This window comes from Capra hircus, chromosome 19 (assembly GCF_001704415.2).
Source record: "Capra hircus breed San Clemente chromosome 19, ASM170441v1, whole genome shotgun sequence".
Classification (NCBI taxonomy): Eukaryota; Metazoa; Chordata; class Mammalia; order Artiodactyla; family Bovidae; genus Capra; species Capra hircus.
The window spans coordinates 10,792,601-11,080,958 of NC_030826.1; the positions used below are offsets into that span (position 1 = coordinate 10,792,601).

The following is a 288,358-nucleotide window of genomic DNA, read 5'->3' on the forward strand; positions in this document are numbered from 1 at the left end:
ACCAAAAACTGCAATGCCTGCAGCCAGCATTGGTCAACAGAAAGGTCCCAATTCTTCTCCACAACAACCCTTGACCACATGTAGCGCAAGCAATGCTTCAAAAGTGGAAAGAATTGGGCCACAAAGTTTTGCTTCATCCGCCACACTGACCTGACCTCTTGTCATCAGACTACCACTTCTTCAAGGATTTTGACAACTTTTTTTGCAAGGAAAACCCTTCCACAATCAGGAGGCAGAAAATGCTTTCCAAGAGTTCCTCGAATCCTAAGGCACAGGTTTTTATTCTACAGGAATAAACAAATTTATTTCTCTTTGGCAATAATGTTTATTGTAATGATTCCTATCTTGATTAATAAAAATGTTTCTGAGCCTAGTTATAATGACTTAATACTCATGGTCAGATACCTTTACTTTTGCACCAACCTAATATAAAGTACTGTATCTCTGTAAAATATTTTTGTTTCAGTACCTCGCATAATATCTGGTGAATAGAAGGTTTTAAATACATATGGATTGAACCAGAAACCAGAAATAATATGCAAATATATAAAGGTTAGAAGTTCTTGGTCTTCTAGGTGGTCCAAAGTCCTTTGAGAAGTTGTTGAAAATTTTGGACCCTCTTTCCAGAAGAAGCTCAAGCATTCACAATTCGGCAGGGATTCTAGAGAACTCCTGAAATGCCATCCATCTCCCACGAAGGATCTATGCTTCCTGAGAACCCCAAATAACCATGTTTAACTCATGACTGTGTTTTGAGATCAAGAGCAGAATAATGCTTCAGGGTTAGATTACTTTTTAAATTCTCCTGCAAATCCCAGGATTCTAGAACTGCGGTGCTGGCAAGGCAGAAGCAGAGATGGAAAGGTGTAACTGTCTGGTTTCCCTTTAGCGTTCTGGCCAGTGGGGCAATTTGAACATTCTACATAACGCTGTCACTTGAATGCCACAGTAATCCGGTGATGATGACGCGGCAGCGCGGAGTGGCTTAATGATTTAGCTGAAAGGATTCAGCCCGTATGCTCTGGAAATGAGACTGGAAACAGACTTCCAGGGTGCAGGAGCGCGAACGGAGGCGGAGGAAAGGGCGGGGCCGCGCACGCGCGCCTCTGCGTCACCGCCGACGCCTCCGGGTGTCCTCTCGCCGCGAGCCTTCCTCTCAGTCCAGTACGGTGGCCGACCGGAGCCAGGCGCTGGGGATGAATGAAGGTGCTGCCTGCGGGTGGAAGCAGTCTCCTCAGCTTTCCCGTCCCTGCAGTCCAGGCTCTGCCTGTGCGCGGTGTCCCCATCCAGCCCCCGTCGCACCGCCGGCCTGACTGATCTCGACGTCTGGGGTTTTTGGTGCCCAAGTCGACTCAGGGCAGAGCTGTAGGGCTGGGGAAGCCGGGTTCTCGCCTAGGCCCAACCTCGGACCGCGCTCTCGATTTCTACCGCGCCCCGCCCGTAGGGCGCGGAATCCGGGTGGGGTCCCGGGAGGCCGGAGGGTAGACCTGAAGGTATGAGGCTCCCGCTTCTAAGGCCTCAGAGCGTTTCGGGGTCCGTGTCCGCCACCGGCCCGACTTTTCTCCAGCGGAGGGACTGGTTGGTTCACGTTACGCCCGGGGGCGAGACCTATGAGCGCTCAGGTCTCCTCGCCTCTGCTCTCTCAGCCCGCCCCTCTGTTAAAAGGCCAGCTCCTCTTGCTGAAGAGCAGAACGTTTCTGCCCACGGCTCTTGTTACGCATGATTCTGCTAGTCTATGGGTCTCTGAGGGGATGGCTTTGGCTACCAGTTTTTTTGTTTCTGATTGCTCTTGAGAAGTGTTCAAGTGGGATTCAGCTTTCTCCTCTCTGCTAGGAGCTAATTGCACCTCCGCAGCTGTTTTCTTTTCTTTTTTTTTTTTAACCTAGTAACAGGGGATATAGGATAGAGTTCTGGTCTCCAGAGCTTTGAAGCTGGCATAGCTTCTGGCTGGTGAGGCAGTTTACCAGTGCATCTGCCAACCCCTGGAGGGTGGGAAAGAGAACCTAACAGTCCTTTCCATGTTCTGGGTAGGCATGCGAAACTAAAGAGGTATTGAAGATGGGCATTCTTAGTGATGCTGTTCTTCTACTTTGGATTGTGGCCCTCAGATGACTGCTATAGTGGAGAAGGTGTTGCACTGGAATTTAGTAGAGGAGGGTTCAGCTTTAGATTTTGCCGCCGACTAGTAATACTCCTCTGGGCCTGTTACTTAATCTCTCTGGCTTTCCTGTTCTTTCTCTGCAAAATGAGAGTATTAGAACAAGATCCCTGAGGCTGAAAGACGTTAGTATACTGTTTTCTTTCTCATTTTCCAGATGGCAGTAGAAACACAGGGAGTCAGTAATTGTGCCAGGAATATTGCCAACATATAAGATAAACCACATTTTTCAGAGTTTTTAAAAAGAGGGGCATTCGTATATGTGTCAGTTATACCCCTACTTTCTTTGCTTTTTTAAAAAAAATTATTTTTAATTGAAGGATTTATAAGTATTGCATTTACTGTAAGACTTTACAATATTGCATTGGCTTCTACCAAACATCATCGTTTTTTCTTTTTCTTTTTTTAACCACTAGGATCAACAGTGATAATGACCGAGTGTACAAGCCTTCAGTTTGTCAGTCCTTTTGCTTTTGAGGCAATGCAGAAGGTGGATGTTGTTCGTTTGGCATCTTTAAGTGATCCGGAGTTGAGACTTCTCCTGCCCTGCTTGGTGCGGATGGCGCTTTGTGCACCTGCTGACCAGAGCCAAAGCTGGGCTCAGGATAAAAAACTCATCCTTCGTCTTCTCTCTGGAGTGGAAGCTGTCAATTCTATTGTTGCATTGCTGTCTGTGGACTTTCATGCTTTAGAACAGGATGCCAGCAAAGAGCAACAGCTTAGGTAATGAATATTGTATAATATGTGGATTGGTATTTACTTGGATATGCTAAAAAAAAAGGAAATCAAAATTTTTTGGAGCTTTTTAGGACTTCTTATTGCAGTGCATTCTTCCAAAAAAGAGAAGATTGGGACTCTAAACTTTGGGGAGCATTTTTTTAAAGTTATTTTTTATTTATAATTAAAATTCTAGGATCATTTGAATTGTGTATTGTGAAATGTGCTGAGAACCTTGGCTGTATATACATTTGTATTCAGGCCTTCCCTGATGACTCAGACGGTAGAGTCTGCCTGCCAGTGGAGGAGATGCCAGTTCAACCCCTGGGTCGAGAAAGTCCCCTGGAGACAGGTGGCAACCCACTCCAGTATTCTTGCCTGGGAAATCCCATGGACAGAGAAGCTTGGTGGGCTACAGTCCATGATGTTGCAAAAATAGCCTGAGCTGACTTATGTATATATGCAGGCTAAAATGATTAGGCCAGTTGCTCTCAGTGGGAAGTGGATAGAGTAAGTTTCCCTAGAGCAAAAGGATTTACTGGAGTCTCCTAGGAGGCTTGTTAAGCTTACATTGAGTTCCCCAAATTCGAGGCATGCTTTGTCCTTCCTTGCCCATTGTGAATCCAGTTGTGAGCCACTGTTATTAATGGAAGTGGGTGTTAACCTGTCAGTTGTGATTGGAGTCTTTTACACAGTTGTGATTGTCTCTGAAATAGACAATATAGTATTCAGAAGTAATATTCATGAAATATATCAAAAGAACTCATACATTCTTTTGTAGATTATTTCTATAAAAGATAGTTTTTATGCTTTTATTTCTGTGCCAGTGTTCTCGTAATTGTTTTACACGTGTGTACTTTATTAGGCATAAACTTGGAGGAGGCAGTGGAGAGAGCATCCTGGTATCACAGCTTCAGCATGGACTGACTTTAGAGTTTGAACACAGTGATTCACCTCGTCGATTGCGTCTTGTGCTTAGTGAACTGTTGGCGATTATGAACAAGGTGCATTTATTTAAATCACAGCTCAAAATGTGCATGATTTGATGTCTACACATAAAAGATAGAAACAGGCTGTACTTCCCTGGTGGTCCAGTGGTTAAGAATCTGCCTTCCAGGGCAGGGGAAGTTTGATTCCAGGTCAGGGAACTAAGATCCCAAATGGCAGGGGCAGCTAAGCCCCTGTACTGCAACTGTGACCTGATGCAGTCAAAAAAGAAAAGAAAAGGTAGAAACAGGCGGAAAGGCAGGCAACTTGCATCCTCTTGGACACAAATCCTATTTGTTAATCAAGTGGCTTCCTTTCAAAGGCTTGAACGGATATTAAGTGCCTCTTTTTCAAGGCTGTTTTATAATTGCTGTTTTCTCTCATTATGTCTACTCTGCATTCTGTATCATAAGGTTTTTTTTTTTTTTTTCCTATATGGAGTCCATATGATGACTTCTTAATAGAATACATAGCTCAAGACTTGTAAATCACCAAAGTTGATAATATCTCTATAAGGTAGGATTTCCCACAGTAAATATGTGCAGTATGTACGTGATTCTTCAAAATATGTGTGACTCCTTTAGATACTGAATTACATACATCCTACATAACAGTGAGTGGGGAATATTGAGGCTGAATTGGATGTGGGATATTTGGCTAGCCTCACTCACTAGATGACTGAATTGTTTCTGTGTACTAGTGAAGGTTATTCAGCCTCTTGTCTCAGCAAAAAGATAAGTTGCTTTATTTATTTTTATTGAAGATTTTCAGTGTTTTATTTCAGGTGTACATAGATTAGGTCATGGACTTTGGGTGATGATGGTTAACTGAAAATCTGAATTTTAAATTTGTGAATGTCAGGTGTTATCATGCAAACTGGATCTTGATATTAAGACGTCTTATATGAGTTGAGGCTCAGAATTTGAGAAACAGATGTTTTTTACTTTGAGAATCTCAAGGTCAGTTACTTTATAATAAAGTTTAATTTTATAAACTGTGGACCAATAAAAACCTAAAGTCTGTTTCCAAAGAAAATACTGATACGGGAGAGATTTGTTTAGTTCTAGATAGTTTTTAAGATGTGTTATAAATCTTAATTTTTTTCCCTATTACAAAGTTATTTACCTCAACTCTTTTCCTCTGTACTCATACTCTTTAATTTTTTCTTTTTCATTTTCTTTTTCTTATTCTTTTTATTGTGCCATGTGGCTTGTGTGATCTTAGTTCCCCGAATAGGGGTTGAACCTGGGCCCTTGATAATGAAAGAATGAAATCCTTACCACTGGACTTCCAGGGAATTCCTGATAATCTTTAATTTTAACTAATATTTTCCTATATCTTTTTATTAATGGCTGTAATGAAATAAGTGACCTAGGTAGCATTCCTAGATCACATCTTTGGCTTGTCTTTAACTCCAGATGTCTCCAAATATTTATATAGAAATAAATTAATAAGACTCATATATTACATGTCTGGAATAGTAATGTGACTGACTAATTGTGGTTAAATTGGTACAAATTCATCCACTCCTGCATATTCTTCTACAGTATATTAATGGCTATTAAGAGACATAGTCTATAAGCTCAACAAAGAATTGCAAGCATAGTAAGGGATCCAATTCATTACCTAAAATTAAGAGAGCTCATCATTTTTCTTTCTTTCTTTTTAAGGTATCTGAGTCCAGTGGAGAATTTTTTTTTAAATCATCTGAGCTATTTGAGAGTCCAGTCTACTTGGAGGAAGCTGCAGATGTACTTTGTATTTTACAAGCAGGTACTGTAATGAATGCTAAGACATATTTCAGATGCACTTAAATGTTCCTGTTAAGCGATAACTGTGTAACTTCTTAACCTGGAATATTGTGTTATTTGAAAGTTCACCTAATTAAGAATATACCTTAAAAGTTTAGGTCAAAAGGACTAATAGTAGCACAATGATTAAATAAATTATATTATTTCCATAGTAGAGTGTACTCTGCTGCTATTAAAATGGTGTATATTTGAAGAACTTTAATCGTTTTGGAAAATGTTCACAATATATCTTAAATGAAAAAAGCAGGTGGCAAAAGGGTAAGTAGAATAAAATCCTAGTTTTGTTAAAAGTACAGTGATACTCATGGGGGAATTAAAATCAGATCTTGCAAATTACTAACTTGAGTGATGGGATTAGAGCTGATTTTATTTTATTCTTTGTGCTTTTTCTATTTTCTCGGTTCTTTATAACAAGTGTGCATGATCAGAATGAAAAGATAGAAGACACAGAAATGCAGAGAAACTTTTCATGAAAGTAACTTTTTTAACTAACACCGCCCACCACAACAGTGATGACAGTGTTCTGTGTAGTGTGTTCAGTACAGTGGCCACTAGCCACATGTAGTTTTGGAGTACTTGAAATGTGGCAAGTGTGACTGAGGAGCGGAACTATCTTTAGCTTAATTTAAATAATCACATGTGGCTAGTGGCTGCCCTACTGGACAAGTCAGCTTGAGAGTGTGAAAAGAAAGTACCTTAATTTAATTGCTTTTAAATATCATTGGTGAAAAAAAAAAATCATTGGTGAAATGTCAAAGATGTTTGGTGTATAATACAATGAAATGTCACTTCTTAGTAATAACACTGATTTTTGTTTTCTTACAGAGCTCCCTTCCCTGCTTCCTATAGTTGATGTAGCTGAAGCCTTGCTCCATGTTAGAAACGGTGCCTGGTTCTTGTGTCTGCTGGTGGCCAATGTTCCTGATAGTTTTAATGAAGGTAAATGCAATTTTAAAGTGGAATATTGGGGACTTCCCTGGTGGTCCAGTGGTTAAGACTCCGTGCTTCCAGTAGAGAGGGTGTGGGTTCTATCCCTGGTCAGGGAACCACAATCTCACTTGCTGGGCAGCATGGCCAAAAACAAAAGAAATAAAAATAAAACAACAGCAATAACAAAAAGGGATATTGAAGAGATTTGCCTGGGCCTGTGTGGGACCTATTTTTTGAGCTAAGAAGAAACATTTATAAGGTTTTATCTGAAATTTTATTTTTTGAAAATTTATTAGTGAATGCTGTAGAAATGGGCTTTCCAGGTGGCTTAGTGGTGAAGAATCCGCCTGCCAGTGCAGGAGATGCAGGTTCGATGCCCGGGTCGGGAAGATCCCCCTGGAGAAGGAAATGGCCACCCACTCCAGTATGCTTGCCTGGAGAATCCCACGGACAGAGGAGCCTGGCAGTGCATGGGGCTGCAAAGAGTTGGACACAACTTAGTCACTAAACAGTAAACAATTGTAGAAATACTGAGTTTAGAGAATTCAAAATTGTTTGGAAATTACAAATGTAAATACAGTGAGGATGCAGCATTTTTTGTTTGCATTTGTCACCAGTGCTATAATAGGGAAGTAAAAAATATTACAGACATAGAAGCTATAATTTCTGTACTCATTGAACAAAGGGGAGAGGACATTTATCTGTGAAATAGCCAGAGGGCAACATGAGATATATAGATCAGAAATACCAGCAATCAGACTTCCATATTTTAGCCTTATTGCTGTCAGCTTGCAGAAAAGTATAGGGTAGAAATTGCGAAAAATCAACTAAAATTTTCACCTGTGTTTCAAACTGCTAGTGGCTGAAGATTGTGGTTTGGGTCTGAGTGATATAAAAATTACATTTATTGAGCAAGATGTTTTGTGAATTGAGAGTCAAGGAGAAAAAAGCGCTAGATCTGGGGTTCATAATTTCTGGCTTTGTGACTCATTCTTTGTGTGATCTCCATCAAGGTACTTAACTTCTTACTTGTAAAATGGAAGTATTAATATTATTTTCTTTTTGTTTCTAAGAGATTTACTGACTATTCCATGAAGGTTTAGGTTGACATTTTCTTTTAGCTCTTTGAAGATGTTATCCTCTTGGCTGTGGTCATTTTTATCTCTGTTCCTCTGTATATTTCTTTTTTCTCTCTGGCTACTTTTATTTATTCATTTTTTTATCCTTTCTGGCTACTTTTAAGATTTTTTCTTCATCACTGGTTTTCAGAGATTGGATTATTGTATATCTTGTTACGATTTTGTGTTTCTCCTGCTTGGGTTTCACCGATTTTCTAGGTTTATAGTTTTCATCAAATTTGGAAAAATGTCTTCAAATGTGTTTGTCTTTCATTCCCTTTCACTTTCTGAGACTCTAATTACAAGTATGTTGAACTACTTGATGTTCCATGGATCACTTCATTTTTTGAGACTCTTCACTGTGCTGGATTTTAACCAGTTTCTATTGCTATGCTTTCAAGTTTCCTGATCCTTTTCTGCTGTAATATCTAATTTGTGTAAATGAGTGATTCTCAAGGCTGAAAACATTGATTCTGACATCTTACTTAAAAAGCTTAAAGTAACAGAGGCTACTAAATGTTCAGTTTGTAGGGGCCTGATCAAAAATGGAGAACGACAAGATGAAGAGAGTCTTGGAGGAAGGCGGAGGACGGATGCTTTACGCTTCTTATGTAAAATGAATCCTTCTCAGGCCCTGAAGGTCCGAGGCATGGTGGTAAGAGATCTTACTATTTTTATGAGACCAAAGCCTTTATATTAGGACCAGGAACTTTTTTTTTGAATCTTGCAGAGATTTGGAATTATATACCGGATATATTACCTTTTTCTCTAGATTTTTGTGCTTTGTGCTGTGTCTTTCCCTAAACTTTAGATGCTTCAGATTCTGGATAATCCTGGCCGTTCTCCTTATGATACTGAGTTCAGTTTGTTTTCTTTGCTTTGTTAGGTGGAAGAATGTCACTTGCCAGGTCTCGGAGTGGCTTTGACATTGGATCATACTAAAAACGAAGCTAGTGAAGATGGAGTGAGTGACTTGGTTTGTTTTGTTAGTGGTTTGCTTCTTGGAACAAATGCGAAAGTCCGGACCTGGTTTGGAACTTTTATCCGAAATGGACAGCAGGTGAGGGAGAAATATGTGTTTAGGTCAAGGATCAAGCTATGTTAGTAGTTAGTAAAGGAGGAAGAAACATTTTTAGAATGATGCCATTAGGCCAGTGGCTCTCAGACTTCTTAGTCTCAAGACTTCCTGAGATTTTACAATAAATCATTGAGGACACAAAGCGCTTTTGTGTTGGCCGTTATCTGTTGATATTTACCATACTAGAATTGAAAACTGAAATTTTTGAAATATTATTTAATTCACTTAAAAATAAGCCTAATCTTATTAAATGTGACATTTTTTAATAGAAAATTAATTTTTTTGCAAAAGAAAAGTTTACCGAGAAGAGTGATATCGTTGTACTTTTTTGTAAATCTCTTTAACGTCTGGCTTAATAGAAGCCTTCAGAAAAGCTGCACTATATACTTGTGGGAAAATGAGTAAAAAAGGTCTATAATGTTGAGATATTCTGACTTTCTGGACCCCCTGGAAGTATTGGTCATCTCCAGGTTTCCAGGTCAGACACACGAGAACTGCTATATTAGATCATCACCATAAGTTGTTATTGTAGTCTATGGTTCATATATATATATATACACACATGTGTAAATTATTGTGGTAAAATATATATAACATAAAACTTACCATTTGAATCCTTGTCTGAGTGCACAGTTCAGTGGCATTAATTACATTTACTGTATTCTGCAGCCATCACTACTGTTCATTTTCAGAACTCTTTCATCATCTGAAGAAACTCTCTACCAATTAAGCAATAATTTCCCATTCCCCCTTCCTTCCAGTGTTGGGTAATCTCTCTCCTACTTTCTGTGTCTATGAATTTGCCCATTCTAGATGCCTTGTGAACGTGGAATCATACAATGTTTCTCATTTTGCGTTTGGCGTCTTTTTACTTGGCACAGTGTTTTCAGGGTTCATGCATGTTATGGCAAGTGTCAGAATTTCCCTCCTTTCTAAGCCTAATATTGTATTGTGTGTATCTGCTACATGTATCCCTTTGTTGATGAATATATATTATATTTTACAAGAGTTTTTAACTTGCAAAATATTGTACTTTTTCGAAAACATCTCATGATAACTGTGAATAGAGTTCTGTCCCTACACAGGAACTAATGCAGAATGGTTTTTAACTTGTTGAGGTCCGTGAACTTCGCAGTAGCAGGTGTACTGCTTAGATCCTTCTGCAGTCTGTTTTTTTATGCCATTAATTCACCATACTTTTCTTTATCCAAGTTCTTCTTTACTTATAATCCATTTGAAAACTGATTTTAAATTTTGCAAGAGGTTGACATTTTTTTGTGTACCTTGTATATTTCAGGCACTGTGCTAAGCTCTTGGTATAAGCCTCTCGTTTGTAATTGTTCTTTGTGTCTAATATTGTTACTAAAACAAATTTTACCATATTTTACTCTGAAACTCTCTAAAAATAACAACTTTTCCTGAGCTCTTTGTGGTTTAGAAATGCTTTCATATTTATCATCTTTGTTAGTTCATTCATCTAACAGATATTGAGTGCTTGCTGTATGTCAGGCATAATAAGTCAGGCCCTCCTGAGTATGAGAGGACTAGATGTTGTCCCTGCCTGAAGAGCTGTGGGGGTGACAGGCTTGTAAACTCCTAACTCCAGCAGTCCTGGGAATTAAATATTATTAATAAAACATTAGTTTCCTTCTCATTTAAGGAAATTGGGGCTCAGAGAGGTTAACTTATGTATCTAAACACACATAGTTGGATAATAGCAGGGCTGTTGTTTAAATCCAAGCCCTTCTGTCTGGATTTAAATCCAAGCCCCAGATCTGAGCACTTTGTACTTAAGACTCCACTAGTCTTTATGTGTTTGAAAGCATCATTTACATGATATTTTACATTTCAAATCATCATTTATTTAGTGTGTTCTGTACAACCTGTCCAAATTAGGGTGAATAGTGTTAGTGTTAGTTGATGAGTTGTGTCTGACTTTTTGCAACTCCATGGACTGTAGCCTGCCAGGCCTCTGTTCAAGGATTTCCCAGGCAAGAATACTGGAGTGGGAAGCCATTCTCTTCTCCACAGAGTCTTCCCGATCCAGGGATTGAATCTGGGTCTCTTGGATTGCAGGCAGATTCTTTATTGTCTGAGCCACCAGGGAAGCCAAGGGTGAGTAGAGTATTCGTCAAATGAACCAGTGAGTTTGCGCGATGGATTAAAATTATATTCTGCAGTTATGACAGCCTCCTTAAATGGATCAGGGCTTCCCTGATAGCTCAGTTGGTAAAGAATCCATCTGCAATGCAAGAGACACTGGTTCATTTCATGGGTTGGGAATATCCACTGGAGAAGGGATAGGCTACCCACTCCAGGATTCTTGGGCTTCCCTTGTGGCTCAGCTGGTAAAGAATCTGCGTGCAGTATGGGAGACCTGGGTTTGGTCCCTGGGTTGGGAAGATCCCCTGGAGAAGGGAAAAGCTATCTACTCCAATATTCTGGGCTGGAGAATTCCACAGACTGTATAGTCTATGGGGTCGCAAAGAATCTGACACGACTGAGCGACTTTCACTTTCAAATGGATCATTACAGGTGTCTAACTGGAGAGTTTTGTTTGAACTTCCTTTTGACTTAGTAAGTTCTCCTTGCTTTCTTCCTTTTGTGGCCCATATTTCCTACAGAGAAAAAGAGAGACCAGTAGTTCTGTCCTTTGGCAAATGAGAAGGCAGCTTCTTCTGGAGTTGATGGGCATTCTTCCCACAGTAAGAAGTACCCGCATTGCGGAAGAAGCTGATGTGGAGATGGAGCCCAATGTGTCTGTGTATTCGGGGCTGAAAGAAGAGCATGTTGTGAAAGCCAGTGCACTCTTACGTCTGTACTGTGCTTTGATGGGGATCGCTGGACTCAAGTATTCAATAATTTGATCTTTTACCTTTTTGTCATTTTACTTTCTTGTTTCTAATCCCAAGAAAGTGAGCCATAGGCCCTTTATTCAGAGGATTTGGGTTTTCTGTTGGGCTCAGGTAGTAAGTTGACCTATGTCAAGAAGAAAGTCCCAAGGCAGAACTTTCCTAGTTGGGATGTATGCATCTATTTTTGTCTGATTGTAAATAGAATTATATAAATATGGGAGGAGGCAGAGCAGTTTAAGAAACTTATGACTTGCCCACAGCTTGACATGACTGTATGAATGATCTGAGAGGGATCCTTTATGTAAGCCATACAGCTAGCTGAAGTAAATCTGTCCTGTTTCCTTTTACAACTGAGATTATAGATTGTTCAAAGTTGATCTGTGATTACTTAGCACAAGATTTCTTAGACACAGTACTATTTCTTGATTAATGTCCTCAACTGTTATACATATAGTCCTCACTTTTCATGACCCCGACACATATGAGTTTCAGTTAACATACTTTAGTCAAATAGCACTGCTCCCTCAACAAGTAATGTATCAGTTGCCATGAGTCATTTACCAAGTTCTTATTTATTATCATTAACCAAAGTACAAAGTTTACTGAAAACTTTTAAGCCACATGTCACTATATGGAGGCGCATTGTGATTAGTGACCAGCCATAGGATTTCTTTTAAAATCTGTTGGCAACTGGTCCATAGACAACAAACAGACAGCAAACAGACAGCAAAGGTGGGTAGTAGTGCTGCCCCCTCATCTCTCTGAATAAACCCATGTGGTATTTTGCAAAATCGAATAATTGAAAGAGGGAATTGGCCAATAACAATGAACGTGTAGCAAAGAAAAAGTGGTTAACAGCAGAAGTGACATTTGAACCAAACGTAAATAGAAGAAATAGTTGGCTGAAAATGTTGACATTTGAGAGACCCTAGGTATGATAGCCAGATGAATTTCGTGAAGGGGAGCTTGAGGGAAGTCATTGGGACCAAAAGGATGAAGACCTCCAGAAGACTGATGGTGGCAAAAATGTTTGCACTATAGGAACGCAGATATTTCATGATTGAGAGTACACAGGATGAAATGTTGGAAGCTGATCCAAACTTAGAAGGGAAGGGTATGATAATTCATCAAGGCCTAGAGAAGATGCTCACTCTATAAGTTATACAATGAGAAAATGGCAAGGGCTGTTTAAAACTACTCTTGATAAATCTTATAAAGACAACACTTGAATTCCTGATGTTTCTAATATATTCAATTATAGAATGCTATATAAATATTAGTTTAACTTTTAAAAAGTTTCCTTAGGCATTATAACCAACAGAGTTTGTAATGTCTTGACAGAAATTTTAAAGGTAATGGAACGATTGTAAGTTTCCCCACTGATTATTAAGACCGTGATGCAGTTTCAGCTTGCATGGTTATTTTTGTGGTCGCACACTACCATGCAAAGTGAGGACTACCTGTATTTGTGTCTGAGGAAGAGCACTGGTTGCAAACTCAGCAGTTTTGCTTTTGACATCTTAAGATATTAAAGATTTTGTAAATAGTGAGGTATCATTCCAAAGCTTAGGATTTGTATCTGAAAGGTTGAACTGTTGAGAAGTCCCCTCTTCTTCCTTCTCTCCACTGAAAAACACTAAAACCTAATAGTGGATTCCTTTTTTAGACCAACTGAGGAAGAAGCTGAGCAGTTACTGCAGTTGATGACCAGCCGTCCTCCTGCGACACCGGCTGGGGTTCGCTTCGTTTCACTCTCCTTTTGTATGCTGCTGGCCTTTTCTACGCTTGTCAGGTACCCAACTGTATGCTTGTTCTATCTTCCCAAGGTCTGCTTTTGTTTATTCATTAAAACAATATATAGAATTAACTAACTTACTGCGAAAGTGATCTAGGTATGGACATTGCTTTATCATTTAATAGAAAGGTATTAATAGCATCTCCTATATGCCAGTTCTTTTGTTTGTCTTTATCAAAGTTTCATATACATATATTTAAGGGATTCAAAGTAGCTCTTCAAGATATGAGACAAATGGTAGTCCTGATTCCCTTTTGCCCTGTTTTTCGCTTCCCTAGAGGTGGCAGCTTTCAGTTCTTTAAGGTGATTCTTTTGGTTTTGACTCCCACATCTTTATTACTGTTTATATTTGCTACATCCTGATTTTTTTGTTTTAGGGGTATTTGTTGATGTCCCACTATGAGAATGAGAAATTAGTTCTCCTTCTCTCTGTCCTCAACCTTCTCTGTGTCCTTCGTATCTCTCCATTCTCCCTATACATAAGTTATTATTATTTTGCTTTGATCAGTACATTATTGTTTAAGTTACACTCTTGGGAGCTCAGCCAAGTAGATGATTACTTTTCTTTTGCAAAACTGGTTTTTCCATTAAGAATTGTCCTGTTTGCTTTTGTTCTTTGTTTTTCATTTGCTTGGTGTTTTATGTACTTAGGTTAATGTAGTTTCAAACTCTGCCAATCTAACCCACCTCTCAAGATGTTCAGGCTCATTAGTTATTCCATTGGTTTCATTTTCTTGAGGCAGTCTGTCCTGAAGCGTTTTGACCCCCTTGCGTCTGAACTGGTTGCCTCTGCCCTGGATACACAGCTCTCATCCTGGAATTGCGTTTCACTATTATTCTGGGGACTCGCTCTAACTCTTCTTTTTTGGGTCTCCTATTTCCTGCATCTTATGTCTCCATCTTTTTTCATTTGCTCCCTCATTTTGCTTCTTTAGAGTGGGTGTGTAGGAGGTAAATTATTTAGATTAATTAAATTATTTAGATTATTAAATTATTTAGGCTATTTCTGAAAATGTCTTTATTCTACTTTAACACTTGGTTGATAGTTTGATGGGGTATAGCGTTCTAAGTTGGAAATCATTTCCTTTGAGAATTTTGAAAGTCTTGCTGTATTATCTTCTAACTTCCAGTGTTACCATTGAGGAATCTGGTAACATTCTGATACCTGGTCCTTTTTTGTGGCTTGTTTTTTTAAAATATGGGAACATGAAGGATTAACTTTTTGTTCCTAGGGTTTTGAAATTTTTTGGTGATGTGCTTTTGTATGGGTCTGTTTTTGTCCTTTCTCCTAGGTATTTCTACCTTTTCAACCTGGGAACTCACATTGTTCAGTTCTAGGAAATTTCTGTGAACGGATTTGCCTTTCACATTGGTTTCTCTGAAACCTCCTCTTGTTTTGATATTGGGCTTCCTGTAGTGATTATCTTATTATCTTATTCTTTCTTACTTTCCTTATCTTTGTTTTGTTCTGCTTTTTAAAAAAACAGCATTATTGAGACACAGTTTCAGTTCAGTTCAGTTGCTCAGTCGTGCCCAACTCTTTGCAACCCCTTGAGCGCCAGGCCTTCCTGTCCAATACCAACTCCTGGAGCCCACCCATACTCATGTGCATTGAGTCGGTGATGCCATCCAACCATCTCATCCTCTGTCATCCCCTTCTCCTGCCCTCAGTCTTTCCCAGCATCAGGGTCTTTTCAAATGAGGCAGCTCTTTGCATCAGGTGGCCAAAGTATTGGAGTTTCAGCTTTAACAACAGACCTTCCAATGAACACCCAGTACTGATCTCCTTTAGGAGACAGTTTACATACCATAAAATCCACCCAGTTTAAAGTGTACAATTTAATAGTTTTTAGTATATTTACAAGGTAGTACAGCCATTACCACAGTATAATTTTAGAACATTTCAATCACTTCACAGAGATACTGCTCATATTACCTTTTAGGATTTTTTTCTCAACCTTGTCTTCTATTTAGTTTTTAACTTCTAAGAGCTCATTTTTATTCTTATTTCTTCTTTTTAGTGTCCGATGCTTCATGATGGCATGGTTTCTCTGATATTACCCATAATAATCGAAGGGGTCTTATTTGTACTGTTTCTTTTCTCTAAGTTTCTTTTTTTCTGCCTTTTTCTTTTTTTGGTGTCTGTTTTTCTAAGAGGTTTAATAATGCTTGATAATTCATATTTAAGATTAGACTAAAAGGCAAATTAGAACTTCTGAACGCATAGATGAGAAGCACTTGGGCTTTTCAGAATCTTGGAGAAGACCATTTTCTTGCCTGAGAGCGAAGGCCTAAGAAGAAATCCATAAGTGAAGTTAAAAAGTGAGGGTTAAGGACTGGGAGATCTCAGCCTGCACTGTGGTTGTTCACTTAATTCTTCTACTTTCCAAAAGGCGCTGCAGAAAGCCCTGGTTGTCCTTCAGTTCAGAGACACCCTCTTTTCCCTTATCCAGAGAATCAATCTTGTTTCCTCTCTGCTGGGGGATGGCAGAGTGGAGGGTTGGTCTGGAAGTCCACTGCTTATCCAGACTGTGCTTTCGCACTCCCCAGACTGCCTGGAGGTGCCGGTTCCTGAGCCCTTTGGGGATTCTGTGGTGTAAGTGGTAGACTGGCTCTCCTTCCTGCCAGGATGCTGCTTCCTTGGTCTGCTGAGTCAGTTACTCCTCCTGCGCCTCACTGGCGCCAGCTTTCCAGTGTCTTGTGGTATTGTCCTTCATTATCATCCTGTGCATTTATGTGTTTTAAGAAAATCCCTTTAATGTAATTTGAATGGTGTGTTTTAGGAATGTGTGAAACTAAGTACATGAAATGAAGTGTTTTCTCTTTACCTGGAGTAATTTCTTGTTTTAAAAAGTTTATTTTGGGGACTTCCCTGGTGGTCCAGTGGCTAAGACTCTGTGCTCCTAATGCAGGGGGCCCAGGTTCGATCCCTGGTCGGGGAACTAGATCCCACATGCCACAACTAAGATCCTCTGTGGCCAAAGAAATAAATAAAATTTTAAAAAAGTTTATTTTAATGAAGTATAGTCAGTTTACCGTGTTGTGTTAGTTGCTGGTATACAGCAGAGTTATACGCATATATTACCTAAAGTTATATACTTATATATATAAAGTTATATTCACTTATATATTACCTAAGTTATACACTTTATATATAAAGTTATACACTTATTTATTACCTAAAATATAAATATTTACTTTATATTTTATAGGTAGGACAGCTAAAGTACAAGAAGATTATTTAAATTTCTTATTCAAGGTCACACTAACAGTAATTGGCAGAGATGAGATTCCCACTCAGGTCTGGCAGACTCTAAAGGCTGTAATCTTTCTATTACATAACATTGTCTTGTATAAGTGGAGTACTTTATGTATGGTTGAGCATGACCTTTTAAATTTTCTTAGTTTTGGGTATCAGGCTTTGTGGTTGGTTTTTATTTTTGCTCTTTATACTGCAGTGAAGTAGAAGAGTGAAGTCACTCAGTCGTGTCCGACTCTTTGCGACCCCGTAGACTGTAGCCTACCAGGCTCCTCTGCCCATGGGATTTTTGAGGCAATAGTACTGGAGTGGATTGCCATTTCCTTCTGCAGGGGATCTTCCCAACCCAGGGCTCGAACTCGGGGCTCCCGCATTGTAGACAGACGCTTTACTGTCTGAGCCACCAGGGAAAAGGATCAATGGAAATTACTATTACAGATCAAAATCAACTTGTACATTTCAACCTAAACCTAGGAATTTGCTTTAAACAAGTCAGTGTTCATGTACTTCTAAAACCATTTGTCATATATGGTTAGCCCCTGGCTGTCTCTTTTTACTTTTTCGAATAGTGATCACTTATTTCCCTCTAATATTGAGTTCTGCTCAAAATGCCTCTACAAACTAAATTTCATTTGGTCTGATTTCTGTCCTCACACTCAGTTTGTGAGTTTTTAATGATTAAGTTTCAACACTATAGATTTTTTTCTATAGGAAATAAGTATTGGCTGTTAGTATATATGTTCTTCTAACATTTTGATCCCAAGGAACCTTTGTTTTTCTAAGGAATGTGAGGAAGTTTATTCTCTCCAACCTGCAGTAGTAGTAACTGAGACTTTGAGAGGGTTTGGCTATTCATATAAATGGAGAAAATTTATGTTTCTCTGTTCTTCTCTAGAACTACTACATATCTCAATGATAATTAATGGCCAATTCAACAAGCAATTAATTTGAGGAAAAAATAATTTGCACCAAAGATAATTCCAGAATGCTTTTTTATTCTTATGCTAGTATATCTGATTTAGACCAGTGACTTCTGATATTTTTTCTATATTACCAGTACTCCTGAACAGGAGCAGCTGATGGTAGTGTGGCTAAGCTGGATGATCAAAGAAGAAGCTTACTTTGAAAGGTAAGATGACTTCATTGGTATCAGATAACTGAGTAAGTTTGCTTATCCTTCCTTTGGAAATTCACATTTTCTTTTCTGTTTCAACAGTACTTCAGGCGTCTCTGCTTCTTTCGGAGAGATGTTATTATTGGTTGCTATGTACTTTCATAGCAACCAGCTCAGTGCTATCATTGACTTGGTCTGTTCCACTTTGGGAATGAAGGTAATTTCCTCTTATTTTCTTTCTAAAGAAGATGTTTCTAAGCTGCACATTTTCTTATAATGTTAAGTAAATAGGTTCTTTTCATTTTGAAGTAATTTTAGTTGTTTAATAGTTTGAAACTTTATCAGGAGCTCTCTAAAGAAAGTACATTATATAAACATTATTTACGAGAATAATAGATGTTCTGTGTAGAAAACTTAGAAAACACAGGAAAGAAGGGAAAGCTATAATTCCCTGTTCAGAGATATCAAGTACTGTTAATAGTCTGGTATCTGTTTTTTCTTTAAACTGATATATATAGATAGATAGATAGTGGTTTTAATGAACTTAACAATATACAATGAGAACTTCCTCATATCAATAAATATTCTAATACAACATAATTTTCAGTGGCTGCATTGTAGTTATTGTGTGGGCTGATCATGACATTTTTAATGGTTCCTTTATTTGCCATGTAGATTTTTCTAATTTCTGAATAACGCTTAGATGGATATCCTATATATGTAAATATACATACAGACATCCATACATGTATATTTTCAAACACTTTTTGGATTTCTTCCTTAGGATAAAGTTATAGAAAGCAGTACTAAGTAAAAGTATGGTGATGTTAAGATATTTAATGAATATTGTCAGATTATTTTCCAGAAAGATTATACCAGTTTAACTGTTCTCATTAGTGAATGAGAGTGGATAGTTTCCTAACTTCTCACCATCACTGGGCATTACCATTCTTTTTAATCTGCAAATTTGATGAAAAATGGTCTTACTTATTTTGCATTTCTTTGATTGCTAGTTATTATTATTTTTTATTGTTATAGCTTATATAGGGTTTTTTTGGTTACTTTTAAACAGTCTATGTGTTTTAGTTGGTTTATTTCATTTATAAAAGGCTTATTGATGTCCCAGTTTTTCTATAGGGATTTTTATTGATTTCTTTTTCCTTTTACTGATTCAGAAGTACTCTTTATATATAAATGATATGCTGTTATACCTTGTATATCATATTTCATTGATTCAAGACACACACTTTACCATATATTGAAACTTGGATTCATTTTATAGTTGATGCATAATGTTAGTGTGATAGTGTTTGCCCTTCTTTATTTACTTGAAAAGCTACTATTAAATCAGTGGTGCATATTATAATCCTTATTGTCTTAAAGATGGAGAAGTATAATATGTTGCAGATGGTTTTTCCCAGTCTTTTCTGCCATGTGAAAGTTATCATTTTCTATGTGTGTAATATATTAAGTATTTCTTTTGTGCTTCTTATTTTGTTATTATGCTTAGAAGTGCTTTTCTTTCCTCAGTTTAATAGAAATGGTCACCTATATTTTCTTCTAGTGTTTTTGTGGCCTTGTGTTTTACATTTAAATCTTTAATACCTTTGGAGTTAATATGGGGTATGATGTCATATGCAAATCTTTATTTGTATTATCCAGAAAGAGAGCTATCCCACCTCCATTTATTAAATAATCCACTTCTTCCCACTGACTTAAAATGCAATAATAATATGTTTACTGAGTACTTAAAAATTTTTTTTATTTATTTGGCTGTACCATATCTTGTGGTATGCGAGATCTAGTTTCCTGATCGAACCTAGGCCCCTTGCATTGGGAGCTCAGAGTCTAGCCACTGGATCATAAGGGAAGTCCCAGTAAGCACTTTCATATTTGGTTCCTGAGGAAAAACACATTTTAGTGTTAGGTGTGAGAAGCTACTTCTGAAACAGAGTCTTTGAACATTAATTTTATATATTAAGTCAAATTGTGCTTCATATATTTTATTTTCACCTGCTGTTGAAATCTTTTGGTTGCTTTATTTTTTTTATTTTTTATTTTTTTTTGAAAAGAGCCTTTCTTTTCTTTGTTTTTTATTGGAATATAATCGCTTTACAGTGTTGTGTTTTGGTTGTTTTAGATTGTAATTAAGCCAAGCTCCTTGAGCAGGATGAAGACCGTCTTCACACAGGAAATTTTTACTGAGCAGGTACTTCTTTTAACTATTATCTTAGGTATTTCTTTAACTTTATTTATAACATTCCTTGTGAGAAAACTTGTATATGTTTCAGTTTAAGAGAATAATATAGTCTTTATGTTCCTTTTTAGTTTCCAGTGATGATTTATGTAATCTTTGAAACTTCTATAAAGAAAAATCCTATTTCAAATTTGTTTTCAAAGCTATTTACTACATAGAAAAGCATGTGCTAAGTAAATTTGCTTATTTTGGAGACTTTGAGTAGATACCTAAGAATGTAGTCTTGGATACTGTTGACAGGGGTCTCACATGGGGTGAAAGTGTTAGGGGCTCAGTTGTGTCTGACTCTTTGCCAACCCATGCGCTGTAGCCTATCAGGCTTCTCTGTCCATGGAATTCTCCAGGCAAAAATATGAGAATGAGTAGCCATTCTCTTCTCCAGAGGAATCTTCCTGATCCAGGGATCAAACCTGATCTCCTGCACTGCAGGCAGATTCTTTACCATAAGCTACCAGGGAAGTTTACTGACAATTGGGATTGTTAGGAGAAAAATAACAGAGATCTGTTTAAACCTTTCAGCTGTAAGGTGCCGTGTCTAACTAGGTTATAAGCTAGAGTCTAAACTCCTTATTCTTGTATTAATTTGTTCTTATTTGGTCTCAGCACTTTTGTCCATGGGTAATCCTAATGATATTTTATTTTTTCAGTGATGGAAACTATTTTTTTTTCCTTTTCTTAAAAAAATTAAACTATAGATAATCTACAATATTATGTTAGTTTCAGATATACAACAAAGTGATTCGGTTATGCATATATATGTATATATTTGTATTCTTATTTATTTATTTTTTAATTGAAGGATAATTACAGAATTGTGTTGGTTTCTGCCAAACGTCAACATGAATCAGCCATGTGTATACATATGTCCCCTCTCTCTTTTAAGATTCTTTTCTATTACAGTTTATTATAATATAGTAAATGTAGTTCTCTGTGCTATATGGTAAATCCTTGTTGTTTGTCTGTTTTATATATTATAGTCATTGAGCCCAGATTTTATGATTCCAAATTTTACATATTTTTTAACTTTAACCCTTGGCAATGTATCTGTGTTTAGAAGTAAATTTTTTAAAATTAGAGAACTTTACAAATTCCCAGATGTGTGATGCCACCTCATCACTCAAAATAATGAAATCATGTCATGATTGGTTTTTGTCGCTCCTGCCAAAGGACCACATTAGTGCTGACAGTGCACCTGGCTACGTCTCCCTCTTTCAGAGTAATTTTGTATCTGGCTCTGTCACATGGATTGCTGTTATGTTTCCCTTTTAGGTTGTCACAGCTCATGCAGTTCGAGTCCCTGTCACCAGCAACCTGAGTGCCAACATTACTGGGTTTTTGCCTATTCATTGCATTTACCAGCTGCTGAGGAGTCGTTCCTTCACCAAACACAAAGTATCAATAAAAGTATGATCTTACATTTATTCTTCAAGCTAAAATCTGAGTTAATGCTTTTTTCCCAGTTCTATTTGAGTTTGTAGACCTTTCTTGTGGATTTTGTGTGTGAAATGTTTTTAGTTACTTGTCACTTATATAGTTATAGTAATTAGATTCTTAATTTCAGATTTTTAAAACAGTATAACTGTTCAGTTATTTACAAAATGTACGATAGTACTAATTCCTTTTAAATTCTCAATGATATTTAGCAATTTCATTAAACTTTGGTAAGAAACTGCCATTCTTTATACTCGGTTTTGTTTACCAAACTGAGAAGGTTGCTGGTTAGCCATGACCAGTATTTGTAATCCATTTGTCACACGGACTTCTAACATTAAGCTTGCACATATTTTGATGTGTTTTCAATTTGTTATATGGTTGGCTATAGCAAACAGGTCCTCTAAAGAAAAGGCTTAACCCACAGGAGGTTAAAACAGAAAAAAATTTGTTTGAACCCTTTCCAAGAGGCTATTTTATTTGTAAAGAACTCTGAACAATATATGCATTGCTATATCACATTTGATTGTCTTTGTTTTTATGATGTAGTGAAGTTATTTTCCATCTTGATTATATTTTCTGCTTTTTATATTTTTTGCAAGTGAAGTAGAGAAGAATTAAGAGTCCAAATGCACCCCCAGTGTTTTCTTGGCCTGTATTTGTGCAGATAGTTAATCTCCCATATGTGGTTGTCAAAGCCACCTTCTTAATCTGTCTGAGGCTTGTTGTGAGAAACTATTCCTCTCCCTAAATGCCTTTCTGCTGTGGGGTCTTTTACAGCAGCATATATGGTGCTCCAAACATAGATACAAAAAGAGACTTGACAGTGTTTTTCCCACTACTTAAAAACCATTAGATTAAAAACCCGAAGTCCAAACTCTAAACTCAAGCTGTCATTTTTAGGTTTATCTTCCATGGAACAATATTCTCAATTTTAGGAAAGAAAAACTGTTTCCATTTTAAAATCAAAGGCAATTATGAAATTAGATGATATTATTTAGCAACTGCTAAAAGTTAATAGTGAGTTTTACTTTTTCATAAATCATGTAAAATTGTATGTGCTTGTAAAATTTTGCTTGGTTTTTCTTATTGCCATAATTTAGTGCCTGTCACCTTCTTTTCTAGGACTGGATTTATAGACAGCTCTGTGAAACCTCCATTCCACTCCATCCTCAATTACTTCCTCTGATTGATGTGTACATAAATTCTATACTTACTCCTGCATCTAAATCTAATCCAGAAGCCACAAATCAGCCAGTTACAGAACAGGAGATACTCAATATTTTCCAAGGAGTCATTGGGGTAAAATAGTGTTGTTTTTTTTTTTTTTAAACATTTATTAATTCATTTTTCTTTTATTCTTTACACTTACTCCACATTTTTTTCTCCAGATTATTAGAGGAGAACCACTTCTAGGTGGTTCTGAATTTAAAATGGTATTCAGTTTTTTAGATCACTTATGAATATTAAAAGAATGGTATTCCATGTAGTTTGTTGATTAGACACTTTTTGAAGAATTCTTTCAAAAGCTCCATTTTAAAGTTTAAGGAGTCTCCTGGAGGTTGTGTGTTTAACAAAGGATTATGTGACATTTCAACACATTAAACCAGCTTCCTGAGAATTTAAGATATACCTAGATTATTTATGGAAAATTTGGAGTAAATCTTTTTTTCTCCAAATATACTTAAGTGTACAGTATCTTTTTTTTTTAGGAATTATTTTCTTCATGGTAATTTCAGATAATACTTGAGATTCCTGTAAATGTTAACTTTTTTCAGAAGCAGCCCTATCTTAAAAACTATGAGGTCACTCAGTCGTGTCTGACTCTTTGTGACCCCATGGGCTGTAGCCTACAAGGCTCCTCCATTCATGGGATTTTTCAGGGAAGAGTGATGAGTGGGTTGCCATTTCCTTTTCCAGGGGATCTTCCCGACCCAGGAATCGAAACCAGGTCTCCCGCATTGTAGGCAGACACTTTACAGTCTGAGCCACCAGGGAAGTTTAAAGACTATTAAGCATGTTGCTTTTATCTCTCAAGCCATCTCAAATTTAACTTAAACTTCACATTGTCACTTTGAGTTTAATGTGAAGACAGCAACATTTCTCCCAATTTCTTTAAGCTTGGGAGTAGCAACACCGAATAATCTATTTTTACTATCTTTTTTACTATCCAAAAGTACTCATTGGAACTTCCGTGGTGGTCCAGTGGTTTAGACTCTGTGCTGCCAATGCAGGGGACAGGGTTCTCCTGGTTGGAGAACTAAGATCCCATATACTGCCTGTTGTGGCCAAAGGGGGGAAAAAAAGCACTCATGAAATTTAACAGTATTTTAAAGTGTTTATAATATTACCTCCAGGGTGACAACATCCGCCTTAATCAGCGTTTCAGTATCACAGCACAGCTCTTGGTGCTTTATTATATTCTGTCTTATGAAGAAGCTCTCCTAGCAAATGCCAAGACTTTAGGTAAGTTGTGCAGAGGCTAGTGTTTCTAGTGATAGTTCATCTTATTTGCTTATATTTTGTTACTTTCCAGGCTGCTATTGGAGAAAATAAGGTCAGATATTCCAACAAGCTCCAGAATCTTTCTGCAGTCTTTGCAATGTTAGCTTTTCATACTCTGGTGCATAAGTACATGTACGTGTGGACATATAATCACTCCTGAAGGCTCAGCGCTCCTTTTAGCAGGCTGAATTAATGATTAACTGAATTGTGTGTATTTTAACAATTTTAGTGACCTTATTGACTAAAGGTAAGTTAAGACATAAACCTGTTGGTACTGAAATAGATTTTTTTGCTTGATTTCAACCTTTTTCCTATTTTTCCTTCCATTAATATGAAGAGTAACAGTCTAATCAAAGCAGTAGGAAAAAAAACCAACAGGAGGGTTTCCTTTGCCATTAATGTTATCATTGAACTTAGGAACTTTGTATAATATCAGAAGGTCAGATTTAGTATAGATAATATTAGTATAAAGTAGTATGTTTTCCTCTGTGTGAAAAAGAAAATTCACCTGTATTTTGGCTTGCTAAATGTAAGACTGAAGGCAGACAGAGAAGGGGGCGGTAGAGGATGAGATGATTAGATAGCATCACCGTCTCAATGGACGTGAAATTGAGCAAACTCCGGGAGGTAGTAGAGAACAGAGGAGCCTGGTGTTCTGCAGTCCATGGAGTTGTGAAGAGTCAGACATGATCAGTGACTGAACAGCAACAACAGCAAATGTATGTAGTTCCATATTCAAAGCAAAAAGTGTCCTTAAAACGTAATAGGCGTGGTAAAGATGATCTTATTTGCGAAACAGAAACAGAGACACAGACGTCAAGAACAAACATATGGACACCAAGGGGGTAAAGAAGGGAGCTGGGAAGAACTGGGAGATTGGGATTGACATGTTCACACTGCTGATACTGTGTATAAGACAGATGACTGTGAGAACCTGCTGTACAGCACAGGGAACTCGACTCAGTGCTCTGTGGTGACCTAAACGGGAGAGAAATCCAGAAAAGAGGAGATACACGTGTACCAACAGTTGATTCACTTTGAACAGTAGAAACTAACACGACATTGTAAGGCAACTATACTCCAAGAAAAATGAAATTAAAAAAATGTTGCAGGCATTGAGTTTAATACTGCCGGGAGAATTCTTTTAAGGGATTGTATTTTGTCATGGCTGAGTGATTTTACTTTTCAAAAGCTATAAATTAAAGTTAGTTTTCAGTGTGTGGCTGATGAGTTTCTTTCATTTATATGGAGTATTGTGTTTTAAATATACTGTGAATTTCTCAGCAGCTTTTTTTTTCCTGACTACATTTGTTAGGGATATACAGATGATATCCCACAACTATAATTATAGTCTTTGTCATTTGAGGGACAAGATGGGCTAATAATAAGCATTAAGTAATAGTCTCCCACTTGTATCCACATGTAATGAATTCTGTTAAGGGATATGACACTTGTGATTTAATAGATACTAGAGGAATGAGTTACAAGGAGGTATTCTGGGGAGAACTCAGACCATGGATACTGAAGTAGGGGACAAAGATACACTCTTAGTTTTTATTTAAATTAATGTGTAGCAAAAAAATAATACAAGAAAGTACAGAGACTAGTATAGTCCACTTTCATGTATACACCATGCAGAATTAGCAAATCACTCAGAATTTTTAAGACTGGAAGAATCTTTAAAGATAATGACATGCTCAGTTCAACCCTGTGTTCAGATGAAGCTGCTGTTCTTTACGCAATAGTCTGATGGATCTGAATTGGAAAGTTAAGAAGTTCAGGTTTGGTGTACAGTTTAGTCTTCGAAAGGAACTGGGAGATTGTAGAAAAGTTACTAGGTTTTTCTTGGTCTTCCCTGGTGGCTCTGCAGTAAAGAATCTGCCTGCAATGTAGGAGAGGTAGGTTTGATCCCTGGGTCAGAAAGATTCCCTGGAGAAGGAAATGGCAACCCACTCCAGTATTCTTGCTTGAGAAATCCCATGGACAGAGGAGCCTTGTGGGCTGTTAGTCCATGGCATTGCAAGAGTCGGACACGACTTAGCCACTGAACAACAAAATGATTAGGTTTTTCTAAGATTATAGAACAGATGGTGGCTTGGACTGGTAGCAGTGTATATATATATATTGAAGGTAGAGCTGAGAGGTTTTGCTGATGAATTCATTAGATTTGAGAGATAGGAGCCAAGGTTGATGTGGAGGCTTTGGTCTGAGCTAGACAATGGCTATCTACTGAAATTAATGGCAGGTTTGTGGGCAGTCAGGAGCTGGTTTGGGACATACTAAGTTTGAGATGTCTGATGAAGTGGGGATGTTCTGAAAATAATTGTAAACGCTGGCCTGAAATTTAGATGAGATAAACCTGGACTGAAGCATTGAGATTCTTCAGCATATGTATGATATTTATAATCATGATATTAAGTAGGATTACCAAGGGAGAAGGTGTGGAAGGAGACTCAGGGGGCTGTGATGTTCTGCATGCCAAGAGAAGAATGTTTCAAAGAGGAGAGCGAGATCACTTGTGTCAAAGGATGGTGATTGATCAAGTAAGGTTAGGACTTAGGCTCAGCTAATGATCAGGTTTAGCTTGCTAGAGGTCCTTTGACCTTTAACCTTTACAGGACCTTACAGGTCCTTTATTTTTTTTATTTCCTCAGAATTAAAGCCTGATTTTAGTAAATTCAAAAGCAAATTAGAGGAGATAATACTAAACACAGTGAATACAGACAGTTCTTTTGAAAAGTTGTAAAGAGAAGGAGGGAAATGAATATGGTAATTGGAGAGGAAAATGAGGTCAAGAGAGGACTTTTTATTTTTTTTAAGGTGAAAGAGTTAAGAGAATATTGTATGCTGTTGGAAGTATCTAGTAGAGGGAAGCTTTACTAGAGAATCCCTAGAGAGATGTCTTTGATAGGTGAGAGGAAACCGGGTGTGGAAGACAGACAGAGGGAGTGAGCTTTCCTTGGAGAATTTTTTCCCATAGTTTAAGAAAATTTTTTTTTCTAGCCCAATTTCTTAGTCCAAAGGAATAAGTTAACTGCAGAATATGTCATAACATGAGAGAAGTTTTCTCTTCCACAGCCAAAAATGATGAGTATTCCGCCTCAAATTTATTCCTACCTATGAAGTTGTGTTGTTTCAGTACCTTGCTAACTGGTGTGTGTTTTTGGGCTTTATAATAAACATCATTAGCAGGCACCAAGTAGCTGTTGAAGCTCAAATACAGAATTCCAACATCTGAGATAGAGCCAAGTATTAGAATATCATAGTCATTAAAAAAATGTGTTTTATACATACATATTTTTTCACGTATGCATATTTTTGATTTGTTTAAAAATATTTGTAATACAAGTGCATATATTGTGTGTTTAGTCACTCAGTCATGTCCGACTCGTTGCAACCCCGTAGACTGTAGCCCGCCAGGCTCCTCTATCCATGGGATTCTCCAGGCAAGGATACTGGAGTGGGTAGTTGTTCCCTTCTCCCAGGGATCTTCCCAACCCAGGGATCAAACCTGGGTCTTCTGCATTGCAGTTAAATACTGTATTGATCTAAAAGAGCATGTGTAAGAAATAGCATAATAAATCCCTTGTACCATCTCTTTATTACTACCCCATTAAAATATGAGCATTGCCGTTGTATTTTCAGTTTTTATATTTAAAAAATGTTTCCTGTTTATTATATCTGAAAATTTTATTACTAGGTAAAAGTTTATTTTTGTGTACTTTAAAAAAATTTTGATTTTATATTGGAGTATAGTTGATTAAACTAAAGGGCTTCCCTGATGGTTCAGATGGTAAAGAATCTGCCTGCAATGCAGGAGACACGGGTTTAATCCCTGGGTTGAGAGGCTCCCCTGGAGAAGGGAATGGCTGCCCACTCCAATATTCTTGCCTGGAGAATGCCATGGACTGATTAGCCCAATGGGCTACAGTCCATGGGGTCACAAAGACTTGACTGTGACTGAGAGGCTAACATTTTCACTTTCTGTTCATAGTTGATTAAAAATGAGGTACTAGTTTCAGGTGTACAGCCGAGGGATTCAGTTATACGCTTACAGGTATTACAGAACATTGAGCTGAGTTCCCTGTGCTATACTTAGGTCCTTGTTGGTTATTTATTTTAAATATTTATTGAGCATTTTAAATACAGAAGTTATATTTACATATTTTTGCATTAAAAACAGTACTAATGAATGCTGAACATGTTTTATCAGCTTTACCTGTTTATCTGCTCCTACAGCAGCCAATGGGATGCTAAACACAGTCTCACACTTAAGTAGCTTACTTGCTTAACTCTGTCCCTTAACATCATTTATTTTGTTTTTTAAAAATATTTATTTATTTTATTTTTGGCTGTGCTGGGTCTTCATTGCTGCACGCCAGCTTTCTCTAGCTCTGGCAAGCAGGGACTGCTCTTTGTTACAGTCCATGGAATTCTCCAGGCAAGAATACTGGAGTGGGTAGTCTTTCCCTTCTCCAGGGGATCTTCCCAACCCAGGAATCAAACTGGGCTCTCCTACATTGCAGGCAGAGTCTTTACCAACTGAGCTATCAGGGAAGCCTATTTAAGGTATAAGAAAATGAAAGTGAAAGTGAAGTCGCTCAGTCGTGTCTGACTCTTTGCGACCCCGTGAACTGTAGCCCACCAGGCTTCTCTGTCCTTGGGATTCTCCAGACAAGACTACTGGAGTGGGTTGCCATTTCCTTCTCCAGGGGAACTTCCCGACCCAGCGATTGAACCCAGGTCTCCCGCGTTGCAGGCAGACGCTTTAACCTCTGAGCCACCAGGGAAGCCCTATTTAAAGTATATTTGCTTTATTTTTGGCTGTGCTGGGTCTTCATTGCTGCACACCCACTGTCTCTAGCTTGGAAAGCAGGGACTGCTCCTTGTTGGGGTGCATGGGCTTCCCATTGTGGCGGCTTCTCATGCGGCGGGGCGCAGTCTCTCAGGCCTGTGGGCTCAGTTGTTGTGGCTCCCGGGCTCTAGAGCACAGGCTCGATAGGTTGCGGTGCACGGGCTTAGTTGCTCCGGGGCATGTGGAATCTTGCTGGATCAGGGATTGAACCCATGCCTCCTGCGTTGTCAGGTGGATTCTTTACCACTCAGCCACCAGGGAAGCCCCTTATCTTCATTTAAAAACAAGCTCTGGCTGCTTTTTCTGCACAAGACCTATCCTGTGATACTTGGGAAACTGTAATGTTCAGTGGCTCTAAATTCCTGCACTTGAAGTTTTTCTTTGCACTTGATAGTTAATTATTGTCTTCCCAGAAGAAAGTTAACTCCACCTGCCTCTTTCAAAATGTAGAAACCTTTAAGCAGACACTGACAGATGTTATTTCTTGGCAGCTTGAAGTTTCAGTAAAATTGAGTTTGACCAATAAAGGTTCTAACAGTCATATGATCGTCCTGTGGAGTAAAAGTATAAGAATTGTAAACTTATTTCATTATTTACCTAATTGTTTACCTATCTTACTTAATGCAAAAGAACTGCTTTTTAAAATAAAAATATTTATTAAAAGAGTGTTTTACTGAAGAAAATTGAGGAAGTGAGAAAAGTACAAAGACCAGAGTATAAGCCACCCATAATTCTACTGCCCAGAGATAATCACCACAGAATTTTGCTAGGAAAAAAAACCCTTCAGCTTTGCACGTGTGATAACCTTCATAAAGTTTGGAATCATAAGTTTTTAATCTACCCTTTTTACTTAAGACTACACTGTAAGCATTTGGCCTATTATAGTATGTTTTTTGAAACATGATTTTTAATAGCTGTATAATATTTCTTCATAAATGTGTACCATTACTGAAAAAATACCTTATTATTGGAGATTGTTTCTACATTTTGCCATTATAGAGACTGGCAGAATGAATATTCTTAGCGCTAACTCTGTATGCAGATATAATTATTTATTTCTTTAGGACAGAACTACTAAACCAAAGATTTTTAAATTCCAGTATTTAAAAAATGAGTTGTCATACTGTTTTCCAGATAGTTTTCACCATTATAGACATTTTGTAGAAGACATGTGTATGCATTTGTGTACGATGTGGGTACCAATTTTTTTGCATTCACAGTGATAGCAGTTGGGTGTTATCATTTGGTTATGGTGTATTTTGATTATAGAATTCTGTGGAGAGGAGACTCTCTGAAAGTAAGGTACTAACATTATATGACTAATCACTTACATTTTCTTTTAGGACATTATTTCATTTTTAAAATATATATATGCCTTTAATTAATTTATGTATGCCCACCTCCCAGCAGTAAAAGCCCTGAGTCCTAACTACTGGACCACCAGGGAATTCCCTGAAATATTTTTTCTTTTAAAGTTATTAAAATGTAAGATTCATGAAGTTATCAAGTATGGGATACATACTGGCTTCCCAGGTGGCCCAGTGGTAAAGAATCTGCCTGCCCATACAGGAGACACAAGAGACGTGGCTTCAGTCTTTGGGTGGCAAAGATCCCCTGGGGAGAGGGCATGGCAACCCTCTCCAGTACTCTTGCCTGGAGAATCCCATGGACAGACAAGCCTGGCAGGCTACAGTCCGTGGGGTCGCAAAGAGTCGGGCACGACTGAGCACACATACATGGATACAGCTTCAATTAACATTTTTTTTTTATTTTATGCATTTATTTATTTATATTTGGTTGTGCTGAGTCTTCCTTGCTGCATGGGCTTTTCTCTTGTTGTGACGAGCTGGGGCTACTCTGTAGTTGCAGTGTGAGGGTTTCTCCCTGTTACGGCTCCTCTTATTGTGGAGCATGGGGCTCCAGGGGACTTGGGTTCAGTAGTGTGCACAGGCCTAGTTGCTCCGTGGCGTGTGTGATCTTCCTGGATCGGGGATCAAACCCTTGTCTCCTGCATTGATAGGTAGATTTTTTACCATTGAGCCACCAGGGAAGCCCCTAGTTGTTGTTATTGTTGTTTTTAAATAATTGGTTATTTGTCAACGTCACTAAGCGAATAACCTATCATTTTCCTATTAATTTGGAAAGTTCCTCTGATGTATATTGAAGTTTTATTACAAACCTATGTCTGATTTTTTTTTTTTCCTGTTAGGCATTTCCAGTCCCTTTCACAATTATTGTTCTTATTCAATATTTCTGTCCATTTTCACATATATAATCTTGCACATGAACTCTTAAGATTTTGTCAAATTCCATAGAAGAAAATTATATTTTGATTTTGCTTAGAATTATGTTATGCTAGAAATTAATTTAGAGAGAATTTACAGCTTTACAATAAAAGTCTTTCCAGCTAGGAATATGAAATAATTTTTTAAAGACTTGTTTTGGGTCAGCTGTGCAGCTTGCAAGATCATAGTTCCCTAACCCGGAATCAAACCCATCTTCCCAGCAGTAAAAGCCCTGAGTCCTAACCACTGGACTGCCAGGGAATTCCCTGAAATAACTTTTCCTTTAAATTATTAAAATGTAGGATTCATGAAGGCCAATTTTTATCTTTTTTTGCTACTGTGTCATTGAGTCAGACAGGACTGAGCGACTTTCACTTACTTACTCATTTAGAATATTACTTGATACAGAGTAGTCACTTAATACATGTTTTAAATGTGTGAATTTATTCAAATTATTTTTTTCATGTCAATTAAACTTTGTATAGACTTTGTATAATTTTTTCTTAAGTTATTGCTAGTTACAAGGAAGGTATAGACGTTTACTTTGGGTTAGTCAGGCTCTGAATTTCTTAGAGTACCATTTAAAAAAAACTTATCAAGGGAATACTTTTTCAGCAGTCATTGAGATAATTTGGTCTATTTATATAATTTGTTGTGTAATTGATATCTGTATTTCTGGAGTGGGCCCTACTTGCTCTGGGTATATTATTCTTTTAGCATGGTGCTAGATTTGATTTTTCTTTTTTTTTTTAATATGATTTTTTTCCATCTGTGTTTAAGCAAGTGAAATAGGCCTTTTTTCTCTTCACTTCTTTTTATCCTGGCTTTAGTTTACACTAATTTCATAAGTGAATTCATTTTCCATAGGAATGTTTTAAGGATTAAAATGTTACAAAAGCTAAGGGCAATGTAACTTTTGTTTCTGATTGTTACTGGTCTAGAAATGCAAGAGATTTTTGTGTATTTAATTTTATATCTTGCAACCCTACTGAATTTATTAGTTTTCACAGTATTTTTTCCTTTTTTCTTTTCTTTTCTTAATTCTTGTACCTTGACGGAACTTTGATGTCCAGAAAAGCTTCCTCAGCCACTCTTTCACCAGCCAACTCTACTTCATTCTTTAGGAAATTATTTGGAGAAGGAAATGGCAACCCACTCTGGTACTCTTGCTTGGAAAATCCCATGGACAGAGGAGCCTGGTAGGCTACAGTCCATGGGGTCACACAGAGTTGGACACGACTGAGCGCCTTCGCTTTCTTTCATTTTGGTTGAGGCACAAAGACATACACCATAAGGTGTTCCTTGAATGTTGGCCCCTTGTCTTACTATGGAAGCCCCAAGTATTCTTTCACCTCAGCATTTGCGTGAGAGTCATTTACACATTTATGGGCTGAAATATTTGTCATTTTTTACCACTTTTTTTTTTTTTTTTTTTTTAGTTCTAACAGTTTTTTGATAGACTCTTTTAAGATTTTCTATATAATGCCGTATCTACAAATAGTGGCAGTTTTACTTCTTCCTTTCCAGTTTGGATAGTGTTGGAACCAGAATTTGATTGTACTGGAAGCTATGTTTTCTTAAACTGTGTTTTGAGATACATTCTTACCCAGTTCATAAAAGATTGGTGTGGAAAACTGGGATGCTAATTCACTGACTTGCAAGGGGTATCATGTCTAATCAAGAGGTGTATTGTGTATTTAGACAATGATTCTCAACCTTTATTGCACTCATATACTTCTTAACGTCAATCAATAAAAATTTGTTGAGCTTTACATTATGTGGTTTGTATTTGGAAAAGAATAAGTGTATTAGATATAGTGTTTTAAACTATGGACAGCCTGGTTGAGATGCTCATAAGTTCTGTTGTACATGCAAAGCAGCTTGGAATAAGATAAGGGTGTCAGGCATATAGCGTATGGTGGAGATGAGACAGAAAGTGTTGATTGGCAAGGACTTTTACCCTGGGGATCTGGAAATCCATGAATCCAGATATTTGAGCATGGATCCAGAGACACATGATCTGACCAAATCTGAATTTAAATAAGAAGACTGTGGCACCAGTGTGAAGGATGGTTCAAAAAGAAAAGGAATTGGAGTCTGAAAAATTGAAAATTGAACCATAATAGTTATTTAAATAAATGATGAGTAGGTATTGAATTAGGATAGCAGAAAAAGAATAGAAATTAAGGTGGATTTGCTTTAAGAAAAAAAAGATGGACTTGTTAGTTGAAGGTAGAAGTTATAAGAGAAGAAAGTCATTCCTATAGAGTCAGTCACCACTAATAGCTAATATGATTAAGGCTGTTGGCCTCATGAAGCTTGAAGCCATGTGGTCATGACTGCATTTGTCTTCCTAATTAGGTTTGGGGGAGTTTCTCTTCTATTTTTTTAAGAGTAGGGCGCTTCTGCAGGTGGCTTCTCTCACTCATGATTTTCCTTCCCGCTGGTTTCAGTTTCAGGGCATTTTCCAGATCTTGCCCTGAATTATGTATGTTCTTGCTCGTCATATGTATTCACTGCTTTGGTAGTGACTCTCACAGATTAAGTGAACTAAGAGTAATTTAACTTTGTGTTTGTTCCCATTTGTGTTGAAGGTTAAGATTTATGTTGTTTCTGACATTATATCTTAAATTTCTTATTTTTGACTGGCAGCTGCCATGCAAAGAAAACCCAAATCATATTCATCTTCTTTAATGGATCAGATTCCTATCAAATTCCTTATTCGACAGGCTCAAGGACTTCAGCAGGAGTTGGGAGGTATTTGTTTTGTTTGCTTTTTACTGGTAATGTTTATTGGTAAAAAATACCTACTTTTTTTAAAATTTAATTTTTATTTTTTTTTAGCACCAAAACATTTTGTATTGGGGTATAGCCAGTTAACAATGTGATATTTTCATTTGAATAGTGAAGGGACTCAGCCATACATACACATGTGTCCATTCTCCCCTGAATGCCCCTCCCATCCAGGCTGGCATATAACATTGAGCAGAGTTCCATGTGTTATGCAATAGGTAAAAAATACCTACTGTATGTAAGATTATAAAGTGTAATAGGTGCTCAAAGCTAAACATTCAATTTAAGAGTGAATTTCTCTTACTTTCCTCGGTATCTTACTCCCTGAAAACTATTTCCCACCCCCGAGACCCTCACTGTTTCCTTTTGGTATGCAGTTTCACATATGCTTTTCTACAGGTTGAACCATATGAGATTACAAGTATTCAACTATTTTTGACTGCTGAAAATGCAGTTTCATGTGGTTGAAGCTAATAGAAACACACACAAGTAAAAAAATCTTTTTTAAGCTCTAAATGGTATCCTACTGTGTTTCGTCTGAGACCTGCTTTCTTCTGTTGGAGTCTTGGAGAGCTTATCATGTCGCTACATGTAGATCCACATTATTGGTTTAATTGCTGCATAACATGCCATGGCATGACATTACTATCATGCTTTTACTGTAAAGCTGTCAAGTAGAAATATAGTAATATTTTTTGAAATTCAGTTTTTTTCCTAATATAACAGCTTTTTATAATGTTTGAATGTATGGATTTTTTTTTTCTCTTTGATTTGTTTCTTTGAAGCTCAGATTTTCTTTTTCTGTCTTTACTATGGTTGATTTCAAGGGTGAACATGAACTTTCTTTGGTCTTCTTTAGCCAGATGTCTGCATTTATTTATATCTTTGCATAATCTCTTTTCAGAGAAGTGATGTTATATTTTGCAGCATTTGGTAACTAATGTTGTAACTAATAAAGGGATTATGTAATATAGACTAATTTGTACTATTATAAGCAGTCATTTTTGTGATCGTCCTGACTATACATATATTTGTGCATTTAAACTTGTGATTGTTACAGTGTCTTTTTCACAGAAACATTTATTTTAAGCAGTTTCTGTGGGAAAGGCAGTAGATATTTATCCCTTTTGGGACTAAGCAATGGTGTGATTTGATCTAAGTTGCATACTAAGTGGGTGATCAAATCTCAAGTACTTTTATTACTGCTGATACTCTTATTGCTGGCTCTCGCAACTGGGAGATGATGATGATAATTGTATAGTAACAACATTTATTAGGTAAATAACATAGTACTTCATCTGTCTAAATAGACATTATCATCATTTGTTTTTCATTGCTGATGTTATACAATAATAATAATGAGTAGTCAAGCTATGCTATATAAGCAAGTTTAGAAAGGTCCCAGTGCTTCTGAGCTTCCTAACCTTTCTTAAAAGAAAACAATTGCACCCTCTTGTGGGTGTCATCAGTACTGCTTGGGTTGGCTTACACAGCTGCATGACTTTAGGAACATTAATATAAATATCTTTCCGCCTATTTCCTTACAGTAGAGCAGAGACAATGCTGCTTACCTTGTAGGAATGTTAGGGTGAAATGAGAAAATGTACTTAAAGTGTACATTTAGGCACTCAAGTTGGGCAACTCTAATTTTACCCATGTATAGCAATGATTCTCTACTGTGTTGGAAGAGAGGATGTGTTCTCTTGTAGAAGTCTATAAGAATTTCTGAGTGAGGCCTTTTTCAAACCATATGTGATCTTTCCCAAAAAACCTTTTTTTCCCTTCTCTTTTTTTCCTCCCTACTCAACTCTTGAGCTACTGCTACTTTTTGGCTGGGATAGGATGGAAGAGAGCTTGAGAACTTTTGATGAAAGTAGTGGTTTCCAGCTTCCTGTGTATCAGTTCAAATGGGGATCTTGATTTAAGCAAAGTCCCTGACTGAAGTACTGAAAGAAGTTCTCAAACTGTAGTGTGCGTGCGTAAGAAGTGCGGATTCCTTTAGCTGGTAGAAAAGGAAAGGGAAAGGGGAAAGAGGAAAGACGTTTCGGTGTTTGAGAATGAAGAATCCAGCTGACGTCTTGTACATTTTCAAGGGTTGCATTCTGCTTTACTTCGTCTCCTTGCAACCAATTACCCACATTTATGCATCGTGGATGATTGGATCTGTGAAGAGGAAATCACAGGGACGGACGCCCTGTTACGGAGAATGCTTCTGACTAATAATGCCAAAAACCACTCTCCTAAACAACTTCAAGAAGGTATAGTAAACTGATCACTTCTTTTACCCCTTTAGTAGTACAAAGAGGTGTTAGCCCCATTGAAATCTTAGAATCATGCAGAATTTTCCTGGAGATAGAGCAGTGTTTTGGTGACTATATAAAGTAATTCTCTTTGAGTGTAAGGATTTTTAACCCTTTTTTTTTTTTCTGACATGCTTCCATCTGTTTCCTCATAGGGTCTACATTACATCAATAAACAGGTCATACGGTTTAGGAAGGTCTTAAAGCCAGTCAGAAATAAGTGCCATGATGTGGATGTATGACAGAAATCAAACCAGTATTTCAAAACAATCATCAATCAATTAAAAATGAATAAATATATATAAAAAAAGAAGTGCCACAGAATAGAAAACAATGTTATTTGCTGTTATTGGATAATGTCCTAGGTTAACACTGTCAAATAGAAATAGGATGTGAGCTGCACATATAATTTTAAACTTTCTATATAATTTGCCACATTCAAAGAGTTTAAAAAAAGGCGAAATTAATTTAAATAATTATTTTATATAACCCAGTATATCTAATGTATTATCATTTCATCATGTAATCAATATAAAAACTGTTAGATATTTTACTGGTTTTCCGTACTAAGTCTGTGTGTTTAAACTTACAGCACATCTCAGTTTATACTAGCCACATTTTAAATGCTCAGTAGCCAAAAGTGCTTAGTAACTATTCTATTGAAGGATTACAGTTCTAGCTAATTTTTATTAACAGCTGCTTACAGCCCATAAAGGGCTACTTGAAGGAAGGTGTCAAGAAATTTGAATTTTTCAAATGAATGTTAATACCAAAAGCAATACTTGGGTATATTTTCGTGGTCAGCCAATTTTTAAAATCAGTGCAAATCATTGTCTTTCTGTCACTGTCACTACTGTGATTTTAAGGATGAGATTTTTTGTTGTTGTTGTTCTTTATGAAATAACTACACTTTAACATGAATTTTTCTTAAGGGCCTAATTTTAAGTGTGCCCACAACTATGTCTAGGATTGAAAGTTTTACTTTCTTTAAAGCAATATTGTTTTCTTGATTTGTTTGGCCTATAGTGTGATAGAACAATATTTGCTTTCCATTTGGTAAGCTGTGTAGTACTTAGATTGTAACGGCAGTTTTCCTTTTAGCATTTTCAGCTGTCCCAGTAAGTCACACACAAGTGATGCAGATTCTAGAACACTTGACTCTACTCTCTGCCAGTGAGCTTATACCATATGCAGAAGTATTAACATCCAATATGAATCAGCTGTTGAATTCAGGGGTTCCACGGCGAATTCTTCAAACAGTCAATAAACTCTGGATGGTTCTGAATACTGTGATGCCTCGGAGGTAATTTCAATTCCCTGTTACGTGTAATAGATAAGTGTATAGCAGTGATTGTATACAATAACCTAAGCTGAAATGTTGAAAAAATTGTTAAAAAAAACTTTTTGACAATATAAATCCTTTCTGAAGACTACTGATTAAAGGGCTGTTATATCTTTTAAGGAAAATAATACATTTTATCTTAACACAGAAACTTTCAAGTATTTCCAACCTGAGAAAGATCTTTGAAAGGGAGTTGTAGTCATTTGTGCCTAATTGTGATGTAGATTCCCATTGTGTCTTGCATCATTGCAGGGGTTCCAGAGTTTGCTGTACATTGAAATCTCCCAGAGAGCTTTCTACACTCCTGATCCCCAAGTTGTATGCCATGCTAATTAAATCAGAGTGGGATGCTGGATTCATTATTTTGTCTTTAGTCACATAGGTCTCTGGTGGTCCATAGACTGCATCAGAAACACTTGGTCAGGTCTAAAAAAACATATTGGGCTGGATTTACCTGAGATTTTGATTCAGTAGGTCTGAGAATATCTATACATTTTAATTTTGATTTTTACTTATACCAAATTAATAACTGCACATAAGTTAAATAGTATATGAGATCTGTCCCTACCTTCTCACTTTAGACTATTGCTCCTCAGAGACACCTGTTCTCAGCTCTTTTATCTTTTAATTCTGACATTTATATCCCACCATATATCTTAGTCATGTGCTTATAATTACCATAATTATCTGACGTTCCAATTTAGAAATTATCTTTTGGCTTCCTACTGTATAAGGTAAAGATTGCATACTCTTACCTGCTTCCCTATGAGTCCTTCTTCCCCCAACACATATCCTCCTTTCCTCCATTTCTCCCAACACAGTTATGTCAGAATTTTTGGTTAAAGAAATATTCAGTGTATATATTATCATGAGTTGTTCAGTTGCTAAGTCATGTCCAACACTTTGAGATCCCATGGACTGCAGCACACCAGTCTTCCATGTCCGTCACTATCTCCTAAAGTTTGCTCAGATTAATGTTCATTGAGTTGGTAATGCTATCTAACCATCTCATGCTCTGCTGCCCTTTTCTCCTTTTGCATTAAGTCTTTCCCAGCATCAGTTCAGTTTGGTTGCTCAGTCGTGTCCAACTCTTTGAGACCCCATGGACTGCAGCACACCAGGCCTCCCTGTCCATCACCAAACCCGGAGTTTACTCAAACTCATGTCCGATCGAGTTGGTGATGCCATCCAACCATCTCATCCTCCATCATCCCCTTCTCCTCTTGCCTTCAATCTTTTCCAGCAACAGGGTCTTTTCCAATGAGTCAGTTCTTTGCATCAGGTGGCCAAAATATTGGAGTTTCAGCTTCAGCATCAGTCCTTCCAGTGAATTTTCAGGACTGATTTTCTTTAGCATTAACTGGTTTGATCTCCTTGCTATCCAAGGGATTCTCAAGAGTCTTCTCCAACACCACAGTTCAGAAGCATCAATTCTTCAGCACTCAGCTTTTTTTATGTTCCAACTCTCACATCCATACCTGACTACTGGAAAAACCATAGCTTTGACTATACGTACCTTTGTCAGCAAAGCGGTGTCTCTGCTTTTTAATTTGCTGTCTAGGTTGGTCATAGCTTTTCTTCCAAGGAGCAAGCGTCTTTTATTTTTTTTTTTAATGTCTTTTAATTTCATGGCTGCAGTTACCATCTGCAGTGATTTTGGAGCCCAAGAAATAAAGTCTCTCACTGTTTTAATTGTTTGCTCATCTATTTGCCATGAAGTGATGGGACCAGATGCCATGATCTTAGTTTTTTGAATGTTGAGTTTTCAGCCAGTTTTTTCGCTCTTCTCTTTCACTTACATCAAGAGGCTCTTTAATTCCTCTTTGCTTTCTGCCATAAGGGTGATGTCATCTGCATATCTGAGGGTATTGATATTTCTCCCACCAATCTTGATTCCCGCTTGTGCTTCATCCATCCTGGCATTTCACATGATGTACTCTGCATAGAAGTTAAATAAGCAGGGTGACAATATACAGCCTTGACGTACTCCCTTCCCAATTTGGACCCAGTCTGTTGTTCCAAGTCTGGTTCTAACTGTTGCTTCTTGACCTGCATACAAATTTTTCAGAGGCAGGTAAGGTGGTCTGGTATTTGCATCTCTTGAAGAATTTTTCACTTTGTTGTGATCCACAGTCAAAGACTTTAGCATAGTCAATGAAGCAGAAGTAGATGTTTTTCTGGAATTTTCTTGCCTTTTCTATGATCCAGTGGATATTGGCAATTTGATCTCTGGTTCCTCTGCCTTTTCTGAATCCAGCTTGAACATTTGGAAGTTCACAGTTCATGTATTGGTGAAGCTTGGGTTGGAGAATTTTGAGCATTACTTCACTAGCGTGTGAGATGAGTGCAATTGTGCGGCAGTTTGAACATTCTTTGCCATTGCCTTTCTTTGAGATTGGAATGAAACCTGACCTTTTCCAGTCTTATGGCCACAGCTGAGTTTTCCAAATTTGCTGGCATATTGAGTGCAGCACTTTCACAGCATCATCTTTTAGGATTTGAAATAGTTCAGCTGGAATTTCATCACCTCCGCTAGCTTTGTTCGTAGTGATGCTTCTTAAGGCCCACTTGACTTTGCACTCCAGGATGTTTGGCTCTAGGTGGGTGATCCCACCATCATGGTTATCTGGGTCATGAAGATCTCTTTTGTGTATTTCTTCCGTGTATTCTTGCCACCTCTTCTTAATATCTTCTGCTTCTGTTAGGTCCCTACCATTTCTGTCCTTTAGGTGCCCATATGTGCATGAAATGTTCCCTTGGTATCTCTAATTTTCTTGAAGAGATCTCTTCTTTCCCATTCTATTGTTTTTCTCTGTTTGTACTGATCACTTAAGAAGACTTTCTTATCTGTCCTTCCTGTTCTTTGGAACTCTGCATTCAGATGGATATATGTTTCTTTTTCTCCTTTGCCTTTTGTTTCTCTTCTTTTCTCAGCTCTTTGTAAGGCCTCCTCAGACAACCATTGTGCCTTTTTGCATTTCTTTGTCTTGGGGATAGTTTTGCTCACTGCCTCCTGTACAATGTTAAGAACCTCCATCCATGGTTCTTCTGGCCCTCTATCTATCAGATCTAATCCCTTGAATCTATTTGTCACTTCCTCTGAATAATTATAAGGGATTGGATTTATACCTGAATGGTCTAGTGGTTTTCCCTGCTTTCTTTAGTTTAAGTCTGAATTTTGCAATAAGGAGTTCATGATCTGAGCCACAGTCAGTTTGCGATCTTGTTTTTGCTGACTATATAGAGCTTCTTCATTTTCAGCTGCAAAGAATATAATCAGTCTGATTTTGGTATTGACCATCTGGTGATATCATCTCTTGTGTTGTTGAAAGAGGGTATTTGCTATGAGCAGTGTGTTCTCTTGGCAAAACGCTATTAGCCTTTGCCTGTTTCATTTTGTACTCCAAGGCCAAACTTGCCTGTTATTCCAGGTATCTCTTGACTTCCTACTTTTGCATTCCAGTCCCCTATGATGAAAAGGACAGGGTCTTCCCAGCATCATGTCTTCCAATGAGTTGGCTCTTTGCCAAGTATTGGAGCTTCAGCTTCAGCCTCAGTCCTTCCAATGAATTTTTGGGACTTATTTCCTTTAGGATTGTCTGGTTGGATCTCCTTGCTGTCCAAGGGACTCCCAAGCATCTTTTCCAGCACCACAGTTCAAAAGCATCAATTCTTTGGCACTCAGTTTTTTATAGTCTAACTCTCACATCCGTACATGAGTACTGGAAAAATCATAACTTTGACCATACAGACCTTTGTCAGCAAAGTGATATCTTTGCTTTTTAATTTGCTGTCTAGATTTGTCATAGGTTTTCTTCCAAGGAACAAGAGTCTTTTAATTTCATGGCTGCAGTCATCATCTGCAGTGATTTTGGAGCCCAAAAATAGAAAATCTGTCACTGCTTCCACTTTTTCCCTTTCTGTTTGCCATGAGGTGATGGGATCGGATGCCATGATCTTCATTTTTTGAATACTGAGTTTTTAAGCCAGTTTTTTCACTCTTCTTTCACCCTCATCAAGAGGCTCTTTAATTCCTCTTTGCTTTCTGCCATAAGGGTGATGTTATCTATATATCTGATGATGATATTTCTCCCAGCATCTTGATTCCAGCCTGTGAGTCATCCAACTTAGCATTTTGCATTATGTACTCTGCATATAAGTTAAATAAGCAGGGTACATACAGCCTCGATGGACTCCTTTCCCAATTTTGAACCAGTCAGTTGTTGCATGTAAGGTTACTTTTGACCCACATACAAGTTTCTCAGAAGACAGATAAAGTGATCCGGTATTCCCATCTCTTGAAGAATTTCCCACAGTTTCTTGTGATCCACACAGTCAAAGGCTATGCTAAAGCTTTGTCAGTGAAGCAGAAGTAGATGTTTTTCTGGAATTCTCTTGGTTTTTCTATGATCCAGTGGATGTTGGCAATTTGATCTTTGGTTCATTTGCCTTTTCTATATCCAGCTTGTACATTTGGATGTTCTTGGTTCATGTACTGCTGAAGCCTAGCTCGGGTGATTGAGCATTAGCTTTCTAGCATGCAGAATGAGTGCAGTTGTGTGGTAGTATGAACATTCTTTGGCATTGCCCTTTTCTGAATTTGGAATGAAAACTGAACTTTTCTAGTCCTGTGGCCACTGCTGAGTTTTCCAAATTTCCTGGCATACTGAGTGTAGCGCTTTAAGAGCATCGTCTTTTAGGATCTGAAATAGCTCAGCTGGAGTTCCATCACTTCCACTAGCTTTTTTCATAGGTAGTGCTTCCTAAGGCCCGCTTTATTTCACTCTCCAGGATGTCTGGCTGTAGGTGAATGACCAAACCATTATGGTTATCTGGTCATTAAGACCTTTTTTGTATAGTTCTTCTGTGTTTTCTTGTCTTAATCTCTTCTGCTTCTGTTAGGTCCTTACCGAATCTGTCCTTTTTTGCACTCATCCTGGCATGAATTGTTTCCTTGGTATCTCCAATTTTCTTGACGAGACCTCTAGTCTTTCCCATTCTATTGTTTTCCTCTACTTCTTTGCATTGTTAATTTAGGAATGCCTTATGAGCACATAAGTGTTACCATAGTTGAAGTATATGGTAGCCTGTGATTATAATCTCTGTCTTATACAACTGTCCTCCTCTGCACCCCGCATACAAACCTTGAGTTGTTTGCCTCTTGTCTGTTTAGGTTTTTTTTTTTTTTTTTGTATTAATAACTCATTCACTTTCAAACTATATTGTTGAGTAGAAATTTACATAACAAGTTAGTTGTAACGTATCAGATAACATATCTGTAACATTTTCCCTTGGAAACTTCCCTTTCAGAGCTTTCAATCCATATGTTTCAATCTGAGACATCCACAGTAGCCATCTGGAATGCTTTGTCTTTGGTTCAATTCCATCTTTTTCTCTTTCTTGGTTTAGTTCCTTATGAGTGGAACTCATACTCAAGTGACTTCCTGAGAAAGGTTGTTTGGGAAACTTTTTTTTCCTTTGAGGTTTTCATGTGTGAGAAGGTATTTATTCTTCCTCTCACATATGATTGACATTTAGCCTTGGTGTAGAATTTTAGCTTATTTTTCCTCTTAGCAACTTGAAAGCTTTATTCTATTGAAGTAACTAGAGCTTTCCTGATTGCTATTGAGTAACCTCATTTACCACCTCCCAGTCCTTTGTATGTGACCATTGTTTTTTTCTCTTAAAGGTTTTAGGTTCTTTTTCACTGTTTCTGCAGTTTCATGATGATACCTTTTGATGTGGGTCTTTTTTAATTTGTGGGCTTCCCCTGGTGGCTCAGTGGTGAAGAATTCACCTGCCAATGCAGGAGACATGGGTTAAATCCTGGGTCAGGAAGATCCGTTGAAGAAGGAAATGACAACCCACTGCAGTATTCTTGCCTGGTAAATCCCATGGACAGAGGAATCTGGTTGGCTTCAGGTCACAAGGTTGCAAAAGAATCAGACATGACTTAGCAACCAAACAGCAACAGCAGCTTTTAAAATTCATGGTCCTGGGCACTTGGTTGGCCTTTTTTTTACATCTGGAGACTAATGCTAATACTTTCACTTCTAGGACATTTTCATATATATACATATATATATTTTTTTCTTTTTTCCCAATAATTCCTCTCTCTCTGTTTTTTGGAATTTTTTACAGTTTGGGTTTTAAACCTCTTTGACCTACTCTGATTTTTTTCTCCTCTTTTTTGCTCAATTTTAAAACTTATCTTTTGAATACATTTTCTAGATGTTTTCTGTATGTTATCTTCTGCTCTTTCCTTTGAATTTAAAATATTCCTGTTATAGTTTTAATTTCTAAGAACACTTATTTGAGAATCTCTAATTGTTTTCTGTTCTTGTTTCATATATGAAATATTCCATCCTTTAAAGAAATGATACATTTAAGAATTTTTTTCGTCTTATCCCTACGTTCTCTGTTTCTTTGCCATTCCCTCTTTTTGCTTGTATATTTTACTCTTTTTCAAATTAGAAGCTTTCTTTGATGTCTGATGATCATTGGCTACCCACTCATGTTTAAGAGTGGGAAAGCTCTGTGTGTGAGGGCTGGTGGACTCCTGGCCTTCACTGTAAGAGATCAGATACGCTCCATATTGCATATCTCTCAGTAATTCTGATGGTATAGTTAGGTTAGTAACCACTTTTATGGTTTATTGATGTCTAACCTCATAGTGGCATCTCACATTGAGATTCTATGGTGATAAATATAGAACAGTGACAATTTATGGGGCCAATTACAGCTTCAAAGTGCTTTGGTGGATATAGTTTCATTTATAGGTATTTTCATATCTTACAGAGGAGAAATAAGTTCAGGAATCTCCATGACTGATACAGTCATATAGCAAGTACAGTATAACTGAGGTTTTAACTCAAATTTTCATTTTATATGCAATGATTATTCCATTAGAACTGTGAAGATTTTGTAATAGTTTTTAATTTTCCCAAGTTCATTTATACCTGTTCTGTATTTTTTCCCTGAATGTAGCTTTCTAACATGGCTACAGGTTTGAATTATGATATAGCTGTTTTTGAACATGTGATTATTTTCTCATCAGGCTGTGGGTAATGACAGTTAATGCACTTCAACCATCAATAAAGTTCGTACGACAGCAAAAGTATACTCAGAATGACCTGATGATAGATCCTCTCATTGTGCTAAGATGTGATCAGAGGGTATACAGGTATGTGTTGAGTTTCATTTTTACTATAGAGTTTATGCTTTGGAGAGTCAAAGGAAATTGAAGAAATTCAGCTTAAACTTACATCTTAGTGTGCTTACAGATAACCTGGAAGTATGACCTGTTTGCTTTTGGTTCTTTTTGTTGTTGTTGTCTATTTTCATGAACTTCACTTTAATATTTAATATGTGATTAATAACACTAGCTTTAAGAAAATATCATCGTTGGTTTTCACAGCCCTCAATAGTGGCTATTCTTTCAGAGTCAAGAGAGTGAAAAATAATATTGTTTCTGCTAGCATTGTTGAAAAAAACCTTTTAAAAAATTGGTTTATTGTGAACTGTTGCATGCATTAAAGCTGTGATCTTTTTGGAATCCTCAGTTGTGAGGTTAGCTTCATTTGTTCCACGTTTGTGTATAATTCCTTGCCAGTAGCTGAACTTAACCAGTTTCTTTGAAGTAACTTCACCTCAAGAGGTAGAATTAATTAGTCCTCATCATTAATATTTGAATTTGTAATTGCTCAGCTAAATAATAGCAAAGATATACAAGTTGAGGGGTCTTCCTTTAAAGTGATTATCACCTGTATGGGGAAATAAAACCCACACCTGAAAAGGTAAATAATATGGTCACATGCAGATGAATGGTATAGTGAATGAATGCTGTTAAAAGTTTTAGGAGGAGATCAGACTTGTGTTTTGAAGAACAGAAATAAGAGTTTAGATGAACAGAAACTGTAATGATGGGGTGTAGATGGTCAAAAAAGGTATCTTGAGAAAAAGAATAGTGCAAGCAAAAGTATAAAAGCCAGCGGGAAAAAGGCTTGAGTGGATGGCTGAATTTTTGAAAACACACTTTAGAGATGAATGTTAGGTTAAGGTCAGACTATTGAGGGCCTTGAGTGTTAGACTAAAGAGATCATTCAGGTGATAACTTGAGAGGAGGAAGTTCATGCTAGATGATTTAGAAGGGAAAGAAGCTGGAGTAAAGAAGACTAACTAGGGTACAGTCTAACATACTCATCTGTCTTTAATCCTGGGGATGACATTCTTGAAGTGACAACATCTGCAGAATAAATCAGATGCAGTTTGGTAAGATCAAGGTATCAGAGGGATGAGGAGTCAGAAGAATAAACAATATAAATGATATTAAGTATCTATGGATGCTTCAAAAGGAAACAAGAGTAAAGAACACTTCTAGAGAAGAGCCACTTCTAAGACAATTTACCATTGTTAAAAATCCACCTAACTAGGTAACTTTTCACCTAAATCACCTCCAGTTGTTCAGGAAGTTGTTAATTTGTGCTGCTATAACATATTAAATGTTTTTGTAGTCTGGATCTTTCACTTAGTAACTTGTTTAACTTTTTCTCATGTTACTAGATGTTCTTGTATTAGTTGGCTAGGTAGTATTCCACATAGGTACACTAAAGCTTAACTCAGTTCCCTATTGTTGGATATTTTATTTCCATTTTTTTGTGAATTATTTTTAGTGCTGTGGTAATTGGTGTGTACTATTTCCTAAGAATTGATTCTTAAAAATGGAACTGTTGAGGCAAAGGGAACATGCTCATTTTCAAGTCTTTTGATTCGTGTTTTCATTCTATCATCCAGAAAGGCTGAACCAGTTTACATTCCCATAGTGGGTGTTTGCTATTGTATAATTTCCTATACCATTTCATGTAATATTTTCCAATTTGATAAGTGAAAATCAATTCCTATTTTAATTTATATTTTTGTTAGATTGGATATTTTAATATATCTATTATTTTATACTTTAGCCTAGTTTTCTATTGGAATGCTTACCTTTTTTGATTTAAAAAGCTCTTTATGTATAAAGGATATTAGCTCTTGGTATATAGAATGCAGTTTTTTCTTTTATTGTTCTATTGTTTTGCCTTTTAATTTTGTTCATTTTTTTAAAATTTAATTTTTTCCCAAGTGATCATTCAGATGGTTTTTAAACATAAACAATATAAAGAGAGATGACATTTTGGATTTTCTTTGAACTAACCAGTGGTTATGGTAGGTAAAATGGATGTGGGGGTCTGAGTAAGCCATGTGATGTGTAGATTAACTGTTGCTGGCTGGCTGATGGGTTCTTAGGTTCATTAAAATATTCCCTTTTTTAATGTATACATAAAAGTTTTCACAATATATATTAAAAAGTACACAAACAAGTAGATTAATAAGAAGGAAAAGGTGTACGGTGGAAAGTCGTGTTCTCTCCTGTCTATCATGCTGACATTTTTATTTTATTTTATTTTTTTTCATGCTGACATTTTTAGAAGAGAACTCCTCTTTGTCCTTTTGACCAATCCTAATTCCATCTCCAGAAGGAACTTTATTGTCATAATGGTGTGTTAGGAGCTTCACTTTCCAAGCATTTGCAAATTTATAAATAGAAATATTTACTTTTTCATTTTGGGTGGTTTTAAAAAATTAAATGTTTTTGGTAGGCTTTATTATTATTATTTCTTAAAAACCTACCATTTTCAACATGTTTTCCATACGGGTTTACATAGCTCCTTCTTCTTGTTAAGTGCTGCATAGTATTCCATATATAGATTAGTATTCCATATACATATGCCTGTCTTCCAGAAACTCTGATCAGAATGACTGGTGGAGTTTAGGACTTTTTAAAAAATAAATATTTCAGTTTGGGGAACATTGCCATGGCTTATTTAACTGTTCAAATTTTTTTCAGTGTTAATACATGCATTTTTTATTATAGATAATTTGAATATTTCAGAAAAACTGTTCACATGTTGATGGACATTTAAGCTGTTTCTGATGTTTCACAGTTAAAAGCAAAGCTGTACTGCCTCTGTGCACACATGCTCAGTTTGTGACAGGCTGGGAAGTGGCATTGTCAAGTTTTTCTAAGGGTTTGACTTTTTAATAGTCTAGTGGTTACTGATGTATCTTTTGGTTTCCTTTTTTACATGTAATTCTTACATCTATTCTTGTCTCATTTAACCTTAATTTATAACAGTTTTTGAGGAATGGATATTTATTTTTTAGTTGAGGAAATTAAGGCTCAGTAAATAACATACCATCAAGTGGTTGAAGTGTTCTTAAAATACAGAGTTGTCTTGCTCCAAAGAATAAACAGTAGTAGAAAGAATAAATATTCTATATATCTGATCTCCTTCATCTTATCAATAATTGAGTATTTCTCTCTTTGTAAAAATTTTTTATTTTATGTTGGAGCATAGTTGATTAACAGTGTTGTGTTAGTTTCAGATGTACAGCAAAGTGATTCAGTTATATATGTATCTATTCTTTTTCAAATTCTTTTCTCAATTAGGTTATTACAGAATATTGAGCAGCATTCTCTGTGCTATACAGTAGGTCCTTGTTGGTTATCTATTTTAAATATAAAATTATGTACATTAGACTGTTTCCCTTTGAGGACTGTGGCCTTGCAGACTCATAGGTAAGAGATTTATTGGTAGTGCCATTATTTTATAAAAAAAATGCCTTTTTTTCTATCTTGGCTGGAGAATCCCAGGGATGGGAGAGCCTGGTGGGCTGCCGTCTATGAGGTCGCACAGAGTCGGACACGACTGAAGCGACTTAGCAGCAGCAGCAGCACATTATATTTGGTTTTAGCTGATGAAATGAAATAGATAATACTATTCATACAAAAGTATAGAGAATTACATGTGTTAAGCTTTCATTTTGAGAATGAATATTTCAGTGGGAAAAGTGTAACTTTTCTGCTCTTTAGGTTTTCAGGTACTGTTCAGGTTTTTCTGATTATATAAGCTGATTCATCATGTTCTGGCTAATTTAAAAATTTTTATTTGTTCTCATGTATTTTTTTCTTTTCTTCTTCCTTTGTATAGATGCCCCCCACTGATGGATATTACTCTGCACATGTTGAATGGATATCTTCTGGCATCTAAAGCCTACCTTAGTGCTCATCTGAAGGAAACAGCAGAGCAAGATAGGCCTTCTCAGAATAATACGATAGGTTTAATTGGACAAACTGATGGCCCAGAAGTTACCAGAGAAGAACTGAAAAATGCATTACTGGCTGCTCAGGTAATAAAGTAAAATCTAATCAAAAAGGGCAATGGCTTCCCTGTTAAATAGATGGCCTTCTAAATACAGTGGTAACATATTATGCATCAGTTTTATTACAGAACTTATAATGGGGTTACCTTTGCTTCTAAATATCAGATGGACTTTATTATTAAAATCAGGAATAATCTTCATGATATTTAATAGTCATTTTATTGAGATTTACATTTTAATAAAATATAAGACTTTTATTTCTTAAAATCAAATGATGGGGAAAAAAAACCAAATGGTAGAGACAGATAAGAAGTATATATATATGTAATAAAATGTTAGGCAGTGATAAATACTATGACAACATAAGTTAATGTTTCTATTTAGAAAAGGTTTTTAACAAAGTAGAATTTATTAAAGCATTAGGTAGTAATTTTTGCAGGGCATATGAGATGGTTGAATGTTAAGCAGTTAGAGGCCTTCATAAGAGAAATATTTTCTTAGTTTGAAATATTTTCCAAAAATTTTTCATTGGCAATAAGGGGAATTAGAGTAATAACATAGATCCACAATCCCTTATCTGTGATATGGAAATCCACAAAAGCTATGAAAACTGAAGCATTTTTTCTGGTAATTCAGTTGGCAGAAAAACCTGACCTGATATGACCTCGTTTGTGACAAAACTTGACCTGAATTAATGTGACAAAACTTGATCTGAAGCTATTTATGTCCTTTATCGCACTTAATATGAAAATTGGTATGTTTTGCTGTAGAAATATATTTGATTACAGTATACTATCTTAGTCTCTGCTGTGGGTATAACATTACAGAAAAAAAAAATCTGAGTTCTAAAATCTGACACTCAAGAGTTTCAGAGAAGGGATTGAGGATGGTAATAGCTACCATTTATATAATGCTTATTATATGGTGGGTGCTATTTTGAGTTTTTTGTGTGTATTAACTCATTTAATCTTTACAACCAACCTATAAGTTATGGAGTATTATCTCCACTTTTGCAGAGTAGGAAAATGAGATTCAAAGAGGTTAAATAACATGCTCAAGGTTATATATTTAGTAAGTAGGGAAGCTATTAATAGGATTCGAGCTTAGGCAGGCTGGTTACAGAGTGTGTAAACAAAAATAATGTAGAATAGTAATAACCCAAACCCCCTCAAGAATAATTATAAAGTTGACTTTATAAATGATTATAATGTAAGGCTAACCTTAGTTTATAATCAGGTTCTGACACAGTTAGATGGAGTAATTGTCTTCTTCTATCCCAGGCAGTGGCTGTGTTTCAGAGATGCATGTTACGTATTCATTTTCTTTTTCTTCCTTCCTGCTAGGTGAGAGTGATTAGAGCTCTCACTTACAGGAAGGGCCGTTAAATAGATTGCCCCTCGAGAAACTACTTTTCTATGCAATGACACACAAACTTGTAGACTGAGCAACAGTGAGTTGTACAGATGGAATGGATGGTGAGGCAGAATCTTTCCTTAAAAAGTCCATCTTCAAATTAAAAAGGAGAAGAGCTTAGGAGAATGGCTTTTAGACACTGATTATTAACCACCATCTTCAGAGGTGAGGAACAGAAGAGGAACACAAGACATCCTGGGCGAAGTAAGAATTTAGGAGGAAGGAAAAGAGACTCTGGTAGAAGTCACTTTTTGTCTAGGGTCCATTTTGGATGATACTGACTTAGAATACTCTTGTAGTAGTAAACTGGAGTCCATGGATCTTCATTGGAGACGTGTGAGAGCACTTTGAAATTATGCCATATGTTAATATTTATGCTAAGAGGGTGGCATGTAGCTTCCTTCAGATTTTTTAAAATTTTATTTTATTTATTTACTCATTTTTAGCTGCACTGGATCTTCATTGCTTTGTGTGAGATTTCTCTAGTTGCGGTGATGGGGGGCTACCATTCATTGTGGTGGCGTCTCTTGTTGCAGAGCACAGGCTCTGGGCATGGCGCGCCCAGTAGCTGGGGTGCAGGGGCTTAGTTTCTCTGCTGCATGTGGCATCTTCCCAGACCAGGGTTCGAACCTGTGTCCCCTGCACTGACCGGCAGATTCTTATCCACTGTGCCACCAGGGAAGAACTCCTTCAGATTCTTAAAAGGGTTCATGGCCCTAAAAATGCTGAGAACCACTGGAGTATAGATTGTTCAGTTTTGCTCTTTGTATTTTAAAGAAAGAGCTATTTGTTTTTACCGCATCAGTTTATGTGAAAACAAATCAAACTTCTCAGAAACTTCTTCAGTTTTCTGTGTTTTACTTGTTTGTAGGATAGTGCAGCTGTCCAGATTCTCTTGGAGATCTGCTTACCTACTGAAGAGGAGAAGGCAAAGGGGGTCAATCCAGACAGCTTGCTAAGGAATGTTCAAAGTGTTATTACTGCCAGCACTCCAAATAAGGGAACAGAGGAAGGAGAAGACAATTTGCTCTGTAACCTTCGAGAAGTTCAGTGCCTTATCTGTTGCCTCTTGCACCAAATGTACATCGCAGATCCCAACATTGCCAAGCTTGTTCACTTTCAGGTCTGGTTTCAAAGAATGATGCTCTTTGGTTGAACTTTGTTTTGGGAGGTAGTTGTGAATTGCTAAATTAATAGGATCATTTAGAAACTGGAGGTCATGCAAATGATCATGGTTCTTTCCAATATGGGGAAAAATCAAGATTTTTAAAAATTTGATTTTAGCCTGATAAAGTGTTTGTATAATTTATCTCTATTTTAGTGCATCAGAGAGGTGAAATAGCAGGAAACATGGAGGGTATTGTAGCCTCCTGAGCAACTGTTACATCAAGGAAGTGAAACCTTTTGTATTTTTATCTGTATTTGACTTATTTTGTTTCTAACTTTTCCCCCCTTTCTTGTTGAGATAGGGTTATCCCTGTGAACTTTTGCCTCTGACGGTCGCAGGTATTCCATCTATGCATATCTGTCTGGATTTCATACCTGAGTTAATTGCACAGCCAGAACTTGAAAAACAGGTAATGAGCATTTTGAAACTTTAGGACAATTTTAACCTTCCTTTAATTTTCCTGGTTATATAAGCCATTTTAGTTTTTAATACTTAAAGACTTTCTTTAGGCTTCCCAGGTGGTGCTAGTGGTAAAGAAACCGCCTGCTAATGCAGGAGGCATAAAGATACGGGTTCGATCCCTGTGTTGGGAAGATCCGCTAGAAAAGGGCATGGCAACCCACTCCAGTATTCTTGCCTGGAAAATCCCATGGAGAGAGGCCCTGGCAGGGTGCAGTCCAAAGTGTTGCGAAGAGTCAGACATGACTGAAGCAACTTAGCATGCACACACACACATGCAAAGACCTTCTTCAGAAACATGTAACGTTTGGATTTTGTGTTACAGATATTTGCTATCCAATTGCTTTCTCACTTGTGTATCCAGTATGCATTACCAAAGTCACTGAGTGTGGCTCGCTTAGCTGTCAATGTCATGGGAACTTTGCTAACAGGTGTGTATCTAATGGGCATCAATAACAAAAATTTCTAACATAAAGTAGTACATATTTTTTCTGAATTTACTCACACCATGTTTTCTGCATCACTGGTAGTTTAATTTATGCAATAATTTTGAGTTATTCTTTTTGAAAATTTCTCTGTGACAAATGTGATGTATAGTATAGAGGGGATGAATAGGTAGGCAAGTTGTATCTTTCATTTTTGAGAATGACTATATATAGATTTACAGTAAATATACTAAGCAGTACAAATTTTATAAATGGAAATCAGTCTGCTTTCTGAATGTAATTATGTCATTAGAAAACAAGTTATAATTTATTGCAAATGTTTAGAGTTCCAGAAAAATATAATCATCTGTGTAAATAAGAGATTAATATATTAGTTGTTTCCTTAAGTTCTAAAACATACCCCAGCATTTTAACCATCTTCCAGGTTGTTAAGTAAAATGGAATGAAAATACACTGTTTTAAAAGATATGAACTATAATTCAATCTTTAAAAGTTATGTTTCAGCCAATTTCATATTCTTTCTCAGTGCTTGTAATAATTTATTCATTTTTCTTTCTATCATATCCACTTCATGTTATACTGTTTATAGTGGTTAAGAACTTAAACTGCCTGAGTTGTCTTTCTACCCCACTGCTAACTGGAGTTGAACAGCTTCTTAATGTAAGGTTTATTTAAGAGTTTTCTTATAGATTAAATAGGTATCATCAAGATACTTTTTCATGCATCGTATTGTGAGATTTAATGAAACAGTGTGCGTCATGCACCTGTAACAGCACTTGGACATAAGCGTTTATGTGTTAGATGATGGTTGACTGCTGGATTGTGAGCTCCCTGAAGTCAGGGGCTGCCTGTGTCTTAGAAAACTTAGTATTCTCAGCACAGAGCATGGTGCTTAGTATACTATATAGGCCATGTAGGTTGAATTTATATCTGTGAAAATTCTGTTTCATTTCTTTCCAACAGTTTTAACACAGGCTAAGCGATATGCTTTTTTCATGCCAACTCTGCCAAGTTTGGTCTCTTTTTGTCGAGCATTTCCTCCACTGTATGAGGATATTATGTCTTTGCTGATCCAAATAGGGCAAGTTTGTGCCTCTGATGTTGCTACTCAGACAAGAGACATTGATCCAATTATTACACGTAAGTAGTAACTTCTTTTCAAGAGTTGCTTAAATACAACTTCAGGCAGAAAGGCCCAAATCCTTTCCAGATTTGCCTTAATTATTCTTCCTTATGTTTTTAGGTCTTCAACAAATAAAGGAGAAACCAGGTGGATGGTCTGGAATCAGTAAAGATCCATCTTATAAAAATGGACCTAGGGACACTGGAAGCATGGATCCTGATGTACAGCTCTGTCATTGTATTGAAAGCACAGTAATTGAAATAATAAACATGAGTGTTAGTGGAATTTAACAAAGAACAAACTTAAAACTAAAAAATGAAGCTGTTTGCTGCATATACCCAACACGAACATGCATCTTATAACAACTAAACTGAATGGGAACAGAAACATCTTGGAATCACTAAAATGATTAAATTCAACATGAATACAGTTTAGAACTCTCTTGAGAATTATGCTTGCTTGTATTTGATTGGCACTTCTTTGGATCTACTTTGCTGGTATGTTTTTTTGTAGCAACTGAGCTTTTCTTTTTCTGTTGGCAGTGCATTTAAGAATCATTACTGAAAAAGTGAATATGGTCTTGTATTAAGCTTCTGAAGTGAAGAAAAACTGCCATGCCTTTAATTTAATATCTTATTAACAAGTCTGTGGGTAGCCCCAGTGTTTAATCATCAGCTAGTAACAGTACAGGGATGCAGTGATGAGAAAGAGGAAAAGGGAAGGGGGAATTGAGGGAAACTTAGGAGTTTTAAACAATAGAAATCTCTAAAACTTGCAACGCAAGTAATAATAGTAATGAATGGAATAGTAATCGCAAGATGGAATTCCAGTTCTCAAGAAACAGTATTGGGAAGGGCTTTAAAAGAGGCAAACGGCTTTTTGTAAATGACTTCCATGGATGTACAGATGAGGATTTAAAGATTTTACATATTTGCTTCAATTTTTACTAATATATGAAGCCATATGTTTAAAGAGATACTTGAATAATTTGGAATTTTAAGATACTGGCTTAAAAGAGTTTACAGAAACATCTTTGTGCAGAGACTAACCTGAAAAGAGGTCTCATTTAACTTTTTTTTAAAGTTTATTTTTATAATGGTCAGAGGGGGGAAATCCATTGGAATCTCACTGAAGTTTAGAGCAATAAAACCCACTGGATTAAAGAACTCTTGGTTTGTCATCAGGACTATAATTCACATCATAATTTGAGAAGATTTTGAACTAATCTGTAGTGTTTGGACCTCAGGAAAAATTAAAACGGGGAAAATTCTGTGTTGTGGAAGGATTTTGCAGTCCTCTGTTAGTAATGTCCATTGATTAGGTAGATGCATTCAGTTAATCCATAACCCTCATTTTTTTCCCTTAATGAAGTATCCAGTGTAGAAGGTACTTCTCTTTGCTTTCTGAGAAATACCTGAATGAACCCCTCTTTCCCACCCTACTTGAAACAGACCTCTTCACTTATAAAAGAAATAAGGAAGGCTAATAAGAAAGTGTGGTTTTTACGAAAAGAAATTTAATTTTAATCTTTTCACTAGGAAATAGTCACATTTCATTTTCCTTCTTTGTAAAATGGGATTACTACTGGCCCTACCTCACAAGGGTATTACATAAGAACTAATTTGTATCTCTTTCAAATCCTGAAGTGCACAGTATCATAGATGAGAGTATTTATAACTTTTATTAGATGCTTAAAGTTCAATTAAATAATTTTGATGTAAAAAACAAAGGCATACACTTAAAAACAGACTAAGAACTTCCATATTTTTAAACAAGGCAGTTTTATAGTCTTTTAAGATTCAATACAACTGCTCCTGTTTGTTTCCTTTTGTTTAAACTGAGGTTTTGGAATATTTTGTGTGAGTAGGTAACCTCTAGGAGTCAGAAAAAGTTGAAATATGTTTTCTAACTAAATGCACTGCACATTCCTGGATCAATTTTCAAAGACTGGTCAAAACCTGCTGTGTTAAAAATAATAACATATGCTGTTTTTCATCAGGTTTGTTGATGATGTAAATAAAATATGTAAATATTAGTAAATGTTAATATTCATGTATTTTAAGTTAAGGTTATAAAATTTGTCACAATGTAATTTTTTTTTATTCAAGTGAAGAAAAGATGTGTGCAGCTATTTTGAATATTGGTTTATAAACATTCATATTCTTTATTAAATGAACTTATAGTTGTTTGTGTTTCATTTCACCGCTATTAACCTGAAAGGAACTGTTCAAGGGACTGGAATCCAGGACTCTGTGGTTCCAGAGCCTGTGTACCCCGTTGTGTTATGCTGCGTACATCAAAGGGCAATACAAGGTGAGAATTGAGAGCCTTAGGGACTTAGGAGAGGAAAATCATACTAGTTACTCTGGAGTAATTATCAGTACTTAAAAGATTTTAATATTTTAAAAATTTTGCAAAAGCAGACTAATAATTTGAAGGTATTTTTAAGAATTTACTTTTATAAATGATCCTCCTTACTGCTGACTTAATAAATGACATTTTTGTGGTACTTTCCCTTCATCCTTGCTTATGCAAATGTATTTTCACATAGTGGAACCCATAATACCCAGTTTAGCATTTGTCTTTTTTCATTTAACTTTATATGGAAACTTTTTGCAAGTTGTTTGGTTTTTATACTTATTTTATTGACTCCATAACGATTGAATTGATATAACCATCTCCCTATTAGCACTGGGACTTCCCAGGTGGCGCTAGTGGTAAAGAACTTGCGTGCCAGTGCAGGAGATGTAAGAGATGTGGGTTCTGTCTCTGGGCTGGGAAGAAGATTGCCCTGGAGAAGGAAATGGCAACCCACTCCAGTATTCGTGCCTGGAAAATCCCACGGACAGAGGAGCCTGGGGACTACAGTCCATGGGGTTACAGAGAGTCGGACACGACTGAAGTCACTTACTACCTTAGTACTAGACTGGGACGTATATGGTTATTTTTCAGTATTAGAATAGGCACTATTATCATTTGAGGTATTATTACTTTTCTTTTAGATTACTTAAAAAAAATATTTATTTTTGGCTACCTCAGGTCTTAGTTGAAGCCAGGGCTCAGTTATTGTAGCTTGCTGGCGTAGTTCCTCTCATGTTATGTGGGATCCGAGTTCCCCCGACCAAGGACCCAACCCATGTCTCCTGCATTCGCAGTGCCTTGTCAAAAGTTTTTTTTAATTTCTCTAACAAGCAGGCAGATTCTTTTTTTTTTTTTTAAGCACGCAGATTCTTAACTACTGGACCACCACGGAAGTCCTAGATAACTTTTTCAGGATAAATTTCTGAGCCTGAATTTGCAAAGGGTAGAATTTAGTCTTATGACTTAAGTTTTGTCATTTTGGGAAGATTCAGTAAAACAAAGGGAGGCAAACGAATCAACTCGCCTTTCACTGCTCCCGCCTGCAAAATACTCTTGCCTGGGGAGTCCCATGGACGGAGGAGCCTGGCGGGTTACAGTCCTTGGCGTCGCAAAGAGTCGGCACAACTGAAGCGTCTTAGCATGCCTGCATATATGCTTGCCTGCAGCAAACCTCTCTCCCAAACTGGTTTCATGGGCTGTGAGAAACTGTCTCTGGTTTTGCTTTTTGAAACACTAATATTTTAAGCCAAGTTTACGGTAGAGTTAAAAAATTTGGCGAGATGGTGTTTAACTCTCTACCTTTGAGGAAAGTGTGCTTTCTTAGCAACGAGTAATTGGCCTAATGAGGGACAGGAGGCTGATTAAGCCTTAAAAGAGGTACTGGAGACCTCGAGAGCGTATCTCTGCTTGAATGTGGACCCGGGAAAGCCTTGATTATCAGGAGGTTTTGTAGCCAGCTGTCATCCAACCTTCTCGCCTAGTTTGGCTCAGCAGTCTGGCAATTCCCGCCTGGGTCTTTACTCTGGCTTCCGGAAAGTTCGGAAATTTGAACTGGGGGGACCCGGATGAATGCTGAAAGAGCAAGGGCTTAACAGTGTTTCCTCTCCTTTGGTCTACGGACTTTAAATACGAGACGTGGAGTTTCCAAGGAAACTGAGGCACAGGTTAAGTCGCCCGTTTCAAAAAGGTACAACGGAGCAGAGGGACTTTCCCTTAAGTCCCTGGGATTCTCCGCAGTGCGTCACGCCTCTGGCGTTTCCCTTCCGGTGCCGCCGAGGACCTTGGGTCCGTTCTCACTGCGGAGGCTTTCATTGGGTGCCAGAGTGCGCGCCTGCTGACCTCGACCCACGATTGGTTCCTTGGTTTCGGTCTTGGCGAGTGTTTGGTTGTCTGAGCTCGCCCGGCGATTGGGTGCTGGGGAGTTGAGGGGCGGGAGGCGGGAATTCGTCCGGGTGTTGTGGAGAGGGCTGCTGAGAGCCGGAGCGGAGAAAAGGTGGAGCGGTCGCGAGCGCTCTACTGGCCCGGGAGTCGCAGCTCGGGGAGGAAGAGAGACTAGAACCTTTCTTCTCTGCCAGGGCTCCGTTGTTTTTGCTGGTCGGTTTCGGCTTCCTTTTCTCCGGTGAAATCTGAGCCCATTCTGATTGGGTTTTCCTCAGGGCGGGCAAGTCTCTCGGGGGAAGGGCGCGACGTCGGCCAGGAGGAGGGTCCCCTCTGCTTTCGTCCACCTGCTTTGCGGGCCCTTCGGTGTTGACTGGATCAGCAGGGTCCCGGGGGTCCCAGGTTGCTGAGGGAGGAAGGAATATGAGGAAGAAAATCTGGGGGGTGGGGGAACCTGCACTTAGAGCAGAGGCCTGATTTTAGCCCGGGCGGAAGGGAAGGACGGCTCGAGCCAGATCGGTTGGTTTCCTCTTTATTCAGTGTGGGCGAAGCATCCTTATTTTGAGATACCTGTTGCCACAACTGGGGCAGGCGGGGAGGTTGGTTTTTAGGTTCTATGTGAGAAACTGGGCCAGTCTTGAGTTGTTGGTTTAGTTTAAGGGATGCGTGCCTGCTTAGTCGCTTCAGTCGTGTCCGACTGTTTGCGACTCCACGGACAGCAGCCCACCAGGCTCCTCTGTCCACAGGGATTCTGCAGGTCATATATTGGAATGGGTTGCCATGCGCTTCTCCAGGGGATCTTCCCAAACCCAGGGATGGAATGGAACTGAGTCTCTTATGTCTCCTGCATTGGCAGGCGGTTCTTTACCCTTAGCGCCACCTGGGAAGCCCTAGATTAAGGGATGAGATTCCACCAAATTTCATTGCCAGAGCTTCACAGAAACACCAAATGTTAGAACTGAAAAGTACCTTAGAATAGTGGTTCTGAACTTTTTGGGGACACATAAGCTACCGTAAAGGTTGTTATTGGCTTCCTAATCTGTTGAATTGATATTTAATCATTTCTCTGTCCTCAGATCGAATTGACCTTTTTTTCACTACTGCAAATAATTTCTCAGTTGATAACAGTGTATATCATTTTCTCCTCAATTATCCAATATTTCCTTAGGATATATTTCTGGGAATGAGAAATTTATGGACTTTCTCTTTTAAAAAATCTAATCATGCACAGAAACTGTTGCATGCAATATCAAGAGATCACAGTCTTTGAATTACACAGCTGTGGATCCTACGTTAAGAGAATATGGTTTATAAGAAGTGGGGATTAAACAAGATCACTTCCTGTGTATCAGATACTGGAGTTTAGGCACATTCTGTACATTACCTTATTTAATTCTTAACTCAGTTGCCTGGTGGATATTCATAAAAACCCTATCAGGCAGATATCTCCATTTCACAGATGAAGAAATAGGCTCTGTGAGGTTAAGTGATTCACAGTGGAATTCCAACTTAGGCTTTCCCATCTTCCAAACCCATCTTTCCATTATACCCTACTGACCTTTAAAGTAAGAACCACTGAGCGCCCATTATGTGCCCAAGGTACTTTCTTCCTTACAACAATTTTTAAATTAGGGATTATTACATGTAAAAGGGGCTTTCCAGGTAGCTCAGTGGTAAAGAACCTGCCTACCAATGCAGGAGACACCAGAGACCCAGGTTCAATCCCTGGTTGGGGAAGATTCCTTGGAGGAGAAAATGGCAACTCACTCCAGTATTCTTGCTTGGGAAATCCCGTGGACCGAGGAGCCTGGCAGGCTGCAGTCCATAGAGCTGCAAAGATGTGGACACAACTGAGCACACAGCACAAACACATAAGAATCTTAGTCTGGAAAAGCGAAGAGACATGATCAGGTTAAAATATCTGAGTTGTCAGAACTTGATCTAGAACCTGTACTTCCTAACTCTTGGTCCACAGCTTTGGCAGAATAGGGATGCAAATCCAGATTTGTTAGATTCCAAGACGTGCTGTTAACCACTGTGATTTGTCAGGGTAGGAAATTCTTTTACTTTCATTGTTTTGTTTATACATTTATTAATTCCAATTTTTATTTCTAGGCTTCTGTCCTAGTATTAGGTATCTGTTTTTCTTTGAATAGCCTTATTTCAATATTGACTTTCATTTTTGTTGCAGTTAGGAATCTGAAGTAAACAAAGCATGATGTCTTCAGCTGAATATACAATTGGTGGGGTGAAGATTAACTTTCCTTGTAAAGCTTATCCATCACAGCTTGCTATGATGAATTCTGTAAGTATTTTTCAGCAATTAAGTGTTAAGATACAGGTGCTTATAATTCATAACATACATTGAGTCTATTACTTCATATTTTTTGCAGATAGTAGATGGATTTGCTGGGCTCATTGAAGAACCTCTGACTTTTGGAAAAATACTGACTGCTGCTAGATTATATATATATAATTAGGAGGCAAAGGAGAGCATTCTAAAAAATGTTGTCAGCTCATCTGAAACTTCTATTTACTGAATTACTGCTTTACTGAATTACTTTGAAATTCAAAGTATTTACTATCATTTATATAGAATACTATATTTTTCACCATAATTTTTTGAGATATTTCAATCATATAGAAAATTAATATACAAACGAGTAAAACCAACATACCAGCTTTGTTGAATCTTAATGTTTTGCCATATTTTACCTTGTTTACCTAGTGGCTCAGACGGTAAAGCGTCTGTCTGCAATGCAGGAGACCCGGGTTCGATCCCTGTGTTGGGAAGATCCCCTGGAGAAGGAAATGGCAGCCCACTCCAGTATTCTTGCCTGGAAAATCCCACGGACCACAGAGCCTGGTAGGCTACCGTCCATGGGGTCGCAAAGAGTTGGACACAACTGAGTGACTTCATTTTCACTTTTCACAAGTAAGAAGATAACTAATATCCCGAATTTATTTGTTTTCTCTTCTAGCCGTGTTGTTATACTTATATTGTATATACATGTGTGCATAAATGATATTGAGTATGCTTTACATATTTTTAAACTTTGCACAATGATATGATATTGTTCACAGCTTTCTGGAGAACTTGATTTTGTGTTTTTTTTCTTAACATTAATATTGTTATTGCTTTTTAAGGATTTCTGCTATAAGTTTATTTATAGACATGTCTAGTATGTTGAGTTCAAGAACTGGTATTTTTTTTAAATGCTCCTTTTCATATTTGTTTCATGGATTATTTTTTAAGCAGTTGGTGTCTTACTATAAAGAAAGGAGAAACAAACTGAGATCCAAAGTACAAAGTCATCATAACTAGTAATTGCCACTTGTTTTCCACTGAAAATGGTAGATTCCTCCCCGGACCCTTGTTACAGTGGCTCCTGTGAACCACAGAGGTTGTGAACCTTCAGATGCTCTGTCCCATCATAGCACTGTTGGAAGTTCTGTGGCCGACGCAGAGTCTGAAGGCAGAAGAAACAGCGGCAGCACACCAGGCCCTCCTTTTCTCATGACCTTGTTCCCTTGTCTAACATTATTTTTAAGATGTAGCCCTGTTAATTGATAACTCATTTTCATTCCTTATACTATACCGTTGTATTAATATCCTAGAATTTTATTTGCCCATTTTCCTCTTGATAGACGTTTAGATTGTTTACGTTATTTTGCAGTTACAAACAGTACTGCCATGAACTTACACGTGTTGCCTTATATTCATTTGGGAAAGGTTTTAGGTATTTACTTAGGACTGGATTGCTGGAATTGGGTATCTTCAACTTTACTAGAAATTTTTAATTTCTGTACTAAGTGGTTGTAACATTCTCAGCAATGTCCTTTATTAAGTTTTATCAAAGATGTTAGTGTATTCTAGTTTTATAGAAATGATGGTGTTTGCATAAGTAAGGCACCAATTACTTTTGTTTCTTTTGTGCTTGATATTCTTTAAGTCTAACATAATTTTAGGGAGAGATATGAAGGAATCAGGGGCTTCCCTGGTAGCTCCGTGGTAAAGAACCCCCCTGCCAGTGCAGAAAACATGGGTTTGAAGCATGGTTTAGGAAGATACCCTGGAGAAGGAAATGGCAACTCACTCCATTATTCTTGCCTGGGAAATCCCATGGATAGAGGAGTCTGGTGGGCTGCAGTCCATAGCGTTGCAAAAGAGTCAGACATGACTTAGTGACTAAACAACAACAAATAAAGGAATAAAGTCCAGATTTAACTAAATTCTAGTTCTCCTTGCTGCTGTTGCCATGTTCCCTGAATTGCATGCAACTTCTCTTCTGGTGGTTGTAAAGGAGAGAGACTTTAATGAAGTATGTTGTTTATTGATTAAAAAAATTGTTTTTGTGTTCATAGATTGTCAGAGGATTAAATAGTAAGCAGCACTGTTTATTGGAGAGCCCCACAGGGAGTGGGAAAAGCTTAGCCTTACTTTGTTCCGCTTTAGCATGGCAACAGTCTCTTAGTGGTAAGTAGTTGGTTGATATTTTCAGGTTGCTTATTGGGTCCTGAAAAAAATCCGATGAAGTACTTTTTACCCAGAATGATTCAACCATGTCCTAGCTAATTTAAATATTCTCTTTTAAGATATTTCTTTATAATCAGTTCTGTGTCTTCTAAAAGAGTTTGAGTTTAGCACAATGTGTTCACTTAATCCTAAAATAATTTTAAATGTAAGATAGTCCTTTATTTGATGATTCAGAGTATACTATACATAAGAACCTTGGAATACTTAAAGAATGATTATGAAAATAATTAGAGGATACTTTGTATGTAAAAGATTCAAGAGATGGGGCTGATGTAATTATATAGCATATACAAATAGTTGCTTTTTTTGAATAAATCCTTTAATATTGTTGCTTATCTCATAACATTAGAAAATGGGATACATAAAAAGAAAAATTCTAGTTGATCTAAAAAGAAAAATTCTAGTTGATCTTTCTCCTTGTTTGGATGCCAGAGCAGAATTCTGTCCTAAGCAGAAGTTTATTGTAATATTGTTTTTATGGATTTGTATTATTTCCCATTGCTTTATTTGCTTACATATGTCGAATTTACTAACAAAAAATAGCACCTAAATTTGTGAAAGACTATTTTATATGATAAATCTGAAAGACAATATTGGATGCATTTTAATTACATGATTAGATGGCTTTGACCTAAAGTATTAGAATTTTAAATTATGGATATGTATATGTATATATGTATGTGTGTATATACACACGCATTCATGTTTTTTAAAAAATATTTTTGCTACTGATAAGACTATTAAAGATTAAAATTAATATTTATAAGCTTTTGGTTATCCACTTTGTTTCTTACTGATGTTTATCTTTGGTAAAAATGAGATTATCTGTTAATGAAATTTTAATGGGAGACTCTGGAAAATGTATTTATGTAGTGAAGATGGGAAACTAATATCAGTACTGTATATAGAAAATAAAATACATTAGTCAGATTTTTTAATATCTGTATTGTATTCTCATACACTAGAACTATTGCAATTTTGTATTTAATTATTAAAAATTACCTGTTTAATTTGAATGTTGACTTTAAACTGTGTTTTGATACAGATATCAAAAATGATATTATGAAACATGTTTTTTGAAATAGAAGTATAATGTGGGAATGATGTAACCCTTTTTTGTTTACATTATTATTTACCGTATTGAACTTTCAAGTTCTTCAGTTAGGAAAATAGCAGTAATTAAGAATGTAATAATTGAGAATATACTTTAGGTATACTTAGTATTTTGATATATCTCAGTAGTGGTTGTGCCTTTTTTACATTATTAATCTTTGACTATTATTGGATTTTTCTAAATCATGTAAATTTGTTGTTAGCTTCTCTGTATATGTTTCTGGCATAAGTGTTTTTCTCCTGTCCTCATTCGATGCTGCAGATTGAGTGATCAGCTTGTCCAGATTTGCCAGGTAGTTTTCTGATTTTAGCCCTGAAATTCTGAATCCTGAGAAATCTCCTAATCTTGGGCAAAAAAAGGGTGGTTGTGTACGCTAGCTGTGAAGAAAGATTAATGTTTTTTTAATTAGAGATTCTTTGATTTCTAGGGAAGCCAGTGGATGAAAGCTTAAGTAAGAAAACTGAAGTACCATTGTCTTGTTGTTGTACATGCCATTCAAGGAATTTTGCAAACAGTGACGTGCACCAGCGAACTTCGTATCATTTCAGCAGTCCAAGAACACCACCTTCTGAAAGAAATGGTGCTTTGTCAGGTTCTCAAGGTAGTTTATATTTTGCCTGGGTCTGTTGGTATCTGTGATAGGAGTATTAATTATTGCTGTTATGATACCTAATGTAGATAAATTTGGTTAGCATAATTGGTTATGTATTTCCACCTGATTTCTCTGGAATTATTTTAGATAATGCATAGAATGGTCAGAAATCCTTGGACTGTTTTCTTGGCCTCGCTTTTAATTGATTCAAACATGTTGCTAAAGTAAACCATTTTTAAAGAAGGCAAGGCAAAATTAGTGATACTCAGAAACTGATGTTATTTGTAGGCAGTATTATTAGTTATATGATAGAATTTTATAAAACATATTGATCTGTAAGCATAAGACAAAATCTAATTAGCCTCACTTATTCTTGGTAAGTTTGCCTGAACTTCTGAGACCAGTATCCTATTTGAGAATCAGCTATGTTTCAAGTATGATCCTTAAATGTGTGTGTGTTAGTCACTCAGTCGTGTCCTACTCTTTATGACCCCGTGGACTGTAACCTACCAGGCTCCTCTGTCCATGGAATTCTCCAGGGAAGAATACCAGAGTGGGTTGCCATGCCCTTCTCTAGGAGATCTTTCTGACCCAGGGATCAAACGCAGGTCTCCTGCATTGCAGGCAGATTCTTTACTATTTGAGCTACCTAGGGAGTTCTTACTAGATTTATTTAAGAGAAATATATTACTAATAACATAAGATTATTAATTTAAAGATATTTCTTGTGCTTTGACTGTATAGAAAAGATGGATTATTATTTGCCTAAGTCAGAAACCTAGGACACATCCTATACACTTTGCTGTTCCTTATTCCCCCATATAGATTTCTATCTCCATTGATATCTCCTAGTCCAAACTATCATCTCTTGTTTAGAGCATGTAGTAACTCCTTTTCTGCTTTCACTCATGCCATTCCTTAACTAATGGCAATCAATAGCTGGGAGAAAAGAGGTTGCCATGATTGACTTATGTCTACACAGTATCCACTTTCTAAAATCAAGGATGAATTCATCTTCCGCTAAAGCACTTGACTGTAGAGGATGTTAGCTGCTTGAACTGAAGTGTGTTTCTGTTGGGAATGAGGACAAGGAAGTGGACTAGATACTGGAGAGGTGACCACTTCTGTTGTCTACAGGGTTTTGACTGTTAACTCTCTTGGCTTTCTTTCCATTCCTTCAAAGGGGCATGCTTTCTCCTTTGCGTATGTTGATGTCTCTTCTGAATCAGGTTCCATCTTTAACTTGTTTACTTGCTCTTCCTTTAGCTCTCAGCTTAAATATCACTCTTTAAGGCAGCCATACTGCTGTTTCCATTGGATTAGATTTGGTTTCCCTGTTACATTCTGTCGTTTCACTGTGTGCCTCTCCTTCATAGCACTTGTTACAGCTTATATTATCCATGTGTTTGTGCGCATCTTTTATTAATCTCTGCTTGAGTGGCAATCCACTCCAGCACTCTTGCCTGATAGGCTACAGTCCATGGGACCCGCAAAGAGTCGGACACAACTGAGTGACTTTACTTACTTTCCCCTAGCAGACTGTATAGTCTATGAGATCAGGAACTATGTCATTTTTCTCATCATTGCATAACTAGCAGAGTGCCTGGCATATAGGTAGTAGTTAGATAAATACCTATTGTATGAATGAATGGAATTGATTTTGAGCTAATTATAAGAACTCTGGCTTGTTTTATGTACAGCCTGAATTTTTTTTTTTAAAAGATAGCTTTATTGAAATATCCTTGACATAACAAACTCTATATTTAAATGGTACATTTGGATGAGGTTTAACGTAAGAGTATTTCCCTGAAACTTTTGCTAACATTAAAATAGTGAATATATCTATCACCTTCAAAAGTTTACTCATGCTCTTTTGTTATTCCTCCTTCCCACCTCTGATTCTTCCTCCCCAAACAACCTCTGATTCATCCTCCCCAGACTCAGGTCTCCCACATTGCAGGTGGATTCTTTTACCATCTGAGCCACGAGGGAAGCCCTGCAAACTGTTTATACAGTCACCTGTTGTTGTATATTTGAGTTCTTAGTAGTTTTGGGGCTGTTATTACAAATAAAGCTGTTAGGAACGTTTGTTTATAAGTCATTGTTACAGACATATGTTTTTACTTTCCTGGGTAGTTATCGAGGAATGTAATGACTGGATCACTATGGTTAACTTTTTAAGAAACTTCAAAACTATTTCCCAGAGTGGTTATGCCATTTTACATTCCTACCAGCAGTGTATGAGGATATTCTCGTTTCTCTACGTCTTGGCCGACAGTGGTTTGGTAATCTTTTTAGCCATTCTAATAAGCTTATTGTTGCTGTTCAGTCACTGTCACGTCCACCTCTTTGTGACACCATGGACTGCAGCATACCAGGCTCCTGTGTCCTCTGCTATCTCCTGGAGTTTGCTCAGATTTGTGTCTGTTGAGTTGGTGATGCCATCTAGCCGTCTCATCCTCTGCTGCCCCTTCTCCCTTTGCCTTCAGTCTTTCCCAGCATCACTCATATTATAAGTTTATAGTGGTATCTTATTGTGGTTTTATTTCACATTTCCCTAATGACTTGTGATATTGAGCATCTTTTCATGTGCTTATTAGCCATTTGTATATCTTTGATGAACTGTTGAAATCTTTTGCTTGTTTATTGTTTTTTCCTTATTGTTAAGTTTTAAGAGTTCTTTATACATTTTTGAGTACAAGTTTCTTTTTTTAATCAGATTTAGTTTTAGGTTTTGCTTTTAGGTCTAAGGGTTAATTTTTGTATATGGTGTGAGTGTGGATTCAAGTTCATTTATTTGGCATATGAATATCTAATTGTTCAGCACCATTTATCAAAAAGGCTGTTCTTTATCTGCTGTATTGTTTTTTAACTTTGTAAACAATCAATTTTCAATATGTATGCAACTTGAATTTTAATATAGTTGTGAGTTAGAGTTATTTAGAATAATCTTTTCAAGGATCAGATAGGGTAAATCTGGGTTATATTCTGATACTCTCTTTATATTTTTAAGTAAATTCTTTAGAAATATGTAACTTGAATATAGAAAAGCACACAGAATTCTAAGTGTATAGCTTGATGAATTCTCCCAGAGTAATTACACTCATGTAACTACCACCTAGATGAAAAATAGGACAAAGCCAACACCCCAGTGGCACTTCTCATGTTCTTTTCCACTTGGTATTCTTTCTCATTATAGGTAGTTGCTATTTTCCCTATGTCATTATTGATGAGTTTTGCTTCTTCATAGAAATGGAATTATATTTGTACTCTTGTGTCTGTCAACTTTTGCCTAAAATATTTCTGAGATTCATTTGGGTTGTTGCATAAAGTAGTGGTTCTTATAACTTTACTTTATGGTATATAATAGATTATATGCCATAATTTATTAATCCATTCTACAATTGTTAGACATTTGGGTGGGTTCTTATTTTGGTTATTGATCTTTTATGAGTATTCTTATTCTTTCTGGTACAGATAGGTAAATATTTTCTATTAGATATATAGCTTGGAATAGAATTGCTACTTTTGGTATATATGATTATGTTGAGCTATAGTAGATAATGCCAACATTTTCCAAATGATTGAACCAATTTTGCACCCCTTTGCCTTACATTTAGTAGTATGTGGAAGTTATGTTGTCCAGCATTCTTTTAGCACTGGATATTTGAGTCTTTTTAAATTTTAGCCATTCTGGTTCCTTTGTGGTGTTCTTGTGAGTTTTAATTGATATTTCTCTGGTAACTAATGAGATTGAATATCTTTTAATGTATTTATTGGTCATTTGAATATCCCCTTTGGTGAACTACCCCTTCGAGTGTTTGCCCATTTTTGTGTTAGGTTGTTTCTTACTGATTTCTAGGATTTGTTTTTGTTTTAAATATATTCTGAATAATTTATTTATAACCTTTTATTTTAAAGATTTAACAACTTTGGTAAGCTTCTTGCAAACTCCCCTACTATAAAGACTAGGAAGATAAGCCTTTTTGTATATGCACATGATATAATTTTTTTTCATGAATTGGAGTCATATTTGACACATGGCAGTTTAGTTTTTCTAAAACTGGATTATTGTTTTTGGTAGATGTTCCATACCCTTTAATGAGTCCTACGAATTTGCCCCTTGGTTTATTTGGGGAAGGGAGTGGCAACCTACTCTAGTCTTCTTGCCTGGAAAATTCCATGGACAGAGGCGCCTGGAGGGCTACAGTCCATGGGGTTGCAAAGAATTGGACACGACTGAGCGGCTAACACTTTTTCAGCATTGGCACTATTACCATTTTGAATCGGATAATTCTGTGTTGTAGATAATTCTGTCCTGCACATTGTAGAATGTTTAGAAGCATCTCTCAGGCCTCAATCCACTAGATGCCAGTAGTACACACCCTCCTCCCATCTTGTGACAATCAAAAATGTCTCCAGATGTTGCCTAATGTCCCTGGGGTCTAGGGTGGGATTGTTAAAACTAGCCCAGTTTAGAGTCACTGATCTAGATTTGTTTGTGGTTATTTTACTAGTTTGCCAGGAAATTGTAAAGCTCAAAATTACATGTGTTTTCTAAAATTTGTATGGGAATACAAAGGACTAAGAACAGCCAAGACAGTTTTCAGGAAGCAGGTTGAGGTGAGAGGACGTGATCTGTGAGATATGCTGATTCGTTGTATGTATATGGCTATAATAATTAAAACAGCATGGTATTAGCATAGTGGAAAATAGTGGAGAACCCAAATTCCATTCTACATGTATGCTGAAACTTGATTTTTTTAATAGAAGTGCTTCTGTAGAGCAGAAGGCACAGAGGGGTTTTCCTATAAGTAGTGAAGCCTCAATCATGTCTGACTCTGCAACCCTGTCCATGGGATTTTCCAGGCAAGAATACTGGAGTGGGTTGCCATTTGACTATTAAATATCCGTAGGAAAAAAATTAAAATAGGAGTCCTACTTGACTCTATACACAAAAACTCATGCCAGGTAGATTAAAGACTAGGTATAAAAGGCAGAACTCTTAAGATTTTAGAATATAGTGGGTTTCAAACTATGTTCCTAAGAGCCTAAGGAAGAAACATAACTTATAGGGAGAAGGGGACAATGGATCAACAAAATTCTAGGCCTTTCATTGTATTTTAGAAATCCTAAGCAATATTTCTTTTTTTTTTTTCTAAGCAATATTTCTTTAAAAAATATAGTCCTCCTCAGAAAAAGCTTGAAAACCAGTGCTGCGTGACATATTCACATCTTTGTTTGTGCAAACTCGAACTTCTTTTTTTGAAAATGGATCGGATCTGCTGCTCATAGGGCTTTCTCCCCTTAATAGTCTGTAAATCTTTTAAGGCCAGGAACTTTTTTCTTCATTGTTTTCCATGGTGTCTGGAATTGTATGGACTCAATATAATAAATGCTTGAATAAATGAATTGAAACTCTGGGAGTGAAGGGAATGTGTAGAGAAGAGCACAGAGTGAGGAAGGTACTTTTAAGAATGCTCACGTTTTAGGGAAAGGGAGAAACCGCTGTATAGGAACAGTGAAGAACGGTGTTACAGAAATTAAGGAGAAAGGAAATGTGTTTGTTATGTTCCAAGAAGACAGAGTGTTATGTTTGGCTGTATGCCTAGAGGTTATGTGTATGGATTTTGGAGTCAGACAGCAGGAGTCAAGTCACATGCAGGCCTTGCCTTTTACTTGCCATATGATATGAGCATGTTACTTGACTTCTTTTAAAACCTAGTGCTCACATTTATAAAATGGGGATAATATTTGGTGATTAAGAGGTCACTGATAAACGAGATTGAGCTTTCAGGATTGTGGAATTAAAAAACAGATTTTAGGAGCTTGATTCTACTGTGTTTTTAGACTGAAGATCATAGAGAATTTTAGTAGAAAAGAAACATTAAATAAGACACTGTAAAGAAAGGTTTTTATACAGATGAAAAGTTTTTGAGATACTCTTACAGTTATATTTTTTAAGCCACATTATTGGAAGTGGTCACAAAAGTATAAACCTATTAAAAATCAAGGCTGGACTTTTCCTCTTGAAAACATTTCTTACAATGTTTGCTCTTTGTTAAGTAAATTGAGTGATAAATAAGTGATTTTAAAGATGTTTAGCATTTCATATTTTAAAGTATGTTTTGAAGTTATTAGAAATGTCAACATCTTTTTAAAAATTGAAGTGTACTTTATTTACAATATTATATTATTTTCAGATGTACAGCATAGTGATTCAGTATTTTTACAGATTAAAATCTGACATCCTAACTCCAGTTTTTTTTCCTGGAAAAATTGACTAAATGTAATCTACTTACACTAATTTTTTACTTCTTATATAAGACTCTCCTGAAAAAACTACACTGGCTGCAAAGCTATCTGCTAAGAAGCAGGCATCTATCTGTAGAGATGAAAATGATGATTTTCAAGTAGAGAAGAAAAGAATTCGACCCTTGGAAACTGCACAGCAGGTAAACAGTCTCGGCAGTGAAATAATCCCATTAGTTATGGCTGAACAAGGTAGTCAAGTATCAGTCATTTTCAGTGGCATGTGTAGAGATTAGTTGGATAGTGTCAGATATAAATTTAACGGTCAGTTACTGTAATTTCATTTTATGTATTTATTCATTACAAAGGAGCTTGTTATAGTAGATTATTCATAGTAGCATGTCATTAAAGTGAAACTGAATGATGCTTATTTATATTTAAGAAATTTGATAGTAAAACATTTACTTATGGCATATTATAATAATAGAGTTACTTTGTACTTTTAACTGCTCTGTTTTTTTAATCTAATAATGGTGTTTTCTTTTGGCCAGAATACCTCTGATACAAGTATTTAGGTCAGATATTTTTGATATTGATAGTTTTAATCTACTGATAAGGATTACTCTTATTTATTGAGTTTTTATTATGAATAATTATAAAATATGTTTATTTCTAAAGACCAAAATTACTACAAGTTTTAAATGAAATATACTTTTAATAGGTGAATAGAGTTCATGGCATTGAACTCTTATATTTTCTCATAGAGTTCATAGCATTGAGGTAGGGAGACTGGACTTTAATAGATTTAGTTACAAATAAAGATTATTAATTAGCATGTCATTGTAGATAATTGTATATTTTTAATTGAATATTCTCAAAAAATGTTTGCATTTTTATATAGTTTGTTCCATGTACAATCCTAACTTCCGTAATTAAACCTTGTTTTTAGAAATAGAATAAATCCATTTTCTAGGTTTATATTTGAAAAAGTACTAATTACAAATGAAGTGTGAATCTTTAAAAATTTTTACCAGCAAAATGTGTACTTACAGTTGGATGTTATAAAGTAGGGTTCAAAGTACAACATTTATTCCCTGATTTCATTGGCTTTCATTTCTTTTTATTTATTTATTTAAATTTTTATTTTTACTTTATTTTACTTTACAATACTGTATTGGTTTTGCCATACGTTGACATGAATCCACCACGGGTGTACATGAGTTCCCAAACATGTACACCCTCCCACCTCCCACCCCATATCATCTCTCTGAATCATCCCCGTGCACCAGCCCCAAGCATGCTGTATCCTGCATCAAACATAGACTGGCGATTCGTTTCTTACATGACAGTATACATGTTTCAGTGCCATTCTCCGAAATCATCCCACCCTCTCCCTCTCCCTCAGAGTCCAAAAGTCCGCTCTACACATCTGTGTCTCTTTCATTTCTTTTTTGATAGTAATGAATTATCAGTAGAAATGCTTTTTTTTCCCTTCATAGTTTGAATACATAGGTTTTTGGCAAGTAAGAAAAAGCACATGTAGTTTGGAAAGAAAACAGTGGTATTTATAAAAGAAATTTAGTCAAATACAGTTTGGATTATTAGTTATCTAACAAGTAATATAATAATAGTAATCAAATAATTTATTCTATCTTATAGGAATAATGAATATTTACATTCAAATTTTTGATTGTGTTTTTTTTAAATTTAGAATAAGCTTTTCATGTTTATTTAATTTCCCAAGTGGATATGTAATTGGACTTGGTCTAATGCTATTCTTGGTGTCCATATGGTGGGACTATTTTATGGGAAGATCATTTTACAATGCAGAGTTTTGACACATCACTAATTAATGCTCTTTTGGTTGGAATTTGAGAGATATTACTGTATTCTGTTTTATTTAAGTCTTGTAATAAAGTGCCTATTTGTTAGAAATTTGATTGTTACTAGTTAGAAATAGTCATTTCTTTTTAATGCTAAAAGCACACACTATAGCTGTTTTGATCTTTGAGAACAACTAGTCTCATCAGACTTTTAGTTTACAATAAACTTCAATTTGGTTCTGTATTTACAGATCAGAAAACGTCATTGTTTTGAGAAGGAGGTACACCATTTGGATGCAAAAGTTGCTTCAGGAAAGACCACAAAACTCAACTCTCCATTAGGAAAGATAAACTCCATTTCTCCACAGAATGTATGTATTTATGACATTGTTCAGTTTAAAGAAGGCAAATGTGGTATTTGTTAATGCATTTTTGAAAAAGAGAAAGACTAGTATAATCATGAGTAGAGAAAAACTCAGAAGTCTTAAGTGCTATTACATGTCTGCTGCTATGAGAAATGGGAAACCTGTGCTCTTTGTGCCCATTTCTTCACTTATAAAATAAGAGAATTGAACTGAGATGAGATCTGAAAAGTTTTTTTTTTCCCTCTTGTACATTCTAATGTTTGTGAATTCCACTTCCTAAAGTTCTTTCAGTGTTCTTAGGGCATCAGTTCTCAAATTAGGCCAGGGAACTCCAGAGATTCCTGAGACTGTTTTTAGGCAGTCTTTGGGGTCAGATGTGAAGTCAAGTGGGCCTTAGAAAGCATCACTATGAACAAAGCTAGTGGAAGTGATGGAATTCCAGTTGAGCTATTTCAAATCCTCAAAGATGATGCTGTGAAAGTGCTGCACTCAATATGCCAGCAAATTTGGAAAACTCAGCAGTGGACACAGGACTGGAAAAGGTCCGTTTTCATTTCAATCCCAAAGAAAGGCAGTGCCGAAGAATGCTCAAACTACCACACAGTTGCATTCATCTCACACGCTAGTAAAGTAATGCTCAAAATTCTCCAAGCCAGGCTTTAGTAATACGTGAACCATGAATTTCCAGATGTTCAAGCTGGATTTAGAAAAGGAGAGGAACCAGAGATCAAATTGCTGACATCTGCTGGATCATCGAAAAAGCAAGAGAGTTCCAGAAAAACATCTATTTCTGCTTTATTGCCTATGCCAAAGCCTTTGACTGTGTGAATCACAATACACTGTGGAAAATTCTGAAGGAGATGAGAATACCAGACCACCTGACCTGCCTCTTGAGAAACCTATATGCAGGTCAGGAAGCAACAGTTAGAACTGGACATGGAACAACAGGCTGGTTGCAAATAGGAAAAGGAGTACATCAAGGCTGTATACTGTCACCCTACTTATTTAACTTCTATGCAGAGTACATCATGAGAAACGCTGGGCTGAAAGAAGCACAAGCTGGAATCAAAATTGCCAGGAGAAATATCAATAACCTCAGATATGCAGATGATACCACTCTCACAGCAGAAAGTGAAGAGGAACTAAAAAGTCTCTTGATGAAAGTGGAAGAAGAGAGTGAAAAAGTTGGCTTAAAGCTCAACATTCAGAAAACAAAGATCATGGCATCTGGTCCCATCACTTCATGGGAAATAGATGGGGAAACAGTGGACACAGTGTCAGACTTTATTTTTCTGGGCTCCAAAATTACTGCAGATGGTGACTGAAGCCATGAAATTAAAAGATGCTTACTCCTTGGAAGGAAAGTTATGACCAACCTAGACAGCATATTGAAAAGCAGAGACATTACTTTGCCAACAAAGGTCCGTCTAGTCAAGGCTATGGTTTTTCCAGTGGTCATGTATGGATGTGAGAGTTGGACTGTGAAGAAAGCTGAGCACTGAAGAACTGATACTCTTGAACTGTGGTGTTGGAGAAGACTCTCGAGAGTCCCTTGAACTGCAAGGAGATCCAGCCATTCCATTCTGAAGGAGATCAGTCCTGGGATTTCTTTGGAAGGAATGATGCTAAAGGTGAAACTCCAGTACTTTGGCCTCCTGATGTGAAGAGTTGACTCATTGGAAAAGACTCTGCTGCTGGGAGAGATTGGGGGCAGGAGGAGAAGGGGACAACAGAGAATGAGATGGCTGGATGGCATCACTGACTTGATGGATGTGAGTCTGGGTGAACTCTGGGAGTTGGTGATGGACAGGGAGGCCTGGCGTACTGCGATTCCTGGGGTCGCAAAGAGTCAGACATGACTGAGTGACTGAACTGACCTGAACTGGGGTCAGAAGTACTTTCATAGTGAAGTTAAGATGTTACTTACCCTTTTTTTTTTAAACTGTCTTCAATGTTTGCATTGATCGTGCAAAAACAAAGGCTGGTAAAACTCTTGATGCTTTAGCACAATCAAGATAGTGGCACCAACCTGTATTAATTGTAATTTTCTTCTCTGTCATTAATGCATAATTAAGAAAAGCCAGTTTCTCTTAAGAATGTCCTTGATGAAGCAGTAAAAGTTACTAATTGTATTAGTAACTTTAAGATTTTAATTCTGCAGAAGGACCTCTCAAGTATCTAGTACAGTCCTGATCAGCACACACCAATGAGGAGACAATCTAAGATAGTGGCCAAGAACCACCTGAAATGAGACACTCACGTAGAGCGTGGAACAGTGCCAGTTCCCACTAGGCTAGAAAACGTCCTAATTCACCTTTAAGATTTTAATTCTGGGTGAAGAATAGTTTTTGTAAAACACTTTCACATTCAGGAGTAGAATGGTTATCTTAAAGAAAAACACTTGTAGGATAGTTTGAATTGTGAGCTGAACTAGTCATGTTTTTCACAGAACATTGTTTTTACTTCAAAAAATAACTGACAGACTACGATGATTCTTGAAAATAAAGTGAGCCTGATAAAATTTGACCTTTCAAGTGAAAAATCAGAATTTGAAAAATTGTATATACCACTGTGAGGGTAGCAGTTTTCTGAAACTTAAAAGACTTTTCTGATGATATTTATTGGTGGTGATGTTATATATGTGACTTTTTGATGTTATATAATGAAATGTGTTAACGTTTATTTGTAAGATCTGTAAAATCAGTACACCAAATGTTTTCAAAATGACATGTTTATGATATTACAAAATGATGCCTGGAAAAGATTCATCCGAATGCAAGGCAGACCAATGGACATTTTTCTTCTCACCATCCTTAGGCAATGACAGATTTTTTTTTCAGTCACTATTGGCTAGTTTTCATTGCCATAGTTTTATATGAGTTGAATCATGCTTGGTAATTTTTTTATTGAATTCCAAATATTGTGAATTTTCTCTTGCCAAATACTGGGTATTGTATTTCTACAAACCCTCTTGACTTTTTTTCTGGGATGCAGTTATTACTTGGAATCAGCTTGATCCTTTGGGTCTTGCTTTTAGGATGTGTTAGGGAGGACTTGATCAGGGTTTAGTTTTGGGCCACCTCAGTAGAGGCTAGCTCCTTTTGAGTCCTCTACCGAATCATGCTTCATGAATTAAGACGTTTTCTAGCCTAGTGGGAACTGGCACTGTTCCATGCTCTACGTGAGTGTCTCATTTCAGGTGGTTCTTGGCCACTATCTTAGATTGTCTCCTCATTGGTGTGTGCTGATCAGGACTCTACTAGATACTTGAGAGGTCCTTCTGCAGACCTCTGGAATTCATTCTCTGTGCAGCTCTTTCCTTTCTGGTATTGTTGCCTCAGAACTTTAGTCTTGATCTCCCTGAACTCTCAGCGATGTGTCTTCAGCTTGAGTTTTCTGGGCTGTATCTGGGTTTTCCTTCCTGGTGCCACAGCCTGGAGACTCTCAGCACAACAAGCTGAAACAATCATAAGGCTTAATCTCCTTTGTTTCCCATCCCTCAGGGATAACTCTTCCTTACCCGATGTCCTGTATCTTAAAACTATTGTTTCATATAGCCTGTATTTTTTTTGTTGTTCAGGTAAGGGATGAAACAAGTCATTAACAAATTCCAGAAGTGTTTAGATGGCTTATAAAGCTCTTGTTTACTTGTACAGACTTTAAGCCTTTATAAACTGTTTGCATTCTTTTGCTCTTTCTCCTCCTTCCCACTGTTTTGACTGACTTCTCCGAATTCTTCAGGAAGCCTTCCTTGGTGTTTCCAGTTTTGAGTTAGATTCTCATCTGGAATGTTCCTTGTATTTCTCAGTTTTTGACACTTACCTTATTACTCTTCGTATCTTCTCCACCTGCTCTGAGTTCAGTTACAGGCAACACCAGGTTCCTGAGTAGACTGAGACCTCCTTGAAGACTGTGAGTGCTTTACTCACTTCTGTTTCAAGCACCTAAGCTTGTGCTAGGAACCTAGCTGTAGACTGAGTGAATCCATACCATAATCCCTGCCCTCAAAGAGCCTTCTTTTAAATTCTTGGAAATACTAAGTTGGGGCGGGGGGAAACTGTCAGTTATCTTCAGAGAAGCCTTGTTGGGAGAAGTTGTCTCAGTTTTTAATATTGTCAATAATAATATATGTTTTATGTTTGTCTCTGCCAGTGTTTCCTTGCTCATTCTCTTTCGCAGTACCTTACTGTCTTCATAGCCCTTACTGTTTGAATTTATTAGTCTACTTGTTTATTATCTGTTTGTCCTGTTAGAATGTAATGTCAATCTTTTTCACAAGTATCTCTGGTACTGAGGATTAGCATATGACATATATTTAGCACACAGCTAAATATTTAGCATATGGCATATATATTTGTTGGTAGAATCTTATTGAATTCTTATGATGACTGTGAGGCAGGTACTATTGTTATTCTCATCTTATAGATAAGGAAACTCTGAGAAGTAATTTGCCTAAGATCACAAAGCAGAAAATTGTGGAGTTATATCCTACCTAAACAATCTGTTCCTCTGGCGGATGCTGTAATTACTTTATTATACATTCTCTAAAATGCCTCTCAGAAGTTCTGGAGCTATCTAAACAGTATTCTAATATCAAGATAAGGAAAAAATTATGTTGAAACCTAAAGTTGAAAGAAATCAAGTCTAGAGTAAGCTATGATTGGATAATACCTTAAGTAGAATAGAGAGTGATTTTACTTTTAGTTTCATTTTGGTGTTTTAAAGACAGTGGACTCAAATCAGACAGCCTGGGTTTTAATCATAGTTCTGCTCTTTACTACTTTTGTAACCTTTATTAAGTTTTTAAACTATTGCTACTTCCGTTTCTCATTTGTTAAATGGGTATAGTATTTGTCTTACAGAGCTGCTAGAGGATTAAACAGTTTAATACTTATAGAGTGCTTAGACTGTACCTGGCATATCTTGACGCTTATTAAGTGGCAGGTGGTAGTAAAAGTGGCTGCAGCAGCATCGTTGTGTATTTTTATGCTGCTGATAAAAGCTATTATATTATACTGGTTAATAATATAAATTTTTAAAGTTAGGTTTATAATTAATTATTTTAATTTGTGTTAATGATGTTTACGACTCTACCTGTTTAGAACTTAAGTTGCTTGACCAAGAAGAGCTACTATTCTCCTGGCTGAGTAATTTCAAACTTAATTTTAAACTAAGTTCTTTGATTTCTTGTTTGGGTTGTGTACTATGTTGATCATTTATTATGATCTCATTGGCAAAGTATAATTGTATCAATTCATGTGTATTTGTATTTTTATATCAGTTTTTTTTTAAAAACCAGAAATTATAGATTTTCTTTCTTAGCTTTAGCTGATATAACTCTGCATTACCTTAGAAATGGAGTATTTTTCATAGGTGGGTGATTTATTATCTGTGCTGTTAAAGATATGGGTTTCTGGCAATCTTCTTAGAAGTTTGAAGATTTATTGAACAAGCTAAATCTCAACTAACTCTAGTAACTCAAATGATAACATTTCACTAGTGACTTTTTACTTGAAAGAAGACATATGGGATACTTGCCATACTAATAAAGCATGCATACAGTAAATTTATCAGACACCAGACTACTTTTGCAATGACAGAAAAGACCATATGGCTAAGCTCTTAATATTTGTTCTCTTTTTTGCTAGTCTATACTGAAAAGCATGAATATATAAATTAACTTTATGGAAAACCCCACAAATACTTATGTAAAATGATATATTATTTTCAATGTTTTTTTTCCTAACAAAGATAGAGTAAGCAGTTGCAATAGAAGCATAATTAGTACAAAATGTAAAGTTTTAGCTAATGTGAATGTTTCTTTCTTTTATACTTTAGTAAATTATTAGTAAATTTAATAAATTTTAGTAAATTGTTAAGAAAATCTCTAGTATTTTGTGTTTTGGCTGTCATCTTAATTTTAAAAGCTTATGGTGGCATTTGTAGTAATCTTAACGTGGATATTTAGCACTAAATAATACATCTCATTTTTCAGAGAACCAGGGCTAAACCTTTCCATGGATATTATATAATAAAGAATAATAAGGATGTACGTAAAGGTCATTTATTTAAAGAAAGGAGTCTTTGAGTATAGTAATATTTTTTTTTACCTGCTAGAAATTTACTTTGGTTTCTAGTTCAACTTTTTTTTCTCTTTCTCTTTTTTAATGGAGGTATAATTGACATTTAATATGTTAGTTTCAGGTGTATAGTATAATGGTTCATTATTTGTATACATTGGGAAGTGATCACCATAAGTCTAGTTAATATCTGTCACCTTACATAGTTGCAAGATTTTTCTTCTTATGATGAGAGCTTTTAATATTTACTCTCTTAGCTTCTGTCAGGTATGTAATATAGTATTATTAACTATAGTTGCCATATTCTACATTACATCCCCATGACTTATTTTATAACTGAAAGTTTATACCTTTTGACCTCTCTCATCGATTTCTTTTGCTCTTCACCCCCTTCTCTGGCTGCCACTAATCTGTTCTCTGCATCTGTGAGCTTTTTTTTGTTTGTTTGTTTGTGTCTGCTTTTAGATTTTACATGTAAATTTGTCTTTCTCAGTCTTAGTCCATTAAGTGTAATATCCTCTATGTTCATCCATCTTGTCCCAGACGACAGTATTTCTTTTCTTTTTTTTAATGGCTGAATAACGTTCCATTTTGTGGGTATGCTTGTCTGTGTGTGTGGGGCACACGACTGAGAATGCATGCAACTCAAAGGGAGCATTTATTTTTTAGAAGAATAGTTATTTGGATTTGTAAATTAATGGTTTAGTTCTCTTACCTCTTGTTGTTCAGTCGCTAAATCGTGTCTAACTCTTTGTGACCCCACAGACTGTAGCCTGCCAGGCTGCTCTGTCCATGGGATTTCCTAGGCAAGAATACTGGAGTGGGTGGCTGGTTCCTTCTCCAGAGGATCTTCCCCACCCAGGGATTGAACTCACGTCTCCTGCATTGGTAGATAGATACCTTTCTACTGAGCCACATGGGAACCCCTTCTCTTATCCCTACAAAGATAAAATGTTATAGTTTCATACATATAAAGTCTGCAGTTGTATTATTTTCTGGATAACTTTCCCCTATAAATTAAGTGATAAATTAGTTTAATGATTTCTGTTTATTTCTAAATTTGACATTATAATTTTTATGTTTTTCTTTTAAGTTTTCTTAGTTCTTATGAAAATAATTTAGCTTCTAACCTGTGAATTAAATTGGGTAGTTGTCTTTTTCCCCTTCCTATTATCTCTAGTCAGCTTCCTTACTCTTCAAATCAGAAAATGTCAATACTTCCTCTCTTGAATGAATTAACCTTCCAGTGTCCCTTGCTTTTTCCCATTCCTTACATTTTTAGATTCATATTTTTTATACAGTTAATTCATATGTTAAAGATCTAGTGAGGCATCAGGCTCCATGTGGTCAAAACATGGTTAAGAAAAAATATTATTTTTTAGAATAGACTATTACCATTCTGATGGAAAAAGCAAGAGAGTTCCAGAAAAACATCTACTTCTGCTTTATTGACTATGCCAAAGCCTTTGCCTGTGTGGATCACAATAAACTGGAAAATTCTTAAGGAGATGGAAATACCAGAGCACCTGACCTGCCTCTTGAGAAATCTGTATGCAGGTCAGGAAGCAACAGTTAGAACTGGACATGGAACAACAGACTGGTTCCAGATCGGGAAAGGAGTACATCGAGGCTGTATATTGTCATCCTGCTTATTTAACTTCTATGCAGAGTACATCGTGAGAAAAGCTGGACTGGATGAAACACAAGCTGGAATCAAAAGATTGCCGGGAGAAATATCAATAACCTCAGATATCCAGATGACATCACCCTTATGGCAGAAAGCAAAGAACAACTAAAGAGCCTCTTGATGAATGTAAAAGAGGAGAGTCAAAAAGTTTTTTTAAAACTCACCGTTCAGAAAACGAAGATCACGGCATCTGGTCCCATCACTTCATGGGAAATAGATGGGGAAACAGTGGAAACAGTGACAGACTATTTTTGGGGGCTCCAAAATCACTGCAGATGATGACTGAAGCCATGAAATTAAAAGACACTTGCTCCTTGGAAGAAAAGTTATGACCAACCTAGACAGCATATTAAAAAACAGAGACATTACTTTGCCAACAAAGGTCCGTCTAGTCAAAGCTGTGGTTTTTCCAGTAGTCATGTATGGTTGTGAGAGTTGGAGTATAAAGAAAGCTGAGTGCTGAAGAACTGATACTTTTGATCTGTGGTGTTGGAAAAGCCCTGGACTGCAAGGAGATCCTACCAGTCCATCCTCAAGGAAATCTGTCCTGAATATTCATTGGAAGGACCGATGCTGAAGCTGAAACTCCAGTACTTTGGCCACTTGATGAGAAGAACTGACTCATTTGAAAAGACCCTGATACTAGAAATGATTGAAGGCAGAGGGAGAAGGGGACAACAGGATGAGATGGCATCACCGACTCAATGGACATGAGTTTGAATAAACTCTGGGAGTTGGTGATGGACAGGGAGGCCTGGCATGCTGTAGTCCATGGGGTTGCAAAGAGTTGGACACTACTGAGCGACTGAACTGATAATTACCTGTTCCACCACTCATACTCATTCTTCTAGAATTTATTTATGTATATGCTCTTAATAACTCTCTTGCTTTTTTGATGATTCAGTGGATGTTGGCAATTTGATCTCTGATTCCTCTGCCTTTTCTAAAACCAGCTTGAACATCTGGAAGTTCATGATTCACGTATTGCTGAAGCCTGCCTTGGAGAATTTTGAGCATTACTTTACTAGCATGTGAGATGAGTGCAATTGTGTGATAGTTTGAGCATTCTTTGGCACTGCCTTTCTTTGGGATTGAAATGAAAACTGACCTTTTCCAGTCCTGTGTCCACTGCTGAGTTTTCCAAATTTGCTGGCATACTGAGTGCAGCACTTTCACAGCATCATCTTTGAGGATTTGAAATAGCTCAACTGGAATTCCATCACTTCCACTAGCTTTGTTCGTAGTGATGCTTCCTAAGGCCCACTTGACTTCACATTCCAGGATGTCTGGCTCTATGTGACTGATCACACCATCATGATTATCTGGGTTGTGAAGATCTTTTTTGTACAGTTCTGTCTATTCTTGCTACCTCTTCTTAATATCTTCTGCTTCTGTTAGGTCCATACCATTTCTGTCCTTTATCAAGCCCATCTTTGCATGAAATGTTCCCTTGGTATCTCTAATTTTCTTGAAGAGATCTCTAGTCTTTCCCATTCTGTTCTTTTCCTCTATTTCTTTGCATTGATCGCTGAGGAAGGCTTTCTTATCTCTTCTTGCTCTTCTTTGGAACTCTTCATTCAGATGCGTATACCTTTCCTTTTCTCCTTTGATTTTCACTTCTCTTCTTTTCATAGCTATTTGTAAGGCCTCCCCAGACAGCCATTTTGCTTTTTTGCATTTCTTTTCCATGGGGATGGTCTTGATCCCTGTCTCCTGTACAATGTCACGAGCCTCATTCCATAGTTCATCAGGCACTCTATCTATCAGATCTAGTCCCTTAAGTCTATTTCTCACTTCCACTGTATAATCATAAGGGATTTGATTTAGGTCATACCTGAATGGTCTAGTGGTTTTCCCTACTTTCTTCAATTTAAGTCTGAATTTGGCAATAAGGAGTTCATGATCTGAGTCACAGTCAGCTCCTGGTCTTGTTTTTGTTGACTGTATAGAGCTTCTCCATCTTTGGCTGCAAAGAATATAATCAATCTGATTTTGGTGTTGACCATCTGGTGATGTTCATGTGTAGAGTCTTCTCTGGTGTTGTTGGAAGAAGGTGTTTGCTATGACCAGTGCATTTTCTTGGCAAAACTCTATTAGTCTTTGCCCTGCTTCATTCTATATTCCAAGGCCAAATTTGCCTGTTACTCCAGGTGTTTCTTGACGTCCTACTTTTGCATTCCAGTCCCCTATAATGAAAAGGACATCTTTTGTGGCTGTTAGTTCTAAAAGGTCTTATAGGTCTTCATAGAACCATTCAACATCAGCTTCTTCAGCATTACTGGTTGGGGCATAGACTTGGATTACCGTGATATTGAATGGTTTGCCTTGGAAACGAACAGAGATCATTCTGTCGATTTTGAGATTGCATCCAAGTACTGCATTTCGGACTGTTTTGTTGACCATGATGGCTACTCCATTTTTTCTAAGGGATTCCTGCCCGCAGTAGTAGGTATAATGGTCATCTGAGTTAAATTCACCCATTCTAGTCCATTTTAGTTTGCTGATTCCTAGAATGTCGACGTTCACTCTTGCCATCTCTTGTTTGACCACTTCCAATTTGCCTTGATTCATGGACTTGACATTCTAGGTTCCTATGCAGTATTGCTCTTTATAGCATTGGAGCTTGCTTCTGTCACCAGTCACATCCACAACTAGGTGTTGTTTTTGCTTTGGCTCCATCACTTCATTCTTTCTGGAGTTATTTCTCCACTGATCTCCATTAGCATATTGGGCACCTAATGACCTGGGGAGTTCCTCTTTTGGTATCCTATCATTTTGCCTTTTCATACTGTTCATGGGGTCTCAAGGCAAGAATACTGAAGTGGTTTGCTATTCCCTTCTCCAGTGGACCACATTCTGTCAGACCTCTCCATCATGACCCACCCGTCTTGGGTGGCCCCACAGGGAAGGCTTAGTTTCATTGCCACCATGCGCTGGATCATGGAAAAAGCAAGAGAGTTCCAGTAAAACATCTATTTCTGCTTTATTGACTATGCCAAAGCCTTTGACTGTGTACATCACAATAAACTGGAAAATTCTGAAAGACATGGAATACCAGACCACCTGACCTGCCTCTTGAGAAATCTGTATGCAGGTCAGGAAGCAACAGTTAGAACTGGACATGGAATAACAGACTGGTTCCAAATAGGAAAAGGAGTACGTCAAGGCTATATATTGTCACCCTGCTTATTTAACTTATACGCAGAGTACATCATGAGAAACGCTGGACTGGAAGAAACACAAGCCGGAATCAAGATTGCTGGGAGAAATATCAATAACCTCAGATATGCAGATGATACCACCCTTATGGCAGAAAGTGAAGAGGAACTAAAAAGCTTCTTGATGAAAGTGAAAAAGGAGAATGAAAATGTTGGCTTAAAGCTCAACATTCAGAAAACGAAGATCATGGCATCCGGTCCCCTCACTTCATGGGAAATAGATGGGGAAACAGTGGACACAGTGTCAGACTTTATTTTTCTGGGCTCCAAAATCACTGCAGATGGTGACTGCAGCCATGAAATTAAAAGATGCTTACTCCTTGGAAGGAAAGTTATGACCAACCTAGATAGCATATTGAAAAGCAGAGACACTACTTTGCCAACAAAGGTCCGTCTAGTCAAGGCTGGTTTTTCCAGTGGTCATGTATGGATGTGAGAGTTGGACTGTGAAGAAAGCTGAGCACCGAAGAATTGATGCTTTTGAAGTGTGGTGTTGGAGAAGACTCTTGAGAGTCCCTTGGACTGCAAGGAGATCCAGCCAGTCCATTCTGCAGGAGATCAACCCTGGGATTTCTTTGGAAGGAATGATGCTAAAGGTGAAGCTCCAGTACTTTGGCCACCTCATGCAAAGAGTTGACTCATTGGCAAAGACTCTGATGCTGGGAGGGATTGGGGGCAGGAGAAGGGGAAGACAGAGGATGAGATGGCTGGATGGCATCATGGACTCAATGGACGTGAGTCTGAGTGAACTCTGGGAGTTGGTGATGGACAGGGAGGCCTGGCGTGCTGGGATTCATGGGGTTGCAAAGAGTCGGAGATGACTGAGCGACTGAACTGAAGTGAACTTATGCTCTTAATTCTTTTAGTAAATCCTCAAAATCAGTGAAGTATTTTCATAGACACATTTTATGCTTATTTCTGCTGTTTATTTCATAAATGCTAACATTGTATATATACTTTGACAGAAGTAATTATATTCCTTGATTTATAATAGTATACTTTTGCCTAGTGTGTAGAGAAGAGTTGGGTCCAGCAGAGTGCGCTGTTGGCCTTCAGATAAAGTGTTGATGTGCAAAGCCTTGGTCTGTTTTTCTTTTCCTTCTTATACCACTCTCTTGCTTTCTTTTCTGTCTCGTTTTCTCTCCCTCTCTTCACCCCCCACTGCCCTTCTCTATCTCTCTTTAATGTTTAATATATTCTTTAGGATCTCAGGAGAAGATGACCAATTTATTTTGAAAAGTCATTGTTTTACAAGTCATTTTCTCATAGTTTTCATTTTATTTAAACTAACTACTTATATAGTGGAACAATGCTTACCATGTTTTAGGAACTCTTCTGAGCGTCCTGAAAATACTAATTGACTTGGTAAATACAGGTTCATGTGAGCTAATGGTTATTTCCAATTCGTTTAAGTTTTGTGTGAATTTGCCAATTTTCAAGATAAAACAAAAGAATTTTGTTGCCAGGCTGTTGCTAAGAACAATTGTAACGTCTCTCTTGTTCACTTTTTTATAACCAGCATCTGGTGCAGGACCTGTGCCTAGTAGGTATTCGCATATTTGTTGAATAAATGAATGGAAAAATGACTAACTTTAAGAAAGTGTATTATTTACCACTGTTTCTTACAGTACCTTTTAAAAGTTATAGTTTTTTTGTGTCCTAGCACACAAAAATAAAAGATCAAATAATGATTTCGGGGACCAAGAGGTAAAATTGGTATTTAATGTAAACAAAAGATTAGAAACAACTTTTATTTTCCATAGCTTCTCTGGGAACAAGTTGTTATATAAAATTATCACCTAGATGAAGTATAGTTTATTCAAGGCAGCAAAATTTTAGAAAACTATTATATGCCATAAAATTAAGACAATAACTTATATTTTTGGAAGAGTTAATAATAACATAGTGATGGCTTTTCAGAATATATACTTGTGCCAGGCAATTTCTATGTTCTCTCATATATCCTTACATCAGCTCTGTGAATAAAATAGAGCAGATATTAGTCTCATTTTATAGGTAAGAAAATTGAAGCCCAAAGATATATTATGTGATGATGGTAATAGTTATAGGTATATGATAGAATTGTGATTTGAGCCTACTTCTAAAATAGAGTTGAATATAGATTCATGGATTATAAATGCTAGAAAAGGAGAGAAAAGGAATGGCTGGGAAAATGTTTTGTTTTCTTGTTGACTGTTGAGGAAAACAGCAAAGTTACTTGGCAAGAAAAAGAGATTTTTATTCAATGTGTCTGTCAGTAAAATATCTCCTTTTGGTCATCCTGCAGTTAGAGAAGGTTAAAGTGTCTTAAACATTTTGTGTATTCTATCTACTAAAGAGTCAAAGGGAGCTTTAAATTTAAAAAGAAATAGGACTATACATTGTTTGAAAAAAACCTGTATTAGTATAAACCATTACAGAGTAAAAGTTATAATATTCTCCCTTAAACTGTTACTCCCATCCCCCTTTCTGCGTCCCAGAAGTAAACAAGAGGAACACCTTCATGAGAATCTTTCTGGATTGTTTTGTATAAGTTTACTACAGATATTTTTCATAGTTCTGTTATAGTTAAAATTTTGTTTTTACATTTAAATCTCTTATTTATAGAGTTTATTTTAATATATGCGTGAGGCCAGCCTTTAACTGGGTACTTTTCCAAACAGATGATCAATTGTCCCAGTGTCAAAATTTTTCCTGATTTGAAGGTTTGCTATTATCATATACTAAATTATTACATATACTTGGATTGGTTTCCAGACTTTTTTTTCTATTTACCTTTTAATTTTTTTCAAAGCATGTAGGTGTATAATCAGAGTCAAAGAATTCTAGTGGCTTCAAACAAAAAGCAGCAGACCCCTGCTCTTGTTCTGGCTGCTACCACTTCCTGCTATATGGTCACTAATTTTTAATTATTTTGCCTGTTTATTCTGATATTTATTTATTTATCTTTAAAATGACAAGCACTTACAGTCTTTTTCTTGAATTTTCAGTTTTGGATAACTTCTGTTTTCTTCCTGCTGTCTAATTTTTTCGTTACTTCTCCCCTTCAAGCCTCACAATGTTTGCTGATTACATTATTGTAATCATGTAAGTATCATTAAAAACTGAGCCAAGTGTTATACTATGATGACACTTCTTTGCCCAAACCAGGTTTTATTTTTTCTAGTGCTAAATGCTAGTCTTGTTATTTGCTTAGTTTTCAATATATCTGTAACTATTTATCTCCAAACTCTGATTAAACTTAAATTCGGTTAACTCATTCAAATGCATCAGATCAAGAATAGCCATATTTTTCAAACTCTCAATATTTAGTGAAAATAATGAAGAAATACTTTTATGATGTTGAATTTTAGTATCTATAGTTTAATGATTTTTTTAAAATACGAAAGCATCGTCTATTCCTTAGCAAAAATTTGGAAATGATCAAAATGTATATTCTGGTTACTGATATTAATCTTTAATTCAACTGTCCCCTCAGTATCAAACCCTGTTATTCTGCTTGCTGTCCGCTTTTACACACACATAACAATTAGTTACCAGTTTCTGTGTAACAAACCAACCATTTATTTAGCTTACTATTCTGAGGGTCAGCTGGGCTCAGCTGTGCGTTTCTCTTGATCTCAGCTGGGCTACTCATGCCATCCGTGGTCAGCTGCAGGTCAGCAGGACAGCTTTGCTTCATAGGGTTGGTTGGCATTTGGCTAGGACATGGGACCATGGGGTGAGAATCTCTCATCATCCAGTATACTAAACTCACCTTATATATATAGGTGGCCCCAGGGAACATCAAGAGAGCAAACCCCAAATACCCTTTGAGCCCCTATTTCCTAATATCCCAGTCATCAAAGCAAGTCACATGGCCAAACCCAGATTCAAGGGATGGAGTTCACCCCTTGGTGAGAAGAGGTACAAAATGGCCTTGCAAAAAGGGTTTACATACAGAAATGAGAAAAACTTGTGGCCATTAATATATATGTGTGTGTGTATATATATATGTATATATAAAATACATTATGCATATACTTTTTAAGAACAAAATTTAGATAGGATTTATTATTAAAAAAACTTCTTGAAATTATTTGGCCAAACTGCAAGGCATGCAGGATCTTGGTTCCCTGACCACAGATCAAACCTGCGCCCTGGTGGTGAAAGTGTAGAGTCCTAATCACTGGACTGCCAAGAAATTTCCATTAAAATTTGGACTGTAGTGTATATAGCTTTTACTTTTCACCTAATGTGTCATGGTTTTAGAAAAGGTTTTTAGAAATATAAATATTAAGTAGTCTATGTTGATGCAGTTTTAATCTAACTTTTTTTTTTTTTCCTGTGCCAGGAGTTTGCAAACTACAATCCATGGCCCAGTGTCTGTTTTTATAAATTTTGGGGATCACAGCTTACATTCATTATATATTGTTTGTGGCTACTTTTGTGCTACAATGGTAGCATTGAATAGTTATGACAGATACCACATGGCTCACAAAACTTAAAATGTTTACTCTTTGGCCCTTTAAAAACAGTTTACCAATCCTTGTCCTGTGCTGTTTTAATTGTGGTAAGTGAGGCCAGAAATTGGCGGCCTTAGTGTGAACCTCTTGCTTTATCTGCAGATTTACCTAAGGGCAGAGTGATAGAATGGATGAGTAATTGCCTGAGTGAGTTTCCTTCAGCTCCAATAGTTGTGATTTTTTTAAGAGCTTGTAGAAGACATAATAGTGACCTCTACAGTGGAAATAGGAAGGATTATTCTCAAAAATTTCAAATCTCCATCATGCTGAATGAACTTCACGGTGAATGTTTCAGAAAGATTTGGCAGTTATTTTTCTTGATCTGTAGAAACATTTAATACATACAGCAATCTAGCTGATGTGTATACACATTTAGTGATAGTAGAATCTACAGTTGCCATTTAGAAGCTTTTCACTCAATGATTGTGGGTATGGAAAAATAACTTCACCTTAGAAAACTACATGTTAATTGACCAATTTTCTGACCAGTAGATAGGCAGATAGATTTCTTTATTAAAATTTTTAAAGATTTTGACATAGTCATAGCATTATACAGAAATTAGAAATAAAGTGTAAATATATATATTTTTCCCATGAGCCATTTGATAGTAAGTTATTCATGTGATGTTCCATCACCCTGGAATACTTTTAGTGTCCATTTCCTAAAGCAAAGACATTCTTTAATGAAACCATAAAAATCAGGAAATTATAATTGATTCATTGTTATCTAATACTCAGAACCAGATCAGATTTTACCCATTGTCACTATCAAGCTTTTATAGCAGAAAGGTCCCGATCAGAATCATACATTGCCTGTTGAGTTGTCATTTGTTATTTTCTTCAGTCTGGAGTAGTTCCTCAGTCTTTCCTTGTCTTTCATGACCTTGACACTTCAGAAGACTACAGCCTTTCTATAATGTCTCTCAACTTTGGGTTTTGTTATCATTAAATTACAGTTATATATCTTTGGCAAGAATGTTACAGAAGTGATGCTGCATACTATCTGTTGCATCTTATGAGGCAGCAAATAATTTCATTACATTACTAATGATTACTTTGATGACGTGATAAATATGCTTGGCATCACTGTAAAGTTATCTTCCTTCTTAACTTCCTTCCACTGTAGGGTGGAACTCTGAAACGATATAAATAGCATGTCCTCATCAAATGTTCAGTTTATTCATTTTATATTTATTTTTATGGACTTACGATTTTCCATTTTATTAAGTGATAATCCATTATATGATTTGTTTAAATGCTCAAGTTGGAGTTCAGTTAAGTTGCTTGCATATTTCTGACATGTATCTGTTATTCTTAGAGCACTTACTTGCTTTCTGGCATACTGAGATGTCCTAGGGTCATCTCTGTCTTGTTCTTCCTCCCCTAGTCCTAGATTCATCTATTTTTCCAAAGAAACTTGGTTTCTTTTAAATATTATTTAGAAACCAGGTTTTTGATACTGATTTTACCCATTGCTATTGGGGTTACTGTTCCAGGCCCTTTAAGCAGACAGAACTAGGCAATATGTGTCTGTGTAATATATGTGCGTGTATATACACACACAAATATATATATTTACAGATACTTGTTTCTCTGTTTATATGTTAAAATTATGTGTTCATAACAATATATCCAATTCCAGTTCAACACCAGAGAGTTCATTCTGTTTCTTCCTTTTCATAATTTTAAGTTAAAAACCTATTCCTAGTTTTTCAAAAAGTTAAAAATAGAATTATTGTATGGTAATTCCATTTCTAGGTATATATATCACAAATAATTGAAAGCACATATTGAAACACGTGGGCTTCCCAGGTGGCACAGTAGTAAGGAATCCGCTTGCCATTGCAGGAGACACAAGAGATGTGAGTTCAGTCCCTGGGTCAGGAATATCCTCTGGAGGAGGAAATGGCAACCCACTCCCATATTCTTGCCTGTACACCAGTGTTCATAGCAGCATTATTCACAAAAGCCAGAGGGTGAAAACATTTATGTATCTATTGAGAGATGGATGGATAAACAAATAGAGTGTATACATGGAATATTTAGCCCTAAAAGGAAGGAGGTTCTGACACATGCTACAACTAAGGTTGAAGATATTATGCTAAGAGAAATAAGCCAGTTAGAAATGGGCAAATATGGTATAATTCACTTACAGTTTACTTTGTATTTGTGTATTGATGTGAGAGTTGGACCATAAAGAAGGCTGAGTGCTGAAGAATTGATGCTTTCAAATAGTGGTGCTGGAGAAGACTTGAGAGTCCCTTGGACAACAAAGAGATCAAACAAATCAGTCCTAAAAGAAATCAACCGTGAATATTCACTGGAAGGACTGATGCTGAAGCTGAAACTCCAATACTTTGGCCACCTAATATGAAGAGCCGACTTATTGGAAAAGACCCTGATGCTGGGAGAGACTGAGGCAAAAGGAGAAGTGGGTGGCAAAGTATAAGAGGTTAGATAGCATCACCGACTCAACGGACACGAACCTGAGCAAACTCTGGGAGATAGTGAAGGACAGAGGAACCTGGCATGCTGCAGTCCACGGGGTCTGCAAAGAGTCGGACACAACTTAGTGACTGAACAAGAAATATGTTGCTGCTATAGAAGGTGAAGGTGAAGTCGCTTAGTCCTGTCCGACTCTTTGCAACCCCATGGACTGTAGCCTACCAGGCTTCTCCGTCCATGGTATTCTCCAGGCAAGAATACTAGAGTGGGTTACCATTTCCTTCTCCAGGGGATCTTCCCAACCCAGGGATCGAACCCAGGTCTCCTGCATTGGAGGCAGACGCTTTAACCTCTGAGCCACCAGGGAAGCCCATATAGAAATATAGAAGCCTTGTTATAGAACTATAACTCATTTTTGTATATTGACCATATAACCTGCAAACTTGCTAAATCACTTTTTGGTTCTAGTTGAAGACTGGCTCTTTTGAAGATTTTATAGGGCTTTCTAAGTACAGAGCTATCTTTTTGCATTCTCTAATAAACATTATTTTACTTTTAGTATTTGGCTTTAATATGTTTTCTTGTTTTATCTTAGTGACTAGGATATGCAGTACAAGGTTGAATTGAAGTGGTGAGAGTAGACATCTTTGTTCAAGTTTCATTGGGGGAAAAACCCATTAAGAATGGTGATTGATGTAGGTGTTTTGTATATGCTCTCTATCCATCTGAGGAAGTTTCCTTCTATGCCTAGTTTTGTTTTGTTTTTCTTTTTGGCCGCACCTCAGGGCTTGTAGGATCTTATAGTTCCTTCACCATAGACGGAACCCATGTCCCCTGCATTGGAGGTGTGGAGTCTTAACCTCTAGACTGCCAGGAAGTCCCTCCTTCTATTCCTAGCTTTGCTGAAAGTTTTATAATGAATGAATGTTGAATTTTATATTTTAAATTTTATTGCATCCATTAGTAGGATCACATGGTTTTACTCCTATATCCTGTGGATGTATTGACTTACTCTGTTTGCTTTTTGGATGCTGACCCAACCTCACACTCAAATGAAAGCTGGAATAAAATCCACTTGTTCATGATGTTGTACCCTTTTTATATCTTGCTAGATTTGATTTGTTAAGTTTTGTTGAGAATTTCTTGCATCTGTGCTTCTTAAAGATACTAGTCTTTAGTGGTTTGTGTGTGTGTGTATACATTTTATTTTGTTTTGATATCAGGGTAATGTTGACCTTATGAATTGGAAGTATTACTTAAATTTTTGATAGAATTCACCAGTTAAGCTATCTGGGCCTTGCAACTTGTTTTTGGAAAGAGTTTCACTTATATATTTAATTGCTTTAATAAATATAGGACTATTCAGATTTTCTGTTGCTTCTTGAGTCAGTTTCAGTAATTAGTATCTTTCAAGAAATTTGTCTATTTTATTCAAGTTTTTAAGTTTGTTGTCATAATATTCAAAATATTCTCTCTTTAAAAAAAGCTGTAGGATCTATAGTGTTATTCCCTGTTCATTTCTAATACTCGGAATTTGTATTTTTTCTCTGTATTTTTTGATCCATCTGGATAGAGATTTATACATTTTTATTATAGTTTAAAAACTTGTCTTTGTTGATTTTTTCTTTAATGTTTTTCCATTTTCTGTTTTACTGACTTTTGCTTTTGTCTTTATTTCCTTCATTTTGATTTTTTTTAGATTTATTTATTCTCTTTCTAACTTCTTAAGATTGAAGCTTAGATAATTAATTTTGAACCTTTTCCCCTTAAGACAACCATTGAAAAGTATACATTTCCCTCTGCTTTCTGTGCATCACACAGATTTTGATATTATGTTACTTTTCCCCTCATTTTCCTATTGATTTCTTTTTTGACCCAAGATTTATTTACAGTAAATAAACGCTAAACAGTTTTTTTCCCCAGATATTTTTCTCTTACTGATTTGTAATCTGTGTGATTAGAGAGCATATTTTGTAAGATTCTAGTTCTTTTAAACTTAATAATCTATTTGTGAAAGCTCTGAATTTTTAGAAAGAATATGTATTCATTTATAGACTACTCCTCTGCTATTTGGTGAGTTAGTCTATAAATGTCAGTTAGCTCAAGTTGTCTTGATTGTGTTGTTCATGTCTCCTGTATCATATTTTTTTTGATCTGTTTATAAAGCAGAGAAGAGGAATAAAGGTTCTATAATGGTAGATTTGTTTCTGTCACATTTATCTATTTTGCTTCCTGGAATTTAAACTCTGATATTAGAAGTTGTATACACATTTAAGATTTTATCTTCTGGGTATGTTAACATGTCTGTCATTAAGAAATGTCTTTGTTCTGAAATCTACTTTGCAATTAATATAGTTGCTCTGACTTTCTTAGGATTAGTGTTTGAGTAGTGTATCTTTTTTCATCCTTTTAACTTATCTGTTTTTACATTTAAAATGGGTTTCTTATACATCATTGAATCTTCTGTTTTTATCCACTCTGATAAAGCCTGGCTTTTAATTGGAGTGTTTACACCTTGTACATTTAATATAATAATCAATATGGTTGTTGTATATTTTCTACTTGTCTACGTTGTTCTTTATTTCCTTTTATAATTTTTTGGCCTTCTTTTGGATTAATTGGCCGTGATTTAGGATTCCATCTTTTTGCCACCATTTTCTTCTTACTATAACTCTGAGTTCATTTGTTTTGGAGTTTCTCTGAGATTTATAATTTGCATCTTAAATTTATCACTGTACTTTCAAGTATTTTACTTCGCATGCATTTTGTGAATGCATGTGTGCTCAGCTGTGTCCAGCTCTTCTGACCTCATGAATTATAGCCTGCAGGCTCCTCTGTTCATGAGACTTTCTTGGCAAGAATATTACGGTTGGTTGCCATTTCCTCTTCCAGGGAATCTCCCTGACCCAGGGATCGAGTGCACATCTCCTGCATCTCTGGATTGGCATATACTTAACAAACAGTGTATGAAAACCTATTCCCAGCCACAGTCACCCTCTGTGATGGCCCACACTCAGTGGAGTGTGTGTCTCTCTGAATCTGAATAAATCTACTTCTTACCTAAAAAAAAAAAAGACAAACCTTCTCTTACTATACTTTAATTTCCACTTTCTCCCACTATGCTTTTATGTCTACCTTCTCATATGTCATTTTTGTTATATAATTTAATTTATTTCTGTATGTATTATGAACCATAGAGTATTTTATTATTATTTTTCCTTTAAATCATCAGTTATGTTTTTGATTATGAATTTTTTATTGAGACTTTATATTTATACAACAGTTTAAGGATCACTACAGAATGGAAGGGAAGGTACAGATATGCCCTACCCAACTCATCCCATTATCAACATCCCCCACCAGAATGGCGTGTTTCTTTTTAAAAAAATTTATCTATTTATTTAGCTGCATTGGCTCTTAGTTGTGGAATGCCGGATCTTCACTGCAGCATGCGGGCTTCTCTCTAGTTGGGGCATTCAGGCTCCAGACCATGCAGGCTCAGTAGTTGGGGTGTGCAAACTTTAGTTGCCCTGTAGCATGTAGGATCTTAGTTCCCTGACCAGGGATTGAACCCTGCATTGGAAGGTGGATGATTAACCACTGAACCACCAGGTAAGTCCTTAGGATGGTACGTTTCTTACAGTTGATGAACCTACATTGACAGGTCATAATCGCACAGAGACTAGTTTACATTTCTGCATGCTGGCTATGGGTGCTGTACATTTAATGGGTTTGGAAAAATGTGTCATAACATGTGTCTGTGATATACAGAGTATTTTCACTGCCCTAATAACCCCCTATGTTGTGCCTATTCATACCTTCCCTCTCTTCCTGCAAACCCCTTTCAATCACTGGTCTTTTTACTGTCTCCATAGTTTTGCCTTTTCCAGAATAGTAAATATATTTGGAATCATACAGTATGTAGCCCTTCAGATGAACTTCTTTCACTTAGTAATATTAAAGATTCCTCCTTGTCTTTTCATGACTTGATAGCTTATTTCTTTTAGTTCTAAGTACTGTGGCATTGTTGGAATGTACCATTGTGTATTTATCTATTCATCTCCTGGAGGACATCTTGATTGTTTCCAAGTTCTGGCAGTTATAAATAAATCTCTCAACATTTGTATTAGTGGATATTTGTTTTTACCTCCTTTAGATAAATACTAAGGAGCGTAACTGCTTGATCATAGCATATGAGTAGGTTTAGTTTTGTAAGAGGCTCACAAGCTTTCTTTCAGAGTGGCTGTACCACTTTGCATTTCACCAACAATGAATGAATTACTTGTGTTCCACCTCTTCATATCCTGGTCAGCATTTGATGCTGATCATTGTTCCTGATTATAGCCTTTCTCATAAGTGTGTGGTATTATCTCGTTGTTTTAATATGCACTAGGCTAATGACATATGTTGTTGAACATCTTTTCATATGCTTATTTGAAACCTTTTTGGCTTGTTCTTTGATTTTGTTCGTCAGAATTTTGTAGTCTTGTACGTATTTTATCAGATTTATACCCAAGAATTTCATTTTTGGGGTACTAATATAATTGGTATTGTATTTTTAATTCCAAATAATCCAGTTGTTCATTGTTGGTACATTAGAAAGCAATAGACATTTTTTATTATTATTTACGCCTGCACTGGGTCTTTGTTGCTATGCCTGGGTTTTCTCTAGTTGCAGCGTGCAGGGGCTACTCTCTAGTTTTGGTGCATAGACTTCTTATTGTGGTGGCTTCTCTTGTTGTGGAGCACAGGCTCTAGAGAGTTGGTTTCAGTAGTGTAGCAAAGAGGCTCGGTAGTTGTGGCTCATGAGCTCGTGAGTGCTGGCTCAGTTGTAGTGGCGCAGGGGATTAATTGTCCCGTGGTAGGTAGAATCTTCCCAGATAAGGGGTTGAACCCATGTGGCCTACACTGACAGATGGATTCTTAACCACTGGACCACCAGGGAAGTCCAGAAAGTAATTGACTTTTATAAATTAACTTTGTATCTTGGAATCTTGCTATAATCACTTACTAATTCCAAGAGGTTTTTTGTTGATTCTTCCAAATTTTCTACATAGATACTCAGCAAACAGACAGTTTTATATCTTCCCTCTCAATTTGTATACCATATATTTATTTTTCTTGTCTTATAACATTAGCAAGGACATACAGTTGAAAAGGAATGGTGAGAGGGAATAGCATTGGCTTGTACCTGATCTTAGAAATCTTCAACTTTCTCATCATTAAATATAATGTTAGCTGTAAGTTTTTTGTAGATAGTCTTTATCAAGTTGAGGAGGTGCCCCACTATTTGTAGTTTACTGAGAGTTTTTATCATGTATGTTTGGATTTTGTCAAATGCTTTTCTGCATCTAAGATTTCCCTATAGCTCAGATGGTGCCTGCAATGCAGGAGACCTGGGTTCAATGCCCAGATCAGGAAGATCCCCTGGAGAAGGAAATGGCAACCCACTCCAGTATTCTTTCCTGGAGAATTCCATAGATAGAGGAGCCTGGTGGGCTACAGTCTATGGGATTACAGGAGTTGGACATGACTAAGTGAATATGTGGTATTTTTTTTTTAGCCTACCAGTGTGTGATGGGTTACACTGATTGATTTTCAAATGTTGAACCAATCTACATAGCTGGGGTAAATCATACTTGGTCATGGTTTATAATTCTTTTTACATATTGTTGGATTCAGTTTGATAATATTATCTTGATATTGTTTAATGAGGATTTTTGCATTCATGTTCATGAGAGATATTGGTGTGTAGCTTTCTTTTAATGTCTTTGCCTGACTTTGGTATTTGGGCAAATACTGGCCTAATAGAATGAGTTGGCAGCATTCTTTCTGCATCTATACTATGAAGGAGATTGTAGAGAATTGGTAGAATTTCTTCCTTAAATATTTGGTAGAATTCACAAGTGAATCTGTCTAGGTGGTGCTTTCTTTTTGGAAGATTATTAATTATTGATTTAATTCTTTAGTATATCGAGGCCTATTCATATTGTTCATTTCTTCTTGTGTCAGATTTGTGACAAATTGTGTCTTTCAAGGAATTGATCTATTTCATTAGGTTATCAAGCTTGTGCACATAAAGCTCTTCATCATAGTTTTTTTTATTATCCTTAGTGTCCATGGGCTCTGTAGTGATGTCCCTCTTTCGTTTCTGATACTAATAGTTTTTAAAAATATTTATTTGGTCATGCTAGGTCTTAGTTGTGGCATGCAGGATCTTCAATCTTCTTTGTAGCCTGTGAGTGCTGTAGTTGTGGCTTGAGGGCTTTTTTAGTTGTAGCATGCAGATTCTTAGTTGTGACATGTGGGATCTAGTTCCCTTACCAAGGATCAAACCCAGGACTCCTGCAATGGGAGCTTGGAGTCTTAGCCAGTGGACCACCAGGGAAGTCCTAATATAGTAATTTTTGTCTTCTCGCTTTTTTCCTTAGTATTCTGGCTAAAGACATTGAGTTCATTGATTTTTTTTTTTTTTTCAGAGAAGCAGGTTTTGGTTTCAGTGATTTTCCTCCTTTGGTTTTCTTGTTTCAGTTACATTGATTTCTGCTCTATTATTATTTTCTTCTGCTTAATTTGGATTTAGTTTGTCCTTCAAGTTTCCTAAGGTAGAAACTTAGGTTACTGACTTTAGATCTTCTTTTCTATATATGCTTTCAATTTCCCTCACAGCACTACTTTGACTGCCTACCATGTATTTTCATAGGGTTTGTTTTTATTTTCATTTAGCTGAAACTATTTTTAAATTTCTCTTGACTTTTTTTCTTTGATCCATGTGTTACATAGTTGTATGTTGTTTCAGTTCAGTTCAGTTCAGTCACTCAGTCGTGTCCGACTCTTTGCGACCCCATGAATCGCAGCATGCCAGGCCTCCCTGTCCGTCACCAACTCCCAGAGTTCACTCAGACTCACGTCCATCGAGTCAGTGATGCCATCCAGCCATCTCATCCTCTGTCGTCCCCTTCTCCTCCTGCCCCCAATCCCTCCCAGCATCAGAGTCTTTTCCAATGAGTTGACTCTTTGCATGAGGTGCCCAAAGTACTGGAGTTTCAGCTTTAGCATCATTCCTTCCAAAGAACACCCAGGGTTGGTCTCCTTTAGAATGGACTGGTTGGATCTCCTTGCAGTCCAAGGGACTCTCAAGAGTCTTCTCCAACACCACAGTTCAAAAGCATCAATTCTTCGGCACTCAGCTTTCTTCACGGTCCAACTCTCACATCCATACGTGACCACTGGAAAAACCATAGCCTTGACTAGACGGACCTTAGTCGGCAAAGCAATGTCTCTGCTTTTCAATATGCTGTCTAGGTTGGTCATAACTTTCCTTCCAAGGAGTAAGCGTCTTTTAATTTTATGGCTGCAGTCACCATCTGCAGTGATTTTGGAGCCCCCCAAAATAAAGTCTGACACTGTTTCCCTGTCTATTTCCCATGAAGTGATGGGACCGGATGCCATGATCTTCGTTTTCTGAATGTTGAGCTTTAAGCCAACTTTTTCACTCTCCTCTTTCACTTTCATCAAGAGGCTTTTTAGTTCCTCTTCAATTTGTGCCATAAGGGTGGTGTCATCTGCATATCTGAGGTCATTGATATTTCTCCCGGCAATCTTGATTCCAGCTTGCACTTCTTCCAGCCCAGCATTTCTCATGATGTACTCTGCATAGAAGTTAAATAAGCAGGATGACAATATACAGCCTTGACATACTCCTTTTCCTATTTGGGACCTATCTGTTGTTCCATGTCCAGCTCTAATTGTTGCTTCCTGACCTGCATATAGGTTTCTCAACAGGCAGGTCAGGTGGTCTGGTATTCCCATCTCTTTCAGAATTTTCCACAGTTTATTGTGATCCACACAGTCAAAGGCTTTGGCAAATGATAAGATACTGGCTTTAGTAATACCCCAATTGATTAGGCTCTGGTTAACTAGTTTCCCCTGAGGGCAGGCTTTGTTAAGAAAACCAGAGTGCTCTGCTATATTTCAAAATGATTCCCTTCCCCCTCCCATTACTAGGAGCACAAGGGTGTTTTTCTCCCCTGTGTGTTGAGGGAACCTGATCTGGCTCCTAGACATAACTCTCACAATATTGGGGAGCCCTCCATGACTAAGTGCCCCTAAATTTTTAACTAAGAGAGTCATGCATATTGAGTCTGTAGCAGTTCATCATTTACAGTTCAGGCTTCGTTAGCCCAGCACTTGTTCCTGCACTGGTTTTCACTGGTATTGCTGCTCTGTCAAGCTGTTACTTCCTGTATTCACCTGTCTCCTAATCTTAAAGGCAATGGTTTATCCTCCCCTCTCTTACAAATCCAGGAAAAGTTATTGATTTTTCAGTTTTGTTGCTTTTTACATGTCAGGATGGAGTGGTGACTTCCAAGCTATTTGTATCAAAAATGGAAACCAGAAGTCTACCTCCATTTTTTAAATAAATTTACAAATCAGGAAAATTATTTTTTTCTTCCTCCTCTTATTTCCTTTTTCTAGTTCCCTTCATCCCTTTATGTAGATTCAGGTTTCTGTATTGTATAATTTTTCTTTTAGCTTAAAAGGCTTCGTTTAACATTTGTAGTGCATTCCTGCTGGTAACAGATTTTTCTGTTCATTAAAAAAAAATGTGATACAGTGTACATAATAAAATTTGCCATTTTAACCATTTTTTGTGTTCAGTTCAGTGGCATTAAGTCTATTCACATTGTTGTGAATTCTTGTCTTGCCAACTGAAACTCTGTACTTAACTAAACAATAACTCCTGTTCTCCCTTGCTTCAGCCCCTTGATAACTACCATTCTCCTTTCTGTCTGTGAATTTAACTACTCTGGAACCTCATGTAAGTGGAATTGTACAATGTATGTCCTTTTGTATCTGAGTTATTTCATGTCTTCAGAGTTCATCCATGTTATAGCATGTGTCAGAATTCCCTTTTATGATTAAGTAATAGTTTGTTCAATGCGTGTATACCACGTTTTGTTTATCCATTCATACTTCAGTGGCCATTTGAGTTGTTTTCCTCTTTTGGCTATTGTGAATATGCCAATATTGTGAATATATGAATGCTGGTATACAAATATCTTTGTGTTCAGTTCTGCTTTCACTTCTTATGGATATATACCCAGAGGTAGGATTACTGGATCAAATGGTAATTCTGTTTACTTTTTTGAGGAATTTCCATCCTATTTTCCACAGCGACTATACTATTTTATATTCCTACCAGCAATGTAGGAAGGTTCCTTTTATTTTTTCCCCCTGGCTGTTTCTTGAGGTGTGTGGGATCTTATATCCCTGACCAGGGATTGAACCGGTGCTGCCTGCAGTGGAACACGGAGCCCTGATCATTGGACCACCAGGGAATTCTCAGGAAGGTTCCAGTTTCTTCACATCCTTGCCAAGCACTTGTAATTTTCTATTCTGTATTCTGTTTTCTTTTTAAATTATAATCATCCTAATGGGTGTGAAATGGTATGTCTTTGTGGTTTTGGTGTGCATTTCCTAATGATTAGTGATGTCAAGCATCTTTTCATGTGCTTATTGTCCATTTACAAATCTTCTTTCCTCATTCAGTAAGTATTTATTTGTTTGGTTGCACTGGGTCTTCCTTGCTGTGAGCAGGCTTTCTCTAGTTGCAGCGAGTGGAGCCAGTCTCTGTTGCAGTGCCCTGGCTTCTCATTGGGCTGGCTTCTCTCGTTGCAGAGCACAGGATCTAGGGAATGTGGGTTTGCAGCACAGAGGCTCAGTGGCTGCAGCCCATGGGCTCATCAGTTGTGGTGCACAGGCTTATTAGTTGCTCTGTGGCAACTAGTGCTGCTTTAGAGGCTTATGTACTGATAAATTTGTCTACTAATTTTTAACAGTGGTGAAAGGAGCAAAAATCTCTTTCATTTATAGCATTTTGGTCAGTATGTAGAAGATGACATCACAGGATGGCTTTGTTTTCTCATTTTAAAAGATTAATTGAAAAAAGTTTGAAAAATGCCAAAATATGGTACGATAAAGGAGAAAATAAAAATGTCAGACAATCCCAAAGGATTTTTGAAGTAAAATATACAACTGCAAATATCATAAGGGTTCAGTTGGATTTTCACCAACTAAATAATATATCATTTTACCGCCGTTTCTGTATTCCTAGGTTCTTTTTGATTCATGGCTTGATTGTTCAGATTTCATAATCATGTAGTTTTATTCAAGGAAAGTACATAAGTATAGTTCCTGCTATAGCATAGTTTGTCTCCCTATTGCTAATGTTAAGAATCGACTACTTGGTTAAAGTGGTGACTACCAGGTCTCCAATATAAAGGTATATCTTTCTTTTGTAATTAAGAAGTAATCGTTGGAGTGATGCTTGGAGTCTATGTGAATATCTTGTTTTCCAACATTTACCCAGTGATTTTAGCATCCATTTATGTACCTTGTAGGAATCAACTATTACATGGCAGTTGTAAAATAGTGATTTTTTTAGGATTTTATCATTCTGTTTACAATTTTTAGCTAGCATTTTTCTCTAAGGAAGAACTTTCCTTTTTCTCCCCCATTTCCTTTCTTTGATTCTTTTTTCCTTTTTTTTTTTGTTGTTGTTGTACCAACAACAACAAATACCCCAGGTATTTCTCATGAAGTTGGTCAGTGTGACTACTCTCTATACTTTGAGACTCATTGCTGTAGTCACATGTGTATAAAGTGCCTACTGTTACAGGAGGACTGTTGCTCTGTACAGGTTGGTCATCTTTATATTTGTTCTTAAACTGAGAAGTCTTAGAAATACGATTGTTCTAGAATAAATTTAGATTAAAAATTATACCACTTCGGGGTGTTCTTGGTTATAAACTCAGAAACTGAGGCAGCTGTATTAAGGAATTCCCATTTACAGTAGGCAAGAAAGTAAACAGTAAGTGGAGAGTAGGGTAACAGACACTTATGGTATCAAAAAACAACCGTGAAAAGGATCTGTCTTAATGTGCTAGCCCACTGCAGTTTAACATATTGCTTACAACCTTCACAATAGAATTTGAGTGACTTCAGTTACACATTCCAGGAGACTGGCAGTCTGTTACAATCAGAATCTGAACTTTAGAGCAGGCTAATTTACAGCGATGGGATGAAGAAAGTTGTGGATTTGTATTACACACTCTCACCTGACACTGTATCTGATCCCTTACCTGCTGATTGACATCTTGAATGAGCTCTTTGAAGCAAGTTCCAGCTTAATTAAAACGTTTGCTTGGTTAGCAGTGATCTGTGAAAGCCTGTGATAAATATTGAATCAGGTTCACCTGCTGGTTGCTGAGAGTAGATAAACAGCTGCCTTGTGCAGTTTAATCATGAAACTGTGGCAGTAGAGTACTACTGTTTGAATTTTTAAAAAAGAATAGTTGAAACGGTATAGTTATGTCACTTTTGCTATCTTAACTAGAGTGTGTGCCTACGTGAGATTTTGCACAACAGGCATTCAGTACCTCTTTGGAGGGGGACAACAGCAAATGGTTGATAAAGATTAACAGTAAACCTTCTTTCATAGGCATCAAAGTATAATTCAGTATTCATTGACTTGTTTTTACCACTAGTTCTTCATGTGCATGATGTTTGGAAATAAAAAAGGGCAGTATTTTGTGCTTTTTTTTTGTCAAGTTAAATGGTAGATTAAAAATGATCTTGTTAATTAAAACTTTAAGATTTAAAGTTATGAATTCTAACTTCTCACAAATTTATCATGAATTTTGTAGCCACTTGAAGAACTTCAGATTTTATTTTTTCATCTGTAAAATGGAGTTAGAAATAAACATTAGTGAACTAAATGTTATAGAATTTTGTTAATATTGCATAACTAACAAACCTTAAAAGAAATTAATTTACAAGCAGTAGAGGAATCTTTATAAAATTATCTTCTTTAGACTATCAACTTGTTTATTCCTTTGCAGAATTAATGTGACTAAGTAAGTTCATTGTAAATAAAATGCTATTTCTATTTTATTTTCTTTGTAAAATCAGACATAAATTCTGGAATAAAGTCTTCACCCAAATAAGTCACAGTCTTCTGTGAGCACTTAATGATAAGTTATGGACTCACTTTCTAAAAATGCATACAAAATTGTGCTTGTAGTTTCCGGGTGATCCCAAACTCTCTCCTCTGTAACAATAGTGAAGTTGCTCAGTTGTATCTGACTCTTTGTGACCCCGTGGACTGTAGCCTACCAGGCTCCTCCGTCCATGGGATTCTCCAGGCAAGAATACTGGAGTGGGTTGCCATTCCTTCTCCAGGGGGTCTTCCCAACCCAGGGATCAAACCCGGGTCTCCTGCATTGGAGGCAGACGCTTTTAGGAGTCTATTTCCTAATCAATTAAGTTGAAAATTTTGGTCACGGGAGATTAAGATGATAGTTGTTCTGTTAGGTATTAAGCTGCTGAGGAGCAACTGGTGTATTTGCTGTTTTAGGTTTCATTTGAAGCAGTTTTTAGCATTTTCCAATGTTATGTACTACGTTCCTTAGCTCCAAGGATTATCTACTGTAGTGGGGATTCCTAATTTTTTACCTAACGTTTTTATAGTTGTATTCCTATCATCAGTTTGTTTGGAAGTTTATGAGGAAAATAAAATTTTATTTAAGTCACACTTAACCTGCTCAACACTTTTTTTGATCTTTATCTATGTTGATACACAGAACTCTGGTTCTTTTTTTTTTTTAAATTATTTACAGTATTCCATTGATAGACTCCACAATTTATTTACTCATTCTTTTGCTGACACATTTAGCTTCTTTTTCTCACTATTACAACAGTGCTACACAGACTATCCCTATTGTATCTCTCTGAATCTGCAAGTCTGTCAGTAGCAGGTATGACTAGCAGGCTCATGCTGGGCCCAAGCATCTGTATATATTTGATATCACTATATCACAACTTGTTTTTCAAAGTGATTGTGTCACTTTATACTTGGATCAGCAGTGTTTAAGAGTTGCTGTATATCTTTTCTGACACCCAGTCTGGTGGATGTAAATGAAATACAATTAGGGTTTTAATTGCATTTTCCTAATTAGTTTCCCTGATGTCTCAGACAGTAAAGCGTCTGCCTACAATGCAGGAGATAGCAGGTTCAATCCCTGGGTGGGAAAGATCTCCTAGAGAAGGAAATGGCAACCCACTCCAGTATTCTTGCCTGGAAAACCCCATGGATGGAGGCACCTGGTAGACTATAGTCCACGGGGTTGCAAAGAGTTGGACACGACTGAGCGACTTCACTTTCTTTCTTTCTATAATGAAGCTGAACATCAGGTTGCACGTCTTTTCAGATGTTTGTTGGGTTTTCTGCTTTTCTCTCCTGTGATTTTTTTTGTTCTTGGATTCTTATTTTTATATTGGGTTTTTTAAAAATTGGTTTGTTGAAATTCTTTATGTGTTATGAAGACTGATCCTCAGTTGGTTATGTACAGCATATGTATCTTCTCAAGATTGTTTTCAGTCTATTGTGCTTTTGGTGTATTGTTTAAGAAATGCTTACCTATATTGAGGTCCTAAAGATCTTTTTCTGTATATAGGGACAGAGATTTTATGACCCATACAACCTAGAATATTTCCTCTCTGGTCCTTTGTAGAAAAAGTGTGACGCTTGCTCTAAACAGTCTCTCAACTGAAGAATTTTTCGCCCTTGTGGAACGTAATCTCCATCTTGTTAGAAAATATTTGATTTAAATGTCAACTGATAATAAGTTAAAATGACTTTTATGAAGTAAATTTTATAGCTTATACTTAAGAATATTTTGTAGTTGCATTCAGAAAATAATGCACTTAGAGTACTAAGTGAAACTGGTATTGATAATCTCCTATAACACACCCTGTAGAACAATTAAAAAGTGAAGATCTCTGTCGGTGGAATGAAATAATCTTTGTCATTGTATTCTATCTGGCCTAATAATGTCAGGAATTCTAATGTTTCTTGAATGAATGAATGGATGGATGGATAGATGAATGAATGAGATAGTCCATGTAGAGTGCTTAGCACAGGGACAACCTTAATAAATGATAGTTATTAAATGAATGTATCAGGATATGTGTTTGCCACTCACAACTAAAGTGGCCCAAATATTAACATGACAAGATGATTTTTCTTTTTGTTCTTGAAAAATAAAAAAAGTTGTCCTGTACTTTTTTTTAAAAGCTAACCTTTTTATTTTGAAATAACTTTTTGATATGTGAAGAAGTAAAATTTGGGCATCGATTAAACATCTACAGATAAATAAAATGTGGTACATGGGTACAGTATTTGGTTTAGGGACGTTAGTTACAATCCATCAATTAAATTAAGTTACAGTTATATGCAAAATACCATGCTCAATGAATGAGTATGTGAAGTAACATAAGACATCGTTTCTGTCCTCAGGAATTTGCAGTGTGGTTGAAAGACAGTGCATGCACATATGGAAAAGTATGTTACTGTTTCATGGACCTAGTTTTATATTTATTTCATACAGATAAGCTTCTTTCTGATCTTTTCCCCCTCTCTACTTCTTTATGTGCTAATTTTTCATATTAAACATCGTTTTATGCTTACTTTTAGAATTCATTTCATAGACTCTGTTCAGATACTCCCCTGATTTATGAATTCACAAAATAACTTTTCTGACATTTCTAACTACTCCTTTATTATTATCCTTTTTCAGGCATATTTAGTCACCATGCTAATTTTTATTTTTCCAAGTAAATATAGTAATTTTAACATAGTAATTTTCATTGTTGTTCAGGGGAAAGGTTGGCGAGAGCTATGAAACTTTAGATGTTGACATAGTTATCTTAATCTACTTATACTTTTGATTATAACCTTGTGAAAGGAATAGTGGCAAGGACCCAGAAGTTGCCCTTTCAAGATCAAATATTATATTCATTCTTTATCCTTTCAAAGCCTATTAATGCATATCTATATAGTCTGACAAGAGAGGGAATAAATAGAAATTGTTGGACACAAAGATAATTTTCTAAAATCCCTGGTTGCTCCTAAGAACAGTTTTTGGCTATTGTAGATTTGAAATGTATTTTTAAGCAGTTGACTCCTACATGTGGAACTAATACAACTGTCACATCCACGTCTCTTATGATAGTAGATTTTTGGGGGGCTGTTATTTGGGTTAAGTTTTCTTGCCTTTTGTTGAAGAAAAGGAACTCTAGACAGTTTCCAGCTATGGGAAAAGAAGTCATCTCTTAAAGAGATTAGTTCTACCATATGATATTGCTACTTACAGTTCTTAGAGATTTCAGGTTTGGGGAACCTATGTGTTTTATCTTTCTTGATGTTTAGATATATTAGATGAGAAAGAATACTTTTTAATTTATTCTCCAGTTTCCTGAAACAATCTCTATAAATTTAAAGAGCAAAAGCAAAAGAAACATATCCTTGTGGGAGGAAAACTTGATCATTTGTCAGCAGGAGAATTACTTGGTGAAAAATACTTAATTTTGTTCACCAGTTGTTTTAAGATCCCTAGGTCAAAGAGTTTCAGACAGAGGCCAGAAAATATTAGCCTAATTTTGAACTAGAGGATTTTATGAGTTCTTATCATTGCTGTTTTCAGGATTCTTTCTCTGTTTTCATACAAAATTGAAAGTTGCTGATTTTGATACAAATAATTCTCTTTTGTTCCTAAATTGTTTTTTTTTTTAAGCCTCTGTTCTATTACTGCATTCAGTGTTTTCCATCTTCAACTATGATTATACCAAATCCTTTAAATAGGAACTTCAATAGGAGATCACTTCTGAAGAAGTAATTCCTCTTTAATACTGCAAATAAATAATCAACTTTCTTAGTTTCTTTCTTCTACTCAACTTGCCCAGCCACTCACTGAAAACCATCATCTTGAGGAGTTACCCTTGATTTCATAAATGGTATAATTCAGAACACTTGAAGATTTAACAAACATAAAACACTTTTAATATAAAAATTAGTTCTGTTTTATAATTTTTTTCAATTATGGAGTGAAAAACACATTTAAGGTACATAAATAAAGCTACTCTAGTGAGAACTTTCTAAAACAAGTCCTGTATCTTTTGCGTTTGTTAGTTATATTGTTAGTATAGCATTTTAAGATAAGCAGATCCCTTTAAAAAATATTAGTGCAAATACTGCTTTTAAAATTAAAAACATTTGAATGCAAAGCAGAAAGTTATAAGACTGTATAACAGCATCCTTTTTTATTGGAAAAATATGAAAGATATAATTATATGTAGGAGGATCTGCTAGTTATATGTTGTGGTTGACTTATTTTGTATTTTTCTATAACGTTGGATTTTTTGTTTAGAAAAGTAGCAGAATGAAAATAAAAGGAGTAGATCCTAAAGCTTTAAGTGGAATTCATGTTGAAAAATATCATATCAAAAAGTATGTTTTCCAAGCCATGAGAAAAAGACTACTTTATTGAGTTACTTTTAGGCTTGTATATATCCATAGAGAATATTGTAGTGCATTGGGGGCCTAGCATTCTAATATTCACAATGAATTTAACTGTATCATAGGGAAGAGATATAATTGAGTGAAAAGATTGAAAATATGAAAATAAACTAATTCTGCTACCAAGAGTTACCTTAATTCTTTTACTAAGTTAATTAATTTGATCATTGAAAAGGACAAAAAGGAATTCAGTCAGAAATACCATGATATAATTTGCATTCCATTTTCTGTGTGACCAGAAATTGTTAGATATTGCAACATATGTAACATAAACCACATGTCAGCTGTTTCCTGCCTCACTGTTGACAAGAGCCCCATTCATAACTCTTCTTTTATCCTTTCAGTGAATAAGTAATTATTCAATATAGAAGGCAGGATATTTGGAACTGGCTATTTAATGTGGCAGCACTCTGTAATGAAATCTGCTGTTACTGGCAACCTGAGAGGGGAATGTAACAATTCCAGCATGGCTGTAACTTTATCTGCTTTGACTGACTGTTTATTTGGCACATCAGTGAACCTTTTATCCCAGTGAGTGACAGCTCCAGAAGGGTCACATTTACATCCATTCTATCATGTATTGTAATATTTAATGGCGGACAAGGTTGAGCGAGACTGAGAGTAATTCGAACTTGCTTTTCCACTGAGTTGAGGCTAAAAGACAGCTTGATCCCCAGTATTGTGGTGTAACATGCTATGACTTAGCATTTGTTTATGAAGGCTAATCTTACTGATTATAATTAAAAAAAAAACCAGTTAAATGGAGTGTTTGTTCTACTAAACTTTAACTCTCTAGTACAAGTTCCCTTAAGCTACTGTGCTTTTTAGTATTTTTCCCTATCAGTGACCATTCCTATAAACTAACCATTTCTTAATCTTTCTCTTAAAGAAGGCTGCATTCTGTCTCATTTGTATAGTAACTGAGGTTGAGAAGAGAGTAGTTATTAAGAACCAGTGTGTTCTAATATATAGCATTAAGCTTTTTTTTTTTTAATTTTTGAGTTTGGAAGTAAGAGAAAAGCCAGGTAAATATTATAATGTACTCCTGATATTCCATATGGTATATTTAAGGAGCCATTTATGTAACTTTTAATTATGAAACTGAATTCAGTAAAATTGTCTAGGAAAAGCTATCTTGAATGATAATTGTACTGATGGATTTATAATTGATGACCGGTAATTGAATTTCAGATATACTTGTTCCACACAAGCAGTCTGTCTTCATTATTAAATATTAATAATTTGCATTCATTTTCATACCTTTGCTAGAGAATAGTTTTCTCTGATTGTTTTTGAGTGATGATTTAAATTCAGCTTGATGTTTCTATTCTTTATAAGTTATGTTTAAAATGCTTTTTAAAATACTGGTTTATTAAAGGATATTTGAATGGATTGTGCTGTAAAGAAAAACAGCACTCTTAAATCTAAATTTAAACTGTAATATCACAATTCACTTGAAGCCTAAGCAAAAATGATAATTGTCTTTCATTTTGTCTTAGTTTTATAATTTATGAAAGAGGAAAATTAAAATGTACTTAAAACATTTGAAATTTGAGAGTTGGAGTAGTATGTTAGAAAACAATGCAAATATGGAAACATTTATAACTCAAGAGTGAAAGAGATCCAATTTGAAATTGAATTTGCAGTTTTTTCTTTAAAGGCAAATTTTATATGATGTGACATTATGGAATTTCCCTTTATTTGGCAACTGTGATTCACTACTTATAGTTTTGATTCCATGAAAAGTTTGATAAAAATTTTATGGTAGTCCAGACATTAGTTATCTTTTCTTTCCTTTGTTACAGCCCCCTGGTCACTGTTCTAGGTGCTGTTGTTCTACTAAACAAGGAAACAGTGAAGATTCTTCAAATACCACTAAGAAGGATCATGGGGGGAAGTCCAAGATACCCAAAATATATTTTGGGACACGCACACACAAGCAGATTGCTCAGATTACTAGAGAGCTCCAGAGAACAGCATACTCAGGGGTCCCGATGACTATTCTTTCCAGCAGGGATCATTCTTGTGTCCATCCGGAAGTAATAGGTAACTTCAACAGAAATGAAAGGTGCATGGAACTGCTGGATGGAAAAAATGTGAGTAAAGTTCATTTATTTTAGGCAAAAAATTAGGCTGAAAGGTAAAAATTACTCCATTTTTAATGTGTTCATTTTATATGTACATTTACAGTGATAACTTAAGTCAGATTGATTGCTAGTGTTGATATTTAAAAACAAATGATTTTACCATAAGGAAATCTTTTATTCAAGTTTAAAATTATGAGTTTTTGTGCTAAAATGTGGGGATATTTATTTAATTCCTTGAAAATTAATGTCCATGTCTTAATTTCTTCTTTTAAAAATAGTCAAACATAGAGGTCAAATGAGTAGAAAAAAACATTTAAATGATTTAGCCTAACTAGATCTAATTGATATATTTTACATATTTAAAAATTTCAGAATAAGGTAATGTGCATATGACCTCTCTGGGCAAATTTTAAAATGTTTTTTAATTGAGAAATGTAATGACTGTATTGTCTTATAATTCTGATTAGTATAAACTTCTTTTAAAAATTACAGTAAGTTATTAATTAAATATATGTTATTTATGGCTTTGAAATTTTCTGGGGAAATTTAGAATAATATGAATTTTGGCTAGGTGGAAATAAATAAATCTCACTAAAGTCATGATTTTTTGATAATATTTCACCAGTATTAGTTTATTTGTCTGTGTACAAGTTAGATAACTAGTTTACTCTAACATTGAAGTTGCAAGTCTGGAATTATACCCAGAAATTATAGTTGAACCATAAATTGATAGTATGTGAAATGACCAATGATATTTTAACGTAATTTGAAAGTTCTGTCTTTCTGTATTTTGTCAAACAAACACAGTTGGTTCTACACAAAAGTCTAAGAGCTATAGCCTCTTAGACTCTAGTTTCATTTAACTGTATATCATCCCCTAATGTATAATGTGAATAGATTATTTTGTATTATGTTTTTCTTTTTCAGTGCTTCCTATTATTATATGAGTTTTATTCAACCTTTATTGGAATTATTCAAAAGAAGCCTCAATAGATATGCAAATCCAATAGATAATATGAAATATAAGTACTATGAGGCTTCAGTGGAAAAACTTTAGTAACTTTTTTAGAATCAAGAAGAGAATACAGAATAACTGAATGAAAACCATTGTTAAAATTGTATGATCATATTTGTTTCCATATATATTCTTTCTAACTGAGGAATTTGCAATCTTTTCACTGTATATTTTAAAAGTTCTCTTCAAAGAGAGATAAAAATATTAAAAAGCTGAATGTTAAAAATATAATAAAGTAGAGAAAAGGCTCTTCATGATAAAAACCCATAAATTTTATACTTAAGTAGATTTCTTTCCATATGTGGCTAACCGATCTACTAAATTCTTCAAATGCTTGAAATTTGTTTTTAGTCTGTGCAGGAAGATTTGCTAGCATTGTCTTTTTTTTTTTTTTTTTTGCTACTTGCTATTGAGAAACATCATGTGATTATGCATTGAAAGCAAATATTTTATGTAGTCTTTTAGAATCTTGCAGTATTGGTTATGTCTTTTGATTGATCTTTAGTTTCCTAAGTTTGAATCTTGTAAAAATAAATATCAAATAGACTTGAATATTCAGAACATTTCATTAGCCTTCAGGTTCTGTTTTAAAGTAGACAAATATTTTATTTTTGAATATTAACAATATAAATAATTGAAGATATCTGCATTTGTCTTGACTTAATTCTGCCTCAGAATGGCTAGCTCATAAGGCATACATGAACATTCTCTTTCTTGTTCCCAAGCCATAAGGGTAATTTGGTATTGTAATGAGGGCCAATTACAAAGTCACTAAAGGTGTCTCTGTTTACTATGGCTGAATTACCAAAGAGAAATGATAAATAGATAACTGACAGTTTAAGTGAAAAAGAGTTTAGAGTGTGATAACACTTCAATTGACAGACTCCCCTCTGGGTTATATTACACTGCTAAAATGGATGAGCTTTTCTGGTTTTGCTATCAGCCTGCACAGCAGTGTCATTCTAAGTGCCCTTAAAGTGTAAACTTTCTGATTTTTTGGCTTGATCCAAAGGCACATGTGTTTTTGTTCACTGTTTCTTTTATATTCCTATACTGGAAAAGCAATGCACCTATCTGCTAAAAGTAAAATTTTGTTTCAATTAAGAAAAAATCATCTTAACTAGCCCTAGAAATCATTCTAAAAAATTATTTTAGGTATAGAAGAATATCTGGTTTTGGTTAAGATGAGATTTAACAGTCCATAACCATAGACTTGAAGGCAACTTAGTGATCACTTTGTTATCAGTACAAATAAAAACTTTCAGAATAGTATGAAAGGTACTTGGAATGAAGAAATGGTAAATGTCATTATTAAGCTCAATCTGATATCAAAGTCAGTATGAACGATACTAGACATTTCCATATTTGGGTCTCTAGAGCCAAAATCATAGAATTTTAGAGCTAGAAAGAACTTTAGAAATAGCAGTCAGTGGTCGGAGAACTCTTAAAAGGCTTCTAGTTCAGCTACTCTTGATGCCTAGTCACATGAGAAAGATGGGCCCTGAAGTTTGCCCAGTGACAGACAACTAATCAGCAAGTTTTCACTTAACCATTACAGTTTTCACTGCATTAGAAACAAAAACAGATGGTGGCATATGGTATAGGGAAGTTGACATGGCATGAAGGATTAAAAAGAATAATAGACATTAGATAAAGTAAGTGAAAATAATACAAAATTGAAGCAAGTGAACACGGTTAGGTGAGCCCTTTCTAATTCTAACACCTTGGAGGAACAATAAGTAGTATGACTGAATTAGCAGTCCTCAGCTGATCATGTCTTGTCCTTGAATTTGAAGACATCTTTTGTAGGTTATGACCTTTTTTATGAGTTACTCCATTTCTAGCAGTGTCTAGATATTTTTGTATATGTAATAATGTATGAATATTTTAAAAACAGATTTTTGTTTTTGATGGTTTGTAGATAAAGATACACACACACGCACATACATCTCCCCAGTGGTTAAGAATAACAAACTGGGAAAGATAAATATTAGATTTCAAAATCACATTAATTTTTTTTATTGATATATAAAATTAATGAAAATTAAAATGGCCCATTATTTCACCACCTAGTTCAGTTCAGTCACTCAGTCGTATCCGACTCTTTGCGACTCCATGAATTGCAGCATGCCAGGCCTCCCTGGTCATCACCAGCTCCCAGAGTTCACTCAGACTCACGTCCATTGAGTCAGTGATGCCATCCGGCCATCTCATCCTCTGTCATCCCCTTCTCCTCCTGCCCCCAATCCCTCCCAGCATCAGAGTCTTTTCCAATGAGTCAACTCTTTGCATGAGGTGGCCAAAGTACTGGAGTTTCAGCTTTAGCATCATTCCTTCCAAAGAAATCCCAGGGCTGATCTCCTTCAGAATGGACTGATTGGATCTCCTTGCAGTCCAAGGGACTCTCAAGAGTCTTCTCCAACACCACAGTTCAAAAGCATCAATTCTTCGGCGCTCAGCCTTCTTCATAGTCCAACTCTCACATCCATACATGACCACTGGAAAAACCATAGCCTTGACTACACTACCTAGTACCAGATGACAATTGAAAAAGAAAACTAACATACATGGTTAGAGACTCAAAATTATGGAAAAGTATTAAATGAAAGGAGAAGATCTCTCTTTCTAGTTCTTTCCATCCCTTTAAGAGACCTACTGTAAAGTTTTATGTATATTCTTCTAAAACATTTATAATATGTATTTTGTATAATGTATGTGTATAGATTATTTTTAAAGCTTAAAAATCAGCACAAAGACAAATCAGCCTCATTTTTTAAGGACCATACTTTGGTTCAATTCCTGGGTTGGGAAGATCCTCTGAAGGGAGAGCATGGCAACGCACTCCAGCATTCTTGCTTGGAGAATCCCCATGGACAGAGGAGCCTGGTGGCTACAGTCTATGGAGTTGCAAAGTTGGACACAACTGAGTGACTAAGCATAGCACATACCATTTATTTGAATTTGCCAGAATTTATTTAACATATCCTCTGTTGGTAGATATTTAGTTTATTTCCAATTTGGTGGGAGCTATTAAACAGTGCACTATATATATAATCACATTAATGGTGAAATTTTATTTGGTAGTTAAATATCCTGTGTATTTCTAATAGAAATAGAAGTTTATACTTCTGATTTTATACACCTTTTAATAGGATGTGATGCCTTTGCCAGGACTGTGTTTTATCAAACATCTTATTTTTTGATTAGTGTATATATGTTAATAAAATTTTTTTACTTCCAATAATAGAATGGCAAAGGACATTAGTAGATAGTACCTGAAAGAAGATTCTATTTTTGCCTTTAAAATAGGCAAAAATAAGATAATGTTGATAAAGGTGTGGGAAAAGGGTAATATAAAATGTTCATAAACATTTTCTGGAGGATAATTTGATGATACAGTTTTCAAGAAACTGAAAAATATACTCTCTGATCTCATAATGCCATTTTAAATAATGTATGATAAGAAAATATTTAGAAATGGGCATAAGATTGCTTATTGCAGCATTATTTATAAAGCAAAAATTGAAACCAGCCTAAATGTCCAATGGTAAACTCGGTCATCAGATGTGGCACACTAATCCAATATATGTTAGCAACAATGAAAAAAGCTTAGTGGTATGAAAAGATATATTTGATAAGATTTTCAATAAAATAGGCTATGAGAAAAAAGGCAGGACCAGTTTTGTAAAAAATACTTAGTGACTGGATTGTTAGTAATCCTCAGTGCATGCACCTGGGGAAAATTTGATTTGTTCTCATTTTAATATTGGGTCACATTACAGAGATATATTGATATATAGAGAAGACATCTGAAATGAGATACATCAAAATATTAATAGTACATTTTTGATAAAGTGGGATTTTAGATAATTTATAGATTTTTGGTACACTTGTATTTTCCAATTTTATATGATGAATACTTTTGTCCCCTGGGACATTTCTTCTTCCCTCTTTCCCACTTTCCATTCTTTTTTCCTTCTTTTGTTTTTATTAATATTTGTATTTGATTAAGTAGTACTGTCTCATGGCTCAAACTGAAAAGATACAGAAATGTCTATAGAGAAAAATCTCTCTCAGTCCTATCCCAAGTCACTTGACTCTCATCTTTGAAAGCAACTAGTGATCCTATTGCTCTTATATATCCAGAAATATTTTTGCCTAATATAACTTTAATCATAACAAAGTCACAACAAATATACTTAAAAAATATATTTCTCCATATACAGTACCGTATGTAAAATAGAGAGCCAATGGAAATTTGCTGTGTGACTCAGGGAACTCAAACTGGGGCTCTGTAACAACCTAGAGGGGTGGGAAAGTGTGGGAGGTAGGAGGGAGGTTCAGGAGGGAGGGGGCATATGTATACCTATGGCTGATAACATGTTGATGTATGGCAGAAACCAACACAATATTATAAAGCAGTTATCCTTCAATTAAAGATAAATTAATTTAATAAAAATGTTTCTCAAGTTAATCTGTTGTATCTAGAGCTGTACTGATCTGGAGCTCTGAGTTAACTAATGTAGTTCTTTAAAAAGGTTATATTATAGACCTGGTGTACTCTGTCTCCTCTGTTAAATCTTTATATTGTGGCTTTAATGATGTTTTAAAGATTCTGAGATAAACTTGTTTTAGTTCAACTGTACATATTTGTTTTCAGGGAAAATCCTGCTATTTTTATCATGGTGTTCATAAAATTAGTGACCAACACACATTACAGACTTTCCAAGGGATGCACAAGGCCTGGGATATAGAAGAACTTGTCAGCTTGGGGAGAAAACTAAAGGCATGTCCATATTACACAGCACGAGAACTAATGCAAAATGCTGACATAATATTTTGTCCCTACAACTACCTTCTAGATGCACAGATAAGGGAAACTGTGAGTAGATATGTAAAAATTAAAAGAATTTTTTTCCTATTTATTGGGATATAAGTGATGGATGTAAAAACTTTTAGATGTTTTAATACCTTTTGCTTTATACTTAATTTATGAAAAATGTATAAACAGATTAGAATGTTCAAAGTGTATTCTAGGAGATATTAAAAAATGAATTTTAGACATTGTCGATTTAATTATCAAAGTAATAAGTACTTTTAAGGACCCAGTACTGAAGTGGAATTATAAAAGAATTTTTCATCCTTGACAGTAATGACGTTTTGGGCTACATACTTCGTTGTAGTGGGCTGTCCTGTGCATTGTAGGATGCTTATTAGTGTCTGGTTTTGTACATTAGATGCCAGTAGTACACTCACAGTTGTCACAGTCAAAAATGTTGTCACAGTCAAAAATGTCTCCATACGTTGCCAAATATCCCCTTGGCTGCAAAATTATTCCTATTTGAGACTCATTTATAGCTATCACTTTATGCATAGTCGGAATTATTATAAAATATTTATCTAAAAAATCCATGTTTTGAAGAACTTACAGCATTTGTGTTTATTTGCCTGGTTCTTAGAGACATCCAGTTGTTACAGCATAAGACAAAGAATGAATGATGGTATATTATTACTCCTCTTTTTAGAACTGACTGTACAACTCTCATTAGCTTTCTATTTCTGGAAGTTCAAAATGAATGGGCATTATATTTAATACCCCTATGCTTGAGCATGCACACAGCCTATCACAAGGACTTCTCAGCCCCTTCTGCCTCCTTGCCGTCAGCTCCTCCAACTATACATCCTTTTGTTTCATTGTCTTTCAACTAGGTCTGTTTCCTTTGACCAACCGTATATATCAATGCCAAGTCAGTCTTTCTTATATTACTTTTATAACATCTTTCCTCTGCTTAAAAATCTCATATGGATAAAGTCCATATTTCTCAAGCTTTCTCTCAATATGATCAATGGTCTGACCTGAATTTGCCTTTTCAGCCTTTTCTGCTCCAGATTTCCAACCTGAGCACTTGAAAAATTACCTCAAGATTCCCTGAGGATACCTTTTTCTTTCCTGTATCTCTGCTTTTGATTACACCTCTATGTATTGAATTGCCCTGCTCTCTCTCTCTCCAAATCCAAATTCCACTCATCTTTTAAACCCCAGTATATTTCCTACTCTTTCATTTTTTTCCCCTCAGCCATCTCCAGCCCTCTGTATAGTATTGTTCCTCAGAATAACTCAGTGGCAATTGCTTTGTGACATTTTGTATTAGAACTCTTTCAGTTGCCATTGACACAAACCCAGCTTTGGTAAAACTTATGAAAAACATACTTGACTATTGTGGTGGCTTTATAATCAGGCAAATTCTTCCCAGTGGAAACAGTGATTAACTATAGTCAGCTAGCTTTTTTCCAGCTAGGTAACCTGGAAAAAGAAGATAGTCACCTATAGTTACTCTGGATGGCCTAGATTGGATCTCATACCCATTCTTCAGGAATGGAATACCTTATTTAATTGACAGGCCTGGGTTCTGAGTCTACCCACATTATGAGAGTGGTACATTGTTTAACAGATTAACAGTCCTACTGACATCACATGGGTATTGGGGAAGAGTAGTTCTCTAAAGGATTGCAGAAAAGACTGAAATGAAATAGATACATAATATATTAGTATTTTGAGAGTCTTTTGAATCTTGTGCTGTTATTTAAAAAAAATGTTTTTTAATTAAAAAAATTTTTTAAAGGAGGTTTTTAAAACTTCTGCTTTTTAAGTTATGTTGAAGATCCTTAACAATCCTTTGTGTAACCAGCTACACTTTGATCCTGGGTCACTTAACACGTATTATTTTGGTTGATAGGTTTACAAGTATATTGAGGGTGAAAAATGGAAAACTCTATAGATATTTGCTTGGTCTAAGTGCTTTAAAAGTTTGAAGATTGAGAATCAGTTACTTCTGTAGTTGGACTTGTGATAGATATTGGCCTATGGTGTGAATTTTTGAATGAAGTGACCTGCCTATTGCTGTTAAATCCATTTTGCTGAATGTTTTACAAGAAAACTCTTTTATCTTATAGATGGACATCAATCTGAAAGAACAGGTTGTCATTTTAGATGAAGCTCATAACATTGAGGACTGTGCTCGGGAATCAGCAAGTTACAGTGTAACGGAAGTTCAGCTCCGGTTTGCTCGGGATGAACTGGATAGTATGATTAACTATAATATAAGGAAGAAAGATCATGAACCCCTACGAGCTGTGTGCTGTAGCCTCATTAAGTAAGAGCATTTGTCTGTCATTGCTATTTGTGCTGCTTTTGTATTAGAAACATGTTCTATTATGACAAGTATTTTATAATCAGTAAACTTGGACCAGACTACTTGGAAAATGGATTGTTCCTTTCCAGTTAAACATAAAGATAGCCTAGCCCAAATTTTCCTGTTGATTAAGTCTTTCCTTGAGGTGTTTTTGCTGTGTAGAAGTTTGGCATTTCTGTTTCACAGCATAGTTGTTGAAAGAGTTGTCCGTAGTTGCTGATTCTATTTTCTCATTTCCCATTCTTTCCTCATCCATCCCTGTAGTGTTTCTGTGTGCATAATTCTACTGAGATTGTTCTTGTCAAGATCTCCAGTGGTCCACAGATGGCCCAATGCAAAGGTTATTTCTGTTATCTTACTTAGCCTCTCAGCAGTGTTGGTTGCTATTGAATACCACCTTTATGAAAAGTGTTCTTGTCTTCTGTGGAATAATATATATAGGTCTCTGTCGCCTGTTTCTGGCACAGAGTTCCTAAAACCTTTGTAGTTTCCTAATTGATAAGAGCACTAAGAGCATCTTCTGTTCTGTTGTTTCATTTTTGACCCCAGTTCCTGACAGAACTCCTAAATCCCCTGGGATTTTTTATTCTAATGAGGTGATGGTTGAAGGGCTCCTGAATGGATCCAGTCACTAGAAAAACCAAGCCATGTTTAGAAGGTTAGAACTTTGAGCTCCAACTCTCCCTGGAAAGAGGAGAGGGGCTGGATATTGAGTTAATGTTCCATCATGCCTTTGTAATGAAGTCATCATAAAAATACCAAAAATACAGGCTTCAGAGAGATTCTACATTGGTGAACACATCTATGTACTTGGAGTGTGGTGTATTTCACAAAAGAACAGAAGTTTCTGTGCCTGGCAACCTTCCTGACTTCACCCTATTTATCGCTTCATTTGAATTTTTATCTATATCCTTTATTATATAATAAACTGGTAAATGTGTTTCCCTGACTTCTGTGAGCTGTTCTAGTAAATGCCCAACCTGAAGAGGGGGTCGTGAGAACCTCTGACTTACGGGTATTTGGTCAGAAGCACAGATGACAACCTGGACTTTTACAGCTGGCATCTGAGGCTGGGGGAGGGAGGAGGGACAGTCTAATGAGACTGAGTACTTAATCTGTGGGGTCTCTGCAAACTCAGTTAGTGTCAAAATTGAATTGAATTATAGGACACCCGTCTGATATCTCAGAGAATTGCTTGTGGGGGGGGAAGCTGACATCCAGAGGTATCGGAAGTGAAGTGGTGAGAGCAAGCAGACACACAGGGATGTGGTTTCCTTGGCCAGCTTCTATGACATCTCCTGGTTTTCTTCCTCCTCACAGTCTGTTCTTTCTCAGTTTCTTTTGATAGTTCTTAATTTGTTTGATGTTTAAATATTGAAGTGTGTTAGGGCTTGGTTTTGGATACTTATTTCTTTTCTAGTTCTTCATTTTCCTTAAATTATATAACTCTAAAGCAATGCTGACGAGGCCTGAATCTGTGTTTGTCCCAGTCTCTCCCTGGAATGCTGTTTTTATCTACTCAACTCTACTTTCTATCTCTGGATATAAAATTTCAACTTTCCAAAATATTCCTTTCTTTCCCTACTTCCCCCACCTGCTCTGTCTTCTTTATCTAAGCAGGTACCACCAACCAGTTCCTCAAATCAAAAATCTAAGTATTATCCTTGATTATTCTCACCTCATCCAATTCATCAGTAAGTTTTAAAAATGGCACCTACACAGTTTATCCCAGATCTCTCAATCTCATATCTGTCATCCCAGAATCATCTCTCAACTAGAACACTGTGCGTGCGTGTGCTGAGTCACTTCAGTTGTGTCTGACTCTTTGCAACTCTGTGGACCTTAACCTGACAGGCTCCTGTGTCCATGGGATTCTCCAGGCAAGGATACTGGAGTGGGAAGTCATTTCCTTCTCCAGGGTGTCTTCCCGACCCAGGGATCAAACCTGTGTCTCTTATGTCTCCTCATTTGCAGTGGGTTCTTGACTACTAGTGCCACCGGGAAGCCCCTAGAACACTGTGGAAGTGAAGTGAAGTGCAAGTCGCCCAGTCCTGTCCGACTCTTTGCCACCCCATGGGCTATACAGTCCATGGAATTCTCCAGGCCAGAATACTGAAGTGGGTGGCCTTTCCCTTCTCCAGGGGATCTTCCTGACCCAGGGATCAAACCCAGGTCTCTCGCATTGCAGGCGGATTCTGTACCAGCTGAGCCAAAACGGCAGCCTCCTAATAGGTCTCTCCGACCTTCATTTTTGCCTTTCTCCTATAATGCGTTCTGCCTTATAAACTGGAATCATCTTTTACATGCTTAATGTAGATTATCTCTCTCACTGAAAATCCTCCATTTAAAATCTTCCCATTACACTCTGAATAGAATTCAGATTTCTTTTCCTGGCCCAATATGATCTGATTCCTGCTTATCACACTAACCTTGCTCATACTATTATTCTTTCTGCCTGTTGTGTTGTAATTACATTGACTTTGAAGTTTTTAAATAAGCAAAATTTGTTAATCACCCCCAGACATTCCTTCTGCTTGGAATACTCATTCCTCCCCCACCCCCCGATTCTCACATGACTGAGTGCTTTCTGCATTCAGTTGTTAGAATAAATGTCACCTCTAGGAGAGCTTCCTTGACACTTCAAATGAAAGTAGCAATTAGATTACATTAATCCAATTAATTTTCATAATATCACTATCACTACCTAATGTTTTCATGTTCATGGATTTGTTTCTAAGTTCATTTCTACCTCCCTTTAGTAGAATTTCATTTTCATAAGAATAAGGACTTTACCTATTTTATTTACTGCTGTATTGCTACTACCCAGCGTAGTATCTGGCATAATACATTTAAATACTCACTGAATGTACAAATGTCTCTCTGTGTGTTTGTAAGTGAATATATTATTTATTTTCTAGTAAGTCCATTTTAATGTTAATATTTAGTGCTATAATTTCCTTATTAGCTTTCTTGTGTTTCTTTTTACGTGCAGACCAAATTTGTGAGTTGGAGAGACACACAAGTTAAGTAGTGTAAATTCACAAAATACAAACTGGGGATCATATGCGTCTTTCTCTTTTCTGAATAAAAGCTTGCTTTTTAGCTGTATGATTACTTTGTGATGTGAAGCATACATGCTTTTTAAAATATGTCTTAGTTAATCTACATTTATGTGCTAAGAGCATCAAGGAATACAGATCAGTGTATCACAGTTCTGTTTGTTCTGTTGAAATAATAGTGCACATAAGGATGATATTGGTTGATGGAATTGTTTTATTTTATTTCAGTTGGTTAGAAGCAAGCTCTGAACATCTTGTGGAAAGGGATTATGAATCATTCTGTAAAGTATGGAGTGGAAGTGAAATGCTCTTAAATTTACACAAAATGGGCATCACCACTGCTACTTTTCCTATTTTGCAGGTAAGATTTTTTTTCTACCTGTAAAATTTATTTAGTGAATTAGAAATGGCTTAATAGTGAATAATTAATCCAGAGTAAAAAAAAAAGTAGCAATTGTTTTAAAATTTTATTGGATCAGTTTGATAATCTAAGTGATGGCATAAATTATAGATGAAAATGTAGCATTATTTGAAGGAAATATGGATTAATTAATATGGAATTAATTACTTTGCTTAAAGCTAAAAGGAGTCAGTAATTTTAGGTTGTAAATATTTTGTCAATTATAATATTTAAAATTTGGAAAATAAAAAGATAAATTCATATTTCATTCTCCTTAACTTAGAGGTTATAAACCTGGTGTAGAGAGATCATGAGTGGACTGTAGGATACTGTGAACCTTATGAAATCGCATTCCAAATTTTATGAGTGTGTTCTTTTGTACATCTTCCTGGATAGAGGCTTGATGCATGAACACTGTTCTCAGAAGAATGTTTGTTTTGGGTTCTTTGTTTTGTTTTGTTATCTGCAGATGAGAATGTTTTTCATTTTTCTCTTTGTTCTTATTTATTTATATTAGTTGACTTTTATTTTTGGTGTGTCTAGGTAATTTTAAGTAGTTTATTCTATAATTTCATATGTAGACATAGATACATTGTTGGGCTAGAAAGACCTAGAGAAGAAAGGATAAATATCCAAAAGGGTATACATCGAAACTATTACTAGTGGATTACTCCTAGGACATCAAAGCAGATGTGAGAAGTGGAAGGTTGTAAACTTATTTTTCATTTTACTTTTGACAATGCTTTTTTTTTAAAGAGATAAAAAATGCATGATAAAAAAATAACCTGCAGAAATGAATAATCAGTAAAAAAAAGTTTCTATCTTACACTGATGTTCCTATTCCTATATCCAGAGGGAACTTCTAAGTTACTTGAATGTCCTTCACAACACAGTTTATGCAAATAGGCATTTATAGCTTTCTTACTAGCTCTAGGGGGCCCTCAAAGACAATGCCTCTGCATTGGAAAAATGGAGATGACTTCCCAGATCACCCTTCAGTGATAGACTTTCTGTCCAGTTGAAGAGAATGCAGCTTGACTTTACTTTTTAAAGTGGTTGTTTTTATGTTAAATTGAGCAAAAAGGAAAGAATTCTCATATACCACCACCCCCAGCCACAGATGCTATAGATTCTCTTATTATCAACATCTTATAATACTAGTGCATTAATTACAGTTGAACCAATATTGTTACATTGCGTTTAACCAAAGTCCATGGTTTATTTTAGGGTACACTTTTTGTGTTCAAGTCTATGACTTTTGATGAAAACATGAAGTCATGTATGTACCATTACAGTATCATACAGAATACTTTCATTGCCTTAAAAATCTTCTGTGCTGCACTTATTCATCCCTTCAACATACTTCATGTCCTCTGCTGAGCCTCTGGTAACTGCTGGTTTTTATTTCTGACTCCATAGTGTTGCCTTTCCAGAATGTCCTGTAGTTGTAATCAATGGCATGTGGTCTTTTTAGACTGTTTCTCCCACTTAGCAGTATACATTTGATGTCTCTGTGACTTGGCAGCTCATTCCTTTCTATTTCTGAACTAAATTCATTGTATGTATGCACCACGGTTTGTTTATCTGTTTACTTACTGAAGGACATATTGGTGGTTTCTGAGTTTGAGAAATTATGAATAAGCTTCTGTAAACATTTGTGTACATGTTTTTGTATAGACATACTTTCTTCTTGTTTGGATAAATACTTAGGAACACAATTGCTGCATTGTATGGTAAGACTGTATTTAGCTTGCAAAGAAAACTGCTAAACTATCTTCCAAAGTGATTGTACCATTTTACATTCCCACCAGAAGTTAGTAAGAGTTCCTGTTGTTCCACATCCTTGTTGACAATTGGTGTTCTGAATGTTAGCCATTCTAATAGATAGGTAGTAGTATCTCACTGTTGTTTGAATTTATGTTTCCCTCGTCAGTTTTCATTCCAATCCCAAAGAAAGGCAATGCCAAAGAATGCGCAAACTACCACACAATTGCACTCATCTCGCACACTAGTAAAGTAATGCTTAAAATTCTCTAAGCCAGGCTTCAGCAATACGTGAACCGTGAACTTCCAGATGTTCAAGCTGGATTCAGAAAAGGCAGAGGAACCAGAGGTCAAATTGCCAACATCCGCTGGATCATGGAAAAAGCAAGAGGTTTCCAGAAAAACATCTATTTCTGCTTTATTGACTGTGCCAAAGCCTTTGACTGTGTGGATCACAATAAACTGTGGAAAATTCTGAAAGAGATGGGAATACCAGACCACCTGGACCTGCCTCTTGAGAAACCTATATGCAGGTCAGGAAGGAACAGTTAGAACTGGACATGGAACAACAGGCTGCTTCCAGATAGGAAAAGGAGTCCATCAAGGCTGTATATTGTCACCCTGCTTATTCAACTTCTATGCAGAGTACATCATGTGAAACGCTGGGCTGGAGGAAGCAGAAGCTGGAATCAAGATTGCCAGGAGAAATAGCAATAACCTCAGATATGCAGATGATACCACCCTTATGGCAGAAAGTGAAGAGGAACTAAAAAGCCTCTTGATGAAAGTGAAAGAGGAGAGTAAAAAAGTTGGCTTAGAGCTCAACATTCAGAAAACGAAGATCATGGCATCCGGTCCTATCACTTCATGGGAAATAGATGGGGGTTGACTATTTTTCTGGGCTCCAAAATCACTGCAGATGGTGATTACAGCCATGAAGTTAAAAGACGCATGCTCCTTGGAAGGAAAGTTATGACCAACCTAAACAGTATATTAAAAAGCAGAGACATTACTTTGCTAACAAAGGTCCGTCTAGTCAAGTCTATGGTTTTCCCAGTAGTCATGTATAGATGTGAGAGTTGACTGTCAAGAAAGCTGAGTGCTGAAGAATTGATGCTTTTGAACTGTGGTGTTGAAGAAGACTCTTGAGAGTCCCTTGGACTACAAGATCCAACCAGTCCATCCTAAAGCAGATCAGTCCTGGGTGTTCATTGGAGGGAGTGATGTTGAAGCTGAAACTCCCATACTTTGGCCACCTGATGAGAAGAGCTGACTCGTTTGAAAAGACCCTGATGCTGGGAAAGATTGAGGGCAAGAGGAGAAGGTGACAACAGAGGATGAGATGGTTGGATGGCATCACCAAGTCGATGGACATGGGTTTGTGTGGACTCCGGGAGGTGGTGATGGACAGGGAGGCCTGGCGTGCTGCGGTTCATGGGGTCGCAAAGAGTCGGACACGACTGAGCAATTGAACTGAACTGAATGATACATGTTGCCATCATTTCACATGCTTAATTTCCATTTACATATTTCATCTGGTGAGATATTAATATCTCTTCAGATATTTTGCCTGTTGTTTTCTTATGGTTGAGTTTTAAGTGTTCTTTGGATTTTTTTTTTTTTCTGTTCAACAATGGTTTTATGGCTTGAGTACAGTAGACAAATTTATGCAACCAGGGCAAAGGCTGTGCTGACTCGTATTTCCAGTTAGCGATGAGGACTCCTTTGCTATTATAATGTGAATATGGCTCTCAATCAGAGTCAGATGGAATTTAGCATCTTTTTCCTTTCTGTTCCTCTCAAGATGCTTTCGAATAGCAGCAGCTGCTGCTGCTGCTAAATCGCTTCAATCGTGTCCGACTCTGTGCGACCCCATAGATGGCAGCCCACCAGGCTCCGCTGTCCCTGGGATTCTCCAGGCAAGAACACTGGAGTGGGTTGCCATTTCCTTCTCCAGTGCGTGAAAGTGAAAAGTGAAATTGAAGTTGCTCAGTCATGTCCGACTCTTTGCGACCCCATGGACTGCAGCCCACCAGGCTCCTCTGTCCGTGGAATTTTCCAGGCAAGAGTACTGGAGTGGGTTGCCATTGCCTTCTCTGTCGAATAGCAGCAGCTTTCTTAATTAAATGATAAAGATCCTCGGGAAGATCAGGAGCAAGTCCTTTGCACTTAAGAATTCTCAAGATTTTATTGCCTTCACAAAACATACTTGTGTAATATCATATGAGTCTCTCAGATCACACAGATTTGTGAGGAAGTCAGGCTCCTCAAGTTGGCTGGTTTGTAGATCTGCTCCTTCACATCATCAGCTGTCAGCTTCAGCCAGGTGGGGACGCTCTGGCAGTAGGGCTGAGCCGACTGGGACAGGCCCTTCCCTGGAGCGTGCATGCAACCCATGAGGGTGGTGGTGTTGTAGCAAAAGGTCCTTTGGGTATTTCATATGCAAGACCTTTATCTGATGTGTGTTTGCAAATATATTCTCCCAGCCTGTGACTTGTTTTTTCATCCTGTTAATGGAGGCTTTCACAGAATATAACGCTTTTAGTATTAATAAAGTTCAAGTTTTTTTTTCTTTAATGGATTCTGTTTTTGTTCTTCGATCTAAAAATTTATCACTGAACCCAGAGTCACCTAGATTTCGCCTATCTTGTCTTCTAGAAGTTTTATAGTTTTGTATTTTACATTTAGGTCCATGTCTCATTTTGAGTTAATTTTTGTGAAGTGTGTTAGTTCAGTGTCTAGTCATCTCTTTGGGTGTAGATGTTACTGTATCACTGTTTGTTGAAAAGACCATCCTTTCTCCATTGGATTATCTTTGTTCCTTTGTCAAGAGATCAGCTGACTGTATTGTGTTGACCCATTTTGGGGCTCTCTATTCTTTTCCACTGATACACTGTCTATTCCTTTATCAGTACCACACCTGTTTTTATAGTGAGTCTTAATGTCAGGTAGTGTCAGTCCTCTGAATTTGATTTTCAGCATTGTGTTTGCTATTCTGGGTCTTTCATTTTTTCATGTAAACTTAGAATTAAACTGAGCAGGACCCTGTGGGGCTCCTGGGCATGGAAGCCTTTCTGTCCTCCATTTCTTGTTTATAAGGAACAGACTGCAGTCTCCATGACCTTCCCTGGGTTTCAAGGGCAAATTCGAACAGTTGGTAATTGAGGAAGGGAGGAGATGCAGAGACTAGGGAGGAGAAGCCAAGAAACCATCTGAGGCAAGATTAGAGGAACCAGGGAAGCTCATCGTTATTAGGAGACCACCTGAGACAAGATTTAAGGCATATAGATCCTGCATGCATTCTAATCTTGTTCAGTTCAGTTCAGTTGCTCAGTTGTGTCCGACTCTTTGCCACCCCATGGACTGCAGCACACCAGGCCTCCATGTCATTCACCAATTCCCGGAGCCGCCTCAAATTCATATCCATCAAATCGGTGGTGCCATCCAACTGTCTCATCCTCTGTCATCACCTTCTTTTCCCACCTTCAATCTTTCCCAGCATCAGGGTCTTTTCAAATGAGTCAGTTCTTTGTATCAGGTGGCCAAAGTATTGGAGTTTCAGTTTCAGCATGAGTCCTTCCAATGAATATTCAGGACTGATCTCCTTTAGGATGGACTGGTTTAATCTCCTTGCAGTCCAAGAGACTCTCAAGAGTCTTCTCCAACACACCAGTTCAAAAGCATCAGTTGTTCAGTACTCAGCTTTCCTCATAGTCCAAGTCTCACAACCATACATGAGTACTGGAAAAACCATAGCTTTGACTAGATGAACCTTTATTGGCAAAGCAATGTCTCTGCTTTTTAATATGCTGTCTAGGTTGATCATAACTTTCTTCCAAGGAGCCAGCGTCTTTTAATTTCATGGCTGTAATCACCATCTGCAGTGATTTTGGAGCCCAAGAAAATAAAATCTCTCACTGTTTCCCCATTTTTTTGCCATGAAGTGATGGGACCAGATGCCATGATCTTCGTTTTCTGAGTGTTGAGCTTTAAGCCAACTTTTTCACTCTCTTCTTTCTCTTTCATCAAGAGGCTTTTTAGTTCTTCTTCACTTTCTGCCATAAGGGTGGTGTCATCTGCATATCTGAGGTTATTGATATTTCTCCCAGCATTCTTGATTCCATCTTGTGCTTCATCCAGTCCAGTGTTTCACATGATGTACTCTGCATAGAAGTTAAATAAGCAGGGTGACAATATACAGCCTTGATGTACTCCTTTCCTGATTTGGAACCAGTCTGTTGTTCTATGTCCAGTTCTAACTGTTGCTTCCTGACCTGCATACAGATTTCTCAAGAGGCAGGTCAGGTGGTCTGGTATTCCCATCTCTTTCAGAATTTTCCACAGTTTATTGTGATCCACACAGTCAAAGGCTTTGGCATAGTCAATAAAGCAGAAGTAGATGTTTTTCTGGAAACCTCTTGCTTTTTCCATGATCCAGCAGATGTTGGCAATTTGATCTCTGGTTCCTCTGTCTTGTCTAAATCAAGCTTGAACATCTATAAGTTCATGGTTCACGTATTGTTGAAGCCTGGAAGTTCCTGCTTCATGTACTGTTGAAGCTAATCTTGTTAGCAACCAAGAACTTGAATTATTGCTATAAAACTCCTCACCAAATCCTCCCAAGTTGGGACACACAGTTTTTCAGGGTTTCAAGCCTACTGTGTCTCCCTTTGCCTGCAAAGCAATTAAATTATTCTCTTCTACTTAACCTAAAACTGTCTCCAAGATTCAATTTGGCATCAGTGCACAGAGGGTGCTCTTTTGGCTTGAGAATCAGTTTGTCAGTACTCACGAAGTTTCTTGGTGGGATTTTTATTGGACTGCATTGAATTTATAGATCAATCTGAGAAGAACTGACATTTTAACAATATTGAGTTTCTTATCCTTTAACATGGAGCATCTCATTAATTTAGATCATCTTTGATTTCTTTTATCAGAGTTTTATAGTTTTTCTCTTAGTTTTTTTTTTTTTTAAGGCGGTGTAACTTTTTAAAAATGTATTTTTGGCTGCATTGAGTCTTTGTTGCTGCAAAGACTGACGGGCTTTCTCTACTGGCGAGGAATGGGGGCTGCTCTCCAGGTGAGGTGTGTGGGCTTCTCACTGTGGTGGCTTGTCTTGTGGAGCTCAGGCTCTAGGGCGTGTGGGCTCAGTAGCTGGCACTTGGGCTCAGTAGTTGTGGCACAGGGGCTTAGTTCCCCCACAGCACGTGGAATCTTTATAGACCAGGGATTGAACCTGTGTCCCCTGCATTGGCAGGCGGATTCTTAACTACTGGGCCACCAGGGAAGTGCCCTCATATAGTTTTTTTTGTTTTTAATTTGGCTGTGTTGGGTCTTAGTTACGGTTCACGGGATCTTTCTTTCTTGCATCATGGAGGATCTTTTGTTGCAGCATGAGGATGCTCTAGTTGTAGAGCTTGAGCTCAGTAGTTGCAGCAGGTGTTCTTAGTTGCCCTGCGACATGTGGGACCTCAGTTTCTTGACCAGGGATCAAACCAGTGTCCCTTGCGTTGCAAGGCAGATTCTTAACCAGTGGACCACCATATAGTGAGGTAAGTCCCTCCTCATAGTTTTAAAGAGATTTTTGAACCAAAACGGTTAAAAACTATTGCTAACAGAAGTAGCATTCTGGACTAAGAGTATTTTTTAAAATTTATTTTTATTGGAGTGAAGTTGCTTTACAATGGTATACAAGTATTCAAAATATATTTTAATTTGATTGTATTTATCTGAACTTTTAAAGTGTAACATACCATAAATATTTTTCATATACTTTTTCATTTTTTTCATAAGCTTTTTGCATTCTACAGATTTTTCATATCAATAGTAAAATGGATTGAATAAATTGTGAAATATTCATTTAGTAGAATACTACACAGCAGTTTTTTAAAAAGTGATACACTGCCTCCACAACTGCGTAAATGAATCGTACAGACATTATGTTGTACAAGAGAAACCAGCACAAAAGAGTATAAACTGTATGATTTCATTTTTATGAAATTTAAGGACAAACATAATTATGCTAGTGGAAATCAGAATACTGGTTACCACTGTGCAGGGATAAGGAGTAGTTTGGACTGAGAAGGGACACAGGGGAACTTTCTGGAATTTGAGGAATTTTTTTTTTTTTTGAGGAATGTTTTGAATCCTGATTTAGTTTTAGTTATACAAGTGTGCATATATGTGTGTGTGTGCTTGTGTTTAATGACCGGTACACTTAAGATTAGTGTATTCTATAAAAAAAATACAAATAAAATGTATGTCAAAGGAAAGAACTTGAAAAATACAGAAAGGTACAAAGAAGAAAAAAAGACTTGTAAACATAAAAATGATTATTAGTAGTGTTATGTGTACCTTGTCTTCTGTGCGTGTATTTGCTTAACATAAGTTAATTTTTGAGATGAAATTTTTTACCTCCTCATTTAGTAGTATGTTATGAGTACTTTCCTATTTTAATAAAATTTCCTTCACATGAATTTTAGTTGCGCTGTAGCATTTTCAAGTGCACATATTATAAATTATTTGACTAATCTGGCATTTGACATATAAGTTGTTGCCAGTTTCCTTCCAATAAGAAAAGGTTCTAATATGAACATCCTTGAAAATACATCTTTGTATATATTTTTGACTCTTTCCTTTATATATTCTAAATATTAATTCTTTTTTGCTTATTGTGTTGCATGTATTATTCTTGTATCTATGGTTTGTTTGTGGTGTCTTTTTAAGTTTTAAAATTTTAGTGCATTCAAATTTATCCATGTTTTTTCTTTTATGAATTATAATATTTGAGTTTAGTTTTAGTTCTTATCCTTTGGGACATTTTTCTTCTAAGAGTGTTAAAGTTTTCTTTTTTAATAAATGTTTTCAACCACCTGGGAGTCATATTTGTTTATCTTGTGTGGTACCGAATCCATTTTATTTCCTGTATGAATTTTCTCATCATTTACTAAATAATCCATCTATTTCACTCTGATTTGTAATGCCACTTCTGCCCCATATCTGATTTTGTATATGTGTAAGCTTATTTCTGGACTCCTGTGTTGTTTGTTTTTTTTTTTTTTTTTTTCTTATTTTTGGACTCCTGTGTTTTTTGAGCGTGTTTGTCTAAGTTATATGATTTGTTAATTACTGTAACGTTAGAAAAATGCTGATGCATGGTAATAAGGGATATCTCCTCATTTTATTTTCCTTTGGAATGATCCTGGCTGTACGTTGCGTTGCTCTGTCATTTGAATTTTAGAATGAGCTTATAAATGTCTATGAACAAATCAGTTGGAAGTTTGACTATAATTGCATTAAATTTATATATCAATTTAGAAATAATTGATATATTACAATATGAAGTTTTTCATTCATGAACAAGATATAGTTTTAATCATTCATTATCTCTATATATCTTTCAATAGAATTTTGTAATTTTTAAAAGTCTTATTTGCTTTTGGTTACATTTATTCCTGAGAAGTTATAAAGTTTCTATTTCTTTTTCAAATGGTATAATCCAGAAATTACTTTTTCTGATTCTTATCAGTGTATAAAAATGGTAATTGATTTGAGATATAATTCACATGCCATAAAATTTACCCTTTAGAATATACAATTCAGTGGTTTTTCCTGTAGTCACAGAATTACGAAAGTATCATTGCTGTCTCATTTCAGAATATTTTGTCACCTCAGAAAGAAATCCTATACCCATTAGCAGTCATTCCCATTTGTTCTTACCCCAGATCGTGAAAACCTGTAATCCACTTTCTGTTTCTGTGAATCTACCTGTTCTTGTGACTGCCTTCTTTCACTTTGTATGATGTTCTCAGGGTTCATCTATGTTGTAGCATGTATCAATACTTCATTCCTTTTTATTTCCAAATAATTTTGCATTTTATGAATGTACTGTATTTTGTTTATCCATTATCAGTTATTTCTACTTTTTGGCGGTTGTAAACAATGCAACTATCACCATTCGTACACAGATTTTTGTGCGGACATATATTTTCAGTTCTGTTTGGTATATACTTAGGAGTAAAATTCCTGGTCCACAAAGTAACTCTGTGTTAACTTTTTAAGAAACTGCCAGACTTTTCCATAGGGGCTGTACCATTTTACAATCCCATCAGCCATGCACAAGGATTCTGATTTTTTTCCACATTTTCACCAACACTTGTTTTCCTATCTCTTTTATTATAATCTTTGTAGGAAGAACGCAGTAATATCTCAAGATGATTTTCTTTTCTTTTCTCTAATGACTCATAATGGCAAACAGTTTTTTAGCTGCTTATTGTCCACTAATGTATCTTTGGAGAAATCTGTATTCAAATCCTTTGCCCATTCTGAAATTGAGTTGTCTTTTATTGTTGATTGTTTAAGCCCTTTCTGTATTTTGGATATGAACAACGTATTGGATATATGATTTGCAAATATTTTTTCTCATTTCATAGATGTAGTAGTATTTTTACTTATTTTAAAATTAGGTTAGGGAAATTTCCTTTGATCCTAAGAAATTCATCATTGTCATTATTGACTTGTTTAGAAGTTAATTTTTACCACAGTAATGTGTGAACATAATTTAAAAGTCAGTGTTGTGGAATGATTGTCCTCCAATTAAATAAATAAATTTTTTAAAAAGTCAATTAGTACTATCAAGAAAAGCATTCATCTGCCCCACTATTTTTACTTCTCAGTGGCTCTTTTAATTCTTATAGTGGCTTTCTCTGATAATTAACCCCAATTTTCTAAGTAACATGTAGATTCAGCTACTTTTCAGTTTTCAATTTTTGATATTCTCTATTGAATTCCTGTTAAGTATGGTGAGGATTCAGCTCTTTTACACACACACTTTCTCTCTCTCTTTCAGAAACACATACACACACACACAGACACACACACCTCCTCTCTTTTCCTGTTTGTCCCTCCCTCTCTGTTTCGTTTTCCTCCCATCTTCTTCCCCTTTCTTCTCTCTCCATTTTCTCAGCATAATTATATTAATATTCACTGTGCATGTCATCATATTATATGTTATCATAGTTCATGATAGTAATATCATGTAACTTGCTTGATTAAATTTTAATACAATTCTAGTTTTACTATGAAGTAATAATTACCTGTAAGTGTGTGTGTTTCCCCATTTGCTTAGTTTTCTATTTATCTATAAACCTAGCTATCATTGTTTAGATAACGTAGCCAGAGGTAGCCTTGGAGTTGTCTCATGGTTCAGTAGATAGAATTTCATTCAGTCCTTTTATTTTTTGCTACAGTGCCTTATTGTCAGGAGTTCAGAAATTACATAGCTTTACCAAGTAAATTGCCAGTTGTCTGCCAGTGCTGGAGAGGAATAGTAGCTTTCATGTAAAGTGTTTCTCAGAGAACTTGATTTTTTTTTTTTTAAAAAAGAACAAATTAGTACTTATCTTTTGTTAATAATTTGTACTGTTGAATTATTCAAGCTCATGTTATTTTTTTGTTGTTCTTTATTTTTGGAAAATATTTTTGCAAGGACCTATTGTGTAGCACATGGAACTCTGCTCAATTTTATGTGCCAGCCTGGATGGGAGGGAGCTTTTGGGGGAGAATGGAGACACGTATATGTATGGCTGAGTCCCTTCGCTGGTCACCTGAAACTGCCACAGTGTTTAATCAGCTATACCCCAATACAAAATAAAAAGTTTAAAGTCTGGAAAAATAAAATAAAAGTAAAAAACTTTTTTCATATCCTTTAATGTTTTGTTCAGTGGAGACCAATTTTACTTTTATAAATGTGTATTATTTCACAATATATCTGGATATCGAAATTTTGTCTTATTTATCCCATTTCCCCATTTTATTTTCATTGATTGTATTGCATTGCTCAATTGCTCAGGCATGTCCCAACTCTTTGCAACCCCATGGATTGTAGCCCACCAGGCTCCTCTTCACATGGAATTTTCCAGGCAAGAACACTTCAGTGGGGTGCCATTTCCTACTCCAGGGAATCTTCCTGACTCAGGGATCAAACCTGAGTCTCTTGCATCTCCTGTATTAGCAGGCGGGTCTTTACTGCTGGGCTACCTGGGATGTCTTATTTATCCTATTTCCCCGTTTTATTTTCATTGAGCACAGGTTTTATTGTCAAACATCAGAGTTGTCACCAGTTATCTTTTATCATTTCAATATTCAGAGTTTTCTCTTTCACAGTGTGGGAAATTTATCTTAACGTCCACACTTTAGTCTGTATCTAAACTTATAAGCCATATAATCACTAATGAGCCAGTTAGCATACATTTTGTATTTAGCATGTATTCTTTCTTTGCCCTTTTTTTTTTTTTTAATTTTGCTTTTCACATAGTCATGACTCTTAGCATAGGCATACTCCCTGGAGGTATTCAGGGATTTAGGTGGCATATCAGATTTTTAAGCTTTTTAGAAACCATTTTGTACATTTTTATTTGGCCCATTGCTTTTGAAGGGCACTGAATAAAACTCTAATTGCCCGAAGAAATAATGAACCTTCTAAATGTGTAACTTCTTATTTAAATGTCTTTGAAGAGGATTTGAGAATATATGGGAATTCGGAATACATTGTTAGCACCTGCATATGAATGTTTGACTAAATGTCAATTATATTTCACTTGGGTTGTATTAACAGTTTTAAGAATTTTCCTGTTCCTCTCTTTTCCCTCCCCAACCCCTAACCAGTACACTTAACATGGTAATTTCTTACAGGGACATTTTTCTGCTGTCCTTCAAAGAGAAGAAAAAGTCCCATCGATTCATGGTAAAGAGGAGGCAAGAGAAATACCTGTTATTAGTGCTTCAACTCAAATAATGCTCAAAGGACTTTTTATGGTGCTTGACTATCTTTTTAGGCAAAATAGCAGGTAAGTAAAGATATCTGGTCTGTATTCTTCCTCTTAAAAATATTAGCCTTACTGGGTGCTAGCTACTAATTTTATGTGAGTACATGAGATAATGATAAGTGGTATAAATATTGCTCTTAACTGGCACACACTCAGTCAACTGATATTAGTTTTTGTTAATGAAAATGAGTATTGAAACCAGTAAATAAATACATTTAATTAATTTAGCGTTAAATTTACAATCCTCTGAGACTAAATTTAAGTCTTCATTTAAGTATATTTTATATATGTTTCTTCCAATGTCAGAAAGTCTCTCTTATTATGTAAATCCTCTGTTTAATAAAATGTGAAAGCAGTCAACTTCCCACACATTACTCCTTAAGTTACAGTACTACCTGGTTCCAATGTTTTTTTAAGTATTTTGTTTTTTTTTTTTAATGGTAAAATATCCTGGTGGCTCAGACAGTGAAGAATCTGCCTTCAGTGTGGGAGACCTGGGTTCCGTCTCGTGGTCGGGAAGATCCCCTGGAGAAGGAAATGGCAACCCACTCTACTATTCTTGCCTGGAGAATTCCATGGACAGAGTCCACTGTAGCCTGGTGGACTACAGTCCATGGGGTCGCAGAGTCGGACATGACTGAGCAACTAACACACGCACACACACACACACACACACACACACGTAATATAGGGCTTCCCAGGTGGCACTAGTGGTAAAGAACCCGCCTGCCAATACAGGAGATATAAGAGACATGAGTTCATTCCCTGGGTCGGGAAGATCCCCTGGAGGAGTGCATAGCAACCTACTCCAGTATTCTTGCCTAGAGAATCCCATGGACAGAGGAGCCTGGAAGGCTATAGTCCATGGGGTCGGACACGACTGAAGCAACTTAGCATGCATGCACATATACATAATGTAAAACTGAACAGTTAAAACATTTTAAGTGTACATTTTAATAGCATTAACTATGGTCACATGGTTGTGCACTGTCAGTTTCCAGAACTTTTTCATCATCCCAGACAGGAACTCTATATCCATGAAACAGCATCTTCCATTTCTCTAGCATCGCAGCCTTTGGTAACTTCTGTTCTACTTTCACCTGTATGGATTTGCCCTTTTTGGTGTCTCCTGTACATGGAATCACGTAGTATAATGTTTTTAAGGTTAATGCATGTTATAACATACATCGTTCCTTTTTATGGCTGAATGATATTCTATTGTGTGTATATGCCATATTTTGCTTATCCATTTTTATATTGATGGACACTTGTATTGTTTCTACTTTTTATCTATTGTGAATCATGCTGCAGTGAACACTGATGTACTAGTACCTGTTTGGAGTCCCTGTTTTCATTTCTGGGTACATACCTAGCAGTAGAATTGCAGGATTTATGGTAATTCTGATCTAACTTTTTTAAGAGCCGCCGTACTATTTTTCATAGCAGCTGCACATTCTGCATTCACATAATGATGCACAGGAGTTCCCAATTTCTCCACATCCTTGCCAGTACTTGTTATTTTCTGGTTTTTTTTTAATAATAGCCATCTTAATGAGTATAAAGGGTTTTGATTTACACTTGGCTAATGACTAGAGGTGTTGATCATCTTTTCATGAGCTTATTGTCCATTTCTACATCTTCATTAGAGAAGTGTCTGCTCAGGTCCTTTGCCCATTTTTGAATGAGGATTTTGTTGTTTGTTGAGTTGTAAGAGTTATTCTGCATGTTCTGTTTCAGATACACACGTCACAAATATTTTTTCCTATTCCTGTGTGTACTCTTTTCACTCTCTTGATAGTATTCTTTGATGTACAAAAGTCTTTAAATATTAATGAAATCCAGTTTATTGATTTTTTTTCTTTTGTTGCTTATGCTTTTTGTATCCAGTTATAATGGCCAAATATGATGTCGTGAAGATTTCTGCTATGTTTTCTTCTAAGAGAGTTTTGTAATTTTTAGTTCCCAGGAACTTTTTTTTGACCACGCCCCCATGGCCTGTGGGATTCGTGTTCCCCAACCCGGGAACAAACTCACGTCCTCTGCATTGGAAGCTCAGGGTCTTAACTGCTGGACCACCTGGGAAGTCCCCCCACCCCCAGTAATTTTATAAAATTCTCTCTACCTAGTACAAGGTTCCTGACTTGGACTTTCTCTCTGAGGGTAAAATTAACAGTCAGTATTACTATGAGGACATGGTAGAGAATACCAAATTTCATTCTGTTTAAGCTTAGGTTTATAGCCTCTTGTGGAGAGAATTTATAAACTGTATCAGATTACAGAGGTCATATAGTTTAGTACTTCATTAAGAATAGATGAAAGGGATGTTCAGGTGGGAGGGGACAGGTAAACCTATGGCTGATTCATGTTGATGTTTGGTAGAAACCAGCACAATATTGTTAAGTAATTATCTTTCAATTAAAAATAAATAAATTTAAAAAAGTAGATGAAGAGTTAGATCACATTTTAAAGGCACTTGAAACTCAGTTTCCTAAACTTTCAGTAGAAATTGTCTTTCTGTTTTCTAATGCAATAAAAAAGTTTAACCCGCTCTTTAGTTGTTTTTTTTTAAAATAATAATACTGTTAACTATTTTATAACTAATGATGTAACAGAAATGTAGAGAGCTCTGAAGTAGGAGTTAGGAGGCTTGGATTTTAATCCTGGCTTTGCTGTGATTTACATAATCTCTGAACATAGGGATGAGAAGTGATAAAGGGTGGATGGTTAGATGATGCATAAACTCCGTAAGGGTGGATTGACCCTAAGGTTTAATGATTTACTTTCTGTCAGAATTACTGAGTTTAGTGGCATTAGTTGTTGGTGGGGGACAGTGTTATCTAAAGTTCTGCCATTTAAATGCCATTTTATCTTCATTTAGATTTGCAGATGATTATAAAGTCGCTATTCAACAGACTTACTCTTGGATAAATCAGACTGATACTACAGATAAAAATGGGTTATTGATTCTATCAAAAAGTAAGAAACGTTCACGGCAGAAGGCAGCAGTTCATGTGCTAAATTTTTGGTGCTTAAATCCAGCTGTGGTAAGCTTATCATGCTGTAAATAAGAATTCTTGCTCAATATCAACAATTAAGTAAATTTGTTTGACTTTTTAAAAAATGATTTTATGTATTTAATGTTGTTTCCTTGTAGGCCTTTTCAGATATTAATGGCAAGGTTTGGACAATTGTTTTGACATCTGGGACATTATCACCAATGAAATCCTTTTCATCAGAACTTGGTGTTACATTTACTATTCAACTAGAGGCTAATCATGTCATTAATAACTCACAGGTTAGTTTCTTTTTTTTTTTTTTTTGAAGTCTCTCTTAGTCTTTTCACCTCAGTATAAGTGTCTATAAACAAGTTAAAAGGTAACTGAAGGACTAGCAAACAAATCCTAATAGGAAAATCAACATTTCAATTTCAGTAAAAGAAAGTTTGTCAGCTACTTGGTAGTGTCAGCAAAAGGAACTACTGATAAATAATATTCCTTCAACCCAGTGAGTAAAAATATGTACTTTGCTTACAAAGACTGTATTGCAGTTTCCTTATTTAAGTTTAAATTTTTTTAATAAAAATTAAAAAGAAAACAAATTCAACTCTTTTTACTGTAATTTCTAATTGTCTAATTATTTGTGATTCTTTTTTCCATTAGACTATGATGTATCTATATTCTAATTTTTATGTCTTTATCTTTCCATTGCACTTAGATTAATAGCTGGTATTAGTTAATGAATTTTCAGCACATGTTTGAATATCTGAAATGAATTAAAAGTATTCTTGTGAGTCCTGTGACATAAATTTTAATTTTTTATAACAATACCCTGTAAATGTTACTTAAATTTTCCTAAGGATGTTTCAATTTTTCATTTGTCAATCTGCCCTCTATTTCTTTTTATTAAGTAATTGAAAGTAGTTAGCTACATGCATAATGGTATGGCCATAAAGAAGCAGAAGATATTAAGAGAAGAGGTGGCGTGAATACACAGAAGAACTATACAAAAAAGATCCTAATGACCTGGATAACCACCATGGTGTGATCACTCACCTACAGCCAGACATCCTGGAGTGCGAAGTCAAGTGGGCCTTAGAAAGCATCACTGTGAACAAAGGTAGTGGAGGTGATGGAATTCCAGCTGAGCTATTTCAGATCCTAAAAGATGATGCTATTAAAGTGCTGCCCTTAAAATGCCAGAAAATTTGGAAAACTCAGCAGTGGCCACAGGACTGGAAAAGGTCAGTTTTCATTCCAATCCCAAGGAAGGGCAATGCCAAAGAATGTTCAAACTACTGCACAATTGCACTCATCTCACATGCTAGCAAGGTAATACTCAAATCTTTCAAGCTAGGCTTCACCAGTACATGAACCGAGAACTTCCAGATGTTCAAGCTTGTTTTAGAAAAGGCAGAGGAACCAGAGTTCAAATTGCTAACATCCACTGGATCAAAGAAAAGGCAAGAGAATTCCAGAAAACATCTGCTTCATTGACTATGTTGAAGCCTTTGTTTGGATCACAACAAACTGTGGAAAATTCTTAAAGAGATGGGAATACCAGGCCACTTTACCTGCCTCCTGAGAAATCTGTATGCAGGTCAAGAAGCAACACTTAGAACTGGACATGGAATAACGGATTGGTTCAGAATTGGGAAAGAGAGTATGCCAAGACTGTGTATTGTCACCATGCTTGTTTAACTTATATGCAGCATAAATCATGCAAAATCCCAGGCTGGATGAATCACAACCTGAAATCAAGATTGCTGGGAGAAATATCAGTAGCCTCAGATATGCAGATGACACCACCCTTATGGCAGAAAGCAAAGAGAAACTAAAGAATCTCTTGATGAAGATGAAAGAGGAGAGTGAAAAAGATGGCTTAAAACTCAACATTCAGAAAATGAAGATCATGGCATCTGGAGAAGGCAATGGCACCCCACTCCAGTACTCTTGCCTGGAAAATCCCATGGATGGAGGAGCCTGGTAGGCTGCAGTCCATGGGGTTGCTAAGAGTCGACACGACTGAGCGACTTCACTTTCACTTTTCACTTTCATGCATTGGAGAAGGAAATGGCAACCCACTCCAGTGTTCTTGCCTGGAGAATCCCAGGGATGGGGGAGCCTGGTGGGCTGCCGTCTCTGGGGTCGCACAGAGTCAGACACGACTGAAGTAACTTAGCAGCAGCAGCCCCATTCAGTTCAGTTCAGTTCAGTTCAGTCGCTCAGTCGTGTCTGACTCTTTGTGACCCCATAAATCGCAGCACACCAGGCCTCCCTGTCCATCACCAACTCCCGGAGTTCACTCAGGCTCACGTCCATCGAGTCAGTGATGCCATCCAGCCATCTCATCCTCTGTCGTCCCCTTCTCCTCCTGCCCCCAATCCCTCCTTTTCCAATGAGTCAGCTCTTTGCATGAGATGGCCAAAGTACTGGAGTTTCAGCTTTAGCATCATTCCTTCCAAAGAAATCCCAGGGCTGATCTCCTTCATTACTTCATGGCAAACAGATGAGGAAACAATGAGAAACTTTGTTTTCTTGGCCTCCAAAACCACTGCAGATGGTGACTGCTGCCATGAAACTTAGACGCCTGCTTCTTGGAAGAAAAACAATGACAAAGCTAGACAGCATATTAAAAAACAGAGACATTACTTTGCCGACAAAGGTCTGTATAGTCACAGCTATGGTTTTTCCAGTAGTCATGTATGGATATGAGAGTTGGACCATAAAGAAGGCTGAGGGCCAAAGAATTGATGCTTTTGAACTGTGATGTTGGAGAAGACTCTTGAGATTCCTTGAACTGCAAGGAGATAAACCAGTCCATCCTAAAGGAAATCAGTCCTGAATATTCACTGGGAAGACTGATACTGAAGCTCCAATACTTTGGCGATCTGCTGTGAAGAGCTGACTCATTAGAATAAGACCCTGATGCTGGGAAAGATTGAAGGCAGGAGGAAAAGGGAATGACAGAAGATGAGATGGTTGGATGTCATCACCGACTCAATGGACATGAGTTTGAGTAAACTCTGGGATATGGTGAAGGACATGGGGTCGCAAAGAATCAGACACAACTGAGCAACTGAATAGCAGCAACAACATGTTTGAGCGCCTAATTGAATTCTAGTTCTTTATAAAGAGCTATAGTTTTCAACCAAGGATTGTTTGCGGGAATTACTGACATTTAGTAGGTGAGGGTCTTGAATGCTAAACTCCTATGTAACAATGAATTGTGGTTTCCAAAATGCTAGAATGCTCTTGTTTAGAAACATTGCTATTAGCAGTAGCAAAAGGAGAACATATGATCCACATTTTCAAGTTGTTTTCTTTGGAGGCTCACATAAATATGGGAAGTTATTAATAAATTGAACAAATTTTCCCAAAAGAATGTTATTATAGGGTCTGTGTTCTCAGTCTTAGGCACAAAAGCCCATTTAACTTATAATGTTACTAGATAATGATAATTAGTAAGAATAATGCTAGTTCAGCTGGATTCTGTTTTAATATTTCCCCCAACTTTTAAAAACTTTAATTTTAATTGTGGTAGAAAACACATCATAAAATTTACCATGTTAACTGTTTTTAAGTGTATAGTTTGGTTTTATAAGGATATTCATATTGTTGTGTAACCAATATCTAGAGCTTTTCATCTAACAACACTGAAATTCTATTATAAAATAACAATTCTCAATTCCCCCCTCTTCCCAGCCCCTGGTAACCACCATTCTACTTTTCGTTTTTATGAATTTGACTTTTCTAAATCAAGGGATCTAAGACCAGGGATCGAACCCGGGTCTCCCGCAATCCAGGCAGACACTTTAACCTCTGAGCCACCAGGGAAGCCCACTATTCTAAATACATCATCTAAATGGAATTACAAAATTTTGTGATTAGTTTATTTTGCTTAGGATGATGTCTTCAAAGTTCATCTTTGTTGTAACATGAATCAGAATTTCTTCCTTATTAAGGCTGAATAATATTTGAATTGTGCGTGTGTGTGTGTGTGTGTGTATCACATTTTGTTTGTCCATTCATTTGTTGATTTCCCCAGCTCTTTATTTAAAAAAGTATAGCTTGGAAAAAGTGGAAAAAATAGTATTAACATAGTAAATATCTTTATATCCTTAATCTAGGTACATCAGTTGTATAACTTTGCATCTTTGTATATATACACATGAGAGGAAAGGAGAGAAGAGTAATACTGTAAAATATTGATGATTACATTAACTGGATATATTATTAGAAAGTAATTTGTAGACAATGTGATACTTTGCCCTTAATTAGTTTAGAATGTTTATCCCGAGAACAGGTACATAATCTTGTGTGATCACAATATCATGATCATATCCAAGCAATTTAACATTACTACAAATAGAATCTATATTCTTCCAGTTATTTCCAGTGTGCTGTTTATAGTGTACCTGTTTATTTTTTTAATTCTTGATCCAGGATCCAGTTAAGTATTATATATTGTGTGTGGTTTTCATGTTTCTTTAGTTTAGTTTTTCTTTTTTTTTTTTCTTTCTTATTTTAGATTGAATTATAATTGATTTACTGTATTAGTTTCTGGTGTGCAACATAGTGATTCAAAATTTTTATAGATACTCCATTTAGTGTTATTATGAAATACTAGCTGTTATTCCTGTGCTGTACAATATATCCTTGTAGCTTATTTATTTTTATACATAGTAGTTTATACCTCTTAATCTCTGACCCCTATCTTAGATTTCTCCATTCTGGAGTAACTCTGTGAGCCTCTCTGTTTTGTTGTATTGATTCATTTGTTTTATTTTTTAGATTCCACATGTAGGTAGTAACATACAGTATTTGTCTTTCTCTGTCTGACTTATTTCACTTAGCCTAATACCTTGTAGGTCCATCTGTGTTGTTGCAGTTGGCCAGATGTCATTCTTTTTTATGGCTGAGTAGTATTCCTCTGTGTGTGTGTGCGTGTGTGTGTGTGTGTGTGTGTGTGTACATACATGTACATCTTTATCTATTCATCTATCTGTTGATGGACACTTAGATTGCTTCCATATCTTTAGCTGTTATGAATAATGGAGCTATGCACATTGGGAGTGAGCACACACAAACATCTTTTCAAATTAATACTTTTGTTTTCTTTGGATATATTCCCAGGAGTGGAATTGCTGGAGCATATGGTAGTTCTGTTCTTAGTTCTTTGCAGAACATTCATACTGTTTTCCATATTGGCTGCACAAATTCATGTCTTTTTAGTCTTTGAAATAGCTTTTTTGCCCCTTTTTTCTGTATTTCATGATATTTTAAAAGAATTCAAGTCACCAGTTGTCCTTAGGAATATTTTATAATCTGGATTTTTCTGATGGTTTCCTCATGATAAGATTCAAGTTAAAGTGTTTGATAAGAATGTTTTGCAAGTGATATTGTTACTTCCCATTGTATCATATCAAGAAACACATGGCTATCAGTTTGTCTTATTATTTGTTGATCATTTAGTTTAATGTTGATTAAACTGCTGTCCATCAGATGTCATCTTGCAAAATATATCTCAGTCTTGTGTATCGTTTAAAATATAGGACTATTACATTTTTCAACAAGCTAAAGTGTTCATATTACCTTTCGAATGGGCTTCCCCAGAAGCTCAGCTGGCAAAGAATCCATCTTCAATGCAGGAGACCCCAGTTCGATTCCTGGGTAGGGAAAATCCCCCTGGAGAAGGGAATAGCTACCAGCTCCAGTATTGTGGCCTGGAAAATTCCATGGACAGAGGAGCATGGTAGGCTACAGTCCAGGGGGCCACAAGGTGTCAGACCGACTGGGCGACTTTGACCTTTTGTCTTTAGAATACTAATAAAATTTGTAGTTTCTCATAATCAAATACTAAGACTAGATCTGTATAAATGTAAAGAAATTGTATATAACCAAAATTTGATGGGTCTGATTTTCTGTGACCATAGATCTTTGAGCATCAGGGAATTTGTGAAACAGTAGTTCCTGTCATAAGTGAATCTTAGAGACTTACCTATAGAATATGGTGTGTGCGTGCTCAGTTGCTTAATCATGCTGGACTGTTTGTGATTCCATGGATGGGAGCCCGCCAGGCTCCTCTGTCCATGGTATTCTTCAGGCAAGGATACCGGAGTGGGTTGCTGTCCTCCTCCAGGGGATCTTCCTGACTCAGGGATTGAGTCTGCATCTTCTGCATTTGCAGACAGATTCTCTACGTCTGAGCCACCTGGGAAGGCCGTAGCAGATGGTACCATCCCTCATGTCTTATTTTGGATTCATTTCTAACTTACTCATTTCCTTTGTTCCCAAGATCCAACAAAATTCTGTTACATGGTTAATTTTGTAAAGGTATTGAGGAAATAAGTAAAACCTAATTTCTGTCATTCTAAGAGAATTCAGTCTGCCTGAAGAACTTTAGGTAGACTTTAGTTCTAAAGTAAAACGTCTATGAATTAAATCTGGGCTTCCCAGGTGGTGCAGTGGTAAAGAATCTGTCTGCCAATGCAGGAGACTCAAATTTGATCTGTAGGTTGGGAAGATCTCCTGGAGGAGAAAATGGCAACCCACTCCAGCATTCTTGCCTAGAAAATTCCGTGGACAGAGAAGCCTGGCAGTCTACAGTTCATAGGGTCGCGAAGAACTGGACAAGACTGAGTGACTGAGCGCCCTTGCATACATAACTAATTAAAGATAATAGGAAAAAGCCCGACAATTTAAAAATAAATTTTCTCTAAAGTCATTGCTTGATCTTTTTTTGACATACACAATTAAGGCTCCCAGCTAAATGCTAATTTGCCAGCCTTATTTTGGTATAACTCTAATACTGACATACTTATATTCTAGGTTTGGGTTGGCACCATTGGGTCAGGGCCCAAGGGTCGCAATCTCTGCGCTACCTTCCAGCACACGGAAACATTTGAATTCCAGGATGAAGTGGGAGCTCTTTTGTTATCTGTGTGCCAGACTGTTAGCCAAGGAATTTTGTGTTTCCTGCCATCTTATAAGGTAAGGGAATATTTTTGTTTACTTTTGCCTTTGAATAATCATATGGTATTACCATGATAAGCTTCCTACGATCAGATGCAACAGAGAGTAATTACAGTTTTTTAAGCATCATATATTATTTTACTTTTTATTGGTTAAGATACTGCCTGCTTGTTCTGGCACTGTTTTACTTGGATGTCCAAAAGACTGAAGGTGTTCAAGCATTTTAGTGGGCTGTTTTTGTATATGTGATTTTTATTCCTTGGGGCAACTTGATATTTTCTGATTAAAGGAAAAAGGATCATTATTTTTCACTTTGATAAACTAGACTATTTGAAAATTTCAAAATATGAATTTAAAATATGATTTTCTTTAATGCCCATCTAAAAAGATGTATTTGGCTAGGAAAAAAACAAAACACAACGGTTTTTCTTGTTTTTAGAGTCGTTCTGAGTTTTAATGTTTTCAGGAGTTAAACTGAGTTATGTAGTATATTTTAGTCCTCCTAATACTCAAAGCATTAAAACCACATATAATTTCCTGAGAGTATTATCATACTTTATGAAAATCTAAGCTAAATTTCAGTGTAGAGGTGGTGTTCCCTTTTCTTTTTTCATAGGAAGTTATTATATATATAAGGACAGTAGTGTAATATACTTGAATGACAATATTGATACCTTTGGCTCTTCTGTTGTCTTTCCCTCTCTATACATACTGCTATGGTCTGATGTGTCCCCCCAGATTTCATATGTTGAAATCCTAGCCCCCAAAGATAATGACATTTGGAAGTGGAGTCTTTGAGAGATGCTTAAGGCATGGTGATATAGTCCTCATGAATAGAATTAATGACTTAAAAAGAAGCTCCAGCGAGATTTCTTGTCCTTTCTACCATGTGAGGTCACAGTGAGAAGGTGCCACCGTGAACCAGGAAGAGGGCCTTCACCAAACATGACTATGCTGTTGCCTTGATTTTGTACTTTATAGCAATCAGAACTGTGATAAATTTCTGTTGTTTATAAGCCACTCGATTCCTGACATTTTGTTATAGTAGCTGGAATGGGACTAAGACACATACTTTGTTACCCAAAGGTACAGTAAATACTGTAGATAAACTGAAGGAATTACTCTCAGGAGAAATTGAATCAGATAGGTTTCTTTTTTTTTCCCCAAGAATATCTAAAAATGAAATGGACATAAACATATTGAAAATTCTTATTACAAAGCAATATTTATTACAAAGCAATATTTATTACAGAGTGTGAACATCTATCCCAGAAGTTATGTGAAGGAAAACTAATAATTAAGCCTGGAACTAAGGAGAAGCAAGCACATTAAGAAACCTTTTAAACTAACACAACAATGTAAATCAACTATGCTTTAAATTTTAAAGAAATAAAACCTTTTTATATTTTCCAGTCACAATCACAACAAGTAAGCCTGGAAATGCCCAGTTAAGTAAATGAACAATTTCACTTTTTGTTAGTCTTCAACAAAGTTTTTAATTGCTGATTCAATTTTAATAGCTTTTAATGTCTTCAGATTTTTTGTTTCTTTATGATTCAGTTTGTAGATTGTTTGTTTCTTGGAATCCATCCATTTTATCTAGGTTATCCAGTTTCTTACCTTATGTTAGTTTTAGGTTGTTTGCTTTTCTTTTTCTTACTCCTTCAGGTGTAATAGTAGATTTACTGGTTTAAAGTCTTTGTTTTTTTCAAGTGTGTGATTATAGCTATAAATTTTCCTCTTAGCAGTTCTTTCTTTGTGTCCCGTAAATTTTGTGTTTTCATTGTCATATTTGTAAGATATTTTCTAGTTTCTGTTGTGAGTTCTTTGACCTATTGATTGTTTAAGAATTGTGTTGTTTGGGTTCCTTATATTTGTGAATTTTCTAGCTTTCTTTTTATTATTTATTACTACTTTTAGTCCATTGTGATTAGAAAAGATATTTTATATGATTTCAGTCTTTTAAATTTTATTATGACTTGTTTTGTGGACTAGTATGTGGTCTCTCCTGGAAAATACACCATGTGCATTTGGAGAAAATGTGTATTCTTTTGTTGGGTGGTGTTCTATATATGTCTGTTAGGTCCAGTTGGTTTACAGTGTTCAGATTCTCTATTTCATTGTTTATCTCTGTCCAGTTCATATTCATTATTGGAAGTGAAAAATTGAAATCTGTTACTGCAGGATTAGCAGTTTCTCCCTTCAGCTCTGTCATTGTTTGCTTCATATGTCTTGGGAGTTCTGGGTTTGGTTTTTGTTTACAATTGTTATACGTTCTTCATGAATTGACCCTTTTATTGATATGTAATATCCCTTGTCTCGTAACAACTTTTGATATATTTGTCTCAAACTGGTAATGGCATCCTAACTTTCTTTTGGTTATTATTTGTATGTAATCTCTTTTTCTATCCTTTCATTTTTGACCTCCACATCTTTAAATCTGAAGTGAATCTCTTTCTGTTTTGAGGTATAAGTTTATAGTATTATGTTAGTTTCAGGTATATAGCACAGTGTGTTTTTTGCAAATTATATTCCATTATAAGTTATTACAAGATGTTGGGTATAATTCCTAGTTCTATGTTGCTTATCCATTTTATTTATAGTGGTGTGAACCTGTCAATAAACTCAATCGATTGTTATCAACATATAGTTGGATCATTTATTTTTATAATCCATTCTGCTATATCTGCTTTTTGATGGGAGAGTTTAATTCACTTACTTTTAAATTAATAAATGATAAGAACATACTTTTTTTTCTGACTGTGGAACTGACTGTGGCTCAGATCATGAACTCCTTATTGACAATTCAGACTTAAAGAAACTAGGGAAAACCACTAGATATTCAGGTATGACCTAAACAAATCCCTTACAATTATACAGAGGAAGTAACAAATAGATTAAAGGGATTAGATCTGATAGACAGAGTGCCTGAAGATCTATGAACAGAGGTTTGTGACATTGTACAGGAGGCAGTGATCAAGACCATCCCCATGAAAAAGAAATGCAAAAACAAAATGGTTGTTGGAGGAGGCCTTTCAAATAGCTATGAAGAGAAACTGAAAGGCAAGGACAAAAGAAAAGATATACCCATTTGAATGCAGAGTTCCACAAAATAGCAAGGAGAGATAAGAAACCCTTCCTCAGTGATCAATGCAAAGAAATAGAGGAAAACAATAGAAGAGGAAAGACTAGAGATCTTTTCAAGAAAATTGGAGATACCAAGAGAACTTTTCATGCAAAGACAGGCACAATAAAGGACAGAAATGGTATGGACCTAACAGAAGAAGATATTAAGAAGAGTTGGCAAGAATACACAAAAGAACTATACAAAAGAGATCTTCATAACTTAGATAATCACAATGGTGTGATCACTCACCTAGAGCCAGACATCCTGGAATGTGAAGTCAAGTGGGCCTTAGGAAGCATCCCTATGAACAAAGCTAGTGGAGGTGATAGAATTCCAGATGAGCTATTTCAAATCCTAAAAGATGATGCTGTGAAAATGCTGCACTCAATATGCCAGCAAATTTGGAAAACTCAGCAGTGGCCACAGGACTGGAAAAGGTCAGTTATCATTCCAATGCCAAAGAAAGGCAATGCCAAAGAATGCTCAAACAAACACACAGTTGCACTCATCTCACATGCTAGTGAAGTAATGCTCAAAATTCTCCAAGCCAGGCTTCAGCAATACGTGAACCGTGAACTTCCAGATGTTCAAGCTGGATTTAAAAAAGGCAGAGGAGTTCAGTTCAGCCGCTCAGTCTTGTCCAACTCTTTGAGACCCCATGAATTGCAGCATGCCACGCCTCCCTGTCCATCACCATCTCCTGGAGTTCAGTCAAACTCACGTCCATCGAGTCGGTGATGCCATCCAGCCGTCTCATCCTCTGTCATACCCTTTTCCTCCTACCCCCAATCCCTCCCAGCATCAGAGTCTTTTCCAATGAGTCAACTCTTTGCACAAGGTGGCCAAAGTACTGGAGTTTCAGCTTTAGCATCATTCCTTCCAAAGAACACCCAGGGTTGATCTCCTTTAGAATGGACTGGTTGGATCTCCTTGCAGTCCAAGGGACTCTCAAGAGTCTTCTCCAACACCACAGTTGAAAAGCATCAATTCTTCGGTCTCAGCCTTCTTCACAGTCCAACTCTCGCATCCATACATGACCACTGAAAAAACCATAGCCTTGACTAGACAGACATTTGTTGGTAAAGTAATGTCTCTGCTTTTCAATATGCTGTCTAGGTTGGTCATAACTTTTCTTCCAAGGAGTAAGCGTCTTTTAATTTCATGGCTTCAGTCACCATCTGCAGTGATTTTGGAGCCCAGAAAAATAAAGTCTGATGCTGTTTCCACTGTTTCCCCATCTATTTCCCATGAAGTGATGGGACCAGATGCCATGATCTTCATTTTCTGAATGTTGAGCTTTAAGCCAACTTTTCACTCTCCTCTTTCACTTTCATCAAGAGGCATTTTAGTTCCTCTCCACTTTCTGCCATAAAAGTGGTATCATCTGCATATCTGAGGTTATTGATATTTCTCCCAGCAATCTTGATTCCAGCTTGTGCTTCTTCCAGCCCAGTATTTCTCATGATGTACTCTGCATAGAAGTTAAATAAGCAGGGTGATAATATACAGCCTTGACATACTCCTTTTTCTATTTGGAACCAGTCTGTTGTTCCATGTCCAGTTCTAACTGTTGCTTCCTGACCTGCTTATAGGTTTCTCAAGAGGCAGGTTAGGTGGTCTGGTATTCCCATCTCTTTCAGAATTTTCCACAGTTTATTGTGATCTACACAGTCAAAGGCTTTGGCATAGTCAATAAAGCAGAAATAGATGTTTTTCTGGAAGTCTCTTGATTTTTCCATGATACAGTGGATGTTGGACATTTGATCTCTGGTTCCTCTGCCTTTTCGAAAACCAGCTTGAACATTTGGAAGTTCACAGTTCACGTATTGCTGCAGCCTGGCTTGGAGAATTTTGAGCATTACTTTACTAGTGTGTGAGATGAGTGCAATTGTTCGGTAGTTTGCACATTCTTTGGCATTGCCTTTCTTTGGGATTGGAATGGAAACTTACCCTTTCCGGTCCTGTGGCCACTGCTGAGTTTTCCAAATTTGCTGGCATATTGAGTGCAGCACTTTCACAGCATCATCTTTGAGGATTTGAAATAGCTCAACTGGAATTCCATCACTTCCACTAGCTTTGTTCATAGGGATGCTTCCTAAGGCCCACTTGACTTCACATTCCAGGATGTCTGGCTCTAGATGAGTGATCATACCATCGTGATTATCTGGGTCGTGAAGCTCTGTTTTGTACAGTTCTTCTGTGTATTCTTGCCACCTCTTCTTAATATCTTCTGCTTCTGTTAGTTCTATACCATTTCTGTCCTTTATCGAGCCCATCTTTTCATGAAATGTTCCCTTGGTATCTCTAACTTTCTTGAGATCTCTAGTCTTTCCCGTTCGTTGTTTTCCTCTATTTCTTAGCATTGATGGCTGAGGAAGGCTTTCTTATCTCTTCTTGCTATTCTTTGGAACTCTGCATTCAGATGCTTATATCTTTCCTTTTCTCCTTTGCTTTTTGCTTCTCATCTTTTCACAGCTATTTGTAAGGCCTCCTTAGACAGCCATTTTGCTTTTTTGTATTTCTTTTCCACGGGGATGGTCTTGATCCCTGTCTTCTATACAGTGTCACGAACCTCCATCCATAGTTCAACAGGCACTTTATCTATCAGATCTAGTCCCTTAAATCTATTTCTCACTTCTGCTGTATAATCATAAGGGATTTCATTTAGGTCATCCCTGAATGGTCTAGTGGTTTTCCCTGCTTTCTTCAATTTAAGTCTGAAGGTGGCAATAAGGAGTTCATGATCTGAGCCACAGTCAGCTCCTGGTCTTGTTTTTGTTGACTGTATAGAGCTTCTCCATCTTTGGATGCAAAGAAGATAATCTGATTTTGGTGTTGACCATCTGGTGATGTCCATGTGTAGAGTCTTCTCTTGTGTTGTTGGAAGGGGGTGTTATGACCAGTGCGTTCTCTTGGCAAAACTCTATTAGCCTTTGCCCTGCTTCATTCCATATTCCAAGGCCAAATTTGCCTGTTACTCCATGTGTTCCTTGACTTCCTACTTTTGCATTCCAGTCCCCTATAATGAAAAGGACATCTTTTTTGGGTGTTAGTTCTAAAAGGTCTTGTAGGTCTTCATAAGAACAGTTCAACTTCAGCTTCTTCAGCATTACTGATTGGGGCATAGACTTGGATTACTGTAATATTGAATGGTTTGCCTTGGAGATGAACAGAGATCATTGTGTCGTTTTTGAGATTGCATCCAAGTACTGCATTTTGGACTCTTTTGTTGACCATGATGGCTACTCCATTTCTTCTGAGGGATTCCTGCTCGCAGTAGCAGATACAATGGTCATCTGAGTTAAATTCACCCATTCCAGTCCATTTTAGTTTGCTGATTCCTAGAATGTCGACGTTCACTCTTGCCCTGTCCTGTTTGACCACTTCTAATTTGCCTTGATTCATGGATCTCTTTAATTAATGAATAATATGTCTGTATATACAGCATTAAGATCAGAATGGTATTAACATCTAATATTATGGCATAATGGACATAATTGATAAAATACGGTTTTGTTTTATAGATGTATAACTCAATTTTAAAACATCTAAATATAATGACATTGTAAACAACTTCTATGAAAACATCAATAGCTATGAAGATAAATCACCTGAAGTTTATAGGCATTAGCCCTTTTTATTTTTTTGATACTTTATCCTTAATAAGCTGCTAGGGCCAGGGCTTCCCCAGTGACTCAGCAGTAAATTCGCAGGCAACGCAGGAGATTCAGGTTTGATTCCTGGGTCGGGAAGGTCCCTTGGAGTTGGAAATGGGAACCTACTCCAATATTCTTGCCTGGAAAATTCCATGGACATAGGAGCCTGCTAGGGTACAGTCCATGCGGTTGCAAAGAGCAGGACATGACTGAGCACACACACATGCTATTGATTTTTCTGAGATACATAAGATACATAGTTTAGTGTATATTTACCATTGTTTAGTGTATATTTATCTTGTCTTGTAACAATAAAAAAAAATCTCAAAAATGACAATTGTAATCTGGCTTCCTAGTAAAAGTGCATTTTCTAAATAAATGAAAATTTAAGTAAAAATTTTAAAGTGTTGGCTTTATTATAATAAACGTTGCATAATTAGATGTTACTTTGATAGAATTTTAATACCATAAAATTATACCATATGGTTGTAAAAAGATCCACAATCTATGAGTTGTTGCAGGTTTTTTTTCTGTGTGATTAACATACTAAAAATGTATTTATCATGAGATATGAAACTAAAGACATAAAATATTTTGAAAGTTTAATGTCTTACTGAGAGTAATTCAGTTCAGTTCATTTGCTCTGTCGTGTCTGACTCTTTGCGACCCCATGTACTGCAGCATGCCTTGCTTCCATGTCCATCACCAACTCCTGGAGCTTGCTCAACCTCATGTCCATCGAGTTGGTGATGCCATCCAACCATCTCATCCTCTGTCACCCTCTTCTCTTCCTGTCTTCAATCTTTCCCAGCATCAGAATCTTTTCCAACAAGTCAGTTCTTCACATCAGGTGGCCAAAGTATTAGAGTTTCAGCTTCAGCATCAGTCCTTCCAGTGAATATTCAGGACTGATTTACTTGAGGATGAACTGGTTTTATTTCCTTACTGTCCAAGGGGCTCTTACTTCTTTATAAATAAAAAATATATTTAAAACAAATCCAGTGAATCAGTATTCTGGCACAGAGGAGAAAAGTTTTGTTAATTTATAATATTTATATAGTTCCTACTATCTAATTACTCATTTTGAGTCCTGTTGCATTTTCTAAAATTTTTGAAAATTCAGAAGCCTTCAGATTGTTTTTCCTTTATTAAAATTTTTTCTTAGTCTCAGATGGAGCTTCCTTTCTATTTTTATAGAGAAACCTTTTGTTTGAGATATAATTCCAATACCCTTTTACGAGGGTACAATTATGTGGGGTTTAGTACATTTACAAAGTTATACAACCATCACCACTGTCTAATTTCAGAACAATTTCTCCAACCCTAAAAGAAACCTCTTATCCAGTAGCAGCTACTTCCCATTCCTACCTCCCTATAACTTGTAACCACTAATTTACTTTCTGTTTGAATTGATTTTCCTTTTCCAGATGTTTCATGTAAATGAAATCGTAACAATATGTGGCTTTTATGTGTGACTCAGCATAATATTTTAGCATGTAGTTGGATCATTCTGCTGATCTCTGCCTTTTAATGAGTATTTGCTCCATTTAAATTTAATGTAATTATGGGGCTTCCCTGGGTAAAGATTCTGGTAAGGAATCTGCCTGCAGTGCAGGAGACCTGGGTCTGATCCCTGGGTCAGGAAGATCCCCTGGAAAAGGAAATGGCAACCCACTCTAGTATTCTTGCCTGGAGAATTTCGTGGACAGAGGAGCCTGGTGGGCTACAATCCATGGGATCTCAAAGAGTCAAACACAGCTAAGCTACTAACACACACACATTGATAAGATCATTTTTACATTTGTCACTTTACTGTTTGTTTTCTGTATGTTACGTTTCCCTCCTCCTATTCCTCCACTGGGACTGCCCCTGTGACTCATTGGTAAAGAATCCTCCTGCAACACAGGAGCCTCAGGAGACATGGGTTCAATTTCTGGGTTGGGGAGATTCCTCTGGACAGTTCCATGTACAGAGGCGCCTGGCAAGCTACAATCCATGGAGTTGCAAAGAGTTGGACGTGACTGAAGGGACTTGGCATGCACTCATTTCTCCATTACTACCTTTTCTGTTAAATATATATTTTCTAATGTGCCATTTAAATTTTTCTAGTATGACCTTTTAATTCCCTTAGTGTGTTAATTGCTCAGTTGTGTCTGACTTTTTGCAACCTCATGGACTGTAGCCCACCAGGCTCCTCTGTCCTAGGGATTTCCCAGGCAAGAATACCGGAGTGAGTAGACACTGCCAACCCAGGGATTGAACTCAGGTCTCCTGCATTGCAGGCAGATTCTTTACCATCTGAGCCATCAGGGTTAACTGATTTTAATGGTGGCTCAGATGGTAAAGAATCTGCCTGCCATGCAAGAGACCTGGGTCAGGAAGACCCCCTTGAGAAGTGAATGGCTACCCACTCCAGTATTATTGCCTGGAGAATTATATGGACAGAGGAGCTTGGTTGACTACTGTTCATGGGGTCACAAAGAGTTGGACATGACTGAGTGACTAACACTTTAATTCCTTAGCATTTCTTTTACTGTATATTTTTGAGTTATCTTCTTAATGGTTGTCCTGGGAATTAAAATAAACAGTTTATAAACTGTAGTTTGAATTGGTACTAATATAATTTCAATAGCATGTGAAGACTTTGATCTTTTTAAGTTCTACTTTCTTTGTGCTGTTATTGTCATAAGATCATGTGTTTATACATTGTTGCCTGTCAAAACAGATTTATAATTATTGCTTTATACATTTGCCTTTTAAATGAGACAAGAGACAAAAATTTACAAACTATATTTATACTGCCTTTTTATATTTACCTATGTTACTATCTTCACCAATACTCTTTAATTCTTTGTGTAGATTTTAGTTACTGTCTGGTGTCCCTAAACACTCATTCTTTTATTATTTAATTAATTTTTGGTTGCCCTGGGTGTTCATTTCTTCACGTGGACTTTTCTCTAGTTGCAGAGAACTGGGGCTACTCTATAGTTGTTGTGTGCGGGCTTCGCATTGCGGTGGCTTCTCTTGGAGAGCGCAGGCTTTAGGGCGCCCAGGCTTCAGTAGCTGCAGCATGGAGGCTCAGTAGTTGTGGTGTGTGGGCTTCATTGCTCTGCAGCATGTGGAATCTCCCTGGACCAGGGTTCGAACCTGTGTCCCCTGCATTGACAGGTGGATTCTTATCCACTGCACTGCCTGGAAAGTCACCTAAACACTCATTCTTAAGTAGTCTGCCCTGCAGCTCTCTCAGTTGTAGTCCATTGTCATTATCCTGGGGCCCTGTTGATGTGATGGTAAGGTGTTGGGAATGGGGAAGCATCATCTAATTTTTCAGTTAAGTCTCAGTCTTTTAGTGGCCCTATGTCCCTGGACTGTATCCTTTCCATATGTTTCTCAGCTCTTTATTCATTTCCTTAGATAAGATAGGAAGTCTAGCGGGAGCTGAAGTTTGGGTAAATTTCCTTTCCCCCAGTTTGGATAAGGCTCTGGCAGTCTTTTCCCTTTACTGGGAGACTGGCCTGAGTTATGGAGAATGCTTTGAGTGTATTCGAAATGGCTTTTTTTCTCCTCTCTCTGTCAGAAAGAAGAGGGTTTTTCTTTACTCTTTACTGTGAAAACCTTGGTAGGGGATTGTTTCTGGAGATAATAACTACAAAAATTTGGGGACTCCCTAAGGATGTGGTCTCTAGGAGTTTCTCACTATTACACTGGTATACACTATGCCTTCAGCAATTTGTCAAAATTATCTTTTAAGCATTCCTGCCAATAATGGTTTTAGTGTCCTCCTCTTCCAGGAAGCAGTTCTCAGTCTATGATTCTCAGTATTTACTGTCTCTCCAGTTTTTAGGATAGCAATTTGTCTTACGACCTTAGTTCTCTGATGTGTCCAAGTCATTGATTTTCAGTTTCTTCAGCTTTTTCTTAGTGTAAGATGGGTGTGATGACTTGTGAGTTCTTTACATTGGAGCTGGAAGTAGAAGTCCTAATTTTATCTTTGAAAATGTATTTTCAACTGAATTTCAGAATGGAGATATAATTTGCCTAAAAGACAAACCCAACAAATTGTAAGTGTCTTTGCATCTTTGTCGACTGTTACACATTACAATGGCTAAAGTCATTGAATGTCCTCTCTTTTGCATTTTGAAGGGGTTTGACATTGGACTTGCAGAAGACATGAGAGCTGACATTTGAATTTATTTTGAGGGGAAATTTGGGACATACAAATTTAAGTTTTCAAATCACATTGCAGTGGTAAATAATTTTTTCCTGTATGTCTAGATAATTGCAATCCATGATTTATTTAAAACTTTACTCTTTCACTGAAAGAAAAAGAATTTCCTTTTATTACAAACTACAATATTTGTGTAAGGATGAAAGTGGAAAAGTCATTCTAGATCCACCCCCCCACCCCACTTCTTTCAGAGCCTTCTGAAGTAACTAAATATTGTAATAGATTCATGAAGAGTACCATTCCTCCACTAAGATCAACTTGATTTAGACTCTCTATTGTCATTTAACTGGTGGCACCACTGCCTTAGAACTCTCTGAGAGATCATTTTTATGGATAGAAGAGTTTTTAAACTATTTTTATAGATAGAAAAGTTTCCGTTAATTTTGAAAAGTGACTCTCTGGTGCCAAAGTAGCAACTTGGACCTTTATATTTGTACATTGCAGAGTCTGATTTTCTTTTACATTTTTATGGGTAAAAACCATTTTCCCTGAGGGAACATTTTGCATTCATCACTGAATGTCAGATAAGGAATAAAATGCAAAATGTTTCAGTCTCTAGTTACAATTTTTGTCAATATTGTTTAGTAGTAAATGTGTATGTTGAGAAGTTTGTAATGCTACTAGTTTGATGTTCCTGATTTTTAAGTTGTACTACATTTAAAGGAGAAACCAGATTGTTCCATGTAAAACGTTTTTCTGTTTTCTTATTTAGACCCTTGATATGTCAGTAGACTATGGATTTGCCTTATTGTGAGTGATGAACTGATTCTTTTTAAGGAATGTCGGTCGGACACGACTGAGCGGCTTCACTTTCACTTTTCACTTTCATGCATTGGAGAAGGAGATGGCAGCCCACTCCAGTGTTCTTGCCTGGAGAATCCCAGGGACGGGGGAACCTGGTGGGCTGCCATCTATGGGGTTGCAGAGTCAGAAAAGACTGACGTGACTTAGCAGTAGCAGCAGCAGGGAGGTTGTACGTCGCTGAGAACTAAGGAGTAGTACTTAAGAACTTCTGTTCTTTTTTATTCATTCATTTGTTTATTTCATTATTGTGTTCATTTAACAAACATTTATTGGGCACATATTACATTCTGGGTAGAAAATTCACATAACTTGGACAAGGTCATATGTTTAGTGAAGGGACTTGCCTGAGAACTCTTGATTTTCTAGTCTAATGCTGTCTTCATAATAGTATTTCTAGAGTTTGATATTTGAAATATAGTTGATCTGGTAAGTATTAATTTAATCCAGTTTTTATTTAGGGCAATATATACATGTATTCAAATACCTACATATTGGTATATTTCAGTATTTATATTTACTTTGCACATTTGGCTCTGCTTGTAAGCTAAACTATTATTGTTAGGGAGATACTATAAGAGGAGTAGGTTGAAAAACTGCTTTAATGAGTAAGTGATCCAGTATTCTGAAAAATAAAGTAATTAGAAAGTAGTTGTTTCAATAACAATTTTTGTTGCTTTGTTTTGTCTTATATGCCATATAGAATCATTTATCAGTTCAGTTCAGTTACTTAGTTATGTGTGACTCTTTGTGACCCCATGGACTGCAGCATGCCAGGCTTCCCTGTGCATCACCAACTCCCTGAGTTCACTCAAACTCAAGTCTAAAACTCATGTCATTTATACCCTTTGTCTATAAATAACATGCATAGATCTAGTTCCAAAAAAGCCTTATGAAAATATATTGGTTATATCTATATCTGATTCACTTTGCTATACACCAGAAACTGGCAGAAGTTAAGATTAAGCTAGAGTCAAGGATGGCCAAGTAACCTATTTGGCAGAGGATCAACTAATAGATCTAGAGACTGCATTCATTCCAACTACTTTCGCATCCCTCACTCCCCAACATTGGTTCTATATTTTCCATGGATAAAAGCATAATTAAAGAAAGCATTTTGGGGGAAATAACAGGCAAATTGGTTGAATTTAACTTATTAATTTATTGCACGTTTCTGTACTAAAGCAATTATTTGAACTTGGTATGGGCTAGACAAAGTCCCAGCAAATTTGGAAAACTCAGCAGTGGCTGCAGGGCTAGAAAAGGTCAGTTTTCATTCATCCCTAAGAAAGGCAATGCCAAAGAATGTTCATTTAGTTCAATTCGGTTCAGTCCCTCAGTCGTGTCTGACTCTTTGAGACCCCATGAATCACAGCACGCCAGGCCTCCCTGTCCATCACCAACTCCCTGAGTTCATTCAAACTCAAGTCCATTGAGTCAGTGATGCCATCCAGCCATCTCATCCTCTGTCGTCCCCTTCTCCTCCTGCCCCCGATCCCTCCCAACATCATGGTCTTTTACAATGAGTCAACTCTTCGCATGAGGTGGCAAAAATATTGGAGTTTCAGCTTTAGCATCGGTCCTTCCAATGAACATTGATCTCCTTTAGGATGGACTGGTTGGATCTTTTTGCAGTCCAAGGGATTCTCAAGAGTCTTCTCCAACACCACAGTTCAAAAGCATCAATTCTTCGGTGCTCAGCTTTCTTCACATCCAGCTCTCACATCCATACAAAAATGTACATACGACCATACAATTGCACTCATCTCACACGCTAGCAAAGTAATGCTCAAAATTCTCCAAGTCTGGCTTCAGCAATATGTGAACTGTGAACTTCCAGATTTTCAAGCTGGATCTAGAAAAGGCAGAGGAACCAGAGATCAAATTGCTAACATCCACTGGATCAGAGAAAAAGCAAGAGAATTCCAGAAAAACATCTACTTCTGCTTCATTGACTACGCTAAAGCCTTTGACTATGTGGATCACAACAAACTGTGGAAAATTCAAGAGATGGAAATACCAGCCTCCTGAGAAGTCTGTATGCAGGTCAAGAAACAACATTTAGAACCAGACATGGAAGAACAGACTGGTTCTAAATTGGGAAAGGAGTATGTCAGGCTGTATATTCAGCCTGCTTATTGAACTTATATGCAGAGTACATCATGCAAAATGCCAGGCTGGATGAAGCACAAGTTGGAATCAAGATTGTCAGGAGAAATATCAATAACCTCAGATATACAAATGACACCACCCTTTTGGCAGAAAGCAAAGAGGACCTAAAGAGCGAGCCTCTTGATGAAAGTGAAAGAGGAGAGTGAAAAAGCTGACTTAAAACTCAGCCTTCAGAAAATGAAGATCATGGCATTCGGTCCCATCACTTCATGACAAATGGATGGGGGAACAATGGAAACAATGATAGACTATTTTTGGGGGTCTCCAAAATCACTGAAAATGGTGAATGCAGCCATGAAATTAAAAGATGCTTACTCTTTGGAAAAAAGGCTATGACAAACCTAGACAGCATATTAAAAAGCAGAGACATTACTTTGCTGACAATGGTCCGTCTAGTGAAAGCTATGATTTTTCCAGTACTCATGTATGGATGTGAGAGCTGGACCATTAAGAAAGCTGAGGGCAAAAGAGCTGATGCTTTTGAACTGTGGTATTGGAGAAGACTATTAAGAGTAACTTGGACTGCAAGGAGAGCCAACCTGTCCATCCTCAAGGATATCAGTCCTGAATATTCATTGGAAGAACTGATGTTGAAGCTGAAACTCCAGTACTTTGGCCACCTGATGCAAGAGCTGATTCATTAGAAAAGACCCTGATGCTGGGAAAGATTGAAGGTGGGAGGAGAAGGAGACGACAGAATGAGATGGTTGGATGGCATCACCAATTTGATGGATATGAGTTTGGGCAAGCTCCGGGAGTTGGTGATGGACAGGGAAGCCTGGTGTGTTGCAGTCCATGGGTTGCAAAGAGTTGGACTTGATTGAGTGGCTGAGCTGAACTGATCTGAGACAAAGTTTGGAGGCTCCAGGCGTTCATCTTTGTTACAGTCTTTTTTTGTTGTTGTTACAGTCTTATATCCAGCTATAGAGACCAATGTATTTTTTCCTTTTGGCTGACAATTTCAGATTGGCAAGTTTTGAATTTAGGTGATTTGGGTGTTGTCAGGTGTTGTCAGGTGGGAAATTACCTTGATGCAATGGTTACCGCCAGATAACACTCATCAGGTAGGCTGTCCCAAAGGTAATGGGATAGAGAAGCTAACAGACACCTTAAGATGCTTCAGCCGCAAAGTTTATTGAAGTGAGTTTAAAACATACACTTAGAAGTAGAAGGAAAGAGTTAAGGGTAAGCTAACACATATAGGATAGAGGTACAAGTGGATGGAATTAAGCGTATTACCTTAATCCTGGGTTGTACAATATTCATGTGTCTTGTGTTTCAGTTTCTGCCACACCAGCATTCCTTGCTGGTACTGTTGCTACAGAGACTAGAAATGAGTTTGAACCACCTGGCCCAATAGATGGAAAGTGCTCAAGGCTAACGACACAGTCTCACCTTGTTAAAGAAAAGCAGGGGCAAGTGTACTTGGTCACAACTATAGCCCGCTGATTAGCCTGCTGAGCAGCTATGGCTTTTACTTGCCTTTCTTGGGAAGGGGGTATATGGGGCCAGGATGGGTGTCAACAGTGTGTGACTGAATTAAGATTTCATGTATTAAAGAAAAAGATTTCATGAATAACTGAGTGTTTCATATGCGTCAGATATATTTAGTGTATCTTGACTGTTTGGTGCTTTATGTATATACAGCATGTCTTGAACACTTAGCGTCTTCTTGATCCAACTATCCCTTTCTGTTTATATTCATACATATATACTGAACTTATTATATCTGTTTAACATGTCCTATATGTTTTCAACTTCTATGTATGGTTTAAACATCTTATGATTTTCATATATATGTTTGGTTTCTTGTTTTTTATAATAGAATTGAATATTCTCAAATACAACAAATAGAAAGTCCAGATGTGAATTCTCTCAATATCTTGTCTTCACTTTTTTAATATAATTATATTTATTTTTTGGCTCTGCTGAGTCTTTGTTTATGCATGGGCTTGGTGCCAGATTCTCAAGGATTATCACATTTTAAAACTCTTTGAAAAGATATGACATTTTCTATAGGACGTAGTGAATGAACGCTTAAAGCCCATACCAACGCATTGGTATTTGCCTTGGTAGAAAGTATATTTCTGAAGAGTTGTTAGATATAGCATTTGCCTCAGTTACTTGGTTCAGGTAATGTAGCTTGAAGATGGTATAACTAGGAAATCGTGGTAACATTACAGATCATGAAGGGAAATATATCAAGGAAAAGATTCTGTGGATAGCAGCTTAATGTTGAAAATCTATTGATTACGTAATATTTTTGAAAAATTTTTAGTGTATTTTTACATTCACAGAAGAATTGAGTGATCAGTACAGAGAACTTCTGTACTAGCCTCACACATGCATAACCTCTGACATTATTGATATACTTGTGCTCAATTACTCAGTCTTGTTCAACTCTTTGCAACCCCATAGACTGTAGCCTGCCAGACTCCTCTGTCCATGGAATTTTCCAGGCAAGGATACTGGGACAGGTTGCCATTTCCTACTCCAGTGGATCTTCCCGACCCAGGGATCCAACCCCCATCTCTTACGTTTCCTGCATTGACACGCGGATTATGTACCACTGTGCACATTATCAATATTCCCTACCAAAATGGTGCATTTATTATACTGATGGCCTTATATTGACACATCATTACCATTTGAAGCCCATAGTTTAAAGTAGAATTGCCCTTGTTATTATATATTGAATAACACTTAGAGAATTAGTTTTTATAAATGTGTAATGACATGTTTCCATCATTATAGTATCGTGCAGAGTAGTTTCACTGCCTTCGAAATGTTGTGTGCTCTGCCTGTACATTCCTCCCTCCTCCCAACACATAGCAACCTCAGATCTTTTTACTAATTTCAAAGTTTTGCCTTTTTCAGAATGTGATCTAGTTGGAATCATGTAATATGTAGCCTTCTCAGATTAGCATCTTTCACTTAGTAATATGCACTTAAGTTTCATCCATGTCTTTTCATGGCTTGAATAGCTCATTTCTTTTTAGTGTAAACTATTATCGTTTGGACCACAGTTTGTCCATTTACCTACTGAGGAGTTTGTCAATTACGAATGGAGCTACTGTAAACATCTGTGTGTAGGTTTTTAAGTAGATGTAAGTTTTCAGTCTATCTGGGTAAATATCAAGGAGCATAATTGCTGGATTGCCTGGTAGCTCAGCTGGTAAAGAATCTGCCAGCAACACAGGAGACCCCAGTTCAATTCCTGAGTCAGGAAGATCTGCTGGAGAAGAGATAGGCTACCCAATCCAGTATTCTTGGGCTTCCCTTGTGGCTCAACTGGTAAAGAATCTGCCTGTGATGTGGGAGACCTGAGTTCGATCCCTGGGTTGGGAAGATCCCCTGGAGAAGAGAATGGCTACACACTCCAGTATTCTGGCCTGGAGAATTGGGGTTGCAAAGAATCGAACATGACTGAGCATCTCTCACTTTAACTTTTAACTTTTATGGTAAGTGTAGGGGCTTCCCTGGTGGCTCAGTTGGTAAAGAATCTGCCTGCAGTGCAGGAGACTTGCCTGCAGCACAGGAGATGTGGGTTTGATCCCTGGCTCAGGAAGATCCCCTGAAGCAGGAAATGGCAACCCACTCTAGTATTCTTGCTGGAGAATCCCAGGGTTAGAGGAGCCTGGTTGGCCACAGTCCATGGGGTTGCAAGAGTCAGACAAAACTTAGCGCCTAAACCACAACCACCAATCATGGTAGGTGTATATTTGCCAAATTGTCTTTCAGTGTCTGTACTATTTGGTATTCCCACCAGATACTTCGGTCTTGTCATTGGTTTAGATTTTGGTCATTCTAATAAGTGTGTTGTGCTATCTTGTTGTTTTGACTTGCAGTTTCCTGCTGACCTAAAACGTGGAATGTCTTTTCATATGCTTATTGACCATCAGTACATTTTCTTTAGTGTGGTGACTGTTCAGATCTTTGGCTCATCTATCAATCAGGTTGTTTTCTTATTGTTGAATTTTAGAAGTTTTTTGTATATTTTGCATTGTTATTGTTGTTCAGTAGCACAGTCGTGTCTGACTCTGTGCAATCCCATGGACTGTGGCATGCCAGGTTTCCTGTCCTTCACCATCTCCCAGAGTTTGCTTAAACTCATGCCCATTGAGTTGGTTGTTCTTGGTCAGATGTGACTTTTGCCCAGAATTGTATTTTCTCCCCATCTGTGGCTTGTTTTCTCATCCATTTATTTAATGCTACTTATTCTATTAACTTTGGTTTGGTCCTCATCTTTGAATTATTCTTTTTTTTTTAATAATTTGTTTTTCTTTGTGGCTGTGCTGAGTCTTTGTTGCTGTGCAGGCTTTTCTCTAGTTGTGGTGTGTAGGCTTCCCATCACATGGCTTCCCTTGCTGTGGAGCACAGCCTCTAGGACATGCAGGCTTCAGGAGCTGCGGCTCCTGGGCTCTAGAGCAAGGCCCAAGAGCTGAGCGTGAGCTTAGTTGCTCCGCAGCATGTGGGGTTTCCTTGGACCAGGAATGGAGCCTGTATCTTCTACGTTGGCAGACAGATTCTTTACCACTAAGCCACCAGGGAAGCCTTATTCTTAACTGATCTTTCTCCGTTCAGTCTTCCCTCCACCAATTTTTCCTCCTTATTGATCATGTCGCTCTCCTGTTTAACCCTCAGTAAACCAGTGAAAATAGCCATAACATTTGTTATTTTTCTTTTTTATAAGTCATGGGAATGATTTATAGAATTAAGAATAAAGTAATAGTTTAAAAATCAACATTATTAAATTTTAAACTTTAAAAAGAAGTTAGACATAACAACACCTCTTTGTAACAAGTGAATTTTGGTGTACTGATATAAAAAAATCAGAGACTAATGTCACATGCCTTTTTTGCAACAATGAAGTGGGAAGAGACGGTCAGTGTTGCTGTCACAAAATACTGTGTGATGAAGTCCTTCCTGCTGAATAATTAACTGAATGAGACTACCATTGTGTCTTGTCTTTAGACATGTTCTGATCACATATCAGTTCTTGAATTTGATCAGTTTTGTGCAGTATATTGTTATCTGATGATTTATAGTCTGAGATTTCACTTACACCATCCAATTTCACCATTGTCACTAGAATTGGAATGTTCCTCAGGCTTTTGTCTTCTTATTCATCTAATATTATGATATATCTTTCTCTGTTCATTTCCTTTTCTTTGCTATTTTGGTCATAAATGAAAGTATTTGGTGTCCTCAGTTTTCTAATTTCTGGGAAGATGATGCAGTACTTTGAGCAATACTATGAGAAAAAAGAATGGCAGCCCATTATTGCATCCTCCTAGGTTGTTCCATCATTCTTCTCTTTCTTATTATTTTAGATTTTTTTGAATTATTAGGAATAATGTGATGAGTAATGATGGATAATGATGGAATTATTTGTAGGATATTAAAACCACTGAATGTTTCAAGATGTAGGAAAAGTAATGTCAGTGAGATCCCGTAATATTTCTTAGAATTATAGAAGAGTTCAGTTAACCCTTGTGGTGATTACAATATACAATAGGTTTTACCCTATTTTAATAAAGTACATTTTCTCTTGGCTTTTTTTTTGGGGGGGGGAGTGTAGTAAGAAAAAGTGATGAAATATCTTTATAAATAGTTAGAAATGTTAAATAATGGAAAATGGATACATTGGACCCTAATGATATACCAAGAGTTAAAAACCTTTAGTAATTCCCAGTTTTCTGAAAGCTAAAGCTTCAAATCCTTTACATTTTCTGGAAGCCTTGGTTATTTTTCAGCCTTATGCCAGCAGCACCCATCCTATATATACCCTTTTTAAAGGCATATTGTATTACTGTGAGTGCTTTGAGCTGCCGTATATTTTCATACTTGCATAAAAGTGGTAGAGAGAGTTCTAAGATGGCCCCCACAATTCCTGGCCCCTGGTATATACATGCCTTCCCTCATTTGTTCAGTCAAATGCTAATTAGGTACTGTGAAGGGATTTTGCAGTTCAGTTCAGGTCAGTTGCTCAGCCATGTCCAACTCTTTGCGACCCCATGAATTGCAGCATGCCAGGCTTCCCTGTCGATCACCAACACCCGGAGTGCACTCAAACTCACATCCAGCAAGTTGGTGATGCCATCCAGCCATCTCATCCTCTGTTGTCCCCTTTTCCTCCTGCCCCCAATCCCTCCCAGCATCAGAGTCTTTTCCAGTGAGTTGACTTTAAAATCAGTCAGTCAGTTCAGTTGCTCAGTCGTGTCTGACTCTTTGCTACCCCATGGACTGCAGCACACCAGGCTTCCCTGTCCATCACCAACTTCTGGAGCTTACTCAAACTCATGTCCATCGAGTTAGTGATGCCATCCAACCATCTCGTCCTGTGTCATCCCCTTCTCTTCCCGCCTTCAATCTTTGCCAGCATCAGGGTCTTTTCTAATGAGTCAGTTCTTCACATCAGGTGGCCAGAGTATTGGAGTTTCAGCTTTAACATCAGTTCTTCCAATGAATATTCAGGACTGATTTCCTTCAGGGTTGATCTCCTTGCAGTCCAAGGGACTCTCAAGAGTCTTCTCCAACACCATAGTTCAAAAGCATCAATTCTTTGGCACTCAGCTTTACATAATCACTTGAACCCTTTAAAAGCAGAGACTTTTCTGAAGCTGGTTGCAGAAGAGAAAGTCAGAGGTATGTGATATCTGGCTAGACTGGAGGAAAGTCGCATCTGTGTTAAAATGACTGGTGGGAGGGTGGGGCATATAGCAAGGAATTGCAGGTGGCCTCTGAACTGAGAGCAGTCCTGACTAATGACTAGCATAAAAATGGGAGCAGTTGTCCTACATACAGCCAATAGGAAGTAAGTTTTGTCAATAACCAGTGACCTTGGAAGAGAACCCGAAGTCCCAGATGACAACTGCAGCCCTGGGAAACAACTTACCCACTTTAGACCCTGAACAGAGAACGCAGTCTGTTTTGTTTTGCCTGGACTTCAGATCTCCAGAAACTGAGGTAATAAAATAGGTATTGTTTTTATGCTGCAGCCTGGATGCACCTGGAGGTTATTGTGCTAAGTGAGATGAGCCAATCAGAAAAAGACAAACAATGTATGATTCCATTTGTGTGAGAGATCTAGTCAAATTCATAGAGACAGAAAGTAGAGGGGAAGCTGTCAGGGGCTTAGGGAAGAAGGGAGTGAGCTGTTTAATGGATATAGTTTCAGTTTTGCAAGATCAGTAGAGTTTTGGAGATTGGTTGTACAATAATGTGAATATACTTCACACTATGACCTATACACTTAAAAATGATGAAGATGGTAAATTTTAAGTTACGTGTATTTTACCACAATTTTAAAAATTATTTGAAAAAGTGAGTCTTATTTTAAGTCACTGGATTTGCAGATGATTTTTTATGCAGCAGTAGTGTTCATGGTGTTGTGTCTGCTTGAAATCCACTCTCTGACTCTTCTATTATCCAGAGACTTTATACTCTCCATCCAGCTCAAAGGTTTACTCTATTAAACCATCCTTAACCCTGAGGCAAAGTTAGTCACTCTTTCCTCTGGCTAACCATATACATCTATAATAGCACTTACCACATTGTATTTTATGCATTTTTCATTTAGGTCTTCTCCACTAGACTGTGAAGTGGTGTTTTTCCCAAAGCATTTCACCTTCAAGTTTTATAGTAACAACTTTATAGTAGATTCAGGTTGGCAATACCTGAAAGTAGTAGCTTTTAGGAAACGTTGCAGGGGTTGCTTCTTATTAATTTTCTTTTCTCAGTCTAGATTATCCCTGAGATTCTAATAGTACAGATGCACTGACCTTGTTCAGTTTACTTTAATTATTTGTCTTTAAACAGAGGGATAGAAAATGAGCCCCTCCCCCCTTTTTTAAACTATAATCAGTCTACTCAGGTAAGAAATGAAACGTATTAGTGAATTTATTCATTCTGGTTTCAACCAAGCATCTACTCAGGTAAGAAATGAAACGTATAAGTGAATTTATTCATTCTGGTTTCAACCAGCATTTACTAAGCCAATACTTCTTGACTCTAAAGTAGCAAAATTGGTTAAATGCATACTTTTTAACCAAATGGTTACTTCAGACATTAATGAACCAGTTATGTTGATCAGTCAACAGAAATTTGGAATTCATATTTTAAAGAGTTAAGAATTTGTTTTTTGCTTAAATATCAATTGAGCTCTTATTATTTTCTTTTCAAGAGATTTCAGCAAAGTAGGTGAAGAAATGTATGTTATTTCTCAAATTGTTTTCTTTGAAAAATGTTTCACTGTAAGTATTGTGGATTTTTATTAAAATATATCAATAAATGGCTGTAAATAAGTATATCAGTTTCAGTAATTACTGCAGCTCTGACATTTTCGTAGTCTTCATTCTTTTAATAAATTTGTGAGAAAGAATACTCCTTGTCTGAGACTATAGGAACTTTCATTTCCATGTAGATAGCCAACAACTACAAGCGATGTTCCTTTCACTTCAGGACAGTGTTCCTCCCTATTATTCTTCCTAATGTGAAGAAAGCTGAGCACCGAAGAACTGATGCTTTTGAACTGTGGTGTTGGAGAAGACTCTTGAGGGTCCCTTGGACTGCAAGGAGATCCAATGAGTCCATTCGGAAGGAGATCAGCCTTGGGTTTTCTTTGGAAGGAATGATGCTAAAGCTGAAACTCCAGTACTTTGGCCACCTCATGCAAAGAGCTGACTCATTGGAAAATACTCTGATGCTGGGAGAGATTGGGGGCAGGAGGAGAAGGGGACGACAGAGGATGAGATGGCTGGATGGCATCACCGACTCGATGGACGTGAGTCTGAGTGAACTCCGGGAGTTGGTGATGGACAGAGAGGCCTGGCGTGCTGCAATTCATGGGGTCGCAAAGAGTCTGACACGACTGAGCGACTGAACTGAACTGAACTGAACTGAATTACTGACTGCATGCATATTCACTGATAGTTTGATCCTGAACTCTAACCCAGCCTCTTGAGATAACACTAAATAGCTAGAGTATAGGAAGTTGTTTCAATAGAAATGAATATTTTTGGCTTTCTCATATTTTATATTTGGATGCAGCAAGAATTAAGGATATGCCCTTTTCTCCTTCAATTTAAAATGTTATAAAAATATACTACTCCTAATTTCTCATTTTTATTTCTATTTTCGAGGAAGTGTGTATTATTCCTAACATAGCCAACTATCAGTACATATCAACTGAACCAAAGAAAGTAGGTATTTCTTAAATATTAGTACCCTGTGAAATGAACATGACAGATCATCTTCAGATGGAAAGCTATGACAGCTCCTACCTAAGAAATAAATTATGTGAAAAAGGTTACAAAAGATGGTAGTCTGTTTAGGCAGGCCTATTAAAAGCATTAAGACTTGAGTACTGGCTATTAAAGTGAGTAAATGGCAATATTATAAAGTTAAACACATGCCAAAAAACATTTTCCAGAGGACCAGGATTGTAACAATACCATTAATGAGGGCAAGGAGGTCTTAATGCAATTTACACTTTCTAAAGTTTCAAAAAGAGGCTTTGAGTTAGTGCATTATTAATGTACTGAACATCTGGAACTGTGTAAAAGCTATAGACATTGAGCAAATGCAGGATTTCCCCACTATGTTGCATTCTAACTTACTGCCTCCCTGGTGAGATACTGGTTTTAAAAAGTTTGAAAAAATAAAATGACAATATCCAGATAAGGCATAAACATTCAAAAATGTCTTTTAATTTGTGAGGTCCTACACAAAAATAGTTTTTCTGAACTTATCAAATCTAAGTGATGTGAATGTCAGTGAGGAGATTAAATCATCTGTATCACTGTACATAGACTAGACTCTCTGTATGTGAATAGCATTTGCTCTTTATGAGCTAAGTAGACTATTTTGTAACAGATTCTTCATATTTACATATGTATGTCAAAACCTGAGAGATGATTCTGTGTCAGTGTACTTTACTCCAGGTTTCTTGATTTTTAGGTGTTTCGTTGGGATACTTAAGAAAATTTTAAAAGTTGAGGGTAGTGGGTATATAGTTTTGTATGAATTTTCTGGCAAGGGGCAAGTAATTAAGATGTATAGATAGCTATTTGAGTGTCACCTGTAATGAGAATGGAAAAACTATAGACCTATTTTTTTTAACTTAAAACCAAAAATTTGCCACAGACCATTTTCTCCAAGTAATCAGTATGTTTTTTTGCTATAGAGCTACACTCTAGATTTGCATATAGCCCCTGTATTATCCTGAAAAGAATTCTGGCTTTTAAAGTACTTAAAAAAAAAAAAAAAGAATCTTCAGGGAAGAGGTTTACAATAAACACATTGTGTTCTGTGGAAATATTGTCTCATAGTCACCAAATCCCCTGATCCCTTTTTTACAGTGTTCCCGGTACCTCCTTACCTGAACTAGAATCTGGATATACACAGAGGACATGTCATTTTCTTGTCAGTCCTTTCACATTGTGATTGCTTTTTTCTCCGTAGTGCCTCAGGATTGGTATCCTATTTATTTTCCATTGCTTTTTCTAAACCATAACCTCTCCATCTTTTTTTGGAAGGAAAGGAAAACAGAAAGGAAAGGAAAAAGAGAAACTCACCAACAGAAAATTCTAGTTTCTCAGTTCATATCTTTTAATCTTGTAATCCTTTCTGCTTCATCTTTATTGATATGTTACAGATCACATGAATACTCTTATCAAGGACTTTGGCACCTGACTTTATAGGGAGTTTTTTTTTTCCTCCTCCTTTACTACCTTCTCTGATCTTCCATTTTTTTTTGAACCTTCCTTTTTTATTCATTTGTTAAATTCATTCAACAAATATGTATTGCCCACTTTCTAGGTACTGGACAGTTAGCAGTGAGCAAGACAAACAAAAATCATTCCAGGGGTAAGAGACAGAAAATAAACCAGATATATGGAAAGATTCTTATGTATTAGATGATGCCATGGACCAAATGTTTATACCTTCTCTGTGCTCAAATTCATATGTTGAAACCTTGACCTCTCAGTGTGGCTGTGTTTAGAAATGAAGACTCACAGAAAGTAATTAAGGTTAAATGCAATCATAAGGGTAAGAACCTGATCTGATAGCATTAGTGTCTGTACTAGAAGAGATACTGGAAATCTTGCTCTTTCCCCCACAGCATGAGCAAAGAGGAAAAAGTGTGTAAGGATTCAGTAAGGTGGCCATCTGCAAGCCTGGAAGAGAATCTCACCAGGAAATGAATCAGCCAGCACCTTGATCTTCAACCTCCCAGTATCAAGAACTGTAAAAAATAAATTTCTATTTAAGTTACCCCATCTGTGGTATATTGTCTCCAGCTTTATTGAAGTATTATTGAATATATATATAAGTTTAAGGTATACAGTATGATGATTTGATATGTATATTTGTTATGAAATGACTGGAGTTGTTTGTTTGTTTGTTTTAATGGTAGCCTGGGTAGACTAAGGGCTTCCCTGGTGGCTCAGATGGTGAAGAATCTGCCTGCAGTGAGGCAGACCCAGGTTTGATCTCTTGATTGGGAAGATCCCCTGGAGAAGGGAATGGCTGCCCACATGAGTATTCTTGCCTGGAGAATTCCATGGACAGAGGAGCCTGGTGGGCTACAGTCCGTAGTGTTTCAAAGAGTCGGACACAGCTGAGTGATTAACAGTTCATTTTCACTGAGTGGACTAGTACAGACAGATAATGGTAAGCTCTGTGTAGCAAAATAATAATGCAAAGAAGAGGGAAATGGAATTCCTAGGGGAGTGGATACAGGTACTTTTAGAATTTTAGTTGGATGGTTCCGCAAGGCCTGTCAGAGAAGGTGACTTTGAGTAAAGGCCTAAAAGAAGTGGGGAAGCAAGCTATTCTGATATAGGGGAAGAATATTCAGACAGAAGGAACTTTGTGGAAGAAGAGTACTGTTTTGTTTGATTAATAAGAAGACTCTGTGTGTGTGTGTGTGTGTGTGTGTGTGTGTGTTCATCACTCAGTCATGTCCAACTATTTGTGACCCCACTAGCCTGCCAGTCTCCTCTCTGAAATTTTCCAGGCAAAATACTGGAGTGGGTTGCTGTTTCCTTCTTTCCCTTCTGGGATCTTCCTAACCCAGGAATCAAACCCAGGTCTCCTGCATTGCAAGCAGATTCTTTGCCTTGTTTGATCAACAGGAAGACTACCCCGGTTGAAGCAGAGTAGGAGAAAGGTAGGAGGTGTCACCTCTCAGGTGAATCTCAGGCCAGAGAAGTAGCTGTGGTAAAATCAAGCCACAGTGGGGATTGGATTTTATTCTGATATGGTAGGAAGCCATTGGAGGCTTCAGACTTAATTGTAAAAGGATTGTGCTGGCTGCTGTATGGAAGCAGACTCTAGAGAGCATAAGAAGCATGGTGACTGTGTAAGAGTCAGCGCTAATAACTCATGTGAGAGATGGTAGTGACATGGACCACTATGGTGGCAGTGTTTGGAGTCTAGACAATATTTGAAAGCAGTGGTGGTCAGAATTGCTGATGGATTGGATGTGCAGTATGATAGAGAAGGAGTAAGACTGTCTTGCTGCACTCTTTTCTTTATTTGTCCTCTGCTGCTGATCAGTCTCATCTGTATTCATTCTTCTTGTTATGTCTGTTTGTCCTGGTTTCCCAATTTATAGTTCAGTTCTGACTTCACTGTAAGTACCACACTCAAGAGAAAAAAACACCTCTTCCGTGTCTCCTCTATGATTAATAATCTACTACAACACAGCTTCACTTCTGACACCTGATATATGGGTTTCCATGCATTAAACAATTGTGTGACGCCAGCTGAGGGTCCTACAGCTTAACTCAGTTATTACAGTATCTGTCAAGAACAGACCGTCAGATACCAGAGGTTAAGGGCTCCATCCCACAAGACGGTTCCCACTTCAGATAGCAATCTCATGTCCAGGTTATCTGTGTGTCTGACTGACCGACTATAAATTGAAGATTCCCACAGCTCCCTTTTCAAGTTTGATCAATTCACTAGAGTGGTTCACAGTTTGATTAATTTACTAGAGTGGTTCACAGAACTCAGAGAAACATTGACTTACATTTCAGTTCAGTTCAGTTCAGGCACTCGGTTGTGTCTGACTCTTTGCGACCCCATGGACTGCAGCACACCAGGCCTCCCTGTCCATCACCGACTTCTGGAGTTTACCCAAACTCATATCATTTGAGTCGGTGATGCCAGCCAACCATTTCAACCTCTGTCGTCCCCTTCTCTTCCCACCTTCAATCTTTCTCAGCATCAGGGTCTTTTCAAATGAGTCAGGTCTTCGTATCAGGTGGCCAAAGTATTGGAGTTTCAGCTTAAGCATCAGTCCTTCCAGGAAACACTCAGGACTGATCTCCTTTGGGATGGACTGGTTGGATCTCCTTGCAGTAAAAGGGACTCTCAAGACTCTTCTCCAACACCACAGTTCAAAAGCATCAATTCTTCAGCGCTCAGCTTTCTTCACAGTCCAACTCTTACATCCATACGTGACCACTGGAAAAACCATAGCCTTGACTAGATGGACCTTTGTTGGCAAAGTAATGTCTCTGCTTTTTAATATGCTGTCTAGGTTCATCATAGCTTTCCTTCCAAGGAGTAAGCATCTTTTAATTTCACGGCTGCAGTCACCATCTACAGTGATTTTGGAGCCCCAAAAAATAAAGTCAGTCACTGTTTCCCCATCTATTTCTCATGAAGTGATGGGACCAGATGCCATGATCTTAGTTTTCTGAATGTTGAGCTTTAAGCCAACTTTTTCCACTCTCTTCTTTCTCTTTCATCAAGAGGCTCTTTAGTTCTTCTTCACTTTCTGCCATAAGGGTGGTATCATCTGCATATCTGAGGTTATTGATATTTCTCCTGGCAATCTTTTGATTCCAGCTTGTGCTTCATCCAGCCCAGTGTTTCTCATGATGTACTCTGCATATAGAGTTCCAGAAAAACATCTATTTCTGCTTTATTGACTATGCCAAAGCCTTTGACTGTGTGGGTCACAATAAACTGTGGAAAATTCTGAAAGAGATGGGAATACCAGACCATCTGACCTGCCTCTTGAAAAACCTATATGCAGGTCAGGAAGCAACAGTTAGAACTGGACATGGAACAACAGACTGGTTCCAAATAGGAAAAGGAGTATGTCAAGGCTGTATATTGTCACCCTGCTTATTTAACTTCTATGCAGGGTACATCATGTGAAACGCTGGGTTGGAAGAAGCAAAAGCTGGAATCAAGATTGAATTCAATTCAGTTCTGACACTGTACACCCAGAGATAGAATCAGACTCCACAGATAAAGGGCTCAGAACCACAAGACCACCCTCCATATCCTTCACTAGTCACACGCCCAGGTTTCTACCTATACTTTTGAGACGGACTGTAAATCAGAGGTTCCCACTACCCACTCTTTGGGGTTAATAATTTGCTAGAGAGAAGGCAATGGCAACCCATTCCAGTACTCTTGCCTGGAAAATCCCATGGACGGAGGGTCCTGGTGGGCTGCAGTCCATGGGGTCGCTAGGAGTCGGACACAACTGAGCGACTTCACTTTCAGTTTTCACTTTCATGCATTGGAGAAGGAAATGGCAACCCACTCCAGTGTTCTTGCCTGGAGAATCCCAGGGACAGGGGAGCCTGATGGGCTGCTGTCTTTGGGGTCACACAGAGTTGGACACGACTGAAGTGACTTAGCAGCAGCAGAGCAGCCCACAGAATTCAGGAAAACCCATTTACTCACTGGATTACCAATTTATTATAAAAGGATATTAAAGGATATCATTTTGCCTTTTCATACTGTTAAAATGATATCCTTTCAAAGACGCTTACTCCTTGGAAGAAAAGTTATGACCAACCTAGATAGCATATTCAAAAGCAGAGACATTACTTTGCCGACTAAGGTCCGTCTAGTCAAGGCTATGGTTTTTCCTGTGGTCATGTATGGATGTGAGAGTTGGACTGTGAAGAAGGCTGAGCGCCGAAGAATTGATGCTCTTGAACTGTGGTGTTGGAGAAGACTCTTGAGAGTCCCTTGGACTGCAAGGAGATCCAACCAGTCCATTCTGAAGGAGATCAACCCTGGGTGTTCTTTGGAAGGAATGATGCTAAAGCTGAAGCTCCAGTACTTTGGGCACCTCATGCGAAGAGTTGACTCATTGGCAAAGACTCTGATGCTGGGAGGGATTGGGGGCAGGAGGAGAAGGGGACGACAGAGGATGAGATGGCTGGATGGCATCACGGACTCAATGGACGTGAGTCTGAGTGAACTCTGGGAGATGGTGATGGACAGGGAGGCCTGGCATGCTGCAATTCATGGGATCGCAAAGAGTCTGACACGACTGAGCGACTGAACTGAACTGAAAGGATATCAGTCAGTAGCCAGATGGGGCAATACGCAGTACAAGGTCCCAACGGCAGAGGGAGTGGGACTGAAGTGATGGGCTCCATAGATAACTAACCCCATCCTGGGCTACTTTTCAAAAGTAACCCCATTAACATAACACAAGACATCTTTATCATTCTTAACACTTGGGAAATTCCAAGGATTTGGGGAGCTGAGCCAGGAACGGTAGATGAAGACCAAATATATATATATATATAGGTTATCTGAGTGACCAAATGTGTATTTTTCTTGTAAATCACAATATCGCAGTTCTGCTGGCAACCAGCCATTGTACTCAGGTTGCCTGGGGACTGTCCAAACGTCAGGTGTAGTTGAAGGGACTTGCTATGAGTAAATCTTCTAACCTTTATATATGACTCTGGAGCTATTTCAGAAACTGAGAACCAAAGATGCCCCTAATAGTTCTTATTGCTCAGGAAATTTCAAGAGTTTTAGAAGCTATGTGCCAAGAACAGGGACAAATCCAAATATATATATATGTATTTATATTTTTTATAAATCACAACATCACACATTGCTTCCTCAATATGTCAGTCTGAGCATCTATTTGTAATCTTTCCTCCCAGTCTTGGCCCTTTTCCATTGTTGCCTTAATGAGTGAAAGGTACTGCAGTTTATATTTAGACTAATCAGGTAATCTGGACTAAATATTTGGACTAATCAGGGGGTGTCTATGAGCCTTCTTCTCTCTTTCTATCATCTCCAATCTAATATCCATGACAAATTGGGATTTACTCCTGGAATGCAAGCATTGTTCAACATGTGACAATCAATTAATATAATACACATTAATAGAATGAAGAAAAAAAATGATCATTTTACATCATGATTTTACATGATGTAAAATACGTCACAAGGTATAATTCTTTTGATATGTTGCTGAACTTTGTCTTCTAGTATAGGTTGAAGTTTTTACATTGATATTTGTAAGGAATATTGGTCTATAGTTTATTTTTTGCCTATAGTGTCTTTGTTTGCCTTTTGTATCAGAGTAAGGCTGGCCTCTAGATTGGGTCAGGAAATGTTCTCTCTTTTTCATTCTCTTTGAAGAGTGTGAAAAGGATTGATAGTAATTCTTTAATATTTGATGGAATTCATCAGTGAAACCACCTGATCTAGGGATTTTCTTTGTTGGAAGGTTTTCAATTACTCATTCAAACTCCTTACTTGTTATAAGTCAACTCAGATTTTCTATTCATGATTCAGTCTTTTGAGATTGTGTATTTATAGGAATTTATCCATTATGTCCTGATTATTATTCAATTTGGTAGCATACAATTGTTCATAGTATTATGATCCTTTTTATTTCTATAAAGTTGGTGGTAATGTCTCCACTTTCTTGCGTGGTTTGAGTAATTTGAGTCATCTTTTTTTTTTTTTTTAGTCTAGACTGCTAAAGATTTCTCAATTTTGTTGATCTTCAGAGAACCAACGTTCATTCCTCTATTTTTTTTTCTGTTCTCTATTTCTGCTCTAATCTTAATTTTTTCTTCTAATTTTTGGCTTAATTTGCTCTACTGTAAAATGCAGTTAGGTATTAATTTGAGGTCTTTTTAATGTTTGCATTTACAGCTAAAAATATCTTTCATAGCAGTTTCACTGTCTTGTAAGTTATAGTATATTTATATTTTTGTTTTGATATGTCCAAAGGTATTTTCTAATTTTCCTTGTAATTTCTGATTTTATCCAATGATTGTTTAAAAGTGTGTTTATATTGTATAGCCAGGGAATTATAGCAATTATCTTATAATAACTCATAATGGAATATAGTCTACAAAAATATTGAATCCCTATTCTCTGCACAAGAAAACAACATAATGTTGTAAATCAACTGTACTTGAATTTTTAGAAGGTATATTGTTTAATTTTCATTTTTGTGTGAATTTTTCAGTTTTCCTTCTGTCATTGATTTCTATTTCCGTCTCACTGTAGTCAGAAAAAACACTGAATCCTTTTGAAATTTGCTTTGTATTGTGGCCTAAGCTGTGATCTATCCTAGAGGATATTTTACACACAACTGAGACAAATGTGCATTTTGCTTTGTTAGATGGAGTGTTCTGTATATGTCTGTTAGCTCTAATTAGTTTATGGTATTTTTCAAGTTCACTTTTCCTTGTTGAATTTTTATCTGGTTGTTTTGTTCATTATTGACATTGGAATATTGAAGTTTGTTACTATTATAGCAGAACTATTTGTTTCTATCTGTTCTGTTTTTTATGTGTTTTGGGGCTCTGTTCTTACATATTTGTATGTTTATAATTATATCTTCATGAATTGATGCCTTTTTGGTATATAATATTCTTTGTCTCTAACAATTTTTTACTTAAAGACCACTTTTTATGGCTTTGTTTTATTTTCCAGCATCTTTTTTATTTCAACTGAAGGACTCCCCCTTAGTATTTCTTGTAAGGAATCTCATGGTGATGAACTCCCCCAACTTTTGTAATTCTGGGAAAGTTTATCTCTCCTCCTCCTCCTCCCCTTCACCTCCCCTTATCGTCCTCTCTTCCCATTCTTTCTGCATTTTGAAGGCCAATTTTTTCTTTCAGCACTTAGAATATATTATCCCATTCCCTTTTTGTTTTGCTCTTGCTGCTTTCAAAATTCTGTCTGTCTTTGATTTTTTGACAATCTGTTTATAATATATCTCAGTGTAACCTTCTTTGGATTCACACTTTTTGGTGTCTTGGCTTCTTGAACCTGGATATCCATTCTCCCCCTACCAGATATGAGAAGTTTCTGGCTACTAATTCTTTACATAAGCTTTGTACCTTTCTCTCTCTCTCTTTTTTTTTTTTTTTTTTGCCTTCTGTGTATATTTGTCTATTTGAGGGTATCTTATAAGTCCCCCAGGCTTTCTTGACTCTATTTCATTCTCTTTTCTTTATATTTGTCTGACTAGATCATTTAAATGACCTGTGTTTTAGTTCACTGATTCTTTATTTTGATTGACTATGTCTGCTGTTGAATCCCTCTGGTGAACTTTTTATGTCAGTTAACTATTCTTCAGCTCCAAAATTTCTGTTTTGCTCTGTTTTATATTTTCTGTTTTTGAAATTCTCAATTTATTCATGTATCATTTCCCTGAGCTTGTTGAGCATCTTTATGATGGTTACTCTAAATTCTTCATCAGATAATTCATATACCTCCATTCTTTATGGTTGATTTTCTGGAATTTATTTTGTTCCTTTGATTGGGTCATTTCCTCCTGTTTCTTCATGTTCCATGTTACTTTGGATTTGTATCTACCCATTTAAAACAATAGCCACCTCTCCCAGTCTTTTATGGGCTGGTTCTATACAGGGAAAGATCTTCACCAATTCACTTATGTGTAGATTCTGGAGGCCTCTCAAACCTTTTCTGTGGATGTTCCTTCTTTTAACTTGTGTGTGTAGATTCCTGATGAGAGGGATTTTTCAGTTTCCTTTTTTTTTTTTTTTTTCAAGAACTCATAATTTTTTTGTTCCCTCTGATTTTTTTTCTTTTTATCTGTGAAACTACAGATTCTCTGAAGCTGCTGCAAACCAGGTCACATCAGCTCTCTGAGGTGAGCAAGACAGAAACTAGTCCCTCCAAACTAGCCCCCAACAAAATTTGAAATGTTGTATATCCTCCACTCGTCTCTTCTCTCATCCAGGGTAGAGGCCAACAAGCTGTATTGGCCTCTTTCTGCTAGTCCTGTAGTGTGGCAGCAAGCTACTCAGCTGTCTTTTGTTCTCAGTGGCCCTTTGGCATCTAGAGCATACTAGATCTTGTCGGTACTCTGAGATATGTGGCCCAGAAACCAGTCTCTCTGGCAGCTCTCTGCCTGCACATTGGACATATGGTTCAGTAACTTCTCAGAGAGAAACTGGGAGGTGGGGATTTTATCACAGTAGTCAAGCACTGAACCAGGAGAAGAGACTATGGTAAGTGAGTGCAGATTATTCTAAACCTTTGTCTTTGTACTTGGCGACCCCCAACCTGACAGTGCATAGATTTAGGCAAGACAGAAACCAGTCCCCTGGGCAGCACCCCCTAAGTCTGCACATTCAGTCTTGTTTTAACTCCCTTATTGGGGAGAAGTTTGGAGTTGAAAGTTTTCTTCCAATTGCACCATGCTTAGCAGCGAGGGGAGACAAAGGCTAAAGTTCTGCCCCAAATTCTGGTGAATCATGACAGCATTTGTTGATAATAAACACTGGAATAGTATACCTTTGATCTTTCATGAAATGTTTCAGGTGCCTTGAGATATCTAACTGGTGAATTTTATTAGGCCATTGAATATATAAACATTCATGTAGCAGGGCAGTCAGGGCTTTAAATACATACAGATTTTGGAGTTTCAGGCTATATTTATTATCCATCTTCAGATGTGTAATGCTCTCTCATTATAAATGCCACGAAGGCAAGTACTTTTTCTGTAATTTTCTCCACTTTATTCTTAGATTTCTGATGTTTCTGGCACATTGTAGGGATTAATATTTTTGCTGTTGTTTTCTTTTCTTAATCCTCTGTCCCCACTGTCCTGATGTTAATAAAAACATTAACAAGATATACATATTTCATACTTATATAAGGTCACATGTGGGACTTCCCTGGTGGTCCAGTGGCTAAGACTGCACACTCCTAATGCTGAAGACCTAGATTCCATCCTTGGTCAGGGAACTAGATCCCACTGTGCAACTAAGAGTTTGCATGTCCAACTAAATCTCCCACGTGCCACAATGAAGATCGAAGATCCTGCATGTTGCAACTAAGACCTGGTGAAGCCAAATTAATTAATATTTAAAAGTAAACAAATAAAATATACCTTCAGCACTAAAAAAGATCATGTGTAATACATATGAGTTATGAAGCATATTAATAAAATGAAAATATCAAAACTGTCACTAAAGAACTAAATGTTACTGCTAACTGGATGCTGCTTCACATTCCCATCACTTTGTTCATCCCCTCAGGGATAATAATTGTCCTAAAGTTTACAATTTTAATTTTCTTAAAATGATTTTACCACACAATATGGGCTTCCCTGGTGGCTCAGGCAGTAAAGAATCTGCCTGCAATGCAGGAGACCCAGGTTCAATCCCTGGGTCAGAAAGATCCCCTGGAGAAAGGAATGCTAACCCACTCCAGTATTCTTGACAGAGGAGCCTGGTGGGTTACATTCCTTGGGATCACAAAGAATCGGACATGGCCGAGTGACTAACATGCATACATACAAACCACATATATATGTATTCCATAGTGCATATATATTCCTAAGCAGCATGTTAGGTTTGCTTTTTGTTTTTGAGTTTTTAAAAAATATGATATTGGACATAATTTTCACCATTTTGCTTTTTTAAATCCATGACAGAAGTTCATTTATTTTTCTTACTTATTATATACTTACTGTATTTCTATAGCACAGTTCACACATTACCCTTAGTATATGCTTTTGGCTGCACTGGGTCTTAAGTTGTGGCACACAGACTTAGTTGCCCTGTGACATGTGAGGTCTTAGTTCCCAGACCAGGGATGGAAGGCAGATTCTTAACCACTGGAGACTCCCAATAAATATTTTTAAGACTTTTCTAGTCTTATTTATTTTTATGTTCTGCTGTTTAAATCACATTTCTATTGACATTTTGTAGAAAATGACAAGCTGGTTGGAGACCTAGAAAAATTACATTGTTTCTAAGTAATTTTTTTCCATTTTGTTTTCTTCCTGAACCTAGAACTTTATGGAAGCCTTTTCAGATTTTTATGTAGATAAATTTATTTTGTTTTGAAATGAATGACTCTTCTGTTAATATCTGTTTCCAGGGAATCTGTATATGATTCCAGATTTTTAAAATTTATTAATGTGTCCTTTGTGGATTTATGTATATTGTTTTACATTTAAAAGAATTATTATTTTCCTTTCAGCACCAAGTTTCCTACATACGTTAGGGTAAAGTTGATTATTCTTATAAGTTTCAATCTATATTCATATTAATTTCATCTGATTCATCTGTAGATATCTTAGATGTGCTGAAGTCTTCTGTATATTTAGGGACTATAGTGTTTATAGTGTCTATCATTGTGTTTCTTGCTAGTTGTTTTCCTTTCCATATTGTCAGACTATGTCTTAAGTACATAAAAATTCATGAGTGCTATATCTTTTTGGTGGATGTACTTTATATATATATGGATATATTGTATATCTATGTTTCTCTTAAAGCTTTTTATTTAGAAGTCTACTTTTTTATGTCTGTGGTACAGCTGATTTCTTTTGGTAAATATACACCTCAGATATCTTTTTCCATGTCTTCATTTTTAAGATTTCTTTGTGGTTTAATTTAAGTATTTCTGTTGATAAACAACATATAGTCGATTTTCTTTTTCCTCTCCCCACTACTTCCCTTCTCCCCTCTCTTCTTCTAAACCAACTGATTGTCTCAGTTTTCATAAATGAATTAAATTTGTGTTTTCTTTGATTCTTTGCCATATTTGGACTTATTTTCTACCGTCTTATTCTGTGCTTTCTTTTACCCCTTTTCCTCTCTTGTTTACCTTATTCTATTGACGTGGCTTTTTTTTGTCCTCTGTTCGTGCTTTTAGTGGTTTGGAAGTATCCTATTTATCATTGTTTTAATAAAATATCTTTACTGTGATATACTTTGCACACCTTACAGTTTACTCACCTGAAGTGTATATTTCAATAAGTTTTATTATGTTTACAAAGTTCACCAATTTTAGAACATTTTCAGGCAAGAATACTGGAGTGGGTTACCATTTCCTCCTTGAGGGCATCCTTCCGATTCAGGGATCACCCCTGTGTCTTCTGCATTGGCAGGCAGATCGTTTCCCACTGAGCTACCAGGGAAGCCCATTATATCCAGTGGCTGGACTTTGTGGTAAATATTGATAGTGTGGCACTTTGGAAAGGCTAATAGATGTTAGATTGCATGAAATTTTTCTTGAAAAATATTTGGTTAATCACTTCTTAGCTATTTTTATGTATTTCAAATAGTTCTTTTTATTTAAAGCAAATTTGAATGATTTATACATAGGGGAAAATTTGTTCAAGTTGTAAAATTTGCATTAGCAGTAGTTTATCAGATCTACCTTTCTGTACTCTCCTGTTCTCCAAATTATAATCTTACATGTCAGTATTATACCCTGACAATTTAGTTTTCAAAATTTAATAGGATCAAAGAACTTTAAAAGTTCTTTTAGATATATCAACAAGCTTAGCAGCTTTATTTCGTAGATAATTTTTTTAAAGACCCAGTAACGTGACAGTTTGTTATGTAAGTTTTCTGAAGTAATGATAGTACTTGTTGTACTTTTTAATTGTGATATTCACAACTTATTTATAAACTTATGGCCATTTTCATTGTCCATAAATTTCTGAAGTTCTTAGAATCCAAAATCAGTGGATAGAATGTCTTTCATAGTTATCCATTGTAGCAAATTTTGAAATATTGCATATATCATACCTGCTTTGAAATTTTTCTAAGCTTTTGTAAACAAATATTTCTAAATTATTTAAAACTCATTGATATTCTGAATTCTGTTCTGCATAATGGAGGAAAAATCCCTGCTGGATTTTGGAGGGAAATTTCTACTTTGATCCAATTTCCTTTTTATTTCTGAGATTTTTCTTCATAATGAGATGTTAATCTATTAAAATGGAATATATTTTGGAATCATCAACTTAATGGTCTTCCTTAAGTAAAGTGAAAGTGAAGTCAGTCAGTAAAATGCTGCGTATTTCTCCAGATTTTGCATGTCCAAAACACTGGAGTTGTTCGTCTCTTGGATTCAGTGAATCAGAGGTTAAATATTATCTGTGTTTTCAGAAAACAGTATAGCACCATTGAGTTTAATTCTATTAAGAATCAATAATTATGCAGATTCGTGATACATTTCATCTGGTTTTACATCCTTGGGATATTCTTATGCTCTTCTAACTGAATTACAGCAGCTAGAAGAGACTAAGAATTTGCATGGTGAGAAACTTTGATTCAGAAGGTGTATATTCAGAAGGTAAATTCTAATAGCCAAAGTGAAGAAGTTTTTAAAATTAATAATATCACTGTTATTTTTACCTGTTAACATGTTGTTATGGGAAGTTTTTATTCTTACTGATCAGAATACCCTGATCAATGTATAATATGCAATGAATTGTTTTACCAATTAGTGATTTTCTTAGTGTGTTCTGGTTGTTGGAATAAAATACTCCAGATCTGGTAGCTTATGAACAATGGAATCATATTTCTTATAGCCCTGGAGGCTGGAAGTCCAAGATTAGGGTGCCAGCATGGTTGGGTGAGGACCCTCTTCCTGTGGGGAGCCAGTTCTCTCTTGCTATGCTCTTGTGGTAGAAGGGGCAAAGGAACTCTGTGAGATCTCAAAAATAAGAGCACTATCCCATTTGTGAAAGCTCCATGCTCATGACCAAATCACTTTCAAAGACCCCACTTCCAGGTACCTTTATCTTTAGAGGTTAGGATTTCAACATATGATTTTGGAGGTATACAGACATTTAGACCATAGCAGTGATTTTTTAAAAAATTTGTTTTGTTGTCTTATTATTATTTCCAAAAATAGATATGTTAAAATTCTGAGGAATTAAATCATCTTATAAAAATTAGTTTTTGTTCTCTGGAGGGTTTGAAGTAATTTCTTGATGCTTGCCTATATTGTGACTTCCCTGGTAGCTCAGACGGTAAAGCATCTGCCTACAATGTGGGAGATCCGGGTTCAATCCCTGGGTTGGGAAGATCCCCTAGAGAAGGAAGTGGCAACCCAGTCCAGTACTCTTGCCTGGAAAATCCCATGGATGGAGGAGCCTGATAGGCTACAGTCCATGGGGTCACAAAGAGTTAGACATGACTGAGAACCTTCACTTCACTCACTGCCTATATTGTAATAATTGGCCCATATTACATAGAACTCTTTGCATAAAACAAATAAAACAGTTCAACTTAAATCATAATAATCTCTACCACTTTTTTTAAAAATTTATTTCAATTCTTATCTTTACTAACTTCTGCTTTCTTATTACCTGTATTCCATACCACATGTTTTGGATTGTGGGTGCGTTTTTTAGTCATTCAGATCTAAAGATGTCATGAATTCTGTTGATTTCTTCTCTGTATGTTCTCTTTTGTTGTTATTTATTTTCTTTTTGCAGCTTTATTGAAATATAATTGGCATATAACCCATATGCTCTTTAAGAATATAATCTTTAGTGTTGAGCTTGTATGTTTGTTTTTTTATCAGTAACTTGATGTTATTGACTTAATCTAAGTTTGTATTATTGTTAGAATATGTGGTTAATCTGATATTCTTTGACAGTTGTTGAAAATCCTTTTGTAATCTGTTACACGGTTGTTTTTGTAAATGTTTCATTTGTGCTTTTATGTTTTGTACTTGTTGGCTGCCTGAGGTTCTGTTTATATATTTACTCAGTTCAGTTTATCAGTGATGATCAAATTTTCAAGCAGCATGGCTGCCTATGTACTATGTAAAATGATCTTTTAAAATCTTCATTTAATTAAGGATATTAAGAATTTTACCTTAGATTTAGATATAACTTAAAATTTATGAACTTCGAAGTAATTTTTTTCCTGATTCTGAAATCCCTAAGATAGCAGTGATAGACATAGCAGCAGTAATGTTAGAAGTAATAATAATGGTAACAATAGCCATAGCAGCTAACATCCATGAAGCTCTTACTGTGTGCAGGGCCTCATTCAAAGCTTTCTAAATTGGTTAATGAATTACCCAGTCACAGCTCTATGACGTATAATTGTTTTCCTCATTTTCTAGACTAAAACACAGAAATATTAATGCTCTTGCCATAGTCACATTGTAATCAGATTGTCTTTAAACAGATAAATGTCGGTTTGTTCAGTTGGACACACAAGTAACTCAATGTTTTCTTTCCCCTTTTCAGTTATTAGAAAAGTTGAAAGAACGTTGGCTCTCTACTGGTTTATGGCATAATCTGGAGTTGGTGAAGACAGTCATTGTAGAACCACAGGGAGGAGAAAAAATTGATTTTGATGAATTACTGCAGGTGTACTACGATGCAATCAAGTACAAAGGAGAAAAAGGTAATTGGAAATTATTTGATAGTCAGTGAAAAATTTTTTTACCATAAAGTGAGAAGTTGGTGCTGTTATAATTATATTTGTATTGCCTTTTTTTCAAAAAGTATTTCTGTAATCCTGAGTGAAAAGAAAATTAAGTTAAAGAAATTCTTCTGTTTGGAATTGTTCTCCTATGAGTACTTTCACTTGAAGATGCCAGTTCAGTTTTAAGAAATGGGATGCCTTTAGGTATTAGCCTATAAACTTCCTTACACTACCTAAAATGTTTTATCAAAGAAGATGGTAGAGTATGCATTAATATCTTCCTTACTAGTGGAAGGAGGTTACATTTTTATGCAAAAATATACTTTGTGCTTATGTTTAACTGCATAAGGTTAACATAACTGAAGGCTAAATTTCAAAGTTAGAAAATGCCCGAAAAACATTTCACAGAAAGGGCTAATAATAATAACTTATGAACAGTGCAACATCACAAAGATGCTATAACATAATTGTCAATATCCCTGTATGATAAGATTATGCACAGAGTATTCTGTGTGTGTATGTTGTAAATACTTTTCAGTATAATATTGATCTAATATGATACAGAGTCCTTTAAATCCTTCTGATAACTTACATTCTGGTGGTAAAGGTAGTGATCTCAATTTCAATATTTTAAAGATAAAACAGTTGATTCACAATTGCTTAGTTCACATGCAGGTTATTACTCTGACATAGTTTTTCTGTATAGTTTAACTGGGAGATACACAGTTTATAAATTGGTCCTACCATGTTGTGTCAAAATGTAATTTTGTTTTATTTGAAGACATTGAACTTTAAAAACTTTATCTTATAGTAGTTTTTAATTTTGAGTCTTTTAAATTTGATATTATAGTTAATAATCAGATCTTTTCAAAATGACAAGAATAAGACATTTTCTGGGAATCTTGATTATGCTTTTAAAAATGTTTATTTTCTGTTGCTTAAGATGGAGCCCTCCTGGTGGCAGTTTGTCGTGGTAAAGTGAGTGAGGGTCTGGATTTCTCAGATGATAATGCCCGTGCTGTCGTAACAATAGGAATTCCTTTTCCAAATGTGAAAGATCTTCAGGTAGGCCATCAAAGCCTTAGAAGTTGTATTTATCACAGAAGTTGTTTGTTTTGTGTAAAGTTAACTATACATTTTTCTTGTATCCTCAGACATTCTATGTTAATGCTCTAGTGACTCCGAATGAGTGAGAAAGGTTTAGTAGATATGGGTTTATTTTTAACCTGCACTGTCTTTTACTCAAAAAGAATGATTTTCAAAGTATAGGACTGGATCAGGAGCATCAATACCACCTGTGTCATCAGCATCATCAGTATCAAGTAATAGAAATACATATTTGCAGGTTCCATCCAGTCCTCCTGAATCAGAAACTCTGAAGATAGAGCCCAACAATCTGTGTTTTATCAAACTCTGAGCCACAGACTGACAGAGAACCCCCCAGGGAATTCTAGGGCCCTTTCTCGATCTTCTCTTCAATGCCATGTCTTGCCCTACAGATTGTGATTTTTGCTGCTGCAAGTTCTGCTGTCTTCCACTTCAGCTCAGCAGGACCACCGTACTCTGCTTGTACTTCTGTGTTCTGCACTGTTGTTGAAAAATTATACCCAGAGGAGCACTGAGAGTCATGGAGTTCACCTAATGGATTTCCCTTGTCTCTGAGATTACAGTCCTATGCTGCCCTGTGTCTGCCCCGTTGAAAGCAGTTGCTTTATTTATTTTGTCCAATTTACAGTTACTTACAGTGGGAGGAATATTCCTAAGACAGTTATTCTGCCTTGGCCAGAAACAGGAGTTTTGTTTCACTATCACTGATTGTTCACTAAAAATTTTTGAAAATTATTAGTAGTAATAATTTGAATCCTAGGGTGATATTATCTTTATTGGGAAGAATTTTCTTTTATTCCTACAGGAATTTGAAGGTGCTAGGAATCTGAGACCAAGACTTAAGATTTTCTGACTCTATTGAGTATAATCTGTATCCCTTTCAGGATGCAACCTGTTAGGATCTCATATTAAAGCAAGAATTCTTTCCCTCAGTAATTATCTTTTTCATTGTTAATATTTTACTAGACATTTGGAATTACATAGTATTAACAATGTTAATATTTCTCAAGTTAGCTCCTATACTGTCGTAACCTCTGGTCCTCCTCAATATTTCTGAAAGTCCTCAAGGGATATTTAATCCTTTCAGTCTTCAGAAACTTTGTTGGCTTCCGTTGCCTTTCTCCAGCCACAGGTGTTAGTACTGAGAGTTTTGATGACCGTTCATTAGGGCTCCTTTTCTAAAATGGTGAAGGCTGCCTCTGACTAGTACTATGATGAAACAGTAGACTCTACTCAAGAAAACTGTTGGGCTCACCCTCAGTGGCATGAATGCTCGTTCCACTGAAGCTAAGTGCTGTTGATGGCGCTGCTGTTAGTAGTGGTACTGTCTTTTTTGAATGTCTTAACATTTTATCTTGAGTATAATTACAGTATTATATTACTGTACAGATGCTGCTTTGTTTAAGCAGAGAGAATCCCACACTTTCTACCACACGTTCTTCCCATGTCGTAAATATAAATTTTTTCCCCCGAAACTAGCACTTTCACCTTTTGCTTGTATCATCTTTCACTCTTGGACCTATATATGAGTCCTTGAGAGCTGGAAGAGGAGATAGCTTTATACCTAATAACTGCATTGTATTAAATATCACACTCACAAAGTAACAAGCCCTGAAAGGATTCACGTCAAACTCATAATAGTGATTATGTATGAGAAGAGAAAGGAATGGTTTTGGAGGTAGTTATCAGAGACTATTAACTAGTTAATATTAACTACTAACTAGCTTAACTAGTTATCAGGGACATTCCTGTCCCCAGTGACTTTAGCTTTTCCTATAATGTTTGTTTTACTAAAAAACAAGCTGAAAGAAAATATAGTGGGAATATAATTGTTTATTTTGTTATTCTTTGAAAAAAATTCTTTAAATAGTGTTTACTTGTGAATAAAAAAAAATACATTTACCTTCTATTTTCTCTATCCTCTCTCACAACAGCTGTGATTCTGGGTGTCGTTTATTGCACCAGTCTTGGGCTTCTTAATGCTTTCTTTCCTCAGGATAAGTTCTTCCCAGGCAACATCTCAGTCTGTCATTTAAAAACAAAAAAAGATACCGGTGACATACTCTGACATTCCTCAGTCATGGTCCTGCTTGTCATTTGTGCTTATCTGAAATCCAGTGGCTCTAGTTATATAAAACAGCAAAATCACAGAAGCTTCAGTGAGGTCTGCACAGGGAGGAGGAAGGTTATTCTAAAGGAGTTTCCCTAGCGGTTCCTAAAGGGGGCAAGTAGGTGGACCCAAGAATAGTCTAAGCTGCAGGATCAAGGGACAGATGAAGAGGAAAAGTCTTTACTGGAAAGACTTGTAAGGGAAAGTGTATTTCTTGATGCCGTATTTCTGGGTCAGTTCTTCCTAACAATTCTAAAATTCAGTGGCTCGAAACACCAGTCATTCACTGTGGGTCAATATCTATGAGGGTGGGGTGGGCAATAGATGGTTTCAGATGAGCTTAGTTGCCTTGCTTTGGTTTGACCAGCATAGGTTGAGTTCAACTGGATCAGTTCTGCTGTAATTGTATCTCATCCTTTGTGAACCAACAGACCAGCCAAAACATGTTATCATTGCAGTGGCAGAGGTGCAGGAGGCAAGCTTGACTGTCTAAGCAATTATCAAACACCTGCCTCTGTCATATTAGCTAACACATTGCCTAAAGCATGTCACATGCCCAAGCCCTAAGTCAATAGTGGTTGGGGGGGTGGTGTGTGGATGGAGTCTTGGCCTTTAAAAAAAATAATAATTAAAGCATGTTTATGGCTTCCCAAAGCCTTTGACTGTGTGGGTCACAATAAACTGTGGAAAATTCTGAAAGAGATGGGAATACCAGACCACCTGACCTGCCTCTTGACAAACCTATATGCAGGTCAAGAAGCAACAGTTAGAGCTGGACATGGAACAACAGACTGGTTCCAAATAGGAAAAGGAGTCCGTCAAGGCTGTATATTGTCACCTGTTTATTTAAATTATATGCAGAGTCCATCATGAGAAACGCTGGGCTGGAAGAAGCACAAGCTGGAATCAAGATTTCCGGGAGAAATATCAATAATGTCAGATATGCAGATGACACCACTTTTATAGCAGAAAGTGAAGAGGAACTAAAAAGCCTCTTGATGAAAGTGAAGAGGAGAGTGAAAAAGTTGGCTTAAAGCTCAACATTCAGAAAACGAAGATCATGGCATCTGGTCCCATCACTTCATGGGAAATAGATGGGGAAACAGTGGAAACAGTGTCAGACTCTTTTTGGGCTCCAAAATCACTGCACATGGTGACTGCAGCCATGAAATAAGACGCTTACTCCTTGGACGGAAAGTTATGACCAACCTAGATAGTAGACATTACTTTGCATTACTTTGCCAACAAAGGTCCGTCTAGTCAAGGCTATGGTTTTTCCTGTGGTCATGTATGGATGTGAGAGTTGGACTGTGAAGAAAGCTGAGCGCTGAAGAATTGATGCTTTTGAACTGTGGTGTTGGAGAAGACTCTTGAGAGTCCCTTGGACTGCAAGGAGATCCAACCAGTCCATTCTGAAGGAGATCAACCCTGGGTGTTCTCTGGAAGGACTGATACTGAAGCTGAAACTCCAGTACTTTGGCCACCTCATGTGAAGAGTTGACTCATTGGAAAAGACTCTGATGCTGGGAGGAATTGAGGGCAGGAGGAGAAGGGGATGACAGAGGATGAAATGGCTGGATGGCATCACTGACTCGATGGACATGAGTTTGAGTGAACTCTGGGATTTGGTGGTGGATAGGGAGGCCTGGCTTGCTGCAATTCATGGGGTCTCAAAGAGTCAGACACGACTGAGTGACTGAACTGAACTGAACTGAACTGGTGGCTTCCCTGGTGGCTGAGATAGTAAAGAATCTGCCTGCAGTGCAGGCAGGATATAAGATATCCTGTCGTCCCCTTCTTCTCCTGCCTTCCATCTTTCCCAGGATCAGGGTCTTTTGCAATGAGTCAGTTAGGTTATAAAAAATACAAAAGTTTGGAATTTTAATAGAGTCCACATTATGTTTTGCTGTTTTTGCCTGTGCTTTTGGTGTCATATTTAGTAAGCTGTTGCCAAATCCATGGTCATGCAGCTTTGCCCCTTATGTTTTTTTCAAAGAGTTTCACAGTTTTAGCTCTTAAATTTAAATATTAGCTCTATTTTGAGTAAATTTTATATATATATTATAAGATGGATCTATCTTCCTTATATCTAAAATGAATCTCTTGTATCATCATATTATTGGATTATGTTTTTTAATTTATTCTGCCAATCTCTGCCTTTCCGTTGGAGAATTTAATCCGGTTAAAGTAATCATTCTTAAGGAAGGGCTTAGTTTTACCATTTAACTGTTTTCTGCCTGTCTTATGTGCCTTTTGTTCCTCAATTCCTTTTTGTTTAGCTTTTTTTTTTTTGTTTTATTGTTGTGTAGTATTTTGATTCCCTTCTCTCCTTTTGTATATATTTTTTAGTTATTTTCTTACTGTTACCCTAGGGGTTAGAAGTAACATCTTAATCTTTGTCTCTCCCTTTTTTTTGTTACATAGATTATACCTTTATACATTGTATGCCATTAGCTTAATTTATAATTATTCTTTTATGTATTTTCCTTTTAAAACCTTGCAAAACAAAAGTTCAATAATACTGGCTTTTATATTTACCTACATAGTAAGTTTTACTAGTGTTTTTTATTTATACTTCCGAAAGCACACCCGACTCCAGTACTCTTGCCTGGAAAATCCTGTGGATGGAGGAGCCTGGTAGGCTGCAGTCCATGGGATCGCGAAGAGTTGCACACAACTGAGCGACTTCACTTTGACTTTTCACTTTCATGCACTGGAGAACGAAATGGCAACCCACTCCAGTGTTCTTGCCTGGAGAATCCCAGGGACGGGGCAGCCTGCTGGGCTGCCGTCTATGGGGTTGCACAGAGTCAGACACGACTGAAGCAACTTAGCAACAGCAGCAGCAGCAGCAAAGCACATACTTAGGGCTTCCCTGGTAGCTCAACTGGTAAAGAATCCACCTGCAGTGCAGGAAACCCCAGTTCGATTGCTGGGTTGAGAAGTTCCTCTGGAGAAGGGAGAGGCTACCCACTCCAATATTCTTGGACTTCCCTGGTGGCTCAGATGGTAAAGAATCAGCCTGCAATATGGGATACCTGGGTTCGATCCCTGGGTTATGAACAGCAGAGACATTACTTTGTGGACAAAGGTCCATCTAGTTAAAGCTATGGTTTTTCCAGTGGTCATGTATGAATGTGAAAGTTGGACCATAAAGCTGAGCACCGAAGAATTGACGCTTTTGAACTATGGTGTTGGAGAAGACTCTTGAGAGTCCTTTGGACTGTAAGGAGATCCAACCAGTCAGTCCTCAAGGAAATCAGTCCTGAATATTCATTGGAAGGACTGATGTTGAAGCTTAAACTCCAGTACTTTGGCCACCTGATGCGAAGAACTGATTTACTGGAAAAAGACCCTGATCCTGGGAAAGATTGAAGGCAGAAGAAGAAGGGGATGACAAAGGATGAGATGTTGGATGGCATCACTGACTCGATGGACGTTGAGTTTGAGCAAGTGCCAGGAGTTGGTGATGGACAGGGAAGCTGGTATGCTGCAGTCCATGGGGTTGCAAAGTTTAGGACACAACTGAGCTTCTGAACTGAACTGAAAACACATATTTACACTGCCTCCATTATAGTGTATATTGTGTGTGTGTTAGTCACTCGGTTGTGTCTGATCATTTGCAACCCCATGGACTGTAGCCCACCAGGCTCCTCTGTCCATGGAATTCTCCAGGCAAGAATACTGGAGTGATAGTCATTTCCTTCTCCATTATATATTTTAGTGTTTATAAATATGATTTATAGTCTGTGTGATGGTGTTCCTCAAAGATAAGGACAATTTCTTAACTATCTTTGTCTCCACACTTAAATATTGCCTTGGAATATAGTGAGTGTTCAGTAAATTAATTTAATTAAGGATTAGATGTTAAAGCATTTACCTCAGGCTGGGACTTGAACCCATGTGCCAGGACTCGATCCCATCCAAAACCCTGCTTGGGACTTGAAACCACAAAGCTGGGACTCAAGCCAAACTAAAACCCAGTTTGGTACTCTAATCCATGTGGCTGGGACTTGAACCCAGCCAAGACCCACAGTCTTCCAAGTGAGTTCACAGACCTGGTTTCAGGACGTGATGAATCTCAGGTTCTTGATGTATCATTGCAGAAAGAATTCAGTAAGAGACAAAGTGATAGGTAAGAAGTGGATTAATTCAGAGAGAAATACTTCACAGACAAGTATGGGCCATTGCAGAGGGTGACTGTGACCTTGAAATGGTGTGGTTAGCTTTCATGAGCTGGATAATTTCATAGGCTAATGAATGGGTGGGTTATTCCAATCATTTAGGGGAAGAAACAGAGATTTCCAGGAATTGGGCCACTGCTTGCTTTTTGGTTTTTGACGGTCAGCCTTGGAACTGTCACGGCGCCTCTGGGTATGTCATTTAGCTTGCTGATGTGTTACAGTGAGCATATACTAAGGATCACAGTCTAGTTGAAATTGACTTGTCTGCCATCTTGGACATAGTTGGTTTTAATCATCATTTTATGTTGGGCCCTCAGGGTATGTCATTCTTGCAAAGGTTGTGCCCTGCCCTCTTTCCTCCTGTTTCAAATGTTTATTTTTTAATATATTTAGTTTAAATCTTAAATAGGTACTTTAATATTTAAATATATTTATTATAACTAGTAGATATATATTAAAGTAAAATTAATTAAAACTAAATTTGTATGTGCTTAGTCGCTCAGTCATGTCCAACTCTTTGCAACCCCGTGGACTGTAACCCACCAGGCGCTCTGTCCATGGGATTCTCCAGGCAAAAATACTGGAATGGGGATCTTCCTGACACTGGGATTGAGCCCAGATCTCCTGTACTGCAGGCGGATTCTTTACCATCTGAGCCACTAGGGAAGCCCAGGAATAATAAGTGGGTACCCTATACCTTCTCCAAGGGATCTTCCTGATCCAGATATTGAACCAAGGTCTCCTGCATTGCAGGCGGATTCTTTACCAACCAAGCTGCCAGGGAAGCCCAAAACTAAATTTAAATATATTTTAAATAAGTTATCAAAATAGTATTTGGTTTTGTTGCTTATTTTACTTGACATTAAGAAAAAGAAAAGCAGCCCTTCATTCCTAGACTCTTTAATTAAGGCATGATAATGATAGTGATCATTATTAGATGATGAGTAGGACACTAGTAAACATTCATGTATAAAATAATAAGGCAGTACAGTGTGTTGTTGCAATCATAAATCATTAAAGGTGTTATGAAGGTAGTACTCAATTCCAATAGTATTTTACACCCTATCTAACACATAGTAGAATGTGTTAATAGAGAGGGTATATTGATTATAGTGGCCCTATTTGTATTTATGTTCTATTGCCCTGTTACAAATTACCACAAACATAGTGACTTAAAACAACACACATTTCTTATGTCACAGTTTCCATGGGTCAGGAGTGTGGGCATGGCTTAGCTGGGTCGTCTGCTTATGGTCCCACAAAACAGCAATCAGTGTGCCAGCTGGGCTGCTTTCTCATCTGGATCTTGGGATCTTCTTCCAAGCTCATTTACAGTGTTGGGAGAATTCAGTTGCTTATAGTGGTAGAACTAATCCAGCCAAGAGCTGCTCTCATGCCCTGCAGGCTGCTTGGAATTCCTTGTTGTGTGGTCACCTTACAAGCCCTCTCACAGAATGTCAGGCTTACTTCAAGGCCGACAAGATACTGTCTAGCTGCAGTCTCCTAAGGTGGAATCATATAACAGCATAAGAGGAATAACTTCCACACCTTTACCGTATAACATGGTCTAATCAAGGGAGTGACTACCCCATTGCTCTTGCCATATTCTGTTGGCCAGAAGCAAGTCACAGGTTCTGCTCACACTCAAGGTCACCCCAGGCTCTGTCTGCCATTTATTTTCTATAAAATGAGATGATGAATTACAAACCTAAAACAATACTTCAAATTATTGGACCATAAGTTAGGACATTTCAGTTTTCTTTTACATGAATACTTAATCTACCATGCAAAATAAGTAGAAATTATTTATAAATGAACATCTGAAATATTTTATCTTATGGAAATGAAACACTCTATTTCTGCCTTATTTTCTCTATTGTTTCATTTGAATTTGAATTCATATTTTAAAGAGTTAAGGTCACTGAGTTACAAAAGTGATCTGAGTGGGAAAAAGAAGGCAATGACATTAATTTTATGATACTAAAATTTTTTTTCTTAAATTTGAGACAGATTATGGAAGTAAAAATTAAACTATAGTTTAAAATACTAACTTAAGACTCTTGTAGTCTCAATTGTAGAGCTTGGCTTTTAGAGAAGCAGGAAAATGTATGTTAGAGCCAAAAATATGACTTCTTTGGCTGTGACCAGGATTTCCTCTTCCCACCTTGGGGACTAGAAAGTGGAGGTAGGAAAATTTCATTTTGGAGCCAAGTGTGACTTGTTTAGTTCAAGTCATAATTTATGGCACATACCTTGGGGACCTGAAAATAAAGAAACCCACTATGAAATGTTGATAATGGGCCACTCTGAAGGGCACGCATTAAGCTAACTTTCCCAGTGAGGATTTTTTTCACTTCCACCTTTCCCAGATGCTTCTGATCATTCTATAAGGACATACTTAATCGTGTAATAGCTGAAAAGAAAACTTTCTGTGCACTAAAGCAAAGTATTTGAGGGGCAGGAGAGTGAACCAAGGCCTTTATATGATTAGATGGTGGTGGAAAAATAACTGAAAGAAAAGTTGTTTTCTTTTAATGCAATTAAGTCACAGTATAACAACACTGCCCTTTCAGTGGGTATCTAAAGCAAATCCTTTGGCCAATTAGTATGATCTAAAAACTTACAACAGCCTTCAACTTTATAATTCAGGCATCCACATCTCAAATTGGTGGCATGGTCATAATTTGTGAGATGTTATAAGGTATAGTATTTAGATTTTAAAGTTCCATTTTATTTGCATTTATTTACATTTTTATCCTTAACACAGTTTAATAGTATAAAAAAATATTCTCCCTTCATGGGTATTGTGCCTTTATCCTCTGAAGAAAAATTCTTGAAGCCATGACATGTACCTAAAAAATTTTATGCCTTAAAAATGTTCAAGTTGGTATCTTAGATTTCTACAATAGGTTTAATAAAATTTGATGATAATATGCAGTATCAGGACAATGATTAAAATAACTGAGATAATAAATTTTATATTTGTGTATTGTTTTGCTTTAGTAATATAGTATGTCGAGTTACCAAGCTAGATTTCATTTGAAAACTATTTAAAATTCAGTTAGTGATCTTAGTATTGGCATATGCTAATCATTATGAATTCCTTTTTTCATTTAGGAAACTTCTTTTAGTCCTGAAGGTAACTGAACTGAACTATTTAAGTATATTGTTTTTTAATCAATTTTGAAAAATTACATTAATGATTGAAAAATACCAGCATCTATTTTAATTTTGTTAAATTATTAACTTTTTAACAAACACACATAAATTTATAAGCTTCCATGCATTCTTGACAGTTTTATAAACCTCAGAAAAGGGCTATTATCCATTGCTTGCACTAAAGGATAACACCATTAATGAAACTGAATGCACAATAAACCAATGCTTTCAAGTGTCAAAATATTATGAGATGATGGCAGTGTTAGAATTCTTAAATCTGATATTTCTTCTTAAGTGGATTAATGTTGTTTCTTCATAATTCTTGTTGCTTTTGCAGCAGTGTGAATATTCCCGAGTAGATGAAAGAAGGCAGGAATGCAAGGGATATCAAGACAAACTTGATTTCAGAAACAAAAACTTTTCCTAGTAATTTTGAGTAGATTCATATATTCCTTTTGAATCACTTTCATCATTGTGTTAATGATCTTGAGTGTTTTAGCATTCATTTATTCATTTATTAACAAACTGTCACAATTTGTACGAAGTATAGTCAGTGCAAAAATGAACAAGATGCCATTTTTAATGATGTCTGTAATTTAGTAAAGGACTTGAATGTGTAACAGGATGTTTTGGTTGGATAGGATCTGGGTGTTCTGATGCTTAGGGAAGGTGAAGTTGAGTAACACCTTTCACCTCCCAGCTAGATATCCATTTACTTTGGCTGATTTGGGTAAAGTAGGTGGAGGAGCCAGAGAAATGATATTTGAATCTTGTCTACATTGAAAAATACATACATTTGATAAAATGGAATGGCCTCATCAAAGCCAGTTTATAAAACTATTCAAATTATTAAGACTATTCAGAATAGTGAAACAGTTATTTTTTTAATATCTGGCTAGAGTATCAGGTACTTTATAGACTGGTGACACGGTGATACACTCACAGATTATAGCCCCTTGTCTCGTGGAACTTACAGTCTAGTGAGGAATGCTGAAATTAAAATAATAAAGAAACACTTAATTACAGTTGTGATGAAGGCTGTAAGAAAAAAGTCACAGGAACTAAGAGAATGTATAAAAGAATCCTGACCTAGTCTTTGGGGGTAAAAGAAAGACTTCCTGAGAAAGTGATATTTAACCTGACATAGGAAAGAAGGCCAGGAGTTATGTAGTTCAGCAGAATGGATAAGAGTATTCTCAGCAGATAGAACAGCATATGCTAAGGCCCTCAGGTGGGAAAGATGATAGCTCTTCCCAGGAATTGAAAGAAGTGGAGGTAGAGAGTGAGTTGGGGAGAATGGCATGTGAATAGAGGCTGGGAGACTTATTCAGAGAGCCAAATCATTTAGAGCCCTGTGTGGCATTTTAAGGATTTGAGACTTTATTCTAAGCTATGGGAAACCAGATCCAGGAATAGTCTGAAGTCAGAATGTAGCAGAGTTGTATAATATAGCATCTGATACAGAAACCCACCTGGATCTAACGTTGATAATAATATGTGGTTACCCAGGGGAAATGGCTGTGTATATAAACTTAAAGGGCTTAAACTCTAACATTTAGGAGTCCAGCAGCTTGCTGTTGGAATTGTTGGAAACATTTAGGCCAAATCACAGATATGGAAGAAAAACCTAGTCACCTCTGAATGTCTAGAATTACTGAGGATAAACATTTTTTCCTATTCAGAAAACTTTTTTTTTTCTTTTAAGATAGTTTGGCCAAAAGTATTAAAGCAGATTGCAAGTAAACCTTGAAATTCAAAAATTGAAATCTGGTTTAAGCCTAATTATTCCACCTACATTGACAACTTATAATTTGCCTTGCACAGAGAAAAATGAGATAACCAAACTTTGTTCCCATCCCTCCTGAAAAACAAAAATTAAGACATACAATAAATGGATGAACTGCTGAGGTATTTTTAATTTTAAAAAAATTTCCCATATTTCTTAAAGGAATATTTTAGGTTTGGGGGAGGAATCATTTAAAAATCACAAAATTTTCAATAAGTCTGGTTGATAGCCTTTTCTTCCAATACTCATATCATTATATTTTCTTTGGAAAAAAAGCCATGCCTGAATATTGCTAGAAGTTAAACCTTTGGATAATTTAAAAAGTTTTTTAAAAGCTTTGTTTTTTGAAAAAATTTGAAGTGCTTTTCCTGTGTTTATCTTGTTCTTTGGTGAGAACAAGCTATTTTAAACCTTTATATTTTACTTTTGCTTTCATAGCAGGTTGAAAGTTTTAAACGTAAATTTATCACCCTGGGGACTTGTAAGGTTGATTGACTCAACTTCTGTTGGCACAGAGCATAATCAGCAGCACCACCTCAAGGGAAGCAGTAGAATTAACTTCTCTGAATATAATTTTAATATTTTTCCTTCAGACCAGTAGTTTAGTTGTAGTGGATTTTAATCAGTTTAATTTTAATCAATTTGTAGATTCTCTTAAACCCTACAGGGTGCAGATATGAGATGGGCTTTAGATGAGTGTGTCACTTGTTTGTTTGTTTTTTCCCAACTATAAAACCTCCCAGGTTGACTCAGTGATAAAGAATTTGCCTGTCAGTGGAGGAGGCACAGGAGATGCAGATTCAATCCTTGGATTGGAAAGATCTCCTGGGGAAAGAGGTGACAACCCACTCCAGTATTGTTGCCTGGAGAATCCCAGAGACGGAGGAGCCTGGTGGGCTGCCGTCTATGGGGTCACACAGAGTTGGACATGACTGAAGTGACTTAGCAGCAGCAGCAGCAGCAGCCCCAGTGTGCTAGGGAGTATAGTAAAGTATATATTAAGTCATAGTATAATTTTCTGTTGCAGCAAAGTGATCAGATTTGTTCTTTACAGTTGCTTATTAGCAGAGTCTCTGAAGCTCGGCACTGTTGACATTTGGGGCAGGATAATTCTTTGTTGTGAGCAATGCCCTGTTCATTGTAGGATGTTTAACTGCATCTCTGGACTACATGCCAGCAGCAAGCCCTTCTCCCCCACCAGTAAGACAACCAAAAATGTCTTCAATACTGCCAGTATCTTCTGGTAGATAAAATCACTCTCAGTTGAACACCATTGCTTTATATAGTGAAATATACAAGTGTATGCCATGAATTAAAACGGTCAATCTGCATTTGTTTTTTAATTTCTTTTTTTATCAAGTTGAAAAAATATCCAGTCAAGCTTTTACTAAGAGCTTGATTTATATTAGGTTAGTACAAAAGTAATTGTGGCTTCAAACCATGAATTTTAAATCTTAACTAGGCTCAGATACATCTTTATTAACCAAAGCAGGAACCATTACAATCAATACATTTTGCAAAGAGAAATAAGTTTGTTCCTGTAACATAAAAATCCACGCTTCAGGGTCCGATGAACTTTTGGAAAGCATTTTCTGCCTCCTGCTGGTTGTGGAAGTGTTTCCCCTACAAAAAGTTGTTGAGATGCTTGAAGAAATGGTAGTTGGTTGGCGAGAGGTTAGGTGAATATGGCGGATGAGGCCAAACTTTGTAGCCCAATTCTTTCAACTTTTGAAGCGTTTGCTGTGTACGGTACAGTTGGACATTGTCATGGAGAAGAATGGGCCTATTCTGTTGACCAATACTAGCTGCACGCATTGCAGGTTTTGGTGCATCTCATCAATTTGCTAAGCATACTTCTCAGATGTAATCTTTTGCCAGGATCCAGAAAGCTGTAGTGGGTCAGACCAGCAGCAGACCACCAAGCAGTGACCATGACCTGTTTTTGGTGCATATTTGGGTTTGGAAAGTGCTTTGGAGCTTCTTCTCAGTCCAGCCACTGACGTTGCTGGTTGTCATATAAAATCCACTTTTCGTCGCAGGTCACAATCTGAGGAATTGCTTGTTGTTGTATAGAATAAAAGAAGACAACACTTCAACGATTCTTTTTTTCAGTCAGCTCATGAGGCACCCACTTATCAAGCTTTTTCACCTTTCCAATTTGCTTCAAATGCTGAATGACCTTAGAATGGTCAACATTGAGTTCGTCAGCAGTTTCTCATATAGTTGTAAGAGAATCAGCTTCAGTGATTGCTCTCAGTTGGTTGTTGTCAACTTCCAATGACTGGCCACTATGCTCCTCATCTTCAAGACTCTTACCTCCTTTGCAAAACTTCTGGAACCACCACTGCACTGTACGTTCATCAGTCATTCATGAGCCTAATGCAATGTTGATGTTGTGAGTTGTCACCTCTGCTTTACAACCCATTCTGAACTTGAATAAAAAATCATTCAAATTTGCTTTTTGTCTAAAATCGTTTTGGTAGTCTAAATTAGATAAAAATAAACAGCAAGTAATGTCATTATCAAAACAACATAAAGTGAGAAATGTGTATTAAAATGATGTTTAACAAAACCACATTTAAGGATGTATACCAGTATCAAACAGCAAAGTTCAGTAATGCAAAACAGTAATTACTTTTGTACCAGTATGATAAAAAGCAGTAGATAGTTTCTTATATCAATAGCCTCTTGTCTTTTACCCCTTTACCAGCCCCTACTTTTGAGAAGCAGTGACTTTCACTTTTTTTATTTATTTCATCTGATATTTACCTCCATATTTTATCTTTATTTGATCAATTTCAGACTAACTCTTTACTTCCTGTACGAGAGAAGATTTTAGCTCACTTAGTCCACCTTTCCCTTCTTTACATCCTCCCAATATCATTATATCACAATTTTTAAAATTAAATACATAATCAATATTCACATTATCATGACTATGAAAATATTGTTCATGGTAGTCAAATGATTGCCTTCCTTCAGCTTTTTTATTTTTTTAAAAAAGTTCTTTAAAGAGATCTTCAATAAATCTGTGTAGCACCACTAAATACAATTTTCCTATGAAACCTGCCAGGTGATAGGTCAGTTCCTTTCCTCTCCCCGAAGATATCTCTTCCAGAGCCTTCCAGTCTCCTTCTTCAATCAAGACTTAAGCTGCTCTTTAAACTCTCTTAACTGCCGGTATCCTGAGACTTCCCTTTACTGTCATCCTAGGAATTTGATTTGCTTGTCTTCTGTGTTGGTCTCAAGTTTCTTCCTGGGTCTCATATCTTCCTCCTGTTTTTTTTTTTCTTCTTTCATGTTTGTGGTTTCATACCCTCCAGTAGTTCCCATTTTCATCCATTTCCTCAGCCTCTCTGGACTCCTGCTGGCCTAACTGCCTTCTTTCCCATCAGTAGCTCTGTGGGTACTTTGGTTTGAACTTTCACATCTCTGCTTAGTCATTTATAATTTGTCCATATGCTTTTCACAGTCATGTATTTGGGTTTAATTTAGCAATGTCTTAGTTTAATTGAAAATGAAACTATTTCTCTTTCTTACTTATCTTTTAATTTGGGCTCAATTTTTAAGAGGCAGAGAAAAAAGAGAAAAAATTCCTTTGCCTTCCTGAAACCAGAGTCTTCATTACTCTTTAAGATAAAGTATGAGATTTTGAAGTACTCTGAACCCACTTGCTTTCTTTCCACATTCACACGTTCACATTTGAGAAGCTCTGAGTCAAACATTCCTAACAATAATATTGCTAATGTAGAAAATAATAAATGTTTTTTCAAAGTCTACACTTATGTTTGAAAGGTATGTTTGGATGTAATAATAAAAATCCCAAAGACAGGCAATGCCAAAGAATGCTCAAACTACCACACAATTGCACTCATCTCACACGCTAGCAAAGTAATGCTCAAAATTCTTCAAGCGAGGCTTCAGTAGTACATGAACCGAGAACTTCCACATGTTCAAGCTGGATTTGGAAAAGGCAGAGGAACCAGAGATCAAATTGCCAACATCCGCTGGATCACAGAAAAAGCAAGAGAGTTCCAGAAAAACATCTACTTCTGCTTTATTGACTATGTGGATCACATCAAACTGTGGGAAATTCTTTAAAGAGATGGGGATACCAGACCACCTGAGAAATCTGTATGCAGGTCAGGAAGCAACAGTTAGAATTGGACATGGAACAACAGACTGGTTCCAAACAGGGAAAGGAGTATGTCAAGGGTGTATATTGTCACCCTGTCTGTTTAACTTATATGCAGAGTACATCACGAGCAATGCCGGCTGGAAGAAGCACGAGCTGGAATCAAGATTGCCGGGAGAAATATCAACCTCAGATATGCAGATGATGATACCACCCTTATGCTGGAGAAGGAAATGGCAATCCACTCCATTACTATTGCCTGGAAAATCCCATGGACAGAGGAGCCTGGTAGGCTACAGCCCATGGGATCGCAAAGAGTCGGACATGACTAAGTGACTTTACCAGTTACCACCCTTATAGCAGAAAGCAAAGAGGAACTAAAGAGCCTCTTAATGAAAGTGAAAGAGGAGAGAGAAAAAAGGTGGCTTAAAACTCAACATTCAAAAAACTAAGATCATGGCATCTGGTCCCATCACTTCATGGGAAATAGATGGGGAAACCATGGAAACATTAAGAGACTGTTTTCTTGGGTTCCAAAATCACTGCAAATAGTGAATGCAGCCATGAAATTAAAGGACACCTGTTCCTTGGAAGAAAATCTATGACCAACAGACAGCATATTAAGAAACAGAGACATTACTTTGTCGACAAATGTCATCTCATCAAAGCTATGATTTTTCTAGTAGTCATGTATGGATGTGAGAGTTAGACCATAAAGAAAGCTGTGCACTGAAGAATTGATGCTTTTGAACTGTGATGTTGGAGAAGACCCTTGAAACTCCCTTGGACCACAAGGAGATCAAACCAGTCAATCCTCAAGGTAATCAGTCCTGAATATCCATTGGAAGGACTGATGCTGAAGCTGAAACTCCGATAGTTTGGCCACCTGATACGAAGAACTGACTCATTAGAAAAGGCCCTGATGCTGGCAAAGACTGAAGGCAGGAAGAGAAGAGGAAAACAGAGGATGATATGGTTGGATGGCATCACTGACTTGATGGACATGAGTTTGAGCAAGCTCAGGGAGCCGTTGATGGCCAGGAAATCTTGGTGTGCTGCAGTGTAGGGGGCTGTAAAGAGTCAGACACGACTGAGTGACTGAACTGAATAATAAAAGTATACATGGCAAAAGTATCAAGACTCATTTGTTGGGCTATGGAGGTAATAAACAGTTTTAAATATATTTCCAGTGTTTTCTAATGTTCCTGTAATCTTTTTCTTATGTGCACATGTTGTCTTGCTTGTGCTCATCTTTAAAGATCACAGCATTTAAGTATCTGAAACTGAGCCCCCTCTCACTGGGCTTAGCTTCTACTTGCTATGCCTGCCATTGCCACTAAACTTTTGTGCCATTCTCCCACGGTCTCAGTGCTTAGTTTTGCATCCACAAGCCTCTTCCATGAGAGACCTCTTTATCTTAGAATGTTGTTTAGGAATAGGTACAGGTCGCTGATACTTGCTGAATGCAGCACTACTCATCCCTCTTAACAAAACCTCTAATACTGGCACTTTGCTTTAAGAGCCTAGGGTTCCACTTACAGTCTCATGTTGCTCTCTTATGTAAGACAATATTTCATTTTGTTGGTTGTTAATGCTAGAAGGGTTTTATTCATAGTATTTGGCTCTAGTATGCGACTTTCACAAGGGAAGCTCTAGATTGTAAGATAAATGTAAGAAATAATATTTAGACTAGTAGAGGACAATCATGTACTCATTCTGTAGATTACACCACTAACATGTTTTGTATAGTTCTCTTCAAAAACAGCACATAGGTTGCAAAGTGATCAAAAAGAATTTTGAAGGATATTAAGGAGTGCTAATGTTAGTTATGATTTTTTAGAAAAATTAAGATCAATTGCAGAAGTCATTTAGAAAAAAGGTATATTTCAAAACTGAACACTGCTTTCTATGTATCTGCTGCCAATGTACATATTTTCATTGATATTTAATGAAAAAATGGCCACTCCATAAGCTGAAGAAACTTTTGAGTCACCTAAAATAATGTGTCCTTATATTGAGTATATAGGTTAAGTGCCTTCAGAGAGAGTTGACCAAAGTGTCAAAACTCTGATTTGAGATGAACAGCCTAAGGTAGATGACCTCCTCTCTCTGACAGTACTATGATTTATTTTCATTTACATGCAACGGTATATTGCAACAGCCTGTAATGCCCACCCAAGCCTATTTTGTTTTTTAGATATATGGGATTATTTAATGACTCTTCCAACCCACTTCTTTTTTTTTTAACTTATTTCTAATATATAATGCTTTACTGTTTCATGTCCATTGTTATTTATTTCTTGATCCAGCTCTATGAGGTAGGGTGGGCAGGAATTATTTTCTTCCATTTACAGAGGAGGAAACTGAGAAGGGAAGCTAGCTGGGATACTGTAATTTACCCAAGGTCAGAAGGAAAGAGAAAGTGAAAGTTGCTCAGTCGTGTCCGACTCTTTGTGACCCCATGGACTATACAGTCTATAGAATTCTCCAGGCCAGAATACTGGAGTGGGTAGCCTTTCCCTTCTCCGAGGGATCTTTCCAGCCTAGGAATTAAAGCCAGGCCTTATGCACTACAGATGAATTCTTTACCAGCTGAGCCACAAGGGAATCCCACGAATACTGGAGTGGGTAGCCTATCCCTTCTCCAGTGGATAAGGTCAAACAACTAATAACTGTCAAAGCTCTAACCCTAAGACATGTGCTTTTTCCATTATAGCTCCTTGCTTCAAAAATATATCTATGTATGGTGTTTTCTAGAGATGATACTTTAAGCATTTTCAGGTTTATCTGGATAATATTTTGTCATGGATAGCCTAACTTGATAGCTTTAACAAAGCCTACTTTTCTTAAGAAAAAATTTTTTTAACTTAGCCCTTTATAGAATTTGTTGTTGTTTAGTCACTAATTAAGTCATGTCTGACTCTTTGTGATCTCATGGACTGTAGCCCGCCAGGCTCCTCTGTCCATGGGATCTCCCGGGCAAGAATACTGGAGTGGAACCCAGGGACTGAAACTGTGTCTGCTACAGTGGCAGGCGGATTCTTTTTGTGTGTGTGTGAGAGAGAAAGAAGTGCTTTTTATTATAGAATACCTTGCTCTGTGTTCACTGTTCAATGATGAAGGGACTCTGAACTTGTAAGCAAACCATGCCATGACAATTTTTATGTAGAGAAGTTGGTTAAAATACAAAATCATATTCTGATAAATTCACTTTAAAATGTTTTTCTCATCAAAGGCTTAAAATAGTTACAATAGTGTGTCCTTCTGTTCCTCAGTAACACAAGGATGATTTTGGACTAGATGAGAAACATTGAAAACAAGCACACAGAACCACCAGCGTCCAACTGTGTGGTCTAGAGAAAAGTTTCCTGAGTGTGTCTGAGGGGGTGGGCTGACTGTCGGCTGTACCTGAGTTCAGCAGCTGCAGCGTAGTTCTTTAGTAGGTTCCTTCTGTGAACTTAGGTCTTTGAATTTAACCCTTTGGGAAGATTTGTGCAGTGTGAGTCTTTGATATCTTGAAAATTTCACAGGGAAGAGGAAGAAAGTTCTAGTTATTCCAGAAGCCACTGGTATAAATCATGCTGCTTCTGTGAGTTCAGCTGATCAGAGATGTAAGGTGTGTGATAGCTGCTTGCCCTTACACACTCAACGGAGCCAGCCTAGTGTGGGTGATGCTCGATGGCAGAGCAAGAGTTAGGGCTGAGGAAATCTGGGTGAAAGTGAAAGTTGCTCAGTTGTGTCCGACCCTTTGCAACCCCATGGACTATACTAACTCTCCAGGCCAGAATGCTGGAGTGGGTAGCCATTGCCTTCTCCAGGGGACCTTCCCAACCCAGGGATCAAACCCAAGTCTCCCATATTGCAGGCAGGTTCTTTACTAGCGGAGCCACCAGGGAAGCCCCCTTCAGAGAATAAGCATATAGCATTCATGCTGAGCTCAGGCTTATCAAGAGTCAGGACTTCCCTGCTGGCTCAGTCACTAAAAATCCAGCAGGTGGATTTTCTAGTGCCAAGACACCAGGAAAACCCCCTTTAGAGAATAAGTGTATAGTTGTTCATACAAGAACTTAGATGTCTTAAAGGATTAACTATCCTGTTTTTTTCTTTAAATAGAAAAATACTCATTTCTGCTTTTTTCCTGGGCTCTTGTCTCTCTTTTTAAAAATTTTATTTATTTGTCTAATTTTGGCTGCGCTGGGTCTTCGTAGCTTTGCACAGGCTTTTTCTAGTTGCAGCGAGCAGGGCCTACTCTAGTCGCAGTGCTCAGGCTTCTCACTGCGGTGGCTTCTCTTGCTGCAGAGCGCAGGTTCTACTGCACAGTCTTCGGCAGTTGCGGCTCATGGGCTGAGCAGTTGTGGTACACAGGCTTAGTTGCTCCATGGGCATGTGGGATCTTCCTGGATCAGGTATCGAGCCTCTGTCTCCTGCATTGGCAGACACATTCTTTACAACTGAGCTATCAGGGAAGTTCTGTTCTTTTTTATATTAAAAAATTTTAGGCTATTTGTTGCAACACTGACAATTTATGGCGCAAGGTTTAATATAGTTTTTCTGAAAAGGTAAATTATTCAAAGCAGTCTTAAAGCGTATGTCAGATAAGTTATATTACTGTTACTATGTCTTGATTCTTATTTCTTGGTAGATTATTGTGGTCAATTCCTAGTGTAGTGTAACAAGGAGAGTAACAGTTGAAAACCATGTCAAGTGTCTGTGTGTCTGTCTGTGGTGTATTTAGGTCTAAAAGGAAGCCTGGCTTCTTAATTCTTGGCAGAAACCCATTTTTCCCCATTTAAAAAAAACATGTATACTATATTTGGTTAACTTGGTGTTTCAGAAATCTTGAAAATATGCCAGATGAAATAAAACCAGCTATATTCCTTTTATCTAGCTAAATTATTTCACATACAAGATCTTACACTGAGTTTAGGACTCTAACCATTGGAATTTATATTGTGATACCCTGATAAAAGTGTTTACACTGTGATGATCTGGAGCAATAAGTGTCTCTAATGCACAGTGTCTGTCTTCCAGATTTGGTTTGCTATAAATGTTTATATTTTAAGTTCTGTACCTTGACTAAAGATAAAACTATTCTTCTTAAGTGTTTGCTAGATAAATGTGTTTTATTTTTCTGAGACAAAGTTTTCTTAATATTTTTAATCAGTAAGTTTAGCTGACTATTTACTCTTAGTCTTATTTCCAGGCTTGAACTTTTGTCATAAAGCTGACATACAAGAAAATAAAAGTATATTCTGCTATATTGTTTGCTTTTAGGAAGGCATTTATTACTGAAATAATAATATATATACGAATTTGGACAAATTTCATCGTCTTTCATATGAGGCAGTAGTAGAGTGAAGGGGTGCGTTTATAGTTTCAACTTGTATTTATCACACCATTTATTTCTTCACAAGCTAGTTATAAAACTTGTAAGAGTGTACTCTGTACAGACGTGTTTAAGGCCAGCACTGTTGGGTTTAACTGAGTTGAAAAATAATGTTTGAAATTGTGACATAAATTTCTTACTGACATAAAAAGTGTAATCCTTTCATTTATTTTGTATATACTACTGTTATCAGTATTATACTACTTATACTGTCTCCAGTAAGTCTGAGTCATTAGTGGACTTAGAGAACTTATTATTTGATCTCAAGTATTGTATAATGGTAAAATCAGAATCCAAATCCATATGAAACTTTTGCTTGTATGCTAAATGGGTGTTTTTACATCATTCCCCAAGTGCTACTTCAGTTTTGATTATCTATCTTTGTTATTCAGGATCTCATCAGTACTTATATCGGGTTAGCCTGTGATGAGAGATATTTTCAGTTGTCTAGAAACTACCATGTTAAGAGCTTTTCATTTTGTGTGAATGTTGAACTCCAGTTATGAGAAAAATGTTTTGTGAATCCATGTAACATCTTAACCAATGGGCTACCAGCACAAGCTGTTACAGGAGTTAAATAGATTATTTAAATGAGTGAGCTAGTTGAGAGCTGGCCAATAGTTCATATTGTTTTAAGCTACTGATGGGAATACCAGACCACCTGACCTGCTTCCTGAGAAATCTGTATGCAGGTGAAGAAGCAACAGTTAGAACTGTACATGGAACAACAGACTGGTTCCAAATTGGGAAAAGAGTACATCAAGGCTGTATGTTGTCACCCCGCTTATTTAACTTATATGCAGAGTACATCATGTGAAATGTCAGTCTGGATGAAGCACAAGCTGGCATCAAGATTGCTGGGAGAAATATCAATAACAGATATTCAGATAATGCCACCTTTATGGCAGAAAGTGAAGAACTAAAGAGCCTCTTGATGAAAGTGAAAGAGGAGAGTGAAAAAGTTGGCTTAAAACTCAACATTCAGAAAACTAAGATCATGGCATACGGTCCTATCACTTCATGGCAAGTAGATGGGGAAACAGTGGAAACAATGAGAGACTTTATTTTGGGGGGCTTCAAAATCACTGCAGATGGTGACTGCAGCCATGAAATAAAAAGACGCTTGCTCCTTGGAAGAAAAGCTATGACCTACCTAGACAGCATGTTAAGAAGCAGAGACATTACTTTGCCAGCAAAGGTCCATCTAATCAAAGCTATGGTTTTTCCAGTAGTCATGTACTACTGGAATGTAAAGAGTTGAACTATAAAGAAAGCTGAGTACCAAAGAATTGATGCTTTTGGAGAAGACTCTTGAGAGTCTCTTGGACTGCAGGGAGGTCCAACCAGTCCATCCTAAACTAAATCAGCTCTGAATATTCATTGGAAGGACTGATGCTGAAGCTGAAACTCCAGTACTCTGGCTACGTGATGTGAAAGACTGACTCATTTGAAAAGACCCTGATGCTGGGAAAGATTGAAGGCAGGAAGAGAAGGGGACAACAGAGGATGAAATGGTTGGATGGCATCACCAACTCGATGCACATGAGTTTGAATAAGCTCTGGGAATTGGTGATGGGCAGGGAAGCTTGGTGTGTTGCAGTTCATGGGGTCGCAGAGTCGGACACGACTGAGCGACTGAACTGAACTGACAGGCCACACAAAAACAATTTTGGGTCTCCAGTTTGTAGCCTCTGATAAAAGTTTGCCTTCTCTCTGCTGTTCATACATCCCTCCAAAATTATACATACACTTATTTATTGGGGATGGGTAGCAAGTGGTTTAAACTCCTTCCAGAGTGTATGATTAAATATAGCTTTCTATTTTGGGAAAGCCTTGTAAAATGTATTTGAAAAGTAATATTAACTGGTCTAAAAGATCATCTTTCCAAACCACACTTGAGCTCACTTTATGGTGTTTACTTTCTGTCAAAACTTAGAAAAAACATTCACAGTTAACTTCCATAATATAAAATGTCTGTCTCATTAGGCATTAAAGAAGCATTGGTCAACAGGTATAATGCTGTTAGACTGTATAGCTAATGTGAATGTGGACATGACCTCCCAAATAGATCAAAGACTAATCTCTTTGACAGTTACAAGATGGCAGAACTTGCCATGGGCCTTTTGCTGCTGCACATTGAGACTATTTGTTTGGAAAGCATGCCTAAGGGATGAGAATGTATTTATAAGGATGAGCAGGTAAAAGTAAAAGGTTGTCTTTTGACATTTCAACTAATCCTTTCCAGCCTTTGGTTTACTTAACATTTAGGCTATTTGCTGGCAGGAGAAACTGGCTTTTTCACATATGCTTTATGTCATTTTAAATTGGGCATTGATTTTTGTGCCTGATAATTCCTAAGTGTACAATGAAATAGATTCTGATGTCATTAAAATGAGGTGTACTAGCTTTCTACCCTTTCCAAACTCTTACTTTTGCTTTCCCTAATTAAATGTGTTCACCCAAAGACAATTTTTAAATTTATTTTTAAAACTCCTTCTTTATATAATAAAAAATATTTCAGAGTTAGCTTTTATATATATTTACTTTCAAAAGTTTTTTTTCTTTACTTTTTACCTAAAATAATTTCCCTAGGTAAAATATTGGCAGTATTTTAAAGGCCATTTGGATTGCAAGAACTTGGAAATTTTCAACAAGTTGAACTAATGTACTCATACGTAAAAGTTAACTCATTTTAAAGAAAAATAAAAGACTGAGGAGATAGAATTTTGTTTATTTAACCCAATATTTGCTATATTGGGCTTCCCAGGTGGCGCTAATGGTAAAGAAGCCACCTGCCAATGCAAATAAATGTAAGAGACCTGGGTTCGATCCCCTGGAGTAAGAAATGGCAATCCACTCCAGTATTCTTGCCTGGAAAATTCCACACATAGAGGAACCTGGTGGGCTATAGGCCATGGGGTCACAAAGAGTCAGACATGATTGAGCATACATGCACGCTTTTGCTGTATTGCCTCAAATAACTTATAACTCAGTTCAGTTCAGTCACTTATTCTTGTCAAACTCTTCGCGACCCCATGAACCGCAGCATGCCAGGCCTGTCCATCATCAACTCCCAAAGTCCATCCAAACCCATGTCCATCAAGTTGGTGATGCCATCCAACCATTTCATCCTCTGTCATCCCCTTCTCCTCCTGCCCTCAATCTTTCCTAGCATCAGGGTCTTTTCAAATGAGTCAGCTCTTCTCATCAGGTGGCCAAAGTATTGGAGTTTCAGTTTCAGCATCCGTCCTTCCAATGAACACCCAGGACTGATCTCCTTTAGGATGGACTGGTTGGATCTCCTTGCAGTCCAAGGGACTCTCAAGAGTCTTCTCCAACACCACAGTTCAAAAGCATCAATTCTTCAGCGCTCAGCTTTCTTTATAGTCCAACTCTTACATCCCTACATGACCACTGGAAAAACCATAGCCTTGACTAGACGGACCTTTGTTGACAAAGTAATGTCTTTGCTTTTTAATATGCTGTCTAGGTTGGTCATGGGATAACAGTAAAAATCTCAAAAATCTTTAAAGATTGTTGTAGGAATTAAATGAGATATGATGCATATTAAGCACTGTACTGTGCATGGAACATTATAGCAGTTTGATAGATATTGTTATCATTTATTAATAAGATCTTTGATTCCCCACTTTTCCAATTTTGACTTTAATTAGCTAACTCATTATCAATTTCTGTTCTTGGTTTAGAAATTATTTATTTAACATGACTTAAGCCAAGTTTATCTTCTTCCTTAAACGTACTTTTTGTCTTCTCTCGGTGGGTTACTGGATTCTGTCAATGACTGGCAACTGTTGAGTCATTTTTGACTTTTCCCTCTCTAATGAGCCCTGTCCCCATATCTTCTTTGTTACTTAAGTTCTGTGTGTTATGAACTGGGCCTCCTCTCCCTTCTTTGCCTTTCCTGGTAAGGCCCTCATTACCCTTGTACCAAATACATGACATGATTTTGTTTCTTAACTTCTGTGCACTGTAATCAGAGTTACACTTGTATTTACCTGATGCCCCTTTGTACTCATTCGTTTCTATTCTTGTAAGCTCTTGCTAGCCAGAAAATATTTTTCACTTACCTTTGTATTCTTACTGCCTATCACAGATACCTTGCACACAGATACCACTGTTCTTGGTTTAGAAATTATTTAACATGACTTAAGCCAAGTTTCTCTTCTTCCTTAAACGTACTTTCTGTCTTCTCTCAGTGGGAAAAATTATACATATTGAACAGAATTTAGTGGGGTTTTTTTGTTACCAAAAATTTCTTCTTTTCATTATATCAATTTTTATACTTTAGATGCATATTTTTAATGTTTCTACAGCATTCTTGAAAGCAGCTTAAAGCATAACTCCCCTTTTTCATTCAGTGTATGAAAAATGTAAAATCATAATACATTATTTCCTTTCACTTAGAACTTGCATTTTATAATACAACATTGTAAATTAACTATGAAAAGTGAAACTGAAAGTAGCTCAGTTGTGTCCAACTTTGCGACCCCATGGGTTGTAGCCTGCCGGGCTCCTCTGTCAAAGAAATTTTCCAGGCCACAATATTGTTCTCTTCTCCAGGGGATCTTCCCACCCCATGGATCGAACCTAGGTCTCCTGCATTACAGGCAGATTCTTTATTGTCTGAGCCACCAGGGAAGCCCCCCAAATTAGCTATATTTCAGTTTTAAAAAATAACTTGCATTTTACTTTTTACAGGAAAAAGTTCATTAACATATATTTGAATAGGTCAGTCTGACTTGGGTATACCATATGTTCTGATCGTGTATATGTTCATCTCTTTTGAAATGATATCATTTTAAAGATTCTTATGAAGACCAGATGAAGACTGGGTATGTGGTACCCTTTGGTGTGGAACTTCTACTACTAGGAATGTAGTTTTATGCCCTGTAATTAATTGAGTCTCTTTGAAAAAGTATATGGTTATAATATCAACTTCAGGGACTAGATAGTCCAGAAAAGATGCAGAAGTTGAATTTAACACAGTCTCTGTGTTACTGTCTAGATAGAAAATGAATGTAGATGCCGTCACTCAGAAAAGTGAGAAGTTCTTGATATCCTTTAATAATGGAGCCTTTGAGGCAGTAAATATTCTATCAAATGCATTAGTAGTTTCAACCTTGATTTTTAAATTTGTTTAGATTATCATCAACTGCCTTTATATGCTTTGATTTTTTTACACTAACCAGTGTCTTCGGTGTGTATAAAGTTATTTTGCTCTAATTGATGTTTCATTATTTCTATTGATCTGTCTTAATATTTACTGAGTAATTTTTCTGCCTTCTCCTTTATGTTGTTAAACCCATTCGGTGAATTTTTTTCAGCTATTCTATTTTTTTAAAATTTCTATTTGGATCTTTTTTATATTTCCACTTTTCTGCTGAGATTCTCTGAAGTCCAGTCATTAAACCATATGTTTTTAGGTTATTTAAATATATTTATAACAGCTAAAGTCTTTGCTAATGCCAACGGCTGAGCCCTTTTTCAGTTGGTTTCTATTGACTGCTTGCTTTTTCCTTGACTACTGATATCTTTCTAGTAATTCCTATTGTAGAGTGGACATCGTAAATGGTACATAATAGAGATTCTGGATTCTGTTATCATTCTCTAGAGAACATTGATTTTTATTTTTTAGGCAGATCAGTTAGTAACTGATCATTTTGAACTTATATAGACACAATTTGACAATATATTTGGGGAGATGTGGGAAAAGCTCAAAGTATAGTCTTTAAATTGTTTCCCTGTGGTTCTTGTTAGCTGCTGCTGCTGCTGCTGCTAAGTCGCTTCAATCATGTCCAACTCTGTGCGAGCCCATGGACAGTAGCCTGCCAGGCTGATCTGTCCACGAATTCTCCAGGCAAGAGTACTAGAGTGGGTTGCCATTTCCTTCTCCAGGTTCTTGTTAGGGTTTGGTTTAAATCTTTTTGTGGGTAGTTTAAAACTGGCATTGCTCTAAATTGTGGTCCTTATTCCTAATGTGATACCTGGCCATTTGTATGTATGTGTTGTGAGTATTTTATTTTTTATTTAAAATATATATATTGGCTAAATTTCCATGTCAGCACATACAGATCTATTTCTTTTTGTATAATAACCCAATATTTATCTCAGAATAAATGTAATATATTTCATTGATCCACTTGATGTCCATTTTGATTGTTTCTTAAGTTTCAATACAAAGATGAAATGAGTATCCATGTACACACTAATATTTATCTATAGTTATTGGAAAATATAAACACATTTGGTAAATGTTTTTCATTATTCTACAGATGAAAACAATGGAAATGTTAAATTTGCATTTCTTGGTTTATTAATAAGATTGAACATCTTTTCATGTCAGTTACCATTTATTGTTACCAGTTAGCCATTTATCATTCATCTTTGATGACTTGCTTTCTCACAGATTATTCACTTTTAGTGGTGAAATTCTGTTATTGATTGTGTGTTAGGTAACAGAACAGTTTTTCATTTGACTTTCATTGTTATTTCTGGTCTGTTTTGAGGCCAGGAAAGATTTTTACCGCAGAAGTAAGGGATCCATCTTTTCAAAACCAGGATCAAAGCCGGCAGAAAGTTCAGCACAGCACCGTATGGACCTCTTTTTTCCCCAGTTTCTTTGAGATATAATTGACAAATAAAAATTGCATATATTTAAGGTGTAAAATGTGGTGACTTAAGTTATATTGTAAAATTACTATAATCAGGGTAATTAACATAAACATTGCCTCACATAGTTACTATTTTTTCAGTGTGTGGAGAGAACACTTAAGGCCTTAGAATATTTCAAGTGTACAATACGTTACTACTGAGTATAGTCACCATGCTGTACATTCAGATCCCAGAACTTACTTATCTTGTAACTGAGAGTAACTGATAATTTATACTCTTTTACCTAGTATCTCCCAATTTCCTCTACCCCTCACCTACTACCTAACCACATAGTTTTGAGTTCAATATGTTTAGCATTTTTAGATGCCATGTGTAAGTGAGGTCATGGCTGTGTTTCTCTCTGTCTGGCTTATTTCACTAGTATAACATCCTCCAGGTCCATCCCTGTTGTTACGAATGACAAGCTTTCCTTTTTATGGCTGAATAATACTCCATTGCATGTACACGTGTGTGTGTATAGTTCACACTTGCTTTATCCATTCACTCATTCGTCAGTGATGCCTGGGTTGTTTCCATATCTTGCATATGTGAAAACCGTTGCAGTGAACGTAGGATTGCACACATCTCTTCAAGACAGTGGTTTTATTTCTTTTTGATATATACCCAATAGTGGATTGCTGGATTATATGGTAGTTCTATTTTTAATTCTTTGGGGGAATATCCATACCATTTTTCATAATGGCTGTACCAATTTATGTTCCCACCAGCAGTGTATAAGTGTTCCTTTTATTCCATACTCTTGCTCACACTTGTCATCTTTTGTCATTTTGGTAATGATTAGTGATGTTAAACACCTTTCCATATACCTATTGGCCATTTGTGAGTCTTCTTTGAAAAAATGCCTGTTTGGGACTTCTGCTCATTTTTAAATCAGGTTTTCTTTTGTTTTTTACTTTTTTTGGTTGTTGGTTGCATGAGTTCCTTTTATATTTTGGATACAAACCTCTTATCAGATGTATGGTTCTCCTGTTCCGTAGGTTGCCTTTTCATTTTGTCAGTTGTTTCTTGTGTACGGTGCTTATATATGAGCGTTTTAGTTTAATGTAGTCCCACTTGTTTTATTTGCCTTTGTTGCTTGTGCTTTTGGTGTCATATCCAAAAAATCATTGCTGAGACTAAGGAGCTTTTTCCTGTTTTCTTCTGGGAGTGTTATTGTCGCAGATCATACATTTAAGTCTTTAATTCATTTTGAATTGATTTTTATATATGATGTAAGATAAGGATCCAGTTTCATTCTTTGGCATGTGGATATCCGGTTTTCCCACCACCATTCCTAAAGAGACTATCCTTTCTCCATTGTCTGTTCCTGTTGCCCTTGTCTAAGATTAATTAACCATATATGTGTGGATTTATTTATAAACTTTTTCTTCTGTTGGCCTGAGTGATTTTATGCCTGTACCATATTGTTTTTATTACTGAAGTTTTTAATATAAATAAAATTTATAAATTGATGTAAACCAAACTTTTGATTACCAAAGTTTGAAATTAGGAAATGTGTTGCCTTCAGCTTTGTTCTTTCTTACTAATATTGTTCTGCCTATTGAGGGTCTTTTGTGGTTCCATACAAATTTTAGAATTGTTTTTCTATTTCTGTAAAAAATGACACTTTGATTTTGATGGAGATTTTATTAAACCTGTAGATCACTTTGGGTAATAAGGATATTTTAACAATACTAATTATTCCTATCCATAAACACAGACTCTTTCCATTTATTTGTATTTCTTCAGTTTATTTCATCAGTGTTTTATAGTTTTTAGTGTAAAGGTTTTTCACCTCTTTGGCTAAATTTATTCCAAAGAATGTTATTCTTTTTGTTGCTATGGTAAATGGGGTTGTTTTCCTCATTTCTTCTTTTTCTTTTTTGGATGCTGTGTTGTTAGTGTATAGAAACACTATTTAGTATGTTTGTTTTGATTTTTATATGTTGATTGTTGTATCTTGCAACCTTATGAATTCATTTATGGTTCTAAGAGTTTTTTGGTAGATCTTTAGGATTTTCTACATATAAGAGCATGTCATCTGCAAACAAACAGTTTTACTTCTTCCTCTCTGATTTGGATGCCTTTTATTACCTTTTCTTGCCTAACTGCTCTGGCTAAGACTTAGTACTTTGTTAAATAGAAGTGGTAAGAGAGGGCACCTCTCATTCCTGACTTGAAAAACATTAAGCTCTTCACTTTTAAGTATGATGTTATCTATGGGCTTGTCTCTGGCCTTTGTTATATTGAGTTTACATTTCGCTATGCTTCATTTTTGAAAACTTTATCTGAAAGGATGTTTAATTTTGTCAAATGCTTTTACTGCATCTATTGAGATAATATTTTTATCCTTCATTTTGTGGTAGTGGTGTGTCACATTTATTGATTTATGTATGTTGAACCAATTTGTATTTCAGGGATAAATCCCACTTGATCATGATGTATGATCCTTTTACTGTTCTGTCGAGAGTTTTTTTGCCACTCAAAATACTGGCCTATAATTTTCTCTTTTTTATAGTGTCCCTACATGCTTTGGTATGAGAGAAATGGGGATCTCTTAAAGTAAGTTTGGATATGTTCCCCTCTCTTCAATATTTACAGAATCAGTTGAGAAGAATTGGTGTCAATTCTTAGTAGAATGATGTTGATGCTTAGTAGAATTTCAGTTTCACCAATGAAGTTCTCTGGTCCTGAGCCTTTCTTTGTTTGAGAGGTTTTTGACTACTGCTTTAATGACCTTTTTTATAGGTTTGTTCAGATTTTCTGTGTCTTTGTGATTTAGTCTTGTTAGGTTGATTGTTTCTAGGAATTTATCCATTTCTTCTAGGTTATCCACTTTTTAGCAAGTAGTTATTTATAGTAGTCTCTTATTATAGTTCTTTGTATTTCTGTAGTATCAGTTGTAATCTTTGCTTTCATTTGTAACATTGCTTGACTCCTTTTTTTTGCTTAATTATTTAGCAAAAGTTTATCAGTTTTAAATATCTTTAAAAAACAACTCTTAGTTTTATTGATTTTTTTTTTCTGTTGTTTTTTCTGGTCTGTTTCATTTATTTTTGCTCATCTTAGTAGTTTCCCTCCTGCTGAGATTAGCTTGTTCTTCTCTCATTTCTTAAGATGTAAAGTTATGTTGTTTATTTGAAATCTTTATTTTTTCTTAATGTAGGCTTTTTTTTTTTTTTTTTGCTATAGACTTCTTTCTTAGAACTGCTTTTGCTACATCCCATAGTTTGGTTTCTTGTGTTTCCATTTTTGTTTGTGTCAAGATACTGTTTGATTTTTCTTTTGATTTCTTTGACCCATTGATTGTTCAGGTATATATTCTTTAATTTCCACATATTTGTGAATATTTCAGTTTTCCATGAGTATGAGTGAACTCCAGGAGTTGGTGATGGACAGGGAGGCCTGGCGTGCTGTGATTCTTGGGGTTGCAAAGAGCTGGACACAACTGAGCGACTGAACTGAACTGAACTGAATGTTACTAATTTCTAATTTCTTACCATTATAGTTGGAAAAGATACTTGATATAATTTCAGTCTTAAATTTCTTAAGACTTATTTTGTGGCCCATCATATAGTCTGTTTTGGAGAATGTTCGATGTGTACTTGAAAAAAATGTGTTTTCTATACTGTAGATTTAAACCAAATTGTAACAGTAATTGGGGCTTCCCAGGTGGCGGTAGTAATAAAGAATCTGCCTGCCAATGAAGGAGACGTAAGAGACTCAGGTTCAGTCCCTGTGTTGGGAAGATCCCCTGGAAGAGGAAATGGCAACCCATTTCAGGATTCTTTCCTGGAGAATCCCGTGGACAGAGAAGCCTGGCAGACTGAAGTCTGTAGGGTCACAAAGAGTCAGACATGACTGAAGCAGCTTAGCACGCATTTTCTTGTTGAAAACTGAGCATGACAGTAATTACATTGAATATAAATAGTCTAAACATCCCAATTAAAAAGCAGAGATTATCAAGCTGGATAAACATGAAATAATGAACTACTGATGTATGTTTCAACATGAATGAATTCCAAACTCATTATGCTAGATGAAAAAAAGAAACAAATGGTTACATACAGTGTAATAACATTTACATAGAATTCAACACAAAGCAAAACAGAAAACAGATCATTGGTTGACCAGGTCAGCAATAAAGGAAATTGCCTGAAGAAGGATAGAAAAAAATTTTTAGGGAGTGAAAATATTTTAATTATGATTGTGATGGTGGTTACATTTATTAAAATTTATCTACATGTACATTAAAAGTTTGAGAATTTTGTCATATATAAATTATGTCTAAAACTGATTGATATTATCACAGAGCTGATTAATTATGTTCATGTATGAATTTAGGTAGTATTAAAGTGAATGGAAATGTTTTAAATGACCAAAAAAAAAAAGTTTAGTATAAAAAAAAAAATCTTTCTACCCTAATTAAATGATATTCAAAATGTTAGAAGTTAATATGATTTTTAAATGAGCTTTAATCATCTACTGCATTCTTTATATTTTAAAATTATAGGTTGAACTGAAGAAAAAGTATAATGATCAGCATTCAAAATTAAGAGGTCTTTTACCAGGTCGTCAATGGTATGAAATTCAAGCATACAGGGCCTTAAACCAGGCCCTTGGTAGGTAAGTGGAGTGAAATTTAATGTAATACTACTGTAATATTATCTCCAACCAGGACTATGTGTACAGCTAGTCTTGCTGCTTTATTCCTTATAAATAAATTTGATGGAATTCTATTTTACTGGAACACTCAGTACTGGTATATTCTCAGTGATAGATATCAGAAGTGAAAGTTGAAAGAGTCAGTGAAATAAATGAAAGGCAATATTTGCTTAAGTTCAAAGATTTATGATTGGTCAGTGAGTATACAACAGAAGTGCTCAGTAGATGTTTATAGAATTTCACCACCAAACAATAAAATTTTACCTTGTGAACATCAGAACCCAAATGATGATTTTATGGGTAAAAAGCAAACTAAGAACGATTAAAAACAAACTGTGTTCATGGTACTAGAGAATACCGCTCCCTGACAGTAAAATTTAATTATAATACTCCTTTTTCCAAAGATTGTGGTCCGTTAAGATTTGTGCTTTGTGGAACTAGTTTTTAAAACACCATTTTATACCAGAATTTCACATGAGGTCCTACAGCGGAGTTCCCCAACTCATTCTCATCCGTGGCCTGTTAGGAACTGCGCTACACAGCAGGAGATGAGCAGCCAGTTAAACTGGAAACCCATCCTAACCATCTTCCCCCCCACCCCACCCCCCAGCTGCCATCTGTGGAAAAATTATCTTCCATGAAACTTGTCCCTGATGCCAAAAGGGTTGGGGACTGCTGTCCTACAAGACATCAACACTTTAAATTTATGAACACTAAAATTATTAGATTATTTATAATCTAATTTAACATTTTATCATTTTCTATTTCTGAAATTGTAATTAGTTTACGCATATAATAGTTTTTTCCTGTGAAGCTATACAAATAAAATTCAGAAAATTCAAACAGAAGAACACAGGTTAAGGGCAAAATCACGAAAACATGGCTGTTTGACATATTTTCAGTTCAGCCAGAAGACCTGCAGCTAACCATTGCCTACCCTAACCAATCTAGAAATTATAGTTTTCTTGTGTCTTGTTTATTCACATTAGCTCATTTATACCTGAGCAGACCAGAATACATTTCTGTTCAGATTTACATATGCTGATGACATAGGACTGCAACAGCTAAAGTAAGTCCTAAAACACATCACCTACTCCCCTCCCCATCATTTCAGAATGATATTCTGTAGTTGTTTCTGTTCAAACTGAATTATTCAGTTCTATGTTTAACCTACTGATATGGTTAAGTTGCCGCCCTTCTCTTCCTAGAAATCCCACTTGTACTTGGCATCAAGTTGCACTGGAAATTGTCCTTGAAGCATTCCATCCACTTACCTTGTCTCTCTCTGTTGGTTGACCTGTTTGTTGTATTAGAATTTTAATATTCAACAAATAGTTTCTAGGGGAGCCTGAATATTTGTTTTTAAAATTCTTGACTTTTAGTTACTTTGTTGAATTTCAGGAAAATAAATATTTTTACCTCAGTTGATTATTTTTTCTCTCAGTATGAGCAATACCTTGAATATTCAGAAACCATTTGAAGCAAAAGTATATTTGTATCTTATTTTGTCATATAAACTTTTCTACCTATATTAGCAGTTGTGAAGATGAAATTACTTGCCTAATGTCACGTAGCTGCTAAATGCACTTTCACGTCTTAAACCCACCTACATTTAAAACCTTAAGACTTGATTTTTCATCCTTATGCCCTGCCTGTATCCACTAAAATTCTCACTATTAAATGTAAACATCTCACTATTAAACTATTAAACATTCCATATCCTTTCATTAGTCTTTGCCGTCACGTTCAAGTTACATACAATTCATCTGGTAAATTTACCAGTTAAAACCTAGTTGAAGAGGTCATGTCCTACACGAAGACTTTTTAAAATTTCTCCAACTAGAGTTATTTACTCTGTAGGAAACCCATAGCATTTTATACTCATCTCTGTTATAACATATATCTCATTATATTGGAATAGCCTGTTTATATATCTGTCTCCTTCCCTAAACATGTATTAGACATTTTTACATTCTTAGCAACTTTGTCTCATCTTGGGGCATAGATGCAATGTATGTACTTGTTGAATTAGTGGAAAACGCCATGTTCAGTGCTTTTCCAGCTATACCATATGGAGCAGAGAGTTTCTAGAGCTTTGAAACATACTTTTTTTTTTTTTTAATTTTTTATTTATTTTTTATTTTTTTAAATTTTAAAATCTTTAATTCTTACATGCATTCCCAAACATGAACCCCCCTCCCACCTCCCTCCCCATAACATCTCTCTGGGTCATCCCCATGCACCAGCCCCAAGCATGCTGTATCCTGCATCAGACATAGACTGGCGATTCAATTCTTACATGATAGTATACATGTTAGAATGTCATTCTCCCAAATCATCCCACCCTCTCCCTCTCCCTCTGAGTCCAAAAGTCCATTATACACATCTGTGTCTCTTTCCCTGTCTTGCATACAGGGTTGTCATTGCCGTCTTCCTAAATTCCATATATATGTGTTAGTATACTGTATTGGTGTTTTTCTTTCTGGCTTACTTCACTCTGTATAATCGGCTCCAGTTTCATCCATCTCATCAGAACTGATTCAAATGAATTCTTTTTAACGGCTGAGTAATACTCCATTGTGTATATGTACCACTGTTTTCTTATCCATTCATCTGCTGACGGACATCTAGGTTGTTTCCATGTCCTGGCTATTATAAACAGTGCTGCGATGAACATTGGGGTACATGTGTCTCTTTCAATTCTGGTTTCCTCGGTGTGTATGCCCAGCAGTGGGATTGCTGGGTCATAAGGTAGTTCTATTTGCAATTTTTTAAGGAATCTCCAGACTGTTCTCCATAGTGGCTGTACTAGTTTGCATTCCCACCAACAGTGTAGAATTTCAGAAAAGCATGTGTTTATAATATTGATCTATAATACTATAGGTTCATTATCTCATTAACTAAAAAGTGACAGCTTAACTGTTATTTTACTGATTTTTAGAGAAATGGAATCAACAAGTAGCAACTTATTACAAACAAACATCCACTAAAAAAATCAAGTGAATGTTTTACATCATATGGTAAAATTTGTAATGTGTATTGATTGACATAAAAGGTGCTTATACTAAGGCACTGTTCTTATAAGAGATATGTCTAGAAGGACTAAAGTAAGCAGAAACAAATTGAGTTTAAAAAATGTTATCTTTTTTTTAAGCCCACATGGGACTCTTAGCGTATTTGAAGTAATATAAGCCCATGAAATGTAATAACAGCTTTCAGGAATGTACCAGATGGTTTTGTGACCAGGTTACAACTGCACTATAAGTTTCCTAACGGTTCTGCTTTACTGAAGTATAATCTTTGTCTCAAGTGGGCATAATTCATTTGAGCAAGGCAGTATGAAAACAATGGGAAAAAGAAAAGGTGAAACCTTTTTCTCTGAACTATTTTGTTAACTTAATGCCTTTCTGTTATAGAACACTTTAAATATAAACCAGAGTGGGACCATGATAGAATGGCACCCTGACTTTACATTGATTTTCAACATTTTTATAAAATGGTGTTATTATATAACAATTGACAGTATCCATCTTCTTATCCTGCCCTTCCAATTTTGTGGTTGGTCTGATGCCTTGGAACCTATGGATTACTTTAAAATATCACAAAAGAGTATCATATAAAATTTAGGTTTTTAAGTCCATATGGAGAAATCAAACATTTATATTAATTTTCACCCCCTCTCAAAATCCCATGATGGTAAAGGAATAAAAATGTCAAATCTATAGACATGAAAAGAGTGGGAGAAGAGATAATAAGAGATGAACTGTCAACAAATTTTGAACACAGAAAAACAGATGAATGACTGAATGACTTAACAAGCAAGAGAAAGCTGAAATTTAAATTTACAGTCATGAAAGCTAATAAGATCTTCCAGATTTAAGCACAGAAAAACTTGGGACTTGGAGCTACTCTAGAATTGGTTACATGTTAGTATAAGAAGTAGTTAGACAGCCCGCTCCATCCAGGTTTACTCTCTGGATATAATGAACTAGAGAGTTTATATTCTTTAACTATGGGTACAGCTAAGAAGGGGTAAAAGATGGGGGGTAAGAAAAGTCTACTTACTGAATGTGAGAACGCTATTCTCTTTTTTTCCCTCAGCTGACGATCATATCTTCAAGGCAGGAAAGTGCAGTGTTCTTTCTAAGACAGGTGGACAACCCTGTTTTATGTTGGTCTGATGCCTTGGAACCTATGGATTACTTTAAAATATCACAAGAGAGTATCATAAGGTGGAATTCCTTGTAGGTGGAAGAACTTGTAGAAAACAGAAACAGTGTAATAGAACAGGGGTTGGCAAACTGTAACAGGCCAGACAAGAATGTTTTATGTTTTTCAGGCTATACACAGTCTGCATCCATATTCTTTTTTGTTTTTTATTTAACCTTTAAAATGTAAATACCATTCCTAGATTGTAGGCTATACAAAAATATGATGTGGGCCAGATTTCCTCTGTGGACTGTATTTTGCCAACCCTGGGACAGAAGAAAACTTTATAAATTTCTATTGGTAATATCCATAGGGAGGTAAGGTAGTGCCTCTGTAAAACAAGAATGGAAAATAAGAAAAAGCTCCTAGACATTAATATGGTAGCAACAGATTTTAAATGTAGAATTGGATTTAGGAGGGAAAAATTAGAATTTCCCACATCCAGAAATCAAAGAGAAATAGGAAAGAAGAACTAGAAAATTAGAGGAGCAGTATGCAAGAACCAACTTCTGATAAATAAGAGCTCTATATGAAGAGACTGGAGAAAATTTTTTTTAAAAATCTCAAAAAATAATTCAAGAAAAATGCTTAGAATTGAAGAACGTAGTTTCCTGATGAAAAGACACACTCAAGCACCTGTAAAGGGGAAGAGCTACAAAGCACCTCACTATGCAGTTTCAAAGTACCTAAGGTAAAGAAAAGGTCCTAAAACCATCCAGAAAGAAAAAGACAACTCTCATACAAAAGATATGGAGTCTAAATTGAAATAGACTTCTTAAAAGCAACACCAGAAGCCAGAAGACTGTTGAAAATTATCTTCAACTATCTGAGGAAAAATTTTGATTTGCAACCCCCAAATGATCAATAAACTCTAAGACAAAATAAAGCCTTCAGTGTTAAAGGACCTGAAACGTTTGCTTCAAATGCACAGTTTCTCGGTATTCTACTGAAAGATATGCTTTATCAAAGGAGAAAATTCAGAAAGAGGAATACCAAGGATGCGGGAAACTGGAGTTCCAACCCAGAAAAGTGGAATTCCCAAAACAAGAAAGAAGGTTCTGGGATGAATCTGTACTGTAGTCCCATAGTAGTTAGTCTAGATTGGTTTTTGAGGATGGAAGGTTTACCCATATTGAAAAAAATTCACAGCTGTCACAAAGTGAGAATTAATTAATGATAGAAAACAGAAAATTAAGCAAGAACGGGAGAAAGAGAGTTAGTAACTTCAAGGTAGACAAAAACATATGAGAAAGGGAATGTAATCATAGTCCATCATGTAATTTCGTCTATACATGATAAGCCACTGAATATTGATTTACAAAAGAATTGTGAAATAACTGTACTAGGAGATTGGAGAGGAGTGAAGTTATCAGTAATATGAAATAAGCATCTTCTGTAGGAAGAATCCGTATATAATTTGTAGTGGTTAAAATCCAAGACAAATGACCACAAGAACTATCTAAGGTATTTTAAATTAATTGTTTCTGAGATTGGGAACTGAAGATGTGGTATGAGTAGGCAAAAGAGAATTCTGTTTTTATTAAAACTATTATAATATTATAAAACTGTTTGACTTTTAAACTGTGCTTGTGTATTTCATTAAGAATTAAAATTTACAAGCTAAAATTAACTTTTTACAATGTCTGGAGGTTTCAGTTCTAGATAAGATAGAATAAGTGCATTCTATACTGTTTTAAAAACCTGGATAAAATACATAGAGCTGCTATTCGAGTACTATGAAAAGTAAATCATACAAGACAGGTTGATAATTTGAATTCTGATCTTCTTCCCCAGTGAACTGGTTGGAATAACTATATTAATAGCAGGACAAAGTAGAATTCAGAACAAAGAAAATTACAGGGGTGCTAAAAGGAAAATTACATAATGGTAAAAGGGTCACATCAAAAAAGACATAGCAGTCCTAATTGTGTATTCACCTAAAAACAGAACCTCAAAGAAATTACACAAAAGGTGACATCTGAATAGAGAAATAGACAAATCCACAAGTAAAGTTGGAGACTTTAAAATTCCTCTTTCAATAATACTGGGTTGGTCAAAAATTTCATAAGATGTGATGGAAAAACCTAAATGAACTTTTTGGCCAACCCAATAGCTAGCAGTAGGAAACAGAAAACCAGTAAGGAGATAAAAGATTTAAACAATGTTGTTAAGCAACTAGATCAGATTGACATTATAGAGTACTCCACCCAACAACAGAATAAACATAACCTAAAGAACATGTACCAATGTAGACAATATCCGGGGTGACAAAGTTAAAAGTTGTTGTGAAGATTTGAAAGCAATCAATAAGAATTATCTCTAAGGGAGTTGAAAAGGTTGAAGTTGGTATATAAAGCCATTTTAAATATGATCAAAGAACTAAGAAAATTATGTCTAAAGAACTATAAGAAACTATGGGAATGATGTTTCACCAAGTGAAGAATATCAATAATAAAATTTTTTAAAAAAAGAACCTAATGGAAATTCTGGAGTTGAAATGTACAATAAGTGAAATGAAAAATTTATTAGATGGGCTCACCAGCAGTTTTGAGCAGAAAGAAAAAGAATTGATTTCTAGTATGAGGAACAGATAGAAGAAGAATGAAGAATAATTAAGATAGCCTCAGAAAACTGTACAACCACATAAAGCATACCAACATACACATAAAAAGAGTCTTAGGGGGAGAAAAGAGAGAGAAGGGAACATAAAGGTTTTTTTTTGAAGAAATAATGGCTGGAAACTTTGCAAATTTGGTGAAAAACATTGATCTCCACATCTCAGAAAAGCAGAAAACTCCAAGTGGTTTGAACTCAAAGAGATCCATACATCAGAATGTTGTGATCAAACTATCAGAAGACAAAAAGAAAATCTAGAAAACAGCAAGAGAAAAACCATATACAGGATCTCTTCGATTAGCAGATCTTTTACTGAACACTATGGAAAGGAGGCAGCAAATTGAAATATTTAAAGTGCTGAAAGAAAAAGACCATCAGTGGAATCTATATCTGGCAAAATTATACTTCAAAGATTAAAGAGGAAGTAGAACACTTACTTCTTGGAAGAAAAGTTATGACGAACCTAGAAAAAAAAAAAAAAACAGAGTCACAACAGAGGTCCGTCTAGTCAAGGCTATGGTTTTTCCAGTAGTCATGTATAGATGTGAGAGTTAGACTGTAAGGAAAGCTGAGCGCCGAAGAATTGATGTTTTTGAACTGTGGTGTTGGAGAAAACTCTTGAGAGTCCCTTGGACTGCAAAGAGATCCAACCAATCCATCCTAAAGGAGATCAGTCCTAGGTGTTCATTGGTAGGACTGATGTTGAAGCTGAAACTCCAATACTTTGGCCACCTGATGTGAAGAGCTGACTCATTTGAAAAGACCCTGATGCTGGGAAAGATTGAGGGCAGGAGGAGAAGGGGATGACAGAGGATGAGATGGTTGGATGGCATCACTGACTCAATGGACATGGGTTTGGGTGAACTCCGGGAGTTGGTGATGGACAGGGAGGCCTGCTGTGCTGCAGTTCATGGGGTCACAAAGAGTTGGACACGACTGAGTGACTGAACTGAACTGAGAACATTTCCAAAGAAAAACCAAGAGAATTAATCTTTGGAAATTTTAATTATACAAGAAGCACTAAAAGGAGTCTCTTTCTTGCTAAATGAAAGGACACTAATCAGTAACTTATATCCACATGAAGAAATAAGGAGGATCTGTAATTTCATAGGTAAATATAAAAAACAATATAAGTATATTTTGGTAGCTCTTTTTCTCCTGTTTGATTTTTGGAAGTAACTGCATAAAGCAGTAATTTTATGTCTGTGGTAATAAGCATGGGTCTTGGGGGTCCCAAAAACCATACTTAGATTTAGTTATTCACCAGGAGCAGTGATAGATTTAGCAAACAGCTGAATACACACCTAAGAGTTATTGCAGTGAAAGGATACAAAGCAAAAACAGCAAAGAGAAGGCACACAGGCAAAGCTCCAGGGGAAGTCAGGCACAGTCTTCCAAGTGTCTTCTCTCAATGGAGTCATACAGGGCACTCTTAGATTCCCAGCAATGAATTGTGGTAACCTGTGTGAAATAATTGCCAACCAGAAGAGCTTGTTAAAGACTCAGCACCCAGAGTTTTTATTTGGACTGGTCATATAGGCAGTCTCTGCCTAACACTTTACCAAAGTCTAGACTCTCAGAAGAAAAGCACATGTTTGGCATTAACCTTATTTTTGCACAGACATTTTAGACACAGTGAGACTTCCTTATCAGTTTGTGATTGGAACCTTCCTGAAATCTAAAAGCCAACCAAGGGCTGCTTTTATATGCAGACACTTTTAGAGATAAGCAACTTGGCCTGCTGTACTCACTTTTCTGCACAGGTGTAATGTTTAAAGATAAAATTTAAATTAAAGTAATAACACAGTGTGAGAGGGGAAGAAACTGTTATTACAGGAGCAGTGTTTTTGGATACTATTGAAATTAAGTTCATATCAATCCAAATTAGATTTTATAAATTAAGGTGTTTATTAAAACTCTCAAGAATTATACAAAAAAGACCATAATGACATGGATAACCACAGTGGTGTGATCACTCACCTTGGGTCAGACATCCTAGGGTATGAAGTCAAGCGGGCCCTAGGAAGCATTACTACAAAGCTAGTGGAGGTGATGGAATTCCAGCTGAGCTATTTCAAATCCCAAAAGCTGTTAAAATGCTGCACTCAGTATGTCAGCAAATTTGGAAAACTGAGCAAGTGACAACAGGACTGGAAAAGGTCAGTTTTCATTACAATCCAAAGAAGGAAGGTGCTAAAGGATGTTCAGACTACTGCACAGTTGTGCTCATTTTGCATGCTGGTAAGGTAATGCTCAAAATACTTCAAGCTAGATTTTAGCAGAATGTGAGCTGAGAACTACAAGCTGGGTTTAGAAAAGGTAAAGGAACCAGAAATCAAATTGCCAATATTTGTTGGATCACAGAGAAAGCAAGGGAATTCCAGAGAAAACTTCTGCTTCATTGACTATGTGAAAGCCTTTGACTATGTGGATCACAACAAACTGTGGAAAATTCTTAAAGAGGTAAGAACCAGACCACCTTACCTATCTCCTAAGATACCTGTACACAGGTCAAGAAGCAACAATTAGAACCTCACATGGAACAACTGACTGGTTCAAAATTGGGAAAGGAGTATGACAAGGCTGTATATTGTCGCCATGTTTATTTAATTCTGTGCAGAGTACATCATGTGAAATCCCATCCTGGATGAATGAAAAGATGGAATCAGGATTGCCAGGAGAAATATCAACAACCTCAGATAATGCAAATGATACTACTCTAATGGCAGAAAGGGAAGAGGAACTAAAGAGCCTCTTGATGAGGGTGAGATTGAAAAAGCTGGCTTAAAACTCAACATTCAAAAAACTAAGATCATGGAATCCTGTCCACTTCATGGCAAATAAAAAAGGAAAAAGTAGAAGCAGTGACAGATTTTTTTTCCTTGGGCTCCAAAATCATTGTGGATGGTAACTGCAGCCATGAAATTAAAAGAAGTTTGCTCCTTGGAAGGAACGCTATGACCACCCTAGACATCATATTAAAATGCAGAAACAGGGACCCACAGACCGTGGGGAGTGCATCTGTCCTCTGCAGGGGCCACGGATTGGGAAAAGTGTTTCAGCTGCTGCTGCAGAGAGTGTTTCCAGGGGACTGAGGAAAACCATCAGGAGCCAAAAATGCTAAAACCGAGATCAAGCCTTGAGACTTTGAAGTGGGAACACTGACTCCAAGACCCTAGGCTACCAGAAAACTAATCCTAGGGAGTAACAAATAGTGAGAACCCACACCAACCAAGACCCAGCATCACCCAACCATCAGTAGCACCCTGTGCAGGACACCTTATCTAAACAACAAACAAAACAAAAATACAAACCCAGTCATCAGCAGACAGGATTACCACCCACTCAGCCTTGACCATCAGAGGAAAAACAAACAAGCAAAAAAAAACCCTCACCCTATGCAAATCGCACCCTATGCAAAGCTTACACAAACCACTGGACCAACCTTTGAAGGGCAGAAACCAAAAGGAGGAAAGAATTCAACCTTGAAGCCTGGGAAAAGGAGACCTCAAACACAATAAGTTAAAAAAAATGAATAATGAAAAGGCAGAAAAATACTACACAAATGAAGGGACAAATTAGAAACACAGAAGTTCAAATAAATGAAGAGGAAATAAGCAAACTACCTGTAAAAGAGAATTCAGAATAATGATAGTAAAGATGATCAAAAACCTTGAAAACAAAATGGAGAAAATGCAAGAATCAATTAACAAAGACCTAGAAGAATTAAAGAATAAACATACACACAACACAATGACTGAAATTAAAAATACTCTGGAAGGAATCAATAGCAGAATATCTGAAGCAGAAGAATGATTCAGTGAGCTGGAAGATAAAATGATGAAAATAACTTCTGAAGAGCAAAATAAAGTAAAAAGAATGAAAAGAACTGAGGATAGTCTCAGAGACCTTTGGGACAATATCAAACCCACCAACATCAAATTATAGGGCTCCCAAGAAGAAGAGAAAAAGAAAGGCTATGAGAAAATTTTGAAGATTATAGTTGAAAATTTCCCAAACATGGAAAAGGAAATAGTCAAGTCCAAGAGGCATAGAGAGTCCCATACAGGATAAACCCAAGGAGAAACATGCCAGTTCAGTTCAGTTCAGTTGCTCACTAATGTTTGACTCTGTGTCCCCATGGACTGCAGCATGCCAGACTTCCCTGTCCATCACCAACTCCCAGAGCCTACTCAAACTCATGTCCATTGTGTCAGTGATGCCATCCAACCATCTCATCCTCTGTCATCCCCTTCTCCTCCCACCTTCAATCTTTCCCAGCATGAAGGTCTTTTCAAATGAGTCATTTCTTTGCATCAGGTGGCCAAAGTATTGGAGTTTTAGCTTCAGCATCAGTCCTTCCAATGAATATTCAGGACTGATTTCCTTCAGGATGGACTGGTTGGATCTCCGTGCAGTCCAAAGGATTCTCAGGAGTCTTCTCCAACACCACAGTTCAAAAGCATCAATTCTTTGGTGCTCAGCTGCAGCTTTCTTTATAGTCCAGCTCTCACATCCATACATGACTACTGGAAAAACCATAGCTTTGACTAGATGGACCTTTGTTGGCAAAATAATATCTCTGCTTTTTAATATGCTGTCTAGGTTGGTCATAACTTTTCTTCCAAGGAGTAAGTGTCTTTTAATTTCATGGCTGCACTCACCATCTGCAGTGATTTTGGAGCCCCCCCAAAAATAGTCCCTCACTGTTTCCACTGTTTCCCCATATATTTGCCATGAAGTGATGGGACCAGATGCCATGATCTTCATTTTCTGAATGTTGAGTTTTAAGCCAACTTTTTCACTCTCCTCTTTCACTTTCTTCAAGAGGCTCTTTAGTTCTTCTTTGCTTTCTGCCATAAGGGTGGTGTCATCTGTGTATCAAACTAACAAAGACTAAATACAAAGGAAGAATGTTAAAAGCAGCAAGGGAAAAGCAACAAGTAACATACAAGGGAAACCCCATACATTTAACAACTGATCTTTCAGCAGAAACTCTGCAGGCAGGAAGGGAGTGGCAGGATATGTTTAAAGTACTGAAAGGGAAAAATTCTACAACCATGATTACTCTACCCGGCAAGGATCTCATTCAAAATTGATGGAGAAATAAAAAGCTTTTCAGACAAGTGAAAGTTAAGAGAATTCACTACCACCAAACCAGCTTTACAACAAATGTTAAAGGGGCTTATATAGTCAAGAAATATAAGAGAAGGAAAAAGATCTACAAAATCAACCCCAAACAATTAAAACGGCAATAGGAACATATGTATCAATAATTACTTTAAATGTAAATGGATTAAATGCTCCAACCAAAAGACAGACTGGCTGAATGGATACAAAAACAAGACCCACATATATGCTGTCTACAGGAAACCCACTTCAGACATAAAGACACATGTAGACTGAAAGTGAGATGATGGAAAAATATATTCCATGCAAATGGGAAGCAAAAGAAAGCTGGAATAGCAATCCTCATATCAGACAAAATAGACCTTAAGATAAAGAAGATTACAAGTGATATGGAAGGACACTGCATAATGATCAAGGGATCGATACAAGAGGAAGACATAGCAATTGTAAATATCTATGCACCCAAATCGGAGAAGGCAATGGCACCCCACTCCAGTACTCTTGCCTGGAAAATTCCATGGACAGAGGAGGCTGGTAGGCTGCAGTCCATGGGGTCGCTGAGTCAGACATGACTGAGCGACTTCCCTTTTCACTTTTCACTTTCATTCATTGGAGAAGGAAATGGCAACCCACTCCAGTGTTCTTGCCTGGAGAATCCCAGGGACGGGGGAGCCTGGTGAGCTGCCATCTATGGGGTCGCACAGGGTCGGACACAACTGACATGACTTAGCAGCAGCAGCAGCATGCACCCAAATAGGAGCACCTCAATACATAAGTCAAACACCAACAGACATAAAAGGAGAAATTAACAGTAGCACAATAATAGTAGCATACTTTAACACCCTGCTCACACCAATGGACAGATCATCAAAATAAAATTAATAAGGAAACACAAATCTTAAATGATACATTAGATGAGATGGATCTCATTGATATCTTCAGGAGATTCCATCCAATTGCAGAAGAATGCAGCTTCTTCTCAAGTGCACATGGAACATTGTCCAGGATAGACCACATCTTAGGTCACAAATCAAACCTCAATAAATTTAAGAAAATTGAAATGGTATCAAGCATCTTCTCCTACCACAACTCTATGAGACTAGATATCAATTACAAGAAAAAAGCTGTAAGAAGCACAAACACATGGAGATTAAACAACATGTTTCTAAATAACCAATAGGTTACTGAAGAAATCAAAAGAGAAATCAGAAAATTTCTAGAAAGAAATGACCATGAAAACACAACTCAAAACCTATGGGATGCAGAAAAAGCAGTTCTAAGAGGGATGTTTATAGCAATACAATCCTACCTCAAGAAACATCGAATAGGCAACCTAACTTTACACCTAAAACAACTGGAAAAAGAAGAACCAAAACACCCCACAATTAGTAAAAGGAAATAAATCATAAAGATCTGAGCAGAAATAAATGAAAAATGAAAGAAACAGTGGTAAAGATGAATAAAACTAAAAGCTGGTTGTTTGAGAAGATAAGCAAAATTGACAAACCTTTGGCCAGACTCATCAAGAAAGAGAAGAATCAAATCAACAAAATTGGAAATGAAAAAGGAGAGGTTACAACAGACAATGCAGAAATACAAAAGATTATGAGACGATTATGAACAACTATATGACAATAAAATGGATAACTTGGAAGAAATGGACAGATTCTTAGAAAAGTTCAATCTTCTAAGACTGAACCAGGAAGAAATAGAAATTATGAACAACCCAATTACAAGCAGTTAAATTGAAGCTGTGATAAAAAAAATTTCCCAAAAAACAAAAGCCCAGCACCAGATGGCTTCACAGCAGAATTCTATCAACATTTAGAGAAGAGCTAATACCTATCCTTCTAAAACTCTTTCAAAAAATTGCAGAGGAAGGAACACTTCCAAACTCATTCTACAAGGCCACCATCACCCTGATACCAAAACCAGATAAAGACAACACAAAAAAAAAACTACAGGCCAATATCACTGATGAACATAGATGCAAAAATCCTCAACAAAATTTTAGCCAACAGAATTCAGCAACACATCAAAAAGCTCATACATCATGATCAAGTGGGGTTTATTCCAGGAATGCAAGGATCCTTCCGTATACACAAATCAATCAATGTGATACACCATATTAACAAATTGAAAGGTAAAAACCATATGATAATCTCAGTAGATGCAGAGAAAGCCTTTGAAAAAATTCAACACTCATTTATGATTAAAACTATTCAAAAAGTGGGCATGGAAGGAACCTACTTCAACATAGTAAAGGCCATATATGAAAAGCCTACAGCAAACATTATTCTCAATGGTGAAAAACTGAAAGCATTCCCCTTAAGATAAGGAACAAGACAAGGGTGTCCACTTTCACCACTATTATTCAACATAGTTCTGGAAGTCCTAGCTACAGCAATTAGAGAAGAAAAATAAAAGGAATCCAGATCAGAAAAGAAAAAGTAAAGCTCTCACTGTTTGCAGATTACGTGATACTGTACATAGAAAACCCTAAAGATAGTATCAGAAAATTACTATAGCTAATCAGTGAATTTAGCAAAGTTGCAGGATACAAAATCAATACACAGAAATTACTTGCATTTCTATATTTCTAACAATGAAAGATCAGAAAGAAAAGGAACCAATCCCATTCACCATCGCAACAAAAAGAATTAAATAAGTAGAGATAAACTTACCTAAGGAGACAAAAGAACTGTACACAGAAAATTTTAAGACAGCAATGAAAGAAACCTAAGATGACATAAACAGATGGAGGGATATTCCATGTTCCTGGGTAGGAAGAATCAATATTGTGAAAATGACTTCACTACCAAATGCAATCTACAGATTCAATGTGATCCTATCAAATTACCGATGACATTTTTCACAGAACTAGAACAAAAAATTTCACAATTCATATGGAAACACAAGACCCTGAATAGCTAAAGCAGTCTTAAGAATGGAGCTGGAGGAATCAACCTTCCTGATTTCAGATTATACTACAAAGCTACAGTCATCAAGACAGTATGGTCCTGGCACGAAAACAGAAATATGGACCATTGGAACAAGATAGAAAGCCCAGAAATAAACCCATGCACCTATGGGTACCTTATTTTTGACAAAGGAGGCAAGAATATACAATGGGGCAAAGACAGCATCTTCAATAAATGGTGTTGGAAAAACTGGGACAGCTATACATGAAAGAATGAAAATAGAACACTTCCTAACACCATACTTAAAGATAAACTCAAAATGGATTAAAGACCTAAATGTAAGACCAGAAACTACAGACTTCTTATAGGAAAACATAGGCAGAACAGTTGATGACATAAAGCAAGATCCTCTGTGATCCACCTCCTAGAGTAATGGAAATAAAAGCAAAAGTAAACAAGTGGGACTTGATGAAACTTAAAAGCTTTTGCACAGCAAAGGAAACTGTAAGCAAGGTGAAAAGACAACCCTCAGAATGGGAGAAAATAATACCAAGTGAAACAGCTGACAGAGGATTAATTCCCAAAATATACAAGCAGCTCATACAACTCAATACCAGAGAAACAGACAACTCAATCAAAAAGTGGGAAAAGACCTAAACAGACATTTCTCCAAAGAAGGCATACAGATGGCTAACAAACATATGGAAAGATGCTCAACATCACTCATTATTAGAGAAATGCAAATCAAAACTACAATTCTGACCTTACACTGGTCAGAATGGCCATCATCAAAAAGTCTACAAACAGTAAATGCTGGGGAGGGTGTGGAGAAAAGGGAACGCTCTTGCACTGTTGGTGGGAATGTAAATTGATACAGCCACTATGGAAGATAGTATGGAGATTCCTTAAAAAACTAGGAATAAAGCTACCATATGGCCCAGCAATCCCACTCCTAGGTATATCCCCTGAGGAAACCAAAATTAAAAAAGACACATTGTTCATTGCAGCACTATTTACAATAGCTAGAACATGGAAGCAACCTAAATGTCCATTGGCAGATGAATGGATTAAGAAGTTGTACATATACACAATGCAATATTACTCAAAAATACAAAGGAACGTCTTTGAGTCAGTTCTAATGAGGTGGATGAACCTAGAACCCATTGTATAGAGTGAAGTAAGTCAGAAAGAGAAATATTGTATTCTAATACATATATACAGAATCTAGGAAAATGGTACTGAAGAATTTACTTACAGGGCTGCAATTCAGAAACAGACATAGAGAATAGACTTATGGACATGGGGAGAGGGGAGGAGACGGTGAGATGTATGGAAAGAGTAACATGGAAACTTACATTACCATATGTAAAATAGATAGCCAACAGGGAATTTGCTGTATGGCTAAGGAAACTCAAACAGGCGCTCTGTATCAACCTAGAGGGTTGGAACGGGGAGGGAGATGGGAGGGAAGTTAAAAGGGGAAGGGATATATGTATACCTATGGGTGATTCATGTTGAGGTTTGACAGAAAACAACAAAATTCTGTAAAGCAATTATCCTTCAATTAAAAAAAAAAAAAGCAGAGACATCACTTTGCCAACAAAAATCCATATATAGTCAAAGCTACGATTTTTCCAGTAGTCATGCATGGATATGAGAGTTGGACCATAAAGAAGGCTGAGCACTAAAGAATTGATGCTTTTGAGTTGTGGGGCTAGAGATGACTCTTGAGAGTCCCTTGAGCTTCAAGGAGATCAAATCAATCAACCCTAAAGGAAATCAACCCTGAATACTCATTGGAAAGACTGATACTGAAGCTGAAGCTCTAATACATTGGCCACCTGATGGGAAGAAGAAACTCACTAGAAAAGACCCTGCTGCTGGGAAAGATTGAGGACAGGAGGAGAAGAGGGTGACAGAGGATAAGATGATCAGATAGCTTCTCTGACTCAATGGACATGAATTTGAGCAAACTCCAGGATATACTGAAGGACAGGGAAGCCTGGCATGCTGCATCCATGGGGTCATAACTAGCTGGACCAACTTAGTACCTGAACAGTAACAAATTCAAGAGAATGAAGTTAGACCCCTACCTCATACTGTATAGAAAAGTTAACTCTAAATGGATCAAAGGCTAACAAGGTGCAGATTTTCTTGACCTTGGATTAGGCAGAGGTTTTTAAAATATTTCAGATCATGTATCTGATCAGAGTCTAGTTCCAGAATACATAAAGAACTCTTATAAAGAGTTCAACAATAAAAAGACAGTGCAATTTTAATTTTGACCAATAATTTAAATACATATTTCTCAAAAAAAAAAAAAAAGACATGTGACCAGTATGCACATGAAACGATGTGCAACATCATTAGTCATTCAGTTCAGTTGCTCAGTCATGTCCGACTCTGTGCGACCCCATAGACGGCAGCCCACCAGGCTCCCCCATCCCTGGGATTCTCCAGGCAAGAACACTGGAGTGGGTTACTGGATTTCCTTCTCCAGTGCATGAAAGTGAAAAGTGAAAGTGAAGTCTCAGTCGTGTCTGACTCTTAGCAACCCCATGGACTGCAGCATACCAGGCTCCTCTGTCCATGGGATTTTCCAGGCAAGAGTACTGGAGTGGGTTGCCATTGCCTTCTCCACATTAGTCATTAGGAAAATGTAAATCAAAACCAGAGTGAAGTACCACTTTATACCTTTTATGGTAAATATATTGAAAAAGAGGGACAGTAACAAGTGTTAATGAAGCTATAGAGAAATTGGAAATCTCATGCATGGCTAATAGAAATGTAAAATTATGCGACTGCATTGGAAAAAATCATGTGGCAGTTCCTCAAAATATAAACAGAGTTTCCATACGAACTATCAAGTCTATTCCTAAGTTTATACTCAAGAGTTTTTTTTAAATGTATTAACAAAAGCTTGTACACAAATATATATAGCAGCATTATTCATAATAGTCAGAAATGGAAGCAATGCAGAATGATCATTACTTTATGTATAGATAAACAAATTGTGGTATATCCATACAATGGAATATTCTTCAGTAATAATATATAATATGCTAAGTGAGAGAAGCCAGACACAAAATGCCATATATTATAAGATTCTAGTTTATGAAGTGTCCAAAACAGATAAATCTAGGGCTTCCCAGGGTGGCACTAGTGGTAAAGAACCCATGTGCCAATGCAGGAGATAAGAGACAGGTTTGATCCCTAGATCAGGAAGATCCCCTGGAGGAGGGCATGGCAGTCCACTCCAGTATTCTTGCCTGGAGAATACTATGGACAGAGGAGCCTTGTGGGCTACACTCCCTGGTGTCACATAGATTTGGACAGGACTGAAGCCACTTTGCATGCACACATGCATATGAAGAGAAAGTAGATTACTGCTTGTCAGGGGTTAGGGGAAATAATCTGAGTAATTCAGGGAGACTAATGGGCATGGGGTTTCTTTTTTGGTGAGATTAAAATATTCTGTAATATATTGTGTTCTAGGTTGCAGAACCTTGTGAATGTGCTAAAGAACCACTATATTTTAAAATCTTTAATAATTTTTAAAATAAAACAATTAGCAAATTGAGCACCACAATCCATAAAAAGAATAATGTACCATAGCCATAGTGGTTATTCTAGGAATGAAAGAAAGGTAAGCTCAATATCTGAAATTTTGCTACTATAATCCACCATATTAGCAGTTTAAAAACAACAACTACATGATTATATCAATTGGTGCAAAAAAATGTTTTACAAACTTATTTATGATATAAACTTGTTAAATCAGAATAAAAGTTATCTACATAAAATCTACAGCTAGTATAAGGTAAAAAATATTCTGTATATGTAAGGAAGGTTTGGAGGAAATATTTTCTTTAATTTTCTTGACTTTTGAAATAGAGTGCATGTCACGTTTTTGGGTATAAGTTATCAGTAGTTGGCAAAAGTAGGGTGCTTTTAAATATACCTACTCTGGTACATTGTACTGAGTAGTTTCTATAAACCTTATTCATAATCATGACTTTGATTAAAGGACACATCATTAATTTTCTCAATCTTCCCTCTGTCCCATTAGAAATTTGACTGTTTTCACTGTTGTATTTATCTTACTTTCTCCCTATTTTTTAATAGGTGTATTCGACACAAGAATGATTGGGGGGCTCTTATTCTAGTCGATGATCGCTTCAGAAGTAACCCAAGTCGATACATATCTGGTAAGAGTCTCAGCTGGGCTTAAATTAAGAGTTGGTAGCAAGCTTTAGTATTTAATGACTTCTATTTTTAAAGACAAAGAATTGGATAGAGAATTTGAATTACTAGATCTAACATGGAAAAATTCACATTGCCTGGAAATCTATCCTTTTAATGCTTTTAAGATCTTTAGAGAGAAGGATCTGGTTAGTTCTAATGGATCATGGAAAAAGTAAGAGAGTTCCAGAAAAACATCTATTTCTGCTTTATTGACTATGCCAAAGCCTTTGACTGCATGGATCACTATAAACTGTGGAAAATTCTGAAAGAGATGGGAATACCAGACAACCTGACCTGCCTCCTGAGAAATCTGTATGCAGGTCAGGAAGCAACAGTTAGAACTGGACATGGAACAACAGACTGGTTCCAAATTGAGAAAGAGTACATCAAGGCTGTATATTGTCACCCTGCTTATTTAACTTACATGCAGAGTACATCATGATAAGTGTTGGACTGGAAGAAGCAGAAGCTGGAATCAAGATTGCCGGGAGAAATATCAATAACCTCAGATATGCAGATGACACCACCCTTATGGCAGAAAGTGAAGAGAAACTAAAAAGCCTCTTGATGAAAGTGAAAGAGGAGAGTGAAAAGTTGGCTTAAAGCTCAACATTCAGAAAACGAAGATCATGGCATCTGGTCCCATCACTTCATGGGAAATAGATGGGGAAACAGTGGAAACAGTGTCAGACTTTATTTTGGGGGGCACAAAAATCACTGCAGATGGTAATTCCAGCCGTGAAATAAGACGCTTACTCCTTGGAAAGAAAGTTATGACCAACCTAGATAGCATATTAAAAAGCAGAGACATTACTTTGCCAACAAAGGTCCATCTAGTAAAGGCTGTGGTTTTTCCAGTAGTCATGTATGGATGTGAGAGTTGGACTGTGAAGAAAGCTGAGCACCGAAGAATTGATGCTTTTGAACTCTGGTGCTAGAGAAGACTCTTGAGAGTCCCTTGGACTGCAAGGAGATCCAACCAGTCCATCCTAAAGGAGATCAGTTGTGAGTGTTTATTGGAAGGACACCAATGATGTTGAAGCTGAAACTCCAGTACTTTGGCCACCTCATGCGAAGAGTTGATTCATTGGAAAAGACCCTGCTGCTGGGAAAGATTGAGGGCAGGAGAAGGGGACGACAGAGGATGAGATGGTTACATGGCAACACTGATGGACATGAGTTTGGATGAACTCCGGGAGTTGGTGATGAACAGGGAGGCCTGGCATGCTGCAGTTCATGAGGTCGTGGAGAATCAGACATGACTGAGCGACTGGACTGAACTGAACTGAATGTAGTATATTAATCAATTAAGATCTTTCAGTTTCATCAGAATGTGGTTTTGATTCAGTAGCATAGCAATAATTTATTTAGCATTGTCAAGGAAAAAACTGTTCCACAGAAGTTAATTTTTCAAGAAATATTAAGTTTTTACATTTAAGCATGCAAGCAATCCATTGGCTGCATAGGATTCTTCTTTCATTTTGGATTATTTGAGTTTTATTGTTGTTGATTTAGAAATGCTTCTGTTGTTACAGAGTTTATATTAATCAGAGTTAGTATCTTCTAAAAAGAAAAAAATGCACCACTGCATTCTGCAAGATGGTCATTTTTCCCCACTCAAATGAACAAATATCGTGTGCCGATTGTTTTCATCCAGCTGTAGCACAGTCCCTTTGAAATCAATATCAGGAATCTATCTGTTATTAAAGAACTGTTAGAAATACTTCCATTTTTATTGTTAGCTTTAGAGCTAAAAAGTTCATACCATACTATAATATAATGAAAAGATGCTAATTTTTTGTTTCAGATTAGCTGTCTATGTATGTGTACTCTACTTTTTATATTTCAGAACCTAATCATTATATCTGATTCAGTATTTAAACATATCCACCTGGATTGAAGCAGGAAATGCTGCTGTATTAATCTTTTCTCCTCTTTACCTGTAGAGCAAGCCATTGAGCTTAGGCCAAGTCCTAACCAAAAGCAAATGTTGAGTGCTTATGTTTAGTCAGCAGGTGGAGCTCAGATTCTTTCAAGTTTTCAAAAGCAAACTGACATTTTATACTGAAAAGGCTTTTTTTAATCACAAAAAGGTCAAAATGAAAGTGATAACTATAATGCTAAAATTTTTAAATTTGAAAATTTTTCATATTTTTATTTGGTATAATTATTTTCCCGAAGCAAACAAAAATCAAGAACTTTAAAGAAATGCATGTTTAAAATTTTTTTTATTTTCAAATCTAGAACTGAAATTTTTGCCTCAGATTCGTTGAGAGATTTTTTTTTTAATTAAACATTTTTTATTATTTTCTGTAAGATTTTATTTTTTTCTGAGACTCGAAGACTGAAATCTTAAGTAGGCAGTAACAGCAGATTCCTTTTGATGACTAATTTTTGTTTAAATTCAATTTGCATAAGAATAGATTGATAGAAAATTTCCATTAAACAGAAAAACTAAAGGAATATATTTGTAGTCAAAGTCTAATTGTTCAAGTTTCTTGATGCCCTGTCTTATCTTCCTCTCAACTGAAAAACGCCATACTGAATTTTTAAACTACTCCAAAAGATGATTATAGTTTTAGCAACATCAGCAGAGAATATTTATTTTCTAAAGTCCAAGTATCTGAATTTCATTCTGAAGTGGATCATTATCCAAAACACCTTATACTGTTAATATGGTTTATTTTTATGCAGTTTTCATATGTCACAGGTCTTATCTCTTATAATGTGATTATTTATATATTAAAAATCAATATATATATTCATATGGGACATGATTTACCCACAAAATGGTGTTATTCCTTTTACCCAGAATAGTTTAATATATTTGGAATTGGGAGAAGGGAGACAAAAAAAAAACACAACACCTTTGAGACTGTTAAAGTGAGAAAGGGTAAGTGGCTCAGTTGTGTCCTACTTTTTGTGACCCCACGTACTATAGCTTGCCAGGCTCCCCTGTTCATGGAATTCTCCAGGCAAGAATACTGGAGTGGGTAGCCAGTGGGAATGCCCTTCTCCAGGAGATCTTCCTGCCCAGGGGTTAAACCCCCTTCTCCAGGAGATCTTCCTGCCCAGGGGTTAAACCTGTCTCTTCCGCATTGCAGGCACATTTTTTTACCATATGAGCCACCAGGGAAGCCCAATAATATCAGAGCCTGTAGCCATTCCCTTCTCCAGGGGATCTTCCCCACTCAGGATTGAACCTGGGTCTCCTGCATTGCAGGCAGATTCTTTATCATTTGAGCACCAGGGAAGCTCAAAGTGAAAGTGTTAGTCACTCAGTTATGTCCAACTTTTTGCAACCATATGGACTGTAGCCTCCCAGGCCCCTCTGTCCATGGAATTCTCCAGGCAAGAATACTGGAGTGGGTAGCCATTCCCTTCTCCAGGGGATCTTCCTAACCCAGGGATCAAACTCCAATTTATTTTTGCTTAAGGAATCAAATTTAAAAGTTGTAAAAAGAGATTGTGTTGTTTACAACTTCTAGTTTGTCTGCAGTTGAAAGATAGGCAGTTTTTGTGGGGAATTATAGTAAAATTCCCCTTCAGGATCACAGCCTTGTTGCGGCAAAGGGGCTTGCGTAACTCAAGCTATGAGCTGTGCCGTGCAGGACCACCCAAGATGCAAACCACTCCAGTATTCTTGCCGGGAGAATCCCATGAAAAGTATGATAAGGCATGAAAAGATATGACACCAGAAGATGACCCCCAAGGAAATTAAAGACACTTGCTCCTTGGAAGGAAAACTGTGACAAACCTAGACAACGTATTAAAAAGCAAAGACATCACTTTGCCAACAAAGATCCAAATAGTCAAAGATGTGGTTTTTCCAGTAGTCACGTATGAATTTGATAGTTGGACTATAAAAAAGGCTAATGGCCAAAGAATTGATGCCTACGAATTGTGGTGCTGGAGAAGACTCTTGAGAGTTTCTTGGACTGCACAGAGATCAAGCAAGTCAATCCTAAAGGAAGTCAACCCTGAATATTCATTAGAGGACTGATTCTGAAATTGAAGCTCCAATACTTTGGCCACCTGATGAGAAGAGCTGACGCCTTGGAAAAGACCCTGATGCTGGGAAATATTGAGGGCAGGAGGAGAAGGAGACGACAGAGGATGAGATGATTGGATGGCATCACCAACTCAATGGGCATAAGTTGGAGCAAACTCTGGGTGATGGTGAAGGACAGGGAAGCCTGGGATGCTGCAGTCCATGGGGTCGCAAAGAGTCAGACACAACTTCGTGACTGAACAATAACAACAATGATAAAATTAAATTTGCCTTATTCCCCAGTTATTCATACTGATGAATAATGAATTTCCCTATCTCCATTCTACTTCTACTGCCTCTTCCCTCCATCCAGTTGACAATCACTGCATGTAAAGAGAAATGCTACTGATACAAGAGCATACTGTACTTACGAAGGTAAAAAGGCAGGAAAACGATTGAGAACCATTCTATATACTCTAAATTCAAAGTAGATTACTTCACCAGAGAAGTTATCTAATTGTTTTTCTTAGTATGTCGTCACAAATAACCAAAGTTTCTTTGCTGGTTTTACTTTTTGCCTTAGGACTTTCTAAATGGGTTCGACAGTTGATTCAGCACCATTCAACCTTTGACAGTGCACTGGAGTCCTTGGCTGAATTTTCCAAAAAGCACCAAAAGGTCATTGCTGTATCCAAAGAAGACAGAAAATCTATACAGGACAGTGAGCCTACACTTGGAGCGGCTTGTTCGAAGGACAGTACCTATTTTTTAGAAGCAGCAAGCCATTTATCACCAGAATATGCTACGGAAGGTAAAGCAAAAATGTGTTTAAAACTACCATATCCTAAAATGATAAATGAAAGCCCATCTTTACCAAGAGGCATCATCTCCAAAAAGGAGAAAAGTGTGAAAAGTTCTACCCATTTACATTTAGTAGAGAAGTCTCATTATATTCAGTGAAATGATATTTGTTATGCTACAGATTAATGTCCTTAAGTATGTTGGTTTGTAATATAAGGTGTTATCATAAAATAATGAAATAGTATAGTGTATTGGAATGGGAACAAACTTTTGTCAGAGACCTATACATATTTTCTGGTTTTCCACTAAGAAGCTTTGACCCTCTGAGCAAGTCACTTAACATTTTGAGTCTTAATAGAAGAAGGAATATCTGCCTGCCTGTCCCTCCAGGTTGGGTTGTAAAGATCTAATAAGATGATAAATATCACAACATTGTAAAGAACTGTACAAATGGTAATTTTTTCTAAAGGTGATATTAAAAACTGACCTAATTTGTCTTACATGAATTATTTGTTTAGAGATGTGAAAGTCATTTATTCTAAATGATAAAAAAAATAATATTTTAAAATATCAGAATATGCTAGATTAGAATATAATTTGAAAAATTAGAATATAATTTAAATATGTTAGAGTATAATATATCAGAAGTTAGCAAATTATGGCCTATGGACCAAATTTGGCCTGCTCTCTGATTTTGTAAGTAAAGTTTAATGGAATGCAGTCACAGTCAGTCACTTACATATAGTATACAAGAGCAGAGTTAAGTAGTTGTATATATTACACTAGAACAGCATAATTGAGTAGTTGCAACAGATACTATATGACCCACAAAGCCTAAAATATTTATTGTCTGGCCTATTACAGAAAAAGTTTGCTAAACTGTGTTCTATATCATTGGATATCATTTTAATTGTTTTATTTAATATATAATAGTTGTTTTATATATCAGTTTTTAAAAATTTATTTTATAGCATATGCTTGTATGCTAACTAAATGTTATAGTGAGTTCTAGGCCATTATACTAGTTTCTAGTCTAGGTCTGATTACCAACCAGTTTTATAACCTCAAGCAAATATCTTAGTCTTTGTGGTTGTCAGTTTCCTTTTTCTGGGGGGTTGTCAATTACCTTAGGGAATTAATCTTGGTCAGTTTTTCTCAATCACTGGTTGGTGGATTTTTAAGGCATTTTTACAGCTTCCTTCCCCCTTTACTCAGCCTTCTTTCTTTTCCTTTTTACCCTTCCTTTTCTTGTTTATTTCTGAGATCCCTGGTGTAGAATTTGATAGTTTACCAGACAGCATTATAACTTGGGCTAGGAACCACTGGAGACCTAAGATTCCTTTCAGAGTTAACATGTTGTGCTTTACATTCTAAAATGGAAGTCCTGCTACTGTATGGGCTCTGAATTATGCATCCTATAGTTATTTTAGTATTTCTGACAAAAATCACTTTTAATGTAACAATTATGATGTTAGGAGCAGAAAGTTAACACTCTTACACTCTTGTATTTATAGATGATCCAGAATTATTGGAAGAGTCTGCCCAGGCAGTAGGAGCAGAAAGAATTGTTATCTCCAGATCCATAAGCCCCACCTTCAGCAAACAAATAAACCGAGTTAGCTGGTCTGGGAGTAATGTGGGGGGACAGTGTCTTACTGGTAAAATTCTGACTGGAACACCTATGGTTAGGTCATCAGAGGACTGTGCCTCTACTTCTTCCACTTTCAAAACAGAAAAGAAATGTGAAACAGTTTTGCCACTCACTGATAAATATGAGTCCTCATATCTGACAGTAGATACATCATTTGGAGTATGCCTTCAATCAGAAACCATTGTTCCATCTACAAACGTCGAAGCTACTAATCTGAATTCAGAAGATCCAGCGATTCCGTTGTCCGTAGTAAGTGAAGAAGCTGAACCTTCTGCTTCAAATACAGCTTCTGAAACAGAAGCAGAGGATGAATCTATCTATTTTACACCTGAACTTTATGATCCTGTAGATACAAATGAAGAAAGGAATGAGCTAGCTGGAACTGAGAGAGACAGTGGATTGACTAATAGCTCAAACTGCATTTTAACTGAAGATCTTTTTGAAATTAAAACTACAAAAGGAGTGGATTCAGTCGGAGAAATGGAAGCTGAGGACTACACAGACACAAAGTTGAAAAGATTCATGCCTGTTAAAGAAAGTAAAGTTGATGACCTTGGAAGTAATGTAAAAACAACTCATAAATGAATTGAAACTGGGGAAATACTCAGGAAATGGATATAAATTGTCTTCTTCCAAAAATAAAGATGTGTTCCTGGTGTTAGGTAATAATACTTAACTGTCAAGCTATAAAAACATACCATCATGCATATATTCAACTATATTGTAAATTGGATAAGTAGCATGGTTTGGGGTTTTTTTTTTTTCAGTTTGAGATATATTTTTCACTTTAATCCAAAGACTATATTATGTTTAAAAATACAAGTTTTACTACTCTCAGGTTTTAATAAATTGATTCTTAAAAAATATTTTCCTCCAAGAAGTCTTCCTCTGCTAAATGCTACATTGAATTAATCAATTTGGAACATATGTAGTTTCCTAATGCACTTTAAATTTCACATGAATATTTGTTTTTGTAGTCCTCTTCATCCATTTGTTTTCAGACTGATATGTAAAAATTAATAGCAATCTAATCCAGTCATCCATGGATCATGTTTCTCTAGATTTCTCAGATCAGTCTGAGATTTTTTTTTTAGAAGTCACAGTCTTCTTGAAAAGTATATTCCTATATTAAATTTTCTACTTCTAAGTAATTAAGAATTAAGAAGAAAACTACATACATTTCCAATTGAAATTGTTTTTTGTTCATTAAACCTAAATCAAGCATGTTGTAAACAAATTTATATAAAATCATAAGATGCCAAATTAAAGACTCCAGATTTTCAATTCTGATTGCTTAGCTTCATCACCATTGTGGAAAAAAGTGATCTTTTCTAGCTGAAAGGTTTCAATTATGCAGCCAAGATAGGAAACTTCAAATATAAACTTAATAAGTAAACCCAAACATGTAACAGTAGCTGAAAAATGTTCTGTGATATCTCAGTAAGCCTTTCTGTAAATTTTGACTCTGTTTTTATGAATGAAGCTGTACTTCTGATTAAAAATGGTTATAAAAGCTCTTCTCTGATATCATTCTAAAAATACATTCACTGATCTTTTCCAAGAGACATCTGTTATTCAGTAGACATTTAGGCTTCTTGTGAGTGATTTGAATTGAAATTTTATGAGTTGTTCAAGTTGTGGATGTGTTTCATTATTTTCAAGTCAAAATTCTCTTAAGTCAGGTATCTTTTTATTTGGGATGATGATTTATTATATATGAATATGTTTACTTTCATTTCAGTGGCATTTAGATTGAATACAGCTTAATTGTTTCTATAGCATTGGATGTTACAACTCTAAGCATAATTCAAAGAAATTTAAATGGGTAATTTACCAGTTAAAGACTGCAACTGTAGATTGGGATATATTCAGTGCCATCTAGTATTAGATCTTTTTCTTAGGTGATCAGTAAAAAGTTTCAAACACTGGATTAGAAGGTAATTTCTAAATTGTTTTGAAAGGGTGAAATCATTTGTCCTCTTTGGCATAGTGTTTAATCCACACATAAAGGGTAGTGTGATAATAGGAAAATACCAGGTGGAAGGCAAGAGACTTGGGCTCTGTTCTTGGCTCTGCCACTAAAATTTGCTAAGTCATGCCTTTTGGGGAATTAGTTTCATCTGTGAAATGTGTAGTTTGATACTATAAAATCATGCAAATCCCTTTCAACCTTAAAAATCCATAATTTAAAGGAATATGTGTTGATATTTTATTCTGAATTTTTATTTGCTTTTGTTGCAAAATGCTTAAAGCAAACCATTTGTATAAAAATAACATGAATAATTGTTTGAATATGTGCATAATAACTTAGGAAGAAAAATATTTTAACATTGCTGCAATTAAAATATTCATGAATGCTTAAAATCGTCTTTAGAAGAATTGGTAAACTACTGGAGAAGAACCAAGTACAGTATTTTTTAGTCATATCTTAGTGTGATTATCCAAAGGAAAGAAAGTGAAGGTATGAGTCACTCAGTCGTGTCTGACTCTTTGTGACCCCATGGCCTGTGGCCCACCAGGCTCGTCTGCCCATGGAATTCTCCAGGCAAAAACACTAGAGTGGGTAGCCATTCCCTTCTCCAGGGAATCTTCCCAACCCAGAGATCAAACCCAGGTCACCTGCATTGCAGGCAGATTCTTTACCATCTGAGCCACCAGTGTTCTTATCCAACTCAATCTCAAATACCATCCCTTTCCCTAGATATAATTTATTCTTGCCAAAATCTAATTTTCTCCAAGGCTAAAAATTTCAGTTACTGAGAATGCACATAGAGATGTGGCACACGCTTGTAGTAATCCCAAGTGGTGGTTCAAAACTTCTGTACAATGATTTCACAGTAGAAACAGGTGCACAGTCTCCTCAGATCACAGCTTTGACCAAGATGGTTTTGCAAGAAGTAAAGCTCTAGGCCTTTATAAACAGTAGAAGTAGAACATTTTCATTAGTGATAAAATACTTTTTAAAGAGATGTTTTAGAAAGTTCAAGTAAAAACATAAAAGCATTTAAAAGAGTATCTGACTTATGGCAAATCCTCAGTTATTACTTGGTAAATCAATCATATATGTGGAGCACACTCTTGCTTTGTATGGAGTCTTCCCTAATGATGATAGATAGATTAGATAGATAGACAGGTGATAAACTGACAATAAAGACTCATTGTATTGTATTCAGTTCTGTCGCTCAGTTTTGTCCAGCTCTGCAACCCCAAGGACTGCAGCATAGGCCCCACTGTCTATCACCAACTCAAGTTCATCAAGTCGGTGATGCCATCCAACCATCTCATCCTCTGTCGTTCCCTTCTCTTCCTGCCTTCAATCTTTCCCAGCATCAGGGTCTTTTCCAGTGAATCAGTTCTTTCCATCAGGCTGCTAAAATATTGGCCACCAATGAATATTCAGGACTGATTTCCTTTAAGATTGACGGGTTGGATCTTACAGTCCAAGGGACTCTCAAGAGTCTTCTCCAGCACCACAGTTCAAAAGCATCAATTCTTTGGTGCTCAGCTTTCTTATGGTCCAATTCTCACATCCATACATAACTACTGGAAAAACCATAGCTTTGACTAGACAGATCTTTATATAGTAATAAGGAGAAGTCATTTGGCTAGTTTATTTTTTAAAGCTTTTGAGATATTTAAGACAAGTTTTTTCATCGTGTAATTTGCCTTACCCATTCAATCCAAATTAATTATCTAATAATTTATTTAAAGACTAAAAATACATAGAACATACAGGCCACGAATCAGCAAAACGACTAGTTGGAGAAAGGGCTTGCTTGATTCATGGAAGAAAAGTACATTGTAAAGAGCAGATGTGTCATGACTTTTAATATTTACATGAATTATTTTAAGTCTCTCAGTCATGTCCGACTCTTTGCGATCCCATGAACTGTAGCATACCAGGCTCCTCTGTCCATGGGATTTTCCAGGCAAGGGTACTGGAGTGGGTTGCCATTTCCTCTCCAGAGGATCTTCCCAACCCAGGGATCGAACCTGGGTCTCCCACATTGCAGGCAGACGCTTTACCATCTGAGCCAGGGAAACCCGAATAATTGTGTTAGAAATTAATGCTTTATTCTTTCTTGTCTTTCTATTTAAGGCATTAATTTTTTGAAGGCTTTTCTGTGTTATGTCTCTACAGTATGACCTTGTGCTACATTCCTATAGTTAAACATATTCAGGCTACTTAATTCTTTGGAATTGCTTATAAAACTTCATGAAATCAAAATGCCTATTGTAAAATCACTTGAAAGATTGGTTATTGTCATTTAATCTCTGATGACATTTTTTGGATAGTTGCTTACTACACAGTTCTTGCTCGTGATCTGTTTAGCCTCAGATTTATCAGCGTGCTGCACAAGATTTTAGTTTAATCTTTATGAATTTGTGGTAGATTCTTGTCTATTTCCATAGATAATTGCAGTTAATTTTTTGTAAATAGGCAGTATTAAAACTGAACTTTTTCATAATAAAAAATAAATTTAAGACCACATCAGACAGTGAATGTCTAAGAAAGCTAAAACTAATATAAAGTAGCTATGTAGCAATTAAACATAAAGATCACTTCAGGAAATGGAAATTTAAATAGATGACCTACACTTATGATTTTCTAGCCTTAAATGATTTTCATGTCTACTGAAAAAAAAGCATTTTGTTTCTTAAGGTTTCATTTGATAGACCATTAGCTGCCTGGCTTCCTGTACTCTACAATGGGGCCTTGTTATAATATCCATGTGATCTGAGCCGGTGGATCACCTTATTGGTGAAACCATCTTATAATGAAGTGCTTTCAGTAATTAAACTCCTGGACAAGATCCAAAACAACCCATCTTATACCAAATTCCATTCTGTAATAAGTTTCAACATATTGCAAGGAGAACAAAAATTATATGAAACTTGCTATTCCCATAAATTTAACCTTTGAAAATCTAACCTTTGTAAATTCTGATTAAAAGGAATATTTGTTAACAAGGCACAAAGAGGTAGATATTTAGTACACTTTAAAGCAACTTTTATGATTTTGATTCTCTTGTGCTTGTCCCAAAAATGTCATCATTTTACATTAAATTATTTTATGTCAGTATTTACAAAGATAAATTTAAAATGTTTTCTTTGTTTCCTTGCTATTACAAAGCACTAATTGTACAAGTGCCATGTCATTTATGTAAACTAAGTTAGATGCCATCATCTTTTATATATGATACATATATAGTTGAAAAGATTTAGAGATATATTAAATACTGATTGTTATTATTTTGGATCAAGTATTGTCTTGGTACATTTTCCCTTTTTTTCAGACTTTTCAGACTTTCCCTTTTTTTCAGTGTTATGATATTCCTATTTAAATACTAACTATTATTTCAAACATTGATCTCTTATTGTATCTGTTATAAAAGGACCCAAGTAATCCACCTTGCCACTCAGGATTTTATTGCTTGTGAAGTTGAATTATTACCTAAAGCAGAAGGCAGTAGGAAATATAAAAAAATACTTTGTGCCATCCTTAGTATGTCCTGGGCTATGCTCAGTCGCTCAGTCATGTCCGACTCTCTGCGACCCCATGGACTGTAGCCCACCAGGCTACTCTGTCCAGGGGGTTTCTCCAGGCAAGAATACTGGAGTGAGTTGCCATGCTCTTCTCCAGGGGATCTTCCCAACCCAGTTATCGAACCCAGGTCTCCCACATTGCAGGTGGTTTCTTTACCATCTGAGCCACTAAGGAAGCCCCATCCTTAGTATGGGCTTACCTAAATACAGTAAGGTAGAGTGATGTATTAATATTCCTCTATTTCAGTCTTTAAAGTTGATCGGCAGTATACATGGGTGTTACCATTAGACATGGAAACATTCCAGTTTCATCTGCTGACTTACTTTGAGCAAAAGTTATTTACCTTCTCTGAACTTCTGTATTTTCACCTTTAAATGTTAATAATTTCATTAAAAATATAGATCAAACATGAGTATCAGATACATAAAAGCTTTTTTTTTAACATCAGACAAGGAGAAGGGTAACAGAATTTGGAGTCAAAAGTATGAGTTTGAGTTTTGGCCCTATTGAGTGGCCTTGGTCCTATAATTTTAACTCATAAAGCCTCAGCTTTATTTTCTGGGAGTGAAAAAAGTGAGTAATATCTACCTAAGAAAAGTATTGTGGTGATTAAATTAGATGATATGCAATATGTGAAAGTACTTTATAAATTTTGAACCACTGTCCAAGTAGTAGTTGTTAGGAAACTTCATCAATAGTATAACTGTTACCTCAGGATCCTAAAATTGCACTTTCAAAAGGACTAGTAAACCTGTTAGAATTTGGTCCAAGTGCTGAAAGGCACAATTGAGCTTTGTTAAAGATTCTATGTGGTTATTCTTTCACTAGCAAGACTTAAGTATTGTGAAAATGTATTTTCCATTTTTTCCATTTCATTTTTATATCTTAAAATATATGCACGTTTCAGTAAAAAATAAAAATAAAAAAGGTCATCAATAGAACACTGAATGTAAGTTGCACTGAGGATGTTCTATGTAAGATCCATAGGGGGGAGTTTTTTGGGGGGCAGGAGGTGGGTTATGTTGTTTACTGCTAAACTCCCAACATTATATTTACTGACAATTAATTGATAGACTCTATTAAACGTGTATTTCTATTAGGACTTTATATATGCTACTTGGCTCTCACAAATGCTCATTTCATTTGACTAATTTCTAGACTCTAGTGACCCTTCTCTTTCCAAATTTGTTATTCTCATTGCCCTAACAGTATTAACTCCCTCATACTTCTTCTAATCCTTTAGTTGTGGGCCAGAGATTGTCTTTTCTCTTTCTTTTTTTCCAAAGTGGATGGTTTTACCAATTTTAACCTACAAAGAATGTTGGATCTTTGTACATTCTGTTTGAGATGTCCATAAACAGCACTGTCCTTCACAATTGGATTCTAAAATAGGAATTGAATTTCATGTTAACTAGATTAGCCAAAGTGACAGCTATCTTGTAAGCCTTTTAAGCCCATTGTCACCCTGGGACAAAGTTAGTTTTTCCTGCCTTTGTCCCAGTGTAATATTTATTATATGGTATTGCAGTTGCTGAGAAGTCTGTCTCTCTGGCCTATTGTGACCCCTGAGGATCCAGACACTTTTCATCCTACCTGGCATTTAATCATTCATCTACTTACTCCCCTAACACATTTTGAGACCCTACTTTGTATTAAGAGCTATGCTAATACTCTGGGGATACCAATGTTAAGTATGATAAGGATATGTCTGCTAGGGATTCACAACCTAATTCACATGTAAGTAAACACTCGTGCTACAGTGTGATAAGAGCTGTAACACGGGCAAAGCAGCGTTTGTTGAGTGTATGCATACTGCAATGCACAGTTGTGAGTATAGAGGATCTGTAAGTTAGCAGCATCATCTGTTTAACACAGGAAACATCTTGACAGAGTTTTAAAAATATCTTAATGGAAAAATGCTTACAATTTTAAAATATATTCTTGAGGAATTGCAGAATATGCCTCGTTTCCTGAAGTTCCCATATTCAGATCTCTTAGCCTCCCTACTCTGGATTATGGAATGTTAACTTACCCAGAGGGAACAAAGCAAGAACATAACCAATGCATCGGCAGTGCCTTGGAGTATAGCAGGTAGTGTAGTGTGTCAGAGAGCTTTCAGACCTGGTAGCTCATTTGGTTCTCAGAATACCCTGCCAAAGTCAGCAACACGGCGGTGTTATCCTTCTTCTTATAAATGAGGAAAATAAAACATTGCGGTGAGACTACAATCAAGGTCATGGTGTACTTTTCCACTCTTTTTGTCGTATTTCTGTGCTTTTGTATAAATTTTAGTCCACCTTTGTTTTCCAGACCCTCTCTATGATAGTTATAGTCTTGAAATTCTGAGAGCAAGGCTCACAATTTTATATTTTATCCGAAGGGGGTACTTTCCAGAATGTTTTTACAACATTTTTACAATATTAAATGAAGATGCATTAACATTAAGGAGTATTCGCTTTTTGAATACAGAAACCATCCTGGAGCATAGTATACTGCTTGACACATAGTAGGTGCCTAGTAAATATCTTTTAATGAAAAGAGGGCGGGGGGAAATGAAATCTCAAAACAACTCAAAAAGCTGAGCATTACCTAAGGTAACATAGCTGACTAATGACATTGGAGTCAGAACTAGAGCCAAAGTGTCGTAATTTTCTATTCCAGTGTCCTAACACCTTTCCAGCACCTAATACCGAAACCTCAGCTTCTGACTTCCACTCCTGTGATTTCACCTCCATTTCATCTCCTCACTTCCACTGACTAAGCCCTACTCCAGTCCCCCTTCTACACCTACTTCCTCAGTCTTCTCCTAGCTTATCAGCCTCCTTCAGTCTTTCCTTCCTTGCTTCCCAGTTTGGACTTCAGTCAGTCACTGGGACTATTCTCCTGCCAGCATCCTGAACTTCTGTCCACCTTTGTAATTCTATTCCAGTCCTGCAAAATCCTCAAACCTAGTTTAATATCAGTTTGTCTTTGCTGTTACTGCCCTGGAAAGTTGAGCACTGCTGAAATTTATGTAGAATAGTGTGGATTGGTGCCACTACAGAGTTATGGCTTCCAGCCTTGATTAGATTCTCAGCACTGCTTTTCAGCTCATGTATTTTCCCAGGCTATTAATAGTTCCTCTCTCCCCTTATCCACCAATAACTGCACTAGACTGACACGTTGCTTCTTTTCTCAGGCAAGTGCCCTTTCCCAGTTCTGTGCTTTCTCTGGATAATCGTATTCTCTTTTGAACTATGCGTTAGATGATTCCTGACACATCATCCAGCTGACTGCTCCACATCCTGGATATCCCATAGCATCTCAGTCTCGATTTGTGTAAAACGATTCTTTTCTGAGACCTGCTCTTCCTGTTTCAAATGGCAGCCCCCTCCCCCCACTCCCTGCCATCTATCTAGTTCTCCAAATATGAAACTACTAAAGTCATCCAAATTGTTGAGTTGAGCAAAGTTGATCACTTTCCATCTTCATAGTGATTGCATTAATTCAGATCCTCAGAGTCTTTTCTAGACTAGCATTAATAGTTCTCCCACCAGTTCCACTGGTCCTTCTCCAGAAGTCCCCCCTTCTGCTTTGTTGCCATTTAGCTAGTCTAAAAAGCAAATCATTTCACTCACCTGTTTTAAATCCTTTTGTATACACGATCAGGTCAAAACTCTACATGAAGACATACTGGATTTTTTTTTTTCATTCTACTGAAGTGTAGTTGATTTACAATGTCATGTTAGTTTCAGGTGTACAACATAGTGATTCAGTCATATTTTTTTCCCTTATAGATTATTACAAAATACTGAGTACAGGTCCCTGGGCTATACAATAGGTCCTTGTTGGCTATCTGTTTTATATATAATAATGTGTATGTGTTCATCCAAACCTCCTAGTTTATCTCCCCATTTTTTCCCCTTTGGTAATCATAAGTTTGTTTTCCAAGACATCTCAGACTTTCTTGTGATCTGGTCTTTGCCAGCATCTCAACCTCATCTCTTGCCACCCTGTGCTAACTTTATACTGAAGAATAGTATTTAAAACAAACCATGCCATTTCACATCCGCTGCCTGTGCTGGTGCTCTTCCACCTATGCAGAGTTCCCCTCCCCTTTACGGGACAAACTCATACTCATCTTGAGAAGTTCAGCTAAGGTGTTAGTCTTCTGAAAACCTACCCTGTCCTCCCAACTGCGCTAAGTATACTTCATCTAACTTTCTTTCTGCCCTTCTACAGTGCATAACTTCAGCATATTAATTGTATTTTCAGCATTGCTTATTTTTGCTTCTGTCTTTTGTGCCAGACTTATGTTTGTACAGATTAAGACCGTGTTTGTCTTTGTACTCTTGCAGGTGGTACATGCTTTAAAATAGGAAGTTCCTGATTTATGGCACTGTTTAGTTCCATAAACTGAGCCGAACCGTGTTATCCTGAGACTGGCGACTTTAGTTAGGTATTGCTTTTATTTGTTTATTATACTTTTGCTACTGTTTTAGTATTTTAGATAGACCAGAAGTTTAGAAATCATCTCCTTCCCTTGTGTTAAACAAGAGGTAACAGGCCCAGAGAGATTTAGTACCTAAACCAAGGTCACTGATAGCAACACCCCACACTGTTTTTGGTATAGTTTAGTTCGTATTAACTTAGCCTCTTTCTCAAGACACTCTATGAGAAAGGTACAATTTTAGATTACTAAAAATTTAAAAATTAAGATACTAATTATGAAGCCATTCAGTCACATTCTTTGGACTTCATCTAACTATAGAGTTTTTATGAGAAGCAGCATAGCTTGGTGATAATAGGCTTTAATGATAATATACTTGTTTTACAGTTACACTATGTGCAATGTCTTCTGCTTGACTAACATATGTACACAAACATACCTTAATAAATTACTGCATCCAATAGTCTGTATTTTTTGGAAACCAGCATAATTGTTAGTGTGCTATGCCTTTCCTAAATATTTTTCACCTTCTTCTTTTCTCAGGAATTTATTTGAAATGCTTTTTCAAAGAATACTGTGCTGATAAATATCCAAATAATCTTTCTGAACGTTAAATTGTACAAAATCCTTTTGCCATTGTTTAACTGAGTTGAATACAGATGAGAAGAAAAAAAATTTATTTTATGCCACTCATGGCATTGCTGCCCTTAAACATTTAAAAGCCACTTAAATGGTTTATCAGACTTAAGTAAACAATGAAGGTAAACTGACTGCATTGCTTCCTGGTCTTTTTCTAAAGTCTTCAAGTGTAAATGAGGTACTTTTTTTTTTTCATTTTCATGTGACTTCTGAAACAAAAAGCAATTTCCACTGTCTCAAGAATTGCGAAGGGAGAAGAAATAGAATCTCAAACTCTGTTCAAAACAAAAATGTATAAATAAGAAATACCACTTTGGGACAGAGGAGGCAGTGATCTATCTGTGTCTAATAATGATTCCCTCCACCCAAATATTCCCAAGGCATACAAATCCAGATCTCATGCATGCTTTGACAGGCTTGACTTGGGAAAAGGATGGGCAATAACTCATGGAAACAACCTTCAGGATAAAAGGAACTCAGTTCCACAGCTCTTCCTAAAAACAATGGGATGAATGCTCATTATATACAAAAAATTGACACATAAACCCAAGTCCCTTTTCTTTTGTATAAATAAGTCTCAGGTTGCCTACTGCCCTTTTACAATTTCCCAGCCACTTGCAAAGCTGTTCATCATATTTTTTTTTTCCTGCCTATACCTGTTTTTAATGTTAGATAGAAGGGACTAGGCCACACATTATGATTTATCCCAGGCCCTGCACTCAACCAGAAATAATCCTAAACTCCGCTCATTGCTCAAAGCAGTATGGCCAAGGAGAAACATACTACTTTTATTCCAAAATACTGACTTAAAATAACCAAGCATCTATTATTTACCCATTTGCAACATCAGTGGATTCATCTAAACTCTCTTTTCTACCCATTTAAAAACTGAGAGTCTTAAGTTCTATGATAATATCAGTTCATTCAATACTTTAGCATAAAAGACACTTAAAACTATGACTTGGGATTTTCCCTGGTGCTTCTCCCTCAGAGGTGGACCATTCATGACAAGTCTGAATGTTTACTTTGGTTACAAATGTCTGCAGAAACATATGGTCAGATCATATGGTTCTAATAATGTTCCCTTTAGTACTTTGCAGCTTTGACCAATTTCAATATTTTTTCTGGAATTGGAAATTCTTTCTTGTGGGAATGTACTCATTTATCAAAAAATGAATATGTGGTTGTTAAGAACTTTTGGGCTTAGTGCAATATGGAAGACTGTAAGAAGTTTTTTTGAGAACTACAACTCTGCACAGATTCATCGTCTTTATTATTACACAGATCCTTCCCATTTCATCTGTATACCTTTGAGCTTGAAGTGAAAGGCTATGTTGTTAGTTTTTTTTTTTAACTACATCGTGCAATGTCTCCTCATTCTGAGTTTCCATTCCTGCTTTTTCAGTAACTTCCAGGCACAAATACAATTCATTCCCAAAAGAGGTTGGGAGGGTGGAGTGTGTAGTAGGCGTTCTTGATCTATTATCTTCTCTCTGACGTTACTGAACACCTCTGTGGCAGAGGACCATTAATTCCTACCAAAGATAGCAAGTGCTCATTGAATCCCTAGAGCTCTCACTTTCTTCATGAAAATCTGGAGTTTTACTCACTTCATTAAAAGGCCAGTCCAACATAAAGATTGTCTTTACATATTAGAGATTTGTTTGGTGGATTATTCAATTGAACAATATGGAGAAACTTTTTGTCCTAAAAGCAGATATATAATGATGATACCTATTATTGTTATGAATGCGTACTGTAAAAGGAAGAATGTTGCTCCCACAGACATATTCCAGGGTGGAAGGTTGGACAGAATTACTTTAGTTTTTCTAGTTGCTGAGGAACAAGTAGTATTCTTTTTAAAGTCTTCTCTTAGATTATGAATCTTCACATATTTTCTATTACAGCTTCTATTATGAGAAAGATTACATTCTCATTTTTACGTGATAATGAAATTTCTGTTTTAAAACTAACTGGTGTTAAAATTGTTAAGAGTACCATTCCACATTTAATTAATATAAGCAAGTTTTTCTTACTGTAGAATATAGAAATTTGTTCATAGTGGTCTCAATTATACATGGTTTTATTTGAAAACAAGGAATTACATTTTTCTCTTGAAAAACAGTTTTGATTCTTAGGAGGGCACTAAGGAAAATGGACTGGAGCATGAATTTTGGATTTGGACATTTTAAATCCCAGCCTACTGTTTTTAAATTCTAATTTGTACTCCCTGAAACCCAGTTTCCTTATCCGGAAAATGAGGACAATAATACATACTTCAGTGTTGCTGTGAGAGTAAACTTATTTGAATTTACACAATAGACATTAGCAAATGTCAGCTATGGCTTTTTTAAAGCTTATTTTCTATACTTGTCTATGTTAGACTAAAGATTATTGTTAAAATTTTCCCTTTTTAAAATAAATATGTTAGGCTAATGGTTTTCAAAAACATTATCCAGTTTTAATGTACAGTTCACTTTCTATTAGACCTTTATAAGTGAAATTGAGATGTTGAATCTGGTAGTTCAGAGTTTATGAAAGGCCTTTTAAAATTTTTTGTATGCATGGAGAAAGGTTTATCTTTAAATGCCATCTGGAATATGAAAGAATGTTCTTTAACCAGCTACTTACAGTGTAGAAATTGTATCAACCAGTCTCTATTCCCATGTCCTTTAATTGGTGCTGAAATAAGTGACCCTAGAAACCTTGCAGAATCAAAGGTAAGTTTACATTTGTTCTTGAAATTTAATATGGAGCTACTTATACATAACTATACTGTGTGCTGAGGATGACTATAATTAATAATGCTCATTCTCTCTTTTAATTAAAAAATGCAAAGTATGATATGGTATTAAAGATGAGCTATTCCTAGCATAACAGCCTTTGGCATGAAACCATAAGTATTAAAGCTAAAACTAAAAACTCTTTTAGTATAGCAGCATAGAAAAACGAGACACATTGTGCTTTCACATCGCAGTGAAATTCCACTTTAAAAGTCTGCATTGTTAAAGTAATTCTCTCTTATCTCTGTGTGTTTTTTAATCTATTCATTTACACTTAACCAGACGATGCAAAGATTAGCCTTGTAAAATAGGGATTGGATTTCCAACTCAAGGTACACTACCAGTGCACATCCTAAACCACGCAGATTCAAAATTATAATAGTAATGTAAATAATTTGGTTAGAGACTTTACAGTTCCATCAGAGGATGGAAGTGCTTTCATCAAATATATTCTTTGAATAAGACTATGTTCTTAAAGAACTACGAATAACATCACTTAAATAAAATGAAATCCCACGTAACCAGGTATAGTATGATTTTTAAAGATATTTTCTTAGTGTAATATAGTAGGGCAGGTTAAAATGTGAACTCTGCAATGAGACTGGTTGGATATCAAATTCTACTTCTGCCTCTTTATTGGCTCTATGACCTAGAGCAAGTTGCTTATCTTGTCTGTGCTTTATTTTTGTGCAAAACTGGGGAAATAATAATACCTAACTAATATGGTTATTTTAAGGATTAAATGAGTTAATTCCTATAAACCACTTACAATGTTGTCTGGAATGATGATACAAGAGCTCATGCAACAATAATCATAATGATAATAATGCTATATTATTAATAATATTAATATTACTTTAGATGTTTAGTTATTAAAAAGAACAGGATCATTCATTATCCTAGCATTAACAAAATTAGAGACTAGAACATTTACCATTTTAGTTTTTAAATTATCTGATGATAGCTAGGTATATGAACAATTTAAACTATCATATTTCTGTTTTTGCATCATGAAATGGTAACCTAGTCTCTTAGCAACAAGAAAGGCTCCACTGCTGTGGATTTTATAAGGTGAGTTTCAATACACATTCAGAGGAAATACCATTTATAAGCATAGAGTTAATTGAATGCTCACAGGAAGAGCATAGTTAAGTACTATTCCTTGGTGGGCTGGTGAATTATGCCTTACAATTACTACTTCGCTGTGGGAAAAAAAACAGCTTGTCTTTCTTCCAAGGAAGGTAAAATTGGCAGTATGGGAACATTGAAAAGTTCTGGCAGGTTTATATATTTTATTTTTTTTAATTCACTCTTCCCAATTGGAAACATAATAAAGATTTTTCTAACAAGGTTTTGTTCCATTGTCTTGTCTGATAAGTTTAGACAGGAGGGTAAACATGACCTTATTTTAGTTGGGACCACTGGGGATTATCTTTCAAATATGACTCTTTCTTGTATAGTTATGCCTCTATATCATATCTATCCATATTACACAGTTTATTAGTGAGTTAGGAAATTGTATCATTTATCATGTGTTAACCAAACATTCCCATCACCTGTGTTCAGTTCAGTTCATTCGCTCAGTCGTGTCTGACTCTTTGCGACCCCATGAATTACAGCACACCAGGCCTACCTGTCCATCACCAACTCCCAGAGTTTACCCAAACTATGTCCATCGAGTCGGTGATGCCATCGAACCATCTCATCCTCTGTCGTCCCCTTCTCCTACCTCCAATCCCTCCCAGCATCAGGGTCTTTTCCAATGAGTCAACACTTTGCATCAGGTGGACAAAGTATTGGAGTTTCAGCTTCAGCATCAGTCCTTCCAATGAACACCCAGGGCTGATCTCCTTCAGAATGGACTGGTTGGATCTCCTTGCAGTCCAAGGAACTCTCAAGAGTCTTCTCCAACACCACAGTTCAAAAGCATCAATTCTTCGATGCTCAGCTTTCTTCACAGTCTAACTCACATCCATACATGACCACTGGAAAAACCATAGCCTTGATCAGACGGACCTTTGTTGGCAAAGGTCTCTGCTCTTGAATATGCTATCTAGGTTGGTCATAACTCACCTGTGTTACTGAGATGTAACTTTTTATTCTCTTGTTTAATCTTACCTAATAGTAACATGGTAAATGAATTGATGCTTTTGAACTGTGGTGTTGGAGAAGACTCTTGAGAGTCCCTTGGACTGCAAGGAGATCCAATCAGTCCATTCTAAAGGAGGTCAGTCCTGGGTGTTCATTGGAAGGACTGATGCTGAAGCTGAAACTCCAAAACTTTGTCCACCTGATCCGAAGAGTTGACTCATTGGAAAAGACCCTGATGCTGGGAGGGATTGGAGGCAGGAGAAGGGGACGACAGAGGATGAGATGGTTGGATGGCATCACCGACTTGATGGACATAGTTTGGGTAAACTCCGGGAGTTGGTGATGGACGGGGAGGCCTGGTGTGCTGCGATTCATGAAGTCACAAAGAGTTGGACACGACAGCGACTGAACTGAACTGAACGCAGTAAAATTCAGATGTTATTTTTTTGCTTGTTTTAATATAGTTATTCTTTTTAAGTATTGAAAATATTTGGAGATCTAAAATCTGAAATGACTACATGCAAATGAAAGATTAGTTCTGCTGTTTCTGGTTTTACTGAAGGTGGGTTTTATAGCTGTAGTTGGCATCTCACTGATGAAAATAAAATGTGCTCTAGAGATGCTAATATTTTTAACCCAGATATATCATATGTAACTTAATAGCTTATGGGAGATATATTTTAATTATCATGAAAGGTAACAAACTATATTTTCTCTGATTTATGATTTTTAACATCTCCCTTTTTCCTTTTATCTTTAAAACACCCACTGAGTATTAGTTTTGTAGAAAGTTCTGTAAATCTGTTTTTTCTTATTGACTTATTTCTCTCAATTATTCCTGTTTATAACCCTTCTCTCTTTTTTGGCTTCTATTTATACTAAATTAGGACTTGCATACTAGTACTCCTTAAATAGGACTTCCCAGGTGATTCAGAACGTAAAGAATCTGCCTGCAATGCAAGAGACGTGAGTTCAATCCGTGGGTTGGGAAGATCCCCTGGAGAAGGGAATGGCAACCCACTCCAATATTCTTCCCTGGGAAATCCCATGGACAGAGGAGCCTGGCTGGCTACAGCCCATGTGATTGCAAAGAGTCAAATGTGACTGAGCAACTAACTTGCACTTTCACTTAAAATAAATGTATATAACATGTCAATTGATTAGAAGATGTAAAATGTTAATTATTCCCAAATTGATAGACAGGTTTAATGAAATTCCTGTCAGAATCCCAGAAAGAGTTTTGAAGATATAGACAAAGTTTTAAAAATGAGTATGAAAAGGAAAAGGCACTGGAATAGCTAAAACAATTTTGAAAAAGAATAAAGAAGAAGTCTACTTGATTTCAAGACTTGGTATATACCCACAGTAATCAAGACTGTGTGAAAGCCTTGACATATATACACTCAGTTCAGTTCAGTCGCTCAGTCGTGTCCGACTCTTTGCGACCCCATAAATCGCAGCACACCAGGCCTCCCTGTCCATCACCAACTCCCGGAGTTCACTCAGACTCACATCCATCGAGTCAGTGATGCCATCCAGCCATCTCATCCTCTTTCGTCCCCTTCTCCTCCTGCCCCCAATCCCTCCCAGCATCAGAGTCTTTGCCAATGAGTCAACTCTTCGCATGAGGTGGCCAAAGTACTGGAGTTTTAGCTTTAGCATGATTCCTTCCAAAGAAATCCCAGGGCTGATCTCCTTCAGAATGGACTGGTTGGATCTCCTTGCAGTCCAAAGGACTCTCAAGAGTCTTCTCCAACACCACAGTTCAAAAGCATCAATTCTTCGGTGCTCAGCCTTCTTCACAGTCCAACTCTCACATCCATACATGACCACAGGAAAAACCATAGCCTTGACTAGATGGACCTTAGTCGGCAAAGTAATGTCTCTGTTTTGAATATGCTATCTAGATTGGTGGTACCTTTCCTTCCAAGGAGTAAGCGTCTTTTAATTTCATGGCTGCAGTCACCATCTGCAGTGATTTTGGAGCCCCAAAAAATAAAGTCTGACACTGTTTCCACTGTTTCCCCATCTATTTCCCATGAAGTGATGGGATCAGATGCCATGATTGTTTTCTGAATGTCAAGCTTTAAGCCAACTTTTTCACTCTCCTCTTTCATCAAGAGGTTTTTGAGTTCCTCTTCACTTTCTGCCATAAAGGTGGTGTCATCTGCATATCAGAGGTTATTGATATTTCTCCTGGCAATCTTGATTTCAGCTTGTGTTTCTTCCAGTCCAGTGTTTCTCATGATGTACTCTGCATAGAAGTTAAATAAGCAGGGTGACAATATACAGCCTTGATGTACTCCTTTTCCTATTTGAAACCAGTCTATTGTTCCATGTCCAGTTCTAACTGTTGCTTCCTGACCTGCATACAGATTTCTCAAGAGGCAGGTCAGGTGGTCTGGTATTCCCATCTCTTTCAGAATTTTCCACAGTTTATTGTGAGCCACACAGTCAGAGGCTTTGGCATAGTCAATAAAGCAGAAATAGATGTTTTTCTGGAAGTCTCTTGCTTTTTCCATGATCCAGCGGATGTTGGCAATTTGATCTCTGGTTCCTCTGCCTTTTCTAAAACCAGCTTGAACATCAGGGAGTTCACGGTTCACATATTGCTGAAGCCTGGCTTGGAGAATTTTGAGCATTACTTTACTAGCATGTGAAATGAGTGCAATAGTGCGGTAGTTTGAGCATTCTTTGGCATTGCCTTTCTTTGGGATTGGAATGAAAACGGACCTTTTCCAGTCCTGTGGCCACTGCTGAGTTTTCCAAATTTGCTGGCATATTGAGGGCAGCACTTTCACAGCATCATCTTTTAGGATTTGAAACAGCTCAACTGGAATTCCATCACCTCCACTAGCTTTGTTCATAGTGATACTTTCTAAAACCCACTTGACTTCACATTCCAGGATGTCTGGCTCTAGGTGAGTGATCACATCATCATGATTATCTGGGTCATGAAGATCTTTTTTGTACAGTTCTTCTGTGTATTCTTGCCACCTCTTCTTAATATCGTCTGCTTCTGTTAGGTCCATACCATTTCTGTCCTTTACTGAGCCCATCTTTGCATGAAATGTTCCCTTGGTATCTCTAATTGTCTTGAAGAGATCTCTAGTCTTTCCCATTCTTTTCCTCTATTTCTTTGCATTGATCGCTGAAGAAGGCTTTCTTATCTCTTCTTGCTATTCTTTGGAACTCTGCATTCAGATGCGTATACCTTTCCTTTTCTCCTTTGCTTTTCACCTCTCTTCTTTTCACAGGCCTTATCTGTAAGGCCTCCTCATACAGCCATTTTGCTTTTTTGCATTTCTTTTCCATGGGGAAAAGATCCCGGTCTGATCCCTGTCTCCTGTACAATGTCACGAACCTCATTCCATAGTTCATCAGGCACTCTATCTATTAGATCTAGTCCCTTAAATCTATTTCTCACTTCCACTGTATAATCATAAGGGATTTGATTTAGGTCATACCTGAATGGTCTAGTGGTTTTCCCTACTCTCTTCAATTTAAGTCTGAATTTGGTAATAAGGAGTTCATGATCTGAGCCACAGTCAGCTCCTGGTCTTGTTTTTATTGACTGTATAGAGCTTCTCCTTCTTTGGCTGCAAAGAAGATAATCAATCTGATTTCGGTATTGACCATCTGGTGATGTCCACGTGTAGAGTCTTCTCTTGTGTTGTTGGAAGAGGGTGTTTGCTATGACCAGTGCATTTTCTTGGCAAGCTCTATTAGTCTTTGCCCTGCTTCATTCCACCTTCCAAGGCCAAATTTGCCTGCTACTCCAGGTATTTCTTGACTTCCTATTTTTGTATTTCAGTCCCCTATAATGAAAAGGACATCTTTTTTGGGTGTTAGTTCTAAAAGGTCTTATAGGTCTTCATAGAACCGTTCAACTTCAGCTTCAGCGTTAGTGGTGGGGCATAGACTTGGATTACTGTGATATTGAATGGTTTGCCTTGGAAACGAACAGAGATCATTGTGTCGTTTTTGAGATTGCATCCAAGTACTGCATTTCGGACTCTTTTGTTGACCACGATGGCTACTCCATTTCTTCTGAGGGATTCCTCCCCACAGTAGTAGATATAATGGTCATCTGAGTTAAATTCACCCATTCCAGTCCATTTTAGTTTGCTGATTCCTAGAATGTCGACGTTCACTCTTGCCATCTCTTGTTTGACCACTTCCAATTTGCATTGATTCATGGACCTGACATTCCAGGTTCCTATGCAATATTGCTCTTTACAGCATCGGACCTTGCTTCTATCACCAGTCACATCCACAGCTGGGTATCTTTTTTGCTTTGGCTCCATCCCTTCATTCTTTCTGGAGTTATTTCTCCAGTAGTGTGTTGGGCACCTACTGACCTGAGGAGTTCCTCTTTCAGTATCCTATCATTTCGCCTTTTCATACTGTTCATGGGGTTCTCAAGGCAAGAATACTGAAGTGGTTTGCCATTCCCTTCTCCAGTGGACCACATTCTGTCACACCTCTCCACCATGACCCGCCCGTCTTGAGTTGCCCCACGGGCATGGCTTGGTTTCATTGAGTTAGACAAGGCTGTGGTCCTAGTGTGATTAGATTGACTAGTTTTCTGAGAGTATGGTTTCAGTGTGTCTGCCTTCTGATGCCCTCTTGCAACACCTACCATCTTACTTGGGCGTGGGGTATCTCTTACCTTGGGCGTGGGGTATCTCTTCACGGCTGCTCCAGCAAAGCGCAGCCGCCGCTCCTTACCTTGGACGAAGGATACCTCCTTACTGCCGCCCTTCCTGACCTTCAACGTGGGATAGCTCCTCTAGGTCCTCCTGCGCCCGCACAGCCACCGCTCCTTGGATGCGGGGTGGCTCCTCCCAGCTACCCCTGACCTCGGATGCGGGGTAGCTCCTCTCGGCCGTTCCTGCGCCCTCACAGCCTGGCACTCTCGGCCGCTGCCCCTGACCTTGGACATGGGGTAACTCCTCTTGGCGGCCGCCCTTTGGGCATGGGGTCCTCCCAGCTTCTGCCCCTGACCTTGGATGTGGGGTAGCTCCTCTCGGCTGCTCTTAGTGCGCCTGTCCCAGCCGCCCGCGCTTATTATATGTACACTACCATGTCTAAAATAGTTAGCTAGTGGGAAGCTGCTATATAAAATAGGGAGCCCATCTTGGTGCGCTGTGACGATCTAGAGGGGTAGGATGTGGGGAGTGGGGGAGTAGGAGGAGGCTTAAGAGAGACGGATATATATATATATATATACACACAAGACCACCTTACCTGCCTCCTGAGAAATCTGTATGCAGGTCAAGAAGCGATAGTTAGAACTGGGCATGGAACAACAAACTGGTTCAAAACTGGGAAAGGAGTATGTCAAGGCTATATATTGTCACCCAGCTTATTTAACTTATATACAAAGTACATTATGTGAGATGCTGGGCTCGATGAAACTCAGGCTGGAATCAAGAATGCCAGGAGAAATATCAGTAACCTAAGATGCAGATGACACCACCCTAATGGCAGAAAGTGAAGAGGAACTAAAGAGTCTCTTGACGAAGGTGAAAGAAGAGAGTCAAAAACCTGGCTTGAAATTCAACATTCAAAAAACTATGATCATGGCATCTAGTCCCCTCACTTCATGACAAATAGAAGAGGAAAAAGGGGAAACTGACAGATTTTTGTTTTCTTGGGCTTCAATATCACTGCAGATGATGACTGCAGCCTTGAAATTAAAAGACACTTGCTCTTTGGAAGGAAAGCTCTTACAAACTGAGACAGTATATTAAAAAAACAGAGACATCACTTTGCTGACAAAGGTCTGTATAGTCAAAGCTATGGTTTTTCCAGTACTTATGTATGGATATGAGAGTTGGACTGTAAAGAAGGCTGAGTGCCGAAGACTTGATGCTTTTGAAATATGGTGCTAGAGAGTCTCTTTGGCAACAAGGAGAACATACCAGTCAATCCTACAGGAAATTAACCCTGAATATTCATTGGAAGGACTGATACTGAAGCTGAAGCTCCAATACTTTGGCCACCTGATGCGAAGAGCTGACTCATTGGAAAAGACCCTGATGCTGGGAAAGATTGCAGGCAGGAGGAGAAGCGGGAGACAGAGGATGAGATGGTTGGATGGCATCACCAACTCAATGGACATGAGTTTGAGCCAACTCTGGAGATAGTGAAGGACAAGGAAGCCTGGTATGCTGCAGTCCGCAGTGTTGCAAAGACTCAGACCTGTCTGAGCAACTGAACAACAACAGGAACAACAACATAGTTATGACTGACTCGCATTGTTGTGTGGCAGAAACCAAAACAATATTGTAAAGCAATTATCTGCCAATCAAAAATAAATTAATTTTTTAAATGACTGTGATATTTGTGGAGGAGTAGACATGTACATCAATGGAATGCCATAGAAAATCCACAAGTTTACCCATGCAAATATGCCCAGTAAAGTTTTGACAAAGATGCAAAAAAAATTCAATGAAAGAAAGATTACCTTTTCAACAGATGGGGCCACAGCAGTTGCACAGCCAAAGGCAAAATAATGAATGGATGGCGTCACTGGCTCCGTGGACGTGAATTTGAGGAAACTCAGGGAGATAGTGATGAACAGAGAAGCCTGGTGTACTGCAGTTCATGGGGTCTCGAAGGGTGGGACACGACTTAGCGACTGAACAGTAACAACAACAAGGCAAAATAAAACAAACTTGGACAGAAACCTCACACCTTACACAACATGTAGCTCAAAACTGATCAAGGATTTAAATGTAAAGTGACTAAACTTTTATGTATTTTTAAAATTAATTATTTATTCATATTTGGCTGTAACAGGTCTTCATTGCTGCATGCGGGCTTTCTCTAGTGGCGGTGCATGGGCTTCTCACGGCAGTGGCTTCTCTTGTTGCACCGCACATGCTCTGGGGCTCACAGGCTTCAGTAGTTGCATCACACAAGCTCATAGTAGCGGTGCCCAGGCTCCAGAGCGATGAATTCAGTGTTCAGTAGCACTGAATGGGCGGGTGCAATAGTTGGGGCCCATGGGCTTAATTGGCCTGTGGCACGTGGAACCTTAGTTGTTGGACCAAGCAGCAAACTTATGTCCCCTGCATTAGCAGGCAGATTCTTAACCACTGGACCACCAGGGCAGTCCCTATTAAACTTTTAGAAAACAGTCATAGGACAAAAATCTTTGAGATTCAAAGCCAGGAAAAGAGTTTTTTAGACTTTACCCCAAAAGCATGATTCATAAAAGGAAAGAATAATCAAGTGGACTTAATTAAAAACTTTTGATCTGCAAAACATGCTAGAATGAAAATTCAAGCTACAGAGTGGGAGAAAATATCTGAAACCACATTTCTGACCAAGGACTGTCAAATAGGTGAACCCTCAACACTAATCAGTAAAAAGAAACAATCCAATTAGAAAAAGAGCAAAAGACATGAGACGTTTCACCAAGGAAGATATAAAAATGACAAAGAAGCACATGGAAAGACAGCTGACAGCATTAGCCATTAGAGAGGCAGATGAAACCAAAATCTGATATTGCTACACACCTAACAGAATGACGAAAATTTTTAAGTTGTGACAATACCAAATGATGAGAATACAAAGAAACTGCATCGTTTAAACATTACTATGGTAGTATACGGAGAAGGTGCTGGCACCCCACACCAGCACTCTTGCCTGGGAAATCCCATGGACAGAGGAACCTGGTAGGCTGCAGTCCATGGGGTCGCGAAGAGTCAGACATGACTGAGCAACTTCACTTTCCCTTTTCACTTTCATGCATTGGAGAAGGAAATGGCAACCCACTCCAGTGTTCTTGCCTGGAGAATTCCAGGGACAGAGGAGCCTGGTGGGCTGCCGTCTATGGGGTCACACAGGGTCGGACACGACTGAAGCAACTTAGCAGCAGCAGCAGCAGCATAGTAGTATAAAATAGTACAACCATTCTCAAAAACAATTTGGAATTTTCTTTAAAAACCAAGAATGACAGCTTCCCTCGTGGCTCAGTGGTAAATAATCTACCTGCCAATGCAGGAGACACAGGTTTGATCCCTGATTCAGGAGGATCCCACATGCTGTGGAGCAGCTAAGCGTCACTGAGAAGCCTGCGCACTGCAGTCACAACTAAAGGAAAGCCCAGGCAGCAACAAAGACCCAGCACAGCCAATAAATAAATAAAATTATATAAGAAAACAACAAACCAAGAATGAACATTCACCAAAATAGACTACATTTATTAATGAAAGAGTAGAAATCATACAATATCTGCTCTCAGACCACAATAGAATTAAAATAGAAGTAATAGTGCTTAGTCTCGTCCAGCTCTTTCTGGCACCGTGAACTGTAGCCCACCAGGCTCCTCTGTGGAATTTCCCAGGCAAGCATACCAGAGCGGGTTGCTTTCTTACTCTGGGGATCTTCCCGACCAGGGATTGAACCCGGGTCTCTTACATCTCCTGCATTGGCAGATGGGTTCTTTACTACAGGCATCCCCTGGGAGGCCCAGATATAACACAAAGATAACTATAACATCCTCAGGAACATGGAGATTAAGCAACATGCCTCTAAATAACACATGAGTCAAAGAAGAAATCTCAAGAGAAAGTTTAAAATATTTTCAACTAAATGAAAAAACATCAAACTTTGTGTGATACATTGAAATCAGTGCTTAGAAAAAAAGGACCATTGAATGTATTTATTTAACAAAGATCTAAAATTTTAAATCTAAGTTTTGATCTCAGGAAAGTAGAGAAAAGGGCAGAAGAAAAATAATAATATAGCAGAAATCAATGAACTTTTAAATAGAAAATAAGTAGAAAAAGTCAATGAAACCGAAAGCTGCTTCTGTGAAAATAAAAATTACTAAGTCTCTAGCCAGACTAAGAAAAAAGAGGACAAAAATTACTAGTACTCAAATGAAAGAGGGGACATCAGTACAGAACCTAAAACTTTAAAGAATAATAAAGAAATACTACAAATAATCTCTGTCCACAAATTTGACAGCCTAGATGAAATAGATCCCATTCCCCGAAAGACATAATCTGCCAAACTCACACAAGGAAATAAGCAATCTTAACAGGCCTTTATCTATTAAAGAAATTGAATCAATAAATAATAACCTTCCAAAACAGAATGTACCCAGCCCAAATGGGTTCACGGGTGAATTATACCACACATTTAAGGAAGGCATTATACTAACCCTTCACAGTCTCTTTCAGAGGTAAAAGGCAGAAGGCATACTCATGAGGCCAGAATTACCTTAACATGAAAATCAGACACCAACACTCCTTTTCAACATTGTACTGCAAGTCCTTACTAAGGCAATAGACAATAAGCTATAAAAGAAACATGGATTGGAAAGGGAGACACAAAACTGTCTCTGTAGATCACATGGTAGTCTATGAAAAAATCTGAAAGAATCAACAAAATATCCTCCAGGAACTAATAAGCCATTCATAGCACAGAGTCGGACACGACTGAAGCGACTTAGCAGCAGCAGCAGCAAGATGGTGGGATACAAAGTTAATCTAGAAAAGTCAAAAAAAAAAAAAAAGAAAAGAAAAGTCAAATGCCTTCCCTGTTACAAGCAATGAACAAGTAGAGTTTGAAGTTAAAAGCACAATACCACTTACATTAACACCCCTCAAAGTGAAGTCCTAAGGTAGAAACCTAAATGTGTGTAGATCTATATGAGGAAAACTATAAAGCTAATGCAGGAAATCAGAGAAGAAACAGATATTCCATGATTGCAGTTAAGAAGGCTTAACACAAGGTCATTTTTTCTCGAATTGATGTGTAGATTCAGTGCAGTCCCAATCAAAATCCAAACCAATTATTTTCTGGATAGTGCCAACCTGATGCTAAAGTCTGTGGGAAGAGCTTCCTCTGAGGCAGCCACTGAAGAGCAGCAGCCGTGGCTCTGCTGTGGGCCTCATCAGGGGTCACAAGGGGACCACGGAGAAGCAAGCTGAGGCACCGCTGCTGCGGGGACATGTCCTGAAGCACTGCAGTTTCATGGAAAACATGATTCAAGAGGCGTGCAGCTTTGCTTCTTATAAGCAGCAGGCCACGGACTGCTCAAGGCCTCCAAGGGTGAGCAGGCCCTCAAGTCCATCAGAAAAAGGCTGGGGATACACATCCATGGGGAAAGGAGGCGGGCTGAGCAACGTCCTGGGAGTTATGAAGAAAGCAGCAGCCAGGAGCACTGAGCCTGTACGCCTCTGTACATAATGAAACCTTTAATATATATATACAGTTTATTAGAAGAGTCCAAGGACCCGGAAAACCAACACAACATTGAAGAACAATATTATAGGACTGAGACTACCCAACTTTCAGACTTAACTGTAAAGTTATGGTAATCAGGACAGTGTGTTATTGATGAAATAACAGACAAATAGATCAATGTCACAGAATAAGAGCCTGGAAGTAGACCCCCATAAATATAGTCAACTGATATTGGATAAGGGAGCAAAATCAGTACAATGGAGAAAAGGTAGTCTATTCAAGAAATGGCTCTGGAACAACTGGACAACCACATGTAAAAAAAATTTTTTCACAAAAATTAACACACTCTTCATAAAAATTAACTCAAAATCAATCACAGACTTAAAACACAAAGGTATAAAACTTCTAGGAGATAGCACAGGAGAAAACCTAGATGACCTCAAGCATGACAATGACTTTTTAGATACAATACCAAAGGCACAATTCATGAAAGAAATAATTGATATTCTAGACTTGACTAAAATGAAAATTTTCTGCTGTGTGAAAGACAATGTCAAAGAGAATGGGAAGAAAAGCCAGAACCTGGGAGAAAATACTGGCAAAAGACACATCTGATAAAGAGCCATTATTCAAAACATATGAAGCCCTCTTAAAACTCAAGAAGAAAACAAACAACCCAGTGTAAAAATGGGACAAAGACCTTAACAGATCCATCATCAAAGATGATATACAGGCAGCAAATAAGCACATGAAAAGACGTTCAACATCCTATATCATCAGGAAAATGCATATTTAAACAGCACTGAGATAACCACATACCTATTAAAATGGCCAAAATCAGGAATACTTACAACCCCAAGTGCTGATGAAGAGCAAGGAATTCATTCATTGCTCGTGGAATGTAAAACTGTACAGCCACTTTGGAAGATAGTTTGACAGTCTGTTACAAAAGTAAACATATTTTTACTGTACAATCCAGCGATTGCACTGCTTGGTATTTACTCAAAGAAGCTGAAAACTCACACATGAATGTTTATAGCAGCTTTGTTCATAATTACCAAAACTTAGGAACAACAAAGATGTCCTTCAATAGGTGAAGGTACAAATAAATTGTGTTATATCTGGTCAATGGAATATTATTCAGCACTAAAAGGAAATTAACTATTAAGCCATTAAAAGACACTGAGGAACTTTAAGTACATGTTACTAACTGAAAGAAGTCAATCTGAAAAGGTTACTTACTGTGTGATTCCAACCATATGACATTTTGGAAAAGGCAAAACTATGGGGACAATAAAAAGATCAGTAGTTGCCAGGGTTTGGGGATGGTTGAAAGGATGAATAGGAAGACCACAGAGAAATTTTATGACAATGACAGTATAGCATAATTGTTGTTCTTGTTTAGTCTCTACGTTGTGTCTGAATTTTGTGACCCCATCAACTATAGCCCACCAGGGTCCTCTGTCCGTGAGATTTCCTAGGCAAGATTACTGGAGTGGATTGCCATTTCCTTCTCCAGGGGATCTTCCTGACCCAGGGATCAAACTCAGGTCTTCTTGCACTGGCAGGTGGATTCTTTACTACTGAGCCACCAGGGAAACCTTTAGTATAAAAGGTACTATAAGGATGAATGTGAAAAAAGGGAAAGTGTTGCTTGGTTGTGTCTGACTCTTTGCGACCCTGTGGGATGTAGCCCACCAGACTCCTCTGTTCATGGAATTCTCCAGGCAAGAATACTGGAGTGGGTAGCCTTTCCCTTTTCCAAGGGATCTTTCTGACCCAGGTATCAAACCTGGGTCTCCTGCACTGCAGGCAGATTCTTTACCATCTGAACATCAGATGGTAAAGAGTAATGGTAAACTATAATCATAAACTATATAGATGGATGCTGTGCTAAGTCTCTTCAGCTGTGTTTGCAACCCTATGGGCCACAGCTCGCCAGGCTCCTCTGTCCATGGGATTCTCCAGGCAGCAATACTGGAATGGGTTGCCATGCCCTCCTCCAGGGGATCTTCCCAAACCAGGGATTGAACCCACATCTCTTATGTCTCCTTCACTGGGAGGTGGTTTCTTAACCACTGGCGCCACTCTGGAAGCCCCAGGGATGGATACATGTAATTAATACAGCGAAAAGTGAAAGTGAAAGATGGTCAGTTGTGTCTGACTCTTTGTGACCCCATGGACTATACAGTCCATGGAATTCTCCAGGCCAGAATACTGGAGTGGGTAGCCATTCTCTTCTCCAGGGGATCTTCCCAACCCAGGAATCGAACCTAGGTCTTCCACAATACAGGTGGATTCTTTACCAGCTGAGCCACCAGGGAAGCCCAATTATCACAGTATCATTATCCATTTGTCCATAAATACAACACCAAGAGTAAACCATAATGTAAACTGTGGACTTTGTGTGGTTATGATGTGTCGATGTCAGCTCATCACTTACAACAAATGTATCACTCTGGGGGGGAATGTTAACATTGAAGGAGGCTATGCATGCCTGGGGTCAGGTGATCTATGTAAATTTCTGCACCTTCCTCTCAATTTTTCTGTGACCATAAAATTGTTCTGTCTTAATTATTAGATGAAATCCCTTATGGTTATGCAGTGGAAGTGAGAAAGATTCAAGGGATTAGATCTGATAGACTGCCTGAAGGACTATGGACGGAGGTTAATGACATTGTACAGGAGGCAGAGATCAAGCCCATCCGCAAGAAAAAGAAATACAAAAAGGCAAAATGGTTGTCTGAGGAGATCTTACAAATAGCTGTGAATAGAAGAGAAGCAAAAGGCAAAGGAGAAAAGGAAAGATATACCCATTTGAATGCAGAGTTCCAAAGAATAGCAAGAAGAGATAAGAAAGCCTTCCTCAGTGATCAGTGCAAAGAAATAGAGGAAGACAATAGAATGGGGAAAACTAGAGATCTGTTCAAGAAAATTCGAGATACCAAGGGAATGTTTCATACAAAGATGGGCTCATAAAGGACAGAAATGGTATGGACCTAACAGAAGCAGAAGATATTAAGAAGAGGTGGCCAGAATACACAGAAGAAATATACAAAAAAGATCTTCATGACCCAGATAATCACAATGGTGTGATCACTCACCTAGAGCCAGACATCCAGGAGTGTGAAGTCAAGTGGGCCTTAGGAAGCAAAACTAACAAAGCAAGAGGAAGTGATGGAATTGCAGTTGACCTATTTCAAATCCTAAAAGATGATGCTGTGAAAATGCTGCACTTAATATGTCAGCAAATTTAGAAAACTCAGCAGTGGCCACAGGACTGGAAAAGGTCCGTTTTCATTCCAATCCCAAAGAAAGGCAATGCCAAAGAATGCTCAAACTACCGCACTATTGCACTCATCTCACACGCTAGTAAAGTAACGCTCAAAATTCTCCAAGCCAGGCTTCAACAGTATGTGAACCACAAACTTCCAGATGTTCAAGCTGGTTTTAGAAAAAGCAGAGGAACCATAGATCAAATTGCCAACATCCGTTGGATATCAAAAAAGCAAGAAAGTTCCAGAAAAACATCTACTACTGCTTTATTGACTATATCAAAGCCTTTGACTGTGTGGACCACAACAAAGTGTGGAAAATTCTGAAAGTGATGGGAGTACCAGACCACCTGACCTGCCTCTTGAGAAACCTGTATGCAGGTCAGGAAGCAACAGTTAGAACTGGACATGGAACAACAGACTGGTTCCAAATAGGAAAAGCAGTACATCAAGGCTGTATCGGAGAAGGCAATGGCACCCCACTCCAGTGCTCTTGCCTGGAAAATCCCATGGACAGAGGAGCCTGGTAGGCTGCAGTCCATGGGGTCGCTGGGAGTCGGACATGACTGAGCGACTTCACTTTCACTTTCCACTTTCATGCATTGGAGAAGGAAATGACAACCCACTCCATTGTTCTTGCCTGGAGAATCCCAGGGACGGGGGAGCCTGGTGGGCTACTGTCTACGGGGTCGCAGAGTCGGACACGACTGAAGCGACTTAGTAGCAGCACCTTGCTTATATAACTTGTATGCAGAGTACATCATGAGAAATGCTGAGATGGATGAATCACAAGCTGGAATAAAGATTGCTGGGAGAAATATCAATAAGCTCAGATATGCAGATGTCACCACCCTTATGGCAGAAAGTGAAGAAAAACTAAAGAACCCCTTGATGAAAGTGAAAGATGAGAGTTGGCTTAAAACTCAGCATTCAGAAAACTAAGATCATGGAATCTGGTCCCATCACTTCATGGCAAATAGATGGGGAAAGAGTGGAAACAGTGACTGACTTTAATTTTGGGGCTCCAAAATCACTGCAGATGGTGACTGCAGCCATAAAACTAAAAGACGCTTGCTCCTTGGAAGACAATCTATGACCAACCTAGACAGCATATTAAAAAGCAGAGAGATTACTTTGCCAACAAAGGTCCATCTAGTCAAGGCTATGGTTTTTCCAGTGGTCATGGATGGATGTGAGAGTTGGACTATAAAGAAAGCTTAGCTACAAAGAATTGATACTTTTGAACTGTGGTGTTGGAGAAAACTCTTGAGAAAGTCCCTTGGACAGCAAGGAGACCCAACCAGTCCATCCTAAAGGAAATCAGTCCTGAATATTCATCGGAAGGACTGATGCTGAAGCTGAAACTCCGATACTTTGGCCACCTGATGCAAAGAACTGACTCACTGGAAAAGACCCTGATGCTGGGAAAGATTGAGGGCGGGTTGAGAAGGGGACAACAGAGGATGAGATCGTTGGATGGCATCATCAACTCAAAGGACGTGAGTTTGAGTAAACTCCAGGATTTAGTGTTAGACTGGGAGGCCTGGCGTGCTGCAGTCCATGGGGTCGCAAAGAGTCAGATGCTCCTGAGCGACTGAACTGACTGAATTATTACACACACAAAAAATCTAATAGTGCAAACCCCATATAACAGCAGTGGTTCTCTAGGTATGTATCCCAGAGAAATGCAGCCTGTGTTTATCCAGAAATCTATACACAAATGTTTATAGGAGCTTTATTTATATTCTCCAAAAGATGAAAACTATGCAAAAGTCCTTCAATAGATGAGTAAACAAACAGTATATACATACTATGAAATACTACCCAGCAACAAAATGAATGAATTATTAGTACACAAAACAACCTGGACAAATCTCTAGAAAATTAAGTAGAGTAAAATGTCAGTCTCAAAAGATTGCATACTGTTTGATTCCATTTATAAAAAATTCCTGAAATGAGTAAATTTTTCAAGTGATGAATGGACTACTGGAGAATTAAAGAGGGATTAAGGGAGAAGTACAGATGGGAGCCCATGGGTGGGGCTGTAACAGGCCAACACAAAAGATCCTTGTCACATTGAAAATATTGCATGTTGACTCAATGTCAATATCTTGGTTGTGATATCATGTTCAGGTTCTGCAAGATATTACACTTGATGAAACTGAGTAAAAATTCATAGGATCTTACTACCATATCTTACATATCAGTCTCTAATTATCTCAAAATAAAACGTTTAATTCTCTAAATGAAGGGGAAATTGTGACCGTCTCAAGTGAACAAAAACAGAGACTTCATCACTAGCAAACTTTCCCAGCAAGGAATGCTAACCAGAGTCCTTCAGGCTAAATGAAAACACACTGAATGGTAACTCAGATCATCGTGAAGAGTAAACAGCCCTGGTAAAAGTAACTACAGAAATAAATGTTCATGACTGTAAATTTATGTTTCTTTAGTAGCCCTTTTTATCTAACCTCTTTTCAATAACAACATAATGTAACGATTATAAAACTATCGATGAGGTTATAGTAAAGATGTAAGTTGAGTGGAAATGATAGTACAAAGGAGGGGAGAATGGAAATATCAGAGAAAAGATGGTGTGCACTCTTAAAATTAAGATACTGTTTAATCTGAAATAGATTGTTTTAAGTTAAGATGGTGGTTGTAATCTCCAGAACAGCCACTAAGCAAATAACTCAAAAAATATGGGAAAATATGAATTTTGAGAATACAATTTAACTGATAACATTGAGCAAAATTTTCTCCTTTTTTTCTGAAGAATTTCTTCTAATATTTCTCGCAAAGCATGAAAGTTGTCTACTGGCAACAAATTTCTCTCCATTAAAAAAATTTTTTTCGACACATACACACTGCTATATTTATTTATTTATGGCTGCTCTGGGTCTTTGTAGCTGAATGCAGGCTTTCTCTAGCTGTGGTGCTCCAGCTTCTCCTTGTGGTGGTTTCTCTTGCAGAGCACAGGCTCTAGGCATGGGCTTCAGTAATTGCGACACAGGGCTCACTAGTGGTAAGTCGAGGACACTAGAGCATGCAGGCTTCAGTAGGTGTGGTCTCAATAGCTGTGGCTTGGGAGCACAGACAGTAATTGTGGCAGACGGGCTTAGTTGCTCCATGGCACGTGGAATCTTCCTGGATCAGGGATCAAACCCATGTCCCCCTGCACTGGCAGCTGAATTCTTACCACTGGGCCACCAGGGAAGTCCAGATTGCCTCAATTTTTCCTTCACTTTTGAAGAATTCTAGATTGGTTACCTGTTTCTTTTAACACTAAATATTTCACTCCTCTCTCTTCTTGCTTGGATATTTCTTGAAGAGAAGCCCAATGTATTTATTATCTTTGCTTCTCTATCGGTAATGTGTTTTCTTTCTCCAGCTTCTGTAAAGATTTTTCATTTGTCTTTGATTTTCTGAAATTTGAATATGATATGATTTGGTGCAGGTTTTCTGGAGATTTCCTCTTTAGTAGTGGATGAGCTTCCTGGATCTGTGAAAGTGAAGTCGTTCAGTCGTGTCCGACTTTTTGCGACCTCACGGACTGTAGCCCACCAGGCTTCTCTGTCCATGGGACTTTCCAGGCAAGAATACTGGAGTGGGTTGCCATTTCCTTCTCCAGGAGATCTTCCCTACCCAGGGATTGAACCCGGGTCTCCCACATTGTAGGCAGACGCTTTACCATCTGGTTTCATGTTTATCATTGATTTTGGGAAATTGTCAGTCATTATTGTTTCAAGTATTTCTTCTGTTCCTTTTTCTCTTTTTCTCCTCCTTGTGCTGTTCTCACTACCCATATGTTACACCCTTTGTAGTTGTTAACTGAATATTTCTTAAATATTCTGTTTTCTTTCATTCTTTTTTTCTCTTTGCATTTTACTTTTGGAAGTTTCTATTGACATTTCTTTGAGCTCAATGATTCTTCCCTGACCTGTGTCTCCAATCTATTGATGATTCCATGAAGGCATTCTTTATTTTTATTATTGTGTTCTTAATTTCTAGCATTTCCTTTAGATTATATTTAGAATTTCCATTTTTCATTTTATTCATCCATTGTTGAATGCTGTCCACTCTTTTTTAAAAATTTTTTATTTTTACTTTATTGGTTTTGCCATACATTGACATGAATCTGCCATGGGTGTACATGAGTTCCCAATCCTGAACCCCCCTCCCACCTCCCACCCCATATCATCTCTCTGGATCATCCCCATGCACCAGCCCCAAGCATCCTGTATCCTGTATTGAACATAGACTGGCGATTCGTTTCTTACATGATAGTATACATGTTTCAGTGCCATTCTCCCAAATCATCCCACCCTCTCCTTCTCCCTCAGAGTCCAAAAGTCCGTTCTATACATCTGTGTCTCTTTTGCTGTCTCGAATACAGGGTTATCATTACTATCTTTCTAAATTCCATATATATGTGTTAATATACTGTATTGGTGTTTTTCTTTCTGGCTTACTTCACTCTGTATAATCGGCTCCAGTTTCATCCATCTCATTAGAACTGATTCAAATGTATTCTTTTTAATGGCTGAGTAATACTCCATTGTGTATATGTACCACAGCTTTCTTATCCATTCATCTGCTGATGGACATCTAGGTTGCTTCCATGTCCTGGCTATTATAAATAGTGCTGCGATGAACATTGGGATACACGTGTCTCTTTCAATTCTGGTTTCCTCGGTGTGTATCACCAGCAGTGGGATTGCTGGGTCATAAGGCAGTTCTATTTGTAGTTTTTTAAGGAATCTCCACACTGTTCTCCATAGTGGCTGTACTAGTTTGCATTCCCACCAACAGTGTAAGAGGGTTCCCTTTTCTCCACACCCTCTCCAGCATTTATTGCTTGCAGACTTTTGGATCTCTACCAATCTGACTGGTGTGAAATGGTACCTCATTGTGGTCTTGATTTGCATTTCTCTGAAAATGAGTGATGTTGAGCATCTTTTCATGTGTTTGTTAGCCATCCGTATGTCTTCTTTGGAGAAATGTCTATTTAGTTCTTGGGCCCATTTTTCGACTGGGTCATTTATTTTTCTGGAATTGAGCTGCAGGAGTTGCTTATATATTTTTGAGATTAGTTGTTTGTCAGTTGTCCACTCTTTCAGTTAGAAACTTTAGCATATTTATCATATATGTTTTGAGTTACAAGTATGATAATTTCAACAGCTCTACCATATCTGAGTCTGCTTTCGATGCTCTGTCTCTTCAGAAAAAACGTTCTTCTCTTGTCGTATACCTCTGTTGCTGTTTTTCAGTTGCTCAGTTGTGTCCAACTCTGTGCGACCCCGTGGACTGCAGTGCACCAGGCCTCCCTGTCTATCACCAACTCCCGGAGCTTGCTCAAACTCACGTCCATTGAGTCGTGGATGCCATCCAACCATCTTGTCTTCTGTCGTCCCCTTCTCCACCTGCCTTCAATCTTTCCCAGCATCAGGATCTTTTCTAACAAGTCAGCTCTTCTCATCAGGTGGCCAAAGTATTGGAGTTTCAGCTTCAGCATCAGTCCTTCCAATGAATATTCAAGATTTATTTCCTTTAGGATTGACTGGTTTGATCTCCTTACAGTCCAAGGGACTCTCTAGAGTCTTCTCCAACACCACACTTCAAAAGCATCAATTCTTCAGCACTCAGCCTTTTTTATGGTCCAACTCGCACATCCATACATGACCTCTGGAAAAACTATAGCTTTGACTATACAGACCTTTGTCAGCAAAGTGATGTCTCTTTTTAATATGCTGCCTAGGTTTGTCATAGCTTTTCTTCCAAGGAGCAAATATCTTTTAATTTCATGGCTGAAGTCATCATCTGTACTGATTCTGGAGCCCAAGAAAATAAAGTCTGTCACTGTTTCCATTGTTTCCCCATCTATTTGCCATGAAGTGATTGGACTGGATGCCATGATCATAGTTTTTTGAATGTTGAGTTTTAAGCCAGCTTTTTCACTCTCCTTTTTCACTTTCTTCAAGAGGCTCTTTAGTTCCTCTTCACTTTCTGCCATTAGAGTGATATCACCTGCATATCTGAAGTTGGTGATATTTCTCCCAGCAATCTTGAGTCAGCTTGTGCTTAATCCAGCCTAGCATTTCACATGACGCACTCTGTATATAAGTTAAATCAGCAGAGTGACAATGTATAGCCTTGACGTACTCCTTTCCCAGTTTTGAACCAGTTCTTTGTTTCATGTCCAGTTCTAAGTATTGCTTCTTGACCTGCATACCAGTTTCTCAGGAGACAGATCAGGTAGTCTGGTATTCCCATCTCTTTAAGAATTTTCCATAGGTTGTTAATTAGTGTTTATTTAGATAAGAAACAATTATCAAACTCCACTGGATCCAAGGTATTTTAGAATTATAAATCTGAGTGAAACAATCCCTTCAAGTTTTTCAGAAAAGACCATTAGTAGAAAAAATTAATCAATGAGACTGCTAAATCTCTGATGACATGATTTTTCTGTTTTCGATGTTTGGAGATCAAACCAAATTGATTTAAAATGTCTCTAAAAAATATGATACATACAACTTATAAAGAAGTTTGGTCTATTATTTTCCTAGCTGATCAGATAAGTGAGCAGTTAAAAAGGTACCCTTTGTCTAGTAGGGATTTTGTGTTTTTCCTTTTTAGGGGAATCCATGTTAACACATTTGATAAACTTTTATCTTAATGCGCCTTTCTGGAATCAGTCTGACCTCAATCTGAACAAAGCCTTAGTTGATGTTTACAGGTGGTAGCTTGGTGATTTTCTCAGCCTGTACATTTATTATTGACTGTTAATCAGATTCATCATTAAAGGTTTCATCTGCCACACAAATGCATAATTGACTATGTCTGAGTGGCCACCTTTTGTCTCGAGCAGATTGTTAAAACTGCATTAAGCATCATTAGTCCAAAACAATGACCTTCTTAATTTGTCCTTTCTTGTTTTCTAACAGATTGGGTCTTACTATTATTGCAAACACACTATAAATAACAGTCTTAGGGAAAACTCATATGAATTCTCCTTAGTTTGTAACAGGCATTTTTATTGAAGGATGTATGAAATAATTGCTAATTATGTTTATTAAACTGTTTCCTTTTGTGAGTGTTATACTGCACCATTCAGAATCCTTGGGTTAAAATTTGTATGAAAGTGAGGAATTTGTAAGCATTGCTCTTCCACTCTTGTATCTTATTATCCAACTTATTAATGAAATAATATAGAAGTTAAAAGGATTAAGTACATTATTTAAACTTACAGGTTTTCTCTTAAAAATCAATCAATAAGATAGAAGTAAGCAAAAAATAATCATGAAAGTATAATTTTAAATACTATGTGTATATATCTACATTTTCCTACAACATATTTTTCTTAAACTCTTATTTGCTGATCCACAGAATTTTATTTGGAAAAATATCTATCTGATTTCCAAATGAATTATATGTAGTGACATCTTTCTTGTTTAATTTCTATTACTGTGGCTATCAAATGCATGAAATTGGTTGTCATCTGTGTTCTGACAATTTCTTCATAATTGGTTTATGCAGAATGTGCTTCATACTGATCTCAGAAAATCTTTGATAATCCGTCTGCTTCTGGAGCTGAGACTTGGCCACAAATGAAATTATTGCAGCCTTAGAAATGAAATCCTCACTGGTGAAGGGTTCAGGTGGACTTAGCTTTATAATCTGGTTTAAAAGTTTTGAGTAGATGGAAGTAATGATTGTATTTTGTATTTTCTATCAGTGAGCTTTTAGGGAAGAATATTTATTATTTTATATTTTATCAAAGAACTGAATTCTCTCAAATGCATAAATTCCAAATCATACTGAGTTATTGTCAAGCATAAGTAAAGCAATTATTATAGGCGATAAAATTTTATTTCTGTAGTATCTATTTGAGTGAAAATATTCACTTTAAAAATTATCTAGTACCTTTGCTTTTTTACTATTCTCATTTAGATTTATCATACATCTAAGTTTTTTCCAGCTTCAATGAAATATAATCGACAAATATATAAAACTGTATATATTTGAAATGTACAATGTGATGTTTTGATATTGTGAAGTAATTACTGCCATCAACCTAATTAATATACCTATCACTTCTCATGGTTACCTTTGTGTGTGGGTGTGTGTGTGGTGAGACAATTAATACCTACTCTGTTAGGAAATTTTGAGTATACAATACATGGCATCTGGTCCTATCACTTCCTGGCAAATAGATGGGGAAACAGTAGAAACAGTGACAGACTTTATTTTTTGGAGCTCCAAAATCACTGTAGATGGTGACTGCAGCCATGAAATAAATAGACACTTGCTCCTTGGAAGAAAAGCTATGACCAACCTCAACAGCATATTAAAAAGCAGAGACATTACTTTGCCAACAAAGGTCCATCTAATCAAGGCTATGGTTTTTCCAGTGGTCATGTATGGATGTGAGAGTTGGACTACAGAGAAAGCTAAGCACTGAAGAATTGATGCTTTTGAACTGTGGTGTTGGAGAAGACTCTTGAGAGTCCCTTGGACTGCTGGGAGATCGAACCAGTCCATTCTAAAGGAAATCAGTCCTGAATATTCACTGGAAGGACTGATGCTGAAGCTGAAACTCCAATCCTTTGGCAACCTGATTCGAAGAACTGACTCATTTGAAAAGACCCAGATGCTGGGAAAGATTGAAGGTGAGAGGAGAAGGGGACGACAGAGGACGAGATGATTGGATGGCATCACCAACTCGCTGGACATGAGTTTGAGTGAATTCCGGGAGTTGGTGATGGACAGGGAGGCCTGGCATGCTGCGGTTCATGGGGTTGCAAAGAGTTGGACACGACTGAGAGACTGAACTGAACTGAACTGATACAATACATTATTATTTATCATAGTTACTATGTTGTACATTGGGTCTCTAGAATTTTTAACTGAAAGTATGTACCCTTTAGCCAGTGTCTCTCCATTTTCTCACTTCCCCCTGCCCTACCTCTGATAACCAATTTTTTACTCTCTTACTCAAGGAATTAGGCTTTTTTAGATTCCACATATAAGTGAGATCATGCAATACTTGTATTTTGTGTCTGGCTTATTTCACTCGGTCTCTTGATGCCCTCCAGTTTCATCTGTGACATGCAAATGGCAGGATTTCTTTCTCTTTTTTTTAGGCTAAGTAATACTTTATATTACATTTGAATATGTATGCATATAACATATATGCATAAACACATGTACATACACACCACATTTATTTCCTTTATCCATTCATTCATTGACAGTACTTAGGTTGTGTTCATGTCTCAGCTAATGTGAATAAAGCTGCAGTAAAATTGATGGCAGCCCACTCCAGTACTCTTGCCTGGAAAATCCCACGGACGAAGGAGCATGGTAGGCTGCAGTCCATGGCGTCGCTAAGATTCGGACACAACTGAGCGACTTCACTTTGACTTTTCACTTTCATGCATTGGAGAAGGAAATGGCAATTCACTCCAGTGTTCTTGCCTGGAGAATCCCAGGGACGGGGGAGCCTGGTGGGCGGCCGTCTATGGGGTCACACCGAGTCGGACACAACTGAAATGACTTAGCAGCAGCAGCAGTGAACTTGGGAGTACCCACATCTCTTCAAGGTAGTGATTTCATTTCCTTTAGATATATACCCAGAAATAGGATTGCTGGATCCCATGGTAGTTCTATTTTTAATTTTTGAGGGAACTTCCTTACTATTTTCCAAATTAGCTATTCCAGTTTACATTTTCGCTATAGTGTACAAGGGTTTCCTTCTCTCCACACCCTCTCCAACACTTATCTCTCATTTTCTAAATAATAACTGCCCTAACAGATGTGAAGTGATATCTCATTGTTGTTTTGCATTTACCTAATGGCACCCCACTCCAGTACTCCTGCCTGGAAAATCCCACGGATGGAGGAGCCTGGTGGGCTGCAGTCCATGGGGTCGCTAAGAGTCAGACTCGACTGAGCAACTTCACTTTCACTTTTCACTTTCATGCATTGAAGAAGGAAATGGCAACCCCTCCAGTGTTCTTGCCTGGAGAATCCCAGGGACAGGGGAGCCTGGTGGGCTGCTGTCTATAGGGTTGCACAGAGTCGGACACGACTGGAGCAACTTAGCAGCAATGGTAAATGATGTTTGCTGCTGCTGCAGCCTACCAGGCTCCTCCGTCTGTGGGATTTTCCAGGCAGGAGTACTGGAGTGTGGTGACATTGCCTTCTCCGAAATGATGTTTAGTACCTTGTAATTTACCCACTGTCTGTTCATATATCTTTTTTGGAAAAATGTCTACTCAGCTCCTCTGATCATTTTAAAATCGGATTTTTTTTTTTTTTTTTTGCTGTTAGTAGTATGAGTTCCTTATACACACAACACACACACACACACACACACACACACACACACACGTATATACCTGGATATTTATTTTCCAAATATTTTCTTCCATTCCATTAGTTGTCACTTCACTCTGATGATTGTTTCTTTTGCTATGTAGAAGCTCTTTAGTTTGATGCATATGCACTTATTTATTTTTGATTTTTGGTTTGATGCAGTCTCAGTTATTTATTTTACTTTGGCTATGCATTTGCTGTCATATCCAAAAAATTATTGCCAAGACTAGTGTCAAGGGTCATGAAGATCTTTTTTGTATAGTTCTTCTGTGTATTCTTACCCTCTTCTTAATATCTCCTGCTTCTGTTAGGTCCATACCATTTCTGTCCTTTATTGAGCCCATGTTTGCATGAAATGTTCCCTTGGTATCTCTAATTTTCTTGAAGAGATCTCTAGTCTTTCCCATTCTATAATTTTCCTCTATTTCTTTGCACTGATTACTGAAGAAAGCTTTCTATTTCAAATCCTAAAAGGTAATGCTATGAAAGTGCTGCACTCAATATGCCAGCAAATTTGGAAAACTCAGCAGTGGCCACAGGACTGGAAAAAGTCACCTTTCATTCCAATCCCTAAGAAAGGCAATGCCAAAGAATGCTCAAACTACCGCATTATTGCACTCATCTCACATGCTAGCAAAGTAATGCTCAAAATTCTCCAACCCAAGCTTCAACAATACGTGAACCGTGAACTTCCAGATGTTCAAGCTGGATTCAGAAAAGGCAGAGGAACTAGAGATCAAATTGCCAACATCCACTGGATCATTGAAAAAGCAAGAAAGTTCCAGAAGAAAACCTATTTCTGCTTTATTGACAATGTCAAAGCCTTTGACTGTGTGGATCACAATAAACTGTGGAAAATTCTGAAAGAGATGGGAATACCAGACCACCTGACCTGCCTCTTGAGAAATCTGTATGCAGGTCAGGAAGCAACAGTTAGAACTGGACATGGAACAACAGACTGGTTCCAAATAAGGAAAGGAGTATGTCAAGGCTGTATATTGTCACCCTGCTTATTTAACTTATATGCAGAGTACATCATGAGAAATGCTGGGCTGGATGAATCACAAGCTGGAATCAAGATTGGTGGGAGAAATATCAATAACCTCAGATATGCAGATGACACCACCCTTATGGCAGAAAGTGAAGAAGAACTAAAGAGCCTCTTGATGAAAGTGAAAGAGGAGAGTGAAAAAGCCTTAAAATTGAGCATTCAGAAAACTAAGATGATGGCCTCTGGTCCCATCACTTCATGGCAAATAGACGGAGAAACAGTGGAAACAGTGTCAGACTTTATTTTGGGGGGGCTCCAAAATCACTGCAGATGGTGAGTGCAGCCATGAAATAAAAAGACACTTGCTCCCTGAAAGAAAAGCTGTGACCAACCTAGACAGCATATTAAAAAGCAGAGACATTACTTTGCCAACAAAGGTCCATCTAGTCAAGGCTATAGTTTTTCCAGTAGTCATGTATGGATGTGAGAGTTGGACTGTAAAGAAAGCTGAGCACTGAAGAATTGATGCTTTTGAACTGTGGTGTTGGAGAAGACTCTTGAGAGTCCCTTGGACTGAAAGCAGGTCCAGCCAGTCCATCCTAAAGGAGATCAGTCCTGAATATTCATTGGAAGAACTGATGCTGAAGCTGAAACTGTAATACTTTGGCCACCTAATGTGAAGAGCTGACTCATTTGAAAAAACCCTGATGCTGGGAAAGATTGAAGGCAGGAGGAGGAGGGGACGAAAGAAGATGAGATGGTTGGATGACATCACCGACTCAATGGACATGAGTTTGAGTAAACTCCAGGAGTTGGTGATGGACAGGGAGGCCTGGCATGCTGCAGTCCATGGGGTGGCAAAGAGACGGACACGATTGAGTAACTGAACTGAACTGAATGTGAAGGGGATCTCCCTTTATGTTTTTTTCTAGGAGTTTTACAGTTTCAGATCATATATTTGAGTCTTTTTTCCATTTTGAGTTGATTTTCATGTATGATGTAAAATAAGGATGCAGTTTTATTCTTTTGCATGTGGATGTCCAGTTTTCTCACCATCATTTCCTAAAGAGGCTACCCTTTTTTCATTGTGCGTCCTTGGATCCTTTGTCAAAGAATTACTAGACTGTACATGCTTGGGTTTATTTGGGGGATCTTTATTCTGTTCCATTTGCCTGTGTGTTTTTGTTTATGTCAGTACTATACTGTTTTGATTACTATAGATTTATAATGTAGTTTAAAATCAGGAAGTGTAATGCCCTTACATTTGTTGTTTCTCAATATTTCTTTAGCTATTTGGAGTCTTTTGTAGTTTTACATGAACTTTAGGATTTTTGAAATATTTCTGTTAAAAATGCTCTATCCTTTGCAGTTGTCAGGTTTTGTTGTTAGTAGTGGTGTTTTGTTTTTTTGTTTGTTTGTTTGTTTGTTTTTGACCGTCTAAATACAGATATTTTGAACAATGAAGAGAATGGACATTGGTAGTCTTTTCAGATTGCTATATGGGTAGTTCATCTCAATCATTTACCAAGTAATCTGTTTCCAGAAATTCAGTCTAAGATGACATATGTATATATATATACACACACACACACACACACATATATATGTTTTGTTGTTGTTAGTCACTAAGGCATGTCTGACTCTTTGCAACACCATGGATTGTACCACACCATACTTTCCTGTCCTTCACTATTGCCCAGTTTGCTCAGACTTGTGAAAAAAAAAATGCTCTAAAGTTTTTATGGGGATAGCATGATTTTATGGATCACTTTGTATAGTATCTAATTTTAACAATAATAATTATCCCAATCCAGTACAGATATCTTTCCATTAGTTTTTGTCTTCTTCAATTTCACTCATTAATGTTTTGTAACTTTCAGTTTAAAGATTTTTTGTGTCCTTAGTTAAATTTGTTCTTAAGTATTTTACTTTTTTGATGCTGTTATAAATGGGATTGGTTTCTTTTTTGGATAGCTTGTTGTTAATGTATAGAAATACAGCTGATTTTTGTATGTCGATTTTGTGCCTTTTAACTTTATTTATTAGTTCTAAAATTTTTTGAAGAAAAAAAAAGGTTTTTAGATGGTGTCTTTAAGGTTTTTATAAAGATCATGTCATCTGCAAACAGAATAATTTAACTTATTCACTTCCAATTTGAATGCCTTTTATTTCTTTTTCCTGCCAGATTGTTTGGGCTAAGACTTCCAGTACTGTGTTGAATAGTAGAGGTGAGAGTAGCTATCTCTGTCTTTCTCCTGACCTTAGAAAAATTTTTTTTTTAGATTTTCACCATTGGGTATGATATTAGCTATATACTTATCATAGATGGCCATCATTATGTTGAGGTACAGTTCTTCTACACTGAATTGGTTGAATTTATATCATAAAGAATGTTGAATTTTGTCAAATTTTTTTTTCTGCTTCTATCAAGATGATCATATGATTTTTATCCTTTTGTCTATTAATGTTATATATCACTTTTACTAATTTTCATATGTTGAATCATTCTTACATTCCAGAGATAAATGCCACTTGATCATGATATGTGATCCTTTTAATGTGCTGTTGAATTCAGCTTGCTGATATTTTTTGAGGGTTTTTCCATCTATGTTCATCAGGGATTTAGCCTGCAATTCTTTTCCTTGAAGTATCGTTGTCTGGCTTTTTTAGTAGGGTAATGCTGGCCCCATAAAATGAGTTTGGATGTGTTCCCTCCACTTCAATTTTTATGAGTTTGAGAAGAATCAATATTAATTCTTCTTTAAATATCTTGTGTATTTCACTCATGAAGCATCTGGTCCTAAAATTTTGTTGTGGGTGTGTTGGGCATTTTTAAAATTATTGCTTCAATCTCTAGGCTTCTGTGGTGGCTCAGATGTCATGAAACTACCTGCAATGCGAGAGACCCAGGTTCAATTCCTGGGTCGGGAAAATCCCCTGGAAAATGAAATGGGAATCCACTCCAGTATTCTTGCCTGGAGAACTCCATGGACAGGGGAGCTTGGTGGGCTACAGTCCATGGGGTCTGTAGAGTTGGACATGACTGAGCAACTAACACACTTTCAATCTCCTTAATAGTAATTCATCTGTTTGGGTTTTTTATTTCTTCATGATTTAGTACTGGTAGATTGCATGTTTCTAGAGATTTATCCATTTCTTCTAGGTTACCCAGTTTGTTCATAGTAATCTTTTATGAGGGCTTCCCTGATAGCTCAGTTGGTAAAGAAACCTCCTGCAATGCAGGAGACCCTGGTTCGATTCCTGAGTTGGGAAGATCCCCTGGAGAAGGAATAGGCTACCCACTCAAGTATTCTGGCCTGGAGAATTCCATGGACTGTGTAGTCCATGGGTCACAAAGAGCAGGACACGACTGAGCAACCTTCACTTTCGCTTTCAATCTTTTATGGTCCTCTCTGCTTCTGTGGTATCAGTAGTAACGTTCCCACTTTCATTTCTGATTTTATTTTCCTTTCTCTTTTTTCCCCCTTAGTCCAGCTAAAGACTTGTCAATATAATTTACTTTAAAAAAAAAAACAACAACTCTGTCTTTGATCTTTTCTGTTCTTTTTCTAATCTCAATTTCATTTGTTTTTGCTCTGATCTTTGTTATTTCCTTCCTTTTGCTAACTTTAAGTTTAGTTTGCTATCCCCACCCCCACCCCCCGCCCCCGACCCTAGTTCTGTGAGGTGTGAAATTAGATTGTCTAGTCAAAGTCATTTACTTTTTTTGGCCACACCACCTGGCATGTGGAATTTTAGTTCCACAAAGAGAGATGGAATCCATGTCCCCTGTAGTGGAAGCTCAGAGTCTTAACCACTGAACCACCAGGAAAATCCCTCATTTTATTTTTTTACTGCAGATGTTTATTGCTTTCATTTCCCTCTTAGAACTGCCTTTGCTTTGTCTCTCAAGATTTACATTATGCTTCCATTTTTGCTTGTCTCAAGATAGTTTATTTCTCTTTTGATTTCATTTTTAACCCACTGGTTATTAAGGAATATGCGGTTTAATTTTCACATATTTTGGATTTTCCAGTTTTCCTCCTGTTACTGATTTCTGATTTCATATCATTTGGGTCAGAAACAATATTTGATTAGATTTCAGGATTCTTAAATTTCTTAATTCTTGTTTTGTGGCCTTAGAATTTATCCCAGGAAAATTCTGTGGGCCCTTGCACGTGAAAAGAATGTACACTCTGCTGTTATTGGATGGATTGTTTTGTTAGGTCTATTTGGCCTGAGGTATAGTTCAAGCTCAACATTTCCTTATTGATTTTCTGTCTGGATGATGTATAGCTGTTGAAAGTGAATAATGAAGTCTCCTACTATTATTATATTGTAATCTACTCTTCCCAGACAGTGTGTTAATATTTGATTTATGTACTTAAGTATAGTAATGTTGGGTGCGTATATATTTACAATTGCTATATCCTCTTGATGAATTTACTGCTTTATCATCATGCGGTGATCTTCATTGTCTCTTGTGACTTTTTTTGACTTAAAGATCACTCAGTCTGACTTAAAAATAGCTGACACCTGGTTTCTTTTTGTTCCCAATTACATGAAATATCTCTTTCCATTTCTTTCCTTTCAGTCAGTGTGTGTCTTTAAAGCTGAAATGAATCTGCTGTAGACAGTATATGATTGGATCTTGTGTTAAAAAAAAATCCATTCAGTCATTCTATGTCTTTCCTGGAAAATTTAACCCATTTACATTTATGTTTTATCTATTTCTATCTTATTGTTTTCTGGATGTTTTTGTAGCTTCTTTCTTCCCTCCTCTATTGCTACTGTCCTTTGTAAATTATAGATTATTCCTTAGTGGTATGCTTTTATTCCTTTTTCTATATCCTTATATATTTACAACAGGTTTTCGGTTTTTGGTTACCATGAGGCTTACCTAAAATATCTTATGGTTATAACAGTCTATTTTAAGGTGATAACTTCAATTGCAAAGAAAAACCCTACACTTTTCCTGCCCCCCAGTATTTTACTCTTTTAATGTTATAATTTATATCTTTTAAAATTGTGTATTAATTAATAACTTTAGCTATAGTTATTTTTAGTACTTTTGTCTTTCATCTTTCATACTGGAGTTAAAAGTGATGAACACACTACCATTGAAGTATTAGAGTATTCTGAAACCAGTGAGTTTTATTGTTGGTTGGTTGGTTGGTTTTGATTGTGTTGCATGAATTGTGGTATTTTAGTTCCCCAACCAGGGACTGAACCTGGGCGGTGAGAGCACAGAGTCTTAATCACTGGATCTCCAGGGAATTACCCCTCCATATTTTTTTTTTATATTGCTAATTATCATCCTTTTGTTTCAACCTTGAGAACTCCCTCTAGCATTTCTTGTGAGGCAAATTTAATGATGATAAACTTATCAGTTTTTGTTTGTCTGTAAGAGACTTTATCTCTCCTTATTTCTGAAGGACAGCATTGATGGGCAAATGTTTTGGTCAGTAGGATGTCTTTTTGTTTCAGCACTTTGAATATACACATGCATGCCTGCTCAGTCACTTCAGTTGCAACCCTATGGACTGTAGCCTGCCTGTGTCCTCCAAACAAGAATACTAGAGTGGGTTGCCATGCCCTCCTCCAGGGGTTCTTCTCAACCCAGGAGTCAAACCCATGTCTCCTGTGACTCCAGCATTGCAGGTGGATTATTTGCCACTGAGCCTGAATATACACATAAACACATCAATATTGTCTCCTGACCTACAAGGTTTCTATTGAAAAACCTCATAGTCTTGTGGAGATTCCCTGATATGTGATGAGTCTCTTCTTTTACCACTTTAATAATTCTCTTTTTGATTTTTGACAGTTTGACTATAATGTGATCTCATGAAGCCCTCTTGGGTTAAACTTGTTTGGGGATCTTTGAGTCTCATGTACCTGGGTGTGCATCTACCTTCCAAGATTTGGGAAGTTTCCAGCCATTATTTTTAAATTTTTATGAAAAAATATTCAATTTAATTAGTCAGTGTGTGCTTCTTATAATAGATACCTTGATGTTATATTAGATTTCCAAATCCTTTGAAGAGCAGTTAATAAGTGATCCCACAGTTCATCATCAGTGAGTGAAAAGGAATTCCATTCATTATTATTTCAATATAAGTATACTTTTTAAAAAAGAAGTCACTTACCGTTTCTTATTGTTCTATCTTTTCCATTTCTATGCTTCTCTCATACGTATTTGTTTTACTTTTACTCCTTCTGATATGTCTTCAGTATCCTGAGATATTTAGTTTATCATCCCAATAAAGTATTTAGCCATTATTTCTTTAAATAAGCTTCCTGCCCCCTTTCTCCCTCTCTTCTGAGATTCTCATAATGCGTGTATGAGTATTTTATGGTTTCCCATATACCCATAGTTTTTCTTCATTCTTTTTTATTCTTTTCTCCCCAACCCCTCTGATTTTATCATTTCAATGACTTATTTTGAGTTTATAGATTATTTTTTCTGTCTTATCAACTATGATATTAATGCTCTCAGTTGCATTTTTCACTTTATTTATTATGTTCTTTAACTCCAGAATTTCTGTCTGGTTGTTTTTTATGATTTGTGTCTCTTTGTTGAACTTATAATTTTGTTCATGTATGTTTTCCCTGGTTTTGTTGAGTGGTCTGTGTTTGCTTATTGCTTGTTGATCTTCCTTAAACAAATTCTTTTGAATTCTTTTCTCCATATTCTCATCAATACTTACTATTTTTTGTCTTTTTGATAGTAGCCATTCTGACAGCTGTGAGGGGATATCTCATTATGGTTTTGGTTCTCATTTCTCTGATAATTAGTGATGCT

General features: G+C 36.9%; 2 protein-coding genes, 1 non-coding gene and 2 pseudogenes across 4 annotated transcripts; 3 read left to right on the forward strand and 2 right to left on the reverse strand.

Annotated features, from left to right (window-relative positions):
* Positions 1,099 to 55,577, forward strand: INTS2 (integrator complex subunit 2). Of its 2 annotated transcripts, none has more exons than XM_005693136.3 (25): positions 1,099 to 1,206; positions 2,575 to 2,881; positions 3,741 to 3,879; positions 5,533 to 5,635; positions 6,499 to 6,612; positions 8,246 to 8,376; positions 8,608 to 8,781; positions 11,424 to 11,650; positions 13,321 to 13,446; positions 17,766 to 17,837; positions 17,925 to 18,039; positions 19,963 to 20,031; positions 21,349 to 21,483; positions 22,636 to 22,812; positions 23,868 to 23,976; positions 33,808 to 33,912; positions 36,042 to 36,206; positions 37,350 to 37,551; positions 44,648 to 44,773; positions 48,621 to 48,819; positions 51,077 to 51,328; positions 51,675 to 51,782; positions 52,158 to 52,263; positions 53,242 to 53,418; positions 53,522 to 55,577. In XM_005693136.3, exons 1-25 carry the CDS (start codon positions 1,197 to 1,199, stop codon positions 53,689 to 53,691), a joined length of 3,618 nt encoding a protein of 1,205 aa, XP_005693193.1. In that variant the 5' UTR covers positions 1,099 to 1,196; the 3' UTR covers positions 53,692 to 55,577. The 2 variants fall into 2 exon arrangements, with proteins under 2 accessions (XP_005693193.1, XP_005693194.1); XM_005693137.3 differs by having other exon boundaries at positions 1,136 to 1,493.
* Positions 16,319 to 16,391, forward strand: TRNAR-CCU. The gene has a single exon. It is a non-coding gene; the product is annotated as a tRNA-Arg (tRNA).
* On the forward strand, positions 57,723 to 242,736 carry BRIP1 (BRCA1 interacting protein C-terminal helicase 1). The gene is made up of 20 exons (XM_013971848.2): positions 57,723 to 57,856; positions 59,832 to 59,945; positions 62,006 to 62,117; positions 63,719 to 63,892; positions 70,211 to 70,338; positions 72,210 to 72,329; positions 108,481 to 108,771; positions 114,438 to 114,659; positions 116,732 to 116,931; positions 120,258 to 120,390; positions 132,886 to 133,040; positions 135,898 to 136,063; positions 136,174 to 136,314; positions 142,847 to 143,008; positions 182,263 to 182,422; positions 183,387 to 183,508; positions 215,496 to 215,608; positions 234,649 to 234,731; positions 239,343 to 239,570; positions 241,075 to 242,736. The coding sequence occupies exons 2-20, from the start codon at positions 59,856 to 59,858 to the stop codon at positions 241,794 to 241,796; spliced, it is 3,522 nt and encodes a 1,173-aa protein (XP_013827302.2). The 5' UTR covers positions 57,723 to 57,856; positions 59,832 to 59,855; the 3' UTR covers positions 241,797 to 242,736.
* Positions 60,884 to 61,076, reverse strand: LOC102171542 (annotated as a pseudogene).
* LOC102181986 lies at positions 123,705 to 124,590 on the reverse strand (annotated as a pseudogene).

Excerpts from the sequence above, each read along its gene's own strand:
- INTS2 (XM_005693136.3), top strand. Across the intron at positions 2,882-3,740 it reads AGCAAAGAGCAACAGCTTAG|GCATAAACTTGGAGGAGGCA; the intron begins GTAATGAATATT and ends GTACTTTATTAG. Across the intron at positions 6,613-8,245 it reads TCCTGATAGTTTTAATGAAG|TTTGTAGGGGCCTGATCAAA; the intron begins GTAAATGCAATT and ends CTAAATGTTCAG.
- BRIP1 (XM_013971848.2), top strand. The coding sequence starts at position 59,856 with ATGATGTCTTCAGCTGAATATACAATTGGTGGGGTGAAGATTAACTTT. Across the intron at positions 63,893-70,210 it reads TGCTTTGTCAGGTTCTCAAG|ACTCTCCTGAAAAAACTACA; the intron begins GTAGTTTATATT and ends TTCTTATATAAG. Across the intron at positions 70,339-72,209 it reads CCTTGGAAACTGCACAGCAG|ATCAGAAAACGTCATTGTTT; the intron begins GTAAACAGTCTC and ends CTGTATTTACAG.